The sequence below is a fragment of the Harpia harpyja genome, chromosome 19 (assembly GCF_026419915.1).
Source record: "Harpia harpyja isolate bHarHar1 chromosome 19, bHarHar1 primary haplotype, whole genome shotgun sequence".
In the NCBI taxonomy this organism is placed as follows: domain Eukaryota; kingdom Metazoa; phylum Chordata; class Aves; order Accipitriformes; family Accipitridae; genus Harpia; species Harpia harpyja.
The window spans coordinates 7,786,318-8,063,725 of record NC_068958.1 but is presented as its reverse complement, the minus strand read 5'-3'; the positions used below and the strand labels follow the sequence as shown (position 1 = coordinate 8,063,725).

General features: G+C 43.3%; 2 protein-coding genes and 1 long non-coding RNA gene across 7 annotated transcripts; 1 reads left to right on the top strand and 2 right to left on the bottom strand.

Moving 5' to 3' along the window:
- The first annotated feature begins 122,599 nt into the window (after positions 1–122,599).
- On the top strand, positions 122,600–124,662 carry LOC128154524 (uncharacterized). The gene is made up of 3 exons (XR_008239366.1): positions 122,600–122,851; positions 123,241–123,391; positions 124,630–124,662. It is a non-coding gene; the product is annotated as an uncharacterized LOC128154524 (long non-coding RNA).
- A 222-nt stretch (positions 124,663–124,884) lies between these two features.
- Positions 124,885–209,787, bottom strand: CDK5RAP2 (CDK5 regulatory subunit associated protein 2). 5 transcript variants are annotated; one of them, XM_052814559.1, is made up of 39 exons: positions 209,596–209,784; positions 209,359–209,420; positions 207,879–207,946; positions 202,473–202,583; positions 200,972–201,048; positions 199,474–199,597; positions 196,832–196,983; positions 194,589–194,751; positions 193,114–193,167; positions 192,569–192,688; positions 191,878–191,970; positions 189,925–190,143; positions 184,150–184,320; positions 183,217–183,390; positions 176,670–176,767; positions 173,510–173,640; positions 171,783–171,898; positions 170,165–170,293; positions 165,414–165,509; positions 164,655–164,702; positions 163,833–164,020; positions 161,165–161,627; positions 157,675–157,942; positions 156,067–156,183; positions 153,307–153,907; positions 151,078–151,310; positions 147,508–147,556; positions 146,538–146,722; positions 145,266–145,391; positions 139,894–140,010; positions 137,820–138,009; positions 137,483–137,604; positions 135,822–136,070; positions 134,062–134,145; positions 133,677–133,936; positions 131,219–131,365; positions 129,072–129,210; positions 126,431–126,477; positions 124,885–125,536 (listed from the first exon to the last, which is right to left on the bottom strand). In XM_052814559.1, the coding sequence occupies exons 1-39, from the start codon at positions 209,646–209,648 to the stop codon at positions 125,477–125,479; spliced, it is 5,904 nt and encodes a 1,967-aa protein (XP_052670519.1). In that variant the 5' UTR covers positions 209,649–209,784; the 3' UTR covers positions 124,885–125,476. The 5 variants fall into 5 exon arrangements, with proteins under 5 accessions (XP_052670519.1, XP_052670521.1, XP_052670520.1 ...); XM_052814561.1 differs by lacking the exon at positions 156,067–156,183 and having other exon boundaries at positions 209,596–209,787; XM_052814560.1 differs by lacking the exon at positions 165,414–165,509.
- A 3,880-nt stretch (positions 209,788–213,667) lies between these two features.
- MEGF9 (multiple EGF like domains 9) lies at positions 213,668–269,811 on the bottom strand. The gene is made up of 6 exons (XM_052815344.1): positions 269,289–269,811; positions 240,245–240,446; positions 227,533–227,672; positions 223,883–224,026; positions 222,723–222,995; positions 213,668–218,763 (listed from the first exon to the last, which is right to left on the bottom strand). The coding sequence occupies exons 1-6, from the start codon at positions 269,617–269,619 to the stop codon at positions 218,309–218,311; spliced, it is 1,545 nt and encodes a 514-aa protein (XP_052671304.1). The 5' UTR covers positions 269,620–269,811; the 3' UTR covers positions 213,668–218,308.
- Between the last annotated feature and the right edge of the window lie 7,597 nt (positions 269,812–277,408).

Here is a 277,408-nt window from a genome sequence, read left to right as displayed (position 1 = left end):
GACCCAGAATTCTTTCTCCAGTCCCGTGAGATTGCTCTTGATTTCTACTCATTATCTTATCTTAGGTGAGTTTTAAGATCTTACTTTTCAGACTCTGCCACTAAAAGAAGGACCCTGAATATTAAATCAACTAGCAGAATTGATCCTCCTACCACACCTCTGACATTTCTGAATAACAGGTGATCCCAACGCTCTTTTTCACCACCAACTTATACTATCTTCACTTTTCCTGCTAGAGATGTTGAGCTGTTCTAATGTCACCTTTCCAGGGACTTTAGAAAGCATGAATCGAGCCTCAGGGTAGTAAACATTTTCCTGACAAGCTAAGCCTCCTGCCTACATCACCTAGCAAAGCAGCTGCAGACTAGGTAGGCCACCACTGTGATCATGAGGAATCACTCCTGCAGTTGCATGAGACTTGACTGTCAGTTTGAGGTTAGTGTCTGCCTTAGTCCGTCTGGCAACCTTAGCTTCTTGTGAGATGAACTGCAATAAGCAAAAGTAGTGAACATGATTTCACTTGGTCTAACAGAGTCTGAGTTGACTCCATCTCACTGAAATGCCTAAATTGGGGACCCAGCTGTCCTCGGCTCCCTGTATAGCCACAGAGAGGGAAAAGTGCTTTGGAACGTGGTTCAGAGAGAAGTACCTTCTCTAGGGCTGTCTCCAGAGCCAACAGAGAAAGACCAGGCTCCACCAGTAGTCCTAACTCAGGAGCTGGAGTTAAATGCCTCAGTGGTCCCAAGGGAGTCGAATTAGTGGCATAGCAGCACTGTGTTCTGCTGCCCCACTGTGCTGTGAAAGCAAGCATCCACAGTGCTCCAGCTTCAGCCCATTACCTCCTGGCTGGCCATCTCACCGAATCTTATAGGAAAACTTCAAATGAATACTGGTGGATTTCTTAGTGGACAGACATTGAGTTAAGGGAAAAGCGTGACTTACAGCTTGAACAAAGGGTTCAGAAGTAAAGAATCAGGATCACAAAAGTGCTGGTCTCTGGTGACTCCTTCATTAAAAGGACAGCCCACATCTCCTGAGAAACAGACCTTCTGTGATTTTGCAAAGTGACAGCTTTTCTGATTTTTGTATCTTAGCCACAAACAGGCAGTCTGGAGCACAGAAATGCAGGGAGGAATAGGCTCCTTTGGGTAGCAAAAGACAAGGATGCATCAGTCCCAGAGCAGCTCACAAGGTACCATCGCCACATCATCGTGGTGTACAGGCTGCGTCCTTTAGATCTGTCGTGGTTTAACCTCAGCCAGCAACTAGGAACCACGCAGCCACTCGCTCACTTCCCCTCTACCCAGGGGGATGGGGAAGAGAATCAGGGAAAAAAAAGTAAAACTCGTGGATTGAGATAAGTACAGTTTAATAGAACAGAAAGGAAGAAAATAATAATGATGATAATATAATAATAATAATAATAATAATAATAAAAGAATTGGAATATACAAAACAAGTGATGCACAATGCAATTGCTCACCACTTGCCAACGGCATCCTCCCCCCAGTTTATATACTGGGCATGACATCACATGGTATGGAATACCCCTTTGGCCAGTTTGGGTCAGCTGTCCTGGCTGTGTCCCCTCCCAGCTTCTTGTGCCCCTCCAGCCTTCTTGCTGGCTGGGCATGAGAAGCTGAAAAATCCTTGACTTTAGACTAAACACTACTTAGCAACAACTGAAAACATCCGTGTGTTATCAACATGATTCTCATACTAAATCCAAAACATAACACTATACCAGCTACTAGAAAGAAAATTAACTCTATCCCAGCTGAAACCAGGACAAGATCATTTCCTTGTCCACCACATATAATTCAACCACTTACCACCATCAGTCTGTTCTCCTTGACTAGGAAAAACTTGATACCCAGCTAACTAAAAACAGAAAAGCCAAGAGCAGCCAGGGGGGAAGGGGCTGGCTTTGCTCCTTGCTTGGAAATGAAGCATTTTCCCCATTTGCTCACATCCAGAGGTAGGAGAAAAGGGATGCAGCATGGTCCGTGATTCCAAAATGACTCAGTAGGTCATTCTCATGTCAGACCACCTGGCCTCTAATTAGCAGTCCCAGAAAAGGGAAGGACATGGCTATTTTCTTTTTCTGTCCACACTGGACAATTATTCCAACAGCTGTCCTAAACGTGGCAGATTTAATAACTGCAAATGAAGGACATTTACCTCTGAAATAACTGTTTTGATAAAAAATGGTAAAATCAATGAATTCATTACTCCACACTGACAGTAATACTTGGGGGGAGGAAGGGAACAAGCTTGTGCTGTTATAAATTATTGCAGTCTGGTGGCATTTTGGTGTTCAAGGAGGTGTTTGTGTGTAATGGAAATATTTGTGGCCTTTATCTGGAATTGCAGTTGTCTAATATGCAGAGCACACCTTCTGCAAACATCACTACAAAAGGCTTCTGAACCACCTGTAATTTCTGATCTACCCTCATCGGCAGAGCTTGTGGGAAATTATATCCAAGAACGCAGTCACTCAACACTTCTTATCTGCTGAGACAATGAGGGAGGCATGGATAGAGATTTCATATCAAGACCTCTGGTCTTACCAGCTCTAAAGCCTGAATACACAAACCTCCAGCATGCACAAATGTTAACTCAGCACAAACCAACTTTTAATAAAGTGGCTGGTTTAACTGGTTCTGGTAGGGTTAGCCACAGCAGCAAGTGTGTAAGTAGATATTCCTGCAGAACGTAACTTTCAGGATCCTTTTCAGCATTTCATTTCATAATACATCCAGTTTCAAAAATTTTCTCCGTGCTGTTGAAAAATTGTAACTGAAGAAACATAGAAAATTTTAGTTTCCTTTGCAAAATCTTTTTAATTATTATTAGAAAATTCCTGCAAAATACTTTCACTTCCAGTTTTACAGCTGCTGTCTGTATGTTTTTCTTTGCTTTATCCCCTCTTCTCTTTTTTTCCTTCCTGAATTTGCCACTCAGAACAGAAGAAAAGAAGGAGAAATAATTGTATTGTCAACATTTCATTTACTTTTTTGCATGTTAGTGAGGAAAGTAAGAATAAAAGTATTTGTAACAACAATTCAATTTTAATAAAGATTTTTTTTTTTTTTTGACAGAACAGAAAAATCAACCAGCTCCGTTGCTCATTTGTGATTTCTTGGACCACCAGAGTTTAGACAGATCTTGAAGCCTTTCATCTCCCATAGAAGTGAAAAGGTTTACCCCAATTTAATTTACCATTATGTGAGGTCAGAAATATGTGCTGAAAGTGCCATATATTGTGATCTACCATCTTGAGGCCTTCCAGCTGTCAGGCTGTATAGAAATAACTCAAAACATTCAGCACAATAGGTTCACTGGGTGTTCAGTGTAAACAAACACTGATGGGATTTATGGATGTACCTTCCAACTCTCTTCCAAAAAGCAGAGGCGGATTTTGTGACATGAACCTGAAAACCCCTTGTATGCATTAGCAAAAGTCATTTAGTCCTTGCTCATCACACCTGTGACACTGAACTCTAGCTTGGCAGCTTCCCTCTTCTCATCTTGTTTTGCTTTTGATCCTAATATTTCTTGATGGGGATTTGCATTGACTGCCTCTCCAGACTGTTCACAAGAAGCCAGTATATGATGTGAAAACTCTAAGCCTGCAGATCTGCACAGCTACATTGCCATCAATGAACTGGGGCCATCTGACACCAGCTGAGGATCTGGCCCATCACCCCTGGCCAGAGAACCAGCAATGGATAGCTCTTGACTGAGCCAACTGACTGGGCCAATACGCAGCTGTATCAAGGAACACAAGAGCTTAGATGCAACAGATAAGTCTGAATAAATCCATGCTGTACTCACCATTCATTTGCCCTAGAAATAACAGCCTCATCAGAGCATAGTGTACTGGCAAGAATAGCAAAGCATCCAACATGATGAATAATGTTTACATCGAGAATCCAGATGTCATTTTCCATCCTGTAGCTTTAGAAATAATGGCCTGTTACTTCTTATTAAATCAAGGGTAATCCATTCACCTACAGGCCCAATGATAGCTGTCTCTGCTAATCTCCACTCAGGGAGCTATATTCATCAACAGGAAAGGCCTGTGTTTCTAGCACAACTGGAAGCCAAATGATCTTCAGCAATGAAATTTCACATATCAATTAGTAGTTTAAAAGTATAGGTCTGTCAGCACAGTCCAGCATTTACATAAACCCCAGTTTTCCATGAGTAGTGTGACCTCCTGTGTCCTCAAGCTTGCAGACCCCAATATTATTCATTTCCTTCACAAACCTTTTTATTTACTAGCAATAAAAAGCTCAGTGACTCTCGTCAGCAATGATTCTCCCAGTGCCATACAGCCCTTCAGCCAGTTTAATCCTCCTGTGGATGGCTCTGACTTCAAAATTGGCCCTACTTTGAGCTGGGGATTGGACAAGATGACCTCCAGAGGTCCCTTTCAACACAATTTTTTTTTGTGATTCTATGAGGGAAGTGGTAATAATAGCTACAATTAATATGCCTTGAAATGACCTTGAAAAATGTCATTGAAATGACCTTGAAAAACAGTGGAAAATCCTCTTTAAACAACCTTTAAGTAGTTTGTTTTTCCTAGTTGGGTTGAACCACTGGTGTTCTCAATTTGACCTGGCAATTATGGCAATGTGCACCTGCCTTCCTTTGTCCTTCTGCCGAAGTGTGAAGAAAGGTTATTTTTCTGTGAAAAAAAAAAAATGAAATTTAGAAAACACAGATTAAATAAAAAAAAGTGTGTGACCAATTTATTATGAGATATTTGCACACAACAAGATCTGGTCACATCTACTTTCAGATTCTAGTCCTTCGCTTTGGGGCTTTTGGACTGTAATTGTGTTCAGTCTTCTACTTATACAATGAATCTATAATGTAATTTCATGAGGTACTGAGATGCACTGAAAAACATATGAGCACTGAGTTGCTCTGCCTAATCCATATGAAACAGTGTTGGAAATCAGCCTGGTAAACATGGCAAGAGAATGAGCAAGGATTTCATCTGGGGCTCTGACACTAATCTAAAAAGGATTATCAAGGAGATAGCCTGAGATGCAGAGCACTTGAACAGAGAGGACAACGAATCCTATTTAAATGAATGCATTGGATTGCGGGTGGCTTGTAAGCGATTAGTACATGGACTTCATACTGACCAAGCCTGTAAGAGTTCATCCCTCACAGCCACTGCACTAGTTACATTTACTGTTCCATTCACCGAATACAAATAGAGGTTAAGAGAAACAGATGATTTTCAAACATTAGCTTTTAATAGGGACAGCATGTCTGGCAAGATGAAAAGAATGAAAAGCCCTTGCTGTTCACAGTTCTAATCCACCCCCAGTTGTCTCGCTGTCATTTCTCCACAAGTTCCACCACTTGTTGCTTTGGGGAGCCCCCATCAACATGACCTGATATTAAGACAGCCAACGCTCTGTGCTTGCTGCCCCAGCAGAAGGCGGTTCTTACACTGCAGTTCATGCTATGTGCCAAAGGTGGTGGTGCTTGTGACCACACTCCTTTGACCTCCCTGCTCTATCTTGCTTGTCTTGTTTGCTCTTTAAATTGTATGTTGTTCCTAATAACAGATCAGTCAGCAACTGTCCATTTGGGTGATGGGAAGCAAAGGTCAAGCCAGCAAAATATTTAATTGCAGGCTTAACTTAAAACATGAGAATTACCCCTTTTGAAACAAAAGAAATAACTTGTTCCCTCCTTTTGTGGCAGAAACCTAAGAGCCTTGCTGATTCCCTTGGTCTCATCTGCTTGTCTTCCTCTGGCAAACTGAAGGTTTTGTGCCTTTTGGCCTTTTGAACTATAGGATTTAGTTTCCAAATACCAGAAAATGTTTTGTGGATTGTAACATGTGCAGTCCTGTGTTCCTGTATCCCATGTGCCTGAAGCCAAGTGTCTAGCCGAGATCAAGAATTTATGCGATGTTTCAATAACTGAACAAATCCATGCTAATTCCATAAAAGAGCTGTCATCCATCCTCTTATTGTTCTCTTTGGTTTTTGGCTACAAATAAATTATGTATGCCCTGAAGTCCCCTAAAATCTTCATAGGTTAGTGGGGTATCATGCAATGAGTTAACAACTTAAAGCCTCTTTAAAGCCTGACAACTCTCTGCATGCCACGGTGCTCCCAACAACCCTGGGCATTACTGCAAGCACATCCACCTAGAGCACAACCACTTCACGGTGATGTGGTGATTTCCTGAACCTGTGCAGAGGAAGATGGAGAACATAAAGGCACTCTGGCTAGTCCATTCCATTCCCACTTTTTTCTTTTCTTTTTTTTCCCCATTGCTTCTGACTAAGGCTAATAAAGCCTATGAGATGGGAAATGTATTAACTATACCAACACTTTTCCACCTTTCACGAGCCTAGCCAAATTGTTTTGCCAGTTTTGTTGAGTAGCCCTATTTCCACACACAAACACTCCCATATAATTGTTCTATCAGCATGGTTCAGTGTATGGTTGAATTAGAAATTGTACTGGATGATCCAGAGCATTCCTTGTTTGAAGTAAAGCTGTCACAAATGTATCAAAAGAACCTTTTCCTTTTTTTGCATGCTGTACAACAGAAGCTGTTATGTACACTGCAAGCAGTTATCCATTATAAAGTAGTATTTGATTCGGTAAGACTGGAGTGAGTTCCAGTAGGTTAAATATCTCAAAAGCCAAGGTTCCCTCTTTCTGGAGTTCATGCTCTTGGTTCACTTAGCTTTCCAAACATAAAAGTAATCATAACATAATAACAGACCCAGGGGATCTGAAAACCTCAGTGGGTAGTTCATGGGATGTATTAAGCCATCTACCATGCCTTTCATCCACTGGAAGGTTTGTGCAAAATAGAGAACATCGTTATAAAAGAAGACAGATCGTAAAATAGAGGGCCAAGCCCTCAAGTTGTGTATCATAATAAAGCCGGTAACACTGTATTGATTTGTGCCAGCAGAGAATCTGGCTTTTTGTATTTAAAATAGACGTAAATATCTTAGAGCAATAAAAGTGAAATATGCTTTAGCTGTACTTTAAGGAGAGATTTCAGCAAACTTTACGTTTAAATTTCTTGGTTGATTAGCCCACAATGGCTTCTAATCGCTTGGGAGAATTTTTAAAAATCAAACTTGAATATACTCAAGACATAGAAGCTGAGAAAGTTGTCTGCAGTTCATGAGAACTAACTTTTATTTTTTAAGGAAAGAAATCCTTCAGCTCATTTGCAAATAGCTATTGCATCCAATATAGAGGATCTGAAACTAGCAAAGCCTATTGTTTGAATGAAAGCTCACCACCTCATTTTCCACTCATCTTGCAAAGGATGTGCAGTCCTGTGGAAAATGATAGAGTAACATTATTATAAAAATGGAGTGATAGATAAATGGGAACTTTTGTGTTTATTTTTTTGAGCTAGCCCTTGCAGGTGGGTGGCTTTTGTGTGTGTTTGAAGCTGGGATATGGATGCATCCCATCAGCCCTCACAGAAGACTGGACAGAACTACTTACTCAAACTCAGATCGGTGTTGGGTGTAACGGAAACACTTGTTTTTTCCGTGGTGCTCCAATTCCATTCCTCACCCTGACTTTCACTGCAGCTGAAGGTGCTCAGTACCTCTGAAGACCCAACTATTCATGAGGCACGTCAGGTTTTCAGTAGAGGAGAGATAATGCAGACATCGCTGGGAAAGCTGCCTGCACCCCTGACTGCCCATCTGTAAAATGTAACTAATTTCATTCACTGGGGAGCGCTAGGAGGATTAATTGGATTTAGTGGCCACAATGTACTTTACATTGGTTGGGTGGAAGGAGACTGATAAGAGTTGAGGTGCAAATTTCTCAGAGGTGCAAGGAAAAAACTGACCAAGGAGGAGGGCAATTATTTAAAGAGTCAGTGAAGCAAGGAAAAGACAATTAGCATTGGTATCACCCTAATTCACAACAATTTACAACAATGAGGCTGAGCCACTCTTCCCATCAAGGCCAGAATGCATAATTCCTTGACCTTATTATAAAACATAATTAAGAAAACATGAGCAAAAAGGCTTCTTGTCCACATGGGCAAACAGAAAACTGAAGGACACATGAAGGAACTGAAGGACAATGTTTCTTGGGAGTCCTGGATCTGAAAGAAAACAACAGTAGGTCTATCAAGCCTAGGGTTACTCAATGGAGCCATCACAAACAGGTGACAGAAAATTTGAATCACCCAGCTTTCACCGTATTTTTTATCCATCAGGAGTCTCTCATATGGACCTTGCTTGCAGGTAATCCCAATGCTAGTGTCCAAATGATCAAAGAACCACATAGCTGGCCCATTCTCCTGCATTGCACAAGGCCAGGATTCTTTTTCCTGTATTCTTGTAGGTTATCTTAGAAGTTAGCCTCAAATATCTCCAGCAATGCAGCATGGAACAAACATTAGAGAAGCAGATGGAATACCAGGAGCAGCATCATCAATACCTTCTGAGTGAATTAGAGGCTGGAGCACAGCTGCCACTTTCTTGATCTTTCATTAGCACATAATGTTATTAATTACAGCATTAAAGGAAAGACATTCCAAAAGGGGCAAGAGAACAGGCCTCTAATGGAATTGTGACTGTTTTATACCATGGCCTTTCTGTTCTCTTCTGTGTCTTGTTTTTCTTATGTGGAATACCTGTTTTATATAGGAGGATGTTTTTTTAAGGAGTACGTGGCGCTAGGGACTTAGGCCAGATCAGTTTGCAATAAGAAAAGTACACTTACCTGACCTTACCACCTTTAAAAGTCTCCTCTATTATTTTTTTTTAGGTTGTTTATGATGCTTGTGTTTAAGAGTCTTGTCTGTCCAGGAAGCAGTGGACAGACAAGTGGTAGATGTCCTGTTTAACTGTGATTGCCTTCCTCTCCTCAATTAGGCAAGAAAAAAACCTGTTCCGAAGAACTCCTTAACTCTGTTTAAAAGAATACTTTTTTCTTCATCTGTGAAATGTTCCATTCTCAAACAGAAACACTTTCAGATTTCCTGTGATGCGGAGGAGGAAAATGTTCATCAGCGTTAAAGGGCAAGAGATCTCTGATAATACCAACTTTACACAGTGCTTTTCATACATGCATCTCAAAGTCCTTTATAGACCATATAAGTATCATTTTCCCAAAGGCCATTTTGAGTGACCCTAACCAGCCATATCCTAAAAACTTGGGAATAGGCACCCCCAGTCAACATAAATATGGTACAAATCAGTCTAACTTTACTGATTTTGATGTATGTGCAAAATGTATATGGGCTGAATATCAACCTCCTTGCTTTTTACAGTTGTTTGCAAAACACCTAGTGCACTCTAGATGTTATTTATAAAACTATTGATTTTTATTATTCATCTTTATGCCTGCCTTGTTCTCTGTCAGGTGGCTGATCACTGTCAGATGTACTAGATTGTACTCATGGATTGGACTGGAGTTGATGGGATTAATTGATTTGATTACATTGAGTGAAATCAGTGGATTTCACATCAAATGGAATCAATAATCTGAATTACATTAGACAGATGAGCAAACATTGGACAGGATCATTGCTTTGGTTTTCATGGGCTGTTACAGTGGTGAGATCAGTGGATTGAACTCGTCTGTGTGAGATACAGGGACCAGCTCCATTTGAATCGCACTGGTGGGCTCAATAACTCCAATTCCTTTTTAACTTGAGTTTTTACTGATCTTTATTATAATAATTATACCTAGTGGCAATCACCCTCTCTGGTACACACAAAAAAAGTTCATTATACGACACAGAGATGAAGTGGCTCATTTTCCCCCTGTTCTAATTTGGTAAATGGTGATTACAGAGGTAGGAGCTTAGCGAAACCCAATGAGCCTTGATACGTTAGTTAGATTTTTAGCAAGTCATCTTTACTGAGACCTAACTGCATGTAGCCAAGTAAGATGACAAGTCCAAAACTCTTGCCTGCTGGTAGTGTTGTTATTCTCTTGATTATACTCCAGCGTGTTGAACACTTCTGTGTTAGAAGGGCAGCACAAACGGCTATGGCATCGCACATGGCCGTCTTTCTCTTGTCCTTAATCAGAAATGTTGAACTGTTCTCTAATCCCTGAGAGGAAAAAGAATTCATTAGATTTCATCTTTTTTCACTCCTGAATGCTAAGTGTCTCTTCCTTTTTCTCTCTTCCTGGGGGAAATGTGTGAGGAACTAATGTTTAGAAAAAAATATTATCTTTTGCAATTCCCACCTGATGCTGAATTCCATCTTCTGCATGAAACTCCAGTCAAATGTCACTGTAACAGAGAAATAGGATGTTAGCAGCATTTCCTTTCAATTCAGTGATCAAAAATAGAAGATTAGCTGCCTCTTTCCCAGCTTAGTGATATAAAAACCATGGGATTGGTCTGTGAAAGTAAAAGGCAGACAGTGTTGGCAATGAGAGGGAAGTTCAGTGGGTCATGACCGAAGCTGTCATTTGAAAATAAAAGTTCATTCATATTTTCACAAATATAACAGTAGCAGATTAGGGTGCACAAGACAGAAGTTTTGACAGGAAATCAGCAAGGGTTAGAAGAAAGGATTAGAGCCAGAGGCTGGCTTCACCTGCGAAACCCTTTCAAGGTCAGCTCAAATCTTCTGTATTTATCACACGTTTGTGTCCAGCAAGTATTTCTTGTTAAACTGATTTAAGTTTGTACTGAAAAATCTACATTATCGCTAGAAGAAGGGAGCCCAGACTCTTGCTCTTTTTGTGTTCTCTTCTTGTGTTCGTCAAGTTTTCTTTCTGCCTAAGAAATGAGGCCAGAAACTGAATCCAGAACTAGCACCCCTGGAGCTAAACAGATTCCCACCAGGTCTGGTGCTATCAGAACCATCCCAGACAAGGGTTGGATATGAAAGAGGCACAAGGCTGCCCTTCAGGACACCTGCCTTTCTCTTCTTACTCTACCTGACTGCATGGGTGAGTTGTCTAATTTCTCCATGTTCTCATTGTTCAAATACACGTACAACAAAGGACATTGTGGCAAAGGGTGGAGGATAAAAGCAAAACAGGATTATTTGGAAATACAGACAATACTGTGTCTGCCCTTGAATCTTTCATTTACTTAAACTGTGAACTTTTTATTTACAGCTATAATGTCCAGCTGTAACGTATTGTTTATTTACAGAATACTGACTTCATTTTAACTTGGGGAGTCTGGCATTTTTATTATGGAAAGTGGTTGCCCATTGTACTTATGCACAACCGGACAAGGACATTTCCTGGTCTTTGTCTGGAAAGGCAGACTGAATTGGGCTATTAAAGGACAGGGGAATATATCTGGTTCAGAATATGAAACACATAGCAGTATTCCACTATTTAGCTACTTATACAATGCTCTCCAACCTTATCGAATGCTAAGGGATTGGCTCAGTTTTAAAACACATTAATGCAGAAAGTCAGATTCATGTTATGCACAAAGAATAGAAAAGCTGCAGCTTTCAGCTCAATAATATCTCAGTAAGTCCAACTTGCAACTCATCAATGTTGCTAGCTATCTATCGAGACCTAGTGTCTCTCATCCCCTTCCTCCCGCTCTGTATTGCTCTCCCCCTCTCCCTGTCTCCCTGGGAAGGCTGAATCTCATCTGTCTGCAGTTAGCGGAAACCAAAGTAACTGGACTTGCTGCTGGAACAGAAGAAATATGTGATGTTAACAGTTCATTGAGCTGTGAGATGAACAAGCTGGGTGTTGAAAAGGAAATCCAAGCTAAGAGTACATTTCCAGTGTTAATAAAGCTTTTTCCTTTTGTTGTATATTTCCAAACACTGATTCTAGAATGGTTGTCATCCGTTTTCTTCCAGAATTAGACAACAGGACAAATTTAAGGTATCTTGGACTCATTTATCCTTGCTAAATGATAGCTCTCACTGCTGCATTAGGAGATGTTTCCTCCTCCATCTTTTGTTAAAAATTCTATCATGTATACAGCTGTCATTGCCTTTTGCAACAGTCTTCTACAACAGTTTTGAGTCTGTTTCGCCTGCGTCCCCCTTTAAACATGAAGCGATAAGCCGGAAAGCAAGACATGAATTTACTAGGAACAGAAGCAAGACTGCTTCCTAGTCAGAGGAAGATGAAGCAATATCTCTTCTGATATGTGAAGGCAATTTGCTCTCTTACATGATGACAGTATTTTGGGACCCAGACTTGTTGCTGATGATGGAGGAGACTTCATACAAGAGCAACCGTGAAGACAAGTGGAAAAGACACAAGGAGCTGGGTGTACACTGTGAGATAGTAACAGAGAAAAACCCACATGGGTGACGTTTTCCTTGAAAGCCACGGTTTTCTTCAGAATGCAGTGCCTTAGAGAAAATACTTTCTCCCCCTTTATTTCCAGCCACTGAGGCGTTACTATAAAAGCCATGTTATTTCCACCTTTTTAGAGAATTAGCATAGGTAAGGCAGGTAGAGGTGTGAGCTACTGTTGCCAGATGTTTTTGCTCTCACTCTATGTAACCAGATGTTGCATGCAGGCTGCTCTGTGCTATTCTTGGCAGGAGCTAACTCAAATAAAACTTTGCACTATGCTTTTAGATGGAGAAGAGTTTTGGTTGGGGTTTTTTAGAAGCATTATGTGTAGCAATTGCATAGCCTGAAATGATTTAGAGATCATCTACGTTACAGTAAGGCCATTTGGCGTTTACTTTCATGAGCCACAATGGAGACCTCATGCTGCAGTGAGGTTTGTCTTAAATTTGTGTTTCACTGTCACAAAGCCATCATCATCTGCTTTTGCTTCTGAGTTTTATCTTTTGCTCAAGAGAGGAGTACCATATATTATTCACATTGCATTAGTGTTCACAACATGTGAGGTGCTGGACAAATGCATTATAAGAAAACAGTCCCTGCTGTGAAGAGTTTACAACCTAGGCAGAAAAAGCAGATTCAATTTAGAGGAAAAGAGATGTAACAGAAAACCAAAATGAGATAAGAAAACATTCAAGGTGTCATGATTAACAGATGTGTTGTTAATTCTTTTTTTTAATATTTCATTTTATTGGCAGAGATGGTTGAAAATTTTTCAAAACTCACCCTCCTTCTACTAAAAAAGCTTTACTGTGAAAACATGAAACCGGTTTTTGCTCTGTCTTTTGAATTGAATTTTGATTTTCAGAAATGCTTTTCATCTTTTGAAAACTCAACTGGAAAAGTGCTTTATTAAACTCTATTTTCAAAAAATCACATGTTGGATTTGTCTTTAAAAAAAAGAAGCAGGCCCCCCGCAAAAAATCAACCAGAATTATACTCCCCATAAAAAACTCTCCTTCCTTCTCTTAAAATAATTCCACATTTGGTGCAACACTAACACCAGGTACCATGTCATATGCTCACATCCATCAACTTATGGATGTATGTTATCATTGCTGTCTGTTCATCCCCTGGTCACCTCCAGACACGTCTGCCAATTATCGCTATGCTTTAGTTCGGCTATTTTCATTCCTCATGGTGGGTGATCACCACTGCACTCACAGCAGCTTTCTCCTCTGTTGAACACACCTTTTGCCTGTGAAGACCAGTTCACACGTAGCAACTGGGCTTCTTTCAGGCCTGCTTTTGCCAACCACAAAGCTGCTTTCCATCTCCCAGGAAGGCAAAAAATATCCTTCTTCCTGCAGAAATACTGACCACCATTCTCTGTAATGCAGGTCCACCCCCTGCCATGCCATCTAACCTGGGCTGCCCTAGGCAAAGGGAAGGTTGGATAGGAGTAACAGGGAAGGCAACAGGGATTTGCACCCAGCAAAACCCTCCTTCGTTACAACTCTTCTCCCTAATCCCATAAAGACAAGGATTCTGCTCTGGCCGTGTGACTTCCCCTGTCCCCTCAATTCTCCTTTCACAGGCTTTGTAAAACACCTTCCAACCCTTGTTATTTCTGCCCCCTCCATGGAGTCTTCCCGCTCTTTCTCCTCCTCTAAAATGTGCCCTGAAGGCTGACATCAGCCCTGCTGTGAGCTTGCTGGGGTGATCACCCATTACCCCCTCAAACAGAGCTGGAGTTTGGCTTCCATCCGCCATTTCTGCAAATTTCTTCTGACTTGCCTGCAAAAACCACAGACCCAGCAGCTCAGATGCTCAGTTGCCCAGCAGATTGCACAGTTATTTACACCAGCAGGGCATACAACTACCAAATCAGAACAGGAATGTCCTACCCCAACCTTGCACCCATTTGTAGCTGTGCAAACCATTCCAGAGCACACAGGAATATTAAGCCATGGTGCTTAATAGCAACAATCTCATTTCACTGTTTAAGTATCCTGTTTAATTCCTCTCCAGCCCTAGTCCCATCCCCAGCACAGCTCAAGCATGCCCTAACTGAGAGGTGACGTACCACTCCCTACCCATCACCAGAGCAGAGCTGCACATCCTTTGGTTGTGCACAACAAATTTATTATTGTATCTTTCCAGCCTGCTTACCAGTCCTGAGGGATTTGGTGGCTCCTTTCCTAGTTGCGCTCTACACCACACTTCGAGCTACAGAAATATAAGTCTCCCTGTTACTTGCTCTTGGAGGATCTTCTATGTCGTGAAGACTACAAACATTTATCTCTTATCGTAAGCCTGCACAATTATCACCAAAATTCCAGAGCAGGTTGATAGCTTTTTATGTGGCAAACTGTCCATTTAACTATGGGATTGTAGCTGGCTTTTTCTAGCAGGTCTTTTTTATAGCAGCTGATCTTCAGTGAGTCCTTGAATCATACAATTGCCTTTGAGAAACTACAGCAGAGAACATCCTTATTTTATTTTCCTCACTGCCTTTCAGTTCAGTAGCAAGATCCTTGAGGTGTCCTGTAAAATCCTGAAACACGGAAGCAATAGCCTGTGTTTGCATCTAGACAGGAGATGGCAAGTCCGAGTGCGCAGTCACTTTGATGTGATTTTTAGGAGCAGGGATTATATTGCCAGTGCTAACATGCTCTTTTTAGGCTATTCATATTTCATTAAAACCGAGCAGACTGCATCACTGCAAGAAGTGGAGGAGAACCACTGTTTTGTGTCATGTCACAGAACTGAGTACAGACGGAGTGGGGGGAGCTGGCTAGGCACTGGGTATTCTGTTTCATAGGAAACTCCCTTTAGAGGAAAATAAATATATTCAGGAGCAGATGAGGTCCTCTGGTGTCATTTTTTAGTTCCCTTTTAATGAAATATCACAGCCAAAATGTTTTCAGTTGGTGAGAATGTTTTATTTTGAACAAGGAGGGATAACATTTTCCAAGTTTAATGCTAATCTTAATCCATTTTATGTGAAAGCTCTACCATCCATAAGGGCAACCGAGCTTGTCATGTGTGAGAGGGGCCTGAATGCTGCAGGGACTCTTCCTAGCGAGAGGAGCGGCGTGAGTGGAGTTAGCTGCAACTGAAGAAGCTCCTAACCGTGGGAGTTAGCCTTAAGGAAGCCCATTTCTAACCCATTTTTAAGCTGTCTCACTCCATTTCAAAAAATTCCAGGCTGGGTTCAAATAAAATGTAGCTCTGGTGTTTAAAAGTCCCTTTGGCCTTCTTGGTGTGTTCACGTCAAGGAAAAGGTGCTGTTCAGCCTGCTCGAGCATCTGGCTGGCTTCAGTCCCACCACCAGTCAGCTCCACATCCCTGCTCTACCCTCATTGCTCTCACTGTAGGTTTTTGCTAGTTGTATTTCCCAGCTGTTTGGGTTTGACAACACACACATCAGTAAAACTGGAGTCTGGTTAAATCACTGCTCTGTTTTGTCCTCTCCAAAGGAGCACAGTAGAGGAATTTTGCATTTTCAGGTTCCTGGGTGTCACAGTAGGTTATTGTTCAGGTGCTAGTTTCCTATTTGTTATCAACAGCTCAATTTTCTGCTTCAACTGAGGTATGCTTGCAGGGCATTGTGGCTGGTCTTTCTTTGCTTTGTTTTCCACCAGATTTCTACATTTCCTTTCCTTGCCTCTCCTCCAGTTTATTGAATTCCTGTTGATATGAAACAAACTTCACCATCTCAGTTGTTTTTCTCTCTAAGCTTTTCAATGTCTTCACTGTCACCTCTGGTTTTGGTTCTCAGACTTACTTCTCTAGGCTATTTTCACAATTTACAGTTGATTATTTTTGCCACTTTTAGTGTAACATTTACTTTCAGATATAAACTCAGGTTTCACATTCAGAAAAGGTTTCTATTCAAAAAATGAAAAAGCTATTGAAATGTAAAACTTGTTGAAATAAATCACAGAATAAAAAAAAAAAGTTGAAGATGTTCTGTTTCATTTATATAAATATACTTAAAGGAACAGGTGACATTCCAGAGAACTATCAGCAGATGGCAACTCCACCAGCAGCAAGCACAGGGGGAGCAAGCTTTGCTGCTTTAAGAATGAGGTAGCTATTTTTCTCCAGCGCATAAATCTATAGATTATAGTTATTGCCTGACAACCTGCCACTAATTAAATTATAAATGACATGACAAGAAAGAAACACTTTAAAATCACTGAATAACTTTTGGGGACACTTTTAGTACATTCCAGCTATGCTCCATTTTCTGAAGCAGAGTGACATCTCCCAGTGTTTATATTTAAAGTAAATTGAACCAGTGAAGAAGCTGACACATCTCCCTTCACGGGAAACTAGGGTGATTGCCGAAGGAGCTGCGGGAGTCTCTGCTAACAGCCTGGGCTCATTCTTCATTTCCCTGTTCAGTAATTCTGCCTGGACTGGCCATAATCCCTCCATGAGCTGCAGCTGATTTAACAGGTGGGGGAACCTTCTGCAAGTGGAAAGAGAGTTACTGTCCTTCATCATCCGCCTCGTGTTGGAGGAGAAATAGCCCTGTACCTAACAAATGGATGATTTGCATTGCAGTTCCATGACATTAACGACTGCGCATCGTGGAGGCCATAACAAATAAAGCCTCGGGTTCAAATAATGCAGGCTAAGCCCAGAAAGGTTTACTTTTCTCAGGTCCACCAGGGAGGTCCATTACCTTTGGCAGAGATAGTCTGTACTCACACCAGTTTTGAAACATCGCTGTATTCATCTCCCCGAAATCCATTTCAATGAGTTTCAGGCAATGCCATACATTGCCGAGGTTTGCTTTCTAGCTCTGTGCTCCAGGTCACTCAGAGCTTCACTGATGCCGCTGCATGCAAGGAAACAACATGGCTTTTGTGTGCCAGTACCTCACCAGAACCCATGTCCTGTCTCTGGGTGCTTGCAGAGCCATGTGTCACCCTGCAGATAATTAGCTGATAAAGCAGATTCATTGCCTCCCTTTTTCCACCGGAAAACGACATAAATCATAGCAGATTTTTTTCTTTGATAACTTAATGCTGCAGATGTGAAGTGTTTGGGGATGAATAGGATTCAGTGTTTGTTAATGAGAGTTTAATGTCTTCATCTTCTGCATTAAACTCCAGTTAATTAATATTCATTCAATTAGAAAATGTAAAAATAAATTATAGAAAATTAAGCTTTACACAGGAAGCAAGTGACCTCATTTCTGCTGTTTTCAGGTGCTAATTAGATTAGCCTCTTTCCTATAAAGGGGGAGGCACCAAACCCTGCTAGTTCTAAAGGGGAGTCTTGCAGTTGACTGCAGACCTGCTCTCCTGGGAGCTCCTGGTTCCAGTCTACCCTGAGCTGGTGAAGACAAAAAATGACAGCCAGGTAAAGCACAATGATAGTCTTTGTTAGTCTGGAAAGCTTGCTGGTCAGTGGAAAGACTCTCTCTGATGGAATACTCGTGTTTTTGTGGAGCTGGGTGTTGCTGGGAGAGAAGGATGCGTGCTCAGCTGGTGGCAAACTGGGAGGAGTTGTATGAAGTCTTGGTTCTAATCTGGTTCTGCCTGCTGGCTTTGGTTGAGAGATTCTTCCTCCCTTTGTTGCCTTCCTCCCCCTATCCCCAGCTCTGAAAGGATTGTCTAAACTTAGAGTGCTTTAGGAAACGCAACAAATGGTGGTCTTTTGGAGTTTGGTGAGTCTCTTTGGCTTAGAGAGAAGATGTAGTCCTCTGGGATAAGGAGGCGGTCTGACTTGAGCAAGGCTAAAGGCAGGATAAAGCAAGCTAGCCTGAGCTGTCTTTATACAGAGAGACCACAGGGGTCCTAAATAATCACTATTATCAGCTTCTCTAATGTGACTTTGAAGTTGTTCTTGCTTTGAGTCAGGGGTTGTACCAGGTGACCTGCAGAGGTCCTTCCAACTTCAATTACTCTATAATATTATGTTCCTTCTACTTACCTAGATCCTGAAGCCATACTTGTCTTCTGTTGCAGAAATACTGTAAAAGGCAGTGCAAGCTAGTAGAAAACTCAAACTACTTAAAGACCTGCTGTGGATTATTACATACTGTTCTGGGGGTGGGGAGGGGAGTAGGGGGCATAAAGGTTTTATGCTGTTACCTGTTTTATAATGCATCATCCATCACTCTCTTCTTAATCTGGTACTTTCCAGTAGCCCTGAATAGCAATTCACTTTTAAAATGGGGGGGCCAGCGCACGTCTGTGTGAATAAAACTCAGAGGTTATATCTTATCTTTGGAGATTGTCAAAAGGAGAAAACACATTGGGTAAGGATGGTTCAATTACTAAGTGTTTGGGGAATTGGTTTTTGTGTACTGTTAAGAAGAGTCAAAAATAGTACAGACTATCAGTGACACTGCAGTGAGATTGCTTGTGATGATAATTACTTCTTGCAAAGAAGAAGGGTATAATAAAGTGATAAATACTTTAGAACAATTTAAAAAAAAGTTGCAACACTATTGACACAGAGAGATGTGGGACCCAATTGTGTTTCATTATGTCATCTCATCCTGGAGAGAAACGGGATTATTCTTAGTGTGAAACTTATTTGACTCAGGTCATCATAAAGACATAATGATTTGCAAAGGATACACAAATGGACTACAGTGTTACAGCCACAGGCACCTTGGCAGAAAGGAGGATATTTCATGGAAGGGAGGTCAATGATGCTACAAAGGCCAGCTTTTCCTTTGCGGTCTGGTCCTGCTGTGGCCCTTTACCATAGAACACAATAATTCTACCATGGTTTGCCCTGTTGTGAATTCCTGTGAAGACTGCCATCCCACTGCCTTTTTTTCTCTTCTATTGCTTCTGTATTATTCTCTTGTTGTCTCTGCTACACCTCTTCATTAGCTAAAATATCTTAATCTTCAGAACCCGTACTTGGTTTCAAGCCAGATTCCTGCATTCCTTGGCTCATTCTAGCTATCACAATAGTTGGCACCAACTGTTAGGGCTGTGTTTAAGGCCCCAATTCAGGATATTGCTTATGAGAGATGTTGAGGTACTTATTTGTCTTGTGGAGGCAATGCTGAGAGGTATGGGCTGCTGTGGTGATTCACTGGAGTGCTTTGTATTCCTTGGTGTCACTCAGACTGTCTTAACTTACTGTGTCCTACTAAGCTGCAGGGGGAGGACAGAGGCTCCCAAGCGTCAGGTCTATAGAGTTGTTTGGGTCATATGATATTCACCTGATCACAATACTGCTGTGTGGCAAAGCACTTCTGCACATCCTTAACTCGTAATGCATGCTTCAGGTCTATTGGAGTTGACAAGATCTGGTTCCGTGTGCTGAAGCGCTTTGCTGAATTGATGTACTTGTCTTGAGTCTTGAAGCTACTCACGTCTCTGGACCTGGTGCTGTCAATAATTAGTCCTGCTCCTGGCTTGGAGGCGAGCTCCAGGCACTTGGGATATTGGCAAGGCTGTAACAAGACTGATCTCATCAAAGGGCTAAAAAATAGAGCACACTTCCCAGGGTTGTTGGATTACTCTTGGTTGGACTTGTGGGCAAAGGGCATGACACTTCTCATCAATTGTTTTCTGCTGTAACCAGAAAAATATGATTGTCCATATGTATCCCCCACAAAACCTCCTTGCTGAGTGGGAGGTAGAAGCCTTTGGGAGATCAGAGACCTTACCCTGCATGCTCTGTTTTCCAGGAAAGCTTTTCATTACTGAAGTAATGTCTGCTTGAGTAGAGACCTAACAAACACACTGCACCTCTTAACATCACAGCTCTGCAAGTTAGGTTTCTCCCTAACATTATAGGTTTTCCTACCATATCATCCAGACAGAGTGTTTCTTTTCTTCTATGATAATTGGGAAAACTGGCAGTTGTGGGTCTGTCAAAAAAGGAGACCAGCCTCATATTCCCCACCCCAACCCATTGCTGAGTCAAAAAGTGTTTACACTTGACAAGATTAATCTCACCAGCTATTTGAAGACTTTACTGAAGTCTTTCATTTCACTGCTCACTCAGGCTGCTCAGGAAGATTAGAGTTATTGCTGATAGCTTTGCAAACTGCTCCAGTGGACACTGAGTAAATATTTTAGGAAGCACAGCTGCAAAACACTCCAAATCCAGCCCTTTCAATGAGATGCCTTACCTAACCAGCCCAGTCAGAAGGGGAAACACCAAACCCTTGACCACAAATCCTCCTTGTTATCCTTTTAAGAAGGACTAGAGTCATGCTCAGATACCTCACAGCGGCATACCCTGATTTGCTGGTGTTTTCTGTACTGTGTTCTGGGCAAAATTAGGCAAATGTGAGGTCAGAAGCTGGACATGCACCTGGGCTTCCACCCGCATGGTTGGTGTCAGTTTTGGATTAATCCTTCTGGCATGCTGAAGATTTTTTACTTAATTCAGTGGAAATGCTTGGAGATACCTATGCTTCTTGTTCTTTGTGATTATTGGAAATTTATTCATGAGTGATAGTCTTGTGAGTTAATAATGTGTACATTAAATGAGCTACCAACCAAGCAGCTACATATTTCTGCCAAGCAGTCATGATATTCAGGGTAGACCCAAAGGGATGGATATCCCACTTCAATTTTGGTTTTTTTCAGGATCTGGGTTGTAAGTATGGAAGGGTTCCTGAGAGTATCTCATGCCCCACTTGTTACCTGCCCAACTGAGTTTGAGCTTTGTACTTGGACTAAACCTTTCAAATCTTAATTTAGTATGGACTGTCTTAACAGCAAAGCTAGCAGAAGCTTTGCTGTTGGGGCCAAAGCTCTGGGGAGAAATTCAGAGAAGGCAACCCTCAAGCACAGCAGGCAGTTTTTAGACTTTGGGAAACGAATATAGTATTGTCTGTTAGCCCATCCCTGTGTTTCTTCCATGCTTTCTCAATGGGATTCAAATATGGCAGAGATCTCATTTTAAACATTCTGAAGGAAAACCAACTGCTTTGCAAACTCTGGTAGCTTCAACAAAACTAGCTGGCATCTATGATAATATCTGAACAGATCTAAGATTTGTCCAAAAGTAAATAATTAGGATTTTTTCCATAGGAATCTTGGACTGTACTGAAAATTAAAATCACTTCTCAGACTTTTAGAGCTTTGTATGATTTCCATATGTTTAAAAGGGCTGTACCACCCTTTAGTTAAGGTGTCTCCTCACCTCTTTCCATCTCACAAGTGAAAAGATGGGTTTTATAGTCTAGCTCTGAGGTCTGAAGAGGGAGTACTACTGAATAAAATGACCTGACTCCTGGTGTGCTATGTCTCCCCAAGTCAGCTCTGCTTATTTCTTTTCCTGTCTATCACTTCCTCAAGCACACACACACTAATGATACTCATAATGGCAAGAATTTTATGCTCATTTTATATTTATCTCTGTTTCCTTGGCTTCTGTCCAGTCTGAGAAGTCCCACAAAAAAAAAAAGCTGTTGTGTCTGAACTGATTATAGGCCATCAGACTTGATGTCCCTTTCAAATTATGGCCAGTCTTCAGAGATGGACAGATCTGTGTTCCTGTCTGATGCTGATGGGTCATGCATTCCTACAAGAGAAAATAGGGGGAGGGCAGGCTCTGAAGCTTGCTTTTTTCCTTGGGTGAAGGGGACGTTTTCTAAATGGGATTTTATTACAGTGACAGTTCTGAGTGTGAATCACCCCATTTATGTGATATTTCCAGCAGCTCCACCAATTATGGCCACCTTTGCCATGAAGAACAAGGAAATTAACAGCAGCTAATGGACTGACAAAGCTTTCAGTGCCAAGTTGCTAGCATATGACAAGGCAGATCAGTCCCCGCCTGCCTCTTTTCTTATTTTCTTCACTGTCAGATATTTATTGTAATAGTTGAAAGGCAGCATTTAGCTAGTGTAGCACTTTTCTATTTAAGGTGCTGTGTAGAATGGGCCATTCCACAGATAAAGGGAAAAGTATGTTTGAGGATGATATTGGGACTGAAATGGAAATTGCCTTAAATTGGGTTGGCGAGTGTCCTTATTAATCATTGGGATGATTTAAGTACCTGTTTTAGAAAAGAGAAAAAAAAGTAAAGACAGGGGGCGGGGGGGGGAATATTCTGAAACTGTTCTCTGCTAACTTATTAAATAAATTCATAACCATCAATGCCTCAGGGAGTCTTCCTCACAGCAACCTTCAGCCCAACCAGGTTGCAGAAGGACGCTAGAATCATAGAATCATTTAGATTGGAAAAGATCTTTAAGATCGAGTCCAACCATCAACCATGCCCACTAAACCATGTCCTGAAGTGCCTTGTCTACATGCTTTTTGAATACCTCCAGGGATGGTGACTCAACCACTTCCCTGGGCAGCCTGTTCCAATACCTAACAACCCTTTCAGTAAAGAAATTTTTCCTAATATCCAATCTAAACCTCCCCTGGCACAACTTGAGGCCATTTCCTTTTGTCCTATTGCTTGTTACTTGGGAGAAGAAACTGACCCCCACCTCACTACAACCTCCTTTCAGGTAGTTGTAGAGAGCGATAAGGTCTCCCCTCAGCCTCTTTTTCTCCAGACTAAACAGCCCCAGATCCCTCAGCCGCTCCTCATAAGACGTGTGCTCCAGGCCCCTCACCAGCTTCGTTGCCCTTCTCTGGACATGCTCCAGCACCTCCATGTCTTTCCTGCAGTGAGGGGCCCAAAACTGAACACAGGACTCGAGGTGTGGCCTCACCAGGGTCGAGTACAGGGGAAAACTCTAGGGGTGGTCTGTCTGACAGCAGGTCTATCTGGATCAGCTTCTTGGAGGACTTCTGCAAAGAGCATCCTTAGGGGGAATATTTGCTGAATTTGAGGACTGGTCATGGCTAAGGAAAAAATCCTGTCCTTTGCTTCAGCCTCTGTATGCAAGTGCTCCAAGAGGCAGGAGAACTGTCTGGTATAGGATTCATGTGGGACTGCCCTGTATTAACGGGGGATATAGCAGATTCTATAGTACATGCTATTGTGTGATTCACTTTTGTGGAGCAATATGTAAGCCACACAGGAAGCTACTAAAGATATGAGCAGCCCAGGATGAAGTATCCTGGACTGATTAATCTCTCGGCTCGCTGCAGGGTTCCCAAGAGATCAACATATCCTTTCCCTTTCCAGTCATTGCTGGTGTTTCTGTGGTGGGTACTTCAGGATTTTCATGGCAAATACCAGAAAGGACTATTACAGCAGATACTGGCTTTTTCCATGGTCTGGATTGTAGGATTTTGCCTGAGGAGTCCACAACAAGCCTTTGATAGTATCATACTCCTAAACACTGGCATCTCGTGCCCCTATTTAGAACCTAAGATTCTTCAAGCCCTTTTCCAGGTGTACATGCCAGAATTACATGTCATGCTTTTGAACTGCAACCAGTTTGGAGAAGTACATTATTGCAGGTGCTGTGGGGCAGTGATGTTGTCCCAATATTCAGAGCAGAAAATGAGGAACCACAGTACCTAACTGCAAATGAGCAAGGATTGTGCTTATCAGAGTGTAATTACCCTGATCTGTGACCTTGAGGGAGCTGAGGCTCTGATAAGAAGCCCCTGGGAAGGGTACTCTCCTGTCAGATTCAGAACATGCACAGACATGAGCTTCTGCTGTTATCCTTGTTTCTCCTTTATTTCTTCCACTTTCTTTTCCCTACAGAAAAAGCTTTGTGAGGTTTGTTCCTTTTAAGCTTCCTGGGCAGCAGTCTGAAGAAAATCACTTTCACATCCTTTTTCTGGCAGGGTCTTTGGACATTTCTGGGTTCCTCTCTGATGAACTGCAGGCAGCTGTAGTGTCCTAGTGTCAACTGTGGTGGTCTGCTCTTGACAAAACTTTATAGTTCAATATACTCATATTCCCAGTAGCCATTAGCTCTGCAGCCTGAGCATCAGTTGATGGGCTGACAGTGTTTAGGGGCCTGAACACACAGTCTATGAAAAGTACTGAAGGCAAAACTGAGGTGGTGGTTTCCCCTTGGGCATATGAATCTTCACACCCTGCTGAAAGCCCTTTAATGGTTTAGTTCAGATGTAGGTTTAACTCTACTATTTCCATCTCCAAGCAAAACCAGATAAAACATTTGCACTCCAGGCCGTACAACACAAGATGCCTTCTCAACTGCCCAGCTTCTCCACAGCAAACCAGAGCTGCATCCCACTTATCCTATGTCATTTTATGCTTCAAATATTCCCTTCCATTTCAAAGCATGCTTACAAACAATATCCTGTTAGTCCCACAAGGAAGGACTGAACAATGCAGGGGCAGTGTCTATGCTTGGCAGGTAGTGTGGCCCTATATGAACATATGTGGAGAACAAAACAGTTGATGCAAAGGACAAGTGTCCATGCTATAATCATGTACAGGGAATTACTTTAGGCTACCTCTGGTCGATTCCCAAAGTCTGACTGTTCATTAGTGCATTAGGAGTGTGCTTTATCCAAAAGCAATTCAGTTCATGTGCACCAACCCTGCTTCACCATGTGAGCTGAAGTGTAGTAAAGAGAGATATTTGATATTCAGAAGTACACTTCTGGTCTGAACCAAAATGTTGACGTAGGTGCATACACACAGGCAACACATAATTGCCTAAAACGGCAGAGCAAATTTTCACAGAGCTACAGACAGGACCAGGCAGCCTGATCTTCTGCTCTTCTTCCTCAGCTGGTAGATATACTCAATGCATCCTCAGAATCCTCAGTACTTCATGGTTCATGTATGTTCCCTTCCAACTGGGTCTAAAATATCTAAGTGTCTAGCTGGGTCTAAACAAAATTAACTGTATGGTATGGACCCATGATGGGGGGCTAGAAATGAGCTAGGAAAAAGCAGCTGGGATTTCATATAAATAAAAATATATGCACCATATCAAGAGGAAATAGAAAACCTTCCTTTGCAGCTTTTGCTGGCAATGTAATTTATAAGCATTTGTCAGAGGATTACTTTTTAGTTTGTGTCTGGGAACTGTTCATTAAAAAAAAAAAGCTATGAAAAGTATTGGACCTGAGGCAGATCCAGATACCTCTGAAGTTGAGTAAAATTCAGGTCCATGGTTTCAGTTTTGAAATGAGTATATAGATGGGGTCCTGGATCTTCCTATCTTTGTAACATATGGTGTTGCCCAAAAAGAACTCAAGTTACTGGAAAAAGAATTAGCAAGTATATCACAAGAAGCTGTGCAGAACTGCTTTTTTTGTGTGTATTTCTTCTAGCGTCCCTGACTATGTAGAAACCACATGGGTACAATTTTGTTTCAAATAACCATGCCTGCTAACCATATATAAACCAACAAAGCCTAGATACAGATGTACACTGCTCACATAAGTTGGCTTCTGTATTGGGAAACAGATGTGTTCCTCGTAGTCTTCCTAGGTTATTTAAATATGCCACTGTATTATGTATAGCCCTGACATGGTTATTTTACACTATGCTATTACTTCTCTAAAATGCTAATAATAGTGCTGTGCCCTCCCACATTAAGATCAGCATGTACATGTTATTTCCAAAAGGATAACAATTTGACATCCCAATGGAGCAGTTCAAGAAGGACTGTTCTAGGAAAGGAGAGGGTAGAAGTTTATTCTTCCTTGCATCACCTTGTGTATGCGGCTTCAGTTACACTTGACTGGCTGTACTTCCCAAAGGCTAGCACTGATTTGTTCCAGGGATCCTGCATTCATTTATAGAAAACTTCTGGAAAGCTGAAACCAGAGGAAACTCTTTCCACAAAGACTGTGTCTGAATTTGGGGTCCTCAATAGAGGACCCTTCGTTTCTGCTCATGCTCATAAGGAGCAAGCTCAGAGCTGCTTCCCTGAGGGTTATTTATCAGTCTCAAGAGATTCACTTGCTTCAGGGCCCTTGGGAACATCTCTCCTTTCTCTGAGGCTTGTATGCAGAGCTTTAGGGATGTGGTCTTAGCAAGCCAACGCATGGCCTGAGGGTCCTGAGCTCATCCTGGCCACTGCCATGCTGAGAATATTGCTGCAAGTGGTGTGCTGGCTGCTCTTGAATCCAATGTCAGCAATACAAATTGACAATGTCCTGGTAAATCTCAAACCAAAACTGCAACTTTCATTTTGCTGCTAATTGTTTGGAGTTCTTTGAACTCACGTCTGTGGATGGCACTTAAAACTGTCTCTGCCTGGTACACCTCATAAACAGATGGAGCGTTTGTTGACGTTTCTGTGACAGCTTGAAAACTTGTCTCCTACCTCTGAGCTGAGCCCTTTCTGCCTTGTCCTCCATCTGCCATCTCATTTTAAAACTAGCAGAACAACTCGAGTGAAGCAATTCCGACTTTTTCCATCTGTGCACAGTTAATTAAGAGGGTAATGAGAGCTCCGAATGAACAAGCCCTGCATTAATTCAAGATATGATTAAGGGAAACATCCAAAAATGAAAAATATATATGAGCCTACATATATACATTTAAAAAAAAAAAAGTCTGAGTCCCTTTTGTCTGTCCCTGTACTTGCCAGCATTATGGCTTTGGATGATTAAAAAAAATAGGAAAGATAACTATGGAAAACTGAGTCCATATTCTGAACATGAAATCTGCATGTAAGCAGGTCAGAGGTGCAGGGACTATTGTAGCCGAGGCTCTGAATGTTGGGTTCCCTTCTTGTAACGTCTGTGCATGTGAAGATGGGTGCTTGATAGTGGGAGAAGAAAATGCTGCCTGCTTTTTCTTTGGGTTTGAAAGCTGAGCTACAGAACCAAAGGCATGGAGATGCACAAGCCAAAGAATTGCCCCAGGTGAAGCTAACTTAAAATGTATGGTTCTCCATGATACTTGCTTGTGTGGCCATCTCTCTGTGTTTTCAGCCAGCGGATATGTGATCACGTGAATCTACCTTGGGAGTTTTTACAAGCAGCTAAGACTGTCTCAGCAGTTACTCAATTAGTAATTCCAGCCTAGGCTGGAAAAAGGGATATACTGCCTAATTTAGGTCTAGTTAGACTAAAGAGGCAGCAAGAAGCCCAGTCAGAGACCCAGGAGTGTAAATTGCATAGGGAGTGAGGCAATCTCTGATCCTGCAGAGTTTAAAATCAGTTGGGGGAGGACAGGGCTGTAATAATTCAGGAGGTGAAAGAAGACAGGCAAGAAAAGAGGGCATGAAGGCTTCAGAGCGAGGAAGAGGAGAGGGCTGAAGAGAAAAGCAGCAGCCAATGAAGACTATCAGCTTTTCCTCCATGCCTCACGGCTACCTCCAGTTTTATAGCTTGAATTTTGCTTTACTGGGGGTGGAAAAATGAGTGGCACTGAAGAGGCTGAGTGAATTCCTGTTTGGGTTTTTTCCCCTTCTTGGTTTCTTGCAGCAGCAGGAAACACAGAAAATATTTCTAAACAAAGCCTGAAATTGGCTGTTTGCATTTTGCCTGTGAAATTTCCTGTGGCTCACAAATTGGACTCTCATCCCTTCGCTGCTGGGGAAGGCAGATGCATTAGCAGCAACTCGGCAGAAATCTCAGATGCAGCCAGCAGAAAGGGACTCAGTTTCACCTGCTAAAGGATTTATTAATTTTAAAAAAGTTTTCTCTGACTCCTGGCGCTCACTCGTGGTGAAGCTTGTTGCCTGACAGATGCCACTGAGAATAACCCTTTAAAGCCAACCCCATGTGCTGTTTGCCAAAGGAGGGTTTGCACAGCAGCCTGGGAGATGGTGGATTTGAAGAGCTAATGGCATTTACACACGGATTCCAAGGAGACAGCCAGAGCGTAGTGTCCCAGACGGAATGATTACAGAGGAACACAGGATAGAACATAAGCCATCAAAATATGTATTCTTTCTTATTTCTAAAGGATTTCCAGAGCACTGTAGAAAACGGGGCTGGAAGAGAAATCAAGATATAATCCCATGCCCCAAAGGAACATCAAAATTGTCACTCCTGTCAGGCATTTGTCTAATCTGTACTCAAAACCTCCCAGAGTGGGAATTTCATGCCTTCCCTGGGCCATCTTTTCTGGTGTTTAACTATCCTTGCTGTTAGAAAGTTTATCTTAATGTCTAGTCTGAATCTCCCTAGCTGTAATTTGAGTCCATTACTCCTTGTTCTACCCGACATGGAGACCAAATTTATTCTCCCTTCTGCACGACTGTTTCTGAAAACAGATACCTTACAAAAGACATATGCAGAGTTCAGCCTGCAGGGAGGAGCAGGGACACAAACACTTGCTCCAAAGCATGCTGGTGACACACTTGCATGTCAGGACTCTCCTTGTTCCTCAAGGTAGTCAGTATTTGTACCCCAACACCAGAGCTGGGCTGATTTTTTTGCACTGGTTTGGTGAGGCTGACTGACACAGTGTAAACCAGAAATGGAAAGTGAATTGCCCAGAGAAGTGGGATATCAACCTGGGGCTACAAAACAAAATTCAGCTGTTAGACAGTACATATCCATACTGCCTGCAATGTGACTTGGATTTTACAGACTGGCCTTTGGGAACACATGATCATTAGGACTTTTTGCATTGGGACCTTCAGCAGTTATCCCTGGGAACAAGGATGTGCCCTGTGCAGGTATCCAGAGCTGTTGTCTTACCCTAGTGACCCAAATGCCATTTCTGAGGAAAAGATGCCAAATTTAACAGTATCCTGAGACAGTGCATTGCCTCTGCATTGAATGTACCTGTACATGTGCACAGAGTACGCTATGCAAAATTGAATTTGTAGTCTGAGGTATGCTTTATTCTATTATTGAAGACTTATACTGATAATCACATAATTATCTGTGTGTGTGTATATATATGCAGGCCAAGTAACAGAAACTTCAGGGTTCTGCTACCTAGAAGAAGTCCTAGACAAATCTCAGCTTTGGCAGACCAAATACAGGATGGTGTGATGAGCCTGTCCATCCTCATGGGGTTTAGGAGGACATAGGCACAGGTAAACATTGATCCAAACACAGCAGATTCCTGGGGTACCTGATCTCCCAACATACAAGTTGATCTGTCCCACTGATCAGAGCTTCAGACAGACTTCAGCTGGTCTAATTTTATGGAAAGTAAATTGTTATAAGTGGTTCTTCTTTTTTCACTGCAGTGTGTGCCCTGTTCTGAGACCTAAACCTCTACTACAAACTGCTCCAATGGAACTTCCTGGCTGAGTTTTCAACATTCGAGAAATATCTTTCATAAGCCTTCTGTTTAAAGTTCAAAGTTTTGGAGGGTTGTTGCATTTGAACAATAAAATGGACATGTACTTTTTGCTAAAATCTGAAGAAAATGAAATTCTTCCCCAGGCTGAGAATTTGTTCTAAGTTTCCATTTAAAATAAATAAATAAATCCATCCCCCACCTTTCTACCAACTAAGTCTGAAACTCCTTGAAATAAGGGCTAGTAATGGAAGTGCTGACAGTATCTTAACTAGAGCAGCGTGAAAGGAGTGATATAATAGTTTATTTCAGGTAATGCCATGGTGATTTTTAATTTACATAATGTCAAAAATGCAATATGTGAACTTTCTGAAAGCAAAAAAGTGGTGATAAAAACATCTATTTATTCCTCCTGCCTCCTTGCAGAAATGAGAGAATGAACAAAGCCACAAGGAAAAACCTCAAGGCCATGGTATTTGCATGAAGCATGCTACACATAATGTACCCTAGAAGTGTTTGAAAGAGAAGCTGACCCTGTATACTTACTCTTGTCTCAAATCATTTGCTAGTTTAATAGCTTAACATTTGCAAAATGATATTTAGATTCTTTTCCCTTCCTAGCATTAAAATATACCTGGTATATAGTGAATGTGAGCGATCTGTGGAGGACTTTCAGGTCCCAAAGTCAATTCTCAAAACGGTTCCCTGTGTCCTAGCTGCAGAGGCACAAAATGTCTTGCAAATGGAGGGGCCTGTGGGGTCTGATAGCTCTACTAGAGTTTGGGGGTTTATAGATTTGGAGGACTTTTAGGGACTTAAAAAAAAAGTCAGATACATGTTCTTTTTTTTTTTTTTCTTTTTGAGAATAAACGGTCCTCATTCCTGGAACAAGGCATCCAAGTGGTGTCCTCCAGTCCCCAGCTGTGCTGCTGTGATGAGCTCTGGGTCCAGAGCTGTTGCATATGTTCCTTAACAGGCTTCCTCTGGCCATGGACAGGAGGACAGATTTTTGCCCTGGGAGCTCAGCCATGCCATGTGCTGGTGCATGAAGGTTTTGCCTAAGTGAGTGGCAAGGGGACACTTAGCCTGCTCCCTTGCCCCAGTCCCTTGAGCCAGTGGCTATTTGGAGGACCCTAGCTATCTTAATCACAGAATTAATCTGAGATGATCCTGGAGGTTAGTAATAAGCCTGCTGTCCATCCTGAACTCTGTGAAATAATTGCACTGCAGTTACTAAGACATTGCTGTGAACAGAGAAGGATCAACCCCTCCTTCCTAAAGAAACTTAACAGCAGATCTATACTACACTGACTGTTCAAAGAAAGTCCTTTTTATTGCAGAGTAACTGTTTAACCATTATTCTCAAAAAAATGCAGTTTGGTATGACTGGTCCACTAAAACCCCAGTTCAGAGTTCCTCATATTGAACCAGACTGAGTATCTTCTGGGACTGGAGTTAACTTCTATGGCCCCTTCTGTCAGCAGAGCCCCATCAGACACTGCTTGCTTATAGATTATTTTATTAATCATCTCTCTAGGAAATAGGGCTTAAAGATCACTGTGGCAGGCATTGTACAAACATAGAAGGAGCATGTCCTGTGCCAAAGACTTTAGATGGGGGGGGGGGGGGGGAAGTGGGGAAATGGAGGTGACATGGGTCACCAGCATCTCACAGGAGAAATGCAGAATTCTTCCAGTTGGTATCAAGTTCTCATAACAGAATTTTAGCAGACTTTCAACATGTTGAGTCCTTCTACTAGCCCTCCACACAAAGGGTAAACTCCAGCTTGAGCTATTAACACAACCCAGTGTGACACAGTAGAGCTTGCAGCCACTAAAGCAGCCTAGTGTGACAAAAAAATTCTGAGAGAAGTTAATAGAAATCCCACATGATAAAAGAATCCACACAGTAAGAGAATCCCTTGTGACAATATTACACTTTGAATATCATTCATAAAAATAAAACAAATAAAAGTCAATTGTAAGGTCCAGGATACCATAAAATATGAGTTTGGATAGAGACACTTAGAAGGAAAATTTGCTTTAAATCTGTGTAACCACCTTGAAGCCTCACACATTTACAGTTTTAATCTAGCACATTAGTGAGATTAGTACATGGTTTTTTTGCAATTAAACTGCATATTTTATCACTTCTTCTACTTTCATGCTATATAAACTTCCAGGAAATTACAGGCCTATAAATGTTGCCAGAGCCCTGCTACTGTGGGAGACAGAACAGAGAGACAGAAGCAGTGTGGGTGGCTGCTTCCTTTTTTCCTTAATTGTGTCATTAGTCAATAAAACCAAACCTTTGTAGAGGCGATTGTAGGATTAGGATACGCACACGCAGGCAAACTCAGAGCTCGGGTTCCTGCGGAGAGCTCTGTACCTGTAGTCGCAAATGTTTTCCAAAGCAGGTGCGGGATGATTCTCCTGTTTTACTGAAGAGGAAACGGAGATGGCAATGGTAGCATTGACACAGTCTCCCAATGGAGTAACTATTGGCTAAATCCTCCTCTTTGATGTTAGGCTAGGTCGCTATCTGTGGAAGCAGAACTTTCTGTTCCTCGGCCCTTATGCTTGCTAAGTGCAAAGATGTTCTTCCCCTTTCTGCCTATGTCCTCACATGGCTATTTCTCCCTCTCCTCCTGTGCTGAGTATCGGTTTATCCAGGCATGCCTTCTGTTTATCACCTTTTATGTTGACTGTGAGTTTTCTGTCTTCCTCAGACGTTCTTAGTGACCCCTTAGTTTAAAGCTTTCTGTATTGCAAAAGACATGTTAGCATCAATGCTTGCAGTTCTTTTTAGGGTTTAAGAAAGATATGCCTTCATCATATCACTGCAGCTCAGCCTTCCCTGCTTGGACTATGGAGCAGGTGAATGTGCTTGTTTTCCATTTTGCATCAGGCACCAATATTTTGAGGGGTGCAGGACTCTAGGCATGTCCCCAAGTCAGCCTTTTTCTAGTCATTAACTCTGAGTATTGTGCTGGACCATACCTGTGTGTGTCTTGGAGAGAAGAGCGACCCTGGAACTCGTTCACCATGTTCATCTGTGAGTCCTAAGCTCAAGATGCTGTGTCAGAGGTACCTTCCACCTCATCCAAAGTGCTTTCAGGCATGTAAAGGGAGGTTGGGGCAGTTCTACCAAGTTATACACTGTAAAAAGACAGATAATGCTCTCAGCAGAAAAGGATGCAAACAAGAAAAGGGCAGATGCCAGCATTTTCAGAGATCAAGACTCTTCTGTTGTAGGAAAACAAATAAATAAGAGCTGAGCTTTAGGCAAGGTTTGAGTAGCTTTAGAGTCAGTCTGGAAACTGATCCACTCAATCCAGTGCTGCTGATGCCTCTAGCATCATAAACTCAGCTCCCTTAAATGTCACTCTGGAAGGTGAACAGATGGGAAGTGGAGCTAGAAATATATAATCACGTTAGATTTCTTTTAAGAAAAAATCATCATCTTTTTTTTTTTTTTTTTTTTTTTAAAAAGTTCTTCCTTGCAAGCCCTTGTCTGCCCTGTATTCTCTTCCTTCCACTCTTTTAAAACTAAGAGAATTCTGATCTGGTGCACTTAAGCAGATCTTTGTCAATTTGAGCCAAAACTGAAAGAAAGAACCAACTCAATGAATGCTGGGATTTCACTGAGATAACAGGAACATTTCACCTGGTCCAGTCAGCTGGAGCTCTCAGAGTCCTTTCCAGAGTGCAGCTGTTGAGGCTGACCCAGAAGTAACCAGACTTCAGATGTGGTCATGTCTCTGATGCAATCAGCATCCTGGGAAGTGAGAAGGCACCAAGAACTGAAAGCAGAGTATTCCTTAACCAAAGAAGACTTGCTGAAGCATCTCCAAATAATATGCAAAAATCTCCCTGTATGCTTGTGTATGTAGCCAGGAGATGGCTTGCTTTCAGAACTCCTGGCAAAGCCATTGCATATAGATTATGAGCCTGCAGATTTTAGGAAATAATGGGCAGAATGCAAAGGCTCTTGCTCCCTGACAGAGGCAATAACCAAATTTCTTCATCTTATCAACCTACATTTTCCAAACTGACAAGTGATTTGGGATGCTAATGCTTCAACAAACCCACAGCTATATAGCCTAAAGAGAGTAGATTCTCAATGACAAACCTATGAAACACATTGCACAGGAGCTCCTCCTCTCATGTTCCCTCCTAACAGCACTTGTACCTGCTCTAGAGCTTGTTGCAGATCTGAGATCGGGCCCACCTGCTGCATTAGGTGCCTACATGGGAGAGGGAGGGAAGGACTGGGAAAATAGTGTTTAGTAGTCAATGTATTATCATTCAAGGGTCACATCCTAACTTTGACTTTGTACCACAGTTCCTCTGCTATAGCAAGATTTGCTATGCAAGTGCATGCCTATCACATGAGCCAGGTACCCATCAAATTCTCGTGCATACCAGCCACAGGTTCCTTTCTGCTAAGAGAGCTGTGCAAAAGCCTTGGAAACGGGGAAGAGCAAATGTCTGAGTTCACACCCGTCCTGCGTAGCAGCCTGCATCAGAACCAGCATGCTGATACTGTTAGGTGCAAAGAGAGGGAAAGATGCACCAGGTAGATGTAAAACCAACATCCTCAAATATTTTTTTAGGTATTTAACTGCTACTGCTTTGTCTGGGACAAGGGCAGTCTTGTGTACCAGATGTCAGCACTGCAAAGTCCTGCTCTGTACCTGGTGTCCTAAGCTGGCAGTGCTGTGGGATGTCAGTAAATAACCAGTGGTGAAAAACTTGATAGCTCTGCAGTGACACTTGTGATGTTTCTTTCCCTTCTACTTTGCAGCTACAAACTGGTGGACATGCCGAAGGATGTGATGGGAATACAAACTTCCCACTGTCCATTTGAATAGATAATCCTCTTGTGATTCCCAAGCCCCTCACGTCCTCCTATCTCATGTCATTGAAGCTACTTGGGGAGAGAATTGGAGAGGGGAATAAATAAATATTGTAATTTGTATAGTCCAATCTCATTTGCAGTTTGAATAGCACTATCGTCTCCCACAAACCTACCTGTGTTCAGAAAACTTGGTTCCGTGGAGGGGTTGGTTGTGGGGGAAGGTTGGTTGGTTTGTTGGGTTTTTTTTTCTTTTTTCCCACTGATTTGTGTCTCCAGAGAAATGAGTAAAGCATTACAGATGAACGTGGCATAGAAGAAAGAACATATGCTGTACATGCATTTAAATAGCATTTATCTTACTTTTCACTGACGTAGTGGTGAAATATGTTCTCTTTGCTTTCAAATTTTAAGGACGAACAGATGGTAGAAAGCTTAGGTTTGGGTATTCTGTCCATCAAAATAACCTGTATTGCAAGTACCTCTTACTATAATTGGGGATTTTAGCTGCAGCAGAATCTGGACTCTAGGAAAAGCCCCCTGCAGAAGTAGTATGCCAAAAAAAGGGCTGAATGTTGTCCTATCTATATATTTTTTTCTGAAAAATACAGTTTTTCAATGGTGTGATAAGAAATGCACTCACCTTTTTGGCCCTGCTTTTGCTGTGGATGGAGTACAGCCTGAAGAATCCAGTTTCTGATCTGAATCCCCATCCCCAAGTCCTCTAGCATACCTCCAAATGTATTCAGTCAGCACTTTAGGGGTGTATGAAAAGAGAAAAGGAAAGATGTGCTGAAGCTTCTCTTTCAAAAAGAAAAGCCCAACAGGCCCAAGAGTGTCTCGCCTATTTTATCCCAGTTTTTGAAATTCCCAGTGTAACGTGAGTTCGGATGCATGTTCTGCCCCAGTCACCCTGCCCTGAAGAACACGTCTTGGACCAAACCTGAAGGAAGCGAGGGATTCTGGTATTGTATGAAAAATTACAGTCAAACACTACAAAGTAAGCCCAATCCTTTGCTTAAAGCACTGCAGAAAGGGAAAACTTGGTCCTGGAATTAAATAAGCTTTCAGGGAGGAGGATCATGTAAAATATATGTTTATACCATATCCAGCATGATGGGAACCTCATCTGATGTGTGCCTCTAGGAAGGAAATGCTTATGTACTGCCGTGTTTGTGTAGACATGCAAACGATCTCATTATGGGTTTATATATAGACAGGCAAATTCTGAAACATTCAAAAGCTGTCATGCACAATTTTAGAGGATTTTAGTTGGGGGGGGGGGGTCTCTCTGGTTTTGGGGGTTAGCATTTTTTTTGTTGTGGGTTTTGTTTTGGTTTTGGCTCTGATCTGCCTGTACTGCTCCTCAGCACTTTTCCTGGTTCAGTGACTCAATTTCTAATCTCTTTGGTCGGTGTGTGTTTTGCATGAATTTAATACCTGGTCAGCATTATCCCAGCTTCATGGAGGAGGGTCTCTTATGCTGCCATTTCATTTTTGCAGCTCAGATTCAGGTTAGTTAATTGCACAGAGGGGTGTTTCTAGCAATGTGTTTAGGGACTTAAGATGAAATAAAATAAAAAATCCTAAGAGGGAAATGTATAATTCCAGCCACCTTGCTAGAATGGTGCCCAACACAGCAGCAGCATTCAAAAAGTCACCATTTGCCAGTAATAGCTGTGGAGTCACAACAGTGGTTCGGTCTTTTCTCCCTGTGCTTAGAAAAAGAAATAACTGCCTCAAGGATGCTGAAAAATAATTATGGGAAACACACTTCAGACACATCCCTCATTTTTAGAGATGTCAATCATTTTAGTCCCAAAATTACAATGTACAATCAATGTCCCTCCCAATATTTTTCCTTCAGGATTGTTTACCTCAGAACTAAAAAAAAAAAAAAAAAACATAAAAAAAAAAGTGATGGATAGAGTTATCTGCATACAGAGAAGGAATCCAACCATATTTTATTTACCTACATAAATAATTCTTCTATTTAGTGTAGACTGTATCTCACATTTGGGCTCTGTCAGAGTGAGAACTATAGTTCTGATTTTATTTATCTACATACACTGAAGTGTGCATTTGTTTAAATTAAAATGGGGGGCTCAGAGACCCGTAAAATGTTTAAACACAAGCACGGTTACAAATTGTCTAGTGTGTATTTACCATGGCCCCCTGCTGCTTGATACGAAGTTACTTAATTGTGCTTGCTTGCATCATCTGTTCTATAATGCTAACAGCATTTTATTCATGTAGTAGGAGCCTATGTTTTTGCATAAGGAGGAGATTATTTTTTGTCTGTGCTGGAGCAGGTTAAAAATGCTGGGTTTGATTTTTTTTCTTTTTTTCAAAAGAAGGAAACATATTTGTTCAACTTTTTTATAATTAAATAGTGAAAATGTTTTGATAGGGGTTTTCTTTTTCCTGAAAAAAATGCAGAAATTTTTGAAACAAAATAGAGAGTTGTCAAATCTTATAACACAAAAGAAATAGTATCAGTTTTCATCTATTTTTTTTCTCCACTGTGGTTCTGACATTATGAATAGCTGTTTTAAACTAGGGTGCTGCCTCTTCATGGTGTTTTGGGTGGCTATAAATGATACTGCACCAGATTTAATCTCCTTTAAGGATAATACATTTAAGAGGGAGAGGCCAGGAACTACACTTCAGGATTTAGCTTCGCTAAGTAAGGAGGGTGTTATATGGATCCCTGACTTACTTTTAAATAAGCCTGGCCAAATGGCAAGGATACCGGCTTCTAGTGTTTCCCTGGGCCAGGAGGTGTCATTAATTAGACTAAGGAGGAAGCATGTCTGTGTGCTTTGTATGATATACATACATATATAGGACATTCAACAAATAACGTGGCTATCCTGCTATTCAAGTCATAAAATTCAGCGCAGTTTGGCTCAGATTTGGCTGCATGCACTTGTGCCAGCAAAGGCTCTCACCAAGCACACCACCTCTTTTAAAAACATACAGGTCAAGCACACTGCAGTGTATGTTCAAAGGATAGAAGGATAAAAGCTGAAGCTGTTTACAGAAATCTTTGGCAGTAAGACTCAAAATTCAGGGAAACTGTAACGTGCTTCTAAGTTCTAATCCCCATCCATGCTGGATTTGCTAGCTTGGAGCACGTGTAGCTAGGCTTGCATTCAAGTAAATCCACGCTCGCTCTGTGGGTGGAAAAAGAGCGCGCTTTGCATCATTTTGATAGAAGGACACATTTCTTAATTGAGGTTCTTCCTTTGAAAAATGCGGTGTAGGACCTAAACTTCAAAGGTAATACTGGGGAGCGCAAGGGCATAAGAACATCCAAACTAAGAGCCCCGTTGCTGGGCGGTCAGTCTCGGGCACAGAGACATGGGCCAGGCAGGGCACCTTCCCTCCTACAATCTCCCACCTACAAGAAATCTGCATTAGAGCATCTCTCTCTGTTTGTGTTTAGTAGTCTGCAAACTTATTTTCTCCTTTATCGGACCTGTCTGCCTCTGCTTGTCTTGGAGAACAAGAGGAAGCTGATCCCAGGTGTGTTACCCCAGCAAACACAGTCATAACACAGTCCAAACATGCCGTTGTATCTCTGTATACACATGCAGATCTACACATGGCTGCAAAAGACCTCCCACAAGTACCTGGAGATGTTTACCAGCTCCCAACTGATAGCCAGACCTCTGCCACCTCCCAAAATCCACCTCTCCCTCCCTCCCTCCTTTGCACAAGGGTGGCTGGGCAGTCACAGTCTTTATTCTGCAGCTCCTCTTAACTCAAGCTCCAGTATGACCTTTTGACCTGTAATTTTTGGAAGTGATTCAGTCTCTCTTTCCAACCTCTGGAGGTTAAGGGTGGAGGTTACGGCTGTAAAGGGCTTTATAGCAAACACAGCTTTGTGTAGTCTTTGTAACTACATTGCTCATCGTAGCAGAAATAGGTTGGGTCAAGAATTCAGATGTGAAAGCCACAGAGCCTAAACTGCACATATTTCCTTGTAGTTCATGAGGACCGAGCGTAAATCTACCCTGCTCCACGGAAATTATACTCTTTCCCATTTTCTGAGAATAAAAGAACACTGGAAACAGGAGTTTTCACTACTACCCGCTAGTACAAGTATGTGCTGTGTTACCCCATTACTGTCAGTCTGCCCAGTCTTTGGGATAAGCAGAATTTTGTCCAAATACTTTTGGACAGGTTTTGCAAGACGCATAAGAGTTATTAGTTACGTCTGAATGAAATAAGGAATGCCTGTCAAAAGTTCATGGCTGAAATGTATCCATCTAAGAGATGATACAACCATTTCCCTATTAGCAAACCAGATTTTAAGCCTAAACAAAGTGACATTGTTCTTTTAAAGAATTCTTATCACTTTCCTACCTTGAAACATCTTAAAAACCCTTCTTAACAATTCCAACTGCATAACTTTGACATGTCAAGGTTATCTATAATTTCTTCATTTCCTTTCAGAAGGGCTTCCTACCTACACACTACATCATACATCTTTTATTACCACCTTAACGTATTTATAAAATATTGATAATTCATTCCAAATGGCTTTGCAAATGAAGCCATGTGGCATGGTATTCCCTTCAATTAGCACCATGTTCGTCTATTTACTGAAATGACCCCATATTCAGAATCTAGTCCTGAAAATGAACCTTTAAAATAAGTTTTCTGTATTTTCAGTTCTTGTGCCAATTTTTGCCTCTGGTTATATTCAACATACATGCCAAGTAATAGTTTTTTTTTTCATTCTGTGAAGTCACACTCAAATTACACTGCACTAACTGGGGACAGAATGGGGTTAGTAGAGCCACTCTTTTCTTTCTGCAGCAGCAGAGTGCAGGATAGATTTAGCTGAGACTTGCATTGCAGTAACTGAGAGCAGCAGAAAGTTGCTCTGGATTTGCTCTGGAGAACTGAAGGCACAGGAAGGTTAGTCTCCATTGACACCAGTAGAGCTGAGTTTTGAATTAAGCACCCAATATGTAAATTAACACATGTGGAATTAATTTGCTATCATGCTTGCTAATGAGAAAATAGAAATACTAGTTTATAAAACAAAGAAATGCACAATTCAAGGGGAAGAATAAGTGATAAGGAGGGCTTGTTGAAAGACTCAGCTGCAACCTCCTTTGTAAGGCAAGTTTGTTGTTAAATTTAATGGGCTATAGGTGTTGATTGGTAGAGTCGTAAAATGAACTGTTAATTTGCTATTCTAAGAGCGGAGAAGCTAAATTATGCAAATTGCTTTTAAAACTAGTCTGTTCCCACCATACAGTATAACAAGGTAACATGGCCCTTTCCACACTATTATTTTTAGGACTTTTCACCGTTGCCATCATTGGTAAATCTTAATGCTTTGAAGTGCTGCAAGGCTTTGATTGCCTCTGATCTGCACTCTCACCAATGCAGCTCTGTGAGGTGCTGCCATGCTGTGTCAGCTCAGAAGGGGGCTTCCTTTTGTCACCTGTGCTTGAGCACCTACCTGAGTAAGATTTTTAAACTGACAGCCCAAAAGAGGCAGCGATGCTTGTTGCTTTCAGAATGACACTCAGGGAGAGAGACCGCTCTGGGAAAATGAGCGCACACCTTGGTGAGTATGCAGACTTCATTCATCTGCTTCACAGCTGCACCCGCATCGCTCAAAGACTAAACTGGGAAGGTGTCAGCATTTACACTTTATGAAGAATGAAATGTATCCTGCCAGATCTGGTGTTTCCAATTCAGCTATGAAAATGTCAGCCCCAGTAAGCTCAAAATGAGCACCTGAGTAGATGAAACACACAGCCCGTTAGAATCAGCACACTTGGGGCAACACACAGCACGTTTGCTGAGCACGATGTGATAAATAGCAAGCGTGCGCCATGGATGCACATAGAGCTGTCTCTCAGGATAATTCTGAAACATCAGATCTGATGTGTAGGTTGTCCTGGGCTTTTTGTGCCACAGACGTCGTGTTGGCACTAGCCACAGTACTGCAAACTTTGAAACTCTGTCTGCTATGATATCAAATTTGCTCCTGCTCAGAGCAGGGGTCAGTTGACCACGTTCCTGTTGAGTTAGCCAGAGTTCATCCTGAGGCCATCTTTTACTTCATGGCAATGGTGAACGTAGCATCCAGATCAACATCTTGGACTTTCTCAGTTGGTGCCCTGCTAAGTATGCGGTTCTTCATGTTTATCTCTTGGCCAAGTCCATATAACAATTCCTCATCTTCCCAGGCCCCCTACCAGTTTCTGGGATACACGTGGCTCAACAAACACTTGTGTTGGAGAACCTTGAGAGCACTGTCCGGCAGGGCTGGAGAGGGGACTGAGAGCAGGGACCTCAGCATTCACCTTCATAACCTGCATCATCCCCAAAATGAAAGCAACAGGTCTCACAGCCTGTAGCCACTGTCCCAGGGCTCTCTGCCAGCTCCCTGTCAGATTTTTGTGACTTCTTTTGGAACCATAATGCTTAGAGCTATAATTTACTTTTTTACAAAATGTGAACATGTAGATTCTACAGGGAGAAACTAGATATACCACATTGACCGTAGACTAGCTGTTTTCTAGCTGTTTCAAACTAGAAGTCTTTGTAGGTTGGGGGATTGCAGCATAGATGAAGACTTTTTCAATATCCATAAAAAATAACTTCCAAGTGAGCAATATTTCTACCAAAATGGCTTTTTTTTCTTTTCAGTGAGTTAGAGTAATTTGTGCTGGTAGGCGAGCAGAATTCTGCATCTAATATTGACACTGAAGAGAGGTATAAAAGCTATTACACCCAGTGCCAATAGCTTCTCTTTTCTAATCAAAACAGTGTCAAATAAGTAAGAGAATAGGAATGAAATAAGCCAGTTCTTTCCAACTCACCTGTCCCTATAAACCAAGCAAAAAAGTGTGATGGCATTTCAGATATTTGGAGCAACCAGCTATGAGGTCTTGCAAAACCCTGTGGTTTTCTTGTGTGTTGTTTGTTTGGGGTTTTTTATTATTGCTATTATCATACTCACAGCTGTTAAGTGAATCGCTGAGAAGGTTTCAGCTGAACATCCAGCAGAAACATGCCTAGGGCAAGAACAAGGTTTTATTTATTTAACTTCAGAAACAAGGAAGGGAGGGGGGAATCTCTCTCACACGTGCCCATCTTCAGCTAAGCATTGCACATCTGTTTATTTAGCCAACATCCATTCCCTCAGCACATCTGTGCCTGGCTCATCCACCCCTGCAAGACCCTCTGCCCTCCTGCCTTGTGCACCTGGGGACGAGGAGCTTCTGCCAAAACGCATCGGGCACTGCTGAGGGAGCAGAACAGCTCATGTCTCCCCCGTGCAGGGAGAAGAGCTGCTTGGTTTGGAGGAGACCAGGGGGCAATCGCACCCCTGCCCCTCTCGCCCAGCCCCTCAGCTCTGCTACAAAGAGCCCGGTGCTCACAGCCCCCATCCTTGACCCCTCACTTTCGAAGGCAGCCTCCACTGCCTTTGCAAGTTCTTCTCCATGAGTTGAGCCTCCCTTCCCAGCGCTGGTGGCGGCGTTTGTTTCCCAGACAGCACTGGCATTTCTGTTTGTGTTGGAGAGGGCAATCACGCAGGGGAAGGGAGGAAGCCCCAGACTGCGCTTCAGGAATACCTTAAATTAGGGGTTCCTAAACTTTTTTTTTCCTGCAAACTGCTGTTGAAGAAAAAACTGAGCTATAAGGCAGTTGCAGTCACAATCCAGCTCTGCTGTGTTGTGCGTATTGCACGGAAATGAGAGCTCAGACCAGGGAAGAGATGTTGGGCTGTTCAGGCAGTGGCTGTTCCAGAGGAAACAGCACAGGAGATTTTTGTTATTGTTATTCTCTTTTCCGTATCAGTTATGAAAGAGTTTGTGTATGCAGTGTGGTAGATGACTCATTTTGACTAGTTAAGACCAAAGCACCTAGAGTGCAGCCATCCTTAGTATAACTGCAGCTATCTCCATTGAGGCAAAGACTCTTTATATTGCTAAGAAACCATCTGTGAGAGTTGCGGGTACTTCACCAGTTACATCTGCAATGAGCTGATATCTATGCAGAAACAACTAAAATCTCAGCTGCTTTCCTCAGCCATGTCTTGGGCTCAGCATGAGTCCATGGCAGCCTCTCAAGGGCTGTGAAAGGAGCTCGATTATCCCATGGCCAAAAGCCTGCTCAGGATGCAGATCTCTCCTTGATGGTGTCACTTAACAGGGACAGGGCTCATGCAGGAGGTGACAGGAGCTCCCACATTAGCAATTAGCCACGCGTGCACTTGGTGCTGAAGGGGTCAACACCAAGCGCAGGAGGGATATAGCCTCCCAAGCCACAGATTCCACTGTTGGAGCACACCAAGCTGTGTCCCAGAGCAGCAGCCCATCACCTCAGGGGACCAAGCATGGTCCTGGCTCGCAGTGTTCTGCAGCTCCGTTTCCCAGCTGGGTTTGAGACTGCTCTGCTCTCAGTCAGATTTGCTGCAGTCTCTTCCCCTTTTATTTTTGGCCACCTTTTGTTCCCTAGTCCCTCCCTTCCCAGGGTAGGAGGTGGCACAGGTGGCTTTGGCTCCCAGTGGCAATGGGAAGAGGGAGAAGGGAGTGAATCTTCTTGCCGAGGCGGCTCCTGGTACAAAGCACTTCTCATTGCCCAGCTATGAGCATTCAAAGCAACTTATTTTCCATACCGAGGGGTCAGAATCTCACACCTGATTTCTTTTCATTACATCTTTGATTAAACACTTCCCTTTAAGTACACCTGCTGATATCAGTGGTTGCAAGTAGCAGTGTTAATATTCTGGCATCATTGCTCTGAGAAGTGCCTTATATCTTGAGTAGCTTCATTAGGTTCAGGTAGATTTCTCGAGGAGAAGGAAACCTCCCAACGTGGGTAGAGGACACCAGAGTTCAGCCATCAGCAATAGGCCTGAACGGTAATACCCCAGGCTTTCTGCAAACATAAGTTAGTTGACATTTCATTGATTATTAAATACAGAATAATTTTTTCTCAAATAAACATATTATTGCCCTGTTGTTATATGTTATGTTGTTATATGTTGGTGTATTACTATAGTAACAGTAGTATTATTTTATTCTATTTTAAATTAATCTATGTATGAAATAGAGGGAAGATAGATGCTAACTGGGGGACTTATTCTTAACAAAACCAGAGCTGGCTATCCTATGCAAGGAAGACAGTGCTATCGGTAAGGCAGGCTGCGTGGTACAGACTCTGCCCTGGTCCACTGCTGAGTGATCAGGGACACGGCACCTGGAGCTGTTCAAATTGCTTGTTGTGGTCCCCAAAACAGAGCTGTCCACCAACCACACCATAGCTCAAGGGGGCTATAAGCAATTCAGGCTATTTATTGTCCAAAAGTGATGTACTTTATTGTAAAAGGAGGAAAAAGGACCACATTTAGCTGCCTAAATTAGGAGCCAGGAGTCCTCCAGTATGTTCCTCGCTCTCTTGACCTTAGACCCTCTGCAGGTATTTAGGCATGTCCCTCACTCAGTGGGACACAGCAGATAAACTGGCTCTTTCCTTCCCCCTCTCCCCTGTCCCCAGGGACGAGTGGGACCAGACAGGGAGTCAGGGACACGTCTTTGAGCAGTACCGATGCCACAGCACGCTCTGCTAAAAAGCAAACCACTCTCATCCCGCACTGCAAATATTTGCCTCCTGCGGGACATGGGGACAATCCTGAGCACTGGAGAGCATCTGTGGCAGCGGTGAAAAGACATTAATGAATCTCTGCTGATAAGCACTATTTACCTGTTTTGCCTGACCTCCAACTGATAAACCAGACGCACAAAATGGCACATGCTGACATCTCTCGCTGCTCTGCTCCACTTGAAGAGAGCATTTTTTCCTCCACTCAGGTGCATTTGCATGTTTTTCCTCCCCTGGTTTAGTTCCATGTCACTAAAAACATTTTACACGGCAGTGGTGAAATGAGTTTGTGCTGTCTCACTGCCTGCCCGGGCTCTGTCTGTCTCGGGGTGATATTTCCCCTTCCCTCAAGCAGTGTGTGCTTGCTTTTGATGGTCTTTGCATGCGCGGATTAAGCTGTGAAGGAGTTGGAGGAGGCTACCAGCTTTTTTTTTTTTTTTTTTATCAAATCCCAGATTAGCCAGAACTGGAGATGGAAGATCAGCCCAAGTGAACTTGATTAGCAGGTGCTCAGGAGATCTGAATTTCACATAGTGTTGTGCAGTCACTTGGACTATAATCCCAGCCCAGTGCTTAATGATATAAACAGTGCTAATAACACTGGGTCACCTGTCTGGGGAAGGCAGATAAGGAATTGAAAATTATGCACATTACCATAGGTAATCTACTACCAAATACTGTTGAGTAGAGACCTCGATTTTTATTTCATTCCCCTTATGTTCTTGCCCTGATTGCACAGCAAATAAATTGGAAATTCAGAATTAAAGAGTCTGTTAATTCAAATTGATCTGCAGCCTCTAGCACCCCGTTCCCCACAGAAGGTGTAAATGGATCCTGGTATCCACCCTATGACAGCAAATCTTTTTCTGCTGCATTGTCAGAAATAGAGGAGAAAAGACTATTTTCAACAGCACCAAGAAAAAAGGAAAGTTTGCAGAGGGAGCAGGTGATGTTCTGCTTTATTGTATCAGACAACTATTTGGTAGCAGTTAATATCCACAGTCCTATTTCTGTCCTTACAAACCAAACAGTAGCTTCAGCTTGAAAGTCACACTCAAATTTCAGGACAAAATGCAACCTCTTCTGGCCTTTGGAGGGAGCTGAACCTGCAACAACCTCTAATGTCGAGCAATGGGGAGAGCTGGTACAAGACTCAAGACCACAGGGCAACCAACAGCATGTCCCATCACTTTCTAGACTAAGGATTATTAGGGGTGCACAGCATGGTGGAGGATGGTTTATTCAAAATCTGACATGGTAAGTTAGTCCCAGCACCCCAGGGTGACCTTGGTGGACATAACTCTGTCCTCTTTGCTACAAGAAGAGAGGAAATAATAAGTAAATAAACCAGAAGGAATAAATGAACATATTTAAATGCCCAGGACAAGAACTGATCAGCCTTTGCAATGCTGTAGGCAGGATGCCAGCTTTGGGGCAATGCCACAGGCCATATGGACTCGTGGGACAATCCCTCCCGTCTAGTCCCACAACAACTCGCAGGTGGTCTCATATGGGACGGCCCAGGTTGTAGCAGCCCAAGCCTGGCACACGCAGACCTCATTACAGGGGTGTTATAATGTTTTTTATTATTCCGTCTTACATGGATGTAAATTGCTTTGGGCCAGATGGAGTCACCTGCCACCTCTTAAGTGAGCGTAGGTCCTGCAGGGTGACATTGGGGTGGCATGGATTATTTGGGGTCTGACTTCTGAGCCCATGTTACAGCTGCCACCCACCAGGCTGGGAACTGCAGATGAAAAGTGCCCTTTGAGCAAAGTGAAAATAAAAAGAAAGCAGTGCTGTTACTGTAGATTACATTTCTCTCTGCTGCTAGCCATGTGACAGACAGACTGTGTTTCTCTATTTGTACCTGGAACGCTCCAATTTCTCCCGATAGTCTTAAAACCTTATTTTTAAATCTTTCTTTTGACACTTACTGTGTGACTTGATTTGATAAATAAAACCTTCTGGTGGTGGTGTTCAGGTCTGAGATTAAACACTTGATGCTCTACATAACGAAATGCTTTTGATGGTTGAATTTAATAGCTATTGGTTACTAGCAGGACTAAGTTAATTGCAGATGGTTCAATTCACAGGTGAATTGCAGTAGGGCCACACAGCCAAGTCCGTGAACACAAAAAGACCCCTCACTATGGATTGTCTCTGCTGAGCATCATGTTTCATGCTGTTTGTGATAATTTGATGGCATTTTATTTATAAGAACAGAACAAGCAAAGTTACTTTTCCAGTAACTCAGAAACGACACAAACTAATTTTTCAAATTTATTGTGGAAGATATTTTTTATTGCTCTGGAGCAATGAGAGCCATATCTGAGTCATCCTTCTTGCTGATTATGTCTAGTTGGTGAATAATACTGCAGTCTACCGTACAAATTTTACATCTCAAAGCTCTTAATACATCTGAAAGTATTTAAGGCACGCTGGTTGGTATAGTTATCTCCTCATTGCAGATGTGGAAACTGAGGCATCTGGACAAGAGATGTGCACAGCATCGCCCAGTGGATCTGCAGCAGAGTGAGGGCATAAATGCAGGATTGGACCACTTCCCATTTCAGCTTGCTGCTTGAGTTTGTTGCTTTATTCATGGTGCTAATTATTTATGTGGCAGTAGCCCACTAGAGGCCCAAAAATGGACCCGCTTCAATGTGTCCTTCATGTAGTCCTGCCTGGGCACAGTCTGTGTCCCAGGAGGCTTCTGACGGTGTAGAAAAAGTAAACAAGGGAAAGCAGAGAAATGACACAGCTTTATCTCTTGAGAGCTGGGTATATGGTCCTGCGTTCTTATATCCTGCAACAGCAATCAAGCCAATAGACCATACATTCCAGCTCTTGGCCTTCTTGTTTAATGTAAGAATAGTGGGGTTTATTCCATTATATGACTCTAACGTTATGTTTTCAATTGTTCATCTACCAAATTTCTATGCATTATGGCTTGTGTTGTCCTTTGTATACTGACTCTGCAGTCCCTTCCATGCAAGATTTGCCCTGTACTTATGAGACTAGTTGAAAAAGTAGAAATTATCCATAGCCTGGCAACCCAGAAACACACGTGCATGTGCAACCCCATTTAAACTCAGGCTGGAAAGGTTAAACGCTATGCAGTCTGTATCACTGAGATACAGTAAATTCCTTAGCAGAAGTATGAGCTTGTCTGATTCTGCGAAAAAATGTAAAAGCATCAAAAACATGACACGCAAAGGTCAAGGCAACATTGATCCATGAGAACTATCTGCTACAGTCAGCTCTCTCCTTACGTCAGTTTTTATGAAGATACTTTATAGTTTTCAATATACATACATATACATACTTAGATATCTATGTAGTTTTAAGGCTTGCTTGTTACATATCATAGTTGTTGCTTTTGGCATATGTTGGTGATACAGATCTTTAAATCCCTATATGTTTTGGGTCTAACAACTTCAGATATTGAATCTCACCCTAGATATGATCAGCCTGATTCAACTGCACTGGTGCAGGTCATCTAATTTCTTAAATCACCTTTGAAAGTGGGTAAACTGAGGATAAGAGGAGAGAGAAGTGACCTGTCCCCTATCACATGAAGAAGGAACAGGTGATCGTGCAGTGGATCTAAGGAGTCCCAACTCTTGTTGAGCTGTTGACCATTTTCCATCCCACCCTTTGTGAGTTTCACTTTCATATCAATTTTCCTGGACTCCATCCCCTAGTTTTAAAACTATTGAAGTGGTAAAATACCTCCTGGCATTAAGGACAAATTTGGCTGTTGTCACGAATGCTGTTGATCAAAGATCGCTTAAACTAACAACATTACATCATGTCACCTCTGTTAACCAATTTGCTTAAACTGTCCGTGTGTACCACTTCCTCTGTTTGCAAAGACAAGGCAGGATGATAATACTTATGGAAATTCCTGTGATATAAATAATACGGGATGATTATAACCGTATAGATCTTGGTGAAAGGTCTTGCTTAAGAAAGCTCATACTCCATCAATTCCTGGAGATTTTCAACACAAATAATAGCTTACAGTATGCAATCGGCTTCCTGGCCTCTTGCCTGAACCCTTCATGGTTTCTGTTCTGCTCATGGACTTCTGCATTTATAAGCACTTTCTTTTATCTAACCCTGAGAGTCCATCATGTTTTATTTACCCTTCTTTTAGCTCTACCTATGCATTTCCAGCTACACAAAAATCAATAACTGCGTTGCTAATTTTTTCTGGAAAAAAAAGAAAATTTACTAGAGAATTAAATGCAGCTGGTTTTGAAGGCTGTTTTTTGAGGATTCTTTTTGGTTTGAGGAAGGAAAGTTTAGATATCCAAACTCACTTGCTTTCTTCTTTTTTTGGCAATCAATGATTGTCACAAGCATGGATTTTAAACATCTATGTACTTCATTATGCTACAGAGCCAATATTTTTGCAACCATTTGGATTTGTACCTCCCTTTTATAACAGATGCAAAATTAAAAGCTAGCTTGGTTTTCTAGAGCAGTTTGTAAATGGAGCCCCAGAAAAGGTAGGCAATTCCAAGGCTGGCCATAGGGAAATTTCAGAGGGCCTAATCACAGCCTCTAACGAGGGGGAAAAAACCAAGGTCTTCATACTAGGACATCACTGTGGACTGGGGACCACTTGACTGTACTCTTTAACGCTGCTCCAGATGCTCAGAGATGATGGGTAGGTTGCAGCCATAGTCTGTGCCTCTATTTCCCCACATGTAATGGCAGGTCTGTTTATATTGACCCCATTTGCCAAGCAATGAGAAGATCCCAGCATTGCTGTGGTTATGTCCCAGGCCTTCCTTTCAGCATACTTTCCACCTTCCTGTTATTCTTGTTTGTCTACATCTGCGACATGGTATATTTCAAAAAAGATATGTATATATTTTCCATGTGTGTTTACCTAGAGAATAGTGAATGAACATGCAGCATAAATTTAAAAAATAAGTAAGTAAATTAAATAAATATTCCAGGGCAATCAGTCTGCCAGCAGAATCTTTCAAAAGCACAGAAAATATTCAGGGGAGAAATAACTCTCAGTCCATTTATTTGATTCACTCATAAGAAAAGGGGGAAAAAAAAAAATTCACTTGCTCTTAATTCTGAATGGAAATGTGCTTTGGACCAGATCCTGAAAGATGCTGAGCTCTGAGTGTTAGCCTTTGGACACCTTCTGCAGTGCAATAAGCACCTTCATCCTCTAGTGAATTCCGTGGGAACTGAGCATCCTCAGCACTTGGCAGGATTGTGCCTTTTGTCAGGAGACTATCAGCAGGGCTTGGGTGCTTATTTGGAAGGAGATACTTCATGTGCTGGCATGATAATAACTAGATCTAGGAGTATCCCCCTGGAAGTAGGTACTTGCTTTAGATCTCATAGACATTGTCTTAATTGTACACTAAATCAGCACTAGATGGAAGACAGTTCAGCCGCAGGCAGCAGAGCAGACTGCACTGGTCTCTGGTGATACTGTGTATTATCAACCCCAACCAAATGCTTTCTAAATAAGGTTCATGTTTTGTGCCATAAACTCTGCTGGGTTGTTACTCAGAGTGATCTGTTAATGCATCTCTGAGCTAGATTTCCTTTATTTCCTTTCTTCCTTTTTTTTTTTTTTTGGTGGATAATAATCAACTTGGAGAGGGGCTTTAAAAGGAGAAAAGGTTATTTCACTGGCATCAATTTTTGCATTAAATGTGCACTTGGCCAAATGCCAAAATATTTAATATCTTTGCCATCTGTCCCAGCTGAATACAATTTAAGATTTATTGATATTTTCTTTTTTTTTTTTGGCTTGAGACAAGGTTAAGACTTTAAAAAAAGTATCTTTTTCCTCCAATAGCATCATAATCTTTGGCTAAGACTAAACTACCTTTTGACATGTAGCTGGTGCCAGCTGTCTGGGGTTATAAACGATCTTTTTGGAAATGCTTTCTCCCCTGGACACCTATGACTGTGCACAATCATATCTGCATGTGTCAGGAAGAAAGGTTGCGTGCAGGGGGTTGTTCCTTTCGGTCACTGGAAGACCTCGTTAGAGAAGTTCATTAATGTGTCAGGGATTGCAGTCTGTGCTGTTTTCAAACAGATCTGGGGCTTTCCAGTCCGCCCTCCTCCCCCTCCAAGGTAAGGACAGCACCAGGGAGGCAATTCAGGAGCACGAGGAGATCTTGGTGGAGATGCTCTAGATGCTCTACTGACTGTAAGATCTTCAGAGGAAGAACTGAGCTCTTTGGTCTGTAGCACACCACAAAACAGGTCCCTGGGTGATGGGGGGGATCTCTGTGCTAATGACAAAACGCTTAGGCAGTTGCTTGAAATCTTCCTTCCCAGTGGTGCAGAGGAAGGGGAAGGTGGCACTTCCCAACAAGGAAAAAGCCCAGAGGCAGCCTTTGCTGAGCCATGGGGCTGATGGCCAGGCTGGCATCCTATAGCTGCAAACCTGCGCTATGGAACTTAGCATTAATAGTTAGACTGCTGCTTTTCTCCATCACCTTTTCAGCAAATCCTTACCAAGGAACAGAGAGAGAGAAAACTTCTTAAGCCACTGTAGTGATGAAGGTTCGGTCAAGGGCCAGTCCCTCTCATTTTATCCTAGCTCATTCTCTGTTTTAATGACCTCCTGCTTTAGCAAGTTCTGCAGCTTGAGTTCAGCCACAGAAATTAATGGCAGCATTCAGAGGAGTTTGATTAGCTCCAGTTTTATTCACATAACCCTGAGTATCACCGAAGGAAAATGCTAGGTATGTTTGTGAGCAATTATTTGTATGGCATCCACTCCCCTTCCCATCTCTGTAATGTAACCTGATTCACTTCCACGGGAACTCATGTTATTCAGCTAAAGTGCTCTTCCAGGAGCTCGACTAATGCCACAGTGCTGTGCTATGGTGTGTCATGTGCTTGTACCACTTCATTATTGTTTTAACCTTATTATGTTAAGAGAACCTTTGTGTGGTTTAGCACACTGGATAAGTGGTGCAGGTCACTAATGTACCTCTAATCTGGTAATAGATAATTAATAATGATTACAGCTGCGCCATATGATCCCACTTCCCTTTGTGAACACTCCAAGTCACTTTATACCCTATTGCCACCCATCTGTTTAGAGGCTCCTCCTTTTCCTACATCACCCACCAAAGAAGCATCACCCCCCACTAACTTTCACTTCCACCGATTGCATGATGCATCCACGGGTCTGTCGTGAGGATTGCACAGGCCTAACGTGGTCTGTGCTGGTGTTCTTCAAGGGAAGTAGTTAGACTAATCTACAGTTCATCATTTCTTGAAGCATATGCTGTTCAGATTGCGTGAACAGAAAGGGCCAGCTTGCTGGCTTTGTAAATGAAGTCAGATGCTTGTTTGCAGTAGCATCCCTCTTTTGACTTCAACTGAGCTGTGCTAGTTCACATACGCTGATCTAGATCTGGCGACTGTTCCTCCACCAGCTGAAACCAGCAGCCTGCAGGAATGGCTGTTTCCCACATATTTGGAAATTCAATAAGGTCATCTGCAGCATAGATTCTTGCACAAGGGCAAGGAAGAATTTCCATCAGCATAAATGAGTGTAGCACTAATGCTAACAAACTTATCAAGCTGTGCGTTGACAGCCCGATCCCCTGTGGCAAGAAACACATGACACAGTTTTCCTGGACAGAACTGAGCCATGTTTGGTTTTCACCATTACTGCAATAGCAGAATTTCTTTAAAAAAATATTTATTTTCTCGCCCCCCCCCCCCCCCCCAACCACATTTCCCTAGGCACAAATTAAAAATAACTGCAGTGTTCTCTGATTGTTCGGAGAATTCTGAGCTGGAGCTTTATAACTAAGATGGGTCTTTACCATAAATCAGAGGAGCCCAGCCTTTATTACAGGGCAAGCTGTTTGCTTCCGGACAGAGTCAGAAAAGGGCAATTTCTCCCTGAAAACTACATATATGCTGCCTGCCCAGCTCTCCCAGAGAGCTCTAGATTTACTGAGCATGCAGAGCATATTAACTCTGCTCTTGCATGTACATCCAGCAATTTGCAGGCACGTAGCTCTTTGCTCAGGGGAATCCCCGTGAAGGGGCATGGCTGGAAGCAGGCTGCCATCACTCTAAGTTTTTTGTGCCTAGCTAGGGGAGGCAATTTGCATGCCTCGCTCCACGCATGGCTCCAGCAGTGGCACTACTTGCCACCTCTCCCAAAGGCTCCTTGTCTGGTTGGTGGTGGGTGCACATTAGCAGCCTGGTAGGGAAGGGTTTCCCTGCTAGAAAAGAAGGGAATGAATTCAAGGCAGGGTGAGCTGTCCTGACAGGTTGCTGTCTTTCTTCTCCATCACCATATTTGTGCTAGTCACAGGTGCGGTGAGAAGGAAAGGGTTTGGGGAGAAAGCACTACAAAGCTGCATCAGCAGAGTGGTTTATCCAGCCTATGAGCCATGTAGGTGTCATTGGGAGTGTCTCCCACATGCAGCTAAGCACCCACCAGTGAAACATCTGGACATACGAAACATCTGTCCCTGGCTTTCAGGCTTTTAGCCTCAACTGACTGTAGTAGATGCAGAAAAAGCAACAGTGCTGCAGCCTCCCAAAGCTTTATCCATCCAGTGATGATGCTTCTTTCTCTTTTGAAACCATGGAAAGAGACACATCCTCTCCCCTTTATTTATAAATTCCCAGATTACCATAATGCTAATTTGAAGCGTCCACCAGAATTTCTTTGGACCAAGAGCTGAGATGCTGTGGAGTACATTTCATGTGTTAGTGTTCAGACAGCCTATTGCCAAGTAAGTTAGTCCTTATATAACAAATGGTCAGCGTTGCTATGAAGAATTCTTCACCTGCCCAACGGATAGGAGCAGCCCATACAGTACCAGTGCAAGTTATCCCTCTGCTTACTGTCACAGGAGAGACTGGTTCTAAGGCCTTTTTTTCTGTGGTCTATGTAATCCTGGGCTTTTCAACTTAGGATACTATGCTAAGCTAATATTTCAGTGTGGAAAGGGATTTTGGACGCTGGAATGGGGCCACCTATCAACCTTTCAAGTTCTGGATTTTTCAGTGCCAAGTCCACGTGTTTAGTTTATCACATGGGTTTAGTCTCTGCACTTGGAGAAAAAAAAAAAAGAGAGAGAGAGATTTGATATTTTGTATTGATTTCAACCAGAAGGTAAATACAGCAGGCCAGATTCTCTGCTGGTTTATACCTCCTCAACGCAATCTCCTGGAGATCCAATAGGATTGCTTGGGATGTCACTCAGGCTAGAATATGGCCCTTTAATATTTGTACAAAATAAAAAAGAAAAAAACCTTTTCATTATTTAATATCCATTCTGGAGTTTGCTTTTCCAAATGTGCAAATACAAATCAATAAATGCTCTTTACAGATGTTCTGAGATGTCTCTGAGTCAGAGAAACTCCACGGGCTCCCCACAGAGGGAAAACTGCCTCCATCTTTGGCAGCAACCATAGGAAAGCAGAGGGGGAACAGGAATTCTTTATTCTCCTTTCTGCTTGCTAGCATTGTCTGTAAAGCATCGGCAGGAAATTCTAGGGAGATTTTATAAAGTAATCCAACGTGGATAGTTCCATTTAGTTTCAACAGAAAGTCTGTAGGAAATGTTCTAGGAAAATCCATTGAGATTTCTGAGGGTAATGTATCACAGCAAATGGCCTTTTTTTAAAGTTTAGCAGACAGGCAAGAGGCGAGAGAGCGCGTATTCCTTACGTTACAAATGAGGCTGGGGTCATATGTGTTTACAAATCAGCCCTTTATTAAAATCCTCTTTAATAGGGCTTTCCTTAGCACAGCTCTTGTTGAGATTAACAGACCTGGACATGAGAGGCAGCGGTAACAGCAGCCCATTAACTTACTGCTTATGTGACTCTCGTCAAGTCTGGAGAGACCAACTTTCTAGCAGTAATGAGCCAAGCAGGAGGGCTCCTTCCCTAATAGCGCTCTAACACACTGGTAACCCCATTGATCCTGCCTTGGCTCACATTACAACATAGCATTATGAAAAGCTCTAATTTGAAACATCAAGATGTGTTCAAGGATGTGAGGGCCAGGCTGTGGAGTCTCACCATTGGCTCCCATTGATTGTGTTTAGATGTCACACAGACTGTGTCTTCAGAAAGTATAGGCTTTGCCTCAGGTCCCAGCTCTTACCAAGCTGCAGCTTTTTTTTTTTTTTTTTCTTTTCCTCCCCCTGGAGATCTGAGACCCAGGTCCTGGGTGCTGGTGCATCCCTGCTTGCAGAACGCACTGCTATTGACTCTGTTTATTCTGCATGACCTGAGTAGGTAACTCCTGAGATCCTGATCCTTTCACCTGCAGAAAGAGTTAATTTAGCCCCCAATTAATACTTTTTTTTTTTTCCCAGAAGAGCACCAGAGAGGGTGGCCCAATCAGCAGAGTATTCAAGAGACCTGGGTTTGCCCCCTATGTGTCCTGCTGGATGATATTGTTCAAGACACATCATCTTGCCATGCCCCACTTGTGAAACTCAGTTAGTGACACTGACCTCATGGAGAAAGTGCTGTGAGAGACATAGTGGGGTTTTTATGACTGTGATCATTTGAACCATGTCAACCTAGTAGCTGTCAACCAGCTTCTAGGCAGCATGGGAGACACCAGCTGCTTCCAGCATGTGTAGGTTGGTATTCAGTGAATGAAGAGGCCACCCGTGTTAGTGTAATCCAACTTTTATATGCCCTGACGCTCACCCTCATTTATCAGCCTGTAAATTATTCCCTGCTCTGTTATCTTTGCATTTGGCTCATCAAAGCTTTGGACAAGATAAGTGTCTCACAAGGGTGTAAAAATACACAAAAGCTGCTCACTGCCTCTACTTGCATTTACACCTATGTCTTTTGGACATATATTTGTACAACTCCCACGGCCCATCAGTTCGTGCTCTGCTGAGTGGGTGTGCAGGGTCTAAGGCAAGTGTCATCTTCAAACTCCCCCTGCACCACACCAGTACGTGGCCCCAAGTACCAACCTGCTCACGTCAGCCTTGGAGTTAGGCAATGCAGTTCCCACTGAAGCCAATGGCAGATAGCCACTCTGTGCCCAGGGATGAATTTGGTCCATTATTTACAAATAATTTAAAGCAATTCTGTAAGTGTTTGTGTGCCCGAAGGTCTGGGGATGATTTACAGCTCTCTCAAATTGTGTAGACCCTTGATCCGGCAGTGTCATTCACAGTAATGGGATGTCTCAGCTGTCCAAACAGAGACATGTTTTAAATGTTAAAAATGTTCTGTGATCGATTTTCTCTGTTTATAGTAAATGCCTTGATTAGATTCTCTTGTAGGTGCTTCAAAGGCAGACTCCCACTCGCAGTCTTCCGATATTATGAAATCTAGTTCTTTCTTTGCTCTACTTTTTATTTTTCCCTCCCTTAAATGAATTTAGTGCTTGAGAAAGGTGACTGATTGATGGCCTTGAGGACTGAGGCTTTCTGAAGCAGCATCTAGGAACATCGTTCTGCTGCCTGACCTCCAGGCAAAAGGGGTGATCTCTGAAGGCAGAGGGGCATGAGAGACATGGATCCCCTTGGGATGTAAGGGGTACCCAAACCTGCCATATCCTGGCCTCAACGTTAAGGTGTTTAGCTTTAAGTCTTAATAAAAGGCAGTCAAATGTCATCTCTTTTTTACATAAAGAGAACTGAGACTGTGAGGAATCAGGTGATTTACCGGAGCTGGGAGAAATTGCAGAGCAGAGGTGGGAATGGACAAAAGATGCCCCAGTTGGGTACTTTAATCTCAGGGGTTTTTTCCCTCCTCAGATCTCTGCATTTCTATAAAAAAAATGCAAGACAGGTTAAGGTATTTTCGTGAAGTCTGCTCTGAACTGGATTGAGACCATCAATTCATTTCACATCCATCACTAACCAGCCATTAAACGCAATGGCTTTCATTCTCCCTATTGACCTGGTCTGTAATCAGACCAGAGACCTTGAAATGTGAACAATGCTCTATCCTATTAACAGACCCCTGAGCCGTCCAATCCCCCTGACAGTCATGTCCTTTTTTCTTTCTTTTTTTTTTTTTTTTTTAATTTTTAATGGAAATAGCTCAGCTTTAATCCATGTCTCTCTATTGATCAGGAGATCAAGCCTACTTGATGTGCACTGTGTAAGCTAGTATGACGCTAAGAACATCTTGTGACTTAGTATGAAAGGGTCAGTCTAACTTTCACTAATTAACCTCCCTTTTTTAATATTAGTTAATTTACAGCTTGCCCTTCTGAATTTTACCTCTGTTCTCCCTCTTCAGTTGAGATTATCAGCCTTCCTTCCCCACCTCACAAACTTTTCTTTGTCCTAAGTCTTTTCACTGGCATATGTGGATATTTCATCTACAATGCCATCATGTCATGGACATCAAAACAAATAACATGAGCCCATTATTTCTCTTGAGAATATCAGAGATCTGTATAGCAAGCAGTGGCAGAACAGAGCCTCACAGACAGAAAGGAAATTTCACTGCATTTTTATTCTCCAGATTTGGATGGTTAATTGGTGACAAGATAAAATTTCTCCCAGAACCACGTAATATAGGAGAGGGGAACGGTATTGTCAGAAGATGCTCTCGTATTCATTTGACTTAGAGTCACGGGGGTTAGAGGAGCTGTGTTAGGTTCAGAGAAGATTGTTTCACACCAAAGATCAGATCACATGGAGAGCTCAGAGCAGTCTGCCTGATTTTCCTTTCATGGACACCAGTTTACATACCAGTCTGCCAATACCATATTGATCTAGAACCTCCATGAGAGGAGGCCCAGGGCTTTTCACTGGCCAATGTGTTAATACTACATTTTTGATCATCACTGTAGTGTATTGTGCAGCTTCTTTCCAGCAAAGTTCAGCTCAGAGATGCTTATCACAGCTGTCCTGCAGAACTGCCAGTTTTCTTTGTTAGACAAAGAGATGTTATCCCAGTTGAGCTCTTGGGGTTTCCTACCCCATCAGGGGATCAAGTTGTTTCTACTCATGTCTCTGATTATAGAATCACTCTGCTTCTCTACTAAATGATGGCTAATGTCCCTTCGTACCCTTAAAAATAAATACAAGACATCACTGATCCTCATTATTTAATTTCCAAGGACCGTACACCGATTGTTGAATAAGGCTGTCAAGGGTGAATTAACAACTCATCTCTACTGTTACAAACCTGCAAATTAAGTTGAAAGGGACCTTGGCTTTTGGATAGCGTTTCAGCATCAACTGTCTTCCAAAGCAAACCTCTCTGTCCCGTCACAACCGGTGACCTCTGCACCGTTCCTGTTTTGTCTGGATCATGTTTAACCCCAATTTGTGCTGAAACAGAGCCAGGCAGGAGGCATTCTGGATATTTGCAATTCTGTGATGGACAGACCCGGAAGGTAATTTCAGGCATGGAGAAGGGTTAGGAAGCATATAATAAGCCCCAGTCAGCTAGGTGCAAATCTTTTAAGAGCCTAGACTAGTTATAAAGAAGTGCACAGTTAATATAAGAATTAATTCAGGGTCACGACGAAGCAGAAAGAAGCTACCACATGTTTGAGTACATTTGTGTGTGTGCCTGGAAGCACTGGTCATATTCTGTAATATCTCTTTGCAATATGTATTTTGGATACTGCATTTTAAACCCATTAAGTGTGAGAAGCAGTTATACACTGTAGCTAAATCAAGAAATTAACTCCTATTGCACAACCTCCTCCCATTAATTTATTTGTTTAGTGAATTTTGGCCTAATGAAAGGACATAAGTTGGCCATTTCTTATTTTAAGGAACTTTAATCAAGTAAAAATATGCAGCCCAGTTTCTCCTTTGATACTTGCCCACGTTGGTGTTTTTGTGCTGTCCTGGGCTAGCAACGTGTCAGAAAGAATTCACTCCAGTTTTTCTTGGGACTTTTTCCTTATTGCAACTATCCACAGGGGAAGCAGCTTTGACTATGGTTTTTTGACAAGGATAATACAGACCTCAGAAGCCAAGAGAAAGCAGCATTAACTCACCGCTGTCTGGAACCATATTGCAATCTCCTGTCTGGTAATGAACTCTCGACATCTCATTGCCATGTCAGACCTTTGTTAATTTGTTCTATGATGTTTCTCTCTGTGCTTCTCCCCAGCATGCATCTTCTCTCCTTGTTTCATTTGCTAAACATCATCATGACTATATTTCATTTGTAGACCGCACAGGGTGGCATTACATATGCCAGCATCACCAGCGCTGTCTTTACTGATGGGGAAAGGAGAGGCAAAATTATACTAAAGTTACACAGTGCCACTCAGCAAGGTCATAGGAGATGTAGAAGTAGAAATAGGTCTTTGGTTCACTATGACCAGGTGGAGGTGAGATGAAGCAAATGCATTTTGACCAGAATAAAATCAGAATGGGTGGGTGGGTTTCCCTGTAGGAAATAACAGCCGGGGGTTCGCCTGTATCTTTCCCCAGTAGTCAAGCACACATCGGTTGAGCAGGAATAGCGAGTCACATATAACTCAACTGCACTTGCAGTCATTTGCTGCCAATTTTTTTTCAAGCCTGAGCACAGCACACTTGGCTTACCTTGCTGCTGGGTCAGGCACAAGGAGCCCAAATAATCGGAGTGGGGAAAGCACCGGTATTCTCTCCAAATGGCAAATAGCTTCTGAGCTGTTGAACACGCTGTCACTCAGGAGTCTCATCATGACAGCTGCCTTGGGCCATTGTATTGCCTGCAGGGCTGTGCCGAGAGCCCACGGGGACTCGGCAATGTGTCTTCCCTCCTTGGGCAAGGAAGGAGTTTGGGTTTACAGGTGGTACTGAGGCAGGAGAATAAGTTGACTAATAGTAAGAAGACACAAAAAATGTTGCTTTAAAGGAGCACTCTGGAAATTATGGTTCAGCCAGACTACCACAAGGCATTGGCTGAGCGTGTTTAAGATGTTACTGCCTCCATAGCTAGATGTTGCCACTGCTTCACTGGAAGGGTAGTGGTTGTCTATGGGACTTTTCACCAGTGCCATGCGGGGACACAAAGACAGAGAGTGCTTGTACAGTCAGATATAACACCTCACCTGAGAAGGTCCATAACTGTTTTTAATTACTCCAACTGCTGGTGAAGGTCTGTCCATCTTCTTAGGGCAGAACTAGGGCATGGCAGCCCAGCACAGCAGGGTCACAAGAGGACGCTACCTCTGAATCAGCTTCAGGCGGGATGTAGGATGTGCCTTGTCCTTACATACAGGGAGTTTAATTGTGTGTAAGTTCTCTGAACCGAGGGTTTATTCAGTTTGACTAGAAATCTTGTGAGAACAGGCTTTCCTTGCGAGATGTTGAGCAGCACTCCCATCCCTGGCTGCATGATGTCTTTTTAAGCATGACATCCTACGGTGCCAGGACAAGATTTGAAGGGCGTGCTTCCAAATGGCCTCACAACTGGGAAATGTTCACGTAGCAGGGGTCTGTTACAAGCCAGTCATTCTCTTCCAACAGGAGCTTTCTGCCTGAAATTAGTCCCCTCTGTGTTATGCACCTGTCCTGCTACATGACAGCGTTATGCAATGGTCCTCGTTGCTATTTATTGTCTATGACTGAATGTCTTGCGTGTGGCTGGGCTGGAATTTGGGTTTTTGCTGATGCTAGGAAACCATGATGCTTTGTTCTAGTATTTTATTTCTCAGCCTGTCTCCGTTGCTTGGACTGCCCTTTACTGCTTATCCCCCTTTGTTCCCTAAGGGTCACCGAGGCACGGTGAGAAGGCCAGGAGTTTTGCACAATTTAAAATGTCACATCAAAGTAAGGAATTCATCCTAGCCCAGAGACACAGGCTTGAGACTGCTTATACTTCATTCTTGATTATCTCTTAGGTCAAGGTCCCTGCTAGCAGGAATAGCATTTAGAAAGCTCCTTGGGCTCTGCCTCTGCCACTGACCTTCTCTGCAGCCTGAGGCAAGTCACTTGGTTCTTCAGGATTTCTGCTTCCCCTTCCACCTTTCCTTCATTCGCTTGAACAGTGTGTGCTTGAGGCCAGGCAGTATTTCTAAGCATGTATATCTTGCCTAGAGCGACAGAGCCCTGATTTCATTTGGGGCCTGAGCCACTGTAGCACAGAAGAATGAACTCATTCCCACCTCTCTCTCCCACAAAGTGCTTTGGTACCAGAATAAAGTTGCATTTAATGAGCAAGTGACACTGTCTTGCAGTCAATGTCAAGGGAGAATGAGGGACAAGATGTGTCTACTTACCAGGTATGCCTTTCAGTTCATGTGCATCAGCTCTGTATTTTTGGAAATAAAGGAGCAAGATTCTTGTCTGGAGTCCCAAGGTGTTCATACAGCAGCAGAGCCTGTAGTCCATGGATCTGTTTGAGCACCTTGCAATAACAGTTGGAGCAGTAATAGGCATCAAAGTATGCTGGGGGAAGCAGGATTAATAGAACCCAGTGGGAGACAAGTTGCATCATTATCTGCTGATGATATGATTAGGACTTCTCAACAGAAGCATAGGTGCGTTCCAGGGGGGGCTTATCATCTGGCTTAGGCTCTAACCATCATTCAATCATAAAATATTTTCAGGTGTTGGCAGGTGGAAAATAGAAATTTTTTAAAGGAAAGATATTAAGATCGTTTGAGCATTCTTAGAGGACAGTCAATACAGAGGGAGGTCATACTAATTGTTGAAATCAAGGTGATCTGAAGCCAATTGGAGAAACACGCGCAGTCCCATATTGCAGTTCCTTTTATCACAGCAAGACCCAGAAGTCCCTCTCGCAAAGCGTTAGACCATGCGCCAGCTCATGCAGCCATCTCTGAAAAGGATGCTTCAAGACACACAGGGCATTATAAATTGATGCCCACATGAACATGCATTCCCACTCCCTGCAGTAAACATAAACCCTGTTTTGTTAAGAATTCCTGGCAAGATTCCTGTTTCCTTCCTGAAACCAAACAAGAGGTCAGGGGACTTACAGCAGTGCAAAAAAAGCTATTATATTCAGCCGTATTTCAACAGTCTTTCCCAAACTCACACTCTTTGTATCCCCTAATGTTGAGAGGAAAAATAATACACATTTACCTAATGCAATCAGTGGTAGTTACACATTTTAACGGTGAAATGTGAACAGGAATTGTGCAAAGACAGACCTATATTATTAGGAGGTTAAATATTGTGATAGCTTAACCAAAACAACACTGACAAAACCCAGACTTCTGACTTGCAACCTGTGACTGAAGTAATACAGCAGACTGGAACAGGTCTAGGTTTTGGGGTTTGCTTTTATTTATTTTTTTGTCTTGGAGCACTACAATTTGTGATTAAAAACCAGAGCAGTTCTCTGGAAGAGTGGCCACCCCTTTCCCTCCATGGAAGCTAATGGCTCATCTACCAATTCAGCAGGAGTCAGGAGATAGTCATCTTACTGTAATATCTTTTGTCTTTCTCCACCGACACCTCATTGATGGGCAATTTTTCTAAACAACAGCAAAATTGCAGTGCCTGCTTCTCTGTCAATAAATTCCATTATTTCATATGGAGGTTGGTAGCATAGCTAGAAAATGCTGAAGTGATTACATTGAGGAACTAGAGATCTGTGGTCTGAGCGCTCTATAAATCTATGGACAAAGTTTGATAAAGTGCATTGATACTTTATCTGACAAGAGCCTGTCTAGATTTATGGGGCTCAAAGCTGTTCACACTGTCATCCTTGATTCAATTAATGCAAAAGCACTTCCCATCTTCACACTTCCTTCTTGTTGGGCAAAATGTGATCTTGACATTCTTCCCCCACTTTAATGAGCAAAATATAAAGAGATGGAATCAGCCAAAGAATAATAGCATGGCTCTGGAGCTGGTAGGATAATGCAATCAAGAGCTTTCAGGTTAATGTGCTGTGATCCATGGAGGATTTGCTTCAGTGTTGGGGTACCATCAGTTTTTCCCTTAATCTTTTGTAGGCCTAATGATGAGCAGCAAAATCAGATTAAATGGTGGTAGGTTGAAAAAAATGTTGTACTTTTTCATTTGTTTTAAAGTTGCTAGGATTGAGGCACTGAGAGATACGGAGCAAGAGTAGTTTTTACTTTAGTACAACTGGGATGTAGCCTGGGGGAAAGGGTCTTTGGTTACAATACCGGGGCAAATTTTGTTGCTATCCTGCTTTTGTTTTCTGGGAGTGACAACGCGATGGGAGAATAAATTTGGTGCAAGGACAGTGCTGGGTGTAGCTTTGGAGAAATTGTTAAAACCTTGACTTTTTGAGGACAAAGGATTTCTGTGTGACAAGCACATCTCAGCGTGGTTTGGTTTGGTGAAGTGTAGGGTTATAGCAGCTTCTGTCTCCTGCTCGCTCTTTACCACAGGTAGTTGCAATAATGTACTCCTGTGACTTCCTCTGGCTTTGTCTTGATTTGCTTTATTGCAGGAAAAGTGTTTCTTTAATGCTTGCTGTTGCATTAATGTCTCCAGCCTGCTTTTGCATCCCTTAAAGTCCCAAAATCCTGCTGGTGTGAGAATTCAGGACTGTTTTCCTGTTGGGATGCAGTTAAAGGAGTGTTAGAGTTGGATATAATATCTAGCATTGGTGTGCCTTGCAGTTTTGTGTAGAGGTAATACCTTGCCATGGAGAAATCATGTAAAGCAATTGACCTGCCAGATTAGGATGGTTTGCTGTGATTTCTGCCCAAGAAGAGGGAGTTTCTTCTGACCGCGCACCTCGCTGAAGTTTGAGGACTGAAGTGACACTTGAGAAGTGCACAGGCTTCATTGATGACCCCTGGGGCAGGGACAGATTCACCCTATAGCATCGTTGCCATACTGTGGAGCTTGCTTGCTTTCCCCTGACATCGTGTAACTCCTCTGTGCTCCCTGACAGGAATACAATTTACTGCAATTTACTATAAATCCTCATAAAAGCCCTTCTCTTGTGACACACTCAGTCAGAAACCCTAAAAATGACTGACAGGCTCTTCATAAATATTTATGATCTCTAAAAAAAGATTGAAAGAAAGAAAAGTTAAATTCTTCCCTCAGTGAAGTTTGACGGTGGAGACTTTTCTGCAACGGCCGGGTCTACTCTTCTGGCATGAGCTGCAGAAGCTGGGGCTGGCACAGGAGAAATGGCCTCACCCTGCCCAGCAGAGCTGGCCCTGCCCGGGGTAACCCTCATCCCCAAATGCGTGTGGGTGCAGAGAGCCCAAAACAGCCAGCTCAGCCGCAGGGATGGAGCTGCATCCCCATGCACAGCCCTCCGGGAAAGCAGCCCTGCTGCTGCTTTGCTTGTGGCATAAAATCCAGAGGAAGCATGGTGAGACTAGAAGTGCAGGAGGACTCTAAAGCCCTAAAAAATTGCCCAAAATAGGCAAAGCTGCTTTTCTGACTGCCTTTGCACAGGGCTGCTGCACTTTAAGTTGCTTCTACTCTTTTTGCCATGGGGAAGACAATCATGATCCGAAGAGGGTCCTTCAAGGCCAAGTCTCCCAAGAGAAATCAGCCATGGGCATTTGAGCCCATCCATTAAATCCTGTGGGGCTGATTAAGAGGTTATATCCATTTTATTTGGCTACTTTGACTTCTGTTCTTGTTCAGTTTATAAATAGTTATGACATTTACTGCTTTTAGTTTGGGAGGAAAAAAGCAGAATAGGTTTGAACCAAGCAAAGTATCGGTCTTTGCGATGCAGAGTAAAGCCAGGAGAGGAAATTCGAATACGGTAAATTACGAGAATGTTCCTCAGATGAAACTGTCTCCTGATCATAAGTCATGTGACGATAAATTTCAGTTGAGTGACAACAATATTAACAAACTGAAAAAAAGATTGATGTGCATCACAGGTCCATGAATGCAAAATAAAAGGGAAAGGCTTGCTAGCCTGTGATAGGCAAAGTATAAATATGTATCACTTGGTTCTAAAGTGAGTTATGATTACATTTCCCTACTTGTACCTGAAATCTGTAGAGGTTATTCATCTTATCCCTATATCAGCCATGACAGTTATAGCCATGCGGTGCATACGGCATAGATACCTGTTCAGCAGATAAATCAGCAGGCATGAAGGGACCTGTTGTTATCAATTTGATCTTCAGAATAAATATACAAATATGTGTACAGTATTGTTGTCACCGAGAACAATTTCCCTTCTTCTTGCCGATACATTTTTAAGAGGTTGTTCCAAGAGCCACTTTCCAACAATGCCAGAGGGAGATGGAGGGAAGCAATGATCAGGCAGGAGAACTAGATTTATGGACAGTTGTCTATTTTCTTTTTTTTTTTTTTTTTTTAAAAAAAAAGCACTTCCTTCTAGCATCACTTGTCCTCAGAGTACAGTGCTGGCTGGATGCAGCGAGTGAGGGTAGGGAAGAGAGGCAACAGGGACAGTTACGGTCAGTGAACATTTGTAAAAGGAAACCATTCCTGATGAGGCTGAGAGTGGTATTGCCTCTCAACTGGTGCTAAAGAGCTAAAGGTTTTATGGTGCAGCAGAGACTGTAGTTTAATGCTGATTTACCACGGCAGTTCAGCAAGGAGGAGAGACTTGTACAGGACTCAGCCAGGCAACTCGGGTGCCGCCGGGACCTGCTCGCTGTGTGCAGAGCCGAGAAGCTGGGGAGGAGAAGCCAGGGGAGAGTTCTTCTTCACTTGCAAGTCAGAGCACAGCGACAGGCATAAGGATGCAGAAACACTGGGACCATGCCACTGCATCACACCGAGCAGGATCCGAGCAGGGGGACATTGGGCCATGTCTGGATCCGAGTGCAGGAGTTAGAGGAACGCTGCCCCAGAGGAGTCCTCCCTCGCCAGGCACCGTTTTGGCCAGACCGCTCATCTCAAGCATTCCAGGTGCCAGCCCTGAGGATGGGGCAGGAGACAACGCTTCACAGCCCCAGCTTCTGTCAGCAGGAACATCCCTGCCAAGGTACCGAGTGAGGCAGTATGGTAGCAGAGACAGCAGCTTCTCCCAGCATCGAGGTACTGGAAGATCCCAGCAAAATGGGAAGGTAGTGAGAGTGACTCCAGTGCTATAAAAAGGCATCTGTGTGTGTGCGTTGAGCTGAGTCCTATGGCCCAGGCTGTAAAGGCTCGCCCAGCTAGAAATGCTGATGAGTACTGAAATTAAGATGTTGAATTCACTCTCTGCCTTCCTTGTGACGATCGCTGTGTGCATTTCTCCGGTTTTACGGATGAGGAAATGGAGGCTGTCTGTGTTCACCTGCTCAAAATCTCAGCAAGATGCAAAAGCAGCAGCAGCCACACAGCTAGTCCCTTGCCCTCATTTCATACATGGTACCAAATATCCATGAAGATGATGACAATGTGAAGTAGTTACCATCCTTGACATCTACATTCTGCCCTCTTACTTTTTGTAAGTCTGGAGGGAAGGAATGTTATTCTATATACTTACAATTTCCAGGTAAGGCTGGAATGCAATCTCCTGGTGACGTCTGCCTCGGTAGCCCAGGGGGAAAAGGCTTATGCCTGAACTGTTTTGGTTTTTAAACACTGCCTCTTCTGGGGAGGCTTTTGTTACTTAATTATTACCGATCATTTAGCTCGCATCAGAACTGCGCTTAAGGTCCCCAGCACAGATAGAGTCCCAGATTTGCCAAGAGGTAAAAAATATTGTTTCCAAATAAAGTATTACTTGGATAGGTCTTTGCTAGTTATAAATCATAACCTTCAGGCTCCGTCCTATCTTGCAGAACTTATCATCTCGACTTCCCTGTCAGGCAGCCTTGTATTATAAGGCTGTAACACTCATAGCTAGACACCAGGCTCTTACCTCACATACACTGTGGCTTGGTGCACGCCCAGGTTATAAAGTTTTCTGACCCTCTCTCCTTGAGCTACAAAACCAAGATTGTGCCTTCCTTTTTACCAGCTGCAAATATTTCGTGAAATATGACAAGGCTTTGATTTTTATTTCCCTGAGGAAACCTCAGGATTTACTCGGGAAAGTCAGAGGTTAATAAAGATGTGTTTGATTTGGAAATGAGAAGGCAACGTGGAACTGCTGGGGAGCCAGGAGTCTGAGAGATGAGGGAAGCAGCAAACTTGACTCTGAAGATGGCTGAGGACATCACCTGCGAGGCATCCGAGATGCTGCATGCTGAGTGTGTTTAATGACATGTAGGGAGAGTAGATGAATTGGGTTGGTTTTTTTCTAAACTATGATACTTTAATGAAAAACAACTTCTGTGTTTCAGCCATAAGAGCTATTCCTATTCTTGAACTGTGAAGGAGGAGGAGTGAGCAGGAAAATGCCATATGAAATTGTTAAGCTAAATTCAGAGATGGTACATTCTGGCCAACAAGGAAGATGTAACCGTATATCACAGCATTCTGTTAATGAGGATTCATTTTTAGCCCAACTTGTCTGTAATGAAAAACCCTAACATTTAATTTCCATAAAGCTAGAATTAAGGCTGACTTTAACATCAGTGTTCTCTACACATTAGGGGTTTGCTATGGTGTAAATCTACTCTGCTCAAATAGCAATATAGGAGCCATACCCCTACCATAATAAGTGGGTAATGCTGACTCACAACCCATTATACTGCATAATTTCAGACTGCAAATGTGCAGCTTCCATTGTTGGGAATACTGTCACTAAAAAGGTACCATTGCTTTAGTAAAAGATTTGTGAAAAGAGCCAATTTGTCACAAATAGAGACTTCTGCATTTGTAGTAAAGTGGTGGTAAAAACAATGTAGGTAGATACACTTGGTTTGTATCCATAAAAATAGGAAAAATTCTATTTTCCTCTGAATTTATTTCCAACTATATTGGTGACTTACATTGCCATGGCAATTTAGGCACCTATTTTGTGTTCTCCAGTACTAAAATACCTTTGAAAATTTGGACCTTAGACATTACAGTGATCGTTTTGCAGTTAAAGCTAAAGCAATCCACTACGAAATGAGATACAAAGGACAAATCTTGCGTCCCTGTGACACTCAAGCATACTCTAAATCGCCACTTTCACTCACCTGCAGAGTTCTTTTGCATCAGTGTAAAAACAAGACCCAAAACGACTGCAAATGAAAAGGGCAGAAGCTGACATGCGCATTGATATAAATGAGTGAAAGTTGCAGAATAACACATTATTAGATGTGTCTCCATTTCATCCCCTGCCAGATGAAGACACAGTCTCCTTCAGAGGAGGGCTGTGGGGTTTATCTCCTGAATGTCTGGAAAGTGCTTAGAGGGTCTTGGACGGAAAATGTAGAGGAATCAAAGTATTGTTGCACTAAGGCTGCCTGGAGAAATTAGGAATCTTAATGTTAGTTAGAGCTATATGAATAATGCATAACAGATCATTTATTAAAAGAATGCTGCTACTTTTTTCTGTTTGCAAATTGTCCATAAGCAGATGGTGATTTTTCTGGATTGCGTTCATTATTCAAACCTATTTGCTAAATGATTTGGGGGAGTAAGCTCTGCTATGTGTCTCATTCAGGAGGAGTTAGCTGGGCATATTTAATGGTCAGAATTCACCATGATCATGTTAGTTTTCATTGGCCATATTGATCACCTGGTGTGTTTCTGTTCCTGGCTGGATGTGTTAACATTTAGAATAGGGACGCCAGCACAAATACTCATACACTGTATTACGGCTCCTTGCGCTCCCCCATCTGTGTGCCACATCAACCCGCTGTCTCTCTGTTCAGAACTTGCCTTTGCATAGAATTATTCAGAAATGTTTAAATCAGAATAATTATTCCTGAATAGCTCTCTCTGTGAGCACTTATTCTATAATAAGAGTGCTGTGTACCAGTTTAGTTTAATCTGCTTGAAAGTGAGCTAAACTAAACAGGAATAAGGCATGCCAACTGCAAAAGAAAAGATGCCACAGAATTTAAAATCACAGCCTGTCTCTTGCTTTTAAACACAAAATACCTTTTCTGGGTCAGAGAGGCCCCTGAGCAGCGAAGCCGTGGAAGCTGGAGGGTTGCAGCAGGGCAGCGAGCGCTCTGTAAATACCCTGTTCAACGCACCCACTGTTAGAGAGGAGATACTCAAAGGGACCTTGAGTCTGACCCCAAACAGTTGGTCTTTGGTTATCCAAATTAATTCCCATGTGTATACAAACCCTTTGGCTCAAGTACTCTCTCTGTTTTGGGGGTGTGCAGCTCCAAGCACAACAGTGCCCGGTCCCTGATGCTCAGTGGGGTTAATGAGTCGGCTAGCATCACATAGCAAGGGCAGAGTTAGGATTAGACACCAGCATCCCACGGCCACCTCCAACCCTCCATTTCTAACCTCTGAATAATATTACCCCTCAGTAGAAGCAAACAGAAAGAAATAGACTATCAAAACATTGGTGGATAAATATTCCTTCTGCATTGCAAACTGTTGCTTACAGCTAGTATTTTTGGGGTAATGATCTGCTTTTAGATTTTCTCCAAGATGTGTATTCCATCTCTTTGACACTGTCTCAGCCTTATCTCTGCTCATTTTTTTTTCCTGCCTTAAATCTCTCTCTTTACCTTTAAAATGCTCTTTCCCCAAGCAGTTACAGATGTATCATTGCCGTTGTGCTCTTAGCATGCAGCTGAACGACTTGGGAAGCAGAGGGAGGCTGCTCATAGCATGCTCCCCACCCGGGCTGCAGCTGAAGAACTGGCTGCAGCTGACCCTCTACCTTAAGCACCACCAAGTGCGGTGGCACTGCATCCACCCGCAGCGGAGGTAGAATTAGAACAGAAACTAGCAGCAGGACACTACTTTTTTTAAAGGAACTTAAAAATAATAATAATAAATTCAAAAAATGAGGAAACTTATCCAAAAAGGTTTTTAAAGTCAAAAGTATGGATTTCATTTTCTCAGACTCAGCAGGAAGGCTCCCTGTGCAATCACAGATGAGATTTTTCACAAGTGCTTAAAGCAGTTGCATTTCAGTAAGAGCCAGGCAGGCATCTGACTGCCACAGTGATACTGGGTGGGGTACTTCTTGCAAAAATTTAGCTGCTTAAATTTGGCACCTAGCTTTACCTGGTGAGCTAAGGTTTGTTTACAGGCAAAGCAGGGGGGGAGGCATTATCAGGTGGACACCTCGGGTAGAAGAGATTAGTTGCCCTCTCCTGCAACAGCAAATCTGCATTAGATTCCCTAGTGAGGCCAAGAGGAAAGATGTGATGAAAGCAGGAAAGGCTGCCTGGAAATGTGTAGGAAAATGTGCTGGACACACACGTACATAACAGGAGATTAATTTAGTGCATTAAGAGCAGTTCGTTCCTTCTGAGCTTCCCACGGGCTGCAAGAAGGGGAGCAATTAAGAGTATGGAAAGCACAGAGTAACTCACCAATACTTCTGCATCAGTCTTCACTGGAGACAAAATTGTGTAGATACTGGGGGTATTTGCAGGAGGTAAAATAAAAGATGTTCTTAGAGATAAGATGTCATAAGTGATGTTTGAACTAACAAACTTGAGAGCAACAAATTGCCGAAATGCTAGGGGGACACTGGCAATTAGAGAACATGCTTTTAATGTGTGACAGGGCAGAGAGATTAAGTGTAAAACAAGCCATGCTGCTCTGACTGACAGCTCGGTCAAGGGCTGCACTCCACCACTGGCATCCAACCCTTTCCCATCCCATCACTGGCATCTTCTTCCCTCACTCCACACCATCCTTCTTCATCCTCCAGTCGTGCCTCTGCACAGGCTGGCCTAACTTCCCCTAGCACTCGTTGGTTGCATTAGTCCTTCTGCCAGCTTTGCAGTTGAGCGAAGGCTTAACAAGAGTTTAATTCAAAGTCTTTGGTATGTCCCAGTGCCCTCATCCTCTTGCCTCAGTTTCCCTGAAAAGACACAGTGCCAGGCCGGGCTTCTGCTTTGAGGCAGAGCACAGGAGCCGTGGACCTCACCCAGTGAAGAATGAGGCAGCAAGGTTCCTTGGCTCAGGTACACCCTTGGTATCTCGTTCCTTCCATTCCTACAAGGTGCTCACCTCACCCCTTTCTGTGCAGCGGGTGACCGACTCCGACACGCTGAAGCCCCATGAAGGTGTCGGGGTAAAGCATCAACGTGATGCAAAGCTTCGTGCTGACTCTCCAGACAGAGAGGAAACGTTCCACCCAGAGGCACCACGCACGGCTGAGAAAATCCCTCCCCGGAGACAACTTCAAGCTGAGCAGAGCCATGGCTCTCCCTGCCCGCGTGTTTTCATCAAGATGTTTCCAGACTGCAACAGGGAGTTAAAAATGAAGTTCTGCAGGTCACTTGCCAACCTTCCCACAACCAAGTCTATAAAGAATAGCAGCTAATGTTTCTTCTGTGCTTGTGTTTCCTGGGAAGGGTATGTTAATATAGCCTGTCTTTATTATCCTATCTGAAAAGATATTTCATTTTACCAGTTTTTACTACACAATCTCAATAACTGGAACTTGTTTAAAGGCTCACTGCTCCAGGAAAATGCATTACATCTTGGCTTTTAAATCCGCCAGCTCCCATTTATTGGTATTAATAATACATTGGGAAAGCTGTTCTTTTTATTTTATTTTGGTCCTCTGAAATTTTTTTTTTGGTAGCTCTAAAATCAAATATTTAAAAAAGAAAATGTTTTCAAACAGCATTTCTGTATCCTAGAGGTAACCACACTCTGCACACCATTAAGGAGTCATTTGCAGTGCTTAGGAAGGGGGGAAGGTGAAGAAAAGAAAAAAAAAAAAAAAAGAGAAAGCAGCAAAAGTGTTTCATAATCATTTATGAGCCTGAAGTGTCCAGGGAAAAATTTTTTAATAACAAACAAAATACCTAAATTAGTTTCCATTTAAAGTTTAGGCGTCTTTAATTTATAAATGCTATTTAAGCAGAGAAATGTTGATGAGGGCTAGAGTAATTATTCGCATAAGTGGAAATGCAAAACTTTGGTGCTTCTACACAGTTCATTCTACTTCTGCTAACTCCACTGAGCTTTTTTTAAGCTCAGCTCACCCGGGGAATTGCTGCCTGCATGTTTATGTATTTACTGTAGAAGATACTTTTTTTTGGCCAAGCTAGCATAGGCTTTTTAATCTTTCACTCGTTTCAGCATTACTATTGTGAAGGAGGATATTAATGGTCAGGCACTTCTCTCAGGAATGCTGGTGTAAATTCAGAGTAAATGGGCCAAAATCAGTGGAATTACTCCACTTCTTAAGCATAGCCATGTCCGAATACAACCCCCAGTGCTCAAAGGATCTGGTAACCTAGGATCAGCTCGTGTTTACCTTCATCTCTCTCCTACTGCGCTAATCAAAATGGGAGAGAGGAAGTTCAGCCAATAACAATTTTTTTTCCTATGCTGTATAAATGCAATCCCTGCATTATTATATTGAAGCTGGGAACCTCTAAGCAATTACTTCCCAGCACATTAGTGTCCATGTACTAAATGCTAAAGTGTTTATTCAGTGCATTGCAGGATCAGGTTATTGCTGAGTCTGTCCATCATGCCAAGAAATTATTGCTCTAAGTGCTTTAAGAGCATGGCCAGTACAATGGAGATATAACCAAGCTGAAGGACTGTAGTACTCCTGCTTGATGTAGGGAGGTCAGGCATGTCTTTATTTAGAGGAAAAAAAAAAAAAAAGAGGCTGCAAAACTGTTCAGATGCACAAAATCTCATCATCAAACACACATTGCTGTAGGAACTGAAAAAAAAAAAAAAAGACACAAACAACTTTATACTGAAATTGAGTGGAAATTGGAATAGTGAAAGAAATATGCTTTCTTCTTCAATTCCAGATGCTCATGCAGTCTTTTGCCTGGGATTAAGAGGTCACTTATTGCAGCCTTAAAGGATAAGGACTGGGCTAGATAGGAGAATCAGCAGCTGTTTATTCTGTAAATGTTTGAATATGAATCAGGTCTTCCTTTTCAGAGCTTCGCTTATTACTTTTATTTACCAGGATAATATCAGAGGTCTAATTAATTCTCCCCACCTCTTTCAATTCTCAGTGTCTCAGTGCTTCAGCAAAGCTGGAACCCTTTAGAGCTTTCTATCTATTGAATGAAATATCCTTGTTTATAAGGATGGCTATGTCTTTATCTTTTCAGCTGAGATTGCCTTAAAATGTACTGGTGCAGAGCACACAGATAATGCTGGGGGAATAATAATTTCTTCTTTTTTTTTTTTTTTTTTTTTTTGCATTTGGTTATCAAATAGTGGTTTATTTCTGTAATCATCTTTATCAGAGTCCTTGCTACACGGTGGTTAATATTCAGGAATGATTCTTCTCTCTTTCAAAAGTTAGAAATATCAGCCTCAGTGAGACAAACTGAGGTCCAGGGCTGTTAAGTGACATCTCAAAAATCACACAGGGAGGGATTTTAAGGCTGGGATTCAACAGACCTAAATGCAATGTTCAAAAACTGGTGTCTAGCCCTCAAGTACCACTGCAAACCATTTCTGGGGTGAATTGCCACTCTCTGGAAGCATTTCTGGAGACAACTCTTAGACTAAATGCAGCTCTAAAAGGGCTAAAGCTGGGCATAATAAGTCCCGGTCTACATCTGGGCTTCTGCTGCAGTGACTAAGCCAGAGGACCTGATTTGGGCTAAAACACAGGCCTGCACTAACAGGCCTTCGCAATTACCTTATTTTGCCCTGTTTCAGCCCATTTCCAGTCACCACCTTCCAGAGACAAGATAGGAGGAGGGCAGTTTCCTATGGCAAAGATGACAACCAGCACTTCACCAAGCCTGCAGCAGACACCGGTCACTCCTGTGCCGCGTTGGGATGCTGCCAAGGGTCACCCTGGGGCTGTGGCATCCCCGGGAGGAGGAGGATGGTGCGTTTGATGCTCACGGTGATGCACCCTGCTTTCCCGGATCAGGTACCAGGTATCGCTGTAACCTTGAGCTTCCCCGCGCTGAGATGACAGCCCCTCCTCTAAAGCCTTGTCTGTTTTGACTGTAAGCTCTTTAAGTTGGGTCTCTCTTGTAATACTCGCACATCCCATCCTAGAAAGCTGCCACAATAACAGCCCTTATCTTGATGAGGGACTCAGTGTGCTGCTCTAGTGCATTGTAATAATAATATCATTAGAAAAGTTCCTTCATATCATCCAGCCCAAGGACAAATGAGATCTCCCTCTGTGCCAATTCAACAAGGATTTTGTTTATTCTTGATTATTTCTGTTGGTGATGCTTGTATTACTGGAGTTCATTCTGTTTGCTCACAGCACTGTCTCTGCTGCTAAAACCTTTCTTTTTGCATTTGACCTAAATGTTTCCAGTTTTTAAAATGTTTAGGTAATTCCTAGTGACTCCTCTTAGCTTTTTAGCAAAGCTTCTTCCTTGTTATGTCTCCGGTACCCACAAAATACTTGTTCAGTAAAAATAGCATCCCAAGGATGTGCATGAGGGGACCGGCCATTTCCTAAACATATCACGACAAGTTCTGTGTTGATTATGCATTCGTTATTGATAATTATTAATTATATGCTGGTTATTACAGCGCACTCTTGTTTTATTTGCGTGCTATGCATTTTACAGAGGCAAAAGCCATTCTAAGAGAAATGGGTGACATTAGCTCAGCACAATGATGAATAACTTTATGATAATGATAATGATGTATATCTACTTATCATTGAGCTCTGAAACACACAACTAAGTCCTATGCAAGCTCGTTCACACCCTGCTTGGTACATGAAGAGGTGACTTTGCCACTGAGATTGGGCCACTTCTAGAGCCAAAAGAGGGAGACAATAATTAGTCCCCATTAATTAGTGGAGGTTGGCTGGGTTTGGGCCTCTTGCATTTTTGCAACGTGATTTTACACTTGGATTTTTGAGGGACTCTAAAGATATGCCTAAGCATACACAGCCAACTGAGCTTCCTCGAGCAGGCTTGATGTCCAAGAAATGCAAAATAGGGAAAATTGTGTCCCTTCCCTGGTGTCTAAAGTTTGACAACTAAACAGGAGTCACCTCTGAAAATCTTGACCCTTCTTCTCCTGTGTCCCTTTGAGCACTTCAGTGCTGGAAACAAGCTGGGAGCACAGCCTCAGCCATCTTTAGCACAGCTTCTTCTCCACCCATCCAGAGCACTGGGGGCACAGGAATAATCCAGACCCAGCCAGACGTGCCACTGACAGATGCGCTTTGGTGAACAGAGTCACTTAGGATTTACACCAGCATCCGAACCCTTCCCTTAACGTTTCTTTAACTTTGGCTTTGCCGAGCCAGTATCTGTTCTGATTTGCAACCTCGGTGCTATTTGAATGTACAGTAAGTAGCCTCTTGCTGGCAAATATGAGATGCTGATAGCTTCTGAAATCTATATTCCATCCTTGAGATAACAAGACAACAAATTTTTTACATCTTTGGGGGGAAAAAAGTGACAGGCTGTTAGAGGAGGAGATCAAGATACGTGCAAGCATGTGTCCCTGTCCTCCACTCAGGATTCAATCATTTCCCCAAGCAGGATGACATAATCGGGATGATGGAAATGCCCCATTTCCCAGAGAGGGCACAAGAGGGAAGGAGGACCTCAGCATTGGGACTGGATTGATTTCCCTCTGCTGGAGCAATTACACTTCTGAAGTGGCAAAAAATAAATAATAATAAATGAGTAATAAACACCCCAGTTGAATCTTTAAATGAATATCGGATTTTAATTATAAAGGTTTAATTTTCAGAATGGAAAAGCTACATTTGCACAATTACTGCATGCAACTTTTAATTAACTTTCAAGAACTTTCTCTTTTTTAAAAAAAAAATCTAATTAATAATACTTAGGGAACTATTAGCATAAAATAAGTCATGGAAAGGGGTAGAGAAGTATAAAACATATATTGTGCAAAATTACTTGGGAGAAAGAGACTTGCTAATTCTGAAAACAAAGCCAAAGCTTCCAGCTTTCCTAATTCTGGCCTGTAAGGAGTTTTTGCTGAATGAAAGCATGAGAAAGACATGGGAATCATAGGATTTAGAAGAGAAAATACTGTTATGTTAATCAGCTGTTGCAGGGATCTGTAAGACTAGGAGAGATGATCTATTTCACTTGCCAAGTTTCTTTATTTGGGGGGAAATAGGACACCGGTAGATAGGATGGTTCCAGGGAGTTGGTGAATGAAGGGGTAAAGAATTGGTTGGGAACCCACACGACTGCTGCCCAAAGAGCCCTAAACCCAGCTGCAAAGGCAGAAGAGCGAGCCAAGCCCCACCGGCTGGGCAGGACAATGCAGGCAGAGGGGCAGCGCGCTCGTTTGTAACCCGCTGGGAGGATGGGGATGACGGGGAGCTGCAAAATCACATGCAAAAGCAGAGTAAAGGAAACCTTTCTGAGGCATTGCACAGCCCTCCAGAAGGGAAAGCTTGAGGGACTACAAGGGTCTGTATATGCAAAACGGGCCGAGTAGAGCAGGCTCGGAGCAGGAGGGGAAACAGTGATATGATGTTCCGGAGCAGAAGTATATTACTGCAGGAACCAAGAGGGAAATTAAGACAGGGTACAAGGACACAAGGGGGGCAGCCTGTGGTAAAACTTGTTGCTTCGGTAATGGAACAACAGCGAATGAGAGTCACTTCACAATAATGTTTTGCCCAGGCCTTGTTCCAGCTGGGTTTTAAATTAACCAGTAGATACAGCTGTCAGCATTTCTTTTATGAGATTGCTCCAACACAAGAAATCCTCCATGGTCTAAACAGCGTGTTTTGAAATATCTGTGTTTGAGTGTATAAAGGAGGTTGAGCCTGTCTAATCTAGCACTGCCAACATGGCTTTGACTCAGCTGAATTAAACTCAGTACCCTGAATTAAACAGAAACCTAAAATTTCAGGACATAGTGTCCTTTACAGCCAGTTCAGCCAGAGCAAGCTTCCACCTCCATCCCCCTTTAGGGAGGGGAGGAAGGATGCAAAAAAACAGGGGTTTGAAGCATTCCTTTTAACAGAGGGTGGGGGGAAACCTGATGTTTACAGCCCCTTTTCCTAATGAGCTCTCTGGCCAATATAGCTGAAAAAGAAAGCAATGAGCAGGAACAAAGTACTTGTAACAGAAACAGTAAAACTTTGGACCGAGGACCTGCCTGAAGACCCCAAGGGCAGAAACATCCTGCTCATTGCATGCTGCTTTTGCAGCAAGCCCGTGGGTTGTGCCCAGGCTGCTCCCAGGCAGCAGCTGGGAGCGGAGCGTGGACTGAATCCTCCAGCCTTCCTCTTCCTCCTTGCCTGGCCAGCAGGCAGACAGCCTCCGGGCAGACCGCTGGCATGCCTGAGCAAGCCTATTGCTGTCGTGCCAAGCTCAGGTAGACCAGGTCCTGTTTCACCTGGTCGGTGGCGTCTGGGTTTTTCTGAAGCAGGACTGGCACATCTGCACTGGTTGGTATGGGTTATGTTGTTGGGACTCCATAGTCTTTGGCTGAGAGTTTTCTTTACCGTGATGATGTCTACTCGGTGTTGCTACCCTTGCTCCTGTAATGCAGCCCACATGCATCGAGCACTTAGATCAAGCATTTGTTGCGGTGTCCGGGACCCAGATTTCCCTTCTTTACTCTTCTCTGCTCTTGTACTTCTGAGGGTCTGTCTTTGATAGCCAGTGGGAGAACAGGGCTGTAGGCTCGAGGATCTGTTGTGCTACAGCCACGCAGGGAGGCAGGAGATCCACAACGTGCCTGGCACCCTGTGCTCACACCACACATGGGAGCTGCATGTTCCCCAGAAAGCTAAACATGCAGCAAGCCCTAAGGGCTCACCTGCAGCCCCAATAGCTTGTCTGAACTAACTTTAAACCACTTAGCTTGGGTTTTGTTGGCAGCTTTTTGGATTGTTTCACCACCTGTACTGAGAGCCATAACCCAAAGGGGATAATTTGGAGCTCACTCAGGTATATCTGCCCCTTTCTACGCAAGCCGCAGTCAAAAGAAGCGAGTGCAGTGTGTGGATGCCCTACAACCAGAAAAGGGAGAAAGATAAGGGAGCAAAGAGAGGAAAGCATCGACTTGAGCAAGTTCACAGTTAAATCACTATAAAAAATGCTGTGGTCCAGAGCCTGCAGATGCATGGGGCATGTGCTGGACCGCACTTATCTCTGCTCCTCTAGTGGACCAGGAACTAGAAGATATGCTTTCTCTGGAGCTATGAAAACAGGTCACAAAATCTGTTCCTTTTGTATTCCAAGTAATTTTACTTCATAAGGAAAAAACACCCTAAGCTCTTGAAAAACAACCACCACCACCACAACAACAAAAGAAAAGAAAAATAACACCCAAACGAGTTTAGATTCTTACATCCCTGCTAGGATGTTCCAAATATAACCACAAAACACAGTTCTTAAGCCCATATTTATTACTATACAAATCTAGTTTAAAAACAGCTCTACAGGGGTTTGTGTTTAGCTGTAGCACTAGATCAGAGTAAAAAGGACATCTTGTTCCAGGCAGAACTGTAATGCTGCACTGACCTCCAGTGGAATTTGAAGAAATACTCCAATGGCAGAGGCTTCTTCACAGCTCTCTGAAGCCAAAACTTGCCTTGTTTCGGAGCTTTATGGGGGCATCAAATTCTTATGGGGATCAGGGAATGTATTGGAGATTACTGTATACTTAGAATAAATATGTTAAAATACTATAAGGGGATTTGTTTGGAATAAAGTTTCCAGTGTAAGTCTAGTCTCATCAAATTTAAACCTAAATATGCAGGTATTAAATAGAGCTTTTTAAAAATCAATCAGCTTGAGAGGTTTTTAATTGATGGAGGTGCAATTTTCCACCACTTTTCCATTGCAGAGAATTTTCAAAGATGGTTAATTTCAGTTTTCCCATCAGAAAACCTCCTCTTTTGGTTTGGTCACCTAACCAAGAAACTCTAATGATAGTCACAACGTGACACTTCCTCTCAGCACTTAGTAGGTGATTTTCAAGGTCGGACAAAGGTGATCAAATAACAGAGTGGCACTTCTCAATCTTTATGTGCATGATTATTGCCCCGATCAGACATTAGAGCAGCACCACTTGACATTGTGTCCTTTGATGTCCTGATCAAAGAAAAAGAAGTACATAGTAAGCCCGAGATATTCTCCAGAGTGCCCTAATTTAACAATCCCAAGGTCAGCTGAAGGAAAATGTGGCATCTTTTTTTCTGGCAATCTCTAGTCGCAGTGGCTCCGCGTCTATTGTGCTAGGAGCTGTACGTACGCAGAATAAAAAGGCTGTCACTGGCACAAATAGCTCACAGTCTGAATATTAGAAGAAAGTTCAGCTTCAGTTTTAAAACACAACCTCTTCTGGAAAAAAAAGTCCTTTTCCCCTGAAACAGCTAGAGGGCCCTTCCAGGTTGTTCACGAGTTTTCTCTGTAGAGCAATTAGAGAACTATTGTTCAAAGTGTGCTCAACAAGGAGGCAATGAGGACTTCAAAGAAAAGAGGCAGAGATTGATAAAGCCACTCTAGAAACAAGCAGGGGGGAGTCAGACAGGCAAGGGGACCTGAAAGGAGAAGGAGAACAAGAGAAAGGAAGGCAGTGCTCGGGGGGTGTTGTTGTTGCTTTTTTTTTTAAGCAAGATAAAAATATTTCCAACCAAAATATTCAAATGAAGTGAAACAAAATGTTTTAGCTTTGGGTTGTTTAACTTATTTAACCTTTTTCTAAGGCCTTCATTCCAATCATCCTTTAAACTTAGGCCAAATTTTAAATTAAAATTGCAGTTGGACAAGTTGAAGAGTTTGATTTCCTAAATAGCCTCCCAGGTCCTTCATGGTATTTGCTCTGCACTCGTCCACATACGCTATGTGTGATGAGAAGTAAGAAGCAGGCATGCAAGAGGCAGAGAGGCAGTGTATCATTCACCAACTTACACCCACCCCACCATGCCAGCAAGATCTTGTTTTGACTCAGAAACATGTAACTTAGCACTTGGGCTCCCAGGACACAAGCATTTAAAAATCCCACTCCCTTTGCATGCCCTGCTTAGACTATAATTCATGTGAAGCAAGTGCTGTTGTGTTACGTATTTATATGTTGCCTATTACAGTTGGATCCTGCTCCATGACTTGGGTTCTTGGTTACTGCCCTACCATTTAACATTCAGATCCCCAGGGTGTACGTACACATGGTCACACAGGTCCACACACACAAGGAAAACACAGAATTTCCTTGCTCTGGTGGCAGAAGTGGAGGTATATTTCCTTGGTTTAGATTTTGGACGTGTTATTTTCTGCTATTTTAAAGCAAAGCAATCAGATACAAACCTGTCTCAGGAAAACTTGACAGCAAGGGAAATTTCAGCCCAAATTTTGCTGAAGTTTGGCAAAATTATAGTCAACTGACAACAGTGTTTTTATAGTGAGAGGTGTCAGGCAATTTCAATGAGTACAAATGCCACTCCTCTGTATAATTTATTGTGAATGCAATTTAAGATACACGCCAAACTATTTAAATACGTAGTGATTTGTTTTTGCCAAAGACTCTGATTCACCTCTAACAGAGTCTTCAAGGGATTCCCCTCCCCCATTGGTATTACACAAGCAATAAAAAATTTCATATGAGATTTCTTGATATTAGTAATATCACAGAGCAGAAGAGTAATGCACAGCAGGTGGAGAGACACTGCGTATGTAATATACTGCATGCTTACTGGGATTTTTTTGTTCAACAGGCAGGTTTTGTTATTGCAATAGGGTCAGTCCAGCTGTGACTTTTCACAGAAATTCTCTCCACATGGCTAGAGCAGCCTGAAACACCTTCTCTTTCACTCTGGATATAAAACCAGCTGCACTAGAAAGGCCCCGTCACTGGGTGAAGTCCCATTGAATGCTGTAAAAGGGAGGCACTTGTGAATGTCTTTGGAAGCTGCCAAGTTTTAATGCCTGTGGTGTATTATTTCCTTGGGAATGCATGAAAAATGTCAGTTAGTGAAGCAAAGAAATGGGATCTTTAAAAAAGAAAAGACAAAAAAAAAGGAAGAAAAAGATCCAATTTACCTTCTAATGCTGATTCTTTGCGAAGCTCCAGGGAACCCCAATTTCTAATTGAAGTTAGAAATGCATAAACAGCGTCATTTGGGGTAAAATTTACCTCCACGCAGCGCTGTGGTGTAAGGTAGAGGCAGCCTTTCTGTTTTGAGCACCAGCATAGGTTTTAGGAGACCCAAGTGCGGTGGGTCCATAGTATGACTTTGTTCCAGGCGCTGCTTCTCCCACCTGCTGCATGTACAGCCCCTGACACTCCGGGGCTGCTTGTCTCAGGAGGGAGCTCGATTCAAAGTCATTGCCTCGACTTCTACTCATTTTTCAGAAAGGAAAACATTTCTGGTTTTAATCTGTTGCCACTCTTTTAGCTTCTACTTGCACGCTTATTGTAATGCAGTAAGTGTAGCAGGTTTATATAATCTATCATATCTTAATTAAAAGGTCTGCAGCTTTCGCTTGGACTTTGTTCATTTTGGTTTAGTATTACCAAAGCGATTGGACATTACTGAAAAAACATGTCTTGATGGCACTGAACCAAGACTCCCGACAAAAATGTTGGCAGAAAACTTCACAAGTGTGACTGTTCATCATGCTTTGCAATAGTTATTTATTTCAAAATGTCAGAATTTTCCACAGCCCAGAAATTCCCATTCCTTTCTGTCTCTATTACACAGTACCTCAGCCTACGCTTCCCTACACCCAAACGCTCAGGCGCTGAGTCTGTAGGAATGCATAGATCAGCAAGACGTGCCAAGAGCTACTGAAAGGATAAACAAAGTTACTCAAATTATTCTTACAAAGCAGAAAAATATGGATGTAATTTTATAAAATTATTTGCTGAGTGTTGAACAATGAGACGAGCCCTCCAGCCCAAGTATATATCATCTCAATTATGCAAACCCTGGATTCATTATTCCCACTTTGATGTCATACTGCATGCAAATATATTGCTGTAATTCCTCCTATCACGTGGCATTACTTTTTAATTTGTTATGAAAAACAGTATTTTGGGGGTAGAAATTTAACCTATCAATTAGTAGGACATGTATGTTGTGAAAATGTGGCAGAAGACTAAGTTAGAGAAATACTTTCTCCTTCTCAAAAGGCACGTGAATTTTTTATTTAAATATTTCTCCATCTGCTTTAGTACTTTAAAATCCAAGCTATGTTTATTTCCAGAGCCCCAGTTATCACTATCAGATTAGGTAATAGAATATACTGTGCTCTCCACCAGTTCACAGTCTTCAAATCCAAGGGTGGACTTTTAAGAAATCTCTTGTTAAAGTTTCAGTGTTGATGCAGAGCTAGCTGAATGGTGTTCCTATGGTCTGCGTTATGTGGTCAGACTGGACTATCAAGACAGCCCCTTGCAGTCTTAAGAGCAGTTCTGGGAACTGGCAGAAGTGTTCACAGCTGCAGTGACCTATAAGCAAACAGCGAAGACTATTTGCAGGAAACAAATTTCACTTGCATCCGCATCAGAAATCTAATTCAAAGCATTAGATCGTCCCATCAGAGAGCTAAAACAATATCCTGCCACGTACGCCCAATCAAGAGCAATCAACACGGCTCTGAATTTTGTGACTGCTTATAACAAGCCGCCCATAAACAAGCTGCAGACCTAGGCAGGAACTTCAGATAACAAATGAATTTGAGCAAATCTCAGCAACAGCTCCTGGACAACTTGTGAACAGAGAGGAAAGTAAATTAATCAGATAAATGATTTGCTCAGCTCTGGTAGAAAATGTCAAACACTTCAAAACTAACCTTTTGGCAGCAGGATTGCTCTTCCCGGATCTATTTAAGATTTCTGCCTTTTGCATTTGTCAACAGAGCTAGGAAGCAAGTGTATTTCAATAAGGGTAATGTGCCATTCTTAACACGTAGGCACAGACCCTCTGACTACCTGCAGTAAGTGTGCAAAGTCCACCGCACAGACGGCACTGGCTAGAAAACCAAATGCTGTTTCCTGGGGTGAGGGGAAACACTTTGAGCAGCTTGTAGCTAAGCCTGAGCAGAATATTTCTATTGGAACTGATTTTTCTCCAAAAAGCTTTGATTGCCGTTATTCTAAGGGATATTTCAATGAGATTTATCTGTTCGATGGAAATACTAATTTTGTATTTAGAAATTAGGCACAAAAGTCATTTTTCTTGCTGGCAGTTAGAGTATTTTTATTCTGAAAGGTGGTTGCTGTGCCAAGAAGAGCAATAGCCTGGCTGGCTTGTGTTACCTTTCCCTTCGGTAGCAGGGCTCCCCAGCTAAGCCTCAGTTTCTATGCTGGTGTGTGCTGGACCCCGGGTGCCCTCCCCTCCCTGGCACACAGCACCGGGGTGTCCTGTAGGGCTGGTTGCCCATTTAGAAAGTTTTTCTGTTGGTGGTTGCTATTTTCCTCCAGAGCCAAACCACACTTGCTGTAAACCAGCACTACACCGCTTTCACCTGGAACGATTGCGGCTTTCAGACAAAACAAAAAAACACCAGAAAACTTTTCTGTATTGACACAGACACTGTACAAAAAAAAAAAAAACACGTTTTGGAAAGGAGAAGCAGCATTTATTAGTACAGCATAGTTGCATATCTTGCTTCATTCCAGGAGCAGTGTTCCCCCTCTTGCAGAGGATCAGCAGAAGGTCCCGGCAGCAGCCAAATCCCGTTCCTCCCTTGTGCCTGGGGTGAGCAAAGGAAGGGAGCGTGTGCTGTCTTTTACGCACATGTTTAAGTTGCATTGAAGCGAGTGCTTTGCTGAATCGGAGCATCAATTCTCGCCCACATGGTATGTAGACTTTTACTGCTCCAGGTGGATTCACCGTGACCACAGGTGAGGAGACCTTGTTATACACTGAACGCTGCCAGGTCTGCGGCATATTGATTAGTCATGGTGTCGTGGTTTGGAGTGGAGTTGTCTCTTTACTAGGTTGAAGTACAGGGTGTTCAATGTTTATTGTGTTCTTAACAAAGTCTGTTATCAGCAAGTTTGAAGTTTGTTGCTATCTTCTAGCGTCTTAGACTAATCACAGTAATGAAGGCATTGAACGGAGCCCTTCTCAGGTGGCATTTACCATTGTTTGCTGCAGATAACATAAAGCTTTCTGATTACAGTCAGCTTTTATCACTTCAGAGCAAATCTACTCCACTGAAATGTGCTAATAAAACCCACGGAAGCAACAAACTGGAAAGAAGTGTTACAGCAATAAAGGAACATGAGGGAAAATGTACAGCTTTTGCCGCTGTTATCATTTTCAATTTATTAAGATCTAACCATTTTCGTAATACGGAGCTATTGCTGGGGGTTAATTTAATCTTCTCTAATACCAGGCTCAGGTCAGTTTTCAGTGTCAATTTAGACGTAACGTATATTTCGGCGTTAGAATCAGAGAAACACCCTCCGTTGCCCCATGACCATATGCTTTCAACAATCCAAGTGTAAATGTCCAGCACTTTACACGTCCATTTTATGAGATTAGCTCCAGCCTTTAAACATGCAAGTTCAATAAAAACGTTTGGCGTTGTGGCTCCAAGGACAGAGTGGGCTACTTGCTGCAATAGAGAAGTACTGAGTTATGACCTGTAGCAACCCATTCGCCTGCCGCCTGTGCTCCACTCAGCCAACCATCCCATATTTATCTACTGCCTTTCACTGTAAAGGGTCCCAGAAGCAGATTAGAAAACTGCTGGGCTAAATCCTGAAATCTTCATTCAGTCTTTGCTGAAGATAGTAGTTGTTTTGCGTGCATAAGGGTAATGTAAAATCCAGTAAAGATTTTATGCTGCCACTGGGGAGGCTAAAGACAGCAGCCAGGGCAGCAACCTACAGAAAACATAGAGAGGGGAAAACTGGATCCAAATATTTGGGCCAATGCAGGAGAAGGACAATCAATGTCTTCCATATCTGCACGTAGGAGACAGGATATATAGAGATCTCATCTCCATAATCACACAAAATAAATGGTATCAAACTTTGTGTCTGCTTTGTATGAGATACACTGAACTGGCTAAGATTTCAATACGTGTCTTTGTGTTCAAGTTCTCTCTTGCAAATCAAGGACATCAAACCTCTTCCATACCTCACCTCCCTGATGGATACCTGGTTCAATTCAGTCCTGCTGTCCTATGATCTCTTTTGTTGTTGTCTTTTCTGAAAGATTCAGCTCCTGCTTTTTCTCTTTTGATGTGCTTCCATGCAGTTAATGCATTCATCTCACAATAGGAGCTGGAGTGGAAAAGCCAGTTGCTAGAATACTCTTCCCTTCTTTGGAGCCTTGTAGGCCTCTAGATTTCACTGAACGTTGTTCAGCCTCTGTGGTTAGAGACTGCACGTGCTTGGACCCGTTAACATCTACATGCCCATCGTGGGGGATGTGTTTCACAGCCTGCCTCCTGATTCATAATAGCCTCCTGGCTGTTTTTCCAGCCTTCGTTTTGTTCATTTAGAGGGAATGCTTTTAAGAAGGGAGATGAAATTCGGGATTAAAGAGAAGGCAACAGATCTCGCAGAGGCATGGGACCACCTGAGAGACCAAGTCTCTTGAGACATAGGAGGCTTAAGAGGACTGAGCAAGAAGCGCCATGTAGTAGGAAACACCAAGCCCAGAGACTCGATCTGTCACAGTGCTGCCCTGTGTGCCTGCAGACATTCAAAGGACAGAGTGGTCACACCGTCCCAGTCCTTATTCGATCTCCACCCCGCCTGTGTCTGAGTAGCTCATAAGCTCTGGTATGCTCAGCTGGACATAACAGGCTCCCTCTCTCCTAATGGAGCAGATGGAGAAATTGAATCTTCAAAAGATCAAGTGATTTAACAAGGTCACGTAAGACAGAAGGGGCAGAGATTGAATTTAAGTCTAAAGAACTCACGTTCTTCTCCTCCTCTCTCTGGACTCTAATGAGAGCCACAAATGTGGAGCCAGGGATGTCAGAGTTACTAAATGGAAAGGCAACGTATCTGCAGTATTTTGTCAAAACCCTTGCACAGAGATCACACGTAGTTCTGGCACCTCTGAGAGAGGCCATGCAAGATCTAGCAGGCAATTAACGAGACTTTCAAGCCAGTGGGTAAATTAGGTGCTAGCAGAGAGGCTTCAAGCTTCATAGAGGGCTTGGGGTGAATGAGAAGGGTGGATGCAGAATTGCAACACAGCAGGGAGGGTTGAAAGGTGTGCTACCCCCTCCCTCACCACCACGGCTCCTGGCACACGCATCTAAGTCCCTCTGCTATTTAATCCCAGGAAATGCTGCAAGATGCTGTTTGTGTGGCTGGTGTGATAACAAATGATGTACTGTGCAGGGCTGAACTGAGTTACAGTGGATTGTATTACACTGAAGTAGAGTGAGGAAAATACCAATCATCTATGAATCTCAATGATTGAGGCTGGGAGAGAGCGTGGAATGGCAGAGCCTTTGAATGCTCTGCCTGCAAGGTTGTGTGTCTTGTTTAGAGCACGCTAAAAGGCATTGCTTGTTGCTGAATCAAGATTTCCTCTTAAACTCACTCCAGCAGCTTTCCTGTGTTTGCCTCAAGCCACCAGGCAGATACCAGGGCTTGTTCCCAACAGAACAACTTCATCCTCCCTGTTGCAAGTGCCTCGATACTGCGGATGAGACTGTGTGGGCTGGGAAGGGCAGCCCAGGGGGTCTGAAAATGGTCGAGCAGTCCCACAAGATGAACCCCAGGTACAGACCAAGTGTAGGCAAAGAGCCGGAGATGGACTTAATTAACTCATCCTCAGCTCTGTGTTATGAAACGCAAAGCCCAGGAAGGTGCGTGGGGACCAGGCACAGAGGGCAGAGCAGCTGCGGCAGATGTGTCCCTTCACTTCTGCACTCTCCCCGTTCCCCAGCAAGAAGCAGTTCAGGAGTTGCATTGTGAGCAACTAATGAGATTAATGCAAATGGGTATACTAAGTTATACAACATATATATGCCCTTCACACAATGACGGACACCTTCTGCTACAGTTTATTTTTCTAGCAATCATCAGTAGCACTAATAATAATTAAATCTCAGAGGCTGTAATGAATAATACATAGCAGCATTCTGTTAGCAAAACAAAAACACTTTAAAAGATTTTCTCCTAAGCTAACATCAGTGCTTATTTCTTGCAATGATTTATTTTTTGTGATGTATTAAGAACCTTTAAAGTTTGCACTATTGAAACATAGATAGTACTGAGTCACTGATGCACAGAAAAATCCTGGAAACAATTTAAAAAAAGCAGGCACCGTTAAGCTGATCATTTTTATTTGCCTGTAGCCAGTAGAGACGAGCAGCAGTCACAGCTCAAGCTGGAGCAATGGACAGGAATGTAGGGGGCTGGGGGGAGACTGAGTGTAGCAGGGTTTGAATCCTTCTGTCTGACCTTGGACGTATCGATTAGGAATGAAATTCATCTCTTCCTGAAGTTAGGCATCCAGCTGAGGCTAACCAGAGAGGCTTCTCAAAGCCAAGGAGAGGAGAGCACCACAGAGAGCAAGCAGTGCCTTCCAGGGGAGTTTTGGTGGCTGATTTGGGCCAGTGTTATCCGTGTAGGCATCTAAAGGCATCAGTCCGGCCCAAATAACTGCTGCTCAGCACAAGCCCTACTGCAGTTGCAGTCCCGCAAGCAAATAAAAGTCCTTTTACCAAGAGAGAATCCCCTGTTCCTGGAACTGCAAACGACAGCGTGTTCCCTCTTACTGCTGCGTTTGCAGAGCTGGAGGAGAAAAATGACCATGTCAAAAGCCCCTACTTACACCAGCGTGTAATGATTTGGTCACTCTCAGAGAGGCCTCCAAAGGAATATCCCTTACAAAGTGGGCCTGTAACACAGTCATTACTCAAGGAGTAGAGAGTCTGAAGGCTGAGAACATGGTAGATCTGGCCCTAAAAGGGTATGAGCATCTGTCCCCCAGCTGCATTGGACACTCAGGCACTGCAAATTCATGTGACAATGTACATGTTACAGCTAGACTCACTCAGATTTAAATATCTCATCTCTAGTATGCCATATAAGTAGGCACTGTAGGATGTAAGACATCTGGTAAATGAAGGGGTGAAAAGTCCTGGCCATATTTTCTTTTCAAGTACTGAAGTGGTTAATGCATCACATACCTCAGTTGCATGTGGATGTCCTGCTGCTTTCTACGTTGAAATTACCCCAATTCTAAGCAAACATTGAATTCAAGTCCTACAAGGGCAACAAGTCCGGTTCTGTTCTATGCACCGTACCAGTCACCTAAAGGCTAACCAGCAAGGTCCAGGAGTGGTTGGTTTACTCATTGGACTCTACCAAATGAGTAAACCAATTGCAGAAGACAGCAATGCTATTCAGATCAATAGGGATGGATTAGAAGCTGGCAGCAAATGAGTTGCAAAAATAGATGACCTTACACAGTCTATTCAGAAATTTCTAAGAAGAGAATGGCTTGCAGGAGTCAGGATGCCAAAGAACAGCAGAACAAAGGCAAATCTGATGCAGGACTCAAGAAAACGATCTAAGCTCTTTGCCCAGATATCTGTGAGACCAAGCTAGTAACCTCCATCATGCTGCTATAGAAATGCCAATTCAGAGATGGAGCTGGTACAAGAGAGGGGGACCTTGACAGCGCTAACACGTCTTCGCCACTTGTGCAACCACTTAGAGACTCTACATCCAAGTTCTCTGGTGGAGTTACACTGCCAGGAGGTTTCGTAGAGAGTCAGCCAAAAGAAAACATTAATGTGAACCTGATCTGAAGAGCAGAGAAGAGATGATTTTCCTCTCTGATACTAGATCAGACAATGGAATAGCCTACCAAAAGGAGCAACTGGTTTAATCAGTATAATCAGATATCACAGGGATAAGCACAAGATAAATAACCCGATACCTCAGCTACGAGCACAGCATAACACAATACCCTAGCAATAAGCTCAACATAAATAACCCAATACCACAGCAGTGAGCTCAGTATAAATAATCCAATACCATGGTGATTAGCTTAGCATGAACACTGCGATACCACAGCAATTAGCCTGGCATAAATAACCCCAAATCCCGGCAATCAGCATGGCATGAATAATCGTATCCCATACCAACAACCACAGCATAACTAAGGTAGAAAGAAGACAGGTAGAAGAGCACTGATATGTGTTTATTATTACAGTTAGAGATTTATACAGCAGTATCAGCTTTGAAGTGCTCCCAGTTCTTCCCCATGCAGCCAGCAAAGTTAACCCCTGCAGCCACCCACAAAATCAGATTTGTGGGCTGTGCACGCAGTATTTCTGGAGGGGACAAAAACCAGTGGAGGAAATGAGGTGGGTTTGGGGTATCTTTAAGCAGGTGGGATGAACCCAGGCCTGCAGACAATGTTCTCAAAAGCACTCACTAGTTCTCTAATTCTGCTCCCAACAAAGTCAGCGCAACTGAAAAACTCCCGCGAGAGCAACCACACCAGAGCCGAGCATCCTCCAGATATTCCCAGCAGCCCTTGAGCATCAGCGCCGCTCCCCGAAGCGCTGAGCGTGCGGCAGCCAGCAGCCCGCGCGCGGGATGCAGGCGGAGGGGAAGGATGGGTGCAGTGGGGCTGAAGCTCAGTTCTTCCTTCTGGGGGTCCCTACTGCGATACTGCCGTGAATCCCGCTCCCTGGCCCTGCCGACGCTCCTAAGCCCTCCTCCGATTAGGAATTTCAGAGTGTTACCACCCGGAGTCCATTTAACATATGAATGCCTGAGTTTATATGTGAGTCACAAATACATCTTTTTATGCACTCTTAAAAACCAGAAGCATAATTACTAAGGTCAATATATAATGTTTATTTCCTTTATAATACACATTATAATTTCACTTTAGGGAAAAGAAACTGTATGCATAAAAATAATGACAAATATTAAAGTCACCAAAATAATGGAACCAGATCACTCTACTAATCCTAAATTTAAATGCATTAACGATCCCTGTAACATTAAAGGTCTGATAAGCCAAATTAGGTTTCTTGTAAGCATAATTAATCTTCTTTTTCAATGAAGATATTACAAGGGAGTTAATTTGAATCCCAAAGGCATTTCTAAAATTGAATTATATAGATAAAGCAAATATTTGACCTTTTACTGATAATTACTATAAAAAAATCAACATGCAAATGAATCTTATGAAAACCTCTCCTGAAAATTGTGTTATTGGGAGAATAAAATCCTCTATAACCAAAACCCAATAAATTTAATGACTTCAAAGACAGGTAGCCCCTACCTTCATCTATAATTTGGGAGTATTAAATTACAATAGTGGGGCCTGTGTTTATTAACAAATAATTGAATTCAGTAAAGCATAGATGATTATGTCAAATGCACAGATTATCTGGTTTCATTCGTAGGTCATTAAATTTAAAAGACTGCTAGTTTTGGTTCACCTTCTCTTCTGAAATGATTTTTTAGTGTTCTTAAATGATGGTAATATTTATTGATTTAAATTGCTCTCTGATTGGAAGGTGCTTTTTCATAGTACTGAATCAGGATATTTTTAAAGAAAATTTCCATTCAATCAATGGAAACAGCATCCACTCCTTTATCACAAACAAAAGCTAAACTAAAACCTCACATAGCTGGAGACTCATTGCTGGGTGAGTTTAGGAAGGATTCAGGCTCTTCCAAGGCACCAAAGGGTCTCTGATGGTGAGTGTGGTACCCACAGGCTGGTGGGATTTGCAGAATAAGATGGGCTGGTGAGGATCTGCGGGATTAAACCGCAGGTCATCAAGCAAGTAACAAGATCACCCAGGGAAAGCCTTTGTTGCCAAGGTTTTGAGTTAAAATGGAGGTTGCTAATGACCAGAACAACATTTCCATGTGTTTACATGTCACTTTACAGGGGGGACTGGCTGCCAGGTGTTGGTCTATCGATGATTGTTGCTTATAATCATGCATGCCTGCATGGAGTCTGTAGTGCAATAGGATAAATCTGGGGCAGTTTCTCTGAAATCTCTGACATCAGTCAAAATTCTTGTCCACTTTTGTCAATTTTAGAGTCTAGCTGCTACTTGCCAAAAGGAGCATTTTTGTGCAAGGACCAAGTTCTCATCACATAAGCCATCTAAACACTTCAACTTGACCGTCATCACGCAGGCATGATGGCTTCATCCTTTTGTCCTTGCAGTTGTCTGAGCAAGACAGCCTTCTCTGTTGAGGTTCCCCAGCCTTGGTGCTTGGTGAGCAAGCTGCCGAGAGCAAGGCTAGACTAAGAGAAACAGTAAGTAGGCTTTGTTTTGTAGCAGAGAAAAAACACTCAACTTCTCACAGCTGGGTGACTATTGCTGGCCAGGTTTTTTATTAGCTGGAAAAAGAAAGTACAAGAATAGATCCTTGTCACTAAAGCCTCAGCTGATACAACAACTAGGTTGAAATCAAACCTCAGTGTCACCTATAAAAACAACAAGCTTCCTATTAGCCAACCATTTGGTATGTGGATAGGCCAGGAAGTAAAGGAAAATTTTTCTCATACTTAGTGTTGCTCCATTCAGCCCAGATTTGAGGCCCAACAAAATGCTAGAACAGAACTAAAGCTCATATTGTAACCATTCTGCCCCTGTTTTCCTGCTAAATTAAGGACTTCAGTCTCCGGACCTGTCAATCAAGAACCTCTCACAAGCAGAAAATTCACTTTAAAAATGTATAAAGAAAAAGAAATGCTCTGCTGACCCTGGCTGCACACCAGCTCAAGACAATGCATATTGTTATGAGCGTGGAAGTATTCCCAGTTGACGCCGAGGTGTATTGTGATGAGAGCGCTCTGAAGCAATGCTGGCCCATTTGGGCTGAATGTGCAGTGAGTAAATGAGCTGCTGTTTCCGAGGTCAGCAAAAGGAATTTTACAGCTCTAAGAGTAAGCGGTGTCACATCAAGGGAAGAGAGGTTGTACAGCCGAGACTCCTAGAGTGTATTTCCAGCTGCGCCACTGATTCATCAGCCAACTCTGAGTCACTTAAATGTTGAGTTTCTCAAACATGATTTTGTAATTTGGCCCCTCCTTGATTTTTTATTGTTGTTGAGTCAAGCACAAGTACCCAGTGAGACACTCCAACAGTTCTCAACAGATGCTGCTCTGCTGACATGGCGCTTGGTGGGAATTTCTTTCCAGGAGAGCAGCTAGACCAAATGAGTTGCTTTTGTGAAATTTTACCTCCATATATATCTTCCTTATGCTTGTGTTGCTCCAAGAGCCCTGATCCCTGCTCAGAAACTGCAGGCATTACTGTAATACCAACAGTAACGTTTCCAAAAAGTTCAGTATGCTTTGAACGTCCATCTTCAAACTTCTTGAACTGCTCAGCGTTAGGATTGAGTTATCAAGGAAGTCAAAGGAGCAAGTGAGGCTTACGTAGATAGACCTAAGCTCATTTGAAACTAGCTAGCTCAGGTGTCTGCAGCAGTCTAGCAGCACAGCTTGGGTCTCAATTCAAGGTATAAAAGCGACGTGTGATACAGTCAGTACCAAGCAGGCTAGCCAACAGCAAGCCAAGAGGTGGTGCAGTCACTTTGGGGCTGCTGGTTGACCATGCTGTCAAGCACTTCAGAGCCTGGGAGTCAACAAGGCTTCTCAGTCCTATAGGCTCCTTTGAAATATCTACTTAGGAATACATAATAACCTGCTTTTGTTCAGATCTGGTTTTGACTTAAATAGTGCTGATGGAAGATGCTCTCCACTACCAATTTTAATCTGTTCAAGGTCATCAGAAGCCTGCAGAGAAGCATCATTCCTTTATCAAGAGACTTTTCCGAGACAACATTAGCCAGTCTATTCTATCTCAAGCCCCTAGCCTTTAGATATAATTGCTTTATTAAATGTCACAAATGCTCATTTGACTTAGATGGTGTCTCTCTCTCTCTCTCAAAAAGAGAGACTGTTAATTTAGACACAGAAAATGGCCCATTTGCTGTTGAATTCAAAGCAAATACCCTGTCTCTGACTCTAAACACAGCCTCTTCTGGTGGAGTGTTTGCAGTAAGGGACATTTAAATGGCCTGAAACAAAGTCATTTTCTTTGTCATTATTACAGTGGAGTTTTCTATCTCTCTGATTAGATTAGAATTGAATCTGGTTGAAAGAAATTGAATTTGTACATTTCCCTAATCATACAATCTTCAAACACTGAACTTTCTAGTACCAATTAGTCTGTCTTGATCGGAACGAACCTTCAGAGATGTCCCTATTGATGGGAACAAGGAATGAAAAGCTGTTGATGAAAGTGATGATCGATTGATAAACTGCCACCTGCATAAACACTCACATGCTCTTTTCAGGCACTTGCATTCGTGGCATCTTCAGAGCTTCTCTGAAGCTGGTGACTGCTGAAAAACATTCTGTTCTGCTCTGTATTTGTAGAAAATTCACATAGTTCATTCTCATGGTCATGATCAGGGTGGACTTGCTGTGTCATGATGTCCCTGACTTGCACTTGGTTGAATTCTGGTATTTTCACCTGGCCAGGCCGGGCAGTAGGAAGCTGGTTTAGCATGCTGGTTCTTGTAAATCCCTTCTGCAAGCAGCTAACTGTCCTTGTGCCTCGTGTGCCTCTAGAAACTTAATCCAGGATTCTCTTGGACACTCATATCTGAGCACTGCAATCCACATTTGTTGTAACACTTTACTTTCTGGACGTAGAACACTATTTCCATCTGTCCCTGTTTCCAAACTGAGAAAACTAACATTTTGTACTCCCATGTATGCCAATTGCCTGTCTTTTTGCAATAGGAACCATCTCTAACTTCAGACTTAAACAACCCAGCTAAAGATGGCAAAGGGCAACTCAGTGACATATCCTCCAGCAAGAAGCAGTGGTTATATATGTGTGCACGTGTGAGCGTGTCAGCAGCACACATGATAAAAAAATTATCTTGAAAGATCAGTGCCACTTGTCAGCCCGTAGCCCCTGTCAGCTGTGACCCCACTACATTGGGCATCACCAAGAGCAGGAGAAGGGACCAGGGAGGGCTGATGAAAGGAGCAGGGGGAAAAAGCGCAGGATTGTTACAGATTAGGGAGTTATCAATGGGAAGTTAATGGCAAGTATTCAAGGCAAAGGAGATGGTTTCTGACAGCCAACCAGAGTCAAATGATTGCTGAAGTGACATTAAAATAAGCTGGTTTTGACACAGATGTATTTACCTCTGTAAGCAGAGAATCACCTCGCTGGGGCTGGGGTTTTTCTTCAAGTGAAGAGTAGAGACATTAAGACAGTTTTAGTGACTTCTCAAATTGAACGTGTTTTTATATTGAGAAGGGTTGTTTCAAGGAAACATCTATCAAAAGGGAAAACAAGATTTCAACAAGCAGGAGCACTGTTAGATCAGAACCCGAGAGATGAAGTGCAGGATCATTGTTAGTGGAAGAGTGAAAATAAAACAGGAGAACTCCAACTTTGAAAGATTTGGCTTCATTACTCTTCATTTCTCAAACAATCAGAAGTGCCTCAGGTCATCTTCACACAGGTTTTCTTTCCCCTGTTTTGAACATTATTCCACAGGGGCACTCTCTGCGCTAGCTCACGTTTGTGCTGCCTTGTAAACCAACATACTGTGGGAAAGGCTCTCCTTTCCCTAGAGACGAGACGCAGCCCTGTCTGGCCTGGTTCTTTGGCAGCGTATAGCACAGCAGCAGTATTTAAAAAAAAATAAATCAACTGTCCCACGTAAAATGAGCAGTTAGGCTCCATCTATAATCAACAGAGAGAGGGAAAGGTATTTCAAGGGGGTGACTCACCATGAGATATGTCTAAGATAAGAGTGCTCAGCGGACCTGTCCTTATCTCCACAGACTATAGAGGAGCATACATGAGTGGCATAGTGGTAGATGGCAATAATCAGATAAAATGAATCCGTTCAAAGTGGCTAATCCTTTCCAGATGGCTTAGGGATGAACAGAAGTCCACAAAATTGCAGTTTGAGCAAGAAATCAGTGAGACTGCTGAACACCCTTTAGCTTTACAGATCATGGAGGAACCGGGCACTTCTAGCAAAGCAATGTGATGTGGTCTTTGCAATCCCTCAGAGGGCAGGATGCTTCTCTGACTTTCCGGGAAGTCCGAGCACAGACTGGGACAGCTCAGGTCTCACAGGAGACTGCTAAAGCAAGCAGCACCACAGCAAAGGTCCTGGTTTCCATTTGTATATCCAGGCTCACCACCGCCCCAAGAGTTCATCCCATGGACTCCACGCAGAGGATCGAAGTTTGCAGCCTATGCTCTGCCTGATGCAGCAACCCAATTTTTTGCAGGCATGAAGAGGGAATTCAGCTCAGCTTTCTGCATAGCGACTTCTAGCGCTCCTTCTCCATCTGGTCCTTCTTGGAGGGACGGCAACAGTGCCCTTTCAGATGGAAGTCGAGGACAGCTGGTCCCACCTTGTACCTCAGTGACATGTATCAAATGATCCTCATGAACCGTGACTCCCCCACGTGAGACAATTACAGTGACACTCGTTTTTAGCATCAAACGGTGGCTTTGCAGAGGCTCCAGCTCGGAAGTTAATGAATGGTTGTTCAAGGAAGTTATTTTTTGCCAGCTGTTGGCAGTAGTTATTTTGCCTTTAATTGTGCGTTCACATGCCTGGGTCTGATAACAGTGGCTGCTGTGGAAAAATGCAGTTTCATGAATAATAAACGGTCCCTTAAAAAAAATCCACTCTGTTTTAGATACCACGAACACCCTGATCCACTGTTGTCAGCTTTGTAAAGTCTGGTATTCACCAACACATTCAGCATCCTCCTGAATAATGATAATTCATCTGTGTTCACTTCACTAAACTATCATATTTTATGGAAGAAGTTAATTAAATGGTGATTTGCACTTCCGCTGAACATTAAACATTTAATGCAGATGCTCCAGTCATTGCCTGAGCTCTAAAGTGGGAAATGGCTTCAAAACTTCATATTTCCTTAAGAGGTTTAATGATGCTAGATCAGGCTATTTGCATACATACATATACGGGCATATTTTATACCAGCATTTATTGCAAACAAACCCAGCTTTCTTCTTACCATGTTCTCAAGAATATGAGGCGGGACTTACAGATTGCAACTGAAGGGTTCTCTCTGGATGATTTGCCCCTGCCACCATCAAATTAATGGGCTCATTAATGAAAGATTTTCTAGGAAGGCATTAGAAAGGAACAGTTATTTACAGCAGGTCGCCTCTCCTATAATTTAGAAGAAATTAATTGGTAATAAATTAAAAATTCTAAAAATTAATTCTTGTACAGCAGGAGTGGGGCTTATACACATTGCCTTCAGCTGAAGTGTCACAGTAAATCCTTTGCAAAGTAAATAATTGTTGGGATGGAGGAGGAAGAAGAAATTAATATTAATGTGCATTGGAGGGGATGCCACAGAGGTGAAATGTAAGGCAGCCTTTGGATGGTGTGCAATGAGTGTTCTAGCTTTCTGAAATATGAATCTTCGTAAGAGGTAGTAACATAAAACACGAGATACTGCTGGGTGTCTTCCATCCTTCATGCTCTGGGTGGCCCTGATAAATTACACCGCTCTTGTCCAAATGGTCCTGTCTGCGTAGCAGGTCACATTGAGGGTCAGGCTTTCACTTGCTAAGCAAATGCATGACTGTCAAACCTTATCTGGGTTTATTTTTGCAGGATTGCAGTGATCGTTTTTGCGCAGAAGGGGTGTAGAAGAGGGCCCTCACTTTTACAGAACTTAGTACTTTTTTCCCTATTACCCCGCCAAAAAAAAATTTTAAAATTAATTACTTCAGTTTTGGAATGCAATGCATAAAAGTGGAATAATTTTTTTTTTTTTTTTGGAAGGCGCGTGCTTTCAAGTAAGGTAGAGATGGGGAGAGAGTGGAGATGTTTCAACACATCTTCAAAAGCAAAGAAGTTTCATTCTGTCTACTCCCAGTAACCATTTAAAAAAGAAAAAGGCAAACATTTTCTTTAAGTTGTTCCATTAATAACACTGCATCTTCTGAGTGCCAAATTGCTTGGATCTTTCCCTCCTCCCAAATTTGCACAACCTCAGTTTGAAATATAAGAAGCTCTGATTTGTCATTCTACCCCAGGATTTTCAGATCTAAACTTCTTTTGGCTATTACACAATAATCTCTTTCTTAAAAAAAGGGCTTAAAGCAGTTATTGTTACATATAACAAATGCACTTAGAGTACCAGTTATGCTTTAATGTACATTAATTTTAGATTTGCTGGCCCTTTTCCAACTAAGCCTGTGCCTAGAATTTTTTTAGACTATGAAAAATTATTCACAGATATGCCATGCATTAAGTTAGTAAATGAATATAGGTTTGAATTCAATTTGTTTTAGCAAACTACTGTTATAAAGAGTCTAGTGTAGCGTGAATTATTATCCAGATTTATGCTTAGCATCTGACAAAATGTTAAGCTACTTTTTCAAGTATCCACTAATTCTAAATAAAGGCGGAACCGTGCCATTCCTGCATGGCAGTTCCCAACACCAGCTTCACACTCCATCACATTTTTAACTTGATGCTGTTCCTGCCATTGGTATCTTCCATTTCCAGGTGCTTCAGCAGAGGCAGGATTTATTCAGAGCCTGATCCATGCTGGCTAGCCTGTTTGGACAGAGGTGTGTGACTTTTCAGTATCAAATCAACGCAAAAGTATGCTCTTCTCTGCTCCTCCCATGTCCTACAAAAGTTTCAGGGCCAAGGGCCTGATCCCGGGTGATTCTGGGCACACAAATATAACTCTGAAGGCTCAGTATTTCTAAGGATAAAAAGCTCTGCAGCATTTTGGCTGGGGGAATAGAGCAGTTCCTGCAAGGCGATGGCCCACAGCAATCATATCGGACTGGACTGAGAGACACGTTTCCCCCAAAAGACACATGGAGAAGCAAAGGAACTGGTGGGTGTTCCCAGGCATTTAGGGAAGGAAGGAGAGGGGCATATATCAGCTACCTCCCCTTCAGGGATGTTATCCACTGTAAGAAGCATTGTGTCTTACCAGACCCTACCTCCTCAGCCGGCAACGAAAGGAAGATGTGGGACGATGGTCCCTTCTCAGCGAGGGAGGATGCTTTTGCCTCCTAGGCTCAGTCTGGTACCAGTCTAAATCCAGGGGGGGGCTTAGGTGAGCTTTGCTTTGAATGTAGATTTTTTACCCCAACACATGGTGTGTCTGCACTATCTATTTACACACTATCAATGAATGTGAGCTTTAAGCTTGCCAAAATTGGGACGGGATGTGTCAGATGCAGGGCTAGGGGATGGGGACAGAGCTGCTGTCCATCACAGGCTTTGGGAGGAGTGACAAGACTCTAACACTTCATTGCCACATGAAGAGCACGCAGCTCACAGGAGGTGTCCCAAGGACTTCAAACAATGTTGGCTGAGCTCCACATCCTCTTCCAGAGGTCAAGTTATACGAGCAAAGCCGGCTTATTCTCCTACCAGTCGTGGCAGCTCAGGCGGTAGAAGACAGTCCCCATGGTTAGCAGCTTCAGGCCCTGCTTGAGACCTATAAGGAGAAAAATGGTGGATTTACAATAGAGTTGTACTCAGGCCCTATGCCCAGGACCGTATCTTCATCTCCAGAAGGGAGCCAGGCAGCAGCATAACACAACCCACGCACCGTTCACACCATTAAACTGCTCTTCTAGTGGGCCTGAATATCTGATTAAACATTCACCAGACTGAGCTCCAGTCTCACCCTGGAAAGAAGCCACCAGCACATCACACCAGCATTGCAAGATTTACAAGGAGCAGATGAAGTCGAGTCCTACAATAGTTCATTATAATTAACAAAGCTGGAATTGCACTGGGCTTTGAGCTGTATATCAATGCTAAATATCTCATTACCAGCGTAAAATATTTATGTCTCATGGTCTTTATCACAAATGCAGGCTCGCAGTTAGTGTGTCCTGGTCCAGAAGATGGATTCCAAGGAGAAAATGAACTGCTTGGATTAAAAGGCTGGCAGCCCCGCAGGATAAAATTCCTTATTGCACATGACCCCAGTGATGGAGGGAGAAAAGACAGCAATGAATGCGCAGCCTGGGGCTGTAGAATTATGGTCCATGTAGGCCAGCGCTCTCCACTTTTCCCCTTTGCTGTCTCCTTAGGGCCTGATCAATCCCTGGACTGTCACAGCTAATGGCAATTTGTGCTTTTACTTCATGAAGGGCTGACAGGTGCTGGGTCCAGCTTGAGCGGTGGTGGCAATTGCTGATGCACAAGTGTCCATGAGTCTGAAGACTTTCTCGGTAGCACAGCCCGCTCTTCCTCCAACCTGAGCGTCTTGGGGGATTTCCAGGTATTGAGAGCAGGAGATAGGACTGATTGACTTTCCCTGATCAGAGGGGTGGGGGTCTGCATCGCCCAGGAGCTTTGGTGAGCTCCCCTAGGGTCTCCTTTTCTCTCTCCACTGGGAAGGATGCACCTCCGCAGCACAGCCTGCCTCTGGTCACATCTGCACCCCACGCACTCATCCCCAGCTAGGGCAAGGCTTCAGAGCCACTGCGGCCGTATGGAAAGGAGAAGTAAAAGTTAATCTTTGTTACTCTTTTTAATCTTTTCTCTGGAGAACAAGGGTCAAGTCCTGGGCAAAGGCTGCGACTCATTTTTGTTGGCTCAGCACTGCTTCACTGAGGACTTGAATAATTTGGAGGTGTGAATACTGTGCTGGGACTTGGAAGAGCTGCTTCCCTCCCTGCCGTAGCGCATCTAGGCAAGTCTCACAGGCTTGACTCCCTTCCCCTTCTGCAAATGGAGTCACATGAACATCCTTGTTTCTTGCCTTTGCCTGGCCTGTTGGTGTGGGGCTGAGCAGGTACTGCCTTGTACTCTACATATATTCAGCAACAGCAGCAGGCGAGCCCTGATCTTCACCGCGACCTCTGGGCTCCACTCTAGTACGAATAAACAATTTTCCCCTCTACTGCCTGTTACTCCAAATTTGTAAATAATTCCTAGACTCACTGCAAAGCTCAGGCATGAAGGCTGAGCAACCCCAGAGACCCAGCAGAAGCGCAGCACGCTGGCAAGGGTCTTAATACAGGGAATGAGCAGAGGAGCCCCTGTTCCTCCTGTTGCCCGTCCACCAAACAGGCAGAGATCTGCCGGGCTAGTGTCATGCTGTCCCTGGTCCCCTCCAGCCTGCAGGTCCCCCTGCACCCTCCCCAGTTCCCTGGCCTTGCAGGAAACTAATGTGCTGGCTGGGAGAGGGTGCACACTGGGCATCAGCCAAGGAGGGATGGAACAGGATTGCCAGCATTTTTTAGCCATATCGATTCCCTTTAGGGGGAGTATTGGTGCGATGGATCCCAACCTGGCTGGAGGAGGGAAAGGTGGATGGATTGCTTTGCTCACACCAGCTTTCGCAACTGAGGTGCTAAACTGTTCGACTCAGCAGCATTTAGTTTCCAAAAGCTGGTATTGCTATTGCCAACATACTCCAAAAAATGGGGCAATTTTTAAAATTCCAATTAGTGGGTGAACAGTTTTTGACGGAGGGAAGTTGGGAGCGTGGAGGCACATTTTGTATCCTTAGGACATTTATTTGGGAGATTAGCACCTCCTAGTAAATAGGTATTAACTAAAATCTGGCTGAATTATGCTTCTAATTACTATTTCATTTGCAGTGGTGTTGTATTTATTACAATAAGCTTCTTGTGTATTTATTGTATTATGTATTGGAGTGAGACTCTGGATGCTGAATGTATGCACTAAATGCAAGGGCTCATAAGCATTACAGTGAGTTTAACTGCAAAACCCTTGATAGGAGTCAAATCATTTTATTCAAACCTTGGAACCATTCTCTTGCATTCAATGCAAGAAATATTCCAGGTGGCCACCTTCATTCCCATCTTTATGCATATTGCTCAGTCATCTTCATTTATTATTTCTCTCTCTCATTTTTAGCCTGTTGCCCAAAATGTCAACCCTAACTTTTTTTCCCAGTAATCTCTCTCTGTTGGAAGTATGATTAGTAGTTAGGTCACCCTGTGCTTTTGCTGGAGATCCTGGAGGTATTGCTTTGCTGCTATTTTTTGAGGTGGACTTTCCCCTCCATTTTCTGCAGGCTCAGGTAGGCTGCATCAATCCACGCTTCTGGGCTTGGTTGCTGGTTTTTATGGTGACGGCAACCTCCAAAGTGACCTAAGAAACAGCTGTGGATGGAGATCTAACTCTAAGGACCCCATTCCAGATTTCATACTATAATATACTGAGTCTTTACGCAAACTCCACAGAGCCAGGACGGCTATAAATCGTAGTTAGACGATTGTGCATTTAATGTTTCTCATAAACGTATAAAGTTTGTCTCCAGAAAGCTATAATGAAGGAAAGCAGATTGAAGCCAGGAAGTGTCTCGTTAGCATGTGATGGAAATGTTAATCAGGAGTCTTTAAGGAGGGTGTAATTAATTCCCCACACACTGCTGTGTGAGGTTCTTGGGGCCAATCGGGAAGAAAAGGGTAAATCAGGTGGAGGGGGATGTGGGGAAAGGTTATTCTGCTGTGGGAGAGGGGCTGCTTAGGGGTTGTTCTGGGTGCTCTCCCCCATTTTATGGGTATTGTGGTTGGCCTGGAGCAAGGACCTGCCTGAAACCTGGCCTTGGTTCATTAGAACAGGTAAGTCATGTCATTGCTTTCTGCTTCTTTGTTAGAGTTGAAGGCATATGGACTCAGTTGGTAAAACTGTGCAACAGACGCTGATAAAACAAGTAAATAATTTGAAAGCTCTTATAAAGCCAAATTCTCCTGAATACCTGGTTCCCCCTCTTCTCTTTTCTTCTGTGTTCCTCTTCCTACTGGTTTTACACCTGTGTTTTGTTTTACTTGGGCGCTCTGCCCTATATTGTCTAGAGTCTCTGGGTCAGACAGTCTCCGCTCTTGTTTGCGAAATGTAAACTAAACTCATGGTGCTATAGAAATGTGTTGTAATAATTGTCTGCGGCATTGACTCCTATTTTTACCGTGCATTCTCTAAGCTTTGATCACGACTGCCAAGCTCCCTGTGCTAGAGGCAGTGTGGTATCTCTGATGCATAGCGGTGGCTAAGAGCTGTGCATGCATGCGTATCTCTGCAGGGATACCCGTAACTTCCTCTGGAAAGCAGCTCTGCTACACGCACAGAAAGTGGAATGAGGATTTCATTCCTCCTTGGGGGAGTGGGTAGACTAGCACTGTCTGGTTTCAGCGTGATCCTGCAGGAAAGCTGCAAATGCACGCAGCTGCTCCAGAGATGTCGGCTAGAGCTTGTCTTGGTCTGGGCAGCCTCTTTCAGAGCCTGAGCTAGACGGTTGCTGTGTTTTTTCTCTAAAGGAGCTTCATTTGCTTCTGTTTCTAGTTGAATCAAAGCAGAGCTTCAACTTTTATGCTGAAAATAGTTGCTATGTTTTAAACATCCCTCTGTATGGAAGCCCTTGCATTTTTTCAGTGCAGAGGGCTTTCCATCTGAATGGAAATAAAAGTTTGAGTTTACTCCCTTGGACTTAAGCACTTCTGTTAGTTATCGCTTCTGGTTTGGATCCAAATTTCATCCTTGTTATTGCACTTGTCGCACTCTGCCTGAGGCCTCAGCATTATAACAGAACAAAAATTCCCAGTCCCTGGGGATCTCTATTGACTATGACTTCCAACATCTGGGACTCTCCCACCCCAACAGATTTGCAAGTACAGAGAGACTTTGTTTTACTGGCTAATATTGCAGAAAAGAATAAAATGCACAAACCAGTGAGACTGTAAACCAAACCCATTAAACCTGATTATTGTCAATTTGTGCCTAGTACCTGCGGCTCATAGAAAGTTCTAGCCTGTGGTTAACTAGCAATTGTTGTTGTTTATGTGTTTATTAGCTTGTACCCAACATATGCTTAATGGCTTTTCTGCTCATTTTTTTAGCTGTGGTTTTAATCTCTGTTTTTGTAAGACACTGTGGCCACGGCAGTCACAAACTGTCTCTTCCCTGCAAGGTCTACTGACCTTTTTGTAAGACATCCCTTTTGTGACAGGCTTTGAACTTTTGTCCTCATCTCTAGCACTGCTTTTGGCCGATGAACTGCAAGGAAGAATACAATAGTGAGGAAAGTGGCTACGACAAGAAGTCCTGGCTCAGGGCTGGTCAAGGTGGGATCAAGACCAGACCCATTAGAGAGGGCTGCTAGATCCAAGCATGACCTGAGCAACAAGAGAAAATATTCCTGCTACTCCAGAGCCAGCTGAGAGGTTACTCCTCTCCCCATGGGAGAAGACAAATTTGGGTTTGGTTTTAAACTCTATCTTCTAGCACCTGAAATGATTTGTATGATGACTCTGGATGTAGGACCCCAAATAGGAAGACGTGTCCTTCAAGGATGATTTGGGAGGACTTCAGATCCCATTTCCTCAAGGTGATTGCCTGAAACCTCTGTTCAGCTGCCACCTATGCCTAGGGGTGCCTGAGCCCCTTAGTTTGGGGCCCTGGTGTTTCCAGAGATCTCTTTCAGTAGAGAAATACTTCTGTGCTTACTCTGTCTCTACATCCAATTGTATCCAGAAATCTAGCCTTTATTTAAGTCTCTGAGGAGGCTGGCATTTTTATTGCATGCATGATGAGACTGGGAAAAATTGGTATTCCCACAAAATGCTGTCTCTGTAGTCAGAGGAAAAAGTTCGTGGTGTGGCTCTCCTGGGAGAATTGGCGTCCTAGTGCAATGAAAGAGTCCAGGATTCGTTGTGCAAAGAGAGCAAAGAACCTGGTGGCGCGCAGACCAGACCTGGGCACTCAGGCCTAAGGGTTTGCCATAGCTGTCCGATTTCTGACGATTCTGATATTGGGAATACCCTAATTTCAGCACATGGGCTGTCTCTCAACTCTGCTCTGAAGTTAGGGATCAGTGGTCCTCCCCTGGCCTGCCCAACCAAACCTGGGAGGTGCCGAATCTCTCCTGTAGCAAGCCTTTCGTGGTAATTGCAGTAGCTGCTCTCTTCTTAACTAGAAAACCAGTGTTTCTGCTCACGTTTTAAACTGAGTCAGTAAGAAACGCAAACTATTACTTCAGTGCCTGCCTTTCTCTTACGGGGCTGGAGGAGTGGTAGAATAGATATTTTCTGTAACTCTTCAGGGAATTAATATTCATGTTATTAAGTTTAACATATTGCTCTCGGTTCCACATCTTTTTGGTTTAACAAGCAATTGCAGACTCAAAATGATGAGCTTGGTTGAAAACGCTGCACCTCTCTTTGGGGTCTGGGGACTGAGTTTTACCAATTAAAGTGGAAATATGTTTGAACTGCACAGTGGAAAATCAACATCCAAATTAGTAGCATGTAAGATTAAAAATACTGCAGTAGGAGGACCTCACTGGAGACCAGTGTAACCCCCACCTCAACGAGGCTGTCTGGGGGAGCTAGGTTTTTTCCCTTTGCATAACGTTTGTCCTCGGGGAAGCTCACGGCTCTGATGGGGCCAGAACATCGTTCCTGGACAGTGCTGCAGCCAACGCGACTCTGGAGGAGAAACTCTTCCATGGGATCACTGCAATGGGACCACAGTGGGTGTCTGCAGAGGGTCAGGTGCAGGAAGACAGAAATAGCAAAACTCCAGCACCTCTTGCTAACATCTGCAGCCGATCCTGATTTGGGGGGGTTGCTTGATAATTTTTTCCAAGCAAGAATGTCTTGGGAGAGATGTCCCACAGACGTGAGGCCCAGAGGTCCAGCTACTCACTTTGTTCTGGGGTAGTTGAAGGTTTCTGCCAGAGGCATTCCCAAAAAAACCACTTTGGGGCTTTCTTTCTAGCCTTCCAATTTAATAGGTGTCTTTGTGCCTCCTATCCACTGCTGAAATACAATGTGTGACATGCTGGGAATAGTCTTTAAACCAATGAAGTGGTGATTAGAAAAATCTCTCCCACACTTATGTTGGAAGATACAAAGGTTCAGGTGCTCCTTTACTGCCAGGTCAATTCCTCCTCCCTCCCCAGGAATGACTGCCTCTTTGGAAGGCTGTTCTACCCAGCAGGATAGAAAAAATACACCTCTATTGCCTGCCTTCTCTGAGGTTATTTTCTAATGTGTTTACATTTTTCAGCCTTCTGTCCCTGTATGGAGTTCTTTTCAAGAATGCAGTACAAAGTTAAGCTCATCAGGGAAAGCTGCAGTAACGTCAGGTTATTTATTAGAATGGGCAGCAATAATCAATAATAGATGATTTGGAAGAAGTTTAAAGGTTTTTAATGAGCAATTTATCAGCAACCTGCTTCTGGAACATATTTGTTGGGATTTTCTACCTTAATCCCAAGCAGCGGGCTTTTTTTTTTTCTAATGTCTGGAAAGTATTCAGAATGATTTGAATGTGATATGAACACCTGAGAGAACATTTTATATTTCAATTTAAAAAAAATAAAAAATAAAACCTTTGAATGAAGCACCCTGTAAGTCTTTGTAGTAAAGGTGGGTTTACTTTGCCCTGGGTTATTGTGCGGCACTGAATTTCACAGCCAAAGTCCACACTGCATTTGTAAAATGTTTTCCCATCTGTGAGTATGGAGTTGTTATTCTTTCAGTGTCCGGGTGTCAGTGCTGCTGTGAGCTCTTCTGTCCTGTTTTTGCTAACCTTGAACGACTTTCACTTCTGAAGCTGATATACTCGATGCCTTCCATCTCACCACCCATATGTATGCAATTGCATAAATAAAGAAATAATAAGCCTCCACACCATTAAATTCAGGGAATGGGTGCATTTCAAATGCAGAAAACAGAAGCAACTGAAAGTCTTGCTAATTTTTACACTAATTTACACCAGAGGGAATAAGAAGTCTCTTAAATCAGATGCTAATTTTGTTTACTTAACTTCCTAGTCAGCACACTGACCTTTCATCCATGAGTAGGAACAAATTAGTGCAGAAGTTTTTTGTGAGACAGGAGAACTTGCCTCAACCTGATACTGAATAATACCCAATTAAAGGTACTTCTAAACAACCCTGCCTTCCCTCCTAGAAGGAAGTTTCAGATAAAAGAACAAAATGATATGCCTTTTATTTGCCACTTTACAAAATCTCTTCATGTAATGCAAACAACCCTAACCCTAGTGTGTCTGATAGAGGATTTGCAATGCTCTCCATTATTGGTAAGAGGATAAGAAGCTTATTACCGTTTATCGGGGGGAGGATAAAAGATCCCCTGTTCCCCTTGCTAGTAGGGAATGGGTTTCCATGTTTATCAACAATCGGGGAAAGGTGGGTGGGAGGGAGATATTGGGGTAAAAAAAAAGCTGTAAACACACACACACACACAAAAAAAATAGTCTTTCTGGTAGGTGGAAGAATGGGAGTTCTTCATATTTGGTAATAGGATAAGAGACATTGAGCCCACTCTTTGGTGAGATAAGGAGCTTACGCTGAAGTGGAAATGCTTTTTGGTATCAGTACAGAGATCCAGAGGCCGCCTGATGATTAGGAGGCAGCTAAGCAGCTACCTGGGGATTTGTGAAGGGAACAGGGGGACTCTTCATGTGGCAATGGCTCTGGAGTGTACGTGGCCACAGCGGAGAGTGACCGGCCACCTGCAGCTCCTCGTGCTTGGACAGATGTTTCCCCACAGGCTGGGGATGGGGGACCAGCCAGTGAGTCACAGCTGTAGGAAAGCAAATGAGATGGCAGATGCCAGCTGTGCCTTTGGTCACCGTGGATGTGGCGTGGTGCTGGCCAGGAGATGGTGCCTTCTATCTCAGGGCATACAGGGCTTGAAAGATATTTGACGTAGAGGCATCTCCAGCATCATCCCTTCTGCCACATCCTGCTCTGTCCAGACCACAAGGTCTCTTCTCCAAGGAAAACCGAGCTGTTTCTGCTCGGCCTGGGAGATGGTGATGAGGCAGGAGGAAAAGCAGAAATCCAGACCTGCACCACGTGTTCGAAGGGATGCCTGTCCCTTCCTCGCTATGGAGGTAACGTTTCATTTCCCTAGCCATGCTCTCATCGTCGGGTTGATGTAAATTTAATATCTTTGGGTTATAATGACAGAAAACCAAACAATTTCCAGGCATTTGTCACACAGTAAATGAACGAGACAATGCAGCAGCAGGCAGAACATTTGATTCACTGAGCTGTAGAGGCAGCTGCCTGCAACACCACATTCAAGTGCTTGTTGTGAAGAAAATTGAGCGAAGCAGCTGGTGGGAGGAGGAGAGTGTCATGGTGGGCCCCAACACTGCTCGGTGCATAAGGTGCTGAGATGCTGCAGGGGCTGGGTGGGTGTCAGAAGTGGTTAAAAGTCAAACGTATCTAAATGTTAAATTTGTGGCACAAGTCTTGTTTAAAATAGGCTTCTTCTACAGCCGGCGGCTGGTGGCATATTTTAGATATAAATGGCTTTCTGCTGCAGCTGGAGTGGCGGAGGGGTGACCTCTAAGCCAGCACCTGCGCTGTGTCGGTGGCACGTGATGTTTTGAACATTTCTGGCACCCGTTCTGCTGCAGCCGCTGTTTCCCACATAAGTTTTGGCATGCGCCTGGTTTGCAAAGAGTCCTGAAACAGCGATGGGGCGAGCCTGCCTGCCGCGCTGGGGTCATCAGGAAGTCTTTGGTTTTACTTCCCCAAATGCAGATTGGGGTGTGTTGCTCAGGCTGGGCCAGATGTGGGGTCAGCAGGATCTCTTCTGCTCGGCTGTGGCTCATGCTTCTGTGTCAAGGCACAGCTGGAGCAAAACCCCATCAAACCTCCTTTCGCGGGCTCAGGGTGGCAAACTGCTCTCCCCTCCTATCTTGCATGTGGCAGTGAAATAGAAACTGCTGGCACTGGCTAGAAGCAATAATTTAGATTCCACACCCACACACCCCCGCCCCAGAAACTGAGGATATTAGCTACACAGTCCTAGGGACACTTAATGATAGCAGATATCTAATTCCTCTCGGAGCTCTTTTGTAAATCTCCGCCAAGGAGTCGCAGCCACTGTTGCATCCACCTCTGCCAACTGAAGCATCTTCTGTGGTTCTCCTCTTCTCCTGGGAGCCATGAGAGGACCCAGGTCACAGCAGCAGCAGCCTGGGCTTGTGAGATCCCCAGGCACAGATCTGATGGTCAGGCCAGCTCCTTTCTTCCTTTCAGAGTGACTTTATCCATAAGCATGTGCATCATTATAGCAGTACAATTCCTGTAGCTGTGGTTCTCTAAAGGCAGAAATGAGACAAGACTTGTGAGGAAGTTAATATGACTTTTTTAACCTGCTAACGCCGCTGAAGGAATGGAAAAGATGCTATCCACCATACAAACCTTTCTTCAAACATGTAGTGCTATGCAGATGAGACTGTACCACCGGTCCCCAAAACTTCCTTGTTTTAGTGCTTTGTATCAATCTTACACCCTTACCAGTCTGTGCCAATGTGACTGCTTCCAGCTAAAACATCCTAGGAAACTTCAGAGAAAAACAGTGAGAGAAAAGAGATCCTTTCTTTACTTTCCTTTTTAATCAGCTGTTTAACCTAGTAACTCTTATTTTATTTTATTTTGTTTAGTTTGAGCAAGGACTTTCAAGGTAGCAATGGCTCCCTGTGAAAGGAAAAAAGAAAAATAGAAAGACAGCTATATTTTTTTTAAAGTCAGTTTTCACATGCTTGTTAGTTTTTGGCAGCTTCACGGTCTGCCACTTAAATTAATTTTTCAGAGGTAGCCACTAATTGTCTTTATTTTCTGGAGACCCTGGGGTGCAATGCTCAGAGCTGAGCGTTCTGCAACAGGGAACAACTTGCGTTTTCCAACAAAAGTAGGTTTAGGCTGACTTGTGACTTAGGAAAAAGAAACTGCAGACACAAGTGCAGCATGGGAGCCCATCTCAGCTTTTGGGTAGCCCCCTCAGTTCCTGCGAACCAAAACTGGCCTTAAATGAACCACGCTGAGGAGAGGCGAACTCACCCTTAAGCTCATGGCAGAGAAGTGCGAGCAAAATGTGGGATCTCGTACTAAGCGTATTTTGCTATATATGTCATTCAGTGTGGCTCCTTTTTGGTCCCAGCTGGTGAACTCCCACTGCCAGGTGACCCGTCCTCCTGTCTGGAAGCTGCTGCTCCCATTAGGACCTGGGGACAGTGAGTTAAGGTACAGAGGGAGATTATTTTGCAGCCAGCTCTAGCTAATCCTACTGTACTTCTACCTCCTTTCTCCAGTGTCTGCAGACGAGCCTGGGAGCCGTCTGCCCGTGCACTGCACGGGTCACTAGGTTTCTTCCCTGGAGAAATGTCCACTTAATCCTCTCTGTTGCAGTAGGGCCAAGAAGGCAGCACAGCCCAGGACCGTTGCTGCCGCGCGGTGTGTGGCAGTCCTCAGCCCGAAGGGTTCAGGCTGCAGGGTTAAATCCATATTCATGGCTCTCCCTCCCACCATGCTGCAGATCTGGGATTTGCGCTGCCTCCCTCGCAGATGGGAAGGCCAGCAGGATGCTCCTTGGATCCAGATCCAGAGCTCAGGTCTTTTCAGATAAGGATTTAGGTTTGGGCTTCTCTCCAGTTGGGTACGGGCAACAGATTCATGCCTTGCTTATCCTCCCCTTGACAAACCCTCCAGCTCCGAGGATAAGCTCCAAGCCTAACTAGTTATCAAAGGGATCCAGATGCCAGCTAGCCGAGTGTGCTTTCTGGCGAGGACCGGCGTTGGGCTTTGGCCTCTCCAAAGGATTGCCGAGTGGAGCAGCAGTCGTGAAACGGCTCCGGGGGGGCTGGCAGCAGACCGGGCTGCCAGTGCGTGCGTTTATTTATCGGCAGTGGAAACTCGCACGCTATGTCTGCTGAGGTGCTCGAGCTGTTTTCTTTGTGGATTTTGCTCTGTGAATTGGGTGGAGTTGTTTACTTTTAGAGCAGCAAAGTGTGTCCGTTGGCTTTAGGTAGGAGCAGAGAAAGAGGATGGGAACTTGTCCGCTCTGAGCTCAGTTCCGTGTTGCTGCGTGCCAAACTTTCATGGTAAAACTCCCCCAAATCTCAAGGGTTTTGGTCTCTGCGCTAGGGCCTGAGGACCCGCGGTGGGTCCGTGCTGGTCTGTCAGGAGCTCAGCGAAGGGTGCAGCAAGATGGGGAGACCTGCTGCCCAGCCAAGAGTGGGAGAGGGGAAGCACGTTCTATTGCTTTTCACAAGTGTTAAGAGCGATGTCTCGTGTTTTATTTATTTTCCCCACCCACAAACGCTTGCGAGGGCCACGGTTCAGCCTAGCCTCCGTGCTTGCAGCCCCTTCACCACCCCACCAGGAGCGTGACCGGCTGCGGGTCCAGACCCTGCTCACCCGGGGGACCCGGGCACGCGCTGCCCACCCAAAATAAATCACCGAGACGCCCCTTAGCCAGCTGCTGCCCCGACCCCGCGCCCCACGGCGAGAGGCTGCTGGTGAGGCTCTCCCTGCCCTCATGCCCACGGATGGCAGGGGAGTTCTCGTATCCCCTTTCCAGATGAAACTTTCTCTCTGGAGCTTAACGCCAGCAAAGGAATGATTTGCTCTTACAGCCTGTTAATGAATTTCTGAAATAAGGAATTAATTACCGTCTGTCTAAATTAGAGTTGTCCTATCCTTTGAGATCCATCTTTTTGATTCTAATTAATTTTAAAAATTACTTTTAGAGTCTTCAGTAGAGATTCTAATTTATTTTACTCTAATATTATTTCTCTGATAAGCAATTTAATTTTTAGATCGGAATCCGCCTAATCTCAAATTTGTCACACAAACTCTGCTCTCTAAGATACTGTTTACAGCTTTTTGGAGATGATAGATCATGATGCACAAATCATTCTTTCTTCTTTTTCCTTTTTAAACACCTGAATGTGTGTGTTCAAAGGAGATTAATTGAAACCATTCACTGTGCTATGTTTAGGAAAGATCCTTAATATTTTAGAACCAAAAACAAATATTAGTTATAAAGCTTTTCTAATTGCACTTTTTCATGGAGAAAAATGCATGTCTAATTTGCTTTTTTAAAAGAACATTTGCTTTATGGGTATTTGCTAGAGTTTGACAGTTATTTAACTGGCTGTTTTTATTAAGTCGTGTTCTCAGCATCAAGTGCAATGGCAGCTGGGGAAAATTCAAATATCAATTTTATCTTCTTATCAAAGCTGCCATCCCACAGGCTGCAATAAACTTTGTAGCAAGCTTCGTTCTGACTACTGAATTTGTCCTGCTTGAGTTTTGGACTTCAGATCATTATTTTTGTTTATTGTGGGGATTGCAACACCTCAGCTGATGCTGCAGCTCCTGACATACAAAGTGCTTCCTCCCCCAGGTCTTCAGGCCAAATAGAAAGGGCTGTGGGGGGTGAGTGCTCGGCTGGCCGGTGTTTCTCATCCTCTGTGGGGTGGCAGTGAGGACAAGGACGGGTGTATTTGTGAGACTCGGTGATCTGGGAAGAGCAGCTTGTATAAAAGGCTGGGTCTCCATTGTGATGGATGGTGTGTAGGCACACAGCCCTCTCAGCAGAGGAAAGGACCAGCCAGAGTAAAGTGTTGAGGAGACACTGCAGCATCTCCCTCGCTATGAACATTTCTTTTTTGGTTTTTTTATAATTTTTTCTTTTTTTCTTTTTTTTCCTGTCGAACATGCTTAAAATTTGGTAGAAGGTTTAAAAATATATTAGCAGGGCACAGAGACATAACCTGAAGTCTTACACTGTCTACCAAAATTCTTGCAAGCAAAGCTCTAGAGGGTCCTGGAAGTCTTTCTGGTGATCTCAGGGGAATTTGGATTCTCCTAGTATGTCTCATTTGTGGAGGAGACCGCTGCTGCCAAGTACCCTGCTTGGCTGCTGCTCTGCAGTCCCTCCGTGCCCCACCTTGGGGTACACTACAGACCATTTTTTGGCCCTGGCATGTGTTGAGGAGCTCTAGTGCATGAAGCGGATGCAGTTGCTTGGCTGTGTATCTGCTTGGTGTGTAAGGCATCCTGTAAGAACCTAACTCCCTATATTTGTATGCAAGCTAGGAAAGAAACTCCTTAGTCATTTTGGACAATTTTACATTATAGTTTGTTTGGGTTCTTAAGCTCCTTCTATTTGTATTTTTTAATTCCCACCTGTGTGTGGTATGGATCTTGGATTCTAAGAATCCCAGATGCTTAGCAGATGGTTAGCTTGAAAAAATAATCAGAGAGGCAGCAAAATTCTGTGTTCATGAGCTCCTATTTATTTCAATCTGGTGTTTTGCCTCACAACAAGACTAATAAGCAATTACTCTAGCATCTCAAATGCTTATGCAGTGTAAATGCATCTGTCAACCAGATTCAACATCATCAATAAAGCTGCCAAAGCTGTTCATAATTCAATGATATATGCTTTGAGCATCTTTTTTGAATATAATTTAAAGATTGCAGTCCTATGATTCCGACATTATTTTCTATGTGTTTAAAATACCTCCAGCTGGAAAGATCCATGTATGCATCACATAATCACCTCTGCCTGTGTGGACCACTAGAAACTGTGCCATTTGGCTTGCGTGCTGGTCTTTCTGGCTAGTCTCTGACAGGGCTCCCACAAGGGCTGCTGGGTCTGCAAGAGTCTTTCTGGGATTTGCAGTATTTCTTTGCTCCTTTCTGGTGAAATTCACCCCTGCGCAGATCTTTATCGAAGTGCTGTAAGCCTTATGTGCTGCGTATGAACGGAACTTGTTAACAGGGAAGGTGTACTCTGCAATACCCTGGGGGAATATTTTTGTTTTTAAATATCTTTCACAGCCAGATGTCACTAGGAAATAGTCTCTATGTGTATGTATACACATCTTAACTGCTTTTCTGGATTTCAACCCAATTTGACAGAGATGTCCCAAATATGTTTTCATTAATGCATATGAACAAATCCTGGTGCGCTTCTGCAAACTGGTACCTTACCTTAGCTTTAAAATTACTTAAGACTAGAATCCAGCACAGGCATTGAGGGTCCCCTGTGCTGCTCTCCCACCACCTTTATACCTCCCTATTCTCCCCTCTCCCTACCACTGCAACCTCCTTCCTTCTCTCTGCACCTTGCTGTGTGCCCGTAAACACCGTGTATCGTTATATCCCATCAACGCTTGTGGAGACAGCCATGCTGCAGAAAGCTGTAATATTCGTGCCTCAGCTGAAGAAAGAGCAGCCCCACAAGCTCTGCTGTTCATTAGATCCCAACACGTCCATGTGGGAAAGGCATTTATGAATGTCCCAGCTGTGGGAAAAGCTTCCGTCAGATCTTGCAGTTTGCCTTAAGACACAAATCCATGGGAGACGGTCCTTCATTAGTGTCAGTGCTGGTGGGGCAATGCTTCCAACCTAGGGCATCACGTTGAGAAAATACGGAGTATTTTGTATAGCAAACGTCAGGTGGTCTGGTTGGTCCCCACAGGTTGCTGGTCTGGTGTGGGGGGACCGAGACCTGCCTGGGGTCCCAGCTTTAACTCCCGTCTGCTGCCACAGCAGGGGAACTTGTAATTATCCATTGGCCATGCCCAGAGACCTCGGCGATGCTGAGCTCCTGTTGTGCCAAGCACCGCGCAGACCCATGCTAAGATAAGCATCGTCCTCCTCTGCGCTAATGCTTGTACCAACATGAACTAACAGGTGGAGAAATGCGGGGGGTGGAGGGGGGCCCTTCGCTACCGGCAGGCTTTCGGGCAGGCTGGCTGCGAGCACAACTGGTGGCTGTACGCAGCCAAATCATTAGCAATTGTCCTGGTTTGCCACCTGCCTACCCATTATTTTCTGATCACGCTCATCCAGTTGGGGAGTTTCAGCATCCCGAGGGCGGTAAGCTCTCGTTCCTGGATGAAACGAGGAGGGGGCATCAATTTAGCTTTGCCAAAAGGCCTCCCTGGGAAGCGCCATGCTCCGCTCGCTGCATGAAGGATTTCGCACGCTGCTCGTGCCATGTCCGGAGGAGCTGGAGAGCTGCAGTTTAACTCCCCCGTCCCAGCAGCGCTGCGTGCCCGCTGCCGGGCGCGATGCCCAGCAGCTCTCGGGGGCCAGTGCCAGCGAGGCCGGTAATTACTGCTGAGCAGGGTTTGTTACACTCGTGTCTCGGGGCTGCTCCTGCAGCCCCTCCTGGTGCTGAGCTTTCCAACCCCCGTAACCGGAGCCGCCTGGGAGCCAGCGTCTCAGCAGGTCTGGATGGACCCTGCTCTGCTTTCTGCCTTGCCTCGGAGGGACAGAACCAAACTTTTTGTCACTGTATAATGGGATTATTGTCACTTTCTTGTTTACCAGCCTTCCTTCAGATGTCTGTGCGTGGTGGTTGTCTGTCAGGGTGCTCTCGACTCTTATTTTTCCAAGTGTGGTGCACATGTTTTCCAGCTTCAAGTAGAGCAGCTAATCAATTGCAAGAAAGTGATGCTCACTGGGGTTTGGCTCCGTCTTATCTCTGCTACCAAATTCACACAGACCCTCTTGGCCATAGGCTTTTATTGCAGCTCCAAGGAGGGATTGACTGTTCCTCTCATCAGGATCATTTTGCATGAGTCTAAGTCCTCTGTTCGCTTTGCACACTGAGTATGCTAATTTACTCTGCCTCTGTTTTCTAGCTACCCACTGGTGTGAGTTTCTCTTTCTTTTGCTTTGCATTGTGCCTTATGCCAGACTTAATGGAATACAGATTTCTGAGCAAAGAGAGATCCCAATGACTTTTAACTTTTTTTTTCTTAAAATCTCTGTGTGAATAAGAATCTGTGTCTATCAATGCAGGAGGCAATCCTGCACAGTTTAATTTCTCTGCTCTCTCAACTGTGTCAGTTCCTGAAGGGACAAAAAAAAAAAAAAGGCGCAAAGGTAGTTAAAGCAACATGCTAGGAGCAGTAGTCCGAGGTTAGAAAAAGGAAGTGTTTTGAAATTAGTTCTTTGGAAAAGATATGTCTCAACTTCAGGCAAGATGGGCCAGGGAGGGTGTGAAGGTCTGAAGGGGGGAAGCTCGGTGCAGGACGCCTGCATCGCTCGCATCCGCAGGCGATGCTGTGCTGCACACACGCTGCAGGGCGTGATAGGTGTCCGTGCGTCTGTCCTCCTGACCAGAAACCTCAGTCAAGGGCTGAGCCTGTTTGACTCTGGTCCCTGACCTGTCTACTCAAAAGCTTTCTGGGGAGGACCACGGCTCTCCTTGGCCCTCTGCCGCAAAGAAGGCGAGGAGGTCAGGGCAGGTTTGAATGTCACCACCACTGCAGAGGTGGTTGTGGGGTTTACCTGGGAATAATAGGGGCTGGCTAATGCACAGCTGCATTATACTCATTGCCAGCCCTGTAAAGTTTCCCTTTTTGAGAGATTTTGGAGTGACCACGTGCTAATCTTTTCCCATGTCAAGAGAAAAACATCCTGGCTGAGGTTTACGCTAAAGTGAACGTATTTTGTCCTAATGTTAACTCCTTCATTGGCCCTCGGGAACAAGCCAGATTGCTTTGACTGGCCTTAAGTTGGGTTTGGGGTTTTTCATTCCTAGATTTTCCAAAAATTAAGTGCTCATCTCATGAATGCTGGGAAGAGGTCAGCTGGACTGTGTGCATTTCAGCACCGGGCTGGTTTTGGGCAGTGTGCTTTTGGTCTGTTTCCCTGACATTTTGTAAATAGTTCCCATCGCTGCTGGAGATGAGTCCTCCTGTTTCTACATGCACATGTGTTTGAATCGGTCCTTTGGAGTCTTCAGTAAAAACAGACTTAAAATCCAAGTTTGCCAGAGGCATCCTCTGCCTTGCTCTGTGAAACCAGTGAAGTTGAAAGCTTACCAAAGCAGCAGCCATAAAGAGCAAATCTAGACTTTTACCATCAGGCTCATGAGGAATTACAGGATCACTTTGGATTGCATATTTTTACACAGGAGATCACATTGCATAATTTTACTCCATTTCATGCTTTTGCAGCTGAGAATTTTTTTAAGACCATGGAATAAGTGAAAAAGCGAAGGTGGCTTCCCCCTCCCAGGGAGCTCTGTTCAGCCAAGCTCTCAGTTGTTAAACCCAGCCTGGTTTTATAGCCAAGAGGTACAAGGAAAAAAGACGGCAGAAAAATTTAAAACACTTTATGAAGTATTTTACAGAAGAGTGATGTGGCATATATAGGCTGGTTAATAGCGTGGTATAAGTGTTTTACTGGCACTTGTGAGCGATGCAATCGCCACACAAGCTCATGCTAATAAAACCTTTAATCGATACCATATTACTATGGTGTCTTGAGCCAAATCCTGTTGCCGTCACTCACGGGACTGATCCCTGGGGAGCTGGTCAGGCTTGCTGGGGAGGGAGCCAAGCCAAGGTCCCAAGAAGCCTCCACAGCCACGCGCTAGCACTGTGCAAGCTAATGGGCACGGCGGGCTGAGCAGGTCCCCCATCCCATAACTGGTGCAGCTAAAAAGCTTTGGTTTTTCCCCAGGCTGGAATATGCTCTCGTTCTCCTTTACAAGACGGTGGTTCTTTGCTCTTTGCATTGAGGCAAAGGGCACGGTTTCTGTAGAAATATCAAGTTAAGTGGGCTTGGAGGCTGCAGTCTCTGGTGGAGGAGCTGTGGCAAGGGCGATGGCCATGCGTGCCTAGGGTGGCCACTGGCTGCAGCGCGGGATGGCCCAGGCCTCTGAAGGGCAGCGGGTGTATTGAGACTAGAGAAGCTCCAGGTTCACCTCTCCATGCAGGAGAGCGTGGAGGTGGCTGGTGAGACTCCACTCTTGGTCTCGCTGAGGTTGCTGCTGGGAGATCTCCCCGGGGACACGTCAGCAGGTAGAGCATCGCTGACAAACTCCGGCAGGAGCTGCAAAATTGGTCCAGAAAAGTGGAGCCCGGAGGGAAAACCAGCACAATGCAAGAGACCTCGAGGATCCACGGAGAGCGGATCATTACAAAGCTTCTCTGGCTGCATAAAATTTTCATGATGTTTCTCAGTTTCTCTGTGTCAAGTCTCAGTGTAAATTCTGCGCTGTTTGTGGAGGTTACCAGGCCAACTCACTTCATATTGATCTTTCTCTCTGCATTATCATCAGATGTAACTAAAAACAATCAAGGAGCAGGTACATGCAAGCCCGCATTCAAGCGGACATAAATACAAATATCCTTCCTGTTCTGCAGGCTGAATTCCATCAAACAAATTGGTTTTGGTGTGGAAGTTAGCCCCGTTTCTGCTTAAAGTCACATTTTTTCCAGCAGAAAAGGTAGAAATGTCAGGTTTCAGCACCATATGCATCTCTGCCTTTACACCAACAAAAAACAATCAGGCTCCAATCAAAACTTGTCCCCTGTTATCTTGACAGTTGCTGACGATGATGGATGGAGACAGGTTTAGAAGATCAAATGCGAGACAATCTGTACTGCATTTCAAACCACCTTAGGCTTTTAAGTGCCAATATGACATCTGGTGGACTCAGTAACATGAACTGCACTTCAAAACACCTCCGCTGTCCCCATCAACCCTTATTTACAATTGTTGTAAATTAATAGCTTTCGCCAAGAAATTTTAACTTATTATCCCACATGTGCATTTTGTGTGTTGCTCTGTTAGGGATAGACCATTGAGTGAAATTATAACCGCATGGTTCTTTTTTTTCCTTAACCACCAGTGGCTTGCTATTTTTTATTATCTTTTCTGCCTGGAGGAGTTTTAGAACAAAGTAACTTTTAAAATCACAGTATTTCTTTAATGCAATGTCTGGAGATAAGTTTATTGTGCTTTTATGGGATATAAGTAAACACATTTCTTAAATATATTCCCATCTACAAAAAAAATCCTGCTGTAGCTTTAGGCAAGCAGAATACTGGTGGAGACTGTCAGAGCACCAGTGTGTACCACAGGCAAGACTGGTATGGGTTGATGGGATGGCACAGTCTCTTTCTCCATTTTTTTTTTTTTTTTCATGCCTTGAGGGCAGGAGAATATGGGGAGGGCTGCGGGACCTGTGAGTTTAACACTGAGCTGCAAGGGGATGCTGTTGTATCTGTTTGGCAAATAGTACCTGAGGATCACAATGTGGATTTCACAGCAAGTGACACTGGAGGGAAATCGTGAGCAAATGGGCTCAAATTAAGCTCAGGGGAAGCACAGAACTTGCCTCTCCCATTCGCAGCAAGATCGGCGCACAATGGAGTTATTTAATTTCATATTACACGACTGCTGGAGAATGCATAATTTGCTCTGATGACTTGAGGCAAAGCAGGTTGGTTTTTCACATCTTTGACATCATTTTTCAAGGCTGCCAACATCACTTGCTGCCTTGAGGGCTAGCATGGTTCAGAGCTGAGCACTCACATACCTGCCCATGCCCTGGCTGGATCTCGCGGGAGCCGCGGGATGCTCGCCCCAGGTCAAACTGTAGCCAGGGTAGGAGGAGAGGGGCGGAGGATGGACATGGCACCCCTAAGGCTGGTGCAGAGCCAGGCAAAGTGTCAGGGTGTGATTTCTCTGAGTCATGCCAGCCCTGTGCAGCACAGATAACGAAGCCTTAACGAACTGCTGCTTCTGTGTGCTTCTCCCTGCTGAACCACAAATGGATGGAGGAGGGCTGCGGGGAGGGGGTGGCTCCTGCACTTCTCAGTATCTGTAACGAACCACCTTGCCTCTTCTAGCCCCTTGAAAGTTTTTTTTCTATATATACACCATCTTTATATAGCGTAAAGATTTTTCCCTGTCAACCAAGATGCGCTGTGGAGGTGTGATGAAAAGCTCAGCCTCACCTAGTTAGTTTATACAGCTGATCTCCACCCCAGAAATCATGGCTGAAGCTCTCATATCCCCAACTTCCCTGTCACCTGGGGGGGGGGACAACAGATACCAGGGGGTTTTTTGTGGTTTTGGGGTTTTTTTTTGGGGGGGAGGGGGGGGGGGGGGGGTTTATATCTCTATATGTGCCCCGGTGGGTGCCTGAGGGGCTGGGCACATCCCCAGCACCAGTGGTTAAGGGCAGGGGGAGAGGAAAATGTGGCTTTGCAGCCTGAGCCTGGCTGAGGGGTGGGATGTTAAGGTAAGGAAACCAGACCCTGTGCCTTTCCACAAAACCCTTCTGCCCCCACATGAAGCCCCATGGCTCTGGGAAAGTGCCGTATTTCTTCGTGCTGAGCAGAAGGGGAGACTGTAAAAAGTGAGACATGGTCTGTAGGCAGTTAAAATTTTCCACTTTTTTGAGCATTAATATCATGATTATGCTGTCTAAATAACGTCCAGGCTCTGGCTGCAGTATTTCCTATCCTAAGCGTGATTTACCGCTGTAATAAATTAGCCCTTAAGCCAAAGAATCAAAAATAATTGGCCTTCTGTCTTGGTCCCCATTTTATCCTGTTCCTTTTTCCTTTCCATGTGTCCTCTTTCTCTCCCTCTTATTCATTCTTTGATGGTTTTTTTTCCCCTTTATTTCTTCTCAGGGGCCACTTTCTGATTCTTTTCCACTCCTCCTGTTCTTCTTGGGATTAACAGACCTGGTTTCTTGTCCTTTGTTTTCTCCTCCAGCCGTTTCAAGCCGCTATGCCTGCGAGCAGTGCCGTGGCCGGCAGAGCAGGAGGTTTCGCCCTCCTCCCGGAGCAGGGGGACGCCGTGCTGGCCATGGCCCGTCTTGGGGGGCTGGAGGAGAACCCCCCTGCCCACAGTGGCTGCTGTGGTCCTCTGCACGCAAAGTGCTGGAGGTGCTGAGGGCTGCACTGCAGCGGAGGTTGAGGAGGACATCAGTGTCGCTGCTGGATTTTAAATTGATTTTAAAATGAGCTACACATCTTATTGCTCTAAAATAATAGTAGATGACCTCCAAGCATGAAATACAGCAGGGCGGGGAGCTAGGGTAGTTTTGGTGGCCTTTGAATTTTCTACATATTTTTTGTGCGGTTCTGCTTTATGTATTTAACCCAAAGGCTTTTGACACAACACTTAGCAGCATGTATCCTTTGTCATTTGACCTTCCAGTGTCACCAGCTCCTACCATAACCCCACTGCATAGCAAACCATCTGCTCCCAGTGTAACCGGCCAAGGAGTCGGGCAGGAGAAGGTAAAGGGGTGTGTGTTGGGGGGAGAGGTGGATTAATAAGGGAGATCTGGCAAAAAAGGCTCAAAGCCTTGTCGAATGTTACCTTTGGGGTTTTACTCAAAAGGTTTGGCCCCGTGATGTGCTCTGAAAGCTGTTGCAGCACAAAACGTGTGAAGAGGAGTAGCTAATACAGGCTTTGTTTATCTCTAGCGGAAAGAAAGAATGGGCTCAAAAACGCAAGTGTACATGCATATATCTGTGTCTATATATGTATAGATACCAGGAGGGATGGAGAGAGTGAGCATCCTCATAGGAGAGGGTATGTGCTACCTGAGCCCCATCGCTGCGGGTGCGTTTGGTGATGTTGCTCAGTGACCTCCTTTGGGCTCGCCATCAACACCGTCTGTGTGTGTCGCACTGAACACAGCAGCTCTGAGCCAGTTTATTCAACAGCAGAGTATAAGTGGGAACAACTTGACTGCTCTTGCTGGTTAGCTGCTCTAAGCAATCCCAGCTAGAACAGCTTGAAAGAATGGAGGGGCGTTTTTTTGCTTTCCTTTAAATAAATGGGCATTTTCTTTTTTCTTTTTTTTGTGAGCTGCTAATGTTCATTTTGCGTGCGGGCACGCGATGCCATTCCTGTTTCAGAATGCACACAGTGGAGTGCAAAAATAAAGATTGCATCTCATGCATAATGCATGCCCCAGCAACCCGCTTCAACAAATTACCCAAGTAGATTCCTCCGACGGGGCTGGGGGAAGGAGGGGAAAAAAATATTGTAACAAGTATCTTTCTAAACAAATTACAAGATAAACACATAAAAAAAATAGGCATGCAGAGCTTTTCTTAAGAGGGGTCAATTCAAAAATTAAAGATAAAGATTATGTGGTTGCCAAGGGTGGAGTGGCAGGTCTGAACACAGGATGGGGCAGGGGCAGCAGCGGGTCCTGTAGCCCGTGGATGGATGGGGAGAGCCCAGAGTTGCCTGCGGAGGTGTCCGAGGGCTTGATTTTGTGTTGTTGGGAACTTATTAGAGGAGTGACTCCCTGGGCAGATAGCCAACAAGGAACCCCTTTTCCTACCTGATTTATCGCTTTTGATTTGCAGGTTTGCAAAGACATGTTGCAACTCTGCGCTGATGCTTGAAGCTGGATTTTGTGCTGCTTCTCTGGAGACAGGAGCGAGCTGTGCAAAATACAGATTTTTTTTTTGTGGGGGAGGATGGTGAGAAGGGGGCTGGAAAGGTGGGAATGAGCCACTAAAGTGACTTGAAATCTTTCTTGTTTCCTTGGTGTCACCAGCCCAGGAGCAGCCTTGGCTTCCCCTACTGTTGCCAGTTGCTGCTTTGCAGCCTGGAGAAGCCGGAGGACGCAGCCTCTCCTCCTCGCAAGGGGTATTTTCTGCAAACAGATGCTACAGCCTTTCCCTCTGCAAAAAGGCATAAAAAGTGACCAAGCTCCTTCCCCGTGCACACATGCTTTGCCCCCTGCTAAATCTGAATTATTCACTGCGGGATGGCAGGAGAGGCAGCAGCCCACTGTCCTTCTCCGAGAGCACTTCCCTCCGTGGTCGGTGCGTAGTGTGAAACCCAGATGCTGAGCTGTGGGTTCAGTGTCAACTTTGTGATGGAGAAAAATGGCATTTTAGGAGCAGGTGGGGTTTGGTTTGCTTTTCCTTCCCCCTGGAGGGTGAGGGGGTTGGCCCCTCAATTCAGCGGGGTTGTGGTTGCAAGCAGAGGTGAGTGGTTTGGTGCTGGGCTGCCTGCAGCACCCTGCTGAGGATGGGGCACCCTTGGGTGCTTTCTCCTCTGGAAACCAAAGTCTGTTGAAAGGGGTCCTGGGGGGGGTTGCCTTGAGGGGAGCAGTACTGCAGGCAAAGGGCAGCACCAAAACATCAGCAAGCGCTAAACGTGCTGATAATTGCACCTTGAGGATAACGCCAGTGGCTTCTGGATCATTATGATTCAATGTAGGGCACATTTTAAGCCTGTTTGGGATTGGGTGGGTTTTTTTTTTTTTTTCATTTGAGTAACAAAAAGTCAGTAAGCCCTGGCTCCAAATCTCATCTTTTTAATGTCATTCACACTACTGAGCCCAGGCCCGATCCCACAAGTTGCGTTTGGGTTTATTTCAGCTTCCCGCGAGCGGGAGATGTGCAAGACGGGCAGGGGCACAAACGCAGAGCAGCAGCTTTGTGCTGGAGGGTTGGCGGCCGCAGGGATGTGCTGGGCTCTCTCTGCACAGCTTCTTCCAACACCATCTCCCAAAGCTGCAGCCCTTTTCTCCGGCAGCGCAACTTGCTTTTGCCATCTAGTGGCTGTCCCAAAAAGGCTCAAAAATGGACCAAGGAGCCAACGTGGAGATGGACGAGGTCAGGAAGGGAAAGCAGGGGAGATGAAATATAGGGGGGGTGTATCTGTGCTATTTAAGCAGCTTTTTTCCAGGTTGTTACAGACATGAAAATGAGACCAGCGTGCCAGGCTTTGCAGAATGCAGTGCTGATACATGAAGGTTAGCGCTGGAGTTTATCACCTGCGAGGCCCGGCCGGAGCACGGCATCCCCGGTGTGACCCTGCCGGCAACACGGCTGTGCTCGGCTGTGTGTGTTTGCGACGTCCAGAGGCCGAACGTGCTCCGCCAGCAGCAGAACCCGTGTCGAGAGGTGCAAATCGCCGTGCACAGCCACCTGGAAGCGGTGGCCGGCGCGCATCGAAGGGCTTGAATAGGAGTAGCGGTACGGGCTCGATGGCGCGGGAGCGGTTTGACGTCGCGGGCGATCTTGCTGACAGCAAAGCCGCGCGTCTGCTTCCAGGTTCGTGCTTTAACCCACAGCCCACACCTGCGCGGGGTGGAAAAGCTCTGGGCACCCACGGCTTCATGCAACTTGTGTCCGTGGGTGACTGGGGTCGGGCTTTGGCTGCTTGTAAATCAGGATTTTGGCGTCAGTAGAATTTTGAAGTGTTGCCGCTTTCTTTTTATACTTTTCTTTCCATATTGTCGTTTCTGTTGAATTTGGAAGCGATGACAGGATTTGCTTTCCGTCTACTTCGGGAGTGTTTAAAATAAACCCAAAACGTGAAGAGGGCACGTTCCCCTCTGCTCGGCTTTTCAGGACAGAGCTGGTGGCGAGTGCTCTGCCCCATCCCCACAATAACTCCGTCCCCCTCCCAGGAGCCCCGGGAGGACCCATCCCTCTCCGCCCCGGCAGACGGCATCCCGCAAAGCCTCACCGACTCCCTCGCAAAAATGGAACTGGCAGCTTTCGTCGAGATTAAAATACCACACAGAGCTGCTGCGCTTTTGTTTTTAAACGCTTGAATGCATTAGCATTGATTTATTTTTAATACAACCAACCGCCTGTGATTTTTGAATATTATTTCTATTTGTTCTCTTTGGCAGAGGTAATTACAATGTTGTTCTTAAGCGGCAACCGCAGCCTCCTGGCCACACTGCCCTGTAGGGATGGCTCAGGGCTGGCCAGCAGCACCAGGTACTTGTGTATATCTGTAATGCGCTGCTCTGCCCCAATGGCACTAAATATTTCCTTTATTCAGTGCTCCTGTGTAGCTGCACATGTTGTAGGGGGCCTAAAGAGAAGGAAAAACTTTTTTTTTTTCTTTTTTTTTTCTTTTTTCTTTTTTTTTTTTTTTTTCTTCCTTCTCCCACCCCCCCTTAATCTCAGCTGGCCTTCAGCATCCTATATGAGAAAGACCACAGCCTGTTTACTGCCTGCCAACCTGGGAAAAGAGCGGAGACGTTCAAGGTCACAGGTAAAAACAAAAGACCTGCAGGTCTCCCCTTACCCACTCAAATTCTCGTTCCTGAACTACTCTCTCAGTAATGTTTCAAATCACCTTGCATGTATAATGAAAGTACGATCAGGAACTCACTAAGCAAATGAGCCCCTCCTTTAATTCCATTTGCTTACGCTGCTTATTTTTCTCCCGCATAATTATTTTTAAAGGAAAATTTAATTTTGTTTAATGGGAACAAAGTTTAACACTCCATAAGCTTTGTCTTCTGCAGCCTTCCATCTGGTAAGCTTTTTTTCCTTTTTTAATTATTTTTAAACCTGCCCAGTGAATTGTGTGTGTTTAAGAGGCACTTCTCATTAAGATGAAATACTTTGATCTCATAGGATCATCTGTTTTTAAAGAGGTAATGATATACTACTTTTTTTTCCCCCAGTTAACCAAATCTCAATAGCAAATGTCCCCTTGACCTGCCCAGCACACGCACAGGCGCGTGAGCTGCTGTGAACTGGATGCAGCAATCAGAGCTGATCGGAAGGAAAAAGGGGTCAGGAGAAGAGCTCTGAGAGGGCACAGCAGGGACCATTAAGAAGTAAGTGGCAAATCATCTCAGGAAAGGGAAACATTTAATTTATTTATTTATTTTTAAGTACAGATGGTGTGGAGGGGGAGGAAAGGCTGCAAGACGACCAAGAGACATGGGTGTACTATATATAGATGTACAGCTGTTTCCTTCAGGTGTTATAACTCAAAAACGTAGGATGATTAATTTTGAAAGTTGAAATGTATAGCAGATTCTGATTACATCTGAGTGTCTATAATTTAGCTACTTAGTAAAATTAACTTGACGTTTGTAGTGAGCTGTGAGGACAATAATGTGTGAAGAGACTGAAGAACAAGTTTGACTGCATGCTCTTCCCTTACCTCCCCCTTTTTCAATTTGCAAAGTTTATTTTTAACTTTTTCTAATTTTTCTGGCAGCTTTCCTCTAATCCAGACAAATGAGTTTGCCTCCCCCTGCTGTCAGGCAATGACAACGACGTTTTGTTACTGAGCTTTCATTTCCCTTGATGGACTAGAGGTGCAAGTACTCAGCAGCCATAACTTGAGATGTAGGTTCGGGCCAACTCAGGTAAGGGCTGTAGGTTGGGATCTCCAAGGCACATAACATCTTACAACACATGACACCTCCAGGAAAGCTGTAGGACCTCCTCTTAAATTCATTTTCATACTTCAGGGAAGGCCCACTGCTGTGAACTTGCAAAAAGCAGGTCATACTAGGGACCGCAGAAATGGGCACCCTGAAAATGCATGGCTTTGGGTTTTTTTATTGAAGAAAAACCTCACATGCACAATGGTTGTGTGGGAGTATGGAATATGACGGTCCATCCCACTAACCAGGGCTGAGGACCAGATTATCTGTGACCTGTGTGATACCCAGCTATTGTATTGGCAACCACCCAGAACTTTGGAGTGCAGCTCTGCCCATTTAATAACAACTGTAATTTAGAAGCCAAGTGATTTAGAGCATCTTTGTGGTATTCAGAGTTAGCTGAATGTCATCAAAGTGTTGGGAAACTAATTTGAATGAACCAAAGCTTTAGTGGGAAGAGGGGAGCTATTCTGACTTGTCTTAAGCCTTGACGTGTTGTGCTGGTACTACCAGACCAGCCAGAACAGCCCCTGGCTCTTGGCCAACCCAACAGGTGTAACAGCTAGCTGTCTCCACAGCCATGTTTCAATGAGCACAAATTCATTTTTTGTGAAAGTCTATTACACATTGGTTTGTCTCTAGAGTGCAATATCCAAGCACCCAGTATAACCATAATCCTGTGCTGAGATTTCCCAGATCTGGTGGTAACCTTCTTGGATGACAAGGGCAAGTTATCTTGTATAAAGGGGACACGATCAGCTTGGGGGGGGGGGGGGGGAAATCACACTTTGTGTGGAATTTATTTAGCTCGCTGAAGCCATGATTGCACCATAAAGTCTACTCTTGTAACCAAAATCACTTTAAATTATGGTCTTGTTAGGGTTAAACTAAACTATTTTTCCCGGTTTACTTTGTGCCATGGAGAGCAGGTTGCTGGTAGTCGGCTCTGCTGTGAAACTGTGCTCAGGCAGCTCAAACCGAAGGCAAAATTGAAAAGGCACCAGGTAGGATGAAGGGAGCACAACTAGGCATGTTTTATGCCAGTGTTCTCTGGCCTTGCCAAAATACCACTATTATATATATCAGTGTGCAACATAAACCCATAGTAAAAGATTTATTTAAATTTAAGAAATGCTTTTCAGAGTTTTTAGCAGAAAAATGGATTTCAAAACTGTTTAGCTGTGTCCCTCACATGGCCTTCTGTCCTCTCTGTACAGATCTCGGGAAGGAGGGGGCAGGCAGGGGATGACACTAACATTTTGCCAACAGCAAGGTGCCTTTCAATTATGGCTTCTTGAAAGCAAGTTTCCAACACCCCCACTTAGCCATGACAAGCACTTCTGGGATACCTTACACCCACTGCCACTACGGACTGGATTCATTTCATTTTAGCTGCACTCAAACACTCTAACGTGGCTTTTGTTCAGTAAGTGCTCAAAGTCTCATGTTTTAAACAAAATAACCCAAACACATTTGTGATTATTTTTCATTTTAATTGTCTGATTCTAAGTAACATTTTCAGACCTAGCATCAATCTAAGTTTCTAATAGGGCAATAAGAAAGCTCAGCATCAGGCAGCTTCCAGATATGTTTAAAATGCTTTAAAATATTGAACACACATTGTTACAAAACAATGCCAACTGGCAGATTTTTTTTTTTTTTTTTTCAAACCTACATTCTCTTAGCTGTAGAGATACAGTTTGGAAGGTGGATCACATTCTTGATTTTTTCAGGACTTGTTTAACTATAACAACAAATAGATTTATAACATAAGTACAAATATAAAATTTCAAGTGAGCCAACTTTAAAAAAATCTGGATTTTTCTTCAATACCTCTAGTACCTTGCTTCTATAATAAATATTAAAAACCATCTTTTACATTACAGAAAATGTTAAATAAGTTATTTACCAAAAGATTTCTTTTTTTCTCTTTTTTTTTTTTTTTTGGTCAAAGGCTGATTCCATTAAAAGAACTGAACAAACATTTTTACATCAATAAATAGTAAGGCATAAAGAAGCAAACAACAATCACAAGATCAGTATTTACTAGTACAACTTTCTCCTTCAGAGAATCCTTTTTTTGCTGGTGTAGGAAGGTGATTTTTGATTCTCAGCTGGTGGGACCTGGTTAGAAAAGCAATAATTATTACTATTTTACAGTACTTCAGATGCACACAATTTGCCCCTACCCCGTAATGGTACAAAAGGATCTGCAAATAGGAGCTTCTGTGTTCAGCAGATCTTCAAATTAAAGTGATAAGACTTCTGTAAGCAAAAAGACTTTTTTATGTCATCACTTTTTAACTCAGGTAGGGCTGAGACAACAGTACAGCAGATGCAGGGGGAAGCGTTCAAGGCGGCACTGCTGATGAGGGTAAGGGAGAAGAGATTCACAGAAAAGGTTAGAGGAAAATTTAAGGAGGGGCTGGGAGATGTATAATCATTCAGTGTGGAGTGGTATGAGGAGAAGGATGGGATTTAGAAGTCAAGAAGTGTATGACATCCTTCTGCGAGTAAAGTCTGAACCTTCTGGGAGAAATCAAATCTGAACAGTGATTACTTAAACACTCAAACTAATTTAATATACTGTATTAGCAAATAGCTGTTTGCAAAAGCTTTGCCTGTTAGGTCTATATTTAAACAAAAAGCACCACCAGTTATTAACACATACACAAGCTTTAAATAAGGGTGCCTTTTGTGAACTTACTCAGTAGACAGGTTATTGGACTGTGATCTGCTAAAAATAAACTACTGGAAGATGACAACACATGAATATTAATCTAGGGAAAGCATCAGAAAGGAAAGGGTTTAGCTGTTTACATGGTCAGTCATAAAACTCTAATTCAAACATCAAACATTACAGAATATTTATCATACTAAACCCCTGTCACCCAGACTTGGTTAGGTAGCAAACCTAAAGCAAATCGGACTAATTCTGCAAAATACTACTGATACAGCAGTGCATATTTCTAATGAATATAGACCAAGGAATTAAATGCAAGCAAAAATTTTACTTACTTCCAGGTTTCCTCTAGCCTTCTTCAAGACATCATGAGTTAAAACCACTGAAAAGAAAGAGGAGATTAAAAAGAATACTGCACAGTCTTTCTATAGTCCCTGTATTCAAGTCTTATGACCACATACTAAATAATGTATGATCTCACATCTACAAGACAGGCAGCGACCAGGCAATCATACAGACCCCACCACCACCACTTCAACTTTCTTACTTACCAAAATCCAGAACTGTTACTCCCCCCCTGAGCCCTGTTCAGCAGCTCAGGCTGATACACAAACCTCCATCTGCAACCACCCAAGATTAAGGGGCAACGCTGTACCAGCAGAGAGAGTCAGGGACGAGCAGAAGTGTTCGCTCAGGACCACAGCAGCGCCAGCACTAGAATGCCACTTCCCACCCCTGGCCCTATGTTCTTGTGTAGCACATAATCTGCTTTTCAGATCAAACCATCAGGGAAGTGTTTTTAAAGTTTTTCTGTCATAACAAGAACAATACATGTGAAAACACACATAGCTCATCACTATGTTTAACATGACAGGTATGAACAGCCCCCTGCAATACTGACGACCTGGTTGCCTTGACCTAAGTCATCAAAGGAAGACTTTCTGTTAATTTTAAGGGGAGATGGTGCATGCACTAACTACAATTTGATCTACTAGGTAGCCTACTTGGGCTGGGGGGAAGTGGGGGGCAGTTAGCAGAAGGGGGAGAAAAATTGTGCAGTGGAGAGCTTGTGGGGGACGATGGGCTGGGAAGAGGACAGATGGCAAAAGAAGTCAGCCAGCTCCTCCAGCAGTTCAAGGACAAAGCAACCTATATATGCTTAGGGGAAATCATGTCAGTGGCTTGCTCTGAAGGGTTCCAAGTTTTCTCTATTCATCCAGCTAGTTTGCCTCTGTGGGGACAGCATGAGACCTGTGAACGGAGGAGGGGATGCTTCTAAACAAAACTGGTACTTAGAAATGTCAGGTTAAATATGTGATTCTCTAATCTCTGTCAGCTCCATAACTGCTGAAAAATACCATTCACAAGTACCAATTTAATATTCCAGCCTCAAAAATAAACAATTTAGCCATAATAAAGATTTTTCATTACAATAATAAGAACCCAACAACTCCAAGGGTATAGCTGTCATGAGATAATTATACCCTTGGCAGATTACTGCAATTTGGCACTGCATTGTTACATGTTCAGAGGTTCAGATGAGGTTTATAAGCAATGAGTTCGCTTGCCAGAGAAAGCACATAGAAGACTCTGAGCCACAAGAATGTTCCAGTCTCTGCCTCTAAATATATTTAGGAATGCTCAACTAAATAACAGAGGGAACCTGAATATCCTCAGTGGAGTGGCCAGCTAACAGGATGTTTGGAGAATGAAGGCGGGCGAGGTCACCTACTGCAATGCCTTTGCTTTCTTACTAGCAAAAGGAGAAAGGAAGAAGTATCAAAAACAAGTGTAAGCATCCTAACAAAATCCAGCAGCTTCATATGATCCACCAGTTTTGTTGCACGCTTGGTCAGGAATTTGTGTACGGATGCAATTTAGAAACATTTCTGAAATTGCTCTTTAAGGCAAAGGTAACTTGACATCCGTAATTCCCATAATCAATGAAACTTACAGAAAATCATATCTAGGTCTTTCTGTGTAGCAGAGTGCTCTCTGCTCATAAAGAACTCTGCTAGTAAATTCATTTCACCTGGCAAACTAGATTTTTCTAAATCAAAAATATTCAATTCAGTACATGAAGAGAATTTAGAGGACGTGACACTAACAGCAAAGCTGCTGCTAGCCAGGCAGTACTTTGCATGAAGGAGATTTCAGAAAATGCAGGCTTCGTTTTATCAGGACCTAGTTCAGATGAGGTTGAATGCCCTGAAAAGGAGTGAGCAAAATAAGGGGTAGACGTACTGGTTTTTCATTTTTGAAAGTATGGGTGGGTGGAATGGCTGTGGGCATAACGTTTTGGCCCCAAGGGTAAAATCTCTGTTGATTTATACTCTGCTCAGCCCTACTGAAATTATCCAGTATGTCTGAGATGTCACTGGAACTAGGAACTGACCGAACTAAACCAGTAAATCTGCCCCAGGGATATTATTAGGACAGACAGAATAGCTTTGATTTTTATATGACAACCCTAAACTGAGCTATTTAACTTTAAAACCTGAAGAAAACACGATTTTGGATTTAATATAAGTAACTTGTACATCTTTTAATACAACAATTCTGAAGCAAGTGACCAAAAACCAGCCTATAAATGCTTAAAAAAAAATAATCATCTGCAGGCAGAAGATACATGTACCTTAGATATAAAAATTACAGGCTATGGAGCAAAATAGCATTTATTCCTCTACATTGCATTTAAATGACTTGAGTAACTTACAGTATTATGGCCATTTTCATAACATTGTATGATATGTAACATTTTACAGTCTAGATGAATTACTGATAACACAAGTGCCATTCCAGCATACACTAATGAGTCATTTAGTCCCACCTCTTAAGAGAAGGTAAGGATAGATTTTTTTTTTTTTTTAAGAAAAAAATATACATGCCTATATTCATTTTGTTGTTTCTCCAATTTTAGAGGTAGCCACAGACTACAAAAATAAAATAAGAACCAGTAATAAAGCATACACTTACACTGGTCAATGATGACTTTCTCCATATTTTCCTTCAGCTGGTTTGTGGAATGCAAGCGTTTCACTGTGCTATGTAACTTCTTCTCTTGCTCCGACAGTTTCTTATGTAATCTAAGTATTTCTGCTTTCATTCCTTCATCCTAAATTAAAAGAAGAAAATATTATATTAAGGTATTATATACAAGTACTTTGTACATTGTGAATTGCTAAATACTTTCGTACAAGAGCCCTCAAGCTTCCTTAGAGTATGAACAACTTAAAGGAGTATAAACGTCACTGAGCCTGTCCTTCCACATTCACATCCCCAGTGACATCTGATTCTATGACATCTGCCAAGAGACAACTACAATTCTTTGCTGGCTTTTAGTGCAATTAATTTTTCTGCTAGTCTGAGAAAAGTGCCTATTTTTGGTTTTAAACTTCCATTCCTCTCTTCTTCCACCCCCCCCAGCTAGAAAATACAAGGAAGGCCAGTGCTATGGGATCAGCAAGCACCCTGTCTGCCAGGTTCTGAACTTCCAGCTTCCTTCTCCAGTGTTCTGTTAATAGCTGATGCTGCCTTTATCAAAGGGCTAAAAGGCATTGTACAAATGACCAGAACGGTTTTATTGCAAAATTATTTGACAGTATCATTATTTAAGGTTCAGTTTTCACCACCCATTCCAACCAAGTTATGGTTAGTATGTTGTAAAACAGCACTATGAGTAGCCCTGACATAGTCTGCCAGTATCACTGATCTGGATCCTCATGCAAACTTAAGCTTGTACATTTTTTTTTTCTTGTTGTGCCACTTGTTAAACAGTATCATCTTCTGGAATTCACCCCTAGCATTTAGCTCTTCAGAAGAACTGATTACTCACAACTCCTGTGGGGCTGAAGAGAAGGCAGTGAATGCTCAGTATCTTTTAGAATCAAGCTTCAAGAGACATTCTTTCATATACTGCATTTAAGACATCAGAAACGATCTAATATCCTTAAGATCTCAGGATGTTGGATAAGAAACTCTAGAAAAGATTCTATTAGGCTCTAATTAGGTGCAGTCCTGGGAAGTCAGATCCCACACACATTAAGGTCAGATTTTCAGAAGTGATTGATCCAGATCAAGAAGGTTTAGATCAGTCTGACAGTAAAGCATTAGATGCATCACCCACATACTGAAAGCTGCGTGTATAAGATATGTTCAGATACTGCAATCCAGGCCAACATACAGCTCTCTATATTGGTTATACACATGAGGATAAAAGTGGAAGTATACACACTTGTCAAGACATCCCCAATATGGAGCTGAAACATCAGTGAATATATTAGACAGCACAGTTCATTCTTACTGCTTTTGTGATTTTACACATTTCAGGATGCTAGAAAATAACATCAAAAAATGTTATTAAAATTATATATAAAATGTTTACTCTCCTAAAGTTTGGGAGTTTTTTTTCAGCAATATCCTGCTTCCCTTAAGAAACACATACAAAAACCTCAGTGAAAATACTTTAGATTTATTTTAAAGCCAGAGTTTGAAACAGTTTCATTACTGAGTGGTGGTATTATGACAGTATAGATAATTCATTCCTCATTCAGTTTACTTTCATTCATTTGCATAGCGCAATCCTTTTTAGTTAAAACGTTATAAAACTTGTCTCGGGGTTTTGTCACACTTTTAAAAAAGCATCCTATTTTACAGCTTAGACATCAAAAACGTAAAAGGAAAATGTAGTTCAGATTACATCAAAGTTGCTGAAGTTTCTGTTGTTACTAGTATATACATAATCCAATTGAATTTGGTTCTGTAACAGGGAGTCCAAACCTTTTCTTGTTGAAATGGAACATTCACCACCTGCCTAGGTTTCCTGAATATCATGTAACAGGGTTACAGATTACATCTTTAATATAAAGTATTTGTAAAAAACCACCTCAGTATACAATATGATCAAGCTAGAAAGCCAGCACACATTCAGCCTTAGCCTTCAGTGATGAGAGCTGACTAAATCCATGTGTCCAGAGACTGGGCATCCTGGGTTCATGATTTTCAAAAGATTTTCCCAAATGACATGTTCCTAACTGATGCATTTTCCCCAACACGTTACAACAGCTGAAAAAAACCCACCAAAAAACCCAACCCAAAAAACGCAAAATGAAACATAATAGTACCTGAGTGCCATGAGTAGTACCATGCACAGCTTTCAGTGGAAGGGAAACTCTCCAGAGAAGCTTCAGTAAACGTGCAGCCTCTTCTAAAATCTGCTGTACTGTGTGAATATTTGTGGAAAAGCTATGCAGTGATGCCTGGTCTGGTACCTGTATCATAGGATTAGAGACATGTTACATTTTATGCTTAAAACATTATGAAAATGTAATCTTAATTAATGGTTTAAATCCAGTTGGTATGATTTCATATTTATGATGATGTACACAGCTATTGTGTGCCACAAAAGCTAATTTGTTAGTTTACGAGGACTGCTGAATTATGCATTATCTGAGAATTTCAGGGAGGGAGGGGATTTATCCTAATCAATAACCATGATTAATAATAGATTATATTTACTAGATTTGCTATGCCACGTTGTAATAGTTGGCAACTCTCTTCTTTCTCCATTTGTATTTCATGTCATGTTATTTGAAAGTCAAATGATTACAGACATCAATTTAAGCAATATAGACGTTTCTTCCTTAGCAGACCCTTTAAACTGTTCCATTTAATGCTAAAATAACTATCAGGACACACATAAAATGTTTTCCTCTGCTGACAGATGAGAAAACCAAATTGAAGAAATTGCATAAATGTGAAATAAAGGAGGGAAAGAATGCAAGGGGAGCAAATGAATTACCAAAGCAATGGTGATACAGAAGGGGGAAGGGTAATGAAAGAAAAGCATTCACAGTTCCTGCCCCATGCAGCATATCATTTGAATACTTATTTAGCATTGTTATCTAACCAGAATCCTTCTGTCACATAAAATATCCCATTTGCTAAGTAGTCTGAAACTTCAGTGATGTAAAGCTTGATGGGAAACTGCAAATTGTGAAACTTACTGCTTTTATCTTTACACCAACAAAACAAGTTAAAAACTTACAGAGAGATTACTTTTTCAGTCTTAATCAGTATCTTAACTAGGTCATTTGAAAATATATGATACTTCAGAGAGTCTTAAGTGTCATTCAGACATCATTTTACTGTGTGAGCACACATACGATACCACAAAAAGAATTTTGGAATTGTTGAAGACTGCATCTTCAATAGCTTTACTAATTATAACTAGAAAAATAAGTCGCATTAATTTATCCAAGCAGTTAAGACCTTCTGGTTTTTGAAGAGCAGTAAGCATGTTTTTTACAACATTTATATTATCATAAAATCATAGGGGTGAAAAGGACCTTCCTTACTCACCTACTTTGCTTTCCCACTCCAAGGCAGGAAAGCATTACATGTAATTTTTCAAACATTCACGTAATTGGTTCTTAAAAGGGCCTCCAGTAACAGTGTCTCTGAGCACCCTCCATTCAGTGTTTTGTTATTTTTACCACGGGCATGTTCTAGAAATGCCTGATCCAAGCCTTTCCTGTTGTGGTTTAAGTTTCTCAGTTCCTTATTAGCTGCCACGGACATGTACAGATTGTTCCTTCCCTTTGGTTGAAGCTTGTAGGTAGATTTGTCTTATTCAATCTACCCCAAATATGCTATCGTTAAGTGTATCCAGACATTAACAATATTAAATAAGAAAACATTAGCGTAAGTAAACACTAGTAGTTCTCCTGATTCTAGAGGAAAAGGATTGACATTATTCAATACAAAGCAAACATTTTATTGGTTTAAGAATTATTACATTTAAGACTACAGCAAGAGCACCATGACTTGATATCACTGTGTCGTACTTGATGCAGAAAGGATGATACACTATGTCTTAGAAGACAATATTTGATCAATAATGAGATATTCAAGTTTCTAGACTAACTACTGATATTGCTAAAGTGTTCAACTGATACCAGAAAGTGGAAAAATATTAAAAAGCTTCCCTAATATGAAAGAACCCTCATTAGCATACATCAATCATTAATGTACAATTATCACTTGGTATTACTAAAGGGCTGAATACAAGTAAGTGGGGAACTTTATCAGCTGTATATCAGATTTCTTTTAACTGTCTCATATTTCCTGGGTTTATACCAAGCCTTCATTACAAGAAAATCTCCCAAATTATTTTTATCCCTAGGTTACTGATACATACCCCTAGTTTAAGCCCTTTCTAAAGCATTTTAGAGTTTTATCTGGGTTTTGTTGTTGGTTTTGTTTGGCTATTTATTGTTTCCAGTGTAACAATCACCTATTTCCATAGTAAAAGGAAGTAGTTTCACCCCATTGCAAGTAAAAGTGAGACTGCTTGTTAAAGGACCAGAATTAACTAATTTATCCATAGCCTCATTAACCCAGAATCACAGACAGGTGCCTGCACCTAGATGAGACTTGTACTGTCAAGGTTGAGGTGTCCTGACAGAGTTATTCTGTTAATGGTGCCTGCTGCACCATTAACCTAGTTCTTTGCTTTTGTAACCTATACATTTTGCACCTCTAGGTAAAATTCACCATCCTTTAACAGCTTTCACTGTTTACCTTTATTCCAGGCTCCTGCAGTTTCGTACCAGTGACCTCTCTTAAAGAAATCTCCATTTCTGCTAAGACCTGTTGCCCTTCTGAAATCTGTTTCCGTAGAGCATTATAATCCTCAATCAAGCCAAGAACGTGGCGCCCGTTTTTGTCTGCCCACATACGATGTCCAGGCACAAGACGAGGGGTACATGCCATACTGGAAGACGAAGTGCTACTGCAGTGCGAATTACTGTCTAAACTGTCTTTAGAGGCAGAGTGCGTACCTGGGACAGAAAAACAGTTTAATTTTTTTTATCCTTACATGCAGAACTAATTGACACTAGACTTGTCTTAAACAGCAAGTCTGGGATACAGACAACATGCACATTTAAAATACTTTTGGATGTACCTGTTTTCGCTAGCGAAATGCAATGTCCATGCTTCTGCAGCTCACAAGTGTTTCTGCTGGCAGCAGGGCATTTGCAAAGATCTTCTATACATAAAAATGGGACAAGGAAGAGTATATCAGTAGAAGTTAACATGCATTAAAAAAAACTTCCTAGCCCTACTCCTGTTCCTTTTTCTTTTTTGCTGATGCTAAACTTGGATTCAGGAAGCAGGGAAACACAGCTAATTTCCTAGTACCATGCCATGTATCTACCAGTATTTACCTACGTTTATCTTTTTACCATCTATCCAAAGTTCTAGATAACTCCCAAAATCAAGTCGTGGTCAGAAAATCTAAAATATATCCTGATAAAGATATTTTAATCAACAAATGCAAGCTTCCCATTAACTCCACAAAAAGTATGACACTCTCCAAGGCTATACCATACTAAAGATTGTATCTATATCCCCCCTTTTCAGACCTTCCAAATTCCCTACGTACCTACGAGTAAAGACCAATCACAGTACATCTAAAAAGCTAACAAATTCAGCTGTTGACATTCCAAGGAGTCTTTCTGGTCCATATCAAAGCTATTATAACACTATTTACCATTTTCTTAAAGAAATAACAAGCTTTTCCAGCTCCCATCTACTCTACCTGATGCAGGTCAAAAGCAACATCTAGGATTCTATCTAGAAACTAACTGGGAACTAATGCAACCTGGGGACACTGGTGATATAGGCTCCCCACAAAGCTGTTTCGCACCTACCTGGTCATGACTGGCCCTAAGGAACCATCCCCATGTGGAGCACATGACTGTAATTTAGTGTTCAAGTATAAAGTGTACAGAGAATGGTAGCAACCCATAAACATTACTTGCTACATTCAGCATCTTTCTTACTTGTGCAGGGTTGCGCAGAGTTATGCTCATTATCTATTTCCTCTGAAGTACAATTCTGATCGGACATGATGGACCCACAAAAGAAGTAAGGTGGTAAAAAACCCTGTTGTGTCTCACGAGCTCTCATACTAATCCTCTGGCTGGGGCTGCTTGCTCTGTGTGGTGCATAAGATTTAGGTAGGCATGTTTGGGTGAAGTGTATGGACCCAAAAAGCCCCATTATTATTGGTTCCCATAACACAATGTATACCTGTACAGGCAGTAGGAGAGGTGGCTTTATGCTGGAAGTATGGAAAGCTGTTACTATGCAGAGTACTTTAGCAGCAAGGAAGAACATTCTTGTGCCCTCTGTATCCCATGTACCTCCATATTGGGACAATAATCTAACCCTGAGTGTAAACACTGTATCTTCCCTGATTTGCTAGAACAGTATCACTTAACAGTGATTGAAATAAAGGTAAGACATTCTTCAAGGGCAAAAAGGGGACAACTGATTTATACAAAGACCATTTAGTGCACTTATTGATAAATCTTGAGTAATACATACTCACCCTTAGCAAACGCTATAGAGCTCTGCATTAAAAAAAAAGAACCCCCAGGTAAGCAAAATTTATGGCAATTTAATGTAGGCATCTTTCCATCCCAGAGACTGTCTGCAAATGCTTTTCTTGAATGAAAAGGAAGTGACAGTTAGAGGCTGTAAGACAGTGCAGTATGCATTTCACCTCCCCGTGCACTAATAGCTCTAACAGGAAAGGGAGCTGAAAGGCTGATAGGCAGCTCCCAAATGTACAGTTGATGCTGTATAAGGCTTTAAGAGCATCTTTAAAGAACAAGGCACAGGTTCTACAGTATAACAGAAGCATGTATGGCACAGTACCATTCATTCCTGCGTAATGCTGAGATTCTTGTTTGAAAAGATAGTTGATATTTACAGCTGACACTGATCCCACGTCCTCTCTCTTTTCTTTTGAAAGCTGTTCCTCTAATTTTTCATGCAAAGACTTGTTTGTCTCTATGGTTCTTTCAAGCTGCACTCGCAAACTCTGTATTTCAGTCAATAGTTCATGTAAGTCAAGTGGATTATTCTGATCTTTTCGGAATTCTTCTGATGCATCACATCTGGGATCTGAGACAATTTCAAAAGAAACACTTAACATCTTTAACAATTAAAATAACATTAGCCATTATCAGAATGCTGAGCAAGTAAATTACAGCCAGCGTTATCCTCAATATTAAGAATTAACTACAAACAGCATTAAGATAATGGTTTGACAAAAAAGCATGTCTTAATTGCTTCTACCCTCGAAAGATTTAAAGAGCTGAAAATTATTTTTCACTTTGTCCATAAAAGCCAATAAGTCTTATGCCAAAAGGAAAAAAATATAAAAAGAGAATGAAGAGGATTTACAAAATTTGAAGTGCATTAATGCACAGTCTAGGGAAAGAAAAACGAATGGGTAATCTTGGAGTGCGGAGGAGGGATGGAGTAGAATTGGGAGTTTAATTTTATACACAGAAGAAAAAAGAAAATAGTGATCACCTGGCAACCAGAGGAACAAATCTGAACCTGAAAAAAGCAAGGGCTGTGTTCGTCTCTTCATAGAAGGAGGTCAATACACAAACAATTCCATGTATTCTTTCATGCTGAAATCAAACTGTTCTCCAGACAGTGGGAAGGGGCTCAACTGCATGACGAGGGTGCTGCTACTCTCTAACTACATTACCAGTTCTGCAGGGAGACTTACTTCCATCCCTGAGCCACTTTTGGCTTAAAGCCTTATGCCAAGAGGGCTCTTCTGCTGCAGATAGGCATGAAATACAGCGACGGCAGGGCATATTACTCAAAGGAGCAGGAAGGGGCGGGGGGGGGGGGGGAATCAACTTTTACAAGAACTTCCAATGGGAAATTTGCTGGATCCCGAAACGGGTATGCAGCAATGAACAGCATTCCACTTTTTTACCTAACCATACCAACAACTATGTGGTGGTATAGATTCCTTAAAAGGGGTGGGAAGAACTCATTAAGTCTCATTCCTACCCCTCACCTTTAGTGACAGACAAGCAGACAGGAAATTATTAAACATCTCATTCAGAAAGCAGTGCCAGCACTTCTCCCCAGCCCTAGGGAGAAGACACTACCCTCATATTCAGAGAAGAGAAAGCACAAGCTACCTGAGTAAGCACTACCTGTGAGAATGCAGCAGCATGTATTTAGATGACAAGTAAATATCTAAGCTCCCATGAAGCTTATCCAGCCTGAACAACTGAATCTTCAATATTTGGTTTTAGCTTAGCTAAAAAGATAAAGGAAACTCGGGTGTGCGTAGTCAGAACATATCATACATCTCAACCTCGCAGTTATACTCCTTACTAAGTAAAAAGTAGCATTTTATCATCAAGTTGTCAGTTCTACTTTGCATAGCAGACAAGTAGAAACAAAGAAATAGTGACATAGCCCTACTGTCCTTTGACAAGATCATATTCAGGGAGGGAAGGGTTGCAAGGGCTACGGGTGTAGAAACAATTGTGCATTTATACCTGTCCTCTTCCTTCTTGCTTCTTCCAACTTTTCATAAACCTTGATCTCCGTTCTAAGTGACTGCAGTAACTTCTCATTCTCAGAGAGCTGACGTTGCTTTACATTAATTTCTGTTTGCAACCTGTTAAGTCCCAATAAACAGCTAAGTTAAAAGTTAAATTCTTATATTTTGTTTCAAAGTCTAAAATCCATTCCCTTTTCCTTTACAGTTTTTCCCTTGCCTTTTGAATATATCTATGCACCTCATTAATGTTAATGGCTATGGCTAAACGCATGCTTGTCACATTGACAGTTTTCTTCTCTAAATGAATGTCTAAATGTGGACAGAATCAATACCTGTTTAATTCATTACGACTGCTGTAAATTTGACATGTCAGATATCTGGTTTCATCTTCCTTTTGGCCAATTTGTTTTTGCAACCTTTCATTTTCTTTCTTGATGCATTCATAATCCTCATGAAGATGCTCAATGATTGCATTCTTTTTAGAAAGAGATTCTCTTAACTTTTCATTTTCCTTCTGTTTATCTGAAAGAAGAAAACACACAAGGTATTTGCAATCCCCACAACCCACTAAAGCTATGCTTTTTAACAAAACCAGCTTTTTCAGAGACTGTCAGAAAATAACAGCTGCTCTTGTGAGTTTCAGGATTTCAGCATTTCAATTTTCTAATGACTTTTGCTAGGTGCATTTTCTGTAACGTGGAACATTTAACCCCCAGGACTTACAAAGTCCCAGTAAAAACCTATGTACAGCCTTATATGCCAAATTCCCCCAACACCTCTTGGAATTTGGTCAGAAGGATAGTATTCAACAACGAGCGGCAGCAGGATCCCAAAGCAGGCACGTGAATTTTGCCAATCCTCACAAAATAATGGATTTGACTTCTCTTTAGGAAGAAAAGAACTCAGTGGGATTGTTCCAGGGCATGTTGCACCCATGTTCCTCTTTATCTCACAGAAATCCCTCTGTCTTCTTCCCAGCCCTATTCATCTGCCAAATGTATCATATCAGTCCTTCTTTCCTTGGCACAAGCTATTTCCCCAAACTGGTTCTGGGACAAAGAATTGCTGATAGGGTCAACTGACCATTTTGAGACAGCTGCAATCAGAGAGGCTTATGGGGACCCCAAGTTTTTTGTGACCCTGCGTTCAGTATTGGAAAAGGAGGAGGCAATCTTGGCAAAGAAACAGCAGGGAGGAATCGTTCCATCTCCCAACATCTAGAAAATCATTCCCTCATCTCCAGTAGTCTTGTTGAAAGCAGATGAAAATGGTAGTCCCCACGTGCTGTTAAAAATGTCCAGCACCACCCTTTTACTACTGAAGGCTAAGCTAAGACTAGACACATAAAGCACCTGAGACCAAAACATGCAGGAGGTATCCAAGAGGCTTCTCCTTCTCTGGTGCATCCGGGATTAAAAGGAAAACAAGCTCACAAACTCCAGAGATACCAACATTATTTTAAAACACAAGGGCGACAATGCTCTATTCATGGGGGTTCTTGTAAAAAAGAAACCCTGATATTATCAGATCATACTGTCAACAGTGGAAACAAACAAAAGTGTGAATATATTAATTAAAAAAGTAGAACTTGAACAAACTGATAGGCCAAAGATGCACCAGAACAGATGAGAGAATACATGACTCTGGAAGAAGCACCAGTGCTTTTACACAGTCTGAAAATATGGAGACTTATAACCTAATTGTGGCTTAAGCTGCTTTTAAGACCTAGTTGGCGAGATGTTGGTTTTCTTGGGGAAAAGAAGAGGGAAGACTTTAACATTCTCTTTTCACAGCTGTGAGAATGACAAAAGTTTAAAATTAATCTCAAGAGATTACAAATACTTCCAAATGGATTCCCTCAGTTCTGTTCTCTTCTGAAGTGTTTCAAAAAAGAAGATGACTTGGCCTATCCAGTCAAGCCTCTGTAGCAGATTTCAGAACCTAAGTGTAATTAGTTTGCTCCCCTTTGAAACTCTTCTGTACTGCATGGTTTCGTTTTCAGCAATAACACTATTCTAGGGCTTTTTTTCTTTTCCTTTTTTTTTTTTTTTCTTATGGGGGCTTCAGTATGGAAGCATGGGGAAAAAGGAGCAAGAAAATGGTAACAAAAGGCACAGGGGGAAGAGGAAAAAGAATGTATAAAAAGGAAGGAATGCAAAAAGAAGAACGGAGAAATGAAAGTAACTATCAAATGGAAAATGCTACAAATAAACAGAAAGAAGGAGCATTACTGCTACTCCTTTATTATTATTAACCCCAGTTTGAATGCTTATGGTTGAGCATAGAATTTCAGGGGTGGGAAGAATGGTTAAGTCAGTTTAATGAATGGACTGTTAATATTTTATTGTTTTCTGATCTGGAATGAGTTGCAGTCTACTCCTGTAAAGCACAGTTTTACATTTTTACCTCTGGATCCTTTTGCTAGCATTGCATTCAGAACTTGATTTTGCTTCCTCAGGAAATGTATTTCAGAAGTCAGGGAATTATGCTGCTCTGAGCCATGGATAAAAATGTTTGCAGAACCTATAAATATATACATAAAAGATGATTTATGAGTCATCTCTAGGTCATTAAAGATTAAACTTTCTAGACAAGAACAATTCAAAAAAATTGCAGAAAAACATGTTATGAAAGATATTTCTCCCCTATATATTTTGAAGGTTATCCCTACAGACTAAAAGGCAGTTCAGGTTAATGCCAAGTAATCCAAACCCCTGCATCACAAGTACCTCTCATTGCTGGGCAACCATTACCAAAATTGCAAATTATCCCTGGCAGTCTTTACCTATCAGCTAATATTCCAACGGGACAAAATGCAGGAGTATTTTGTGACATTGCTATTCTTTGAAAATGATGCAAACTGTAGGAAGGTTTACCATATATTTCAGTCTTGCTCTGTTCATAATCTGTTGTAGTTAATGACACCATTGCGGAAGACCACTAGATTCTACCAACTAATCCACAGTGGTTAATGCAGGAAACATAAATAGTCTGATAATAGATTTGTTACCGTGCCAGTCTAGAGCATAAGGCTGGAATCACTGTCTTTGCCTCTGATTACAAACCGAGAACCCATTTATGATCACAAGGATGAAGATTCATCCCTCTTAAATTTTTGTGTATCTCAAATTTAGACAACTGAACCAGTGTTGATCAACCATCAATAGTCATGGGGCGAAACAGGCATCTCCAGAGAGTGACTCATCCAATGTATCCTCTGCACACGTTTCTGCAGATGAGATGCCCTGTCCTCTGAAGAGATGTACTTCTCTCCAGTGCCTCCATGAGAAACTCTGGGTACCTGGCACAGATTTGGATGTCCAACTTTTAGAAACTTAAGGGTGATGAATCCTACTCTGAGGATCCTACTGCGCTAGTTGTATGAATATAAGTGTTAAATCGTGTATCTAGTCAGTGAAATTCCAGCCTAGGTAATCCTCATAATGTACTGTATTTATGCTACTCATCCCACAGCAATGTCTAATGTTACAGTACAGTCTGAAAAGTGCCACATTCCACTCTCAAGGTGGCTGCCTCTGAAATGCAAGTCAAGTAATTGTTATTGCCCTTTATAACCTGCTTATAGTGAGTAAAGCACCTCAGGACCCACCGGAATTAACATTACTATTAAAAGTATTTTTCACTTGATTGGTTATCCCAGTATCTCCTACGCTTTAAAGCTTGAGATAACTACATAAGTGTCAACTATTTGGTTAATAGAGAAATAACCAGCTGGCAAAAAAATTAGCTGAATGTATGAAGAGGATGCCTTTCAGCTCTGGCAGTTCAATTCAATTTGATGTGCTGCACTTCCTCTGAGTAATCTCGTTTTATTGTAATCCCAATTGAAGCTTTTACCAACTACCTAACTGGGATGTAGTGTGCCATGATATGCACCTCTTGTCGTTACTGAAAGACTCAAAGGCTCTAGAAGCCTGCCACTAATGGCATTTTACTATCTATATGTTAAAGAGTTGAGGTAGCTATGTGAACTCAAAAGGCTTTTTCCTTTCAGATTTTAACAAAGCAATTCAACTTGAAGTGGCAAGGCTTGATGGTCTCATCTTGATTCTAATTTAATTTATTGCCCATCACCCAGCTTCATCCTATTTGAAAAGTTACACTATCACAGTTCTACTGAAAGGCTTTAGAATATAACTATTAGCTATCTTACATAATAAGGGATAATGTAGAGCCAGTGGTAATAAGGCCACAATCCTGCAATTTGACCCACTACTGAGACTACTACTTCTGTGCAGAGCCCTGCTGACATCAATTACGCTCTCCATAGATGCAAAGTTCCACCTAACCAGAGTAAAGTGGAGCATCAGGGCCTACAATTGCAATACACTTGAGTTTTCATTATGTTTTGTGCTAAAAAATGAGTGCTAAGGAAGTGTACCTTGAAGGTTTCAAAGGAAACACTGACTGAAAGACAGGCACTATTGAAAATCACAGCAAAGAGGAAGGAAATATTCATTCCCAGGTAAAGCAAAATAAAGGCATACTAAAGCTGAAGGTAAGTCTGAGTAGATACATTAGTTACTTATGGGTTAAAAAAAGCAAACAAAACCCCCTTTTAAAGTTAACTGCCATTAATAACATTTGAAACCTAGGAAACTCAAAATTAAACCTTTGATTTTATTTTGAAGCCTAACATTTGAAATGATTGAAGCAATTATTTTAGTTCTACTTGCACTGCAAACCTCAGCTCTACAGTAACGATGTAGTCATTACCAGCACTTGAGTCATTTATAGAATACTAGAAGCCTAGAGGCATTTAAATACTTAGAGAATCTAAATATTAAAAATAGCATGGCAAAAATAGTGGGCAGATGTGTATATATACATCCATATGATATTTATCGGACAAGAATAATTCTATGCATTAACTTTGGTTGAACAAACAACTCAATATCACATGAATTTAACAGGTTCTCAGCAACAATTAAGTATGTTACAACTTGGTTTTGTTTTTTAAAGGAAAACAAACTGAGGATATGTGGTGGGTTGACCCTGGCTGGATGCCAGGTGCCCACCAAAGCCACTCTGTCACTCTCCCTACTAAGCTGGACAGGGGAGAGAAAATATAACACTCTTCCCCTGCTCCAGCATGGTATCCCTCCCACAGGAGACAGTCCTCCACAAACTTCTCCAATGTGGGCCCTTTCCACGGGCTGCAGTTCTTCACTAACTGCTCCAGCGGGGGTCCCTTCCCTGGGCTGCAGTCCTTCAGGCACAGACTGCTCCAGCGTGGGTCCCCCACGGGGTCACCAGTCCTGCCAGCAAACCTGCTCCAGCGCGGGCTCCTCTCTCCACAGGGCCACAGGTCCTGCCAGGAGCCTGCTCCAGTGTGGGCTTCCCACGGGGTCACAGCCTCCTTCGGGCATCCCCCTGCTCCAGCGTGGGGTCCTCCACCAGCTGCAGGTGGAGATCTGCTCCACCGTGGACCTCCCCGGGCTGCAGGGGGACAGCCTGCCTCACCATGGTCTTCCCCACGGGCTGCAGGGGAATCTCTGCTCCGGCGCCTGGAGCATCTCCTCCCCCTCCTTCTTCACTGACCTGGGGGTCTGCAGGGTTGTTTCTCTCACATGTTCTCACTCCTCTCTCCTGCTGCAATTGCTGTTGCGCAGCAATTTTTTCCCCTTCTTAAATATGTTATCCCAGAGGTGCTACCACCGTTGCTGATTGGCTTGGCCAATCTTGGGTCCCTCTTGGAGCCAGCTGGCATTGGGGCTCTGTCGGACATAGGGGAAGCTTCTAGCAGCTTGTCACAGAAGCCACCCCCGTAGCCCCCTGCTACCAAAACCTTGCCACGCAAACCCAATACAGAGTATTAAGTTAAAAGTAAAAAAATTGTTTTGAATTATTATGTGCCAAAGCTAAAATCTGCTTCAACTTCACTTAGGAACTTTTTTTACACTGAAAGTCAAGAAAAGCCCATCTATTTGGGAAAAAAGTATCATCATTACTAGATGAGAGAATACACATATCTGATAACATGAAAGAGATGTTCAAAACAGACAGAAACAGGAAGCACTGAAAGAACATAGTAACAAAAAGGAGCTGTTCTAACAGGTAGTTGCTTTTTTCCTTTCTTTTCCAAATTTCTCCTCCATGCATTGGTAGACGCGCTAAGGCAACAAGAAGACAGATGGAAGGCATAAGACAGTTTATAAAGAAAATATACTTTCACTGCATTAATGGATGCCCTTGCCAGAATCTTTATGAAGCTGTAAAAGAGTTGGAAGTGTTTCAGTGTGGTTATTTCACAAGAACAGTACGCCTTTCCAGCAGTGTAAATACTTCATGAATGAAATGGATGCTTTTTATACACCTTTCCATCACTGTAAATTTTTCCTGAAAGCAAACTGCCATTTGCAGGTAGTCTCCATTTAAACAACAACAGAAATGGATCATGGGGATGATGTAAAACATAATGAATCTAATGTCAATATTAGTGAAACTGAGTAAAAGGAAAGCATGTATGTATTTATTGCCTGCTTCCAGTCTGAGTAATACTGCATATTAATCAATTGTCCTATTGGGGGGAAATGTGGGAAGGAGAGCAAGAACACAGTAAAGTGTAGGAAAGTATGCCTGGTATGGTGTCGTGGTGTGCTTGAAAAGGTGCTACAAAAGCATCCTTAGTGAAAGCCTGGCTACCTTCTTGTGAAAAGTTTTAAACGCACCACAGAGCTTGGCTTTCAAAGATGCTGAACACTAGCAACAGAGAGCAGTGACTCTGAATTTGCATATCTATTTTTAGTATTTTTCCTCCACTGCTTTGTATTACAGTTTGGAATGAAAACCAACTCCATGTTAAATTTCCATCAGTTTCTGTCAGGTATTTCTCATTAAAAATTCACTATGTCATTTTGTGTAGAACATATTTATCACACCAATCAATTCAAATGACAAGCTGAACACCGTGGCCTAGGCTCTGTCTTACAGATATTTTGTCCCTGTATGTAAACACAAGCTGGCTTTAAAGCAGTCAGAAAATCCCAGAGAAGGCACCTCCTCCAACAGTCCTGTTAGCAGTGGTGCTGTACTGACCACCCCAGGTATACACAGAGCAGGTATAGGAAAGCTAATTCCACAAAATTCCTACTGTGGATCAATAGCAGCAACGTAATTTAGAGCAAAGCACGTCCTCCTGTACTCATACTGGGCCCAGGCTCCACTGAAATTATGTTGATAAAATGGGCTTCCTCTCCTGCAACTGTCCCTGGCCAGACATGGCAGAGAATTAAAAGAGAATGACATCCTAAAATCCAAGACCATTACAACAATAATGATATCCCAAAGGCACAAAAATAAAAAAAAAATTAAAAAGCAGACTGTTTGCTGATAACAGAACTAGAAGGGTCTTTCAATTCTCTGTATGACATTGAACCACATCATCATCAAATGTCATAAAACTACCTGGTAGTCCTGTTCTCTTAGCAATATGTGCAACTGTAGGTTTGAGGCTGTGTGGTGTACCTGTATCCCATAAAAGATTTGTGCACCGGTACTGGATACACTTCAAGCAATGGACTCAAGGAAAAGGCACATTAGATCTGTATTTATGCCACTCCACAGGCAGCGTGGAAAAGCTGTGTCTGCTGATGGAGCTCAAGATGCAGCAGTACTCAGAGAAAGGCACATCATTTTCCAACTGTAAAGGGGTGGGGTTAATTCAAAAAAGCACACAAAACATTTTCAGCAGCATTTGATCCCTCAGGCTTTAAGCAGGAAAGGCGGATTTAATCTGTCATAAAATAAATTCTTACCTTGATCAAGTTCCTTGTCTGTTATTTGTCTCTCAAGCTGCTTCCTCAGTCTCTCATTAGTTTTTATGGAGTATTCTAAACGTTGTCTCAGGATTCTAATTTCTTGCAGATGCTCCATTAATAACTCTAAATAAACCAAGAGACCACTTCTTATTTAGAGTAAATGACTGTATTCCTTTACACTATGTACTCCTGTCAAATCTAATATGTGTTAATATTAAGAAATGATACAGAGCTGTTCAAAGTGGCAGACATTAAATATCTGACTCCACAACAGTCTTTTTCCATATAGTGCCCAAACTGTGCATTTAGTGAAAACTCCTAGTCTACATTTTAACTTAAACAATGGTCCACTTTTAAGGCTCTTTAAATTTCTTCATCCTACAAAACTGTAGTAGACAACAATTTTATCTAGTTAAAACATTCCCCGTACTGGGAAATGAATCCAAAGGTCTGCAATGCAGCTTCACATTCAGGCTCGATGCACCAATAGTATACATTTTTCCTTATAACAATAGGAAGCTTACCAGAGCAACTCAGATATAAATTTGACTTTGACTTACACAATGCATACCATAATAAATAAATCTGTTCTATCAAGTTTCATTACCATACCTTTTCCTTCTTGCTTTGCCATTCTACAATTTTTCTTCCATTGGTTGTAAGTTTCGGCTTTACTCAGGAACTTATCTGTTCTAACTGTCACTATCTTATTTGTCAGTTTATCCATGTCATACACTCCTGGTTTACTCTGCAATATTTTTCTCCTGAACAGTACGTGCTATCTCAGCTATTAAATTTTCATCACTGCCTATAACAAACTACTGCAAGCATCACTTGTGCTTAGTGAAACTATCCAGGTCAAACATGACACCACTTATTAATTATGCAGCACTTACAATTCTCAAGGAAACACAACACTGGCTTTTATAAAATTAGAAAATCTCTCTTTTTCAATGTAATAATCTCTTGACAATTGTCTATTTTCCCCTTATAACTTGTCTATTTAAAGACTGTCTGGAGTACTGTAAAAGATGATAGTCTAAAACAACAAAGACACAAAATATCATAGTTAATTTTGTTTCAAACAGGAGGTAGTTCAAATTGTTGTCATCTCTGTATGCCTTATTACTGAAATTGCAATGATTATGCAAGATACTGGAAAGCTGAAGCAGACAAACATTCTTCATTATTTCTTAATTAGTTCCCTTGTGTCTTATTTATCACATTTTCCCAATATCTAGTGAATCATCAGTGGGAAAAAAAAATTACCTGGGGGAAACTTGCTTGGCAGAAGTGCCAGTGTGCCATGCTGTCCTTCTAGGTCATGTCTGTGCTCAGGTGATCCAAGAGACGACTTTTCTGACAAATCAAAGTCAGACAAGCTATGAAGAGCAGATGGTACAGGTGATTCATCCTTCAGTTGCTGGTACCTTGTGGTGTTCTTGTCATTATCCCTTTTGTACCAAACAAAACGTTTTAAAATACAAAAATTATTTTATTTCTTTGGAAGCATGAACAGAGAGCATGGTATCAAATTTACAGGTCACAAGTAAAGCAAGTGAATTTCTGCGACAGAACATGACAAACCACTACACATCAGAGGTACATATCAAGACTGAAATTCAGACCTCACTAAAGTCAGCAGGAATAATCAATGGACCTCCAGCCTAATGTTCACGTTCCAGCACTAGGTAGTCACCTTCGTGTTAGGGGATCTCAAACTGCCTTGAACAGGTAGCTGAGGATTTCTGTAGCACATAAGAATCGCAGGCTGGCATAAAACCAACATATGCAGCATAACAACACCTGCTCTCTTCACCTTCAGCATAAGGGTGTTTTGAGAATGAACTTCCACAGCACTGTACTTCAGAGATCCTAAGCCAGCCCCCAAGGTCACAGAAACAGAAAGGTAGCTGACTATCCCTCCTAGCAGCTGCAATTGGGATATCTGAACATACACAGCAGTGTATTATGGCACATGTTTTGTTTGTTCATGAAAGGAACAATCCTGGTATGCTCCATGACACTTCCTCTCAGTATCTCAGCTGTTTGATAAGAAGAGTGGAAAAAAGCCTTAGTTTGTTTTCTATGGATTTTTTATTAACAAAATGGATATTAATGAAACAGGCAACATAAGCAAAGCCCTCCCAAAAAAGCAAAACAGTGGAAGTTGTGCTACAAAACATGGAGCATCCTTATCAATTTATCAAACAACCATATGTTTGAATTGCACTCTTACCTTGGAGCTAATTCATAAAGTATAGTAACTTCTGCACCTATTGATTCTCCTGCAAAGCAGAAATACCTGATTAAAAACAGATATTGAGAATTATACTTTTTCCCCCTCCATCTTAAACTATTTAAATATAGAATGGTAAATTAACGAGAAATTACAGAAGTCAACAGATACTCAACACACTGTGTATCAGTGTCAAATGCTGTACATGAACAAAACTTTTAATAGCCCAGCAACAAAGCAATAGCTTTCTCCATAGTTCAGAAAAAATTATTAGGTACCACAGGTGCCAGATTTTACAGCCTTGGTGTTTTAGTTAGCATACAGATTATGGCAAAATAATTAGGGGTACATGCCATTACTTCTTCAACGAAAATGATATAAAAACAATTCCATCACACTTGGATTTTGTCCAGCCAGAGTCAGGCTAACCAGTTATCCTTAATAAAGGGGCATACACAGGATTTTTTGCCTGCAATATTCTCAGTGGTGGAGTGTGTGAACACAAGCACAATTCAGCGCAAGAGACCTGGACTCAGACCCTAATTTGAGTAAGGAAGTAAGAGTTTCATGGTGTCACCTTGGCTCCCCATATTCTAAAATTTTTGTGCAATTAAGCAAAAGTGGCAGGCAAGAGTCGCACAGCTGAAATTTTAGGGGAAATGAACTGAAGGTCAGGATGGAAATGCAGAGACAGACGGTTGTTTATGCTGCTTCTTTACAGTCAATTCTTAGTACGCTGGATGTTCTTTATAACCCTACAAACGTCATTTTATTTTAATGTGTGATTCAATGCAACACTATTGTGTTAGATATATTGAACTGTCTCGGTCGTCAGTGACTTTTCATAGTATATAGGATACCATCTGTTGGTTTAAAGGCATTTAATGTTTATTCACTACACAGTCTTCTCATTTGTAATGCAAGAAATCTCTGTAGCCACTGAAATCGTTGAATACACTCAATCTTTTGTTACACTGCTATGACACACTAGGCGTAGTACCTTTTTCTCATATACAACTCCTTTATATCAGCAATCAAACCTGCAACATGCTGCCACTATCTGTAATGAAAGGCAGAATACACATCATTGTATGGCTGGGCCCTGAAAGTTTCTGAACAAAGTGAATCTTCTAGAGCCAATTCAGGAAGACCTGGGCATCAGGGTCCCTATTTCAGGCCACCTCAAGTGTTTCGCTGAAGATGTCAGATTTGCAGCTGACATCTGTGGAAGTATTGCTAGCTGGGTCAGAAAGAACAACACTTGGCAACGATAGGAAAAGGTCTTTCTTGCTGAATTTCACTCATGATAGCATCCCTTTTCCATTGCTTTGCTGCTAACTTTCTTCACACTACAGACTGAAGGCAATATGCGTGATACACTCTTCCCTCAGGTGATAAATGTCGATTTTGATGCTCATTTTACAAGACATGGTTGCATTTTAGCTCTCTATTATGAAAGATAGCATGCTTTTCTTAACCAGCTAGACTATTTGGCAGCAAGATGCAGGTCTCTTAGGAAAATAATTAGAAATGTTAGGAGTAATACATCTAATACGGTCCCACTTTTTAGACATTTAAGGCTTTGCCTTTCCAGCTTAATGTTTCCCCACCTATAGTTTGGGAAAGCTGGGATAAACAGTCAAAGGACAAGAGCATTTTCAGATGTGTAAGCTCCCATTTTTCAGACAATATGCCAGCTGTCACTGATAATTAAAAGGACTTTGCTTACTGGTACACATTACAATGTCCTTTCCTGGGTATAAACTCCATTCAGCACTAAGCTTTCTCTAACACCATTGAATCATAGAATGGTTTGGGTTGGAAGGGACCCTAAAGATCATCTAGTTCCAACCCCCCTGCCATGTCAGGGACACCTTCCACTAGACCAGGTTGCTCAAAGCCCCATCCAACCTGGCCTTGAACACTGCCAGGGATGGGGCATCCACAACCTCTCTGGGCAACCTCTCCCAGTGCCTCACCACCCTCACCATAAAGAACTTCTTCCTTATACCTAATCTAAATCTACCCTCTTTCAGTTTAAAGCCATTACCCCCTATCCTACCAGTACCTGCCCTTATAAAAAGTCTCTCCCCAGCTTTCCTGCAGGCCCCTTTTAGGTACTGGAAGGCTGCTATAAGGTCTCCCTGGAGCCTTCTCTTCTCCAGGCAGAACAACCCCAACTCTCTCAGCTTGTCTTCACAGGAGAGGTGCTCCAGCCCTTTGACCATCTTTGTGGCCCTCCTCTGGACCCACACCAACAGGTCCGTGTCCTTCTTATGTTGGGGGGCCCAAATCTGGATGCAGTACTGCAGGTGGGGTCTCACGAGAGCACAGCAGAGGGGGAGAATCGCCTCCCTCAACCTGCTGGTCATGCTTCTTTTGATGTGGCCCAGGATACGGGAGCTGCAAGCACACGTTGCTGGGTCATGTTGAGCTTCTTGTCAACTAACACCCCCCCAGGTCCTTCTCCTCAGGGCTGCTCTCAATCCACTCATTGCCCAGCCTGTATTTGTGCTTGGGATTGCCCTGACCCATGTGCAGGACCTTGCACTTCTCTTGTTGTCTTCTCCTAGGACCCCTGCTCAAGAGGATCTTGTTGTCTTCTCCTAGGACCCCTGCTCAAGAGGCTCTTGTTCTACTATTATGCCCTCCAGAAACCCTCCAATACACACTGATTTGCAACTCCACAGTCTCTTAAATTCATAAGCTACTCAAAATTCTGAAAGGAATTATTCTTCTCTGCCTTCTAACCAAATAGATTTTCCCTTTCTCCTCCCCTATTTTAATTTTCTATCTGCACCATTTGGGTGGGCTTCTCCATAAAGTCTGTAGCTCTTTTTCTTGGTTCATCCAGTGACAGGTGATTTTACACCTGCATACAATTTAACTTGCGTTATTTCTACAGGAGTATCAATAATGTGCAAATCAGCATCGTATTATCTTCCAACTGTGGAATGCAGGATTCCTTGCAGTTTCTTTAAAGGCATTAGCCATAGAAAATTGCCTAGAGGGACTGCTACATGAAAATTTCTTCTTTCACTCTAAAAGCATAGCCCACATCTCTGTACTACATTTACCCTTCTTGCAAGCAACTGCACTTTAGGGGAAGAACTTCAAGACCTGTAATCTTCTCTTTTTAGTTAAGCATAGACTGTGTTAAAAACCAACTGTGAACCATGCCCATGAGAACCCTTCAATGGAGATACCCAGTGCTTAGGCTCAACAAAGTCAGCTGGGCTGTTTCCTGAAATAGAAAATTCTGAAGCCTACTTGTAACTAAACTTTTACTAACTATAACCACTATACTTTGAACAGTTAAAATATGCATGTGCTAAGATAAACAATGCAAAATAGAAGGTGTCAATACAGAGGACAACTGCAAAAGTAAAATCCAGTCTTGCTGAAGCACTAAAATTTTACCTTCCAAGACACTCCTCCCTATAAACCATTTAAAAGCAACCAAAAGGAAGTAAGGCTTCCTTTTCACTAAAAAGATAAAAAAAAAAACCACTTCAAATTTCAAGAACGTTAATGTATCTCAGACAATAAGCACAAAATACTGCTACTTACCATACAGGAATTTCCTTTCTAGCTTCTCAAACAATAGTACACTTTGATTCAATTGCTCACGGAAGCCTTCAGCAACATAATAGTCTACATCACTGGCTTGAAGCAGTTCCTCAAAAGCTTTAATAAGGCTCGTCAGATGTTGGTGGTAAGTGACGCAACCACTGCGGATCTCTTTAATTTGTTGGCATTGAAAGGAGAGTTCTCGAGCTTGTGAATGAACTAATGAATCATATCTGAGAAAATGAATTTATCTTTAAAGTAGTTTTATGACCATAAATAACATTTAAGTATAAATAAAAAGTGAATTAAACTTATATTCTTAAAATCTAATATTATGCGACTATTTCTTTAAAAATGCTTTTACAGCCACAATGAGAAATGTATTGTCTCTAACTGTTGAGTTTTGTATTTATAAGTATAACTTGTGGGTTATTATCTTTCACTTAAGTGCTTCATTTATAAGATGGGCAGCAACTAAGGTGATGACTTGTTTGTCTGCTACGGAATAACACGGATGGCATGCAAAGCTGCCAAATTAAAGTAAGTAAGAGTGAATACATGAAAAGAATTTTTAACAGTACAGATATTTTTCCTGACTGGTTGGTTTTTTGTTGGTTTTTTTCTTTTTAATTCACTATGGAAGAACAGATAGAGCTATGCCTTCTTCTGAAACTTTATGTATTTCCTGCCAGGAGCACAATATTGGACTGAGCTGATGGTTTCACCCCGTCTGAAAATTCTGCACATCTCTGCATGTTTATTACCAGAGACATGACCATGACAACTACTGTAGTGTCCAAACTCTCGTACTCCACAAGCCAGGATATAAATTTCAACTCAGATCAATTGGATTTATTCTACACTTGCAAATATAGACATCCCCTTTACACTGCCACTGTCTGTTCACAGATAGACGTCTTTCTACAGAATCATACAGAATCATAGTGGAGAGAAAAAGGGAGAGGATCTGAAAAGATGCAGGGAATCCAGCAAAATATGGGGCATAAACAAAATCTATGATGGTGTGGGTTGTTATAGAATTTTTATTGTCATTTGTATAGGAAGAGATGCATAACTCATTTTTGGGTCTGTCACTTGTGACTCATGCAGTTGTCCTAGACAGTGGCCATAAAAACTTTACAGCAAACCATACTGTCTCATTCCTTAATTTATAGTTAGATCTTCCTTTGTAAAATGGATGAGGTATATTTTCAAGGTATGTAAATTTATATGTACTATGTAGCACAATTGTATTTTATGATAGTAATACGAAGAGATATACAATAGTCCATGTTGGTGGTTGCTCAGTGTCTCCAAATATTTCTACTCAAACATTCCAAAGAAAGCCAAAGGCTGAATACCTTTCTTTATTATACTTCCTGACGTTCTGTAGGCCCTCAGGACAATAACAATATTAGAGGGGGAAAAAAGTGGAGGGGAAGTTGAAAAAGGTTTGGTCTTACGGGACCCCATTCTATGTCTGTGATTTGTATATATGCAAGCCAAAATGTTGCCCCCAGTCTTATCATACAAAAAACATGACTGATACTTTCCAGCCTCCCATAAATGATCTTCCAGCTTATGAGCTTATGCTATAAAATTTCATTCATTAATTTCTATATATATCTACTTTCACATCCTTCAAAGGAAGGCATTACGGCACTCAACTGCAAAATAAATTATAACTAGAGCGTAAACTACTTCTTTTACACATAAAGTCTGGTCACAGAAATAGAAGGGCTAGCATGAATCTGCCAACCAACTGCCCACAAAAATATTTCTACCTTAAATGGGGTGTTCCATTTTCTTACACTTGTCACCCGAAAAAAACCTGTGTGATGCAAAACTGTAATATTTTGATTACAGAGGTCAACCCATCTCACAAAGTAACCTGAGGAGATCTGACTTTGCTCAAGAGAGGATGTCTTGCAGCAAAGAGAGTTGTGGATCTGAGGTGTGGGGAGAGACATAGGTGTGTGGCACAGAATCGTTACAGAGAACGACATGAGCTTATCAGGAGCAGTTCTATTGCAAGAGAAATACTGTTTTGTACTTCAAGGCGTCTCTTAACTAAACGTTTCAGTTGCTTTATGTTAATGTTAGTGAAATTTAGCCTTTACTATAACAACACGCTCCTATGTGAATAAAATTATATTTGTATTACTTTCCTATGTTATTTGGTATTGCTGTTTACAAAAAGGAACCTGAAACAGCAATAGCTTTACTCACTTGGATGGTGATGTTTCTCTCAGTTTGTTCTGAAGATGATACACTTCATCAAGATGCATATTTGCAATTTGCTCTTTTTCAAGTTCTGCCTCATTTGCTGATAGTGGTTCCTTAAGGTTTTGTGCTATCCATGTATCAGGTGCTTTTGAAGACTCTGAATTCCTATTTTTGGTGTGGATCTCGTAATCCATCAGCTGATGGACACCACAAAATGTTTTGATTTCTTGCATAGCTGTATCTTGCACTTGTGTAACATGTCCTTCCATGGGCAAGGCTGTGTCACTCAAAACTATATTGGAAATACCACTTGATAAAACCTGGTCAGAGGTCTGTAAATGAAACATGAACATTTTGTACTTTTCAAGCTCAGACTTCATGTTCTTAATTCTTTGTTTCAATTCTTCTATATCATCTATGACTTCACAGTCATCAAATGCATCTGTACTTGTTACACTCAATTTGAGAGCACGCAGGCACTTGGAACCTGAATATGCAGCGGCTGAGTCAACGTCCTCATGTTCCATGGAATAAAACTCTTCATTTATCTCTTTTAATGAACGATGGATATTCACGTTGCTAATGTTATGATGATTTTGCATTTCTGAAAAACAGGAGGCTTGCGTGTGAATATTAATACTTCTTTATCTGACATTCTGTTCTTAACAGCACTAGAATGAATTCATTTACTTCTATAATTACAGAATAAAACTGCAGAATAATTACAAACTATACAATATTAGTTTTGGACTTTTGACCTCTATGATTTGCCCATTAATTCACCTTGCACATTAAATATTTCAAACCCCTTATCACCTTTCAAATAAACAATACTCAAAATACACCCACTTTCTTTTCCCACGTGATTGAAAATTACTTTTGCTATATGCAGTCCTGAATCAGACACTGATGAAGTCCAGACCTTTCCAACCACAAAGATAACCTCAAACATAAGGCACTGAGATTTAAAAGTAGACTCTATGACTTTAAATGGTTCTTCCTAAAACTTCTAATTAAATATTTTTTTTCTCCTCAGTTCAAAAATTCTATACAAAACCAATTGGAGCATAAAGTCAGTGGAGTTCTTAAAAGATTACCAACAAAATAGTAAAATTTTTAAAAAGGGGCTTTAATAACTTTTTAAAATGTGTTCTAAACAAAATCCATAAAAATGTTTGGTGTTAAAGGTTTTACTGGCACTCATTTGACATGCACATCACATCCCTTAGTTGACTTTGCCATTCATAAGTAATGCAATCACCCCAGATTCAGACCAATAAAAGCTATATATTCCTACATATATTCTATGTTTATAGTTCTGTGTATGTTAAGGGCTGTACGTGTAAGTATCTAGGAAAATGGTTATTTTCTGGTTACCAGTAAATTAAATTTTCTCCTTCTATTAGTTCTGCAAAAGATCACTACAAATTAGAACCTCCCTTTTGGGAGTCATTCATTGATCTTGCAGAGGTCTTAATACTTTCAAATTGGTTTCCATGGAGAATTCAAATGCCCAGGTTCAAGCTCTAAATCAGTACAAAATCTCAGGGGGGGCAGCTGTATATGAAGGCCCAAGTCAAGCCCAAGCACAAGAAATTAAAAACAAATATAACCTAAAAGCCAGAAAAAAATGAAGCTGCAATACTGGGATATCAACATATTTGAAATTAGGACTAGATGATGTTCTCTGCAGTACACCGATTGCTGCACACCGTTATGCATGTCATTCCAAAGGTGACAGAATCACAGGATAGAAATGCTTCCAAGAAAACGCCCGTGTATGAATTCAAGACGACACATTGAATAAGGGAATGCAACACTTAAGTTCATTAGCTTCTCCTCCTTCTCTACCACTTGGTTGCTGCAGTAACACAAATGTCAAAGATGGTTGCGGACTGAGATGGAAAAAAAACCAGATACTAGATGAACTCTTAAACTCTGCAGTCCTGATTTCACACAAACGTTCCAGATAACAAAATAAATAAATACAGATATTAGGGAAGAAATATTTCCGATTAGAATACTGGTTACACTTTTTAATGAAACACTGCCCTTTAATTAAAGGAGAACTAATAAGCTCTCTGTGCATATATGTGTCCATGCACACAAAGGGCACACATAAAGCATGATCCTGCAAACCAACTGACTGGCTTCAATGGAACTACTTATACAAATAAAATTAATGATGTGACAAAGGATTACAAACTTGACCATATCCTCTGTACTCTATACACAACATAACCAGGTTCTTCAAGCCCTCCCAAAAAAGACTAATGGATGATGCAGAAACACGTAATGCACAGTATTAAGCCTATTTACATTTTCATTAAAAGATTCCATTAGGTTTCAACCTAGTTGAATGCCTTCAAATAATTCAGATAAGCAAAATTCTATCATTCAGTTGCTTCATTCCAATAGTTCATAACTAGATGCAGAAGCAATAAGTAACAAACATTTAATTCAGAGAAGAGTTCACAAGTGAGGACATTAGCAATAGAGATCAGAGTTAGGCATACAACTCATTATTTTTACTGGAAACCAGACTCATAAATCCCTGTGGCCCTTCTGAAAGCATAACCCTTAAAAGACCAACTTGGATTCTTAGAGCAATTAATCTATACTAGCTAAGAAAACGAGATTTAAAACCCACAAATAATGGCAAGGGAGACAATTACCTGCAGTAATTTACAATTTTGCACAATTCAGAAGAAACCAGTTTTAATTTTTATTTTTTTTTAATACTATACCATATAAATGCTCTACCTGGATAGTTTTGCTGATTTTTGTCCATCGCATATTCATTCTTGCCCCCTGTAGCCAGATCAACACCTTGCAACTCCACCTGGACATCACTATTATCCAGTTTGAGCAATGAGTCAACTGGAGAATAGTGGGGGAAGGTAAAACAGAAGTCAGTAAGTGACTGAAAAAAAATTCAGTGGGGATGGTTAAAAAAAAAAAACAAAAACCAACCCCCCCCCCAAAAAAACAAAACCAGCCAAACAAAAACCAAAACAAAACAAAAAACAAACAAAAAACCCCACCGCACAAATCCAAACCTGGTTCTCTGACAATTTGGAACAGGCAAATCATCTAAGGAAGAACAACTACTGAAAATGTAATACAAACATTACTGGTCATACGAAACAGTGTTTGCACATATTTTTAAAATACTTTAACTAATTAGAAGGATAACTACTAAGAATGTGAATTGCGAAGGCTTCCTACCAACAAATGAAGATAAACATTTGCAAGTCCCCTTTGCAATGCAACAGTTAATCAATTTTTAGTGCATTTTTATATGTTTTATGTTAAGCTTAGAGAAAAGGCTAAAATGTTTCTCCAATATGAGCATTGATCATAAACTAATCTGCAATCTCCCACTGCATCAAGTCTCAAAATTACTAAGTGTGCAGTACAACTGTTATCCAGGGTAAAGAAATCGGTGTGGAAAGAAAACCACAGGACTGCAGTCCTAACAGGTTCTGACTCATTTCAGGATCCAGTTTGAAAGTACTGCCCTTCTCAGAATTGTCCATGGATTTTGTGCCTACGAAAATTAAGTGCTATAGTCCTATCAGCTTAAGTATTTACAATAAAGTTGTGCCATATCTGTCCCTTACCACAACAACATTATCATTAACAATGAAGTCTCTGCAACCTCTGCATTTGACAGTGGCTCACTTGCTACTTCATTGAATCTTATTTCTTATATTTACACCTCCTCTCTCCCTCACCTATCCTTTATATCTCTACTCAGTTTTTAATCTAGCTGCTAAGCGCATTTTTGGGTTTTTTACCACTCCAAATCTTTATATAATACCATTGTTCTCTGCCTTACAATTTGTCATACTTTGCCAATCCAGATACTTTGTCAACAACTGAGTTTAAATTAACCCAGCCACACTGGAAACAGACACGGATGACTTGACCGATCAGTGGAATATTGGAAAAACTTACTTATGCAGCATAAACAAATACAGTATTTTTATAATCTCCTGTCTCCATTACAGACAGTTTTCATTACACTTGGCATCCTATAAAGGAAGTTTTTCATTTATTTAAACATTGACATATATATGTGCATATATGTGGGCACCCTGTGAAACTGTCATTTATTATATACTTTATGCCATGTATACACAGCACTTTCTATTCCATATAAAGCTGTTTTACAGTCTAGCGGCAAAGATAAAAGAAAAAGAAAAAAGGTGTTTTTCAAGATCTATACATAGTTGCCTACCCAAGAATATCGTAAGATTAAGCAGCATTGTACATATGTAAAAATGATCTGTTCTGACTTTCTACTACAAGAAAAGAAGTCACTGTTTCAAGCAGTATTACAAGTCATTATGTCTGCCCTTTATTTACCTCTCACTGATGTGCTTTCCTGTGCAGGCTCTTCTTGAAGGTTTTCAGTTACAGACTCATTCAATAATAACTCTCCATTTGTTTGTGGCTGAAATTGTTTGTTTTGTACTTCACACGCTTTCAGACCTTCATAAGGTGCCCTGGTATGATGCTGTAGTTTTGAATCTGACTTCTGCATACCAGAGTTCAAAGGCACCTTTCCTAATGGTCTGGATGATTTTAAGAGAACGGGCAGGCGGGACTTCTTGGGCAGGTAAGCAGAATCAGTCTGAAAAAGGCATGGAATAAAACGGGGAGTTGGTAGCTCACATGTAACAGTCGAGTAAAGGAAGTATAAACAAACATTCCAGGAAAAATAAAAATGTTCCTGTAAGATCAGTCAGCTGTCACATTAGTTTTGAAAATAAGATCACAATATCCTTACATGAAAAACAAACATACAGAGGGAAAAAAAACACGTATCCCACTAGTTCAATTTTCTGTAAGTAACTGCTGCTTATGCCAGCCACAGCCACACAGTGAATGGCTTCCAGTTCATGAAGCAAGACAGCAAATTCACCATTGAGTAGCAAAGGCTTTTAGTCAGTAGGCGTCTTATTTAACTCTGAATTTGTGTAAGCCCTAGGAAAATAGTTTCTCACCCAAACTGACCTCTCTAACTGCTAATTCCCACTCTCCTCATTTATATCATAAATGTCTGACAGCCCAGTAACTGTTTCCCTGAAACCCTTCTTTTTTTTTTTTTTTTAAATTGAGGATCCTCCTTATTTTTCACAAATTCCTGAACATATTTTTCTTTTTCCTTTTGTCTCCACCCAATAGGCCCTACTTCGTACCAGCCCACTTTCATACCTTTGAGAAAATCAACATAGCTTTGCATCAGCCACAGAGGCAATTTATTCTCCCATAGAGAAATTCTTTATGAACAAGAATAGCTTCTTCACCCATACAGTCTATAAATTGCTTCCGCAGGATTCCCATTTCCTACTGTAACAGACATTCCATCGTTGGAGTTGGGGGGAGAAGTTAAATTTCTTAAGTCACTACATTGTAGCCTCTCACCTTTTGAAGACTGCATAAAATAAATGTGTCCTTGTTTAAACCACAGAGCATAAAATAGTGCTATCTCCAAAAAGATAAAAATATGCTATATGTTGATGAGAGTTATGGAATTGTGTGTAATAATAATAAAAATCAATAATGGCACGTTCAGATAGATTTATTTTTTTTGCTGGTCATTTGCCTCAATAGTGTCATAAGTCCCGTAATTTCTTTTACCACCCTATGTATTCTGAAATACCTTTCCACATTCATTTCTTAGCAATTATAGTCCTTACACAATTTAAAATAATAAAAAGCCAAGTTCCATTTTCCTAATGACATACTCAATTCCTTTTGTACATACATGAATACAATATCATTTGGAGGCTGAAAAATAAATCCAGGCGGGATGAAATTCCTACTAGTTTTACTAAACTGCACTAATAACATTGAACAATTTCCAGCTGTCTCAGGGCTGTTGTGCAGACATATACGTCATCCAGATTACCCAAAGTCCAGTTCAGCTGGCTACATGAAATTATTTATAAAAGCCATTCAGAAGTAAAAGATACACTGCATTAGTCCAAACAAGAAAGCTTTTAAAGCAATTGACTCAGGGATTGCATTGAGGTTGCAACTGATTAAACTAGAGGGGAATCTGGAAAATGAGGAATCAAAACAGTATACTGAAACTCAATAAAGACAGGAACTTGAAAAAAAGAGAATTGCAGAAAGAACTCTAGGTATTCCTTGTGGAGGGCAGACAGGCCTTTACTTGCCTTCAGAGAGATTGTCCTTCATTCCTGAGAAGACCAGCAACTCAAAGACATCATTAGTGTTCTTAAGCAAGCCATCACATGCAGACCTTCATTAATAGACCAGCTATGTCCTCAAATCCCTTCCCCCTCCACTACCCATCCTTACTCTTCCTGAATTCCACCTGCCCTCATCTCTTCCCGTGTTCCTGGAGTCAGCTGCCCTAGATAGCACCAACACAAACTGATGAGAAAGCACATCCACTCCTTTGTCTCAGACTAGCCAAGGCATCCCAAAGATGCAGGAACAGCTATCACAGCAATCAACGTGCCAAACACAACTGACCAAATGCCTAATAGACTAAGAACATTAACAACAGCCCAAGAACATTTCCATTATTATCCTCTTTCCTCCCCAAACATAATTTTTTTTTAAAGGTAGAAAATTCACTGCCAATAAGGAAAGCTTAAAAGACTAAGAATGTACCTGAAGATACCCTGGTAGATTTTGACTACATGTAAATTGTTTGGTGAAACAAGACATAGTTTTTGTGAGTTGCTTAGGTTTTGTTTTCAGGAGTATCATAACCTACTGCTAAGAGTGGCATGAATTTGCCAGGGTGTTTGCCAGGGACCAACCGTGCATGCCAAAATCTCTTCCTTAAAATCCCAAACTATACTGAGATGCTTATACCTGTACAGAACAAAGTTTTATCAACATCTCTTGGTTTACAAGCCGCTTCCTTCAGAAAAATGAATCCAACAAGAACAAGCCAGAATAAAAATGAATTGTTCCCAATTGCTAGCTCACAGAAATCTCTTCATCACTAAAGTCATGGAAACCATTCTTTGCAGAAGATGCTACAACATTCGCTATTAGCAGCGCACAAAATCAAAAGCAATACTTTCCTTTGTCTGCTCTGCAAGAGCTAAGATCTTCAAAGAGTTTTCAACTTCACTTCTATAACTGCTGCTGAAACAATACACGTGAAGTCTTTAGTAGACACTGTTTCCCCAACTCTTTGTTCAGAATCACAGACTGCCTGCATACAAAAGGCTTGAAAACTTATCTGGCATAAGCAAATTATGTCTGTACTCACAAAAGAGGTTCTGTGCACTTAGGTTCCAAACAAATATGAAGAATTGCCCCCCCAGTTTTATAGAGTACTACTGGTCATATCTCTCTAAAAGCAAGACACAATAAGATGTTAATAAAAGCATAGAATTAAGATTCGAGTTTGTTGATATCTACCATTAGCTTCACCAGCATGCTCTCAGACACCATGCAAATCTTCAATTCTGTAGACCTCATTTGCCATTTAGACTTAAGAAGCTATCAGTTCAGAATGCTCTGGTTCTGCACTTTATGAACATCTATGCAGAGATATAAGGTAGTACAGAATCAGGCCATTATGCTATAAACTATCTCTTTTTCCAAAAGCTATAATATTTACTAGTATCTGGTCCCGGTGAGGATTGAAATTCAATTAATTAATGTTCTAAAGCACACTGAAGTATGCGATGAAAAGCTCTGAACATTAAGAACAATTATCTAAAATATATTTAGCTTACATGTCTCTTTCTAATTTTAAAAATTACACAAAAGCAAGATTTAATATTAGAAATGAAACATATTTTTCTCTTTTATACATCTATTCCCTAAGTACCAAAAAGAGAATCTTAAATAAACTTACCTCATTTGTTCTCCTTGTAAAAAAAAGTCTTTCATGCTGTTCACCCTTATACACATTTTCTTGCTGATGTTCTCTTTCTGCATTTAATCTTGAGTATTTTGGCTTTTCTTCTGAGGCTCCTTTTTTGCCTTCATGTTTGAATCTCTTGACATTACTCTCTAAAGTCATTGTTTGTGTAGCTGCATCTTTCAATTCCACTTTCAACAACTCAATATCCTTATTAATCTGTGGCATTGCATCTGGATAAAGCTTCTCTTTCCCATCAAAAGATGATTTCAATTCTACTTGCTGCTTTAAGAATTTATTGACCTGCTTGAAATGTTTGAGTTCAGCTCTTAGTTGAATAATCATTTGCCTAAGATCTTTTTCATCCTTCTTCTCTATATCTTCCCTTGAACATTCTTCCTCAGTTGTGTTCAGATGATCTAACAGTTCATTTACAATTTTCATTTGTTCTTGTCTGCTATGCTCAGGAAGGAGGAAAGAAAAGGCATGAATTTTGATTTTTATTTAAGCAAACAATAATACCTTCTAAGAAAGACTTTTGCAATGTCATGACATATTTGAAATTCCCAGGAGATTCAGTTTTACTCACTAATGAGTTACTAACAGTTTTTGAAACCTTTTCACATGAGTTACATCACAAATTCTCTCATCAATGTTTTTATCCTATTCATGACCATTTATACTCTACTCCCCCTTTCCCCATTCATGAACAGATACTAAATCTCTGGTAACTAAATCAATTGCCTACATAATATAGCAATGTAAGAAATGGGAATGGATTTTCAAGAGTCTACTCTCTGATTTAACTACCTTAAAAATAAAATTCTACCAAAACCACAGGAGCCTCTAAGATGTTGAGTTTTTCTGAAAATCTACCCCTTCATGTATTTCTAATGTAACAGGGAAGATGGAAACTGAGAAAGCAGGCAAAAGCCTGCAAAAACAGCTCACTACGGACCACCAAACTGTCCCACAGATAACTAGTGGTCCATGGACAACAGTCTGGAAAGCAACATTTTAAGTGAAACTGAAGCCAAATAAGAGACATTTAAAGCATAAGCAAGCCCTTAAACTCTACAGATGATTTCATGCATCCAACAGAGAGCTGTTTGTGCCACTAAACATATAAACCAGCTTTTGAAACAACTGCAATTGTATGGCTAGCATTTGAAATGGTAGACACTAACTAGGCTTTTGATGTCTTTCTCTGGCATCTAATGTCATTAGTAAGAATTCAGTTATGCAAAGCACAGGCTCATCTCCAGTCAATCTGGTCATTTATACTTGAACATAGAAAAGATTACACGCTAGAGCTGTAAAGATGACGGTGCTGGAATCACTCATTAGCAGACTTTTAAGTAAAGTTAACAAATAAAACAATGTTATCTATTCGTCTTCTAAGAGAGTAGTATCTCCTCATTTACCACTAACCAATGCTTTTACAACTAAGACCATTTATGCCTGCTGGAGAGTTTTAAATAGTAATGTAAAAATATAGAATTGCTTGAGTAAAGTCAGTGCATGCTGAACACAGAAAACAAGATTTGACTTGTGTAACTCCACAGGATATTCTCCTACCAGCATTGCTAAGCAAAACGTATATGGAAGGTCATTCCCATTACTCTCCAGAAACCACTATGGCTAGCTGAAGGAACAGCACTGACGGGCACTGAAAAAGGTCACGTAATACTGTACGTAGTCATTACAGTGTGGAGAGAACTAGGAAAGGAAAATGAGAATGATCTCCACCACAGCTCTAATTCAGTTTTCAACCAGGAGATTAAGTGGTGTAAGCATGAACTTGGGGGAAACAAAACTAGTCAGGGTGTGGTTTTCCTGTACACCCTTTTCTTGCTTGGTATTGTCCAGTTCCTATGGAAATGAGCATTTCAGCTGGGAATTGATCAAACCGTAGTGCAACACACACACTTGAAAAACACTGGTTACGCTAGGGCTTATACAGATTTAGTTACACAAGTATTTTCTCCTCCATGAAAAGTGGCCGAAGTACAACATGGTTCGTCTCAGCACAGTCCTACAAGTGGTTACACTGGAATAACCAGTCAACTGCAGGACATGGGGCCCAGACTCTCTAAACTTCTGACAGGGAGAAAACCTCTGCCCAAGCAATTCAGATGAAATGGCAAAGGCTACAAAGCATACAGTAACATCCATTCAAAATTAACTCTGTAAAAAGTCATTTTAACTCAAATTCCTCCATCCTCAGCTCCTTCACACATACAATTTTTACAGCAGTACAGTGTCATCCCCTCCACCACACCACCTTTCACTGGTCTGTGCTCTCAGATATTTCATTTAAAAAAAAAAAAAAAAAAAAAAAAAGTACCACCTATTATCATCTGAGCCCTTTAACACTGCTAGACCCCATCCTGAAAACAATCAGTCCCTACAGTAAAGCTCCATGTATCAGTAACTTTGGAGATTTTTTTTTCTTGTAATGGGTTTTTCATAAGGATTTCTACTGATAGTATGTTTCCTAATTACTTAATTGCATGATAGACTAAAATGGCTCTAAAGGCGTCTTGCCAATCTCTCAGGTAAATTAGACAGTGCCATTATCTAAATTCACTTTAGCAAAATTACTTTATTCTCTTCTCAAATAGAAATACTGTCAAAAGCAGCGCATATCCCTCATACTTACGTAGATTCCAGTACAGATGTTCTATTTTCTCTTAAAAGAGATGTGAGCAAGTTCTCTTCTGTTTCATGTTCACTCGTTCCTATTCTGCCAAAGTGTTTGCCAGTTGTATCACGTTCAAACTGAGGCTTATTTGGACTCCTATAATGTCTATCTTTGCAGAAACTCTCTGAATAGCCTGATGGAGTTATCTGTTAAAAAATTGCAAACATTTTCTTATTACCCAGGTATGTAATGTTCTATTAAATTCAGGTCTGTAATCTTTTTGTAATCGGGTTTTGTAATTCCTGATGCTCTTTATCTACTTTAAGAAGCATCCACAGATATTTCACTTACTATTTATTAATAGAAAAACTAATTAACATCTATTTCCTACGATTAATTCATAGTGATCAGTTGTTTAGTAAGTAGTAAGTAGATTTCCCTGAAGGTCTTTATCTATGAAGAGGTATGAAACTTCTGGAATGTTCCCTGCAGATTGCAACTAACTTTTTATTAGTTCACCTTTGAATCATCTGTCTTTACAGTACAAAATTCTGTCCCAGGATCTCCAGATGCAAGCCCTGATGGCCAGGACAGGATGCAACTTGAAGTATTTACAAACCGCCAACTTTTTGTATGCAACACCATAGACATGTCCTAGAAAATTTCTACATGGGATCTCTCCGGTAATTCAACCCTCATTTAAATCAGTGAAAGTCTTCTGCATCAATTACTTGAGAATTCATACTGGGCCCATTTGGATACAATTTCCATCAGTAGACATCAGCAGCAAGACATTAAGATGTTTAAGAGTCAAGAGAACCTTTACAATACATCACTTACCTGCTTCTCCACCTCACAAGGAAAATCCAAAGATACTTGAAGGCATACCTAGTAAACAAACACAGAAATTACAAATTTCAAAGAACAGAACATCATTATTCTTCAACATCACCAAGGAAAATGCCCTGTTTTGTGTCATATTTTAGCATGTTATAATTTTTAAATCAGAAAGGTTCAACTTTAATTGCACTCTACGATCCTCTAAGATCCCTTGCAATCTGAATTATTGTATGATTCCATGATGCTTTATATTACATTGCTTTTGAATGATAGACTAAGAGGACATCAGATTCCTGTATGTATGAAAATGTAGTCAGCAAGTTACCAAGACATCAAGTATTTCAACCCTGAAGAAGGATCTACAGTACTTTTTCTGCAATCAGAGCAGCAAGTGAATCTTATAGAATTTGTACTATATGCCTGACTCCAATGGAGGCTGAAGATCAGTGTGTGTGTGTATAAAGAAACAAAATTTCAAGGGACTTTGTCATCCCCCTTAAGGAAGATTATGAATACTCAAACAAGAGAAAACAAGGACCAGAACAAAAGCTACCTTGACTGCAAAACCCTAGCAGCACAAAAATATAGGAAAAAGCTTTCAGAAACTCTTTAGGATAACAATTAGTTGAAAGCAAAATCAGATACCAAGAAAAGTATGCTTTCCTTGCAAAAGATTTCGTGTTCTAAGAAAAGAAGAACTTTTAAAGGCATGCAGAGAAAAGAGTACTGTACTATAATGTACCCAGAGCGGAGTCCTACCTGACTGACCCCCTCAGAAAATTGACTGTTCTGCATCTTCCTGTCATTGTCACCATCTTCAGTCTGCATCACAGGCTCCTCTGTTATTTCAAGACACTACACAAAGTATGGAATGATGTGAAAATGTAGCACAAAAAAAATACTGTGATATGAAACGTGCATAAATAAGTCAGTGACATGTCTTAAAAGAAAAATAAAAAAAGCCTGTAATACAAAGTAACAAACACTGAATTAGATTTCTTCAACAAGATCAAAGAAAATTAATATAAAACCCAGGAATTACTCATATTAAATACAGTGAAACTTTATTTTTACATTCCTTCATTTTTATTTAACTCTTTCTCCTCAGAATTTATAAAAAACATAAAAATCACTTAAACTCTTCTGGCAAAGGAGCTCTATATCTTCAGTCACATTCTTATTGTGCCTACTTTATTTTCCAATTTCCAGAATTTATTTTCATTTGCTACACAATTTAGGCTCTTCTCCAGCATCCAAGAAATAGATGCTTTTAAAACAAAGCACACGTAGCTTGCTATAGACTAAACAGATTTACTGTAACGCCGAAGGTTACAATCTGCTGTGTCTTGCCTAAATTTGCCGATTTGTAGCAAATTCTGTCAAATCATCTTTTTCTCCCTATTTCCTACAGAACCCAATCCATCTCCCATCACCCATATCTCCTGAGCAAAGAGGAGGAGGAAGACTCAGCTTTTTTAGCAGCAGAACCCAAGTTTCTGACATCAGCATTACTGACAGTAAGACCAGAATCCCTTTGGTTTGCTGGGTGTTACATCCCAGCAACAGATCTGCAAGCAAGGGATGAGACGCACATGTTGCTCCTCTCTCAACAGCAGCGAAGACCACTACTGAGCGAACTTCATTTATACACAGTTCACAGATAATATTTTCACTTCGCTTACAACTCCTTTACTCAGTTTGCTCTGGAGGCGAGAACAGAATTTAGCCTTGCCTGTGTCGGTTTAATACTGATCATAAGAAACTCTCTTATTTGCAAAGAATTATTGTATTCAGTAACCACATTCTGGCACAGCCTGTCAGACAACAACCTGAGTAGAAGGATAGTCTTTCGTTCCACTTTGGGATCTACCACAAGCAACCTGCAGTTACCACGTTCCACCACTCCCCTGTGATAAAACCAGATTGGACATTTGTATCATCTTGTTTTCATCTTGTTTTATAGCAACATTTCCCAATCTAGTAGAAAAATATAGTTATTTAAGATCTTTGCTGCTAAAATCTCATTAAATAGTAGAAATGTGCAAAAGCAATGGTAAATATCAATGATGCTATGGCTAATATGCCTAAACCATAGGTAGGATACAGCACTAACACAGAGGATTCAAACCTGCATTGGATAAAAACTTTAGTCTTAAAGCCCTTGTGGCAATAATCTAGCACTGCTGTGTATAACAGTCATATTTTGGTGTGACTTGGGCTAAAGAAAAATTACCTTAAGACAAGAAAAGCAGAGTCTTGAGCATAGTTACAGAAAATTGAGATTATAGGTACAGAGACTCAGATGACTGACTGGAAGGAAAGAAACTGGTGTCTAGGGGTTGTGGATGTGATATTTATAGCTTTGATGGATATACAGCACAGTGCTGAAACTTATGGCATGAAAAGAAAAAGCTGCTTCCCCAGTATCACATGCTGGAAAGTCTTGCTCACAGCATGTCAGTCCAATTGCAGACAAACAGGATTCTGCAAGGAGTGTTATTTTTGCCTCCTAAGAACACTGGAAATTGAATGCATGTGTGGGTTTTGATTTTTTTTAATTGAGTATGCATAGAACGTATGCATATATATACACATATATATTAAATAAATGAGAAAAGCCTTTTTATCTTCCAATTCCTAGCAGTATAAGCAACTCTAATGGTTTTAAGTATGAATTTTAAAAGGCAGAAATCAGATGGTGCAGCATATTATATATTTGTCTTTTACTATTAGAAATCTATACTAAAAACTAATTTCCAAGTCATGTTTGAATTATTTTTGTATTTTCACTCAGACTTGGTTTTCTAGGACAACACAAAGTAAAGACAATCTGAAAACTGGAAGAAGGCATGGATACGATTGTGGTATACAGCAAGGGCATGCTATATGGATCTTTTTATTGTAATCATGGGATGCCAGAAGTCCAATAATGTTAGCTATCATAAAAAAACTGTTAAGGTTTAATATTCCATGTGTAGATTCAGGACAAACTCTGCATTTGTGTATTGAAAATAAACTTATTTGCACATATAACTTATCCACACAATGCAACTACCTTTTATGACTCAACATTTTTTAGTATATGCTTTTCTCAGGCCAGTATGTGATTCAGTAAGTGATGATTCTTAGAATGAAACTATTACATAAGACCAACAGGTTATAGCACACTATTACAACGAATCACTGCAGTTTCAGCCTGGTCCTATGGTCCTGCATCTGAAAGGCTGAACAGAAACTTTCTGTGCTCCAAGGAATACAACCTAATGTTCAACAAAATATTAAAAGAAAATACGTGTCTTAAGGCCAGAAAAAAAGTCTACCAAGAATAAGCTGCTTGTTTAAAGTATTTCCTTGGAGACTGAAAACCTTGAGAATGTTTTTCCTAAATGAACCTCTGCTATGCTTGGTTTGCAAAGATCCCTGGAGCCCTGAAGGCTGAAATCACTGAGGCTGCTTCTCTCAGAGAAAGCAGATGTTCAGAGGACAGTACAAAAACAACCTTTTTCTCGCCTCCTCCTCCCTCCCTTCCAAACATGAAGCCAAGAAATAGAGTACTAGGGGCTGTCAGACCTTTGGGAGATGCCCTGCAGAGGCACCAACATGCAGATTCATCTGACTCGTGCTCCAGCTTTGTGAAGGAAAAGAAAGATGTGTTCATTTTAAGAACCTGAGAAGGATACATCTTCCTGTGCCTGTCCAAATTCCTCTTATAGCACATATGTTAGTGTCATCTCAGCACTACCTGCCAACAAATTCTAGCCTAAAATATACATAAAAAAATAGAACTTAGGGGTTTTTGACAATGGTTATTAATATGCAAAACACACTGTTGTCACAATCCATAACCTGAAATCCAGGTTGCCATTTATTGTCAAGACTGATAAAGTGGTATCTTTTAAACTAAAAACTTCTAATTATAGAGCCTTTCACTTTGAGTTCCATAGTACTATTATCATTCTGGCACAGGTTGAAATACCATATTTTACTTTCCTATTTCCTTTACCAGAATTTTTAGCTTTAGTTCCATTTTACAAGCTTCACTCTTTGTCATTCTACATCTAATTTCATGCAGACAGCTTCTTAAGTAAGTAGCCCTATGTGTACTTTTCATGCCGAGGCAAATGCAGAAGCACACAGTATCTTGCCACCATCATCTTAACCCAGGACACGAGTTCCTTTGGTATTAACTGCAGCATCAGTGGGGGTGCAGCACCCTCTGCAGGATGAAGAGGCAAATTGCTAAAAATACTAATCTATCATGCACTCTGAAACAGATTGCCCGCAAGTTTTCATACAAACCTATTACAGTAACATGTAAATTCATTATTTTAATAAAAGCCATGGCACTCCTAAAGGTCGATCTATAATTTAAAACATACCTCAATTAAAGGTAGCATAAGTATGTCTTAAAACTGAAAAAGCAGTAATATTTTTATGATTGCTCCCAGTGCCATCTGCAGCACATACGGTAAAACACATGACCCTTTTCCAGAGCCCTGCAGAATAAACTGTCCTGCAGAAAAATCATCAATACCAGTCCCAGTTCTTGACTTAGGCAATCCCTACACATAACTGATTCAAACTATTCCCAATTTTCTTTTCTTTTAATTCAGAAATTCAAGACACAAAATACTAGCACCATCATTATTCCTTTTATATTTTTTCCTTCCTGTTCCATATGTTGTGCACAACAATGTAACTGAAAGCAAAAACCACAACAGAATATAAAGAAAAGTACTACCAGCCACATTTCAAGTCATACTTTATAAAAAGCCAGAAGGTTCACTAGAATCTACCAGAGCCTCCTGAACACCTTCATCATTCACACATAAGATGACACATGGGGACCCAGCACCCAAAATGCTTCTCAGTGGTAGTATTTTGCCAAGACCCCTTCTTCTAAAAACAGTGTTAGCTTTGGGCAAAAGAATGAAACACCCAGCAATGATTACTTCCTTGCACCTCTGAGCAATCTACCACAATGCTGGCCACTTCTTCATATACTTCTATATTCTATAGGAAGGAACAGCAATGTATTTAAGTGACCTGAAGTACTATTTGGCTACAGTGAACCCTAGTTATTTTGTAGATGCAGAGGAGAGATGAACTAAGCTGTTACAGAATTAGAGACAGCATGAGAATGACTCTCAAACAGTGGACAAGCGGACTTCCAGTAATACCTAAAATGTTATACAAGATATTGCTTTCTTTGTAAAATTAACTATTTCCTCCCCTTTCAATTGACAAAACAAATAGATCACAGACCCAGTTAAAATTTTAACGTGTATGTTGTTTCCTTAAAATCAACTTGATGCATCACTGAACGCTTGCATTGAGCTGATTCTCCATTGTGCTAACATCTAAAAGTTGTTTACATCATTAATTTAAAAAGTTATTATAAGGAATTAGCAACCTAAGCACCCAGAGTTTTACACTCATTTTGCAGTGATGTAAATGACTCCACAAGGTGGATTAGAGTCAGATTCACTACTTCAACACAGAAAACCTACCTCACTTTGGTTTAATATGTTTAGTGCTTCCTTCCCTCGAGAATCTGTTGTACAAAGTCCAAGTTGTTTTTTCTTAAGTTCTTGATTAATTGACTGCAGATCCTTAACCATCAAGAGAAGGTCAGTAACCTAAATAACCAAAGGAAAAACAAACAAAACTGGTAACATCCATACTAATATGAAAACAAATGATGATATATAAATCTCCAGCTAAATCTAAACTGCAGAGTTGGAAAGCCTGGGTTTCTGTATGTGCTTATGAGGCAATCTCCCTATGTATGAAAACATCATTATGTATTTGTGAGTTAGTGTTCAAGAAATCTTAACTTGTAAGACTGTAGTTTCTAGCCCTGTTATTAAGCTGAGGTGTCAAGTTTCACAACTCAGTAGCAAGAAGAAACCTGAGAGCACCTCACACCAGCAGGCTCATTTGAGAAGAAACATTTTAGTGCAAGGGAAACCAGCATTCCAGGGAAATACTAGCATTCAACCTGTTCTTCTATCTCAAACACCCTTTTATAAGCCACTATCATTCTGAGTAGTTTCACAGACACAAAATCTGAATGGACGATCGTGTTCAAAACTCTTGGACAGACATTACTATCAGAGACTCATGTAGTATTATCAAGGCGGCAATGTTTGCAGAAGAAAGTGAAATCTTTTTAGATCAATTAATATATTTGGAAAAAACAGATCAACTTTCAGGCATACAAACCCTTTTTCAAGTAAGAATTGGTTTATAAATGTCTTCTGCTAATTAGTGTCCCTGAACCCACTGAACGGAATATGTTCAGAGAGAAAAGTGGTATAACCCCAGAATGGGACTGGGACACAATCTGGGGCTTATTTTATTGACACCTGTTCAGTGTAAGGCAAACTTCTTCCCTTCAGATTACCCACCTCCAGATTTTGAAAAGCTGCCTACAATTCAGCTGGCCACGAGAAATATAAAACTTCACTTATGCTCACTCCCAAATGACCATATTCAAAATAATTCCTTATCATAAATTGGTGCATGGATCAGAAGTCACTGCACACAATAAGGAGCCAGAAGAACAAGTTTCTGAACTTGGATACTGATCTATTGTATGACAATGGTCTGCACATTTAATCTCTGTGAATTTCAGTTCTCTTTATGCAGAATGGAGACAACATCAACTTACCTCAGGGTTATTTTATAACATGCCATATTTACCAAAAGATTTTCAAAACCTGGGATGGAGTGTGCTATACAGAAGAAAAATTATAGATACCACTTCTATTTTCATGATTAATAAAAGTGCATAAAATACACACTGTATGATACTTAACGCAAAAACTTTTCTTTGGAGTTGGTATACTTCATGATGACTAAAATATGAAACTTCAATCCAGGTGCCTAACTATCATAAAACCTTTTCAGCAAGCCACCTATCTTTCAGGTGATTCTGAAGCTCATGTTGTGTAACAAAGAATAAATAGTTATAAAAGGTGGATCACAAACCACAGAGATGAGAACTTCGAATCCTTTCAGAACTACCCAACTGTACCTAAATAAACTTTTCTGCGAGAGACACAAACTATAAACGAAGCAGAATTAAGCCATTAGAAACAGTAAATAATAAAAAAAGATCAATACCTTTTTCTTAAGTTCTTCAAGAGACAGATGGTCTATCTGTAAGCTTAAATGATCTTGCTCTCCTAAACAGATACTCATATAAGATGTCTGATCTCCACAGAAAGACAGTGTTTCATCTGTCAAAATAACCAAGGACAGGAACTAATTCAGAAACTCTATTTGCAGGAAAACACAGCATAAAATGCAAAGACAGGACTTTTCAAATAAGAACCTACTAGTAAGTCTGTGGGAGGCCAGTTAAAATGTTTCATCCCCCAAAATAAGCTTTCTGTTTAATTGAACAAATTTTGTCCTCATATTTCTTTGTGCTTCTGACACGCAGACATGCTCTATTTTCTATGCCTGTATTTTCTGTGGTTATCAGCATGAGTTGTGAATGTAATTCTGAATTACAATTTGCATATTTAGCATTACAATTAGAAGTAATTTTTAGGAAGGATAAGTAAGGCATGAATAGTTATTCTGTTTTAACTATATTTTTATGAACACGAACTCAAGGTCTCGAGGCGCAAAGCTGGGTTAGACAAAGTTATTGAATTTATTTTGGTTTTGGGTCAAAAGATTTCATTAATTGAATTGAAAATAACTACTTATTCCTTTCCTCTATAACTACAGGAATGATTTGTTATGTTTCAATAAACACCTGTTCATTTACAATATAGATGGCAGTTAATTCTATAAATATATCTCATTACATAGGGAGAAAGCATATCTAAATTAGGATAAAGACGAGACATTCAAATCCTACTCCCAGCTCTGACACCGATCCTATGGCTGCTGCAAGGACGCAAAGCTTCACAAATCATTACTAATTTTTAGAGCCTTCATTCCTAGCAGCCTCACCCTCAACACCACTGCTCTTGAGAACCCAGGAGTATCCACAAGACCCTTTAGCCTACCCTGGCTGCTCATCATCTCTGTGCTTTTGAGGTTGGAAACTCTGAAAGAGCAGAAGCTTACCTTTTGTCACTTATCATAGCTGTCAAGGGAGTGATGCTAAAATTGAAAATCTAAGTTGAAAGGGGTAAGTGAACAAGCTTTATTGTTATTTATAGATCCCCTATGGAATAAAACAGATACATCTGTATGTATGCAGTAAACTATAGTTAACAATGTCCACTTACGTTATTCTTTTCTGTATCTAAGTATATACTAAAAACACCTCCAAAGAAGTACAATAAAAAAGCTAGAATATTATGTTATATTTAAAAGCGCTACTGTTTCTGAATTACAAAATAACAAAACCGCTAGCTGTTTTTATTTTCTCTGGAAATACTTCTTCTGTTAGAAGGAGTCTAGCCATTTCCTGAGACACAAGCTCTTTACCAAAGTATTGTGAAATAATTACATTCCATGGTCAGAAAGTGATCCCATGCCCACAGATTTATTCAAAGCCAGGAATCTCTGACTTCTGCAGAAAACAGTAAATTCTATGGGTACAAAATCATAGGCAGCTTGAAATGATCACTGTAGTAGAATTGCCATAGAATTACTGACATTTGATGCATGGAAAGAGAAAAGCTGTCCCTCTTTGCCCTGATTGCTCAAAGACATTGTTACAAATCCCCCAAATAATTTTCAGTGTAGAAAGCCAAAAAGAAGTCTTTTCACACCTTTTACTACCCTCAAACCTTTCTTCTCCATCACAGTAAACCGACTGTAATAAAACCAGTTTTCTTTTGTGCAAGAAGATCAAGAAAAGGGATGTGCTGTGCATGTATACAGACCTTGTCGGTTTTTAATGTCCTTAATCTGATCTTCTAAGACCTTCTGTAGATTCCGATTAGCTAAAATGTCTTCTTCTAGTTGTTTTCGCAGCATGAAAATGTTGTTTAGTTCTGTTTGCAAGCTATTTATACTAAAAAAGGAGGAAAAAAAATATCATCAAGATTCAATTCAAAACATTTTGTTGTGCACCTCAGCATCTTTTATACATCCAGGCTTCCACAAAGAACCCATTTCACATTAGCCATCACTGTTTTTCATCACACAGCTACAATCATTTGGATTCATAAGCACAATCAAATCCCTACATAGAAAGATGAGACTAAACGTTTACATATACAGCCTTTTCTTGCTGTTTTGAGCTGTGCTGCTTGTAAGTCAGCTTAAACATGACGGATGTATTCTACCAGCCAACTTCTGTCTAATTCTTTTTAAGGAAAATCAAAATTACCAACTTCTGAAAAGTATGCCAGAAAAGTATCATTATCACATAATACTGATGGCACTGTGTATTCCACTATACGGTGACCATGGAAACTTTGTTCCCTTGCTACAGAACCATACTATATAATCTAATGCTCCACTTAAAAAAATAAAAAATTGTGTTTCATTGAAAACATGACCCAGACACAACTGTTTTATTTCTTCATTTATCCGACAGTCTGTAAAAAGACCTTTTAAGGTCTAAATTGTCTCAATTATCTCAATGGGGTGTAAATACCAAAACTTACAAATGATAATTTGTCAAGGTGAATTAATTCTTTAAGCAGGTTTCTTCCAAGGTGGCCACTGAAGCTCTTTCTTTAGCATCAGTCACTGCCCCTCAGGCCTCACTGTCTCAGCACCTCTAGCTGTCCCTTGCTAGATCCCCCCCATATCCTTCAACAACATCGACAAGACAGTTCTGATCAGTCCGTAAAAACTTAAGTACACTAAAAATTGAAATTGTGATAAAATGAAATAAATTGGATTTAATAACAAATAAATAACAAGGTGTTACTGAATTCATAGTATTATTTATTTTCACATTTACTTCACTCAGAATCTCAGTGTTTTAAGACAAATTAAGCTGCTGTAGAATTTCCAATCCACTGCACTAAATGCCAGAGAATTTAGGAGTCTTTAAAAAAAAAAATTTAAATCCGTCTTACAGGAGGCTATACAGGAACATACAGCACATCATACTTGCATGAGAATAAGAGCATATTGCAGAAACACATTAATTAAAAGGCAACATGTACGAAAAGACTCTCAGTCTGCCTTCTGACAAGCGTGCTGTTGTCAGTTTCCTGCACAAGAAACTACTGCTTTAAACAATTCTCCCTCGTTCAAGAGTATCTTTGAAGAGCAAGCTCTCTTAAATGCTCAGCAAAAAATTAAGAATAAAAACAAACCAACACATTACTGGAAGCTAAGTAAGCACATTTTCTCCTTTTCATGCATTAAAGGTTTTATAAGAAAAAGCATTGATTCCCCACTTGGAGAGACAAGAAATGTCTTGGTCCTGATATCCGGTAGCTTATTTTGAAAAAAAAAAACATCCATGTTGCTTAAAATAAATAATGCCTAAAAGAAGATATGTCAGCAAGAAAACGGCTGTTTCCCTAAAATCCATGTCACTACTGACGGCAATTAACACAAACTAGGAAGCTGAATTTATCTGCAGGGCTTGTTTATCAGCTCCCCTGAACTTTAGGGGTTCAAGTCTTCCATGATGAGATTTACAGCACATCTCAGCCCACAAAACTACGAGGAGGAGAAATAAGACGACCTGCCTCCAACTTCCAGCTCTATTGTTGAATCATTGAGCATCCACTGCAAATCACTGCGTAACATGCACTGCTCTGTGCATCCTGTAAGTCCATATGAAATAAACAGAACTAAAGATCCTGATCCTACAGAAGTTAATTGCAAAACTCCTATTACCCTAACAATTATAACTACAGTTATAATTTTCCTCATTTGAAAGATATTCTAAGAAAAACTAGGATCACGGCTATGTTACTTTGTTGTCATTACTAGACACCGTTGACAATCGCCTTACCCACAGAATGTGTTTCAATGTCAGGTGAAATGAAATATTAAAATAAACTGGGTTCTTCCTTCATTTGGTGATTGTTCAACAGAAAAGTTACAAAAGACATTGCTCTTTTCCCAGAGGTAAGAAATAATCACCATAATCTGACTTGTATCACTATTTCTAATGAAAAAGATTCTAGTATAAAACCAGCTTCTGAGCTGGCATTACTGTTAATGTGCTTAATTCAAATACCAGATCTCATCTACTCTACTGCTATTCACTTTATGGTTTCCAAACTCTAGCGGTCTATAAACCAACTGCAAAATACAAACACACGTTCCCACAAAGTTGGCAGGTATAACCATTGCCTTCAGGCAGGAAGAGTCAGGAGCTAGCTCTCAAATGCTGTCAATACCTAATTAAGATATTTGTAATTATAACAGTAAAAGTAAATTTTTCATAAAACATTTAAATTTATTTTACCTAAAGGCTAAGAATTTTCTTTATTTTATCATGTCTCCTCTTCAACTGCCAAGCAATAATAGGATACAAAGTAGGCGACAGATTTCTTTCTAAAATGTTGTGTACTTTGATTTTAAAAGGTTAAAAACACTTGCTCCTGCCATACTTCTGAATGCTTTACACTGAAAGCATACTATGCAAGCCTCAATTATTCTGTTTTGTTTAACCTTCTCCAAAATCTTACCGGCTTATATTCTCATAAAAATTCTCAGTGTCACTTTTAAGATAAGCATTATCTGTATTTTAGAAGTGTACCATGGCAAAACATCCAGCACCCAAAAGTTCACTGCGATTTGATTTTTCCTCTATATTCCAACACAAGGACATGTAACTCCTGAAAACCTAGCTGCTTACTTTGGTACCTAAATGGAAATCTGGCTCATCCAAGATTCCAATCCAAACAGAAATATTTTCAGAAACATTTAAGTAATTTAGATAACATAACCTCACTTACAAATATATTTCTCTTTTAAGGAGACTACTTCAGGTAGTTTATGCCTTATGAACAATTGGCCAGCATAAATTAATCACCACTCCAGTTAAGCTGCACCTTTTTTTCACAGCTTCTGACTTTTGCCCTTTGAGTTTAGATTATCCACCAAAATAGAAAAAGTACTTACCTATCCGATTCTTTGAAGGTCTTCACTAGTGTAGAATAAATATTTTGTTCTTTTCTTAAAGCAAGGATCAGCTTTTCATATTCAGCTTCTTTATTTTCCTAAATTAAAACAAGAACATACCAAGCTTACAATGTAATTTTTTGGTTCGCATGTCTACAACTATATGTATACCTGTGTCCTGAAGAAAATGTGAAAGAAGCAGAAAATCAAATTTCCTGAAGAGGACTGCCCACCTCCAAAGCCTAATATGAATCTGGAAACTATTCATGATACTTAAACCCAGCTATTATTAAAGGAGGCAAATACTGTTTCACTATTTACCTACCGTGAATCACATATCTAAACAGTGCTTCATCATTTTGATCAGTCTAAAAAGGTTTCCCCCCCCAACACTAGCATCCTCATTTCCAAAGCTTACAACTCAACAACCCAGGAACAATGTGGCAGGTAGCTATTTCAGAGGAGGGGAAGGGAAAGCAGACAAGCCCAAGCTCCAAGCCCACATTTTAGAACACTGTCCTAACGGTCCTCTCTGTGTTCTAGATAAAATTGGCTTTCTTTGGGGGAGGGGTTTCTGCAAATTCTGTTCCATTTCTGAACAAAAAGGACTGTATCGAGCCAACAAATAAAGGATGAACATGTCAGATACAGGCTCGTTGAGTCAGCTTTCTGCACAGCTGGGTCACTACAACCTGCTTCTTTACTTGTGCAAATAAAAGAAAACTGTTTACCTGCAGTCTTGCTCACAGAAAGTATATTATTATTATTATTAAAATAAATCCAGACTCTTATGCGACATTCTCAGTAAGGATCCACTAATTTCCTGAGACTTTTTTTCACTCCAAAACAACCATACAGCCACTTTTTCAGCAGGAGGCAAAAAAATGCAGCTATTTAAAGGAGTATTTGCTTGCACTTATTACATAAAAATATCTAAGGTATCAGCCGCCTCAGGAGAGAAAATAACTGGGATATCTATAGCAAATTTAGATGTATTAATGTCAGACACACGTATTCTGCCTCCGTTTGAGAATAGCAGGCCTTGTTGCTCCCCTCAGTTTTCTTTTTCAACTGAAAACTGAAAGGAAGAACAAAAAAAGTGCCACAGCTGAGGGGGAATCTCAGCGAAGAAAACTCTCAAGAGATACTAAATCATTAGCGAACAGATCAATAACAAGGAAGAAATCTACACCCAGGAGTTTTAAGCAGCTGTTATTACTCCAATTGCAATTCCTAAGGAAGGAACTGCAACAAAAATTCTGCTACAGTAGAATCTCACTAATTCACACTAATGATGCAAAACCTCTGTTAATTTGAAAAATTCAGTATTCTGCAAAGTAAACAGTACAAAAGCAAGGACAACTGTTGTTTACTTTTAATTATTTACACTCATACTTCACAGTATGCTAGCAAATACGTTAAATAACATTTTGCAAGTGTAATCAAGTTTTGATGAAGTTACTCCCGTTAAGGTAATCTGCATGTCAGATCTTACCGCAGAAAGAGTAGCTCCTACCATTTAACGACAAAGATTCTTTGAAGAAGTGTCCTTGCCTTTGTACACATGTATCATGTTCAGCTACCATCATTCCTAATGGTAGCTGTATTCTAACAAACGTTTCCAGGTTCTAGTGCAATTTATACATTAAATACTATGCTGTATATGAAGTGCAAAATAGTGAGCTTCATCTCAAGCTTATTATCTAGATAAGCAGAGGAGGAGCATGCAGCAATGGTTTCTGCTGACTGAGTACTGAGGAACACAAAGGCAAACAGATGGAGGTGGGTGATCCAGAGTCCATTAATAAAAAAATCTCACAAAAAAAAACCATGTAAAAAAGTACATCTTACAGCCTGAATTAAGGAGTCTTATCAATGTGTTGGAATCTCAGCCTTTCAAGAACAGTCACTAAACATACACAGATTGCAATTTAACTTGGAAAAAGTTTGATCACAATGACACTGATCAATGACGTAGAAAGCAACAGGAAGAAATAAATCTTTTGACTTAATTTAGTCAGTTAACAGTCTGTTAAAATTTCTAGTGAACTCTTCCATATGTCTGATACAAGCCTTGCAATTATTACTGAAGATGCTACAGAACTATATCCTAATTAAAAGCTCTTTCTGAAGCACTGGCAAAGTAATGTCACTCTGAAGAGTTTACGGTACACAAATTAGATAACGGTTGTCACCAATTGTTCAGGGTCTATGACTGCTATATTAACAAAGCAGTGTTATACACAGAACCATGCTGTGGTTTCCTATGTTTCTTTTAGAATTCACATGTTAATTTAGTTCTACATTTGTACCAACATTTCAGTAAGCTCACAAAATCCTCCTAACTCTTTTCTTTTTTTTTCTGCATAACGGGAGACACGAGCTGTTTCTTAATTCCTATGTCACAGACTATACACAAATTATTAAATTCTAAATTCAACTAGCTAGGTAGAGGTTAGCAAAATCATGAAGAAGTGTTCTTGATTTTTCAGAATCTTTCACAAATAAGGATGAGAAGATACAGCACGAACTTTTTTTTTTTTTTTACATTATCACTGTCATTTCTAAATAAAGCGTAGGAGTGAATTATTCCAATCAACTCCCCAACGGTACACAAAACATAAGGCAGCTCTGTAACTTAAATAGACCATAATGCTGTGGGAGTTAATGAAACATTAAACCTCTTGACACATGGTGTGAGGGAAAATGTGTTAGAGGAGATAGCTGCAAGACATCCAGGACCATATTGCAGTGAAAGATTTATATTCCCATGAAAGGAGGCAATCTAATACATTAAAGTCTATATTTAAGTCTGAAATACTATTGCTAAGCAGCAGTGGTGGAAAACATAACTTACTTTCATTAAAGGTTTCTTAAATCGTAAGCAATGAAAGTAAAAGGTTTATACCTCCACAATAAATAACTTATTGGCAAAGTCACAAGAATATCCGGTTGCCTCACTGAATACTCTCTTGCTTCCAACAACTATCAGGATCACTTCAAAATCTCTGAAGGTTAGAGGATGAATGATTGAGAGAAGGCCATAACCTACACCTCATCACTGATTCATACATCCATCCACCAGTACCAAAATTTGGTAATTTCTTCTAACATTGCAGTAAACTTTATGTGTGGTCTACCATAAATGAAACAATTGCTAATAACGTTAAAATTGTTACAGGTGACTGAGTCATGTATCTAAAGATGAAAATACTATAGCAAAAGACTGTTGATGACTTTTAGAAGATGTCATGTCAACCACAGAAAATGTCACAAAGCTGTTGACTCTGGGGAACTTATGGCCCTTCTTGGTGATGCGTGAGGCAAGACTAGCAGACTATATACAGACGTCCAAGTATCACTTCATCAGGCTAACTCCATTAAGATTAAATTCCTGCTAATATGGAAATCGTGAGACACACCAACCACATCCATTCCCATCACCAGGCCATGCTCAGTGTCACAGGTAAAAAGCATCATGTTTAAAGTGTGTTAAGACATAGATATTGACAAAAAAGATTGCTGTTTTCAGCTATCTCAACTAATCTCATCAAATCAGAAATTGAACTATCACCCTGTTTATATGCTCACAACATCAATTTCAAGAGACTGAAAGCAACAACTACAATGCACTGATCACTATTTAATAGACAGGATGCTTGTATAAAAAAAATAAAGTCAACTACACCACTTCCCATAATCACAACGACTCAGCAACGATGTGCACACTGCATCAATTTCAACAGCTAAGACATGTCTGCAGTACAACAAATGCACCAGTTGCAATTCTTACGACACCTAACAGCAATGCTTTAGCTAGCTACGTGAATAACTTCCATGCATTGACTATCATTTCTCCAGCTGCAGCAAATTACATCACAACTGTATGCCCACAGTATTCTTCAGTTCCCTGATTGCACAGTATTAACTTCTTAAATACAGGAGTAATTATAACCAAAGTCAAATAAGCTGCTGATCATACAGGAATTTAGAATTGACTTGTGTCTGCAGAAACATCAGATTTGCCTTGCAGTGTATCAGCTAACTACATTTCCTACTCCAGTCTCAAGTGGTATATAAGCTCCCCCTCCCAAAAATGGACATCACGAGAGGCTACATAACAGCAAATCCAAGAATTATTTTTACACTTAGAGAAATCAATTTAGAATTAAAACTTCTATGACTGTGGCCCCTTACTGCAGCATACACCATGTGCAAGATTACATGTGCAACACAACAGAACCCAGAAACACAGCTCAAGGACTGAGCAAGAGCCACTTTTCTCAGTTTTGCTGCTTTTCTCAGTAATAAAATGAACCACAAAGTTCTAAAAATCTGTGTTAGAAATATATTTACTTAACAAATGCTCCCAACAAAAAGAGCTTTTAAGTGTAGAAGTATTGGTTGTGAGAGAAGAGCAGTAAGCCCAAAACCAACTAAAGTTTCCAAAATTACATGGAGTCCATTGCACTTCTAAATTCCTTGGCTGTAAAATACATTTCATTCCAAGACTTCATAGATACCAAAGTCAGCAGTTGCATGACTAACCTAATTATCAGTGCCCTCGCACAGTCTCTCTCCAGCCCATGACAGTGGCTCAAGAATGCAAACTCTAATTAGAAACTGTCATTTATCTTCTCTGGCCTGGCCAAGGCACCCAGCAGGGCTTTGGATGTTGGTTGCTTGAAAATTTATCATTACATTAAAATAAACTAAAAAGGTATGATGAAAGAGAGAAAGTTCTGCATCTCTCAATTCAGTATCTTCAACTTTAAAGATCAATGAGGCTAGAAGAGCTTGGTCTCTGTTCTCTCTGGTGGGGAGGATCCAGCTGTGCGTTTGTTGAGAGTTGGTGCAGCACTGTAAAGTCATCAAAGAGTCCAAGGCAGGCAATAAGAGCAGAGCTTTGGATAATCTGTGTCCAAAAACTTATGATTAATATGCCGAAGTGGGTTCTTACAGGAGATACTTTACACAGAAGTTGAGCTGAGAGGACAATGGGTTGTGATTAGGTATTGTTCACAATCACTAAATGAACCCGCAATAGAGAATAGATTGTGATTAGAAGGTGGGTACTGGGTCATTACCATGCATGGCTTTGCTTGCCACTGTTCTCTCTCCTGGTAATACACCCGTATTGGAAGTGGGGTGTATAGAGGAAAGTTCGTGTTTGATTTTCATTAATTCTGTATGATTTTCCATCACTCTTAGGTCCCTTTGTGACAGAAGTTATGTGCATGCACTGCAGTTTGTTTTACAGAGGTAGAATTTCTACTCAACCTTTTACAGACTGTATTTTCTCTGCATGTATATTCATATATACTTTGATATACTCTGCACTGGCACCCTAGCAAACAGTGATGCAGCTCCTTTACTCCGAGCTTGTCAAATAACCCATGACTCAATGTGTGCTTGCATCTACCTTTTTTAATAATAGCGCCCATAACATATTAAGCACCTCATCACTAGTGTGTTCAGAACATGACACAAGACACAGCACTCATGTTTCCTTTGCCATTGGGTCACTTTATTTTAAACTTCCTTGAGAAAATCTCATTAATGACTAATATATTATTAAAGAAACGAAATAGCTTTCTCCATCATTAGTACTGGTCTAATTCTTTCTACTTTGCCTGATGCTTTTGGAGACCTTAGCATACTAGGCTGCAAACACCACAAAAAAAAAGATGAGAAATGTACCTTCAAAAGCAGCTTACTTGTTCACTAATCTGTACACAATAATAAAAAAATGCACTGATGGAGTCAGCAAGTGATTCAAAAACTTCTTAACAGTACCTGACGACTTCTTGCTGGTACAGAAGTGGGAGGTGAAGGGGGAAGGAAAAAACTCTACATTTTAAGACTTTGAATTTTAACCTCTGATTTCAGGTACTAACAAGTCTTTTCAATTTATGGCATCAAATAAAATAATGGGCATATATTGTCCACATATATATATATTTTGGTACTATTTCCTTTCTTCTTTGCTTTAAAGTAGTTTTCTTCTTGTCCTAGACACATCTTCACGCCCGTCTATATTTTTTATCCTCATACCCCATTTATCTCCTGCAGTCACTAGCTCTGTGCAATCTTTCCCCTTATCTATTAGAAGTACACAAACTCCCCTCTGCACCTCTCTTCAGAAATGCAGATACCCTCCCACTCAGGGAAATGTGTCTGCCCTAATGAGCACAAAACTCTTATCTTTTTATGGCAGGCAAAACATTTTACATGCTTTCTGAGAGTAAAGAGTTTAGTGATGCCATATAAACTCATCACAGTGCAATACTATGTACTCTTATGATGCAAGATCAATACCACAGCAATCATACAAATCATACGACACAATTATTACTAACACCATTGTTATCTTTTTTAATAATACAGAACATTTTGATATGGTACCGATATGAAGGAAAAACAGCCCTTGCTACATGGGTGAATTACAGCACATACGAGTCCATACCTTTGAAGCCAAAGTCAAAATTGTCTTCAATTTGAAGTCAAGGTATTTATCTGCAAATGATCAGAGTTATGAAAAACTCACCTCTAACTCTCTGACTATCTTGATGATTGACTGTTGAGACTGTGCAGCACATTTTTCCTTTACTAAGCCCTCATTTTTCAGTTCAAGTTCTTCATTGGCTCTTAGAAGGTTCTTGTACTTATTCAGGAGCTCCTGCAATTCTGCATCCTTTTCTTTAACTGCTCCATCAAGTTTCTAACAAAAGAAAACAATGAGACAGTTTTACAAAATTTACTCTAGTTTTATATTGCACAATAGACAAACAAAATTCAGAATATCCAAGGATGATCAGGCACATGTTCTTCATGTGCCATATTTTACCGATTTAACATAATAGAAGCAAAAAAAGATCGAACAGAAGCTTTCCCCACCTATCCAATCTTTTAAGTATTAAAAAATAAGTCAAGGCATGCACCTTGGTCTGCAGGTATAGAGCAACCTCAGATATTACTCTTTGCATTGCTGGTTGAATACCATCAGTAGTTTTCAGGGTTATACCTTCAGCTATAAAAAAAACTGAGCAGGGGTCCATTAACATTCACGCAGCTCCCTTCTCACATACGTCATTTTGAATGGGCTCCAAAAAAAGAAGATAAAATGTTTCAGTATCTATACCTATTCCTCAACTTCTAGTTTCTGCACAATAAACTGAAAATCATAGGCACTTCAGAGCTTTTGAAGTATCTTACCACAACATTGAAAATTCTACATATGTATTAATAAAGCTTTCTTCCTCCTCTGTCCACACACTTCATAAAGCCCTAACAAGAAATCTTGTGGAATACCACACACACTATAATTATATGTCTGTTCTGCAAATACAGTATTACAAAAAGTGAAGGATTATCATCAAAATCAACAGCAATTCCAAGCACAAATGTGATCTTGTAATAATTCCTCAAACAAAATCAAATGATAAATTTCCATTTTTCATTTCAACTTAAGTCTACCTACCTGAAGCAGTAGATCCTTTTGATTGACATTGTCTGTTAGCCGTTTGATAACTAGTTCTTGGCTCTGCAACTTCTGATTGCTTTCACTCAAAAGAATATTGTAATGATGTTCAACTGCTTTTTCTTTCTCAGTCATTTCACCATGTAATTTTTCTAGTTGATTTCTAAGGTCCTACAAAAAAAAAATGAAACTGAGTATTTAGCAAATCAACTTTAAAAAAAGTTTAAGACTAACAACCCACATCATTAGCTTGACTTTCCATTGCTTTAAATTACTCATATCACCAAATTGTCTGGAGAATGCATTTAAGCCAGTGTCTTTCTCTTGGCATCAATGAATACAATTAAAGAAAGAAAACTTTTAGATGAGGTGACAGTATTGTCTTCTAAAAATCTAGGTGGTTGTTGTTTAAACACTTCTCATACGGAATGACTAGACTACAAGGGTGTGGGGAATATCATGCACCTAGATGTTGTCACTGTCAGAATGAACACTCACTTCTGAGTCAATTTACTCCCTTGCTAGAAATAGGCGGAAATTGGTTACAGGTGATTCAGTTAGTCATTTGCTCTTTTTCTCATCACACCATGGAAATTCTTGCACTAACATTGCAAGTTACTTTTGCATCAAACAAAAGGTCAGAAATGTTAAAACATTTTCTTTTGACAAGAGCACAAACTTCAAGCAAACAATCAGGTCAGTCTCGTGATTAGAAGTTGTGAACAGAACTTCATCTTGATTCTGGCTCTGTTAATTACTTCCTGCAGCTCCACAATTAGTTGCATCATCTCCGCATCTTAGTTCCCCATCAGAAAAAACATATACTTCTTGTCCATTTTGCTTTTAAAACACAGGAACAATCTCTTGCAATAGCCTTATGCAATAGCAAGTCCAAGGGACTCTGAGATCTGTTAGGATCAACACGGACCACTGCAATGTAAAAAGCAGTATCTCCTAGTTTGTAGGTCACACACTTGACACACACCACAATTACAGCTTTCTCCTCTGCATTCCTACAGATCCCATTCCACTTCACTTGAAAATCCACCATCTGAAAATGTAGCTATCTATGGGGTTTCAAAGTCTAACCACCCAATAAAGCCTCGGGTTCCAAGCAATAACATCAAACAATTCCTATTCCTTACATTTTGCTATGAACTGGGACAGTCGCTAAATCGATGGAAATATATACGAAATTTTTAGCATGTAATTAACAGTCAGTTCCCAGTTACAGACTGGAAAATATGCAAGAGCAGAGGAAATAGAAAAATCCGTAACATGTCTTCTCTATCCTTCCAACTTCTCTCCCACCACCATTGTTTGTGTCACTTCAAACTTTTTTGCCGATTTGTTGGAAGTTTCAACACCGTCAATGGAAGGAGGCATAGCTTGCATATACACTAGCCTCATTTTATAAGCTTTTACTCTGCAAGAAGATCTAGAGCATTTACTGCATTGAATGTGCAGAAAGAGAAGTAGAAACTTGTAACAAAGGAGCTGTTGTCTAAAATTAAACAATTAAAACTTACAATAGACTTTATACTATCTAAACTTCTCTTCAGACCCAAAGAACCAGGTAACACAGCCTACATCTTAAAATAAATGTTTTCCATTTATTCCCAAAAAGGGCCCATTTGTGAAGTATCATAAGCCCTTTAAATAGTTTGTACATATCGTAGTCACCTATAAACTTTACATTTACCTCCACTGGGATTTAAAATTCAATAGTTGTTTCTTATTCTAAGTACAAAGAAACAGTACTAGTGACACTTTAATTGCAATCTCTTTACAAACTGTTTTATGTCCTTTTCTTGACTTAATTACCTTGCTTCATGCAGGTTCACATCAAACCCTTAACATCATTTTACTACTTCAGTTTTACTTCTGTTTATTTTGCACATTAAATACAAATTGTCATTTACAATGCCTTTTGGTTTACTTGCTTAATTTTAGCTTCATTACCAGGATTCAGCTAAGAAATCCCTAATAGCTCCCAAAAAAACCCTCAAATGTTATTCATTTTCAAAGAATGATTAAGCTTGGGCTTCAGTTCTGCAAACTAATAAAGGTAATTTTTTCAGGACCAAAAGAACTACTTCCTTGACTAAGAAAACTGAAGAACTGTAGAATCAGGTCCAAGTTTCCTCTCTCAAATATGTTTCTATTTCTTCCTAACTACTAACTATAAATATAAACTGCAGTGTAGTGCAGGTCTTTTGGAAGTAGTGTAACGGTCTGATAACTGCAAAGTCTTTCAGCTTCAAGTGGGTCACATTAAGCCTGTTCAGATATAACACACAAACTGGAAGCAAAGGATCAACTGCAGTGTTATGATTTTCATTGCATTGCAAAGTTCACCCTTGGCTTTCTATTTTTACATTGTTTTTAAACTATTACATTACTGAGAGGCTTTAAGTGAATACATTACCCATTAGGTAACTAAGCGTCAAAGGAACACTTTTGACCTGTCCTATAACTTCAAGTGACCAATACTCTGCAACTTCTCTTTATGAACACCATGAACAGCTTTAAGAAGAAAAGATGATAGGCACACACAGATAGAAAAGACACTGCTGCAATAAGACTACTACACCCCCTATTATCTAATCTCAGCCATCTTTGTGTACAATACTTGTCAGGTACAGAAACTATTCTGCCTCTAAAGCAGCTCAAATATTACTGCTAGGTTTATGGAAAGAGGTAGACTGCCAAGGCAAACAATTGTGGAACAAGTAAAAAAGCCTGCGAGAGATTTGCAAAGAGATACTTTGCCTCTACTATTTCTGCCCCCAGAGTTCCCTAAACCCTTTCCAAAACAAGCTAGAGTTGAGACTGAGAATTATCTTCTTTGCACGAGCTAAAATTCTGTAACACACAAAACTATCCATCACTATAGCAGGTTGCTTGAACTCATTGACCACTCAAATTGTCTGGGAGAAAATCTATTGGTTTCTATACATTGAGTTGCAAGGATAATATAGTACCTACAGCTCTTGGAGCATAAACTTTGCAATTCCCTCTGCCAACCTTTTTCCCAAGGGACTGTCCTATGATTAATGACAGTTGAACTAAGAAAAATGAATGTGAAACACTATAATGTAGAAGACTGAAGCAAATGCCTCCCCCTCCTTGTCAGATGGAAAACAGGTTGGTGAATAATTAAGTTGTGAAGCTCCAAAACCTCCCTCTCGGGCTAAACTAGAGGTAGGAAGACTAAATAATAAATTCTGCCTAATGAGTTATTCTGCATTTCCCCAACCAACTGATCAAACATGAATACCTAGTAAATACACTCTAATTGTCTACATTTAGGCCTGGAGAGAGAATGGATACTTAAAAGTGTTTAATCATGTAAATTTGAACAAACTCTTCGATCAAGAAGCACTGAATCTGTTATAGACATAGTAACATGGTGGACACAAGCAACATTAAGGATGAGTTGATGTTGTTTCCTCATCAATTGTACATAAGAATATACACCCGAAGTTTCTTGTTTCAAAGAGCTTAAAAAGTGATGCTGAACTACTGCTTAACAGCAGCTTCTGGAAAGGTTAGAACTGAGAGGGTTTGCTTTTAAAGTTGACCTAGGAAAAAGCCAGGGCACCCACCCACCCTGAGGCAGGGACATCATTCAAGAACATCTACGCCCATTGCTCCAGAAGACTCCTCATACTGGGCACTGTGATTTGGATGATCAGCTCACCTGTAGCAGTCTTAACTTAGTTTAACCTTCTTCCATCCCAGGACAGTAGTGCCCAACTCCTCTCCAGACAAACTGGGTTTACAACAGGGGCAGAAGTACTTTTTCTGGATCTCTAAGGTTTTTGTTGTTTTTTTAAAAAACAGATATATGCAAAAATTTGGATCATCCCAATTCCAGTATATGAAAAGTCATTGAAAATTTCCCTGGGAGTGAAGAGCTAAGACAGCAGTTCATTACATATGTTGAGGGCATTTTCTACAGTTTACGCACATTGTTGCTAGTTTTATTCTAACAAAATAGAAACACTGATAAATAGGTATCTTGGGGCATAAATAGAACAGAATTTTTAAGGCTGTCTCATAAAAAGTTTGCATCAGATCACTGAAGTGGTTTTCTGTTTGTCAAAGAGCAAAATATCACAGCATATTTTTTTTACTCCCACATATCTACTACTTAATGGGCAACATTTCACAGGCAATGTTGCTATATCCAAATGTACTAGCAACTTTGAAATTGAAGCAGCTGTTCTGCAAGGAGCAGGAAATAGGTTAGGGATATAATTTTTATAAGACTGCTCATCTTTTGGCAGGAATGCTTTCCCCAAGGAGCTAGTCATTTACATGAAAAACCTGAGCATAATGGAGTCAAATAGGCTTCTGTAATACAAGTAACTTTGAATCGCCTGGCAACTCCCTACTCAGTCCTGTCTTTCCTGTCTTTCCTATACAGAGTTATATTGTAGCTCCCCTGAAAGATGAAAAAAGTTCTGAATAGAGAAGACAGTTAAATATAAAATACTTTAAATCAATAAAATATGTTCTTTGTGGCTGTTTTACTGACAGAAGCAATCTGTTCTTTCTCTCCTTAACCTCAACACCCTGAAGAAATTTCAAAGCACACCAAAGATAGAGACTTTGTGACAGCAGCCTAACCACAGCTGACAATCGACTAAAAATGCAAGTTAAATTGGGGGCAGGAGATGGGGGAGAACAACTTATTTGTTTGTAGGTAAAGAGAACCCTCTACTGGTTTTAAGTGATATTGCAGGAACAGCAATTTCCACATATACCTGCTTTATTAAGATCCTCACTTAATAATTGAACCAAAACATCCACTGAATACAGACAAGCTCATTTAATCTTTTATGTAATTTAATATAGCAGGAGATTAATCCCTAACTGAAGAGGAACAGACTTTGCATGCAGGCAGAACTCTACTCTTTATGTAAATGCTCCCCTAATGGAAGCAATGGTGAGAAGACTTTAGAAAAATCCATGTGACGGGTCATACAGGTGAAAAGTACATTTTATGTCAAACACTCAGCAGAAGGTGCATCCTTTTTTCAAAGGAAGAAAAGAAGAAACTGGATCATTCACTTTGTTGCATGAGCTGTGCATGCTGGAAGCAGAAGTGCTTATCTAAACGCCTACAGCAAGGTAAAAAACCCTAAACAGAATATGAAGCAACAAAATTAATGAACAGATACAGTACATCATTTTTATGTTAAATTGTGATCAACTAATCCTGTGCTTTGGGAATTTTACAAGCAGAAATTATTAAGTATACAGCCTTTACAGTGACCCTGCTATGATAGCAAAAAGCAAGCTGAAGTTTGGCTTAAAGTTGCAACAACTGGCTACTTACTCCTGTTCTGCATTAGAACTTAAAAGAAAGTTAAATTTAAAAGTAGTGTAATTTAAGATAACTTATAGACACATAACAAGACAAATACAGCAGAAATATAAAAAGTACAGTCATGCATGTTCAGCTCCTCCCATTAGAAAAACTGAAACCAAGAGTAACCATTTACCACTTACAAAGGCTAATGATTTTTTCTAGGACCCAAGACTATCAAAATTATATTTATTTTTAAATATTTTTCTGTGCAGACTATGTGCCAGAATTTCCTCAATCTTCTTGGCCACATTCTTTTGAACACTGGCTTTAGGCAAATGCATTTACCTTTCCAAAAATTATTCAAATTAAAGAACTAAATTTGTTAGAAAAGGACATGCTAGAAGTGCTAAATTATTTTTAAACTGTATGAAATAAAGGAAAAAAGTGATAATAACATTAATGGTTTTGTCACTTCTGCTCTTCTGTAGTTGTGCTTCATCCAGCTCCTTCTCCATTTTCTCTCTTTCTAAATTCAAATCATTTAGCTCTTGATCGGTCCTTTTAATCCTCCTTTGTAGTTTACGATTCTCGGCATCCTTTGTAAGGTTTTCCGAACGCAGCTCTGCTAAGAGGGTCTCTTTTTCCATCAAGAGAGCTTGATAATCCTCAGCACCCTGAAACATAAAGCAACATTCAAGGTCTGTAAGGGTATTTTGTAAAGACTTGAAGTCTTTACCCCTGTTCCATCCAAATCCACTCCCCTGCACCTCTTTCCAGTACTTCAAAATTGTGATGCAAAAAATACAGTGAAATGACAGTTACTCACACAACAGGGAAACCGTTACACTGAAAATTTTCTCAACTAATATAACAGCTTTCAACTGCATCCAGCGCAGGATAACAAAGTCTTAGTTATCTAAGAACTACGTAATGGTTGACCTGCAAAGGACTCCATAGTGCAAATTAAATCATATTATTATTGGTTCCCAAAGCTCTTATTACATAAAGCTTTCTACTTTTGGGTCAGTTTGAATCCAGACTAGGTCAAGTAGTTACCAAGTCATAAGCATATTTTTTTATATGAAATAGCAAGTCTGATTTGTGTTCTTCCCCATCACATACTGTTACAACTGGCCTCGAAGTTCACAACACAGATGACAGCAGTGGGCTATGCAGCATGATCTACTCACAGAGAACTGCCTTCAACTCAAGTTTGTAGCTAAGTAGCAGAATAATGAGGAGAAAGGCTTGCTCTGTCACCCACCATGCAATATGGATTCTGTGGACAGGAGGGATTAGTTGCACACTTCTTAAACCTAGAACTTTTCAAAAATAATCAAGCTCTCATAAAAATGAAAGGGTTAAAATTAGAGTAATATTTCAGAGCAGGACTCCCATGGTACGTAAAAGCAAACATAAGCTATAGATTCACACACAGGCCAAAATGACCTGAAGAATAAACAGGATATACTTTTCTCAACAAAGCACACTTAAAATTTGGGCTTCAGTAAAATAAATGGCTTTTGAAGAAATGGAGGTACTCTGCGAGAACTAAACATTACTACTCCATTAGACTCTGAAATCAAAAAACAGTACAGTCAGTCACAAAAGCTTTAAGCGTGTGTACTTCGGAGGCAAGCACATCAACCTCTTCCATTCCTGCTGAGCTAACAGACCAAGCGGATGAACAAACATCATAATGGAAGATTCATCACTGCCTCTGATCAGTATTAGTTAGTTTTATCAGACTTAGTTTTAGATGAGTTTGAAAATATTACAAGAGACATTATGTTGTCTATTTTAATATCAAATTCTTACTTTCTCCCATTTTATATTTTAAGACCTATATAATGCATAAATTATCATCATAAAGTCTCTTCTCCTCCACACACATGAAAGCATTACTAAATCACATTTTCACAAACAACACTCCACTATGTTATAAACAGTGGTTTCACATTTATTATAAATAAATCCAAACAAGTGTCTCATACCCAGTTCAACTCTGCTAACATGAAGAATGTGCTGTTACCATACCTTTGGAAGAAAAACCAAAACATTCTTGGGTCAACAAAGAAAGCTCAATATCATCTCAGCTCCACAACTATTTGTGTCTTTATTTTTAACTCATTTTGGTTTTACACGTCTCCCTTAATAATTCTCAGTTGTTATAGAAGAAAAAAAAAACCTCAACAAACAAGATAAGTAATCTGACATTTTAACACTATCATTTAAATAATTTCATTTGGGAAACTTTTTTCAAAGTAAGAAAAATTAAACACTTTAAACAACATTTTAAATTAATTTGCATTCCTCTGCTTTTAGATACAAAGCACTACTCGCTGTGTGGAATTATGGAGAAGGAAGGAGCAGGGATGGGGAAGCCACATTAACTGCTTGCTTCTTACCTTGAATTTTTGGATGTGTGCTTTGTGAGTTGCCTCTCTTGCCTTAGCCAATGAAGCATTTAGATCTTCAATTTCAGAACCAAGCTCCTCATTCTTTAAGTAAAGTAAAATGAATACTATGTAGAAAGAGTTATTTCCAAGGGATGGTGATTCAGTAATAGCTATCCCATCTCATTATCCATTCATCCAACTACACAAAACAAATACTTTAAAGAACAAAACCACCAAATACATCATAATAAATCTTGCATAAAGAAATTCTTCTTATACAACACTCACTAGATTGCCTATCACTCAAGTTCAATATTTCCCATTCGTCCACAAAATCTGAATTTCAGCTGACGTTGACCTCTCCTATTTTAGCTGTCTTTATGACAGCTCCACTTAACAACATAAAATGCTTCTCGTACCTTTTAAGTGGTGCTCAGAGCTGATAAAAATCACTGCATAACTGAAAACAGTTCTTAAGGGAGAAAGTATCAGTTAAGTCCCTTTTTCCTCTCTCCTCCAGTCCAAGACCCAAAACTCTAGATAAACAGAGCTGCTTACAGATATGACAGCAGTGATTAAGGACCCACTAGAAGCCTCCTAATGGTTACAGTGAGATCAGTCAACCCTTGCCACATACACAATGCACACATTTTCCTCCCAGTGATAGTTCAACAAACCAGCAAGATCATAATCATCATACCTCTTTTTCCTTTGCTTTTAATGCAACAGTTAGCCCTTGAATGGTTTTATCCCTTTTCAAACCATTCTTCTTTTCTACAGCAAGCTCATTTTCTCTCTCTTGTAGCTCTTCTTGAAGTGACTAAATTAGATTATGTGAAAGTTGCATTAACTTCCCACTAAGAGATACTATAACTGCACATTAATAAGTACATTCTCTCAGAGTTCTTATATCTTATTACTCAGATTACTAACATAAAATATAGTTCCAAAATGCAAGTCATCATCTTAAAGATGTGCCTGGAATATAGTATAAGAAGCCTAATCTCATGTGCTGGCCATGAGTATCAGCTTCAATATTTGATGAGTGTGCCTATCAGCTTTAGTGAAATTTGCTTCAAAAACAAGGTGAGCCTTTCTGTCATCTAACATAAAAGAGAATTTACCAGAGGACTTGCTTTGCTTCCTTTCGAGTCAAGGCCTCTCTGCATCTATGGTTGCATAACAGAAAAGGTGCCAACATGCACTGTAAGTGGTTGAAGAAACAGAAACAAAACCAGAACTTACCTGAATTTTTTTTTCAAAGGAATTTCTTTCATTTTTAAGCTCCATTCTAATAGCCTATAAGAAAAGAACAGTTGTTACAGTCAACTAAATAATTCATTCTAAATACAAATGTAACTCATTAAGCATTAAAATGAAGCAAAATGAGCTTAAAAACCTTGGGCGGGGTAACCCAAAATGAAAAACAACTTAGTATACACCTTTTGGTAGGAATATATTGAATCAGTTGCTTCCTTGAAGTCTACAAATCTACCTGGGCACAGTATGAGCCTGTCCCAATTAAGAAAAAAACAAAACAAAAAAAACCATACCAAAAAACCCACACATGTTCTTCCATGAGACAGGACAACTGTACTTGCTGAGTTAATAAAAATGCATTTTTATGTGACATTTATCTATGTCAGAAAGATGCTTTTATCAAGGGAGATTTTAATTAGCACTTTTCCTTAGGGAGGATACAGATTTTTTTTTTTTTTTTTTAAAAGTAACCATATATAAAAACAGAGTTGTGCAAAGGTATTCATCAGATTTTTTTCTCCAATTCTGCATCCCAAAATGATCATACAGTCTATCCACCTCCTATGAAATGATTAAAGATGACCCTGTTTTCACCTTGACACACAAATACTCTTGTGAAACCAGGGTAGTTCTTCCTGACACATATTGATTTAACTGCAAGAAGACCCAGAACTGAAAACTTTTAACTCCACTAATCAGTCCAATTGTAGAAGGTTCTCTTGTCTATTCTTGACATAAACAAAAAAGTGTATAGGTACTGATCAATATTAAGTTCCAAAACAAAAGGGAAGAAAATTTCTAAGCAGCATGACAGCCTCCATGATTACTTTTCTTAATTCTGCCAGCTTAATTTAAGGGGTGTGGTGGGAAGACAACATGCCTTAAGACCTGTTTCCACATTGCAGGTTTCAGGATATCTATCTTTCTGTTTAAGAGCCAGTTGAAATAAAAGACTGACTCCTAGCACCTTCTGTAAGCTAAAGGCTAGACTTCCACTTTATTTCAAGAGATTTTTTTTATGCCTGCCTCCCTTCCACAGCTTTTTCTCCAGACCATAACAGTAGAGATAGCTCCCAAAAATAAACTCTCAAGTCACATTCTTAACTTCTATAGAAATTATGTCAGCTGTTGAGGGATCTATTAACATCTAACATTTTTTTATATAAACTTCTGTAAAGCAATTTGTAAAGCACAGTACCTATAACACAGGCATAAAATCAATGGGAAACATGACCACTCATTGAGTGAATGGTAAGCATGGATAACAAGGATGAATATTGACCACCAAACCACAATATAACCAATGAACGTTAGGAAATGGAGAAGGGAGGGAGGGAATAACTGTGGAGAATATTTTAAAAAATTGGCTGAAGTCACTCACATAACGTCATGCACGAATCCTTTAAAATCCTATACCACATGAGATTTATAACATATAACTGTTCAGTCAGTTTCCTCACCTCTATCTCACTATCTTTTTCATGCCTCAAAGCAATGGTAAGTTCTCTGATTTTTTCTGCCGATAAGTTCCCATCATAAGATCCACTTTGAGACTTTTCCTCTTCAAGGTGTTGAATTATAGCTTCTTTACTTTTCAATGACAGATTCAGTTGCTCTATAAGTCTAAAATTATAAGATTTTTAATATTAATCTTGCATCATCTACCACCAATTCTCCAGCCATTGCAATAAATCTTGCAGACAACTTTCCTAGGTGAAGATTCCAGACAATACGTGTAAAACTTAGGGCAGTAGTTTCGCAACCTCTTCTCCCACCAGAGAAACCAGAGAAGGTGCTGTACCTTTCAAGCAAGCAACAGAGTTGAGCTATCTGCAAAGCGCTCATTCTTACTTTCCTCCAGTACCATTTCAAGTGTCAACACTTAAGCTTCAATATTTTAGTCACATTGTCCTTTATAGCACACACAAAAAGCCTATCAATCTATTTCACTTCTTAGCACATACAACACCGTATCTGTACGTGCCATCACTAAGTGTCCCTCACGCATCTAGTTTCATTTATACTTGTACCTAAGCTGGTTCTCATTTCACATAAGCACAACAAAAAAGTTAGGTCAGCGCTACCTTCTTTGGTCAATACACATCTTGACACTTCCAGTATTCCAACTGATAAAAACAACAAAGCTTGAGTTTTCTGACAGACATAAGGGTTATATGCCAGAAAGTTTGGGGTTTTTTTTAAGATGCCAGTTGTGATGCTCTTAGTATTTTGTAGCCTAGATGGTGAAAGTATCTTTTTAACAGAATATGAATTCCAGATGTGCTTGCTACTCCCACACAAGTTTAACGCACTGCACATTAATATTTGATTCACTTCAAGAAGTCAAATATTCTCTTCTTCCATTAGCACTATGATTTTGTGGTCCTGTGATGACTTACACCGATCTACCAGCATGTAATTGTAGAAGATCCTGCTAACACTAGATCACAGGGCTGGCGGAGGGGGGAACACACCAGACATTCTTTGTCATACTCCACACAGCCTTCAGTCCACTGTAGTGATCCAATCCTGACAATATGTTTCCACGCTTTAAGCACCGTTTTCACACAAGTTATAGAGCTGGCAACTAAAGCACCTCTGAAAGGGACTGGTTTTATAACTCCTTCCCAGCTCAAGTCACTCAGGAGAGCATCTGTGTTCACACAGATGACTAGCAGAAAAAGGAAGACAGGAAAGAGAAAGGGTAAAGGAAGGAGATAACTTGAGAGCCAGGTTATAATTACCATCGTATAATTTTTATGCCACTGTAGATTTCAGATTTGCAGTTTTCAATCTGTATGCTTTTACAAAAACTGTCTGGAAAACACTGCAAACCTTGCTTTGGTCCTACTGTAATATAAAACCTATGAAATGAAAGCCTCAGGCCAACATAACTTTCTATTACCAGGGTAGACCAATTACACAGTTACTCACAGAGCAGTTACCTGCAGGGTTCAGTCACAAACTGACAGGAAAGGATACTCCAAAGTATAAGGAATCATAACAGTCTTTTGATCTTCACTCTGGGCTCACATCCTCAAACTAACTAAGCTTTACTGGAAGGCTTGCCAGACATGTGTTTTACCCTACATACCTAAAAAAAAAAAAAAAAATCCTGCAAACTATTGAGATTTGAGTTTATACATTTTCCCCACCTAAAGTTATTGAACAACTCACACACTCTTCCAACTACCTGCCAAACAAAGCAAAGCCAGTGCTTTGCAAAGCACAATCAATCAAAACCATGAAGCTGAAACACACTATGTTTCTCCTTCCATTATATTTACCAACCTCAACAGATACATCACTGGGACTGAAGAGTACATAAACACCATGAAAGCAGCAAATGAACACAAATGGTAGAGTCAAGTTCTATTCAGCAATGGTTCAAGAAAGCGCAAGCAGGAAGTAAGTCAGCACAGTTACAAAGACGCTTTAAAGTAGGACATGCTCATGTCACATGCATACTGATCCTTTTACACTTTCAGACAACTTTTAAATATGATTTTGCTATCATGCAGCATGTAAACTAGCTGCTGTGTTGCTATTCATTTAATAGCTGAATAGATAAGATGGCCAGTAACACTCACTCATTTATCTGAGGGTAGGATCAAACTATTAAAACCTACATCCATGTCAACTCTTCACACTTTAACAATAAAGAATTCCAGTAGTTAAAAACATCACCGGCAAGAGTTCTGACCTGTCCTTCTCAGCTCCTGTAATCATATCCACATCCTCTGCAGGGGCATTCATAATTGAAGAAAGTTTCTGCTCAGCAGCTATTCTCAGAGCTTTCTCCTTCTCCGTGATCACAATGGCTTTTTCCACATCTTCTTGGGCAGCTTTAAGATTCTGTAATTAAGACACACAATCCCGATGCCTATAAGAACAAAATGCTCACAAAACTTCTTACATATTGAAGTTTCTTCTACCAAACATATGTTGGTATGTTTAATTTAGCAACTTTTACCGAGTACTTCAAGCGCTTCGCAAACACTTCTGAACTCTGTGTCTGCATTTCCACTTTCTGTGGTACATAAAGAAGGGAAGTTTGTCTCAAAGAAATAAAACAAATACCCTAACTGATAGCAGAACTGGAAAAAAAAGTGCCCCTCTGCTATGGCTTTAGATTTAGCTATTATAATTTGGCTTTGTCCCACTGTCCTCCCACTATCATAATGAATAGCTACACTTAAATTAAAGAGGTTAAAGAAGGGGGGTTTTATTCAATCAGAGATTAAATTAATATTCACAGGCTCGCTGTAGCTAATTGGAATTCTTCCCAACATCATTTATAATATTTTGCAAGAACTGATAAAGTACGAACCAGACATTTTTCTCTTGAACAGTAATGGAAACAGAGATAACACCCAGAGATTCCAGTCAACTTCCTCTAGGTGACCCAACTCATGGAGACGGGGAACACCAAAACAACACACTGTCATACATGACATGAAATTTGTTTCAGATCTTCATTTTTATATTGTAAGCTGCCCTCCTGTGCTCACTGAATTTTGCTTTCTATGAAATAAAAGCCTCCTTGTAGCCTAACAAGTAATTCCCCTCTCTCTTTAAAGTCTATACTAAAAAGCATATCTCTTTGGGGGAGGGTGAGGAAAAGGTCCTTCACCACTAGACTTCACCACTCAACCCCTCACCTGAAAAGCTATTCTGCCAGCATTCATCTTTCAATCAAAAACTCTGAAGGAAATTAATCTTTGTTAGCGTTACCTGGATCTACATAATTATATGGTGCTACGTAAACAAGTGACTAATACTACTCAGCAGTGTTTACATTTGTAAGCATAATAAAATTAATGTCAGAGGCCAACACTATCTTCAGGCTACAGAAAATAGTATATCACCATGAGATTAAAATATTTGCCCTTCTACCTGTCAGATCTGGGAAACATCAGTCTGACTGGCTGTTTTGGTACAGAATAAATAATTTAGGAACTTCTCTACCTATCCAATAGTACAAAGAATGCTTTGAGAAATCCCAGTTCCACTAAACTGAAAAAAAGGTCATGGAGATTCCCCCCTCCTCCTCCTCGAAGGAGCTCACTGCTTTATGAATGCTGCTAAATCATCCCGATAGAAAATACCACCAGGAGACTGATACCAATACCTTTCATGACCAATTCAGTCTTTAGGGATGGGAAAGCAAATACTGGAATATATCCACTTGTGCTACTTCTATTTACTTACAGAAAGAGCACCAGACATCTATCCCCCTCACAAACACAGCTGCAAAATCCCACACCTCCAGATAAGTGTGTACAGTCAATGATGCAAAACAATCATGAGCTTATGTATTTCTAGAACTTGACACAAACATTTCCAGCACAGACCATTCAATATCAAATTTGTTCTTTACAAGAAGCTGAACTTCTCCTTTCTTCTGAGGAAGCGTGTTATTCATACAAAGAAATTTTTTTTTTTTGCCTTTACACTACAAAATGATGAAAACGTGAAGCAATTCCCCTGTAAAGATACAAACAATGGCTCAGCAATAAATACAGGAATAAACTGTCTCAACCACAGACTGCAAGGAATTAAAAAAGACACTGTTAAGAATAACCCTGTGGAACAGGAGAATGTTACGCAAAAAGGTGATACAGCGACAGCGGAAGCCAACAATATTTGGCAGATAAAGGTCAATCTAACAACAGAGTGTAAGGCATGCAGACAGAACATGGGGAAGCGACCACTGGTTCACCTACCCAGAAGCTGCCATAAGTAGGTGGCCTCTCAGCCTACGATGAACACACAAGAGTGGAGACACAGAAAGCCACAGAATCTCTGATTTATACTGCAATACTGAGGGCCCACATAAAGATGGGAAATGACAGGAGTGCTTACAGAGTGGTTTCAGCTATTTATGAAGCCTAGACCTTATTAGTAAAAGTTTTCAAAATCCAGCCCCTCTTCCTCTGAACAGAGATTGCAGGTTCTGAAAACATAGCCTCCTCACACTGGAATTCAGGAATCAAAGCTTTGTGCTGAAAGTACCTAAATACCACGAATAGATATGAATTTCCTGAAGAACTGCTATCCTTGTATTTGATATTTCAAGAGCAGCTAAAAAATCACCTTCCCTTTCATTGGTTGGGGTTTTGGGATTTGGGTTTGGTTGTTTTTTTGTTTGGGGTTTGTTTGGGTTTGGTTTTTTTGGGGGGGGCAGTATTTTGCTTTTTTTTTTTTTTCTGGTTTTGAACTGGCTATTTTTCCAGGAAAGCTGAAATGATTTTGAAAATATAGGTAGATCACAGTATCAAATCTCAGACAATAGTACAAAAACAGTACTGATTTCTAACTATTCCTTCAGTTTCAGCCACTCACCTCTTCCAGAAAGTTTATTCTGCTAGTCAGGGTTTCTTCCATTTCTTGCATCTTCTTTTGTGCCTCTTCTTTCACACGCTGTATTTCAGCATCACCGCCCTGGGCCAAGCTTTCAACTGCTTTACTGAAACACCATAATATAGATGAAAATCCCATTGCATATCAAAGTGGAAAACATTGAAAGTGCGAGTGGCTGATAGACTACGCACAAGCAAGTATTTTCCACTTTATCTGTACCTGCTTGTCACTTTTAAATACAAACTTCTACACACTATATAGCAATTTTGGTGGTATAATCTGAGAGTTCCACACACAAGCCTTGTCACAGTGGATAAGCAAGGACTTTATATGTGTGACGAAAATGTGCAATATTTCCTTCACATTTTTAAAGCTTCCAAATACAGTATCAAGCCTTTGATAGAGTCGTATTTTCTACAGAAAGCAGCATTGGAATAAACTGAAGATACATAGCTGCTGAGATCTCTCCAATTGCTTTTTCAGTAATTGTTAATACCTTGTAAGAAAAGAACAGCCAGTGCTTCCTTACTAAACTAAAGGATGACCACTTGTTTATGATTTCTACCTAAATTTTCCTTCCTACTATGAACTTGTGCAAGGTTCCATTCAAAGCCCAGCAATACCCCTTGACAGCTACCTGGAGAGAACAAACGAAAAATTAATCTGGTCCTCAGGATCTACTTGAAACTGGGCCTCTTTGAACTACTGAAAAAAGGCTAATTGGTAACAATTCAATGCCATGTGAGGTAGGCCACACAAAGAAAATTCCATTGAAACTGAGGCTCATGTAGCAGTCAGTAGCTGTCAGTCATTGCCAGCCTGGATTAGTTTTGAACCAGACATCTAGAAGGAAGAAGTTTAACACACTATTGTCAGCCCTACAGTCATCCATTCCCTCCCCAAAGCATATTCCATCTTGCCCACGCCATAAGACAATGTAGCACTATGTAATTTTTAAATAAGTAATATTTATTCATAAAACAGGTTCTAACAGAAAAGCAAGAATTTTAAGTGTATTCATTTTTGTATCATTAAAAACCAGAAGACTCATTCTAGATTAGTTCTGTTTTCTCAGCCTTACTGAGAAGCGTTTTGTGTAATATCTTCTCAATCCAGTGCTGTAAAAAAAAAAAAAAGTCCACCTCTTCACCTGTTGAGACAATTAAGCTCTTAGCTTAACTTCTACAATAGGAATGCCAAGCCATTCCCAAATAGGGAGTCATTTATTTATCTGAAAAATACAGTAGAATGAAGGATAATATCAAAGCTGCACCATCCAGTATAACTACATTAACACCATTGTGCATTTAAGAATTCACACATATAATTTCTGTAACGAATGAAGCAATTTCTATGTAAGTGCCCTTAAAATACTACTTTGGGATCCTCATATTCCTAAAACATTAGGAAAAAAAACCAAATAGAAGCAAGATCTTGGAAATCCTAAGTAACAGACATCAAGAAATATACTGGTACTTACGAGGCTTTGATGAGTAGTTTCTCCCTCTCCTGCAGATCACGCTTCAGACTTTCTATCTCAACTTTCAGCTCAATGTTCTAGGACAAAAGAATGAAAGTGTCTGGAAAGAATTCAGAGGTCACACTACCCAAAAGTTATTGGCAATGCATAGATTACTTTTTGCTTGGACCAGCAAATATAAAGTGTCATTGGGCTAAGAATAGCCTAGAGACATTTAGCTTTTAAAGGACATATTTTGCAAGGTTCAAGACTTTCTAAAATCTCAAAAAGCATTTAGGACCATTGTATTCAAGCAATACAAATCCCCTACACACACTTAACTACTATAACGGGGAGTACTGCAGATCAACTTGGGAGTTTCTAGGGCTTCCATGCATGGTTTTTCTTTGAGCTATGAGGTATTTTCTTTTTGTTTTCTTTTAAAAGCCTGATTGTATCAACTATCGATGTTTTTAATAATCTTTAAATTATTTCATTACAGCCTGAGAAAACTACATGACATAAGCACACATTGTACAAAGAACTACTTTGCCTGCAAGCTGACATACTATTTCAATACATTAGCAACTACAAGACAGACACCAGCGTAGAAGACCAGGACAGAAGTCCAATCAGCAATATTCAGTTGAAACCATGACCTAGCTAAACATCAATTTATGCACTTAAATACTGTGACAAGCATCAAGACAGACTTAAGTTTCCATCCTATTACAGGAAAGAGACCTGATGCAAACATCAGTTATAAATAACATGCTACTGCATTACCAAAATGCCCTTCTAGAACACAGGCACCACCAAAGGGCATAAGAATTGCTTCCTATCATCTGCAAACCTAAAATAACAAGGACGCAAGACATACCACTTGACTTAAATCCTTCTTCCAACTTAACAAGATATCAGTTTGTTCTACAAAATGACATAGGAATCAAATAGATTTCCTGAATCCTGTACAAATACGCATTCTTTCAATTTAGAGCAATAAAACTAGAAACTATACACAACCCTAATATAACTTTATCTACAGGCTTCAAAGGAAGCAACTTTGAGCTGGAGTGCCCAAACAACCTCCAAGTAGCTGTACTGATGTGATAAACCCAGGAAAGAATAGAGGGGTGAACTGAACTGCCTGATAGTAGAAAGCAGAATACCTACATGCCAAATTCAGGAGAAGCATGCTGCTGCTTCTATTACCCATTCAGTATATGATTTCAGTAGCACAACTACTGAAGATTCATAACCACTTACTGGAAACAAAACATCTCTTAGTCTGTCCCGTAAGTAAGGACACTCATGCATTTGAAACTAATTTTTCCACGCCTTACAATGGTCATTTTAACTTAGTTATTACTGAAAAGGATTAGGCCAGAATAAAATAAAGTTATCATACCAAAATTTCCAACAACAAAAAAAGACTCAAAAGTTCAGTAAAACAGGTAACCTCCCCACAAAACACACTCTTCAAAAAGAGATATAGTTCTATTAAATTGTTCTAAATGCATACGATTTTGTATATTTCTTCAGTGGGACCATCAAACTTCTGCTGCATTCGCTCCTCCAGAAAGTATATACGAAGCTTCAGGTTGAAGTTCTCTTTTTTCAGATCACTGATTTGCTGTGAAATAAGAAAGAAAATGAGCAAATTACATCATGTGTTTCAAACCAAGTAAAATAAAGAGTGAAAACTACTATCATTTGGTTTTGCTCTCCACAGCACGAGATTAGAATTCAACCCACCGGACATAGTTAAATGTGTACATGTGTTGGTGATATACACACACACGTTCAAATCGTGAAGGTGTTAATAACAGCATATGACACCCAAGTCAAAATGAACATCCTTCCCTCCAAGATAGTGTCACACAGGGAGCTGCAAATACTCCTTCAACAGGTTTCTGTCTTCTATAGCTTCAGCACCTATCACAGAACATCCCAGCCATAACATGTCTTTTCCCCATCTCCATTCCTCATCTGAACAAGAAATCCCACTCCAGCCTACCCCTTGTGAATGTTTTGGGGTTTGTTTTTCAGTTTCGTTTTGGTTTTAAGATATATAGGCACATTGGCACACACAGAAACTTTGTGTGTTTGTGTAAGATGTTATCATTTAGCTTGTGTTTATTTTTAGTCCTGCAAAACTCTGAGACACTAGCACTTAAGCAAATAACAATTACAAAACAGTATTGTTAAAAAAATATAATACATGCTTTTGTGCAAACAGTGCTCTAGACTATTCCTTCTTTAAGTACTAAAACATTGTCTTGACTTTACACAAAAAGAATCCAAGAGAGTTTTTTAAATCTAGAAATATTAAGTAGTTCTTTCTTCTATAAAATAGAACTTGGAACAAAATATAAGATGTCATGTTGAAACAGAAGCACTTGCTTAGCAAAAGCTTGGGATGGTAGCCTTATTCATGGGAAGAAAAGCCACAAGCACACAAGGCATGTGAGCCGAATCGAACGCCAATAAAACCTTTATCCCATCCCATATTTCATAGTGCAATTCTTTGGGAAAAAATTGCTTATGATTTTTCACCTTCCTAGTAGAAGCAAAAACACAATTGATGGTTTCATTAGAGAGAGGAGTCTCCCTCTACATTTTTTTTAAAGATACTAAGCATAAAACATTCATTCAAGTAAGACTTGTGTCCCCTGCCAGATGCTTTCAGCAAAAGGAAATCTAATATGTTACAGAGCTACTAATAAAATATTTATGTAGGCACTTCCAGAACAGTATAGTACCACTTGTAAAAATTATTAGCAATACAATTCTTAAAAATATTTGGCTTGTGAAACCTAAGATTATTTTCTGTAACTGTACTCAGAACCTGCATCTGCAAACTATTCTTCAGTTTAATAATCTTTGCCCAGCAAGATGCTTTGTTGTTATTCACACAAGTATCACCCAAGCAACTAAAAATATGCTTGACTACATAAACTTTGTGGCCCATTCGCACATCCTAAAGAAGCCTGTCTTTATAAACAGTAGCAATACATATATTTATCTTTGTTTCCCTGCAATTCCAACTGGATGATCACAAACAGTGGTGGATAAAAACTTGAGCTATGCAAGTTGTAACTGCTTAAAGCATGATACCTCATGAGTATCATGGGGTATGTTGAGTAACTGGAATGACTATTTTGGAATATTCAAATAGATGTAAGCATGAAAACAATGCAACTTTGTATTTCAATTCAAGTCAGAGCCCAATGCAGAATATTGCTCAAAGCTGAAATCCTTATTCCGAGTAAGCAAGGAAATTAAAGATTTCTTAAAGAAAGGCTGCAGAACTGTGCTAGATCCTGCATGTCTTGCTGGCAAGTTCAGTACTATGTTCAACTAGTGAGAGCAGACCTTACAGCATTTGGTTAGTGGTTTGGGTTTTTTAAGCTGTCAGTCTTCGCACCTTCAATACATTTCTGAGTCAAAAGGAAAAAACAATTTCAAAAGAACTCAGCATACCTTAATTTTACTCACCTGTGTTTCAGTGGCAACAGAATTAAACCAAAGAGCTTAAGGGTACTATTTTCAAAAGGCAAACAAAGAGACTACACAATCATAAACCAAGAAGTGAAACAAATGTTGTCTCTGACATTCAGTTTCTCAGAGGAAAGTTAATTCAGGCAGACTAAAATTAAAAAGTTATAGCTTTAATAAAAGACAACCTGTAAAATATGAACAAGTTCACACTGCAAAGGGATTTTAATGGCAATCCTGTCGACTTATGCATTTAAAGACTTGGTCTTAATTCCTTTATGCATTTTGATTTCTGTATTTAAAAAAGGAATGAAAGAAGAGAAATAGCAGACACTTCTTGAAAAACCAGGACAATGCAATACACTCTACACAGAATATGCCACACCACAGACAGCATGGTAGCAAACACCACTTGCCCAGCTCGGTTTAGCTCCTTTCCAAGTCTGCATACAGCCACTTTTACGCAAAATGCATTTCACAGTGCAACACAGTTTTTGCCCACAGAGGCCATTTGACAAGACAGCAAGACTCTAAGTGGGTTTGGGGAGACAAGAAAAAACCCACTAATATTATTGCTTAGCTCCCTAACTTGATACCAATCACCCTTTCTATTCATGGACGTCTAATAAACCATAACAAGGTCCTCAATTAGAGATGCCTTTCACTTTGCCGATGTAATCACATTTTCTACCACAAGGTGGTCCCCCCCCATATTGCAAGAAAGTGGGACACACCATAAATACTAAAAAAAGTCTATACCTCTAATATTATCTAGCTCAGCATTTTCTCCAGGTCTAAACTTTAAAGGACCTTTTCTGCATGGATCCACCCTTTAGCCCATTCAAGGGTCATTACACCCGTCCTGCTCTCTCTGATCTGCAAGGCAAGGAGCCTACTCTTTTCATATCCTCCTTCTCATATCCTGTATAAATAACATAGCCTCAAACATCAGCAAATTCATGCAGTAATATATATATACACACACAAACCACCTCCAAGCAAGAGACCTCATAGAATCATAGAACGGTTTGAGTTGGAAGGGACCCTAAAGATCATCTAGTTCCAACCCCCCTGCCATGTCAGGGACACCTTCTGCTAGACCAGGTTGCTCAAAGCCCCATCCAACCTGGCCTTGAACACTGCCAGGGATGGGGCATCCACAACCTCTCTGGGCAACCTCTCCCAGTGCCTCACCACCCTCACCATAAAGAACTTCTTCCTTATACCTAATCTAAATCTACCCTCTTTCAGTTTAAAGCCATTACCCCCTATCCTACCAGTACCTGCCCTTATAAAAAGTCTCTCCCCAGCTTTCCTGCAGGCCCCCTTTAGGTACTGGAAGGCTGCTATAAGGTCTCCCTGGAGCCTTCTCTTCTCCAGGCGGAACAACCCCAACTCTCTCAGCTTGTCTTCATAGGAGAGGTGCTCCAGCCCTTTGACCATCTTTGTGGCCCTCCTCTGGACCCACACCAACAGGTCCATGTCCTTCTTATGTTGGGGGGCCCAAATCTGGATGCAGTACTGCAGGTGGGGTCTCACGAGAGCACAGCAGAGGGGGAGAATCGCCTCCTTCAACCTGCTGGTCATGCTCCTTTTGATGCGGCCCAGGATACGGGAGCTACAAGCACACATTGCTGGGTCATGTTGAGCTTCTTGTCAACTAACACCCCCCCAGGTCCTTCTCCTCAGGGCTGCTCTCAATCGACTCATCGCCCAGCCTGTATTTGTGCTTGGGATTGCCCTGACCCATGTGCAGGACCTTGCACTTGGCCTTGTTGAACTTCATAAGGTTCACACGGGCCCAACTCTCCAGCCTGTCAAGGTCCCTCTGGATGGCATCCCTTCCCTCCAGCATGTTGCCCACACCACACAGCTTGGTGTTGTCAGCAAACTTTATCTATCAGAAACTTTACCTGCTAATTCAGGTTTGTTTTAAAGTGGGATAAGAACAGCCTTACAATGTCAGTCCAAAAGCGCATCTAAACGCAGCTACTACTGGATGCTCGGTAAACAGTAAAAGGACAAAGAAAGTAAATGCTCCCTTTCTCAAGTTTAGCCTTCCAGCTACCAGCAATCTTAAAGACTCAAAAACAGAAGTTATAGAAATACCTCTGTGTTTAATTGTGTTTAATGGATTCTTCTTCCTTTACTTGAATGGATTTTTGAGCTTCATTCTACTGTTGGCACACATAAAAGCCTATGAGAAGTTTTACAGCCCAGTTTAACACAAAGGGTCTGTACGTATCAGGAAGCCAAAGATGTGGGGGGAGACCCTTTCTCCTCTACATCACACAGAACAAACAACAGATTTTTCCTCCCTTCTACAACTTTTTCCCCTGTGCAAATGAACACTGCAGATAATAAACCACTTGCGGAATCCATATTCTAGGCTGAGGTCTTTGGCACATATCACGGTAAAAGATTTTAAGCATACACTAATGCCAAGGTACTGTCTTTCTACCCCAGCCACTATACAACAACAAAAAAGTGAAGTAGATACAGACTGTAAAAAACATCCTTCACCAAGGCTTTCCAAAACAAGCTTTAAATTCTGAGCGAAGAGCACGGCTTTCTCCTCAGAGGGATATAAGGCCACAAGAAACAGAAAGAGTTTAGAAGAAACACTCATTTCAAACATAACAACGTTACAGAAGCACACTAAAAACTGCAGACACTTGAACACATCCTAAAGATAGCAAGCCACAGCCTTTATCTGTAGCAGTCATCTCAGAGCACACAATCATAAGAACTTGAGTTAAACAATTTAAAACTTTACAGGGGAGTTGTCGTGCAACACAGCTATACCCCAACCAAATCATCGTTCAGAAGTTATAAACAATTGGCTTCTTCAATTTAAACAACAAATACAATTAATGTCTTTTAAAAAAAAAATCTAATGTTTTCCTTTATATTCTAGTAAGTGCCAAAACCAGTTTTATCTACAGGATTGTCACAATGATACTAGACCTTTACAACAAAAGTATTCCAAGCACACTCGTACATAATTATAAAGATAGAAGTATTATACAGCAGTCAATGAATTAAAAAGCCAAATCCTGTACTAGTCTAAATGAAAATAAACTTGATGCTTTCCTGAAATAAATCAATTGCAGACTTGCAAATCAATTTCTTATGTTTCTGGAGACTGCATGAACTTTTGAGCAGAGCATGCCAATTTTTGTTTTGCAACTCAAGACCACCAGTTGGCTAGTCTCAACAACAAGTTTTTGCCTGTTTTTGAAAGCAATACTTAAGAAATGGAGGTTCAAAGCACAGGTAGCCAGCTGGTCACACCTCCAACAGATTCAATCAACTGCGTTGACTGACACAAACTAAGAACCTGACCCAGAGAGCAAAACCTTTAGCCAGCATGTTAGAAATATCTTGGCCATAAAGCTGTCACCAAGTCTTATATTAAAAATCTGCTTACATTTTCATAGTCCTTCATGGTCCGAGCTCTAGTTGGTGAGACTGTATCTTCTGCCACATCTGGTAACACTAGACATTTAAGAAGACAGAAGTTCAGACAGCAGAATCTCTAAACTAGGCTACAATTTAGAAACAGCAAAGGCCTACCTTAATCTAAACATAATAAAAGTACAACACCTTTTGGGAAGCAAGGGAGGCATTTTTTTGCCCCTTGTTTACATTACGTGTTAGTGCTACTAAGTAGTTCTGATCACAGTAAGTTGTCTCTCACTTAAGCTCCCAAATTCCAACATCACCCATTTAAACCAAGATGTATAGAACACGTAGCACTCACATCATCTTAAATATAAAGAAGAGGTAGCTGAGGACTCAAACTGACTCTCCTACTAACTAAAAGAAAGTATTTCATTTAAAGTACTTCCAAAATTGTTATGCAACTATGGAGAGCAGTCTTGAAAATAACCCGAAGAATATCAGCCAGTGGTTTTCAAATCTTGACATTCTAATTAATTTCACAAGACAGCTTTCCTAGAGCACATGCAAAATACAGTAACATTATTTTGCAGCATAGGTATGTTTCTTATATTTGCTTCCTTCCATGAGCAAAGAGATCTTCCTTAGTTTCAATTACCTACACCATCTACCATGAAGTCAGCCAAGTTATGTTGCTGGATACATGCACGCATAAAGAGAAATCAAAAACATACACCTCAAATTTACATAACAGAGCAGGGAACAGTTAACAACACAGATAGAAGGTTTCAAAATAGTACTATTCAGCCATTTAAAGTTAAATGTTTCAAGCAAGTCTCCCACACCTGAAGATGAACATAGTTACACGGTCATCATATAGAAAAAACGTACTGAATTACAGCTTCTGTTCAACAGGAACTAGATAGGAAGGCTTCTTAACGCATGAATAGATAAAAGCTGAGATACTGAGTCTCGATCAGATGTTCAGGCAGGAAGTAACTCTGAAGAGCTGAACTGGAAAACCCGATGACACGCAGCATGCAACTTCCCTAAAACTCAGCAGAACAAGAAACAGCAGTATTGCCTTGCTGAATATTCTAAGTATTTTAACTACAGGCTCCACAAAACCGCTGATCATCTTATCTAAGACTCAAAGCCATGACCACAGGCAACGCAGCAGACAGCAGTAACTGTGGCAGCTGCTGGCGGTGTCTAGTCTTAAAAAGCCATCGCTTACAAAAAGCCGCGTCCCTTAAAGACGTTTCCTGCCTTTTTTCCTCAGGCATGAGGGGTTTTTTTCCTCAGCTTTCGAGACCCGCACGAAGCGCCGAGCGCCCGGCAGCGGCGGGCGGGACTCCTCCGCCAGCAGGGACGGCGCGATGAGGGGCTCGGCCCCCCGCTCCGAGCCAGGCGGGGAAGCGCCGAGCCGGGCTGCCGCTGCCGCGGGGGCCTGACCGCCGTCCCCCTGCACCGCCCGGGGGGGGCTCCCGCTCGCGATCCGGCCTTACCTTCGCCGCCGGGCGGGCTGGGCTGGAGGACCCCGCGGGAGACGTCTGGCAGCGGGCAGACGCTGAGGAAGAAGGAGGAGAACACCGCTGAGGAGCCGTCGGCCCGGGGGGGTGCCGTCCCCCCGACAGCCCCTCGGGGCCGGCGGGCCCAGCCCCGCCACACGCAGCAGTGGGGAGGGGGGGCGGCGGGCCCGGCGCCTCAGCCCAGCACCCGCGGTGGGGCCAGCCCCCGCCTACCTGCCCTCGAACGCCACCGGCAGCGTCAGGTCTTCCCCCGGCAGCGAGTCCATAGCGGGCGCCGGCCCGCGGGTCCCGCCGGTGGCCACGGGTCCGGGCTCCTTTGTGCGCGGCTTTGGCGGCTTCGCTGGAATTCAAACGGCCTCAATCGCTTCCGCCATCTTTGCGTCGACGGAGGCGAAGCCGCCGAAGCCGCCGCGGAGGAGCGTTAAGGCGGGCAGAATGGAAACTGAAGGGGAGCCGCCATGTTTGCTGCGGGCAGCGGCTGAAGTTGGGCGGGCAGGCGCCATGTTGGCTGAGGGCAGAGCGGGGCGGGGGATGGTGGCGACTGCCAGCTGGGCAAAGGGAGAGAAAGCCGTCGGGCGCCATCTTGAGTGAGGGAAGCAACAGGGACGTCCGCCAGCCGCCATCTTTTTCAAAGTAGGACAGGCGACGCTGTTGAGCTGTCATCTTTACTGAGAGCAGAGCGGGGCGTTCCCGGGCACAGCTGCCATCTTTGCTAAGGGCAAGCTGGGCGCGCCTTTCGAGTCTGTGGAGAGGCGCTAGAAGAAATAATTACGCTTCAGTTTCCAATCCGGGTCACTAATTCTTCGTAACTGGCAGGGGTGGAAATCTGGGAAGCCAGCTGCTATCGTAATCCGTCCTGCATTGAAGCAGGCTGATTTTGAAACAATCGGGGTTTTTTGTAAAGCAAAGATCTAAGCGTTGCAGCTCTCCCGCTTTTTCGGGGGGAAAACGTGACTGCATTGAACATTTCAGAACATGGACAGTTGGAAATGCTAAACTGACTTAAATACCGCCATCGTTTCTCCTCCTAGGTGCTGCTGTCCCTGAGCACAGAGGAGAGCCTGGGCTGGGGTGACTGTGCTGGGAGCTGGTGGAGCTCCAAACCTCGCCTTACTTCTCATGCTCTTCGCCCTCTTTTTTAATTCATTATTGGAAACCTGTGTGTAGGATTGAAATACTTTCCTGCAATATTTACAACCTCAACTGGGGAATTGTGCTAGGACTTACTCTCAGCATTACCTGTGATACAACATGTTTTTCTGAACACAATGGTCTTGCTGTTTCTTTACCCAATTATTTGCTGAGCGGTAGTAGATAAGAGTTCTGTACGCTGCACAATGTTTAAGATACCAAAGAAAAAAACTGCAGTGTCTGGAGAACTGTGTCATTAATATAGACATAGATAATACAGGCACTAACGAGCATTCTTTAGGATAAGATGTATCAAAACATGTAGAAGATCACACTGTGGAGAATCATCCGAGAAGGGTCAAACAGTGCACAAGTGAGGAAGACTACAGAAGACCACCAGAGGACTCCTGAAGACCACCAAAGACCTCGAATAAGCCTGTGTGAGGGACATTTGCATATGATAATGAATATGTAAAACATTTCCCAGAAATCTAATGAATATGTATATAGAACCTGTATATAAACTATGCAATTAACGTGATCAGGCGCACACAATAGGAGGAGAAATCCCCTGTGTGCCCAGCGCTGCAATAAAGGATACCTGCTTAATAGTCTTTTGACTATTAAGTCCTGATTTCGGCTTTTCATGGCATCACCTGTAACATGAGAGAGCTCTGTTCCAGTGAGACACTCGCCTGGCTCTCACTCACAGGAGTAACCATGTGCTTAAGCATTAGATTTGGTTTCCTCTTTGATACCGAGTGTGTCAGGTTTCACTTCCTCACTATTGTCTGGGCTATCTCAAGGGGATTCTTACCTGGCCAGGAAATAGGCCATGGATATAAGGGCTGACCATGGGCCATGGTAATTTTGTGGGTTTATTATTCCAAATTGCGATGGTGCCCTGTTAGTTCCGTTTTCTCCATGTATCTGCACCAGCTCTACTTGCTATTCAGAATAGATTAAAGTTGTAAGCCTGTAAAATGCACTAGACTGGTGGTAGCAGCCATTGCAACCACTGGATGTGTATGGTCACGGTGAGCCTCCCACCCCTACTTCTGCCTTTCAGTTTTATAAGTGCATGATTGAGCAGCTGTTAGTCCCCCAAACTGCCAGGAAATGCCAGGCACTACTTAGCACAACTAAGCTCTTAATCTCATCTCCTATCCAACTGGACATGCCTCATGCTTTGCATTTGGGGTCTGATCACCGTAAGAGATGTTCGGTCCCTTCAACTCCCCTATGGCCCTTGAGAGACATTTGTCACCTTAGGTGACTGGGTCCCCTTTTACAGTGGCCTCACCTGCTGCCAAGCTGAAGTTAAGTTTGCAAAATCAGCTCTGCCATATGGCAGCAGGATCTGATCAGCCAGTCTGAAATGTGGCTTGTTTACAGAGCAGATCTTCACAAAATGAATGAGTCCACTTACTGAAAGGATGATACCAATTTGCTCTTGTTTAAGGTTACAGTGAGGTATTACATATTTGATGCATGCCATTAAATCAGCATCCATCAGCCACAAGTACAGTGCAAATCATTCCCTGCTTGTGTGCTGTGGGCTGGCACAGCACCTCTGTGTCTGCAGAGCCACGGTTCATGTCCCAGCATACTATCTTTTAAAAGGACATGAGCAGGGCCCTCCTTGTTAAGTTTATCACTTCATGTAATGGTTGTCTGATGGATAAAGGCTTATAGATATATACATGTATATACACACAGACACAATGGAAAATTTCCCTGGGTTACTGCGCTTCCCAACATTTTAAAATCTGCAGCAGCAGCAAGAAGCTGCGAGGGGCAGAAAGGGCTGGGAAATGTATTACTTAGAAGCAGTTAACAACTTGCCTTCTGATAATCTGCTTAATGTTGTTTAACCTTATCTTAATTAGCAGTACATTGGGGGAGATTATGCTAAATCCTCATACCAGGAAGCTATATTGGAACAACGCTTTCCTACTTTACAAGGCAGCCCAAGATCCTTACCACCTCAGAAAAAAAGTGCTAAACGGAGTCTAGGAAAGAAACACTTATGGTGAGTGTAATGGTATGGATGAGTTGACCACAAACTCCCAAGGAGCAAGATGAAAGCCAGCTGCTCAGCGCGCTCTGGCTGAAGCACGATGGTGGCACAAGGAGGACGGATGTCATCATCAGCTGAGCATGGGTCCTCCTTGCCGTCCTGTTCTCGAGTCCCTACTCTGGGGACCTGGTTCAGCATCCAGTTACGCCGCCTCCTGTTACAGTTTAGAGCAAAATTCCTCCAAAGCTAAGTCATACACAATCAAACTGTTCTGCTAATGCAAATCAGGTCTCAATAAACTCCCTGGAATTTCACCAGTGTGGCCCTTACTTACATAGCTCTGGCTCAGTAAAACATTTGAATGAACACTTAGTTTTAAGTGCTCACTTAATTGATGCTGACTTACCTGTCTTCAAGTTCTTTGCTTAATAAGGGCCAAAGAGTTAGACATAACATTCAGCAGAAAAAACTAGCCTTTAGCATTTGTATTTGCTTCTGCGCCAAGAAAATCAATTTCCTAACACTGACAAGTGAGAAAGAAATGCAAGTTTTCCGTAGGTTCTTTTGCAGACACTACCAGAACTGTCTAAAACTATTGACGCCACAGATGTGGATCTCAGAGTATCTGATAACATAAATTTCCTTTGAAAGACCCATTGTGGTCATGAAGAAAAATCTGATACAATATCCTCTTCCAATTTCTAGCTTGCTCTGTGGGTTTCATTTTTAATGACTGCATACATCTCTGACAAAATATGTCTATGTGAATATTACAGACAATAATGGGGAAATACGCATTGACTGTCTAGCTATCAAACATGTTAATGAAAGTATCTGAAAGCTGGAATGGTTAATAAGCAGACACAGGAGATCATAGGGCTCATTTTTTAAATGGATTATCTGACACAGAATGTCAACTGTACTTATGAATATCTGATGTTAAAAAACATTTTTGTGCCGTGGTTCTCATCTCACATACAGGGGTATAATGAAGGAATAATTGTCTTGGAACAAATGTCATTACTGGGATGAGATCAGATTCAATCCTTTAGGTTTCAATCCAGCTCTGGTTGCTACCATTGGAAAGACTCCTGCTGAACTTTAATGAACAAAAAACAAATGCAAAAATCCAAGTGGCATAGATACAAATTATATACATTTATTTTTATTCATTTTAAATAACATTCTTCTGTATAAATTCTGACATATATTCAAATCATACACTTTTTTTTTTTTAGAAATGCATTTGTAAGCATAGCATATGCTTAGGAGACGCCTTATTTGGATGTGTAATAAGACTGATGGGTTTCAGTTGGGAGCAAGTACAACTTTTAAGGCCCACATTTTTCTTATTTTAATCCATCTCTCTGACACATGAAGAGCAGAGTCCTGTGGGAGCTCATTTTAAAGCTTCACTTTAAAGAGAAACATATTTTTAGGATTCAATCTTATATCCTTTATTTGAAGGAGACTGTGCAAACTTACTGCCACATTTACATTGCATGTAACATTTGAGATAAAGATGCCGTGTAGCAGTGGTTAACTGGGCCAGGATACCCGAAGGATGCTGAATACATCCCCTCCTCTTTCCTAAACGGCTTCCAGTGTGCTAAGTTTGCTCAGCCTGGTCCAAGGGAATTATCATTCCAATGGATGACATCTCCTGACAGCTCCCCAGGGCTAGCACTCCATGCAGTTATTTCTAGCTACAGTGGTTCGTAAGATTCAAGATCATCTATTCACATTAACGCAATCGCTTTTTTGCATGTCTGTTGCACTCTGTGCTTACCAAATGCTCTCCTAAGTTGTGAGCCATCCAGGCTGCCCCGCACCTTTGACACATCATTGCTTTTTGCCCTTTATCCGCTCCATTATATCCTCTTGCCTTCAGTTACTTGACTGTGGAGCTGAGCTCACCCCATCCAGACCAGCTGGGTCCAGAGGGCCCTCACGACCCCAAGGATCGTGCCTCGAGAGCTGGTTTCCCACGTTCACCCAGCCCTCACCTGCCTTGTCATACCTTCTCTATGCTCTGCAGCTACCGTGCCGTGCCATCGCCTGCCTTTCTCCACGACAGCCACACCACTGCAGCCAGACAGCAGCGTGCCCAGTTAGAAGGGGATGCATGGTGGCCCTTCAGGAACGCTACATATATCTGTATTGCCACATCAGCCCTGGAAGTCACCTAGATGCCTTCCCCTTGTCTTGCTAGCTTCTGAGTCGGGCCTCGATGCAGCCCTGTAAGTCCATTTCTGGTTTACTTGCCCATAGCCCAGTGTGGCGTTGGGCAAACCTCGACACCTGGGAAGCTTCATGACAAGTTATAACACATAGCAGGCTGGCGGTCCTGGTGGCCTTTAGTACCCTGGCACAGGTGTTTTAGCTCTGCACTCCCTCAACATATAATGCCAACCTAAGCTGACTGGAGATGGAACTAGCTAGCTTCTTCCTCACCTCCTGTAGTGCCCAGGGGACAGCTGCATGGTTGATGGAGAGAGCAAGGAGGATCTAATCTCACATCACCAAAGTCAAGCACAAAGCTGTTTATTCTTTCTTTGCTGAGGCATCCATCTTTTTTAAATGTTGCTCCTCTATGCCAAAGGCCTGGTTGGCTGGAGATGGCTGGTATTTTCCTGCTGAGTCATTTTGCCATCTGACAAGCATTGTCCCAGTGCCACGTGCTTGCTGTGCTCCAGTCCCTGCTAAAGAACATCCTGTGCTTTCCTCTGCTGTCCAGACCTGGGCAGCCAGGTCCCCCCTGCCCAACCAAGCTTCCCATCACATCTACGAGGGCCGTCTAGATCCCCTCATCCAGATGTGCAACCCACAGACAACAGCATGGCCGTACCGCCCTCCCTGGCAGACTGACCCTAAGGCATCCTGACCTCCTCCTCTTTCCAAACACAAGGCTCAAACACAAAGCCTTTAGAGTAACTTGGAGGTCAGAAGCAGCCCAGATGCAAACGCCTCCTGTGCTGTGGTAGGCATGGACTAGGACGGCTCAGCATCTGAACTCATGCTCTGATTTTGCAGATGGTCATTATTTCTACAGTGAGAGAAAAATCAAAGCCTATTCCTGTTAAAAAGTAGCCTACCGTCATACCAAAATTTGAGGAAGAGGTGTTTTGTGGCAAAGGTGAAAAGATCTACTAAAGTATTTTGGAAACATTGAAGCGAACAATCTGTCCTTCACTTTGCCTGCTAGCATTAGTCCCAGAAGCTAACACTTCCTACATTACCTTTCCCCACCCTATGAAGTGACCAAGTGCAAGTATATCGCTAAATCAGCACTGCTAAATAATTACAATTTTTAAGAAATTTTCTGTTTTGTCACCACTCTGCTCTTTAAAAGTCTGATGAGTAACTCGAGGATTAGCAATACCCAGATTTTCTCCTCCAGTCCTCCCCCATCTTATAAGTAACGTTGCTCTGAATGACATCAGCCAAATTTATTACCTAAACTATGGGACCTCACCCAGACCCATAGCAGGCAACGGGAGCTTTTCCATTGGCTTAGGCCTATATGCAATATCACATTCTGCCCTCACCATTTCCCTTGGTCATCCTCAACTATTTTCCTTTTTACTTGCCGTGCCTCATCTTTAAATCAAGCAGCAAGTTTTTGAGGCAGAAATGGCATCTTTGTGCATGTGTTTAAAGCACCTATTCCCTGCCCCGCCCCCCCCCCCCCAAGTCTCCAATGATAAGAAAAGCCTCCATGCAGCACCAGAAAGCAAATAAATAATCACCACATTCTTCCTACCATTTCTCATCTTGAGAAATATTTACTTTTGCCTGGCTCTGAGGATGCATCAGTCAGCTCCTGCTGACCTTTAGCAGGTACTTCATTTATCCTCAGCATCAATCGCTTGCAAAGCACCAACGCGCACAGCAACGCAGCTTTAGTTCTGAGGTTGGTCATGAGTTAGGTGAAATATTTGTTTCATGCCCTGCTTAAATGTAACGGTATTGATTTTCACAGGTCGGACCCAGCGGCTTCCCAGCACAGGGAGGGCACGGTGCCTGCCTCGAGGCATGCCTGCACGCTGCGGGTACCAAGTGAGGAGCTCCGTGGTGCAACCTCTCTGTGCTCCCCATTAGTTGTTCTCCCTCTGCTAACAGTCCGCCAGCCTCCCACAAAAATCAGGGGAATCCGTGAAACCTAAAGACCCCTGTAGGTTTTTTTGACAGCTGATTCCCCACCACCACCTTGTGCTACATAAGTTTCCTGAAAGCATCCATGCACTTTCAGCTTTTAAGCCTAGAAGCGCAGATCAGCTCCTGCGAGCTCTTCGGCTGAAAGCCGTTTTCACCCAAATCCAGGAGATTTTTGCTTTTGCCCTTCAAGAGGCCCAGAGGCTGCGCTCAGCCTCCGGCAAGTCACCCCCATCACCGTGTCAGCACGGGAGAGATGGCAATGAGATCCACACACATGATGAGCAGCCGCTTCGGAAAAGCTCGGCCATCAAGATCAGGCTCTCAATGCATTCATGACAGTGTATCTGCATTTTGTATAAAGATTTAAAAGCAAGTAACAGAATGGTACATCCGATTTTTGGACACCTACTAGGCCCTAGTCGTGGCAACACTGGTATGCACTCTATATTTAAAGGAATGGGAAAATCTGACAGATGCAAGTAGGGAGCACTCACATTTTCTCTAAAAAACAAAGTTATTCAATGACACTAGAAGAAAAGCTTTAAGCAGTCGGGGTTTGCCAGAGTCCCAGCTCCAACAATATTGCCATCTAATTTACAGTATTTTAAACAGTCCTCATTTTTTTTTTTCTTTTTAAACAACGCCACTAACCGCTGTACAATTAAAATCTAGATGATAAAATACGACTTGGGGAATAGGGGAGGTTGGGGAGGGGTTCATGGTTTTGTTGTTGGGTTTTTTTGGTTGGTTGGTTGGTTGTCTTTTTTACAAATAATTACAGATACAATTCCAAGAAGATATATTACATTTTATATACAGAACACACCATTTCTATCAGGGTAGGGTATTAAGCCTAGCTTTTATTTTTACACGGCAACCCTGAGATCTCTTGTCGTCTTCCCTTGCACAGAAACTATACAAGTTCATTAACTCCTTCTAGAAAAAAAAAAAGGATTGCTATGTTTTAATAGCATCATCACCCTGTATATATACTCAGAAAGGGAAAAGCTTAGTCTCTTCCCTAACTCCAATATTTTCTTTTTTTTTTTTTTTCCAGTTTCCCTGCTTAGTGGAAACTGATAATGGTGACTTTTTTCAAGTGTGCAACTCACTCCTCTACTTGCCTTTTGGTAGTACAGTGAACAATTATTTCCCTTTTTTTGTCCTCCTTTTCAAACAAATTTATATCAGGAACTAATATAAAGCCTTTACAAAGGTCTGTTTCTTGAAAATCCACTGTTAATTCATGAGCTACTTTTCAAACTAAAGGATGCAGACCTAAGTATTAGGTTGGCTGGAAATCAAGTAGCTTCTGATTAATCATGGGGTACTGCTTTCTCCACCCCACCACCTCTTCATTAAAACAAAATGTATTTTCAGATCAGTGAATTCTATGGATCTTTATGGAGAACAGGATACTGAATGCATTTCACCATATTACCTGAAATTCGGATATACTACACTTTTTTCTGTTCACCAGCAAGCTACAGCATGCCCAGCATAAGAGTATCTGAAGAGCAAATTCCTCTGCATGGAGCCTTGGCACGGATCCTGATACCCCTTCAACAAGCCCTATAACATTTTTAAGCCAACTTTGGAATAGCTGGAGCACTTCTTCTAAGCTTTATAATTATGCATGGGAGTCGTCAGCGTTAGTTGTCCATTCGGTGCGACTTCATTCCCATCATCTTCCAACAGCCCCGAAACATCAGCGTTGGGTATGCTGTCATGGTAGCTGCTAAAACTGATGTTGTCCTCTTTGAGTTCAATGGTCCAAAAAGGAGCGTTAAGTTTTCTGTTTTGATACTCACGGTACATGTAGACAGCACCCACAAAGCCCATTAGTAGGACCACAACAATGATGATAACTGTCAAAATAATTATGTTAAACTGAGTCCATGAAACGTCTGCAAAAGCAGAGGTACTATTGTCAGAGGAACTCATAGGAAATATAGTCTGTATAGTTGTTGGTGACAACGTACTGTTTATCACTGCCGTTGAAAATGATGTTGCCTTGCTGGCATTTGGAGCAGAAGTTGTAAACTCCCTTGTTTCTGGGCCAAGAGTAGCTTCTACAAAACAAATAAAAAATGATCAATAAAAATATGCTACGATGGAATCAAACACAAACATAAGAGATTTGACATTTATATCACAGTTGTTATGGCAATTAAGTTTACACTGTTAAAGCTGGTATTTTTTTCCAAATAGTTTGCAAAAATGGTTAGCCAGGGTTGGGTTGGGTTTTTTTTTAATAATTCTGTGTGCTAAGTGCTCATTGACTGCAGCATTCCTATAAAAAATCTGGTGATGGATGTAGCCAAGATTCAGCATTAGATACATGAGCTCACCATGAAAGCAAGCCACCCAGTCCAGTTCATATTCAGCCCATGAAAACGGGGTTCTACCAAGCTCGGCAGGAGTTTGGACTTTGAACCTAACGAAGGCAGAGTTTCACTTGTTGTCTACGTGGGCTGCACAATCAGGCTGGGAGGACACAGCGACTCCAGGAGCTTAAACCTTTCACAGTTAGTACACTAGAGGTAGGATTATTTTCACAATGTTATTATTTCTGCCTTACCTGCACAAGAAGATCAAAAATGAAAAAATGAACCATGAGTATTCTGCCATCACAGTGTTTAGCAACAGGTTTCAATATTTACACTGCTTTATGTAAAAGGGCAAAATAATCTCAGTTCTGCTTTTGAATGAAGAAGTCATACACAAATCTCACGGAAACCCCTAGTCTGCATAACCAGAAGCAGAAGGTAACCAAATCACAACAAAAAAAGACTGTGGATGTTCTTATGAAGCTTTCGAACGCAGCAGAAGCCAGTTAGGATCCTGTTTTGGTTTTGGCTGCTGGCATATGTCCGCACATGAAGGATGAGAACATGGGAACTACCAGACTGTGCCACAGGCTCCATCTTCCTCTGCAGCCTGTTCCCAGGCACAAAATAGCCAAGAACCTGCCTTGCTTCCAGCAAATATGAGAAAACTCCCTTCTCAGATCTAGGAGTCAGTGGCAAGTGAACACTGGAGATCTCATAAGTGGGATGCAAATTCATCACGCCTTCTTCAAACCAGTTGAGCTATAGGCCTCAGAAAGTACATTAAGAGCCTGAGTATTAGGATCCCAAATGTAACTAATAAATCATTTTCTTCACAGGAATAACCTGATCTATTTTAGATTCTCAAGTCCAGGCAGAAGGAACCCTCCAGAAGCTGAAGCCTCAATCAACCAAAATGTTCTCTACACCCATTGCTCCACAGGACTCTCTGCATCCTCTTTCCCACCCTCTTCCATTTCTCTTTCTGCTATCAGAAATGCAACTTCATTTTAAACCCACTCACAGCTGCAGCAATTACAGCTGATGGTGCCGTGCTGTATTGATCCAGCTCTCCTGAAGAAAATGTCTACTAATTATGACTGAGGAGGAGAGTCGCTTCTGAAGGACTAATTTTGCACTAAGTTGCATCTCCAATGGCAACAGGAGCTGGAAATATTCAGGACGTGCCCTCGGGGGAGCTCCCACGAGTTAACTTTGGGCTGTCACGTTCCCAGTTCAGGCAATGGAGAAAGAAACTCCTCTGGAAACAGCATCACACACCTAATTTAGGCTCCTGCTCAGCGTCCCTCCCTGCAGCAGCTCCTCTATTCTCTGCAGGTCCTGCCTCAGGTTGATAAGGATACTCATGCCAGCAGGCATTCTCTGTGGGATAACAGCCAGAATTTCACAGTAGGAAGCAACATGACAGGAGCAAGAGGTTCCTGGATACAGCTTTGGGAGAAGGGCATGAGGAATTCAGTCATCCTTTCCAAATTCCTTCATCAACACTCAAGTCTTGGCAAACCCTGCCAGTGGCTATAATTAGAAAAAAACAGAACAGAGACAATGGCTGATTCACCAGCAAGGAAACAGGACTTCTCTGGGCTTTACTTGTGAGTCAGCATCAGCTAAGTGCTGGCAAGGGGGACAGGGGTGAAAACATTTCCTGGAAGTGACGGTAACATCATGGTGAAACAGTGCCATGCTCTGACCGCGGACTGTCACTTTTGGGCTGTGATACAGTGATGCTTGTTTCTGCTCACCAGGGCCGTGCCAGCCCTCCAGATGTCCTAAAGCAGCTCCTTCAGAGCGGCAGCTGTTCAGTCAATGGGACGCTTTGGCAGCTTTGACGTGAGCGTCATATCCAGCTGCTTGATTGAAATGCAGTCTCTGCAAAGCTTCTGCTACCTCCTGCAATGAATGAGCACCGGCAGGAGCGGGGGCCATGCCAGCAGCCCACACGCCGGCTCTCAGGGAAGGCTGCGATGCTCGGCTGGGTGGCACAGTGCCACACTGCGTCACTAAGTCCCTGCTGCTATGCCTCACCATCGCAGCAGGAACACCATCCACCCAGGGGTCGAAAACACTGACTTTGGTCATCCCACACGTCCTTTGAATATTCTCTCCATCTGCCTTGAAAGCATCAAAACCTTGGTCAGGTTTAAGACTCTGAACAGCCCCTGCGGATACTCGAGGCTGGGTTTAGCTTTGCCCAGGCTGTACAAAACATGCTGTCTTACTTCAACTGCGACCACTTAAACAGAGTCTGGGTGATGGTTTCACTCCAGAAGCCACTCAAAACTAGGCCACTGAAATGCACTAGTGGTTTATGAAAATCGTAACCTAAAACTAGTTCATGCACAGCATCTCAGCATGTCAACTTTTAGGCAAATTGCATGTAAGAAACTGGAAAGAAACTGTAAGCCTTTTTAATTGCTTAATAAGAACAGGAAAAAAGAGGTGTCAAGGAAACGGGAAAGCTAGAAGAGCACGTTCTGGTCCCTTTGAAAGGGGACAGTCTTTCCCCACATCAGGAATCAGCTATAACAATGCCATTAAAATAAAACTGAATGGTGAAAACTGCAAGTATTACAAGCAAAGCCATACATATGGATTTTAATGGAGCAAGGTCATGTAGCTCTTAGCACAAAGACAGAGCTGTGCAGGGCATAATGGATGACCTGATGCAAAAGTGCTGTTTTCAGCCCTATAACGGTACAGTTACAGCTAATGAACATCCAACTTTTTTGTATTGATCATCTCCCCACGCAGAGAAGGACTCTGTGATTACACCTCCAGAGAGCAGCATGGGAGTGAAAACCACATTTGCTTCTAATGGAAGTTCTGAATTAAATCTCTCTTGGTGACAAGGATGAATTTGGGCTCAGATACTTTCCTGAACTCTGGGTTCTCTTATCTAATACATGACACCAGTAATGTTTCCATGCATGGAGCTGTAGATCCACCTTGTGGACCAACCTCCTGATAACCACTGAAGAAGCAACTTAAGAATCATTTTCTCTCATTTTACTATGAGTCCTCCTGCTGTGCAGCAGCCTCTCTAAGTACCAGAGCTAGTTTGCGTCCAAGGTGCTACATGCAGTGTCTCAGATGTGTACTGAAGACTGATGAGAGAGCCCTCCAGAGCGGGTACTGGTAAATTCTGGCATTGACTCGCTGTGCAAGTTTGGACCTCACCTCTGAGCTTTGGCTTCCCCATTTAGAAAGCATAAAAAAAGAATGTCTAAACTTGGTCCAAATAGTTATTATTTGCAGAGTATGAGGAGTGACAAAATTTATTATAAACACCCTTTCTAGGGAGCTAGATAGTGCTATTGAATGGACTAGTAAATGAGGACAATTCACTGGGCACTAAGAGATCAAGTATATCAAGCAATGGAAATCTGAAAACCTACATTTAAATACACTGCAAATAGTTTTTGTTTTCCAGCTTGTTCACTAGAGGTGCCTGCCACAGTGTGGGAATCAGGGTGGTTACAGAGCTAACTCTAAACCACAGATTTCAAGGCCAGTAGGCACCAACGTGTTATAAAGGTCTAGTTTTCATCCCCGTACCACAGGCCAGATGAATCTAAACCAATTTGAACAATTAACAGTATTCTATCCCCAGCCTTCAGGCAGCTGGTGCCCACCTGAGCTGCACAGCAAGCTTCAGCACTGATTTGGGGAGCACGTTTTACCTCTCCTGGTGCAGTTGGTCCCCTCAGGGTCTCGGACGTAGCCATCCTCACACTCCTCGCAATGAAACCCAGCAGTGTGGTACAGGCAGCCGATGCACTCCCCGCTATCCGGCTTGCACACGCTGGGTGACCGCGCTGGGTCCACGTTCCCGTTGCATTTACATCTTACGCAGATGCTGTCAGAGTTGTAGTAGCCACTGTCACACTGGTTGCAGTTCGGGCCAGTGTACCCGGTTTTGCATTCGTCGCACCTTGGGGCAGTTTCACCAGGCTCTAAAGAATACAGAAAGCAAACCAGATATGTGCCGTAGCCCCTTGCAGAGAAACACCTGCTGGGGGATTTGTTCTGTGGGAACGGACCACAAGTCACTATGACAAAAATCAGCACCCACTGAGTATTAACCAATCTCAAATTTTAAGCTGAAAATACAACTTTTGAACTGCAGCAGTTTCTCAGCTCCTAGAGGAAAAAAAACTTTGGGGGTTTCTGATGCCTCGTACCAGCATCACAGGGCACTCTCAGAACGTTGCTAAGCAAACAGATTATTACTCCTGAACATTTCCATCTCAAACAGCCAATTTCAGAAAATAGCTGGAACTATATCGGGGATGCTAGCACACTGCGGGAACTTTCTGGCCTATGCAAAGCCAGAGGTGGCTCGATTGCAAAAAAACGATTAAGGAAATATCAAAAAAACGTCTTACATACGTTTATTACAGCTACGAATTCTCTCAGTTACATGAAAATAGAGCAGGAAGATTGGGGAATCTCTGCTTGGAGTCCCATGGAGATGTTCAGAAGAGGGCTCACGGGTATGAACAGCTACACAGCACTGCTGGGCATCTCCTGTACCTCTCCTGGCTGCCGCAGGCTCAACAGTTTCTCTCTGCAAAACTCTGCATGTTCTTCAGAGCAGGCTGCAGCCTGTAGCGAAGCATTTCTGACGCCCTCCACTGCACGGCTGCTCTCACAAGAGGCAACACAAGCACCAGGGACGCATTGTGGCAGGCGCCGGTTCCAGCAAGGCGCCCTGGTTCTCACAAACAGGACATTCACGGGCTATAAAACACCTTGCTAGGCTGATGTACTCTGAGTGGCAATTTCATTGAAAAGAGCTACATTCATCATCTGAGGAATTAGACCAAAACAAAAGCCTTACGTATTCGGCAGGTGCCGGTCGATGCCACGGTGGAGCACGGGCAGCGATGGCAGGCGTGGGCAGGATGGGCGCTTCTGTAGAAGCCCTCCTTGCAGAGCTCGCAGTGGTTTCCCTCGGTGTTTTCCTGGCAGTGCAGGCAGGTGCCTGGGGAAGGGACGAGAGCACAAGCAACCGTTCAGCAGCAGGAACTGGAGCAGAACATTTGGAGCAAGAATCTACGTGGAGTGCTCTCAATTATCAGAGCTCACAGGTGATTTTGGATACCCTCTGGCCAAAACATGATCCTGGCCTCTTATGACCTTCTGATGGTCATCCCCCCCTTCCACACGCACACACACACAATGTGAAAAAGTAGGTAGCCCCAGCAGAGAGGCCCACAGCTCATCACTTTAAAAGGTCAGTGCAGGTAAACACACACTATCAGTATTAAACGGTCCTCAAGGAAAGGGGTTTCAGTTTGCATCTGCGCCGGTGAGCCAGGATCTTGATGCTTCAAATCCCCCACTCGCACGAGGGGCCCCTCCAGTTTATGCCTTTGCCCTTTTTTGTGTGCAGCCTCTTCCTACACCACAGAGCTGGTGGTCAGGGGTATGGAAGTGCCACCGTCCTGCCCTGGGGGCAGATGGCTCCATCCCACCAGTGGGGCTCCAGCTCCTCCATCCCATCACAGGCACACGGCAGCAGCAATTACTGACCTTCCCAAAGAAACAGAGGAGAACTCGGGGTTCATGTGAGCTACCTCCCCTGCCCGGGGAAACCCCTGAATCAGAAAATTGACATGCTGTGTCTTAGCAGAGGCTGTGTCCTAATGGGCCTCTAAATTGCATTTTGATACTATTGTGACCAGAGAAAGAAAAATCTCCCTAGTTATAAAAACGCAGCCTCTATCAAAAGCCCATCCATCAACAGGAACATCCTATAATTCAGCAGTCTCGTCAACGAGGTGGCAGTGACCTGAGGGAAGCTTATATGATTAAATCCTGTGTACAAGACTCTGAAAAGGCAAGAGCCACCTTCTAACAAACCAGGGCGGCATAGAGCAGTTTATTCACTGCATCTATAAGCACAGACAGGAGATTCACTGAGCTAATCTAGCAGTGCTGCGGGGGTATGGAAAAGTCTCCTATCAACATTAACCACAGAAAAAATCCTGAATTAGGTTAATGCTGACTGTTAAAAAAACCACAGCAAATTTTCTTATTAATATTGGACCAGTTTGGCTCCCTTGCAAGCCCTACTCTTCTCTTTCCACAGCAACGACTCCACAGCCGAGCATCCCCGAGCAAGCCCGGCGCGTCCTTGCAGCCGACCCTCGTGCCAAGGGCAGGAAGCAAACCCCGGCAGCTGCCGCTTTTGGAAAGCGGCTGATTCACCCGCGCGGTGAATGACTAAGGACACTTGCTCGGCGTCAGCTCCCACACACTGTTTGCTCTTCACCCAACAGCTTGTCAGACATGAGCCGGCGGTTTTTGTGGGAGAGGTGTCAGGGTTAGAGGGGAAAATTATCTGCTGGGCTCGGTTTCTCCAGTTGCAAACCTCGATCAGCTGCTTCAGCGGGATGCCTGGGACAGACCGGCTCGTGGAAGGTTAATTTGCCCGATCAGCAGCAAGGGTGCCTTGAACCGTGCTCTGCAGGCATTAATGGTGGCATAAATCTGGAATCACACCTGTGTTTTCCGTGCAGTCTCGGTCATTTCAGGACCAATGTCTTTCCTGTCGGCAGAAATTACTCACATTTATCTATACCAACGCTGCAAAATGGCTGCGTTTCCAATGAGTCAGCAAGTTGCTCAGCCATGCAAAGCACGCATGGGCTTGCAATCAGGTATCACTGTGGAAAGCCTTAATAATTAATAGCACTTCCCACCCTGATAATGCCCTCAGGAAGGATCAGACCTCACAGTACCCCAACTGGGAAGAAGCAACCAAACTCATTGCACAGACACAACACGGGGCACAAGGGTCGTGTCGAAGGAAGCGCTGTCGCCTGGGGAGCTCTGGCTGCCCAATTTCCAGCGCAATAATTTTAAATATTCCTCCTGGGAAGAGCGATGCCATACAGACATGGTTGCAGAGCCGGCAGAGGGAGCCCAAAGTACAGCATTAATGCGAAAGAAACCTTGAAAATTTGACAAAGACTACACAGTTGATGTAAAGCTGGGGAGGTCACACAAAGTGCAGTTTCTAGAGCAGGCTGAGTGCACGACATTACTTATTAGACGTCGGATCTAATTTTTAATCAACTGTTCTCTGTGCTGGTTTTGTTGAGTTCCCCCAACCCCAGCAGCAAATAAAGCAGATGGAGGAAAATTTTAAAAAGGGATTTTTGTCAGATCAACAATAGGTCATTAACCAAAAAGAGGGTTTTTCTTTGCAATGTTGCGGTCAGCGCTGGACAGCCCCAGCAGAATCACTGCCTGAACAGCTCAATCCCAGAGGCAAGGTCTGTGCTGGGTTTTTTTCCAAAATCAAGAGATGGGGGAAACATTGAGGGAGAAAAAGGAAGAGCAGATTATCTTACTCCTTCACAAAACCCACACACCCAGCTCCAAATCAGTAACACAGCTGATGTGTGCACGGCTTTAGGTACAATCTTATATCCTTCAATATTAGTAGGACATAAGCACAAAAAGTTCAAAACAGGAATGAATGCAGTAATTCATCCTCAAGGAGTGCAGATCTGGTGCCTGCCTCTACCCCTGATGCTGAGCAGGATCAGGGCATTGGCTGGGCACAATCAGCACTGCAGCTGCCCATTTCTGTGCTGCAAACACACAAGCCATGAGGGAACAGACACCAGTGCAGAAATTGCCCAGAAATACCATATTTGATGAGCTCTGCCTCTCTGCCTGCTATGCAAAAACCCTGCAACGTTATTTAAATTATTACTCCTTTCTAGGCTCCTGGATAAATATTACAGAACTGCATTTCAGCCTGGAAGTTTTGATGAGAATTTGGATTTTGAAGTGTGAGTTTCGCTGCTAAAGTGGGGATCGCGCAGGCAGTCACATAACATTGCTCCTCCGGGACCTCTCCTTTCAGTGGAGACAGGAAAGCAATTAGGTTCCCCCCTGCCCTCCCATAAGCTATTCAAGCACAGGTGCCTCAACATTTGCACTCCATCAACATCTGTGTGAGTGAGAGACAGTCAAAGAAATGATCAAGGAAAATGAACAAGGCAAATTTATAAAAAGTGGGCAATATTAATTAGGTGCTGCCAGTTTTTTCCAGCACTAATCATGTTATCTGTGGTAATAACAGTCACCTTACGTCAGTGCCAGTACAGTATATGTTTCCAGGTAAACAGCAGTTAAACAAAAGCTCCTTAAGAGCCCACGTTGTGTATTTGTGTAAGTGCAGAGAACAATAGAGCACTGATTTCCAATAGCGACTGCAGAATAAATTTTCTGCACTGCAGCCTGGGGTAAATAACACAGCCTGTATTGACTTCCTTGAGAAGAGGACTAGCTCCAACCTTGCCCCGCACTTTGATTTCAGTTTTAAGGTAAAGATTCTGGGTACTCAAGGCATAAAGACGCAGATGAAGAGGATGAGAGTGGAGGTCTGCTGAATGAAAACAGCAAAAACCAGAGACAGAGGGGACAGGTAAAGTCTGCACCCACCATGGGCACACGAGAAAAGGCTGTTACCTGTTAAGCTGTCGCAGGTTTTGGAGTGGTTGTTGCACTGGCACGGCTCGCAGGTGGTTTCGTTAAACCTGTAGTATCCATCACTGCACCGGTCACACTTCAGGCCCGTGACACCAACTTTACACTGGCATTTCCCAGAGCTGCACAGAGAAAAACAGTGAAATCTGGATGTGCTGGGAGGCATCCGAAGTACAAACCTGCGGTCAGTGTTTTGGACTCTCTTTCCAGAGCGGGGAACTCTGCAGAAACGCCTGCCAGAAGCAGGGCATGAAACCCATGGGCAACAATTTCCAAAAAGTGATGGGGAGTTCAAGAAAGGCTGAGTGTCTGCAAGACCAGTTGCCCTGACAGCAATTTCCAGCTGGGCACCAGAAATCATCACTCGTTCTGGAAAGCCTTGGCCCAAAGCCATCCCCACACATCAGCCCCCAGCCGATGCTCCGACAGCCCCTCTCCAGTCCCACCTTCATCGAGCACCTGCACGGGCCCTGGGTCCTGCAGGACACTGGGATACCCCAAGATCACTACGCCTGAACGATAAAAGAGCACCCACGTGGATAATCACCTCCCCTCCGCATCGGCGCCCATCGGTACCTCCCAGATTTTCGGGCGAGCGGACAATTCCCTGCTCACCACCTGCTTTCCCGGCTCCCCCGAGAGCCGGCACCGCAGCTCAGGTGTCTCGCTCGGGTTTCAGCCCAGGCAGGCATCAGCCACCTGCACTCCCTCTGCTTCTCCTCCATGATCCTATTTATCCCTTCCACGCAACAACCCCACAGCCACGGCAAAGCCCCTCTCTCCAGTCAACTTCTCCCACCCAGTAGGAGCCAGGGAAGGACAAGCGAGGGTTTTCCCTTCCCCAGCGGTTTCCACTACAGCTAACGCCAGACAAGAGCCTGTTTACTTGGGCACCGAGTCTGACTGCAGGGAGGGTAGAGCTCTGCACAGTTAAAATAGAGGATATTGGGGTTAGCTGGCATCAGCAAATACCAGAAGGCTATAAAAAGCAAAGGTTACCCTCATTCCTTTGGCTTTCCACACCAGTCTTTCCACGCAGAGGCTTCAAACTTATCGCTTTCATAAGCGACTTTATATCCTAGCAGCACCTAGGCTCAACTCTCAGAGAAGGCACAGGAATGGATAAAATGCTCTTTCCCATCAATCCCCCGGCACGGCGACTGCGGCTCATCCCACCTGCACACGTGGGAACCGGTGACGAGAGAGCGCAGAATTGCCTTTCCGCATCTCCGATAGCCCTGGGGTGACCTGCAGGAAACCTCAACCCCTGCGTGCTGCACAGGGAAGGCAGGAGAGCAACCCAAATAAACATGATTTTGTCTCCTCCAGGAAATAGATTTATTTGCAGCTGCGGCAGACAAGGCGGGTATCATCCACAAAGCACCCCTGCACACTGCTGGATGCACCCTCCTCCTATTAATTCAGTATTTCAGGGTTCAGTGTGCCTGCACAAAGATTATCTATTGCTCTCCCTTGCTCCTCCTGGGGAAAAGCGAGCAATGCACAATTTTTTTCTAAAAGCCCCTAGAAAAATCTGCTGATTAACACTAACAGAGGCTTGATGCACTGTTGATTTGTTTTTATTTAAAATGCAGTAGATTGCAATGCTTTTGGGAAGACATTGCTTCTGTCAGAAATTAACATAATTTAGTATTTCTGTTGTTCGTTTGCTTGCCAAAGGAAGAGGAAATACACAAAGGCACATCAAAATACAGAACTCAGCCCAAGTGGCTACACAATTAAACAGTTCCAGAATCTGAAACTTCAGACATATTTAATGGACTGATTACAAGAAGGAAAAAGAAATATGATGTTTCCTTGCTCTCCAGACCATTATCTGGAATTGCAGCAGGCAGATGCAGAATTCAAAGGGATGCTGTTAAGCAGCTCAGTATGTTTGACTTTTAAAGAGCTTTTCACAAGACCTAACATTAATCCAAATGTTGTCACAGTGTTTAAAATAAGAGCAAACAAAAAGCAGTTTATTTTTATTTGCTTCTGACAGCTACCGGACAGATATTCCTGTAAGCGGGCAGGGGACAGGCAGAGCCAAGGAAGGAAAAGCAACTAATTTGTAGGGGATCTGATATTTAGCCTAAAAACACATCTTCTGGGGATATGCCCTATGAGTAGGACTTTACAGGACCAAGCACTAGAGCTGTATTATCTTCACCCTCCCTCCCAGGCTTCCTCCTGGAATTCAGGTGCTCCATTTTACTCTCTCCTGTCCCTCGATCAAGCCTTTAACTTAATGACACCCTCCTCTTCCTCCTGGCTGGCACCCTTCCATCCAGACTCCCACTTCATTTCTTTAAAGGAGGTTTATTTCCCCAATGACTCTGCTAGAGCTTAATGCAGCATTTTGGGGCAGTGTCCCTTGATTTTACTCTTTAGCTTAAAAATAACAGGAAAGCAAGCTATTTTTAAAAAAAAGACAGTTTTGGAAAGTTTGGTTTTAATGCCTCTAAAGCAGACCTTTTCTCAACATGTTACACATGGCACAGAGCCAAGTTCTGCATGTGCAAGAATTAAATCACTCAGCAAATATAAAGCTTTGCCTGTGGTCATTGCTTCCATAGAATAAAGCCCCCTTACAACACTCCTTTTCATAGCTCCAGTCCAGTAAAGACTGTCAGACACTTTTTAAAGCAAAGGTCAATGATATAAATGCATTGAAACCACACACACCAAAAAAAAAAAAAAAAGTCCTGTTAACAGACCGATTGTGCCCATAAAAATCCAGAAACTTGAAAGAAAAAAGAACCACAGTTTAATACTTGCACAGTGAGAACTGAACTGGATTTTGACTATCAGCCAGGAATTTCTTTTTTGGGGGAAGTGAGGGGGAAGGAGGGGGAAGGGAAGAGGGAAACATTTTGATGCAGCAACATCAATTGCTCAACTCCATTTCAGATGATTATTAACTCCACTGAAGCCAGCCAATTTTTAACTCTCACAAAAGAATTGATGGAAGGATGTGTTGGGACAAACACAGAATTCCAGTAACAAAAGTCTCCTGCCAGCCTTGGTTTCTACTAGATTTTTACAAATATACTTACTTTAAAGACCGTGTAGGTAACGTATATCACCATCACATCATCCATCAACTTTATATATGTTTCCTAATGATTAAAAACATCACCAGCACAAAAGATCCTGGCAGAAGGAGCAGGCAGTGATTAGCGGGCCGGCGGGGATAGGGGCAGGCCATGTGCAAGGCTCGGATCCAACACCGAGTGATCTGACCCTGCGGGACGGAGGGCTACACGCCACGTTTGGGACCCCCCAAGGCAGGAGCTCGTACATCTGATCGCCCTCAGCCCTTGGGCTTCACGTTATGCCTTAGGAGCTGCTGTCTCGATGCCTGCAGGGCGATAGCCGGGGGCTGGACAGCACCCGCCGGCAGGATGCGGCCACCCAGGGCAGCAGCCCACCGGCAGACACTGGGGAGGGGGCTGTAAATAAAAGCAAAATATTGGGCAAGGGGGAACAGCCTGCACCCCAAAAAAAGTCTGCAAAAGCCGGTCTGACTTCACTTCCACCCCCCACAGCCCCCTTCTACTCCACCCAAGGGGAAACAGCCACAGGATGCGGGAAATCCCATCGCCCACCAAGTGACTCATGCCACTAGTGGAAACAAAACGTTCCCCGTGGTCGGATTTTACACAAGACTGCAGGTTTACAGCTACAGAAGTTAAGGGGGTACAACAGAGACCCCCCCGCTCTGTGCATTACTCCAGCTACCGTTAAAGAGGAGGACTGCAGAGAGTTTTGACCCCACTTGGAATTGTCCTAGGAGCAGAGCACAAAGAACAGGTAACACCTCCAAAATCCCCTCGTGCCTGGCAGAAGCCACAGAGCATCCTGCAGAGAAATTTCTGCCAGGTCTGATGGCCGGGGAAGGACACACCGACAGGACAGGCTCTGCCTGGGAGCTCAGGCAATGCCCTAACCCTGCACTGCTCAGCACAGGAGAGCACGGGAACTCCAAAAAGAAACCAAAAGCATTAAAATATCTGTGATCTGAGACCGATTGCAATGTGCAGTTGCATCTGCAATGGGTCTCCACTCCTCCTCCACAGGAACATAGTTAAGCTAGCAGGGACATGACAGACACAAGATGGATGGGAAGACGGAGGACCACAGCCTTAAGGGCTGTTTGGAGGCATGCTGTGCACGGTTTAATGGTGTAACAGAAAACCCTTAGCAAGCTCTAATCGTTTATTTTCTTCTTTTTTTTTTTTTCCAAGGAGGAAGGAAAGGAGAAATTCGTTTTGAATGTTTTCCCAGCTGCCAGAAAAACCTGGATGCCCAGCTGCCACCAAGAGCCCAGGGGCTGCCTGACCAAGTCGGAGCCAGCCAAAACGGTACAGCACCAAGCTTTTGTGTCTTTATTTTTAAAACATTTGAGACTGGTAAGATGCTGGGGCAGAGTCAGAGAAGGAGGGAGCTCCTATGGGTCTCAAACCAGGGCATACCATGCAGATGAGCCACATAAAACCCCCCACGGCTTTGAAGGAGAGCTTTGCCAAATACATTTACCATCCTCATCTGGAAGCATGGAGCATATGCACGCACCCCTCACATCATCTCCCAGGACCACATCACTTGCCAGGACCATCCCCAGAAGAGCCAGTGAGGGGCCACGTTGCCCTGAGAAAAAGGAAAGCGAGGGCTACAGCCAGCCCTTCCCCGACCCGGCGGCATCTCCAGCTTCGCCTGCCGCCCCGTCGCCTCCCAGCCACTGCCTTGTAATCCTCTGATTACAGATATGCCCATCATTCATCCCAGCAGGGCCCGGAGGTGTTCCTGCAACATATACAATTAACGGCAACGACAGCGCTCTGTATGAATGAGGAAAAACACGTTGCTGAACTACGAGCATCTGTAAAACAACCCTCATGAAAAGGCTTTGTCACACTTTGATGAAATAAGACAAAAGGATGCTGCACAAGATTAGGAGGATTCAGAAGAGATGTTGCTAAAAATGGTGCCTTTCTCCAGTGAGCGCAGCTCCTTTTGTGCTGATTTTCTGTGATGTCTGACAGCAGCCAGGGGATAAATCTCTCGCACATTTTCTGGGCAACGTAGAAAAGTTAACATTTGAAAGCTAAACGCTCCAAGACACTTCCGTGGAAAACCAACACTGCTAACACTCAACCCGAGCAAACCGAGAACCCTCGTAACCCACGTGTTGATTTTCCTTTAGGTCAATTAATTTGAAGATCAGCACACAGGGAAGCAGAGAGCCCGAAAAAGCCCCACGTTGGGTTTCACCTCCCTGCTCCCTTGGCTCAACCAAAGCCACTGGTAGCTGAAACGCTTTAGTGGAAGGGTTAGTGCAACCACAGCTGAGCCCTGCGCCCGCCACCCCACTCAGAGCTGCCTTTGTGGAGGGCAGAAGAAGCGGGGCTTTATTGCGGCGAACATTGGGCCATTGTGCGCCGCATTCCTCGCTTTGTGCCGGGGGACGGCATCTGTTTATATGGCAGCCCTCGACGGACTGGGGACACTTCACAGCTCTGAAAGGCCATTCTGTAAATGTCAAAGGGCCACCTTGTCTGGCCACCGCCGCCTCCACGGCCCCGTCTCCCCCGCCAAGGATGCCGTGCGCTGCTGGGAAAGCCAGGGAACTCCAGCCCGGGGCTGTGGTGTCTCCTGTGGGTGCCCTCCCAGCACCACCCGCCGGGACCTGGGTGGCTGGAGAGGGAGGAAGCGATGGGAAGACCATGATGGCCCTGGAGAGGGAGGTTGGATGGGGTCCTCTACGGTTTGGCACGAGGAAGAGCAGCAAAAGCTAACTAACAGCAAAGTCTCGACCCCAAACGGTGGGTCCCAGCTTCCCAGAGCATCCCCTGGAGATCACGGCAATATGGGGATGGGACAGGCAACCTCAACACAGAGGAGGACACGTCAATGGGGAAGGTGGGGAGACGGGGCTGGTCCCCGCTGGACACACCAGTTTTGCCCAACGTAGTCCCTCCAACCCCCAGATCTCTACTGATGCCTCCTCTGAGGCAGCAGAAAAAGGCATGAGCAACAAGCACTGCCTGAAGTCAGGCTGGGCACCACCTCCCCCAAACCAGAACTCAGCCAAAGAGCTGAAAAAGTTGAGCCAGTATTTCCTTTTGAGGGCAGTCGATGTTTACCAGAGCAGCAAGTCTGCAACAGACAACACAGCAATGGCAAAACCTGCTGGAAAAATCAACAAAATAACAGGATTTCTGAGAAGCCACAATTACTGTCAGGGAGATGATAACAATCTACCTTTCCCTGCTGCTGTGTCCAGTCACTCACTCATTTCCCATCCCTGCCCGCAACCGAATAAAAATGGGTGCAGGTACAATATTTACCTCCTTGCGGGGGAAGAGAGAAGAAGAGCTAATCAGATGTAAAGGATATAAGAGTCTGTAATAGGAGAGAGATTTAGATAATTAAAGCATGCAGAAAAATACGCTCTAACAGGGTATTCTTCTGCTTTTATGACGTCCACATGTAACAATTTCCGCCACAAAAAAAAAATCTGTTCTCTGCAGAGTGATGCTGACAAGGCATTACTGGGAGATAATGAGCCACCGCTTGTGTTCAGCCAATCTATAAAAGGGAGAGCAGTCTTTTTAAAGTAGGGGAAAGGGGGTTTTTGTTTGTTTGTTTGTTTTAAAGAAGTCCTTGAGGAGTTAGGCTCCCAAGGTATTATCTCCAAAGGAGAGCAGTGCCCAGCGTGGTTTACTGGACTGCTAAAATACGGCAGACTGGAAATAGAGTTCCCACGCAAAGAAGAGACATTTCAGAAGTGTGATGACACTCTAAAGACAGAAAATGAAGATTTTCTCTATGCAAAATGAGAACTCCACCACCTTCCCCCAAATAACCTCCTGTGGTAGGGATGGGCAGAAGCCCTGGGAACATGAGGTCTCTCTCATCTCAAACCATTGCCACAAGCACCCTGCCTGCCCAGCTGGTGAAGCTCCACAAAAACCTTGAGTTTCAATGGATCTGCATGTTCTGACTAACAAAAAAACCACCCCAAGTTCTGCCCCACGTGGCTTCATACCACATGATGCTCAAGGTGCGCCTAGTCTGTGACCCACCTGGGTGCTTCCCAACACCATCAGGACCGACGTTCCTTATCGCTTCCCCACCCTTCCATCATCTCTTTGCACCTTTTCACATCCCACCACCCCTGCAAACCCAGCGTGCGGCTCTCCCTGCCCAGCTCCCCGAGCTCCTTCAGAAACCCCGGCCCTTATTCAAAGACCTTAACAAAGAACATTGTCCAGTGCTGCTGACCTTACTCTCACCAGCAGTGCTCTTCCAAATCCATACGAGTAAGGGTCACAAGATCAGCCTCTCCAAAGAGAAGCCCACTACAAAGAAGGCATACAGGGATGGCGACTGCCCAGCTAACAGCACTCCCCTTTCAGCCTCGCAGCATCCCTGCTCCAGGGGACAGACAGCGATGTATACATGCTCTAAGGGACGCTCTGCCTTAATTCTTTCTAATATGAACACAAAGCATGAGATCCCCTTGAGGGGGCAAAACATCTCTGAATTAACACTTCGGCATTTATATGCATGCTTTGTCTTTTTTTTTTTTTTTTTTAAACGGAAATGAGTGACAGGAGCTCTCTCTAACATGACTTATGCCGAGCCCGTGGCACGAACTGTGCATAAACCAGGATCACACGCTGCAGAGCCGTCTCCCCAGCCAGCAGTAAGGAAAGGCTGCTCAGTTAGCGAAGGAGCAGAGCGCTGCACACTTGGGCAGCGTGTTTCAGCGCCAGACGTGAACCAAAGCTAACGTCACCTCCAAGCAGCGTGTCAGAGCCTCTGCTTCCTGTTGCCCTTCTGCTTGTGGGGAAACTGAGGCACGGGCAGAGGGAGCAACTTAAATTGATTCACAGACCCCAATTTAACACGCATCTGTTGTCATTAGGGACAATGATAGCATATTATACGTGTTTAGTTTACAGCTTTTTAAGGGAACTGGAAAAACCTAACCCAGATTAGATGGTTAACCCAGGTTTAGCTAAACCACACGGGAATTCTTAAACACCCACAGCGGCCGCAGCTCTCCTCTTGCTCGCTAGCACAGGTAATGGTGCAACAGAAGCTGAAGGGTGCATCACCTTGTCTTCCCTAGAACCGGGGTAAGTTAGTTTAAAACACAAAACCTCCCAGGGAAATAGGGAATCGAGGGCTGAACCCTTCTGCTGGGCAGCAGCATCTCATAGCACCTTCTCCGCTTCGCAGCCCACCTCCTCCATTCACATCCCAAACTGTGGGGTGCAAGAGCTCCCATGCGGGGACAGTTGCTGGTGGGCTAAACACGCTGTCCCTGTGGCTGCAGGGCCACGCTTTGGAAAAAAGCCTCAAAGCCCTACACACTGGGCTAGGAAAAACCTTTAATGATTGCCTTGCAAGAGGTACATCAGGGTAATACCACCCTTCCCCGCCTGCAGGAAAGCCTTGCACCAGCATGCAGCGGACAAGCCGTCAGGGCCCCAGACTGCTGGGTTGCACTGGGCTACCCTTGCCCAGTTTTTACCCATGTTTGCAGCCCAGTGTGGGTTGGCCAGCGCTGCTAGCAAGGTAAAAATAAATAAATAAATAAAATGCAGCGTCATTTGAAATCTCCTGCTCACCAGCAGTGTACTGCACACTGCCTCTTTCAGGCTGGGCTCTGCCTGTGTGCAGTCCTGCTCCTTTAAATAAATCAGCCAGAGGACAGGTTTACACAGGAAAATTATTTCCGCATGCATTTAAATAGCTGCGCCTGTACAGCTCCTCGTGTCGGTGCACGATTGCTGCTTTGCAGGAGGGAAAGGTTTTCCCCAATCCAAACCCCTTTCCTCTCGCCCTGCGTGTCCCAGGCAGAGCCCCACCACGTCCCAGGGCTGCCACGGGGAGCAGCCGCTGTGCCGGCTCGTCGTGCCACGAGTCGGCCGAGGACACGAGTGGCATTTTGGGAGAAGCCGCACCGCAGGACACGGCGGGCAGGGGTGTCCCAGGCACTGCAGAAACACTGCAAGGAGCCCCAGTGCTCCCACCCCTGCCCCGGCTGGTGGGGCTGGAGACCACCGTCCCCCCCAGACCGCCTTTGCTGCCTCTGGGTTGGCTCCTTGCCCGGCCGTAGGGAGTGGGAGATGAGAGTTCAGGCAGAGGACTTTGCTCACGTAAAGAAAAAAGAAAAATAAACGGACAGGGGTGCAAGCCTGGGAGGTGTGGGCTGGCCAGCCTGGGCACGGTGACCTTCTCCAGCAGCATCGCCTTCACCTCCTCCACTAGGTAGGGACGTTCTTGCTCCCTTGGAGGAGGACAGACGGATGGACAACACGGCTTTCAACTCGAGGTGCCCAAAAGATGGTGAGAGATGCAGCTGGCGGGGGGCAGCTCCCGGCTGGGGCTTTGCAGCAGGAGCACAGCCCTTCCAGCTCAGCCCGCGCACCCACGTGAGTCACCGTCCTCGTTCTCCGTGACCTTGACCATGGCCCTCGAAACTTCAGCTTCTTTCTCCACCCTTCCTCTATGGACTATGAACACTTCCAGGCCACAGCTATCTTCAGCAAGCATCTACACAGCATCCAACCCAGTGAAATGGGGTTTTATCTGAGGTTTCTAGGTGTTGCCGCAACAGGGACAACACGCTCCCCCTCTCCGAGATGTGTCAGCCCTCTCCTCACAGCCAGGATTGCATCCAGCCCCACAGCAAGCTCCAGCTTCAACTACACACAGCTTTTCATCTAACAAAAAAAAAAAAAAAAAAAATCACCCAAACCAGAGCACAGAAATCCTCCGCCATCCCAGAGGGGGAATCTGTGTGGATCTCCCCAGATAATCAAATTTAAAACACCACCAAAACAGACCTTTGATTAGCGGCTGTGGAGTCCATTCATAGCGACAACATGTCAGGTCAATGTTCACTCCCAAAATCAACTGTCTGCCTCGGGAAAGGGATTTTTTTTATTTTTATTTGATGGTCTGCATTTGAGGTCTAGTTAATAAACAGTGCACTTGGGTGTGCCATCTGGCCGGCCATAGAGCATGCCTAGAAATAATACTAATAATCATCATATGGCTTTAAAAGGCCATTTTACAAAAGCCTGTGCAAGCTGATTGAAACCTATCAGGCATGTTTTGTGTGCCCCCAAGAGCTCAGCCTTCAGGCAGTCTGACTCTCAAATCAGCCACTGTCAAAAAGGGTCAGAGTCCAAAATTACGCTGCTGTTTTCCTCAGAGACTCATCTGAACAGTGATCGCTTTTTTCTTAAGCCAGCACGCAGGAATTAACTTGTGCAAGTTAGAGTTGGGCTGATGCTTTAAAAAAAATAAATAAATAAAAAATACAGCTTACAGTATTTTTAATGTCAATGGAACAGGAGCTGGTTGCTGGTGTTAGGCAACGTTTGCGTGCCTCATCCCAAGCAGGGACTGCCCGGAGGGACATGCACCGCTCATCCAGGGACTTGGCGGCAGGTAGACATCAAACCCAGAGCTCCAGACCCGTTTCCAGAACAAGAGCCAAAAATCTCATTCTTGGATTCACACACACATGTCCTCGCAATGCAGAAGAGGCTCTCGCCCCCGCTGGGACAGACCCCAACGCAGGAACACAGCCCGTGCTCCTGCCCTGCCGGATTTTGCATCCCACTTCGTTTTCCCACATCGTTATGCACGAGGCTGCCCGTTTCACAGACATACTGATGCCCCCAGCCCTACAACACAGACAACTGACCTAATTTTCCTCTTTTTAAACACCCAGAGGTCATCTCCATCTGCAGAAAACCCCACTGAGCAGGGAAAAGAAACACAGAGCAATCTCTGTTAACATAAGTCCTCCTCCCTGAGTTTTCCTCCAAATTTTGCCCTACGCCCCTCTTCTAAACGCCTGAGGATCTGCATCTCCCACGTCCCTCAAGGCTGTAAAATTGTGCTGAAAAGGAGAAGCTAGGGAGGTCTTCTGCCGTTTCTGGGTCCATACACGTTGGGGTTGGGTGTGATGGCTCACTACGTGCACGAACTCCACCCCACTCTCCTTCACGACTCGGAGCATCTCACCTGAAGTTCCCAAGGGTGTTTCTTGGCTTGCTCCACGCAGCAAGACATGGGGAGACGTCACCCACATCCATGCTTTGCCTGCTGCCTGGTGACTCAAGAGTCAGGGCGAGAACGTTCCCTCCCAGTTAACCCAGTTGCTCCAGCAGCGCCTCCCTCCTCTCCCAGCCCTCAAAGATAAGATTTGCCCCATCTGCCTTTCTGCCCAATTTGCCTTTCCAGTAGATGTGACCAAACTCAGATTTTCCAGTCTGTGGCAAACCCTGATGCTTCCAGGCACATCTTCCCATACACAAAACAACCACTAAAAAAAACCAAGTGAAAAACTCTACACTCTCCACCCCCAAAAATCAGCTTTTTTACTAAGAAGGTCACTCAAAAGGAATGCTCCAGTTGACTAAAGTTCTGATTTTTCAGAGCTTATGCAAGCAGAAAAATGCAGCATTGAAACAACGAGGAAGGACATCAACAGAGGGTTTGGGTGTTTGGAAAAAAAAAAAAAGTATAAAATAATTACAAACAGCATGTCCCTGCAGAACATGTCGATTCTGACTCAGCCCCAGCCTTGGCAGGAAAGTGCAGGTGTACAACACACGCTGAGCCTGGACCAAACCCTAAAAGACAACAAGGCTGATGCCAGCGCAAGGCAACCAGTGCAGCAGAAGCCCACTGCATCCGCACGCAGGTATCGCTTCCCTTGCAGGGCCCTGGAGAAGGGCTGGGGGCTCCAGGAACACCTTTGCTGCCGACTTTCTGGTGGCAGCAGGAGAAGGGAGACTGGGAAGGCTGGAAGTGGCTGCAGGGTGGTTTGTTGGGGGGTTCTCCTCCAAGAAGATACCGTGCGACTCACTACCCTGTGAGGACAAGCAGGGGACGCAAAGGGTCAGGCTGCCGCTCACACCGTTCTTTGCAGGAATACAGAGACGCCTGCAACTCAGCAACAAATCTCTAATGACTGACGGATCACTGGTTGGAGAAAAAAAACCATTGTGTGCTGGCTTTTAAAAGGCAAGTGAGGTTGGATAAGGTGAAACGAAAAGGAACACATTCATTATACAAGAGCTCAAAGCATCGGCTACGGCGACTTTCTTAACACAGCAAAGGAGAGGAGGTGGCAGGGTTAAACGCCAGGCGAGGCAGGAGCCGACACTGCTGTCGGTGCTCTGCAAGGGCAGAGCACAAAGCTTTGCTTGCCTCTGGTGTAACGAATATCCCTTTGGAAAACAAACCTCTCCAAAACTCCTCCGCTCCTCTCCTGAGCTCAAGCGTGAAGGCAGTCCTGACCGATAGGGACTAATGGACGCACAAGGCATTAGGAGAGGTTCTGCTTCCGTACAACTCAGAAATACAAGTTCACTCCCTTGTGGGCTGACAGGGCTTTTGCCACAGCTACGGATATTTTTATAATCCAGATCTTGAAAGGGAGGAAAAATATGCTTCATGAATTTTTATAAGGCCAGCTTCCTTCCTGCTTTTTCTTTGCTTTTTTCCTTTTTTTTTTTTTTTTAAATACTAACACCAGATGACAAGATCCATTCTTGCCCGATCTGCATCCCAAATCCCCAAATATCCCCAAATCCCAATGCCGCGCACACAACCCCCCACCCCGGGAGGCTCAACGAAACACCGCCTTACTCACTCGTCACACCGGGCGCTGCCGGAGCCGGCGTGGCTGCAGCCGCAGGGACGGCACCGCTGGCTCCTCTGCTCCGGGTAGAAGCCCTGGGCGCAGGTCTCGCACCGCAGCCCCGCATAGCCTTCGAGGCAGGGGCACTGCCCCGTCGTCCCGTTGCATTCGGCCGCGCTGGCGCTCCCCACGGCGCTGCAGTTGCACGGGTCTCCTGCAAGGAGAAAGAGAAGATGAAACCCGTGTGCTGCGGGCAACGGTGCCCAGCGAGACCCCCAGCGGGGTCGGCGTCGCTGTCAGCACGGCTGCCCTCCCTTTGCTTAGCCCAAGTTGGAGTCATCATTGCTGTAAGGATGGTATTTGCTTTAAAATGTTGAGAAGGTTAAAAAAAAATTAAAAAAAAAGTTGGGAGCACCTTGGGGTTTGAACCCACACGGTTCATGTTTTAAATCTCTCCAAAAGAGAGCTAGAAGACTATGGGTATAACTACTTAAATACATATATATGTAGCTGTATATAATGTCTGTATGTATATATACACACACACACACAGACTCATGGTTGTCTGGTTACGTTACTGCAAGAGCTGACAAGTGCTAGCTGTTGTAATATTAGGATAAAGTCAGCAACAGGTGGCAAAATCACTAATTATAAGATCCTCCATTTCACACCACTGGAACACCCCTGATTTACCAACGGGCTGGTCCTTACGACACAGGACATACACACCACGCCTACACGATGAACTGGCACCAGCATCTCCCACTCCTGGAGAAGGGATACAGAATCCCCCGACCGGGAGCCGGGGGCAATGGAGGAGCTCCAGGTAGTTGAGCCGATGGCACGGGTCCCCACTGCAGCAGCCCAAGCTCCCCTGAAAATCTGCCCTCAAGAAAGCACTGAGCACATGAAAACAGCTTTAAAAATTGGGGTGGTGGAGCTGGGGCAGGACGGAGACCTTCTGGCTGCTGCCCTTCACCACCGAAACCACGACGGGCCACCTTCAGCCCTGTAGTTAGCAGGGATGGCTCTGGGGACCCACACGTGTGCTTCGGGGACACTCCTTATTTACAGGGGTAATGGAAAGCATACACCGAGCAGCCGCTTTTTTTAGAGGGAAGCAAATCTTTTGATCAAGTGATGAATTCCCAGTCCCCCCGCACATTATTTCTCATAATACTTTAAAGCACCAAACGCACTGAAGAGAACAACCTCTCCCCGGCAATTTGTTTCTGCCAAGAGCTTTATCTCCATTCCTTCATTGCAAAATATTTAGTGCCTTAATAATTTAAAGTCTGTTTCTGCCAAGAGTGAATTATAAACAAGGATTATCTGCAGAAGTAGTGCACAAAGCATCAGGGACTTTACGCAACCGCTGGTATTTGTTATTCCCTGAGAAAAGCCAGTATTAAAGGCACTTCACAGAGAGAGGAGAGGCCAGGTCTCCATCCCAAGAAAACTTGACTTAAACAAAGCTCAAATCATGTCAACAAGACCAACACTAATGCTCTGTCAGCACAAGTATTTCAGATTATTTAACATTTATATTGCACACTTGTGCCCCAACCCAATGGAAAGGACGTCAGCAGGTGCCTGGATCAAACGACACTTACAACCCAGTGACTGTATAAAGATTCATTTATGAATACATAAGTAATGTGCTGAAATCAGACCACACTGAAGACCTCAGAGTATCTTTGGAAACACAAGCCATAAGTTCTCCCGCATCACAGCAGCACTGTAAAAGCTCCCCCATGCCCGTCCTTCCAGGGGAGCAGCCCTCGCCCTGGGCACGTTCACCGGTGGACTGCAGCAGAACAGGAAGGCAGACTATAGAGCAGTTTGCTGAACACATTAAAGGAACATAAAAACACAATTACAGGTTGACTTTTCTAGGAACACTAGAACCCAAGTGGGAGGAAAGATCCCCCTCTCCCCAAAAAGGGACCATGCAGAAGCCACAGGACATCTCTAACCAACAGACAGCCAGGCTGCAGCACATGGCTGTTAAATGGCCCCCGGTGCTTTTACTTTTCATCTGTTTTCTTCCAACACACAAAGAAATATGAGTTATTTAGCTTTGTTACTTTATCAATACATGCGCAGTATCCCCATCGAAGTAATTTTGTACCTACACACTTGTGAAATTGCACCTAAATTTTCTTCAGTCTAAACTAGCAAATAGGACAAACACCTCAAGTTCTGCAATTATCCACTTCAGCAGCCACTTCACATAATGAACCAAATTCCCATCTCAATTATCCAAGCAGAATCTTATCGATTTGGGCACTTGGGCTTCTCCCAGCTAATGGGAGCCACAAAAACTTGTTGAGCAAAAGCACTTCGGAGTTTGTCAAACATGCATCAAAACAAATTTACTTTTTAAATTTCATTACACACAGTGCCTTTAGACCTGCTAGACTTGATTAAGAAAAGAAAACAAGCATCAGTTCTAATGGCTATGTGAGGCGCTGAGAGGGCAGGTCCAGCACAGCAGCAATGAGCTGCTCCACATGGAGACCACCCTCGTGCTGCAGGAGCATCGCAGCCAGAGCCACCACTGGCTGCACTCCAAGTCCATCCCAATGCTCCAGCAGCACCCGCTGAGAGCTGAACTTCTCAGCTGGAAAGCGATGGGTGCTACAAGTCAAATTCCCATTCGAAATGCTGCCATCCTGCTGGCACGTGTGTGATGGGAAAGAGTTCCTCCATGCTGCTGCGGACCATCCATAAGCACTGCCCTGCTCCTGCCCTCTCCATCCAGCAAACCAGCCCTGAGGGACACGGCTCGCCAGGAGCCGTCGGAGCCCAAAAGGACACACGGGCACAGCCGATACCTGGGCACATCGCTGTGAAAATTAAATAGCCTCATCCACTGTGAGAGGCTGAAAAGCCCTTAGTGAGACAGGGCTGTGCTGTAGCAGCTTTATGAATTTGGTTTTGTGGCCATGCTTGCGCTAGGGGAAAAGGGATGGCTGTCCCCAAATATATTATACTGACAGGAGCAGGGAGAACTGACAATGACAGCATATTATCTTCCAAGAAAATCAGCCACAGCAAAAAAGGAAAAACCAGAAGTCAGAGAAGAGAGGCTGCATATATTGGCAAGAGCCTCATGTTTCTTTTGCCCTTTATCAAAGGACCTCAATCATCCATCAAAAGGGTCCAGCCATCGCCAAGCCATGGTACAACTCACTGGGACTGTCATCGCTACTTACAGGAGCCCCACACATGCCGGGAGGCAGCGGGAGGCGAAGGCAGGATCCAGCCAGGCCCCGCTGCCTTATCTGAAGGATGCAAACACAAACAGCCTTGCTGGAAAAAGCAGCTGACTTTGGGTTGATCTTGGCAATGGCACCAGCTACCAAACTGGGTTTTCTTTCCAACGGCAGGGCTGTTTGTGTGCTGAGATGCTTTTGGAAAGACGTATGCTTTCCAAAAACACACGCAGACACTTGCTGATGCCTTTTTCCACACACACACACACAGGTCTTTGCCCATCAGAATTGCACAAAGTCGGGTCAAAACCTGGAGGCAGCTCAGCCTCAGCAGCCAAACTCAATGGCAACGCAGACACACCGGCTCTGCATACGCCAGTTCCCCGGGAGAGTGAAAAATGCTGCAATAATCCAAAATAACACAGGCAAAAAGCAGCTTTTTGTTCACAGGCTGGTGGAGCTCCGGCTCCAGCTGCCTCGGCAGCGACGGGGGAGGCTGGTTCTGCTGCCGGTGGGGGTGCGGAGCTGAGCCCGTCTGCTGCGGGTCCTGCGAAATCACCCCCGAGCGTGTGATAAGGCACAACGGGGCAGACACAGAAGACATCTCCCAAAAGGGTCGTTTCCTTGCGGGCCCTGCCTCCCCCAAACCACCCCAGGGATTTTTGGGGGGGGCAGACGGTGGCCCACTTCAGGGGAGCAGCATCACATGTGGTCCCCTCCTACTCACCCTTATTGCACCCAGCTCGGCTCATGCATCCGCCTGGCTGATACAGAACCCAAAAATGCCCTAAAGCCCCTTTGGTTGGGCAGCGGAGGAGAACCAGACAGCAGCATTAAAATCCATTGCCTAGCGCGGCGTCAAGGTTTGACATGATGATGTACCAGACTATGAAAACCCGAGGCTTAATTTAAAAGACACTTTGTTGTCCCAATGGCAGCCGGGTTCAAGAAGGCAAGAAGGTCCACAGCTAGAATAGGAAAGCAATGGCAAACATCTACCTTAGACTCTAGGAACACAGCAAAGACGATGAACACTGCAGAAGATGATTACGGAACATAATCCTGGCTCCTGGCCAGAGCCTGGGTTTTTGGAGCCTTTATTCAGTTTTCTCAAGCAAATGTTTTGGTTTTTGAAGGTAACCTTCAAAAACACCTTACCAAGAGCTTTTGCAAACACAAAGGAATGAACACGGGTGGATGAACCCCAGAACTGCCCTGCAGTTGGAGGTATTGCATTGAGGTTGGGATAACACCATCAGCAACGGGAGCCGAGGGCAAAGAGCTCTCAGGGATGGGGCACTGGTCCAAGCTCTGACTCCCAGCTCTCCCCCACTTGCTATAGACACTCACCCTTGCTCTGCCTCAGTTTCCCCATCCGCAGGGTGTTCACCCGCCCCTGAGGTCCTCCGAGCCCTGCTAGTCTCTGCCTCTGTTTGCCATTTCTAAAACATCAAGGTTTCCCTTCCTTCCCCGTAAAGCACCATGCAACAGCTCAAAGCACTTGCCTATCAGCAATAAAACCCACCGCCTTTGCTCATGAAGGTCTTGTTGACAGGCTTTAATTAATTAACAGTCCGATGACTTTTTGAGATCCCAGAATAGAGGCACTATAAAATTGTGTATCACTGCCACATGTTACTCCTTCAAGCAAAAAACCCCAAACACCGCTCCCTTCATGAGCAGCATTTTAACCTTTACTTTGCATTGCTTACAGGCAGGCAGAATAAAAGGTTTACAGTTTGCTACAGCAAGGGACATGCTGCTATGTCACAGCACACAGATTTAATATGCAAAAGATTTTATTTCAGTTAGCTGCCACCCTGAATTGATCGATGCTTATGCAAAAGTCATATGTCACTAATAAACTGGAGAATAGTTATTTCTGGTTTTTATTATATTGGATACACACCATGGCGGTAAGCAGCACCAACACAACCAAGAACGTGCCAGGTTTGCAGGACCCTGGGAGCGCGGTGCCCTGTGACCCCTCGGCACAGCCGCCGGCTCCCCAAGCTCCGCAGTGCTCAGCTCCAGCCCCTCCAGCCCACACCCCCCGGCAGGGATCTCATTCTCCAAATCCCACCCCAGTGAAAAGCTCTACCCTGCAAACCCCAGCGACGTCCCAGCCTGAGCCAGCTCTGGCGTGACACCGCATCCCTTCATCTCCCATCCCCTCCTAGTACTTAAGCAGGGCTCATTCTGGTGTAAAAATAGTTTCTTGAACGTGCAGTTTTTTAAGTCTGCGCAGGTATTTTAAGCATGACTCTTTCTCCCATCCAAGCCACTTAATGAATGAATAATTTAAAAACAAGTGAAATATTTACAAACGGCAAAGGAAGAAAACACTGTGAAACACACGAAGATGTCTACGTGAAACCGTATTTGCTGGAGACATCCTGAAACGGTACAAATCCTGAATGAAGTCACCTACTCCCTGGGAGCCAGTATGGAAAATCCAAGATGCACATTTTTTGTTAGAAGAACGCACAGCTGAAAGAGCAAGCTGTGAAGTCCCAGGGATGCTATTTATTGTCCTGCTTCAGAAATATCCCCAGGGAGACAGTCATTTTCTATTCTCTGGACTAAATGAAGGGAAAAAAAAGAAAATATATATATATATAACCTGGAGGTGCTGTTAGGTTTTTGGGTGCTAGTAGTGCCCCGGCAGCACCGGGAGCCAGAGGTGCGGCCCCAGCGTGGTTTCTGCGGTGCAGTGCTGCAGAGCTGAAGCCAACAGCCTCGTGTGAGCCGTGCAAACACACAGCTCAGCGAGAGCCTCACCCCCAAATACCCCATCAGGTATCCTGCTGGCTTTAAAACAGCAGTAACGATGCCAGACTTGGGGCATCTCCTGCCATTTGTCAGTAGAGGCAAAGCCAGACGTCCTCACCTCCTCCCTCCATCATCTGCACCCCAATTCCTTCCCCTGCACACGTGGCTCAAGGTGAGCAGCCCAAAAGCCCAGCCAGTCCAAGGCTAGAGGCACTCACTTCTTGATTACCAAATGCTTGTAGTCACACTGGGTTTATACCAATGTAATCTCACTTCACACCAGTCTGACCTCCCAAATATTAAACCAGCACTGACTCAGTATCCCACTCATTTGCACAGAGAGGATGAAGGTAGTGTATTCACTGTACATGACAGCATCCCGTCCCTAGAAAGGTTCCGTTTTGGTATTAATTTAGCAGTTTCCTCCCTCTCTCCATACTTTATTCCCAAATTCAAGCCCTACCTTCTCTCCTTTCTCCCTCATTTCCCCTTCTCAATCCCTCTCCAGGCACCATTTCTGACAACGCAGGAATAAAGGGATCAGGCAGCAGGTTTAAAAATCTATCCAAGGCCATTTCCTTTCCCCTTGTAATTAAATTGTGGAACTTATTGTCAGAGGATGTTCTGAGAGCCAGAAATACCTACGGCTTCAAAGGAGGACTGGATAAGCTCACAGAGGACAGGTCCGCTGGTAGCTGTTAAACACAGGGATCTGGAGGAAGCATCCTGATGGGAAAGTCTCTGAAACGCTGGCTGCAAAAAGTCAGGATTATGTCCTGTCCTCTTGGCATCTTCTTCTGGCCCTTCTTCGATGGGTGAAGCTTTGCTCTGACCCAGCTTTGCCGTTCTGATTTTCTCCCCATTTCCACTGCTTGGGGACAGTTGCAGCTCCAGTCCTCCCCACAAACACACAAATCCCCCTTAAACACTTAGACACAGCTCTTTCTACTGGGAATTTTTTTTCTTATCACAGCCAAAGGCGCAGCTGTGCTGCACCACTGCTCTTTCCCTTACCCCCGAGAAGACATTTCATCCCCTCGGTACGATCCACAAGTGTGCAAAACCTCCCCCAGCAGCTGGACGAAGGTCAGGATGGTGCCGTCCCAGCACGGGATACAGGATAACGAGAGCATCTGTGAGCCTCACCACAAGCTGCCGTCTGTTAAAAGAGAAGGTCCTATTTTACCCAGCCCTTGTAAAACAATTTACTGAGTTCCAGCCCATCCCTTCCACATCTCTGATGCCACCATCTCAGTGTAGTCGAGCCTTGCCCTGGACTGGCATTTGCATTCAACTCCATTGCTCCTCACTTGGGTACCTGGGTGCAATGAAGCTGACGCCGTGAACGCAGAAGCTGTTACCCCAGCGTAAGGATGCTTTTGCCTCCAACCATTGCAGGCAGCGTGCCTTCACCCCATGGCTTGCAGCAGATCTGAAGGGGTACAGGCTGGTTAAGCTCTCCTGCAGGGAGCTGAGGAACATCTGCCATGGGCTAAGAGCTCCTGCAAGAACAGGATCAGAGATGAGCTGATGCACTGTAACTTCTTAAAGAGAGATGTGCTGCCAAGTCCTAGGGTTCATTCTCATCTAGACAGCACTCGCACAAAATAATAGTCAACTCTTGCATTATGAAGGTGCATTAAGGTGCTCAGACCTGTAATTCACTCTCACTTCAGGCTACAATGCAAAGCCAAAGTGGTAGGAAGAGGATCTCTGCCTACCCCAAAAAAATTTTATATACATATAGAAGTGTCTTCTATTATTTTGCACTCATTTTGTTACTGAGTGCATCAGATTCAGGGCACTTACGGACTCCATCAAGCTCTCAGCACTGCAGAGTTGGGCGTGCTGCTGGTGAAAAGAGCAGCATCATTCACATTAATGCTGTTAAAGAGATTTACACGAGTCACTTGTGTTGTTCCATAAAAGGATTGTATGGGTCAACAGGGGAGAAAAGACAAGGATTTCTCAGTGCTTATACATCACTTGTAATATCGTTAAAAGATTAAAGTTATTTGTTGAGGAAAATTAAATCAGAGTAAATCTCTCTTATCACTTGGAAAGAAGTACAAAGCCAAGGTCCCAACTCTGGGGGTCACCAGCAGCCACACAAGCATTTTTCATCAGCGTAAAGCAGGCAGACTTGGGGTTTCAGCCAAACTCTAGCTCAGCCCAGACCATGTCACCCCTCTGCCTTTTCTTTGGATTTTCAAAGGGATGCAGCATCGCTCCCCACTTCGGTTCACAGCCCTCCTGCCCCACCAGCTGTGAGCAAAGCCATCGCTCCTCTCCTTCAGCTAACCCACAGCCAGGACTCCTAGACCTTAAACAAATGTAAAGGCTGGTTACTCCTGGGATTAGTTATTTTTATTCCTTCCCTGCACCTGCAATTGAGCATACAGGCATTTTGTTTCTGAGGAGTTCCTGAAAGCTCCTTTGTGCAATGCAAGCACCAAGCAATTTTGTTGCTTTGCCTTCCTTTTTGACGCTAAACAAGTTAGCAACCTGCACAGAGAGCTTTGAACCGGCTCATTCCCCAGTAAACATGCAACAAAGAAGTCAGACTCACAGGTGTAAAGCTGTCTTGGGAGACTAAAGGATCAAACCCTGTAAACATAAGCAAAAAAAAAAAAAAGTAAAATATGGATCCTCATTAACCTCATACTCCTCCTGCACTGGGAGATCCCCAGCGCATGACACCACCGGGGCTGACAGCAGGGTAAAATACCCAAGGAGCTCCCACCGACGAGACAAGATGTCACGAGAAGCAGGAGTGGTCCAGTAGTTATTAAGAACCAGGTTATAATGCAGAAGGCTGCGCAGGAGGGATTACACTGCTGTAGCTAAAGAATTATTCCCATATGCAGACAAACCCTCTGGGTCTCTTACTAAGAAGACTGCATATAAAGAAGAATGTGGCCCTAAAATGTTTAGGATACGAGAAGCTACAGTAGCTCCAAATAGACCAAATAAATGCTTGAGGATTAAAATCTCAACAGTTAAAAAATGGATCCAAGCCTTTTAATTAATTTGAAAATAGTTTTGTTGGCATTTTACTTTAGTTGGTTAGATTTTCCCACTAATATTTCCACAAATGTCTGCAACCATATAAATAGTCCGTGTTTCTGTTTGAAAATCTCTGTATTTTTTACCACCCAGCACATAACACAGCCAGCCCAACTTGGGTCTTAAGAGATAAACAGGATGAAATGTAACTTTGGCAAATACCTCTGCAACAGCACGCAGCAACCCTGGCAGCTCATACCCTCCTTACAGACAAACTTTCTGCAGCACCTCTCAGGAAGTTTAATTGTTTTGTCAGCAAAATGCTTTAGTTTGAAGATCAAGGCACCTCACACGGGACGGGGCTGGGAATTTATTAACAGACTTCAATTTTAGTATCTATCGACCATGTCCTAGCAGAGAAAGGGATTAAAAAAAGGCTGCATGAATAGTATGAACTATAATCATCTGTTGAAGTCTCCATGTGCTCAAATCCCTGCAAAAAGTAATTAAAATCACAAACTTTGCTCGGTGCTTTGGGGAATTGCAGCTAATGAACGAACGCGTTAATTTATACAGGAGCTTTAAAGGCGCTGTGGAGAAAAACCCTGAGCAAGAATCGTCCTTTCAACCATTTGCATTCGGGCTATAAAGTTGTATTGCATGAACAACCAGCAAGAAAACAGGGGTTAGGAGATGCGTTGGAGGATGAGCTCGGATGAACCCCCCTTTTATCCTTCCCCCACCCTTCCCAGCAAGGCTCCCAGCATGCAGCCAGGGCTGGTACTTGCCTGGGCGAGGGAAGGGGTCGGGTTTTAGTGCGGGCTGGCTCCTCCAGTCCAGCTCCAGGCTCCTGCACGGGCTTGCACATACGCGAAGACTCAAGTTACTTTGCCTTCACTGCCGCTGCTTTCCTATTTAAGAAACGTGACTGCAATGCAGGCACCCCCCCCAGAATGGACCCTGCATTAATAAGATACGATGGGGAAACTCTACCCTTGCCACTCAGCAGTCAGGGAAGCCACGGGTCTGCAACGTCATCCAGGTGAGCATCTCCCAAGCTACCAAACCCACCCATCTGGAGACGACAGCAATGACCACCCCTCGTTTCGGGGGATTTGCTCCCGCTTCTACAGCCGAGAGAAATGGGGGAGCCAGGTCCTCCCGGTCACTGACCCTGCTCTGCAGGGGACCCCCAGGATCAATCACCCTGTCGAGAAGTCCCTCGCTCCTTAATTTTTGGCCCAGGCATAGCTGGAGCAAGAGAAGGGGTTTCCCCCAGGTATGTCTGCATTTCAAGCAGAGCAGCAATGCACAAGCTGAGACACTACCGTGACATTAGATCTTAAAACAGAAGGCCAGTAAGGCTTTTTTAAGCCTGTAACTTTCCATATTAAAAGAATTAATCTCTTTTCTTTCCCTCAACACTGGTATAAATCGTTTAAAGCCCCACATAGTGCTCATGCTGAGATAAAACGGGCAGGTGACACCAGCCCAGGCGTAGAGCCGTGCAGAAGGAAGTTCGCCCCAGTCCCAGGGACGTACCCGATTCCTTCCTCAGTTTTCAAAAGCCAGAAATGTTTAGATGCTTCTCTGCAGTGAATGTCTAAACCTTTCAAGAGCTGCCTCCATACAGCCCCGAGATGTGCTGATGTGCCATGACGTCCCAGGGGAGAAATGCCGCATCACCGTAAGTTAAGCAAAGAAAAGGATTCGTGCATCCTTCCTGCTCAACAACAAGCTGCAGACTCCTCTGGGTGACATCTCAGGGAGGGCACGGTAAAGCCTTTTGTTTAAATAACAGTCGGGTTTGCTGCTCAGACTTGTTGCAGTAGAGATAAGCAAAACTTTCTGTTCCTGATGCGCTTGACAGCATCCACTTGCGCAGCTGCGGTCGGAGGCAGCGCCTGTCAAACAGACACAGATCTTCCTTCGCAGTCGCCTGGCTGAGAGCAGATGCTCCAGGACAGCCTTGCCTGCACGGCCACCCTCCTCCTCCTCCCCAGATAAGCTGTTGCAGATGTCTCTCCTCAGCAATTCACACCCCAACAGCATCAGCTCTCCCCCCGACACCTTCTGCAGGCTCCCAAGGTCAGGCAGCAGTAACAGCCAGGTGTGGAGATGAAGACCTCCCCTCTGTCCCCTTTCCTAGGGATTTGCTGACCCAACCCATGGGTGCTGGTCAGGCTCACACACGCCTAAAAAGGGATAACAACAACAAGGTGCTACACTGGGACAACTGGGTGGCTCCTCCGGCATTGCAGCTGGTGCTGCTGGAAGGCGAGCAGTGTGAGATAAAGCAGCTGAACAAGGCAGAGCTAACTGGAAAGAAATAAAAAAGCAGAGAGTGGGATATAAAATGCAAAAGCCAGCAGGCTGGCAGGAGGGGAGGGAAGGGAAACCAGTTCTGCAACACCCATCTTCCACCAGTACAAAGACAACTCTGCATGAAACCATCTGATCGCTGCCCAGCCAAATATGCCAGAAAGCTCAGCTCAGCGTTTGGCACGCCACGTTAGCCCTTGCACCCAGCTACACTAACTGCTGAAACAGCAGGAACCCTCCGACCCTGCTGAAAGCCCCACGACGCTGTCGGGTCTGTATGGGAGAGCTTCGTCCTCCAGCCACCTTCTTCTGGCGTTCATTTGTTGTGACCAATTCAGACGCTGTTGATGCTGGTACAAACTGGTACAAAACACTCAGGTGGCCTCGGCCGAGGCTCCCAAGGGCTCTGCCTTATTAAAAGCATCTTAAGATCCCATCCATCAGCTGCCCACCCAGGATGGTGGGTGCAGCCACTGGCTTCATCCCACAGCACCTAATGAGTCTCCTGCCAAGAAGCAGGGACCTCCAGCAGAGACGGAGAAGGGGCTCTGGGAACTTCTTAAACCATCACAGCTGGTCTTGCTCTAGATGACTCCAGTAGAGGAGAGGACTTTCTTACCGCCAAGAGCCAGCAACGAAGGTAAACCTTCATGCGAGAGCCACACAGGACCCAGAATACCTGAGTTTTGACCATTTGAGCAACAATATAGAAAATTTGAAGGCTGCGTTCTCTGTCTTCGCTCCTTTATGTCACATCAAGGCTCGCCTGCCAGCCACGGTCCAGAGACGATGCCAGTGCAGGGATGAAGAGCCCTGTCCACGGGCTCACACCACAGGCTGCCGGCTCGCTCCTCCGCCTCAACTGCTCCGAGATAACGACCGACATCTCAACAGACCAGCTCATCACCAGCGGCTTCTCCCAGCTCCCCCGGCACAGCAGCCGCTCACCACGCCACGGCTGCCACCTCCCACAGAAACCCCACTGACAACTGCAAAACAAGGCTGCCCTTGCCCAGTTGGACCTGGGATGCGCACCTGACAAATTCACAGAAGATGCAGCATTTGGTTATTTTGATTTTTTTTTTTTTTTAAAGCAGCTACCACTGCAAATAAGGTAGCTTCACGCAACAGCAGCATTGTAGCTAGATGAGCCACACTCCCAGTCAGTCCTTGCTAGAGGCTTTCTGCCTTTTCCCTGCAGACCCGCCATGCCAACACAAGCACCCCACAACTCCTGGCCTGACTTCATCACCTTCTTTCCCTTCATGTTACCAGCTCTGACCATCACCCTGTGAATATCAAGACACATGAAGGCAGCATCCCACTGGCAGGAGAGCTGCGTGCTGGGAAGTTAAACAATACAAGTGATTTCTCCTTGCTTGAATTGACAAATAAAAACTTCCTTGCAAGGAATTCCACTAAGATGCAGATTACAGCCACTAGATACCTTAAATACATAGCAATTAAGGAAGGAATCAGCAGAGATCTGCACTCTCTGTGCCTCCATTACTAAGACGGTTACAAACTGCAAGTCAAGAAGGGCAAATCTTCTTCAACCCCAAAACCCCAGGTGAAGCATAGAGCACGACTCCTTTGCTCCACTAACAAAGGCAGGGCTTGCCTCCCCCTCTTTATCCAAGAGCTTTTTTGCACAAACGCAGTAGTTGTTCCTTGTTCATCCCACCCCAGGCTGCCTGCGCTGCCAGGGCTCCGCTCCTGGGGAAGCTGCACAGGCTGCAAAGCAGGGACTTTGTCCAGCTTGCAAGGAACTAACCTGCCCAGCCTCAGGAGCTGCCTCCTGCCTGCACATTTGGCACAATTAAGTTACTTAAAACCAAAATACATTGCTGCAAGGCGCGCAGCCTTCCAGAGCCTTTTCCCCTCTGGACCTGCCTGCTGACAGTCCCTGCAGATGCAATAGCTCCTCTTCTCCTGAGTCACTGCAATTAACTCCTCATGCTCTCAGTGTCAAATTCAGCTTCAGCAGGAACAGATGCGACCTCCAAGCTGCTCCTTCCAGACCACCCTGGACCCAGCTCAGTGCCGAGCATCCGCTGAACCACCCACCCAAGAGCTACGTGGGGCAGACGAGCGGGGTTTGCTGTCCCGAGCCATCGCTGCCCCGGGTCTGTGGGTGTGCTCACGCTGCCTTTAAGAAGAAAAGGGAACAGCCAAGTTCAGGCTGCTGTAAAGCCATTTTTTGCTTAGTACAGAAATCATAGAACAGGTGATAACACATCTGCTTCAGCACCATCAGCTGCTGCAGCTGAAACCTGTGCCCGGGGAGGTGAGCTGCTGGGGACCGTGACAGCCTACATCCCTCCACGTAGGTACATCACAGTACAAGCTGCAGAACTTGGAAGTTTCCTGGTAAGGTGGCAAACACACATGGCTGGTCTCACTGCAAAATACATCTTTTTTTGGTAGCAAAGACATAACTCAATGTCTTTACACCAGGTGTAGCCATGGTGTAACCGGGTGCTCCGTAGAGGTACAGAGGGAGCTGCAGCTTTCCCTCACCGCTGACACTGGGCAGAGTTACCAAAGCTCGGTCCAACGTAGGATGGATGTGCTAAGAAGCCATCCTTTCTTCCTCTCTTCATTTAAAGCAGTCACTCTTACACTGGGAGGGAAGACAGAACAAAAGCGTGGAGATGCTAACAGCAATGGCAAAGGTGTGCTATCCATCCATAATTCAATATGAAAATGCCGGGAATAGCGTCCTCCCCCGGCAAGGTGTTGGCAAGAGGCAGAGGAGCGCTCTGCATCTCCTGGAAGCAGCAGATGCTCCCTCGGACGGCTGCCACGGCCACCCGGCCAGCTCTGGGGCATGCACGACCTCTGGAGAAGGTCTTCACCTTTTGGAGCAGCACAAGTATCATGCCCGGGTTTCTCTCTGAGCAAGCAGGAGTGCTTTTTAAACTGCTCTAATAATTCCCCAAGATGAGAGGTGCATTCAAAGGGAGACTTCGGACATCCACAAGAAGTGGAAGATGGACCAAGGGGGTTCACACTGCTGCAAGACAAGAAGCAAGATCAGACCCCGAGTCCCACCTTGGGGCAGCACCCGCTCCTCCAACACACCCCACGGACCGCAGGACGAGGCAGATGCGTGTCCCGCCGTGTTACCCGATAATCCCCCGTCTGCACCGGCGCTTCCATGCTGGACCACAACACCCCCTCTCCGCCTGGCACCCAGCTTCTCCAGAGCAGACCTCCCTCCCACGGCAGTTACGATGAACAAAAGGCCACAACGATGGGAGCAACTGTCTTTAAATCCTTTCCAGACAAAATTGCTGAAGGGGCTCACGCACGTCTTCTCCGCTGTTTTAGCGTGAAGCAATGCTCTCCGCAGACATAGGGCAGGGAACCACCGCGCACAGCTCTGCATGCAGGCAGCAAGAGGCATTTTTACCACTTTTTTTGCTTTTCAAGGAGGGAGAGGGCAGACCTGCTTTGGAGGGTTTTAGGCTATTTTATGTTTAAGCCTGTGGAAAAAATCTGGAATGAAAACTTTCATCAGTAACTCCAGCAGGTGCCCAGGACAGTTCCCTTTAAGATTCAGCTCCTCCACCGGAGGAACAAAGGGACAGACCCGTTAACAAAGGCTTCTTTTATCCACGGTGTTAATAAACACTTACTGAAAGTATTAATCAAAAGAAGCTTTACAGAGCCTGAGCTCAGACCCCCGTCCATCTCGGCTCATTGCATTTTCAAGCTTGGAGATCAAGTGAAGCCCCAACATCACAGGATTCATTCCCAGTACACTTTCCTAAGTTTTTTCCTACTCTAAATAAACATATTTAAATGCAGACTTTTATTCATCACAAACAACAAAGTATCTTTCTTCCTCTCTCATTCACTTGAAAGGCTGTGCAGAGGAAGGGAAAGGGGACTGGAAGAGAAGAAAAACTTTTGACAGTCTGCAGCCAGCAAGTCCCGGTTCTCTCATTGCTCCCAAGCTTGGTTCCAAGTTTAATAAAGGTGTTTTGTCTTCTTGCTTAATAAGTGGAATTACCATAGCAGAAACTCCAGCGGGGGAGAGGGATAGCACAAAGCATGAGTAATCACAACTGGTTTCGGGCAGGTTTTGCCATTTGGGTCCTGTTTCAAGGTTATGATGACATAGCGCTACAGGCTAATTTGGAGTTACCGTAACTCTTGCCAGACAAGGAGTTGTAAGTTATAATGTGCTGCAAGCAGTGAGAGCTGCTGGGATAGAGCAAGGAAAATGCCTTCCAAGCTGGGAAGAGAGGTTTCCTGCTCCATAGGTTTTATTCCCTTATTTTATAATGCAGCCTTGTGCTTGCCCTGCTACACTTTGCACGGGGCACGGTGATGCATTTACCTCCAGCTCGCATTGGGTGACTTTAATTCCCCCTTTGAGAACTTGTTTCACCTTTGCTTTCATCCAGCACCAGCCGAACTGAGTTGTAGATACTGCAACGAAGACAAAATTTGCTGGCAAACCCATGGAAGAGAAGTTGAGCTTTCAAAGAGGGAACTGATACGGGCCAGGGCACGTCATGGAAAAAGACACCTGGACGGAGAAAGCTGTCACTTATCACTGGAAATGGGGAACTGCAGCAGATTGGCTATCATCTGCTGGGGACCTGCTGAGCAGGAGCAGACAGCGGCAGGGGACATCTCGGTGCATCTAAGGTGTACTCCAAACCTTTCTCCGTCAACTGCAGCGATGGCATAAATTTAGAGCGCATAAATTCTACCCATGCACACAGAGCAGGGGCAGAGTCCACGTTTCCAAGGGCAGCTGCCAGCCCCAGCCTCCCGCTCACCTTTGCTTTAAACCCCTGAGCCCTGCAGCACGTTAATGACTTTAATCAGGGCTGCACATCGGCTTTTAATTTCTCTCTCCTTAGTCATCGTGCTGCTGCCGACACTGAAGCTCCATCCAGTCCTGGCTCCTACCTCAGCCACGAGGTATTGTCTGTATTTATTTCTAGCAATAGCTCACCTTCAAAAGGAAAACGTTTCCATTAAACAGCACAAGTTCAGCAACCACAAATAAACAGTGACTTAAAGTCTTAGCCAATTCTCTGAAACCTCCACAATAAATACCAGGCCATCCAGTGGAGTACAACAGGTAAAAGCCCTGTCCCACAGAACAGCCAAATCCTCTTTGCATAGGCAAAACCCTTAAAAGTGTGTTGGGAAGGACAGAGGCAGACAGGCACAAGGGTTTCAGGCACCCTGTGCAGCGCTTTCTGTCTCACCCACAGCTTAAGCACTAAGCTAAGACCAAGTCTGAGCCAAGATGCTAAACCCAAACTACTGATTTACAGGGTCAGAGCCGAGCCCCACAGCAGCACCGCACCACTCGCATCTTGCGGCCAGGACGGCATCACCAAGGGGGAATTGCCCTCAGCAAAGGCAGCGCACTCAGTGTTGGGTTGGCAAAAACAAGCCTGATCCCAAGTCAAAGAGACGCTCAAACCCACAGAGCTTCCTCTGTAGTCAGTGGGTCAGCTCGAAGAGGTTTGTTGACATTTCTATCCTGACCATTTCCCAATTTTTGAGGGCTTTATAATGACTGTTTTAGCATTGCAGAAGGAGGAGCAGTGCCTCCTCTTCCATCAGCTCTGCTGCCGAAGAGAAACCCTGCAAAACGAGCATCCGAGTCCCATCTGCAAAGAGGCATCCAAAATCCTACCAAATCCAGGGGAGCTGCAGGTACCCAACGCAACCCTGGCAATGCAGAGAGGCTCTGCTTCGATATGGCCAATATTGCACACGCTGTTAAATATATTACCTGCTATTACATACATACAGATATATATATATATAGGTGGGAGAGGGATCAGCTCTAAGGCAAGGGCCACCTAGCTCACGTATGTACGTGACAGTGGACCCAAGGGAGGTCCCTAGGAGGGACCACAAAGTGATGGGTGGTGGAGCAGAGAGAGGAAAGCATCAATTCCCCAACCCACAAGCTTGAACTCACCTTCTACCCACCTACTCGAAAGCTTCTGAGGGGTCTGTAAACCAAAAATCAGTGACAGCCATTGCTCCAGGCTCCCCTCGACAGCAAACTGGGGTGCTGGTGGGGAAAGGTCCTCTCCTGGGGCCTTCACTTTCATTTTTCTTCCTGGGGCAGGACCATCATTCCCTCCGTCCCACCCCAAAGCTCGCCGCCTTCTGCAGGGAAGCCAGTACCGCCCTCATACCCGACTACCTTTCCAGAGATCAGTCCATTTCTTGTTTATTTTTCATTTTAAACAGATTAGACATGCACAAAAGCCTCCCTTGAAAAGAAACAACCAAGATGTGAAAAGGATGGGAAGACCCAACGGCAAGGCGTCAGTGCTAATCCACGTCAAAGGGCATGCTGTCGACAACTTACTGTAAACTTCCAGGAGGAAAAAAAAAATATGCTCAGAATAAAATAGTCAAGTCCAGAATAATGTTTGTCATTCGTTATCTGGAGTCAAGCTTGGATTTCCTAACACAGCCAAACCAAAGCAAGCACGTTAATAATAAAACATCTTTTACAGGGAGCTACACGCCAGTCGTGCAGCCTGCCCTTGAAGGGAGAAAAGCTGGAGCCAGGTGGAGGCTCTGTTTGCTTTTCTCCGATAACAGGTATTTAGTTTTCTACGTCACCTCGCTCTATCGTAGCCTGAAACCCGGCCGAGCAGCCCGGCTCCACCTCCCCATCTGCTCCCCGTGCCAGCTGGCCCCGTGGCGGAGGGGATGCTGGGCAAGACGCAGGGATGCCATGCAGCCTGCCAGCTGCCCCCGACCCAAACCGGGGGGACACCCGGCCCTGCCCCGGAATTGGGGGGCATTGCTGGAAAACCCCGCAAGACAGATCTTAACGCAACGCGGCCGTTCGCGGGGAGGGGAGCGCCGGGAGATAAGATGGCTGCACTCACGTCCAAGTCGCCCAGGGAGCTTAAAAACAAAGCAAATCCCCCCAAATCCTTCCTCAAGCACTGGGACTGGGAAGAAACCCAACTGACCATGGCGGGAAAGGGCAGAGCATGAGCTGGGGAGGCTCCGGCAAAGACGTCTCCTATATTGGCACAAAGCGAGCAAACGCCCAGCCCAGGCAAGAGCCGACAGGTCGGCGCGCTCCGCACGCTCCGCTTTAATTCGAATAACCTTTTTGCTTTGATAAACAACCTGGAGCAGATTCACCACTTTCTCTGGATATCCTGGGGTCCTAATTGCATCCCAGCCCAGCTCCCCACAGCCCTCGGGCTGCAGTTTGGGGTAGGAAGGGGTGCACAGAAACAACCCCCCCGCTACAGACGTTGTGCAAGGCACCGTGCCCTCTTTCCCCATCCGACAGCACCACGAAGGTGTGGGTGCCTCTGCCCCATTACTCACGCGTCTGCGATCAAGACGTGTTTCGGGGAAGCAATTCAGTTTGCAGGAGCCATATCCAAAAATCCTGCCTGTTCCCTCAGCGCCCGATGCGGTGCATCCCTCCTGATTTTCCCCCCAAATAACTGGCTTGGTGCCGTGCCCAGGTTAGCGCGTCTCCATTTTGGGGCAGGGGAAGAACATCGGAAAACGGTCTATAATATTTGCTTTGTTCCCAGTGACAAAAGGCAAGAGTTATAGCTGAAGGAAAAAAATATAAAAAATATTGTATGTATTATAATATGCATGTATAGTTATATATATATTCTTTGAAATAGAAAGCAGGAGGAAAACTGAATTATTGACGTTTTTCATGGACCAAGGAGCTTTGAAAAATTTGGAGGGAGGGAACAAAAAGTCAAGTTTAATGGACTTTTCCATTGAAAACAGTTTAAAGGAAAAGGGATCTTTAGCAGAAAGATACATATTTTGCTGATCTTGACAAAAAGCCCTGTTCAGAGGAGGGAAAAAAGCCTTCCTTTAAAGGTTTTCAACTAGCATTGCTTTGCATCTTTACAGCGCTGTTCATGAAAGCATCCTCACAAACCTGTTGTTGCTGGAGCACCGTGTGCCCAGGGAGAAGGTGTGTCTGACCACGCGCTGGGTGCGGGCAGGGGTTAGGAGACAACCCTTACCTGTACCACGAAAATGAGCAGGTATTAAAAAAGGCAGGAGAAAAAAAAACAGATTTAAAAAAAAAAAAAAACAAAACTTCCCCCCGCTCTGTTTTGCCCCTGGGGAGTGGAAATACTGATCCTCCAGATCACAGATGCTCCTCCTGGAACGACCTCCTGGTTTCCACCCCGTTGCCCACGTCTGGTGATGGGGAAGGATTTTGGAGGAGGGATGAAGGACATCAGACGCTCTCCCCAGCGGCAGCACCAGGAGCACCGCACATGCCGTGCACGCCACGGGACGTGCCACGGGATGTGGTGGGCATTTCCCGGGATGAAACATCGCCTTCGGCCACCAGTCCCTCCCCAACCACGACCACATCTCACGCCACGGAGGAGGAAGCCGCGGGTCAAGCACACACTTCCCCGGCAATTAAAGTCATTTTCTTAATATCGACCAGTCCCAGCCATCCTGTGACAGGCCACAGAAAATATTCATTACACCCCCTCCAATTTAGACTGGTTTCTTTCTCATTCAGGTGCTGCTGGATCTGAATCACAGTCAAGCTGGGATTCAGCAATTGCACATGAGGAAGGATTGAGCACCACCTAAATGGTTGGTTTGCCACCTTGTATCTCCCTGAAACTTCAAACAACTGCGCACACAGCAATGAATTTAGAGTAATGCCACCAATGAAACACTCAAATTAATAGCAATAAAGTGTAAATGCTCCACGTGATAGCGGCAGAGCCATGCTTGGGAAAATGATCTGTGAAAGCTTAAAAACCAGCACAAGATGAGACCACTGGGAAAAAAAAAGCAACAAAACAAACAGTCCATTTCAATATCCTTTTCATAAGGAACCAAAATGAACCCAGGAACACATCAGGGAATAATCATTTAGCACAGATCAAACAGTAGAACTAGCACATTAAAAATACATGCAGCATTAATCAGCGACACAGAGTTATATGCCATCATTTCCATAAATAATACAGGATCAAAGCAGCCCAAGCAGCACTATCAGTTAATATAGTCAGCCAGTCAGTCAAAATAGAGTAAAGCTGCCTGAAAACTGCAGCAGTATAATTTGCCAGGAATAAAGCAGATTCATCTGAGAAGTGGCATGACCAGTTATACAGGTAAAGGTTACCACAGCCTCTTAATTATAGAGGTGATGCCACAAGGGAAAAAAAAAAAAAAAAAGAAAGAAAGGGTTAATGCAGCTTCTTTTTTTTTTTTTTTTTTTTTAAACTTGGGAAATATCAATGTAAATCTTGTCTAGTGATAACCCCCCTGAAGAGCCAAGGTGCAGTGGAGAGGTGGGAGGACTGACCCCACCAGGAGCATCCCCAGTGGCACCAGTCCCATGTCAGGGCTGGCTGGTGATGGCTGGAGCAGGGGTGAGCCATGGGGGTGCAGACTAAACCAGAGCCCCTTCCCAGAGTCAGGGCAGCGCTGATGGGGCTCCCTTTTGCCCAGGAGAAATATCCCTGCTGCAGAAACCATCCTGCCTGCTCGGGGTGAAGGCTCACCACCAATGGCCTTTATATATACATACATCTATCCATGCATAGAAAATGCCTGTGTCATTACGCCTTTTGCTGAAAGGCTGCAGAGCCATTTAGCTGGCTGATTTTTAAAACAGGCATGTGGAGCAGCGCAAGCTATAAATAGCAGAGATGCTTGCCTCGTCATGTTTCTGGTGGCTTGCTTATAAGGACAGGGGGCAACTGAATCAAAAATGGTAAAAAGAGGGACTTGGGCTTCTCTCTGGTTTCAAGGCCAAGCTGCCTGAAGAGAAAAACCTTCAAGGTTTTGCTTTTTTCTTTTTCCAGGCAAAAAGCAAACGCCCATCTCTCATGCTCAGACTCTGAATTGGTTACATTTACAAGGCAAATTTTAATTCATACAGCAGGTGTTCAGAAAAAAAAAAAAACCCTACATTAAACAGCACAAGACCAAACTAAGGCTTCACATTAGCTCACACAGCTCCACAGAAGCTCCTCATTTATTGAAATAGGACCTGTGTGTGTATAAAGCAGGGGCAGAGACCCCAAAAATCTTTTCCAGAGGAGGGGGAATATAAGTCCTGAAGGGGTTTGAGCAGAGCTATTGCCAAATACAAGGGCTGGCAGCCTGTCCGGCATCACGACCCCACCGCATTTTGTGTGACGAAGGGCGATAGGAATTTTGCATGGGAAGATCCGGATGAGCATCAGCCAGAGGAGGAATTCAACCTCCAACAAAAGAGCCGCTTCGGGCAGCTCAAACCGTCCCCGGCCGATTAGTGCTCCAGCAGCGTGTTTAGATGGTCTATTCTTCGCAGGCAGCTAGGCGCAATCCAGAAAAGCCACGTGAACCAGCATCCCCCTCTGTATTCAGTGCCTTTATTAAATAGCTGGTGACAAGGGGAGACAGCCAGGCTGCCCCAGACCCACTCAGCTACAGGACCCCAACCGGCTGGGATGGAGAAGCTGGACCGCTTTTCCAGCATCCCTGGCTGTGAAGAAGCAGGGAGAGGAGCCATGGGGGAGCAAGTGACTCCATCAGAAGAGGTGACATCCTCCATCGCTCCTCCGGGAGAGGCGGCTGCAGAAGAGCCAGGACCAGCGCTGTCAGGAAGTTTTCTGTTGCATTAGGGGAAAAAAAGTTCTGTCCAAACAAACGAGGTTCAATTATTCCAAGTCTAGAATGCCTTGTTCAAAATACTTGTAGACTGACAAGCTTTAATCTAATAAAAGACCCTTCCAGACAAGCCCTGCTGAGGTTTTGGGAGCGTTTCCCCCCAGCAGGGACCCAGCAGCCCCCAACTCCACACTGGGGATGGATTTAGCCACGAGTGCAACAAGGACATGGATTTTATGGGGCAGCCTCAAGGCACAGGACCCTCAAGCATACTGGAAGCAGAAGCAGAAGCAAAGCAAGAACAACCAGTTCATTTCAGTCTGACCCAACCCAAAAGTCAAATTTAAAAAAGCAAATAATTTCCTGTGAACCAGAAATCCTGGTTTTCAGCCAGTTTAATGAGACTGAATTGCAACCGGTTCTGTTCTCCTGGGGTAGAGGAGACACACGACCCCCCTAGGCAGGGCAGATGTTTAGACTGCAATCTAGCCTTTAGCTCATAAAATATAATAATAATATCCCCAACCAATTATGAAGTGCCAGACTCTGCCCCCCCGGCCTCCTACTCCCACTAAGCGATGCCTCGCTGCACAAGGCAGCCCTGGTGAGCTCAGACACGCAGCACGGCTCGGGCAGCGAAGCCTGTGGGTTTCCAGGACCTCTGAAGCAAGTCCGAGCCCTTGCTGCAACCTCATTTAAGAACTCGGTGAAGTCTCGGGTGCAGTCTAGGTGCCGCACAGCAATCCAGCTCCTTAAATTTTTTTGTTTAAGCGCTCGTCAGAGCTAAAGCAGAAGGAGCCTTCCCGGCCAGCCAGACGGCTGCAAGAGAAATCCCTGCCTTCAGCACCCAGCATAGGCACGAGTTTATTTCTAACCATAGCAGATGCATTACGCCACTGCTAAGACCTCAGCTGCTTCTTGGAAGCACCAGCGAGCACCTCGGATCTGCAGCAGCGCTTCCTGACAGTCAGCTGGCGTTAGCTCTGCAATTGTTCGCAGCAGCACAATGACTTAGCCCTGCGTATTTACAGGCCACGGGCTCTTGTCAAAAAAAAAACCTCTGAAATCTTTCCCCTGACTTCAGCAGACTCGCATCCGGGGCCTCTGTTTCACAGGGACAGTTTGTTCTGTGCTTCTCTGCCCACAGCCGCGGGGTGTGGGAAGTCCTGGATGTCCCTGTCCTCGTACTGCTCACAGCTGATGGGGACAGACTGGGATACAGGCTCGATGCCCACCATCACCACCGCCCATCTGCGCAGAGCCCAAGACGCTGCAGCCACCTCCAAGGCTGCGGCGGAGCAGCACGAGGACCACGGTCCCCTCTGGGATGGGATTATTCACCCCCTGAGGTTCCACCTCAGCACAGCCCACGAGGTGAGCTCTGCTCCCAGCCCAACGCCATCGCTCCTTAACTGCAGTGGTACTTTCCCCTCCGGTCCCCGCCAAGCAGCGGGCAGGATCAAGACCACGGTACCTCCCTGGGAACAGGCAGCCCCGGGAGGATGCTCCAGGGGCAAAACCAGCCACTGGCCGGGAAGCCCATCCCACGCTCGCCCATGCATTTCCCAGCTGTTTGGACAGGCTCAACCTTTGCAGCCCGTGCAAACCCAGTCTGTGTTGCAAGAGTCACCCCCAGTCACACTCCAGCCCCCTGACCACTGGGTGCTGCCCCAACCGTCCCAGCCCCTGGGGACCACAACCACCCTTGTAGAGCCCGGCAGACCACTGGCATCAGCGAACGGGGCTGGGATACCTCCTGCCCACCGCACAGCTTCAGGCAAACCACTTTATTCAGTGTTTCAGCAACTTTGCCTTTGCCTCCCTGCAGGCTGGTGCTTGGGTATTACCAAAAGCAGCCAGATAAATAACTTCAACACACCACACAGTAAGGGTCCTATTTTACATATGGTATTTTCCAAGTGGCAGCTCAGTGATGCGATGATGTCTGAATCTCAGCTACCAGTCAAAAGAAAAAAGGCAAAATCCCAGCACTGTTCCCTGCAGAGGGAAGCTAACAAACAAGACCTTGGATGCTCTGTAGATCCTCCCAGAAATATCCTGATTTTCATGAGCATCACTAAGTCCAAGAATCTCAAAATCTTAAGTCAGGACAGTTGGATACATCTGATTCAAGAATGACTCAGATGGGAGCACGGAGCCAGGGAGGAAGGCATTTTCTGCTGTGGGCAACATCCCTTTATTTTAAGCTCAAAGATACAAACACCACAATTTATTACTTGATTGAAAAAAGGCGCTCTCTGCCCTGGCTGCTCCCATACTGATCCCAAGTAACAAGACCATCTTCCTTATTCTCAGCCTTCACATCTGTAACTTAATTTCCATTTCTTGAAGAAAATTTAAATCCTGCTGACATCTTGAAAGCAAGCTATCTCGGTAACCACATTGAACACAATCCCAAGCCCTCAAACGAGGAAAGCTTAAGCTGCCTTCCCAAGCGATGCACAGGAGGACAGCCCCAGCTCACTCTTCCCAGCTCCCCCCGCTTGCCCCTCGTCAGGTCAGAGGCAGAGCAGGGGCATTCAAGCAGGTGCCTTTGTATGAGCTCAACGCCGAAGGGCAGGACCTGTGCTTGCACCTAAAGAGATGGAGATTTTTCAGGCTGCAATATGTCCATTGCAAACATTTAGTCTCACCTACTGCTCAGCCCCAGCCTTGGAAATCCAACCAGCTGCATGGGCATTAAACATTTATGTGCATCCCTGAAAGAGTCCTGTGTCACGCTGAGCACAGGGGAAAAGCTGATCACAGGGCAAACCTGGGTGGGAAGACCTACCGCTACCAAAGCGTGTAACAGCTGGACGGGAAGAGGGGAGAAGAGTAGTCACCCAGAGCTGGAAAAGGGACCAGCAGTGTCAAAGAGTCCAAAACTGCCTTCAGGAACTTGACTGTTTCTGTTCCACCAGGATTTGAGAGCTCCCAATCCCTCCAGGAGCACAGCCCCAGCGTGGCAGGGTCTGGTTGTTGACGGCTCCACGGCTTGGACCAAAGTCTTTCCCCTACAACAATACTGCCCGTGCTGTAGGGACCCCCCACAAGACCTGCCCCCACGGTGCCTCTTGCATGCACGGGGTGCACAGACCCTTCTCCGTGCACCATGCTCAAAAGCAAAACCCTCCACCTCTCCAGCTGCATGATGAAGAAACGAAGCCAGCACTCACGACTGGGTTGACTCCTCGCCCCGCCGTCTCCCCTGCGCTCAGCCCAATTAGCCAGACCACCCTCCCACTGCCCCCGGGGATTTGCCAGGCTCCTCTTTACAAGCTAAACCCATCGGCTAATCCCACCCAAAGCCGCAGCCACCACCCGTTGGGAGAGCTCTGACTGCACCTCCTCCATCTGGGCTGCAAGCATCCCAGCAAGAGACAGCCCCGTGCCAGAGGCTGGAGACCCATCGAACATCACTGCACACCCTGACTCAGCTTTCCCCCATTCCCGCAGCAGCACGGGACACCTTCCCGCGGTTCGCTGCTCCGAGCTGCCGGGCCACCTCCGCTTCCTCCCTGTGGTTGCAGCAGAAACTCCTCGTTGTCCCCTCCCATGAGGTGCAGAGGTGAGGAGCCAGACTCAGGGTCACATCTGGGTCCTGGCAACTACAGAAACCGCGGGGAGGAGAGAAGGCAACGGCTTTCAAGATCCAAAACGCTTCGTGTGGTCTAAAGATGCCTATATCCAGGGTTTGGGTGCAGCTCTTCTGCTGACCCAGCCACAGCATGGGGACAGCGAGTCTGTGCAAGGAGGTTTGGGCTTTTCAGCTCACCCATCTGCTGTGCGTGGGGCTGGAAAAGAGTCAGAGCAAAGTGTCCTTCAAAGAGACCCATATTGTTCAACACCGCTCTACAGAAATGGGTGGAATAGAGGAGTTTTGTTCTGTAGGGAGGGAAAGCCCAACCAGGACCACACCGGCCACAGCAGTTGCATCTCTGCTCCAACACCAAGCATCCACCCGAATAGCAGCCGTCCCCCAGTCAGCTTCCCCAGCAAAGCTCCAGCTTTTGCTTTAAAACGAGGCTATTGCTTATAAAAGGAAGAGGCAGAGTCTCCACGGCGGGTGTTAGAGGCTTTGGCGATAAGGCAGAGGATACTTCTAAGCTTGTCTCCACAAACATGAGGATTAGCAATTTACTTCTCTTAAAAACAAAATCCGGGATTTTAACATGATCACAGGCTTGGAAAGAAAAATAAACATCATGAAACTGGGAAAGGGAAGAGAATGAGAATGGAGCAAGCAGGCAGCTTGGTGGTAGCTGAAGTGCTTCTTAAATCAGAATGAGAAAAATGCATTGAAGTCAGAATTTAAATCTTGGTAGCACTAAACAAACACTGAATGCGAGGACTCTCACACCAATTTCTTATCGGTAATAATGCCACCAGCATTAAAGGAAGCCTTTGTAATAACGTGCATCAGAAAAGGCCCATTTGTTTCATGCAATAAAGCATATAATGCATTAATTACCTATTGAATCAAAAAAGCAATGTTGAAAACGTGCTTGAATTAAAGCAAAAGGAAGGTTTCAGCTAAACCCATGGTGCCCACCAGCTTTACTGTGCCTTCAGTGCTTAATGCCCTTTAAGACCAAACCTCTGTGCAGGACTCCAGCAACACTCCACAGACAGGGCAGCACAGAAAAGCTCCCCACAAAACCCACAGAGACCAGCTCCCACGCAGACCATGGCTGTACCCACCCACCCGTGCCACCTCCACAAGCTCCCACATCACGCAGGGGGATGCTGCCCAGCCCAGCATCTCCTCCTGCTGCCACCTCGTCCCCCCCAGGTGCCCTAAAACCCACCTGACTCAGGAGCACACCAGCAATCCCCCATCAGCCAGGGTTAATCTCAACCTGCCATGCTAACAAATTAGCCTGCTTGAGAAAACATAATCTGCCCATGCTTTCCTACCCTGGCCATCACTGCAGAGTAAAGGCACCAGAGAGCAATTTGGAGATCAAGTGGCTGTAGCCATTAATAATTAGCACTTTAAAACTTCAAAGGATGATGCTGGCCTCCACAATAAAAACTCAGCACACCCAGGGATGGTGGGGAAGGGTTCTCATCATCGATGCTCCCATTTCCCAAGAGAGATGTGAAACACAGAGGTGAGGGCAGCCCACGGGGGGATCCGTGCCAGCACGGGGATTAGACACAAAACCTCCCGACTTGCATCCCTGACACCTCCTGTGGCAGCTGACATGGAAGGATGTTATGTGAGCATCACACACAGACATCCAAGAGAATCCCAGGTATTGCATTGCCTTGCAATACCCTCACGACACCTGTCACTTGGCCCATATGAGGGGGATGCTCCTGATAAAAATCACTGGAGCCTAGGATGGGAAAGGTGATGCCTTTTGACACCGACAGAAACAAACACAACACACAAGGTCAGATAGGGAAATATGTGCCCCACACAACTCAGGGAGGTACGTGCATCCCCGCTTGGCATGCAGAGGGTCACACCACACTGCACATGCCAGGTGAGTCGCTGCGCCCATGAGGTCTGATCGCGGTATGATAGAGAAAATTGCTTTTGCCTTAAGAAAACTCAACCCCTCCTATCTTTATCAGCAATTCCTAATCTTAAGCCATTCTGTCTCTTCCTGAGAAAGTAAAGACAGAAACCTCAATGGAAAAAAAGGAATTGAAGTCAGAAAACAAGAGACTCCAGATCTTCAGCTGATTATATTTCTAGCCAAATAAAACAGGTTGATTAATCCACTTGTTCAGACTGCTAAAGCTACCAGAACAGCAGAATTTAGCCCTTTCACATTAGAGGAAGCTCAACATACTTAAACCCAACATGTTCCAGGCAAGGAGAACAAATAAAAACAAAAAAAAAAAAAAGGAGAGAATCAGTGCTATAGCATTTGCACATGTCTGAACATAAAGCTTTGGAAAAGTAGAGTGAAGCCAAGTTCTCCAGTAAAATAAGTGGACAAAGCTCCATCCACGGACTCCAGCAGAGTTTTGTCTACTTAATCTGGAAGTAAACTGGAGTCTCCGCTTCGAAGACCATCAGTGTTTTCGTCTCCCAGCAAGCAACCAGCGCCATCCCTCAGCACTACACCCAGCGAGAGCTTCACCTGAAAGCACAGCCCTCCAGTCCACCCATCACCTCTTCCCTCCTCACGCTCCTCATTGATAACTCCATTTATTCCCATTGCCATAACGCTCTCCTCAGCTCTGTACGAGCCCCTCGACTGCGAGAGGGGCAGGATCAAACCTCGAGCAGGCTGCACCGAGATGCGTGTTTCCCAGAATAGAAAAAGCCCGTGGCTTTCTTCTCCCCTCGCACACCCATCGGGTACCACGCTAGCGTGGGCTCTTCCCAGCTCCCGCCGAGCTGCAAACAAACCTTCAGGTACAGGTCAGAACATGGGCTCCAACGACACCAAGTTATTGTTAACCCCGTTCCGCTGCCGGTACGCGGAGGTGGGACGCTGGGGAAGCCTTGATGCTTAATAGAGCAACTCTACCTCCACGGTCCCACCCGGTGATGCTCGAGGCCAATGTCCACCCTGTTGGACGCTGCCCCGATGCAACGGCGACGGGAAGGACGTGTCTTCAGCTCCGCCGTGGGGAGCACGGTGCGCGCCGGGGACGGCTGCCGTGAAGGATGCTTTGGGGAGCCAGGGCCCCGCCGCTCCCCAAAACCACCAGTAACACCTGTAATACCACCGACACCGCACAGCTTTGGCACACCTGCCCCGCCAGACCCCAGCCCAGGGTCAGCACAGCCTCGGCACCCCGGCACTGCCCACCCAGCCCCACACCTGAGCCCTTGCGTGGGGGGCGCTGCCCCGCTCCACCCCCCCCCCCCCCACCAAGCCCCAGCCCTGTGCTGGGCACACGGGGCTGGGGCGTGAGATGCTCCCGGGGGTCCCACACCGCGGGGGTCCCTCCTCCTGCCCCGCACGGGGGTCGCTGCGGCCGGAGGGGGCCCGGGGAGCCGCCGCCCCGTCGCCCACCCCCGGCCGCGCCTTTGTCCGCCCGGTCGATGGAGGGATGGGGCAGCCCCGTCCCGCTCCCCGCCAGAGCCGCCGGCCCCGCTGCCGACGTCCCCCCGTCACGGACACGCGTGGGCCACTCACCTGCGGGGCCGCTGCCCGCGGCCGCCGCCTCCTCCTCCTCTTCTTCCTCCGCCACCGCCGCCTCCTCCTCCTCCTCCTCCTCCTCCGGGGGCGGCGGCGGCGGAGCGCTGCTCCGGGCGGGCGCGGCGGTACCGCGGGGCCGGTCCGGCGGTACGGTACCGGGACCGCCCTCAGCGGGGCCGCCGCTACCGCTACCGGGCTCGGGGGGCGTCGCGGCGCTGGAGGGCAGCCCGGCGGCGGCGGCCAGGAGGGCGGCGAGGCAGAGCAGGGCGAGCCCGGGCGCGGTCCTCGGCCGGCGCCTCATGCTGCGGCGCGGCGCTCCGCCATTCATTCATTCAGTCAGTCTGTCGGTCGGTCGGTCATCTACCCAGGCGTTCCTTCTCCCGCCGAGAGGGGCCGGGGAGCGGCGCCGGGCGGCGGCGGCGGCTCCCGCCCGCCTCAGCCGGCCATGCCGCGCCGCTGCCGCTCCCAGCGCCCCGCAGGCGGCTCCCGCCGCGCCGCGCCGCGCCCCGGCCCGGCTGTGACAGCGACCGCGCCCCGCCCCGCCCCGCAGCTTCGCCCCCGCCGCCAATCAGAAGCGCGCCCGCCCCACCTGACGGCAACTTTGTAACTCTGTCGGCGCGGCGCAAGCCAATCGGCGGGCGGAGGGGGAGGGCGGAGGGGCGGGGCGGCCCCGCGCCGCCGGGGGTTTGGCGGTGCGGCATTGTGAGGGCGGGGGGGGGCACACCCCCCCCGGCAGCTCGGGGGGAGCGGGGACGGACGCCTTCCTTTTCTTGTGTGTCGATACGTATTCGGTAGTCTTTCAATGTACGTTTTTTCCATTTTTTGTTAGATCTTTATTGGGGTTAATATTTTTATTTTTGAAATTAAATCCGCCCCCCCCCCCGGTTTTGCAAAACAATGAGGAAAGCGCCGGGATGCGCAGCGGGACACAAAGCGGGTCGTCAGCGGGGTCCGTCCTCTGCCGGGGAGATGCTCCCTCCATGCACGGGGGCTCTGGAGGGGGCCAGCGGGTCGGGGGGGGGGGGTGTCACCGTGTCACGATCCCTTTCCCCCCCCGGCAGCCACCTCTATCCGTGTCCCCCTGCCCACCTCCCCCATCGCCACATCCCGTCCCCACGCCCGCAGCAATGCCGTTCCCCTTTGTGCTGCTCATCCGTTTCCCACCCAGCCATAAGGACAATGAAACCTTGGGGGGGGCATCCAGGCTGGCCCCCACCCCTGGTCCTGTTGGGGCCGGCCACCGGGAGTGACCTTGGCCAAAATCCCTCCGTCCCAGAGGAGCGATGGGCAGCAGTGGGGGGGAGGAAGCACGGTGACACATATATTAATTATTTACGGTACGCAACTGGGTGATCGCTGGTTGACGCGTGTTGAAGCGAGACGCGGGTGCGCATGGCCAACCCTGTGTGGTGGGGAAAACGCTGCTCGGATCAACACAAAGGCACGTGGCTGCACGCCGGGGTGTGCCAGAGCAGCTGGGTGGGCCGTACGGAGCCGTATGGGCGGCAGCCGTCCCTATCCATCCCGCCGCGGGATGGTGCAGAGCACTGGGGGCACGGTGGCCCTCGCCCGCCCATCCCTGGCCGTAGGCGTGTGGCACTGCCAAGCGAGCGTTTGCCTCGTCTCTTGTTCCTGCAGGAGCCAGCGGATGCTGACAAGGGTCTCTTCGGGATCAGACAGCCCCACCTGCGCCCACCGTGCGGTCTAGGCTGCGAGTCCTTCTCTAGCACAATATTTGGAGTGGTCTGTGCCTGGCGTAGCTGCTGTGGGCTAGTTATTCTGCAATAACTCGCTACTCTTCTCCCATATCCACTTCCTTCTCAGAAATAAATGGGGCTTTATTCCTGCATAATAATATAATTATTATTCCCCAGCAGCTACGCTGCGCCATTTCCCCCATAGAGACAAACCCTTCTGAGATTTGCTTTTTATAATCGTCATCAGCCTGTCATTCCGCATGGGGACCGAAGAGTCCCTCCGATCAGGGGGAATACAGCTGGCAGAGAGGGAGGATGGTTTGCTGATCAAGTCTCTCCTCCAGCGATTCACACAAGGTTATTGTCTATGGGAGCGGGAAGGAAGAAGCCGAGCGGAGGAACGATTGTTAAGGAAAGAGTTGTCTGGAACAAAGAAAATCCTTAGTTTTAAATAAAAGCTGCGCAGCCTCAGCAGCCAAAGGACGGACCCTGCGCCCATCTGCCGGCTCAGGGCTGCTCCCCGCAGAGGCACGAGAGCCCGCACAGTGCAGGCTGTCAGGTCTGCTCATCTGGTTTCCAAAATACTATATTCTCCCTTTCTGCTTGGGAGGAGCAGTTAAGCATGTCACAATCTTTCATCTCTTTATCCTCAGGCGGCCCCGTGCTGTCACCCCGACGCAGGAGGGAGACGGGAAGATCCTGCCTGGGTCAGACGTCCTTGGGGCACCCTTATCCCAGCAGGACCCATGAAAGAGGACTGGCCACCCCTCGGAGGTGGGATCACATGCAAAACCAGAGGCTCCTTCTGCCCAGTTGGCTTATTTCAGTGCTGACTTATCACGAGAATCATTATAAAGAGCTGCAAAAATAAAATGGACTCTCTCTGCCGCCTTGGTGGTACACACAACCCAGAGCCTTCGTGGTAACGCCACGTCCCGGTGGCAGCAGGGGTAGAAACCCCGAGGGGTAAATTCCCATGTTGGTAGAAATCACCGCCAGCCCCCAAAGCTGCCAGTCTGCACGACAAGGGCTGGGCAAAGGCTGTGACAAAGGCTGGAGAAAGGCTATGGAAGATGCTGGGCGAAGGGGGTGGAGGATGCGGTGACATGTCCCAGGCCCTGGCGAGACCTGCCGCTCCCTGTGTTGATGTCAAATACAGCTGCAAGTGCTCCACAGCCCTGAGCACCAGACCGAAACCAGCCCCGGGCCGGACCCCAAAAAACAAGCACCCGAAAAGCCGCTGGTTGCTTTCAAGGGCATTCAGCCGGGGATGCCAAGGGCAGAGAGCAGACCTGCACTGGCACCGTGCCACCGCAATTTTCATGCTTCCCTTCTTTTTAGGTTTTCATTTTGCAGTGAGAAGGTGAGAAATGCACGTCTGAGCAGGATGGATCCTCAGGGAATGAGGAGGGCTGACACAGAGCCGAGGTTGCGAGCAGCCTGCTTTTTTCATAAGTTTTAAGGGTATCGACATCCTCCCCACAATTGTTCCTATTCCATCAAATCAGCAAGATTTTCTTCCCCAGTGGAAAGTTTCCATCAGATATTTAGCAACCAGCTCTTTCTCTGACCTATTTGCAAGCCCCAAGCCACTCTCTCCACCACCCACTGCTTGAAAGCTTTGATAATTCAATGAGATGTTAATTCTGACACCCAGCATAACTCACGATACAAAAACTTTTTTTTTTTTTTAATTATCATTAATTGCAATGCAGAAGTAATGAATCCTCTCCGCAGAGTTAGTTTTCAAAGCACCCAGCAGCATTTTGCTGCACAACTCCCATTAAGTCAACGTGTATTAAGTGGTTTCTGACAGTCCCGTGTGCTCGGGGGTAGGCAGAGCCCAGAAACGATGGGGCTGCACAAATCTGCCGTGGGGACGGAGGAGCAAAGGCTAAGTCACAGCCTGGCCAGCGCATGTAGGTGATAGCATACGGCTGCTTAAAAAGCATGCTGCAAAAGGGCGCTGTCAGTTTTAAGCACATCAGGATCAACTTTTAGGGAAAAATTATGCTCTAAATGCAAAGGATTAATAGCGAGAACCCACGTGCTTTATCAGGGCACACAGCCTGTGAGTCTGAGCTGCACACAATGCTGGAAACTTTTCCACCTTCATTTAAGAGCTCAACCCAGTGGGTCTTTGCAGGACTTGCCCCTGAGGAGGGTGCCCTCCACTCCTTTGCAGAGCCCCGTCAAGCATTGCCTTGATTTAAGGGAGACCAGTATATTCTTTAGGCTGCACTTCCTCGTGAATATTTTCATTATTCCACATGCATATTTATCATTTGTTTAAATCATTAAATAAAGGGTGGTTGAGATTCAAAATCCCCAGGAGCATCTCTGCAAACCCATGCACAAGATGCAGGAACTGACTTAAAACACAAGCAGAAGTCATGGCTTTATGTTCACTGCTGGAGCCAAATAAACAGCATGTGTGTTGGGAAGCAAATAATTCTTAAAAATCTTTCTGTTTTCATGACCAGCCCAACGTCAGCAACAAGAAGACGATGGAGTGCAGAGCTCTGTGTCTTCATCTCTTTCTCCATGTATTTTAAAAATAAAACACCTCCTATGCGGTTGTTGTGAAAAGGCAGCCTTCTTTAGCTGAAGTGCGCGCATTGCCTACATTTATCCTCTGATTTGAATATAAATGAAAGCGAGTGAATTAAAAACGGAGCCTGGAGAGTCGTCTCTGCAGGTGTATGGCTGCTGGTGACGGGGCTTGGTGGGCAGAGGCCAGGAGCCCCACCTCGGTGCACGGGAAGAGCATCGCAGCATCACCGAGCCTCCGCAAGGCAACAAATTCCTCCTTCTTTGGAGTCCAGTTGCCTCATACAATGTGCTCACGGAGCATTTACCCTTGTACGTGTCTCCGAAATAATGATGTTGCTTTAAAAGTGCCTTTGGCTGACTGTTCTCGGATAGCCCCGTCACCGCGGTGCTGAGCATCCCTCTGCAAACCCCCTCCCGGGTGCAGCGGGGAAGGGGCATCTATTTGCCCTGGCCACGAGCCGCCCCGCAGCCTCCGCAGGCCTCACAAACCTTTTTCATTTGCATAAAGCATCTGCAGTGATGAAATAGCAAATGTCTGGTGTCCTTCTTGCAACTTCCCAGACAGCAGCAAAAGTCACGTCCCCAGCCGACGGGGCTGCAAAACGCCGTGTGCTGCAGCAGCTGCCTCTCCTACTGGGAGCATAAGGAAACCCAGCGTTAGCACAGGTCTGTCGTCATTTCAAATAAATGCAATTAGCACCCAGACCTCCCTCTCTTGCAGGGGGTGAATGTTGGCAGCAGGGAGCGGGACACGGTGGTGGTATGGGCACCACTAATAGGTCCCAATTCTGCACACACTTAAAGAGCAGCTTAACTTTAAGCACGTCAAGGTCATAAAAATGTAAAGCTAAGCTCCTTTTCACATCAAAAATGTCCTACAAATGCAGGAGACCAAAAAAATTGGCTAGTGCATATGTTTATCACTGCTCCCTGAGAGGTTGGATCAAAAGGGCTGAGCAGGGAGGGACAGGCTCTGCGCTGCTACCTCTGATTGCTCAGAAACTACAATTTCTCTTCCACAGGCAATTGTGGCACTTTCCAACGTGTTCTCATCTCCAATCCTTTTGTGGATCCCAAATTTCCTGAGGAAGGTTTTCAGAAGCATTGATGGGGAAGAATTGCGTTTGCCGTGTTAATTGAAACACGGCAGCAGAGGAGGGTGCCTCGGGTGCAGCTGGAGCACCGCGCTGCGTGCAGCCTGCCAGGGTGCAACCCGGGAACCAGCAGCTCACACACGTGGAAGATTGAAATGAAATCAATCTGAGTGGTAATGTCAAAACTAAACCGAGCATTTTGTTGAAATGAAATGCTTTGGAAAAAAATTATCCTCTGAAGGTCAAAACAAACGGTTCAGATTTTTTTCCCTGTCAATAATTTCCTATGCGTTCCCACAAAATGGTTTGATTTCAGCAAAACTGCATTCGCCAACAAAAATCGCTTCCACTGAAACCCTTTCTAGCCTTCCCACTCCAGAAGAGCTTTGCCTGCAGCCGAGCTCCCCACGGAGCTGCAAATGGGGGCAAGACCCCCAGGGCTGGTCTGTGCCTGGGGGTGCCGGCCCCCGTGCACCCCTCGGACACGGTGCCTCTCGGCTGACCCGGGAAGCTGGGGATGGCTGCAATCACACCTGCGTGCAGCTGCTCCAGGCTCCCACATGCAGATTTTCTTTCCCGGTCCCCTTACACACACATCTCATGTGCCCACACGTGTGCACACCCCATCCCACCTCCCCACTCTCACACACCCAGTCTCCATCCCAGAGCAGGACAGGCAGCCCCCCCTCGCCACGTTTTCCCCCACCAGACACACACGCACACATACACGCTGTCCTTGTCGCACACCCCAACCAATTCTCTCTTCACCACGCACACCTTGTCTCACACCCAGATGTTTTTCCTTGCCTCCAACGCAGCCTGAAACAAGCCTCTGGATGTTTCCACTCCAATGCAGCCCCCGCAGCCCCCAGCATCGCCCCGGACCCCTCTCCCCAGTCCCTGGTTCTAGGGATGCTGCACTCATGACTTTGAGGGGCATCGCTCCATGGAAGTTCTTTTCTGCTCCCCTTTTTATTTCTGGCAATTTCTGTGAATGTGGGGCACAAAACAGGGACAAACCCTGACACTCGGTAGGAGCAGAGGAGCATCTCTTCAAATAAGATTTAGAAAAGCAGTGTGGAAAGGGTTTCTGTAGTGCACATTCCACAGAAGAGAGCAGCAAATCCTCCTGTCGTTTGACAGCAGATCGTGAAGGCAAGTCCTTGAGCGTGAGACACTGAGCTACTAGGGATTATACAATTCCTTTGAAAAAGGGCTTTTCTTCCAGATCTCTTTAGCAAATCTCCTGCTATTACCCACCCTAAAGCACTGGTAACACTTTCAATCTCTCTTGCTTTCTGCCACAGACATACATTTTGCCTTTCACTCCAGGGCTTGGGTTTTTTTCATTGAATATTGAAAGCACGTTATTGCCTGGGACATGGGGTGGGAGGGGATAAGGGATTGGGGGGCCTGTCCAAATTAAACAGCTATTCCCACAATACCTAATGCAGGGGACTGGCCACGCTGAGCCAGGTGCTTTCCCCAGAGCCCAAGCTCCCTCCTAAAATACTCAAGGCCAATTTTGGTATTTGACTATTTCCACGTGTTTGTTTTAATGAATCCCCACGAGGCTCCAGCAAGGCTGGGGCTCATCCCAGCTCACGGCGGGGACTGGTGCTGCAGCATCGCACAAGGAGCAGGGTGGGGGATGCAGCTGGAGTCGGGGTCAGGCTGGACCGAAGCCCAACTAAGTGCAGCGTTTGGGACAAGATACCGTCAGCGTTTGACCATTTCGGCTGCCAAACCCTGCATGCCCTGCACGATTTAGGGAAGTTTTGATGCGAATGCAGGACAGAAGGTCTTTGATATTCACAGAGGTGCAGGTGGGACATTTAGTGGCCACTTTGGCTCTAAGCCTGGACAATCCATCAGCTGACAAAGCAAGACCTCTTATTTCTGCTTCTCCATCCATCAAGGGCTCGGGACTGAGCTTCATGAGGAGAAGCCACAACCAGGCACCGCCACATCCCCAAATCCAACCGTGCCCGACTGCTCTCAGCTGCCAGGAGCGGAGGACGCAGGTGATGGGGTGGATGTAAGGACCCTGGGAACAGGCAGCGGGATCGGCTGAGCCGGTGGGAACAGGGCTAGGCATGGCAGCGAGAGTGGAGCGCAGAGGAAGGGGCCTTCCCATTGTCCAGGACAAAAGACCAGATGTGCGCCAAGGGTAGAGAAAATCCCACCCTGCGAAAGCCAGATCTGGCGTTTCCACTCAGAAGGGCCTCAAGGCTGTCATTACAAGTGTGTTCTACACCAGCGCAGCTAAACCCCTTCTTAAACTGATTTCATTAATTCGGGACAGCTACTCGTCCACCCACTTACAGTGGGTTATTCTGACCAGCCATATCCCGGCCAGCCGCTCCGCACCTGCAGGTGTTTGTGTCAAGGGGGTCACTTTTGCTTGTGTCTGATTTTTCTTTTTTCCTTAAAAGCCAATAAGCTAAATAAAGCCCCGTGATGGATTTTTTTCCTTTCTTTTCTTGACTACATCCTTGCTCCCGAGTTAAAGTTCTTCATTAGCCCTGCTCAGAAGCCTGGTGGATAAAGCCCAGACATATGTGCTGATGCAACCTTTGGGATGCCACTGCAATGCTGAGTGTATCTATACAATCATTCTAACCCAATGATCTCCACAATAAGCCCTAGCCATTAAGTGCTAGCTTGTGCCTTAGCTAACACAGGTCTTTCAGAAAAGGCACCAGTCTTCATTTCAAGACACTGAGAATGAAAAAACCCACCATTTTCCTTTGGATTTGTTCCAAAATATTGG

Bases quoted from the DNA above. Each gene is read 5' to 3' on its own strand.
- MEGF9 (XM_052815344.1), bottom strand. From the start codon at position 269,619: ATGAATGGCGGAGCGCCGCGCCGCAGCATGAGGCGCCGGCCGAGGACC. The intron at 224,027-227,532 runs GTAACAGCCTTT...TCCCTTCCCCAG, and splicing joins AACCTGCGACAGCTTAACAG to GCACCTGCCTGCACTGCCAG. The intron at 222,996-223,882 runs GTAAGGCTTTTG...TGTATTCTTTAG, and splicing joins GACCGGCACCTGCCGAATAC to AGCCTGGTGAAACTGCCCCA.
- CDK5RAP2 (XM_052814559.1), bottom strand. From the start codon at position 209,648: ATGGACTCGCTGCCGGGGGAAGACCTGACGCTGCCGGTGGCGTTCGAG. The intron at 196,984-199,473 runs GTGAGTGGCTGA...TCTTAATTACAG, and splicing joins GAATAAACTTTCTGGAAGAG to AATCTTAAAGCTGCCCAAGA. The intron at 147,557-151,077 runs GTAAGTAGCAGT...TCTGCTTTGCAG, and splicing joins AGAAAGGAAATTCCTGTATG to GAGAATCAATAGGTGCAGAA.